At 42.3% G+C, this 223,227-nt stretch overlaps 9 protein-coding genes and 1 long non-coding RNA gene across 16 annotated transcripts; 4 read left to right on the top strand and 6 right to left on the bottom strand.

Moving 5' to 3' along the window:
* Window positions 1-8,568: 8,568 nt before the first annotated feature.
* On the bottom strand, window positions 8,569-16,988 carry tm2d1 (TM2 domain containing 1). The gene is made up of 7 exons (XM_056415319.1): window positions 16,827-16,988; window positions 16,263-16,336; window positions 14,924-15,032; window positions 14,597-14,688; window positions 11,721-11,794; window positions 10,157-10,277; window positions 8,569-8,945 (listed from the first exon to the last, which is right to left on the bottom strand). The coding sequence occupies exons 1-6, from the start codon at window positions 16,958-16,960 to the stop codon at window positions 10,167-10,169; spliced, it is 594 nt and encodes a 197-aa protein (XP_056271294.1). The 5' UTR covers window positions 16,961-16,988; the 3' UTR covers window positions 8,569-8,945; window positions 10,157-10,166.
* A 1,049-nt stretch (window positions 16,989-18,037) lies between these two features.
* Window positions 18,038-121,626, top strand: patj (PATJ crumbs cell polarity complex component). Of its 6 annotated transcripts, none has more exons than XM_056413822.1 (48): window positions 18,038-18,231; window positions 19,741-19,797; window positions 19,883-20,061; window positions 23,341-23,556; window positions 23,638-23,777; window positions 25,702-25,873; window positions 32,601-32,729; window positions 34,211-34,459; window positions 34,656-34,758; window positions 35,978-36,066; window positions 36,248-36,377; window positions 37,810-37,935; window positions 40,542-40,597; window positions 40,676-40,732; window positions 41,042-41,176; window positions 41,671-41,865; window positions 42,058-42,141; window positions 42,653-42,838; window positions 59,437-59,649; window positions 59,750-59,812; window positions 65,375-65,704; window positions 66,402-66,480; window positions 66,813-66,867; window positions 67,920-68,000; window positions 68,084-68,155; window positions 68,955-69,132; window positions 70,297-70,407; window positions 71,051-71,110; window positions 71,441-71,540; window positions 96,478-96,674; window positions 97,863-97,954; window positions 106,546-106,630; window positions 107,067-107,159; window positions 107,320-107,424; window positions 108,480-108,545; window positions 108,832-108,919; window positions 109,636-109,742; window positions 110,314-110,397; window positions 111,016-111,209; window positions 112,160-112,307; window positions 112,805-112,891; window positions 113,220-113,385; window positions 114,093-114,130; window positions 115,192-115,251; window positions 115,462-115,566; window positions 117,576-117,673; window positions 117,755-117,878; window positions 118,592-121,626. In XM_056413822.1, exons 2-48 carry the CDS (start codon window positions 19,776-19,778, stop codon window positions 118,736-118,738), a joined length of 5,694 nt encoding a protein of 1,897 aa, XP_056269797.1. In that variant the 5' UTR covers window positions 18,038-18,231; window positions 19,741-19,775; the 3' UTR covers window positions 118,739-121,626. The 6 variants fall into 6 exon arrangements, with proteins under 6 accessions (XP_056269797.1, XP_056269798.1, XP_056269795.1 ...); XM_056413823.1 differs by having other exon boundaries at window positions 18,039-18,231; window positions 115,231-115,251; XM_056413820.1 differs by having other exon boundaries at window positions 18,039-18,231; window positions 115,231-115,353.
* A 2,847-nt stretch (window positions 121,627-124,473) lies between these two features.
* Window positions 124,474-127,826, bottom strand: pdzk1ip1 (PDZK1 interacting protein 1). The gene is made up of 5 exons (XM_056415093.1): window positions 127,760-127,826; window positions 126,702-126,828; window positions 125,396-125,476; window positions 124,928-125,002; window positions 124,474-124,543 (listed from the first exon to the last, which is right to left on the bottom strand). Exons 1-5 carry the CDS (start codon window positions 127,824-127,826, stop codon window positions 124,474-124,476), a joined length of 420 nt encoding a protein of 139 aa, XP_056271068.1.
* Window positions 127,827-129,857: 2,031 nt separating this feature from the next.
* Window positions 129,858-147,184, bottom strand: nwd1 (NACHT and WD repeat domain containing 1). The gene is made up of 21 exons (XM_056415092.1): window positions 147,106-147,184; window positions 146,085-146,165; window positions 144,790-144,894; window positions 143,981-144,066; window positions 143,740-143,856; window positions 142,901-143,255; window positions 141,513-142,824; window positions 139,962-140,165; window positions 139,692-139,845; window positions 139,022-139,139; window positions 138,385-138,549; window positions 138,025-138,222; window positions 137,481-137,603; window positions 137,209-137,408; window positions 136,391-136,648; window positions 135,541-135,631; window positions 135,190-135,338; window positions 134,300-134,573; window positions 133,583-134,136; window positions 130,825-130,930; window positions 129,858-130,174 (listed from the first exon to the last, which is right to left on the bottom strand). Exons 1-21 carry the CDS (start codon window positions 147,182-147,184, stop codon window positions 129,858-129,860), a joined length of 5,046 nt encoding a protein of 1,681 aa, XP_056271067.1.
* An 866-nt stretch (window positions 147,185-148,050) lies between these two features.
* thop1 (thimet oligopeptidase 1) lies at window positions 148,051-161,937 on the bottom strand. Its single transcript, XM_056414085.1, has 15 exons — window positions 161,594-161,937; window positions 160,158-160,244; window positions 159,205-159,411; window positions 157,285-157,433; window positions 155,727-155,834; window positions 155,119-155,221; window positions 154,868-155,025; window positions 154,282-154,417; window positions 153,775-153,917; window positions 153,163-153,386; window positions 152,617-152,818; window positions 151,728-151,914; window positions 151,511-151,639; window positions 149,517-149,653; window positions 148,051-148,355 (listed from the first exon to the last, which is right to left on the bottom strand). The coding sequence occupies exons 2-15, from the start codon at window positions 160,168-160,170 to the stop codon at window positions 148,194-148,196; spliced, it is 2,058 nt and encodes a 685-aa protein (XP_056270060.1). The 5' UTR covers window positions 160,171-160,244; window positions 161,594-161,937; the 3' UTR covers window positions 148,051-148,193.
* On the top strand, window positions 160,782-169,391 carry sgta (small glutamine rich tetratricopeptide repeat co-chaperone alpha). Of its 2 annotated transcripts, none has more exons than XM_056414088.1 (12): window positions 160,782-160,912; window positions 162,273-162,398; window positions 164,266-164,369; window positions 164,538-164,640; window positions 164,763-164,862; window positions 165,513-165,617; window positions 165,870-166,005; window positions 166,093-166,155; window positions 167,673-167,710; window positions 167,797-168,072; window positions 168,183-168,306; window positions 169,124-169,391. In XM_056414088.1, the coding sequence occupies exons 2-11, from the start codon at window positions 162,299-162,301 to the stop codon at window positions 168,292-168,294; spliced, it is 1,137 nt and encodes a 378-aa protein (XP_056270063.1). In that variant the 5' UTR covers window positions 160,782-160,912; window positions 162,273-162,298; the 3' UTR covers window positions 168,295-168,306; window positions 169,124-169,391. The 2 variants fall into 2 exon arrangements, with proteins under 2 accessions (XP_056270063.1, XP_056270062.1); XM_056414087.1 differs by having other exon boundaries at window positions 160,783-160,912; window positions 162,257-162,398.
* A 98-nt stretch (window positions 169,392-169,489) lies between these two features.
* Window positions 169,490-174,394, top strand: LOC130193562 (zinc transporter ZIP3-like). Its single transcript, XM_056414089.1, has 3 exons — window positions 169,490-170,652; window positions 171,911-172,183; window positions 172,366-174,394. The coding sequence occupies exons 2-3, from the start codon at window positions 171,977-171,979 to the stop codon at window positions 173,101-173,103; spliced, it is 945 nt and encodes a 314-aa protein (XP_056270064.1). The 5' UTR covers window positions 169,490-170,652; window positions 171,911-171,976; the 3' UTR covers window positions 173,104-174,394.
* A 7,902-nt stretch (window positions 174,395-182,296) lies between these two features.
* Window positions 182,297-197,986, top strand: slc1a8a (solute carrier family 1 member 8a). Its single transcript, XM_056415208.1, has 11 exons — window positions 182,297-182,643; window positions 187,180-187,259; window positions 188,840-189,055; window positions 189,949-189,991; window positions 190,084-190,291; window positions 191,419-191,518; window positions 193,407-193,640; window positions 193,728-193,922; window positions 194,297-194,431; window positions 195,664-195,766; window positions 196,604-197,986. The coding sequence occupies exons 1-11, from the start codon at window positions 182,398-182,400 to the stop codon at window positions 196,772-196,774; spliced, it is 1,731 nt and encodes a 576-aa protein (XP_056271183.1). The 5' UTR covers window positions 182,297-182,397; the 3' UTR covers window positions 196,775-197,986.
* A 6,502-nt stretch (window positions 197,987-204,488) lies between these two features.
* On the bottom strand, window positions 204,489-205,473 carry LOC130194425 (uncharacterized). The gene is made up of 2 exons (XR_008831845.1): window positions 205,444-205,473; window positions 204,489-204,784 (listed from the first exon to the last, which is right to left on the bottom strand). It is a non-coding gene; the product is annotated as an uncharacterized LOC130194425 (long non-coding RNA).
* A 1,174-nt stretch (window positions 205,474-206,647) lies between these two features.
* Window positions 206,648-210,220, bottom strand: LOC130194196 (uncharacterized protein C1orf112 homolog; the record flags this gene model as incomplete). The annotated part of the gene is made up of 9 exons (XM_056415091.1): window positions 206,648-206,665; window positions 206,776-206,865; window positions 207,722-207,860; window positions 207,969-208,053; window positions 208,167-208,329; window positions 208,879-209,019; window positions 209,189-209,293; window positions 209,535-209,623; window positions 210,085-210,220. Coding segments are annotated over 9 exons (966 nt in total), but the record flags the coding sequence as incomplete, so codon positions are not given.
* Between the last annotated feature and the right edge of the window lie 13,007 nt (window positions 210,221-223,227).

The raw sequence follows: 223,227 nt of genomic DNA, 5'->3' as shown, positions 1-223,227 counted from the left end.
ATGACCTCCGCCTCAACACCGTTTCAACACCTTTTAATTATTTAGCAGTAATGTTGGATCATTTAGGACATTTGATGAAGATTAAGGCCGCTGGATGATGGCTTTTAGCCCCGCCCTTTTTCACACCAAGCCACACCTGAGCTGACTTCCTTGTTAGGTGGATTTAGAAGGGAGTGACAGGAAGTGGAGTGCAGGCAATGGGGTGGATCTCACGATCATAAATGGTGTTTTAATAAGAACATAGTTCAGGAACGAAGGCCACGCCCCGAACTCAGCCAATCATCCGAGTCCTCAGTACTTAAGCACGTCGAACCCGTTCACTCCCTCTTCGACTCAGCCCTGACATCCCTCCCTCCCAACCCCGTTCTTGTCTTCCCATTTCTCTCCCTCTCTCTCCTCCAGGACTACAGGAACAACGGGGGAGCTTTAGAAGAGACGGCCCCCACTAACGAGTCTCCATCGCCGCCGTTCCCTCGAACCACCGGACGCCAGAAGTCTCTCATCGCACCCCTCCAAACCTGCTCTTCACGACCCCCTCTACCCTTCTTGTAACAGCTGATAATCATCCCTCGATATCTTCATTCATTAATCTCCCAATAAACCAACCGTACACTCATATCACTGTCGGAGTGGTCTTTGTTAGTGAAACATGCTTTTATCATCAACCAGCTCAGTAGGTTTTAGCACTAATGGGACTCTTTCAGTCTGTTTCAGAACTGAAAACTACATGTCTTAAGTCTCTGTGCTGCCTTAAGGAAAGTCCAGCATCAGTAAGAGGAACAAATACTGGAATCAAGTGCAGGTTTACTCTGATGGATAATAGATAGGGTTGTTTAAGTGTCTACTACTGTCAAGACATGGTTGTGTGTGTGTGTGTGTGTGATTGTGTAGGTATGTGTGTGTGTGTGTGGGGGGGGGGGGGGGGGGCAATCCTCTGGTCTTTTTTCAGTGCTCAGTTGGTCAAAATGCTAATAAACATAAGTCAAGGTAGTCTTCAGTACAGGAGTGGGGGGGAGCACTTAGATTGGGCCGAGAGATTTCTCTTCAGTTGTATTAGTTCTTGTTGATATAAGTTTATATCTAAAAGGTTTTTCTCTAAAAGTTCCTGCAGACGACAAAAAAAATCAAAGCTAGAAGAACACAGGGAGCAGCTTGTTGCTATGACTTATGAAAAAACACTTCACGACTGCGATGAAACAAGATAAGACAATTACAACAACACTAAAACCAAATAGAAACATAATTCCCACAAGAAATGTACAAAGAAACAACAATAAACAGGAAAGACATCTAGGAAATAAAATGCAGTGTTTCATGAAGACAAAGTTGTTTTGTTTTGAGGTTATTTGAAAGACGTTAATGATTGTGCACGGGACAGTCTGAAGCACCGGGTGGAGGTGTCTGCTCCGTGAACACCAGCATCACCAGCAGCCAGTGAATAATGAGCAGACGGGACAGTGTGGACAGGGTTAATGAGGGAGCCGGTGCTGCTGGGAAACCATTGGCCCCAGGTGAGGACGCGCCTCACAGACACATGGCTGCAGGCGGTGCTGTGTGCCGTGGAAATGATGGAGGAGGGAGGTTTTGGAGGACCGACACACACGGACGGGCAGGAACATACAAACAGAACGTACCTGAGCTTCAAAGAGAACATACAGCAGGATCTTTGGCTTTTGTTTCAGTGTTTCACAGAGTCCACTTAAAACAAGAGAATCCAAACTGTTTCATAACTTCAGGATGCCCTGTATATCAAGTCATTTCAAAACTTCGGCAGCGGCTTCTTTTCCACGTCAGAATCAAGAGAAAATGTGAAATAGTCATCTTTGAATGTTGAATGTCTTGGGCTTTTATTGTGGAAGGTAAGAAGAAAATCCTTCTTGTCAAGCTGGAAAGGTTTGCTCTCGTGATCGGACTACTGTGATGCTTTTGTCAACCTATTCCGCACAACGTGATTGGTTGAAGTCTTTATTCCCAGTGTAAAGAAAATGAGGTCGTTTTGATACTTACTTACTTACACAAATGCATTCTGTGTGAAACAGTTTAATCCCAGGCAAGTGAAAAGCCACGACAGAAGACAGAGACAGTTAGAGCCCAGCTGGTGAACAGAGTGGAGCATCTCAAGAGAGATATTTCCCCAGGAGTTGGTGGAGACCAAAACCGTAAATAAAAGAGAAAGAATATAGGACATTCATTCATCAGATGGACACAAACACAACTTATAGTGAATGATCACATTGAACTAAAAGGTGATGGCCAAAAACTTTTCCATCCAGCTTTTAATGAATTAATGTTCCGTCCCTTTGTTTCCCTAGTTGCGGTATCCTCATCGCCTCATCCATTCACATTGAGCTGCGGTAACCACGGTGACACCACCTGAACGAAGGGCCATGGACACGCCCCCCTGATTTCTCCTTCGCCATAATGAAAGACCAATTAGAAAGGAGGATTAAGGCGTGTCACGTCCACACACACAAATTAGCATTAATCAAAGAGTGACTGCGGGTGTGTGTGTGTGTGTGTGTGTGTGTGTGTGTGTGTTCTCCCACAGTGAATAGTGATGAGCTCCAGGCTCAGTGGGAAGTCATATAATTGCCACCGGTGTTTCTGATCAATACCACACCCACCTTCAGCCTTCGGGCTCAGCCAATGGGAGCAGGCTTCCAGCAGGTGTGTAAGTGTGTGTGTTTGTTGATCATCAATGCGTGAACTAATATTTGCAGACATGATTTTTTTTTTTTTAAACAAAGGAAAAATTGCTTGACATAAAAAACGGATTAAATGCAAGGGTCAAAACTAAAGCATAAAATGCAGAACAGCAGCCACATGCATGTTCACTCTTTTTGTTTAGCAGCAGCATTGGTCTGAAACGCTCTGCTGGTCTGAATCATGTCCTGTTTTTTATAGCAAAACTGTTATCTGGAAATATTCTATACTAAGTCAGCCAGATGAGTTGTTGTGAAGCATCTGAAAACCAGAACACCTGTTTCAGACTAACACTGTTTCAGAATTACTTGAACCTTTTAAAAACTGCAATTTTTAAAATGCGGCGTGATGTGTCTGAGGTGCATGTGGAAACCATACACTGGATAAAGTAGGTAGGAAGTGGAAGTTGTTATGGTGACGTCACCTATTGGTTTGCCGACTGCCATTTCGAAGCCTTGAGTTTTCGACGTCGCCATCTTGGAGATTAAGACCATAAACTCATGTGTAATTTAATTCAATTAAATCTAGTTTATTTTGTATTTACCAAAATCACAAATTACAAATTTGAATCCCTGTCCCAGGACCTCACATCGGATCAGGAAAAACTCCCCCACAGCCTATAAGCCCGCAGCATATCTAGAGTAATTTTCTCATAGACTTCTATCCAACCAGAGGAGTCGCCCCCTGCTGGTCAGTAGAGAGAATGCAGGTTCAAGACACTTTTATCGGCTTCACTCGGCGGAAGTGGAGGTTACCGCCTGGTTTGAGAACATTCTGACATTGAACATTTAAACCAATCATGTTGAAGTCTAGAGAGACATACGTAGGTCACGACAGCAGAACGTCATGTAGAGCTCCTTAGGGCGCTCGCCTCCTTGTGAAACCAAAACTTACAGAAACATCTATACAATTTAACAACTTAGTTCATCCTTCTGGCGTGAAAAGTAAAAAAACAGGATTTTCTTTCCCCCCAAACTACTTTCATCCCTAAAACAAATTATGGAAACTTATCAAAAATCAAAATTAACTTTTTTTTAAACATTAAAATAATTACATTTGTGTCCTCTCTCTATGCTCTCTTTTCTTGGTCATACTTGAGCTGTAATCTGGTACTTTAACTTAAGTAAAGAGCCCCATGTTCCTCTCGGTACTCTGATTACAGTATGTTCAAAGATTGTGTGAAACCCCAAAATGTGTCAGGAGGAGTTTGCTGATGAAGAGCTAATAATCGTCCTCCTTCGTCTCCGTCAAGGTTCTTCAAACAGAAGAGCTGGTCAGGATTTAAAGTGCTTGATCTTATGAATATGATTTTATCTCCGTGCAGAGGAGACATTTACTCTGACAGGTCAACGTCTCCCCTGAGGAGGAAACGTATCCTCCTCCTCCTCTTCCCCTCATCCCCTCCTCTCTTATTTTCTCACGTCATCTCGACTCTCCCTCTTCTCCACATCCTCTCACCTTTCCTCCAATATTAATTGTGACTCACATGCCGACTCTCCAACTTCCTGTTGGCCTGCGAGAGGTCCGTCTGTAGGTCTCTCCGGTTCCTCTGGGTCATGTGACGTCTCGCACTGCTTCTGAGCTTATATTTCATTCTTGAGTACTTTATTGTATTTCTTAGACAAAGGATGCTTCAGTATTTTTGTTACAGGGTATCCCAATAGACACTGACAGTCGTAATGAATACACACAGTGTAGCGTTCTGTTTGAATAACACACATTATGAAGGATTGGTAAGATAATGTGATTTTAAGATATTGGAGGTCGAAATGTTGGCTGAATCTTTTCTTCCTTCTCTCCGGTGCTTCCTCTTCTCCTTTTTATCTGAGTGTTATTTCTTGGTTGCCTTTTTCACATCTTCTTTCTCTTCTTTCTTTAATGTCTTCTTTTTTTGTGTGTTTTCCGTTATTTCTTATTTTGTATCTTCTTTTCTTTCTTTGCCATCTTTGTGTTTTTCTATTATTCTTTTATTGTCTTCTTCTCATTCTTGTCTTTCTTTGTTTTGTCTTTTGTGTCTCATCATTCTTTCATCTCTTTTTTTCCTTTTTCTTTCTTTGGTGTCTTTTTTTCTTTTCTGTTGGGTCTTTTTTCCTTTTTCTGTCTGTCTTTCGTGTCTTTCTGTCTTGTTTGCGTTCATAACAAAATCAAACATACAAGCACAAGTGTAATTTAAATCAAACAGACCTAGGCTGATATTGCTGTAACATCATGTACACATTTCATTTTAATACAATATAATATCACCAGATTGATTCTTCAGACCAGCAGCCGTGTTGACATTTGCTTCTTTTCAAATATTAGAGTATTTATTTAAATAATGTGTAAAACACACACACACGCACACATACTGTGCAGCTGTGAGTGCCACCCAGTGACAGACAGAGTGTGAATATTGAACTGACTTATCTGGTGACACACCAGGCCTGACTGTCCAAATTAACACACACACACACACACACACACACACACACACACATTCAGAGCACACAAGGATTATAGAGTGGAGGGAAAGACCAGCGCCCTAGGATTTCTTTTAGTAGACCCCATCCCACACGCACACATACACACACACACACACACACACACACACACACACTCAGTACACAAACACTGACGCAAAGTGTGATGAGGGTTTGCGTGAAGCCTCTGCCTTATCGGTAAAGTTTCCTTCTGCTCTTCGTTCCGACCGACGCAACTGTAATTTCATGCCTCCTGTGTTTGTGTGTGTGTGTGTGTGTGTGTGTGTGTGTGTGTTTAGCCCCCTATCAACCACCCAGAATACAAACCGGGTTGATTGTTATTCAAATGTTTTGTCTTGCACATGCAGGGACATGAAAAAACAAAACTAGGACATTTAAGAAAACACAACAAAAACACAAATATTAATTCCGAAGGTCCGATGGTGTTTGGACCAATCAGCATCCTCCTCAGCTGGAGTGTGTTGAGCTGTGATTCCTCTAATGTCCACTAGGTTGCTGCTGTGATTGAGTGAAACCATCACTTCCTTGTGCAAATCCTAAACTGTATATAAGAGGTGGACGCAGTCATTGTGACGTCACTCCTTGGTTTGTGAAATGATGTTGTGAAGACATTCGCCGTCGCAATCTTGGATTACGGTTGTTGCCATGATTTTGTTTTTGCAACCAATGAACAAAAGTTACCATATTTGTAATGGGGAGTAGAGACGGTATCTACGGCTGTTTCACTTTAAATGGACCATAATTTACGAAATGAACATCACGCTGCATTGAAGAAAACGAGAGATTGAGACCATACATTCATGTTTAGAATGTTTACTGAGGGAATAAACAAGTTATTTTTGCAACCAGAGGAGTCGCCCACTGGTGGTCGGCAGAGAGAATGCACTTCCACTTCTAACTCTACTGCCGCACAGCAAACGAGGAACCGCATGCCGCCATTTCGATATGACAGTTGTAAAATAATCCTTCCAGCCAAAAGCAAGTGTAGCAACAGAGGAATGCTGCAGAAATGAACTAATTGTGTTAACGCAGGTATTTCACCCATCTGTACTCTAAGGCCTCTGGAGGAACACGCGTTCTACAGCTCTTCATGCATAACGTTGTACTCAAGAACTGCATCCAGGTCCGACACGACACTGTCCCACAATGAAGGCAACGTGTTTTTATTTATTATAAACTAACTTAAATTGAATATAATCTTTAATAAATACCAATAGACAAGTCTTTCCTTTTATTTTTATTTCTCGTCTCTTTCTTTTTCTTTCTTTGGTGTTAAACTTGAACATTACACTCTGGCTTTAGGTTGTGTGCCTCGCTTACCGACTAATCCTGCTCCGTAGGACTGTCCACCTCTCAATTCTGATGTACCGGCTCTTCTTTGGTTCGGGAAACACAAACATTAACTTTTTATCTGTTGAGTTCACTTTCCAGGATGTTTGATGGGAAAAAGCCGGAGAGTGACAAATGAACAGAGGATGATGCTGATGAATTTAAAAAAGAAAACAACTTGAGAGACAACTGTGTGTGTGTGTGTGTGTCTTGGGTGTTTTGCATTTCACCTTTAGCCTCAGACAATATACATCATAACAATCTGTAACACACACACACACACAACAAATGGCAGTGAGAAGAACCATACTAAAACTATGAAGACACTCCCTGTTTCTGCATTCTCTTAGACCTGTGTAAATGTGTGTGTGTGTGTGTGTGTGTGTCCTGTGAAGCGTGGTACAGTATGATAATTGAATTTGGATGAAAGCCACATGGCTGCCAACACACACGATGATGATTAAACAAAAGAAAATCTTGCTGCTGTCGTCAACGTCAAATTGAGGAAGTAAGCATTGATTAATGTGTCGGTGTCATATGGTTGTGGTTCCGTAGTATTTACGTGTGCCTCACATATTGTGCTCACATCAAAGGAAAAGTGTGTAATATTTCAACAGATCACTTGACAGAAATGGAATATAATATTAAAACATGTTTTTTTATAGTATATAATCACATTAAATAAGAAACATTCTTATTTATCTCAAAAAATTGCTAAACGTAACAATGTGAATTTGTTGCAAAAGTAATAGCATCACATTCATTCAGTACCGTAAGTAAAAGTGCTCCTTCTGGAGAATGGCCCATTTCAGAATAATTATTGATGCATTATTGTGTTCATCACTTTAATGTTGCAGCTGGTAAATGTGGAGCTGGTGTTCTATTACTTTATATGAACTGCTGGGCGGTTTCTGAATCCTCCTCCAGGGTTTGAAGTCCCATTTATAGAATATTCATAAATTGAGCATAGCAAAGTAACTTAAGATATCAACTAAATGTATGGGAGTTTTTTAAAGTACAATATTTCTCCCAGCGATGTAGTGTAGAAGTATTACAGAACAGAACATTGAACTAAAGTAAGTAAAAGTACTTGATTACTCTCGACCACTGCAAACGCCAGCTGTATTTGAATTTCATTAATAACAATTTTCAACGAATTTGGATACTTTTAGCTATTTATCATTCATGTTTTCATTATCAGAGGCAGAAGTTATGGGTTGATTTCTTTTTGAAGCATATATTGTGGGATTTCACTTCAGAAGAGTGCCTTTTTAAATTAATAGATTCATTCTATATATGGTTTGTATATTCCTCATACAAACTTGTATAAAGACAAATAAGAAACAACTCAATTAAGAAATAGAACAAAGCGGGGCTCTCGTCACATGACTAAAATATAGTATAACTAGAACGGGCACTCGGTAGAGCGCATACCTTCGCATATCACAAAATTGGGCATTGAATTATGAACATTTTGGCATTAGTTGCATGCCAATTGGACAAAAATGTATCGTGCTATGGTAATAAAAAGATTTAGACCTTTCCATGACCTTGACCTTGGACCCGATTGATCCCAAAATCTAATCAAATGGTCCCCGGATAATAACCAATCATCCCACCAAATTCCATGTAATTCAAGAAGATTTGACCTGTTCATGACCTTTGACCTTTGACCCGATCAATCCCAAAATCTAATCAACTGGTCCCCGGATCATAAACAATCATCCCACCAAATTTCATGCGATTCGGTTCAATACTTTTTGAGTTCTGCGAAAGATTTTGACCTGTTCATGACCTTTGACCCGATCGATCCCAAAATCTAATAAACTGGTCCCCGGATAATAAACAATCATCCCACCAAATTTCATGCGATTCGGTTCAATACTTTTTGAGTTTTGCGAATAACACGAATACAAATAAATAAATAAATACACGGCGATCAAAACATAACCTTCCGGCATTTTCAATGCGAAGGTAACAAAAGAAAATCTAAAAAAACAACATGAAATCCTCATTTTATCTACATCATTGTGAAACAGACAAACGTAGACGAACACAAAAAGAAACTTTTTATTACAAAGTCTGTTGTTGTGGAAAAGCATCATAACTTAAAGGATTGAACAGCAGCGAAATGTCACAATAATAATAATACAATATAATACAACAACATCTTTTTTTTTAAACAGAAAAACTGAGCAGCTGGACAGATGTGAAGATAGAAAGGAAACCTAAAGGGACAAAACGTGGAGCTGTACAGTGTGTGAGCTCAGGGTCCAGAAACATGCGGCGTGGCCCTTTAAATGCCTTCTGATCCATCGGGTTGATCGACTTTGATCCTTAAACTGTTCATTCTTCAATGTGGGGGTCAGCCCGTCGATAAAGTTGAGTGTATCCTCTGTCGTGTGCAGTCCTCTCTGTATTTACATTACGGACCTAAGGAAAAATAAATAGATTCATATCATCTTCATAATAACAGAGAAATCTGGATTTTCTTGATTTATTTATCAAATCATAAAAAATGTGAAAGTCAGGATCAAACTACCGCGCAGGATTCATTGGAAATAAAAAAAAACTTTTAAAAGTGTACATTCATGATTCTTTTTAATATTGTATTCAGAATTAATTAAATAAGAGCGTTTAAGTTTACCAAATGCTTAAAGGGTGTGAAAGTAGTTTATTAGATCTCTTATTCATAGCACATATGTGCTCCGGGCGCTCCTGAGAATTGTACAAACTTCCTCTTGACACGTGTGAAGCTGCAAAAGAGACAAACTGGATTCTGTTCCATCCTGTGTCACTTCTTTATTCCCCGAGAAACCTTCCTCGTGTTGACTTCACACTCTGATATTTAACCACTCTGTCCCATGAGAGGAGCGTGTGTGTGTGTGCATTTGCGTGACCTTGAACTGTGAAGTTCAACTTCTTCTTTCTGAATGGTTGTAAAATGATAAGTATATGACATTGTTCTACCTGTACGGTTAAGTTTACGGTTTCTTTTCTTTTCAGTTTGAAACCCGGAGCTACCTGGAGCTCGGCTCTGCTTAAAGGCTTCCTTAAAAAACAAATATGTAAAGTATATTTTCCTGTAAATGTAGGTTTCTGAAATAAATAGTACGAATAAAAAGCGCCTGTCAACTTAAGTTACTATAACGGCGTATCTGTATTGTGAAGTCACCTGAATGTTTTACTGTGCAGAATACCAATGGGTGCTGTAAAAGACTTTTGAGGCCGTGGTTCATAATTCTTGTGTGGAGTGCAGCCTCGTCTGGTCTGATTAACACAGTAACACAAACCATTATATTAATAATTTTCATTATATAAAGAATCTTTTTCCGTTTAAAAATAAAAGCCCTCTAGGGTTTTTCTGTGGACGGAATCCCTTCATTTGTTAACACACGGCTTTTTTTCTGAAATATTGAAATATTCTGTTAATTATTAGACCACTAGCTGTTATTTGTGGAGAGTTATTGATATTTACAAATCTGCAAACCATTTGATCCTTTTTCTGTCCAAAATAAATACAATGCTGTTTCTAATGAAATGCAACATTCCGGCCAATATGAAAGGTAAACTCTGTGTTTGTGAGAAGCAGAAGTTTTATTTCTGTTCAAATTCCAAACTTGTCGGCTCTTCTGTCAACTCACAGCGTTGTGTTCACAGAGAGAGGTGTGGCTTCCTGTAGGTCTGGTTGGTGATGGACAGGCGGGTCAGCCGGGCGCCGTAATAATCCACGATGTAGTTCGATCCGTCCGCGGGGCCCACGATCTGCAGGAGGACACAAGAGACAGCTGACGCTTCAGACACAGGCAGAAAATAACATCAGTGGTGTGTGTGTGTGTGTGTTTGTGTCTGCTGCCTTCTGTTAATGTAAAGCACAACACAAACACAAATTGAATGTTTTTTTTTTTACTATTCGGGATCTGTTTCACAGCCTTCTGAGCCGTGACCTCAAAGGTCGGTCTTCCTCAAAGGTCGATCGCGCGTCAAGCTACGATGACGAAAGCATCTCCATGGCAACGGAGCAATGCTCTGGAAGAAGCCATAAACTGGACTGTGAGCTATGATTATTTTGTCAAACTGCTGTATCAACTCAACGCTCACCTTTAGTTGAATGTCTACAAAACTATTTTGAATTTTCCAAACCGTTTCCCCCATTGAATAAAAAACACGATTTGTTCCCCAAAAGATTCAATAAATTATTTATTTTAGGATATATCAGGCTAGTTGGTGGGTTTAAGAATACATTTAGTTAAAATCCCTGATCCATGGAACTCGGCTGACCACTTAGGTTTAATACATCCATCCATTCATCCATCCATCCATCCATTCATCGTTGGACCCCCTGCGCACCTGCTCGTGATGGATCTCTGGCCTCAATTATCTAAAAACGTTTGAACAGGAAGGAGTGATTCGTCCCTTCACCTCCCGTTTCCCCTTCTCTTCATCCGTCTGTCTCCGTCCTCTCAGAGTCCATTAGGGGAACTTTCAGAAGCATCATTCATCCTGCGGCCCTTAGAGGGACATGGGACGGATGGACGTAAATAATAATCAGGTGGCCCCCGACTCCTGTTTATTCATCAGCCCCCCCCCCCCCCGCACTTAAAATATGAGGCACGTCCGCACAGTACCATTAGCTCTACAGCACAGAGCTCTGCAGACTGAACTCTTCAATCCTGTTCCTGTTTGAAAAGATTGTAGCATAATATTGTTTTACATGTATATATATATAGCTACAGTTTCGCCAACACAACGTTCAAACAATTACACATTTTGGTACTGAAAGAAAATTAATGTTGAAACGCAAATAAATAAAAACGAGAAAGTATATTTTAGTAGTTTGACAAAATACTCTTAACGTTGCAGTTTGGATCGTTCGGAAGAAAAACCTCATTTTGATGTATTAAGTAAAAATAATTCTAAAATCATCATATATAATTTGGTTTATTATTCTGCCTCCTTCCTTTAAGTATCATACTAACTCATAATAATATTGTTATGAAATTATTATTTTTAGACCATATAGTTAATCAGTAAACTGTTAAAATAAGCAAGAAATACAATTATTAGATGCAGCCCAATATTACAAGTTGCACCAATATAAGCTCCTCAGCCATAATCCGACATGTGACGACCTGAACGCTGTTGGTCTGTCCGTAGGCCGGCTGTCCACCAGTATCTGACCAGTGCCCGACTGGGTTTGTGACTCACCTGCATGGCGATCAATATGAAGTCGATCAGAGTGCCGATTCCACAGAAGCCAACGGTACAGAACTTCAACAGTCCTGAGAGAGAAAGAGAGACGACGAGTTAAAGAACTAATGAAACCATCCGTCTATTAACAGAGAATTCATTCTGACAATCGGGGAAAAAAACATTCTCTGGTTTTAATGATTCTCTGCTTTTATAAGCACAGCAAATTGATTGTTTTGGGGGTTTGGACCACTGGTCTGACCAAAACAACACAGACAGTTAACTGATTCACCAAAGGAAACAAATAGTCAATCAATAGTGAAAATAATAAGTAGTTTCAGCCCTAATGTTTTGTTTACTTAGTGTATTCTATCTTAATTGAAGTTAAAAGGATAATAAGATTAAACATGAACAAATGTTTTTCAGAACATATGGAGCCTGGCAAGTATAATCAATAACTAATAGACAATGTGTGCTCTTGAATTCCAAAAATCTCAAACGTCCTGGTCCTCAGAGGATGAACCCTTTTAGGCCGAAATGAACCCGTGATGACAAACTTCAGCACTGTTGTTGTCATTATCTAAAGTACATGTGTCAAACTCGCGGCCCGCGGTCCACATCTGGCCCGCGAATGAATTATCTTTGGCCCGCATGATAAAATCCATTTACTATTAGAGCTGGCCCGCCGGTATATCGCACGCACCACCATAATACTACAAATCCCACAATGCACTGTCCGTGTGTCGGCACGTCAATCGCGGGCCCGCGAATGCGCGCCTCACAGTCTGTATTACACACCACTTCTTTCAACTATCCCTCTTCCCAAAAAATGGCTAAACGAAAGGTGGAATTTGAAAACAGGAGTTTAAGACAAGTGGAGGCTCAGTGTGATCGCGGATGTAAATGTCAAAGCTGTGTGTCTGTGCGGTGACAGTGTGGCTGTAATGAAAGAACACAACATAAGGGCACGATCACACCAGACGAGACTTTTAAAAGCGCAAACGCTCCAAAACTGCTGTGGCAAAAACGCACCGGGCAAAACGGCGCGTTGGAGTCGTGTTTCGATTTAGAATTATAAAGCTCTTCGTAGTTAATTACCGCTAATATGAGCGTCTCGTCGGGAAAACAGGCGCGCCTAAAAACGCTCGTAAAAACGCACCGCGCGGCATTTGAAAGACATTCACACGCCGATTTGCCGATTTTGAAGCCCAACAAAGCAGGTTTGAACTGCTCAGTAATCTATTTGCAGCTGAAGTGGAAAACGCACCATCAAACCTCCACATGGAGCTGATGGAGCTCCAATGCAGTGACACGCTGAAGGCAACATGAGTCTGTGGGCTGCAGAGTTTCCACGTTTATCCCCGACACAAGGCCCCAGCTGCCTCCCAGGCTGCTCACACCTCTCTATGTGTGGCAGCACATACCTGTGTGAACAACTGTTCTCTTTGATGAAGAGAAACAAAACTTCACCCAGGACTCGTCTGACTGATGAGCACCTTCACTCCATCCTGAGGATTTCCTCAGCTCAGAGCCTGACCCCAGACATTGATGACCTTGTATCCAAGATGAGACACTGAGTGTCTGGCTCAGAGCCGTGAGCATCACAGAGCAGCAAACGGTGCTTTGACGCATTTTCAGTTTGTAATTTAGTTTAATTTTTGCATTTTTTTTCTCTTGCTACTACAAGACATTTGATTTTTCTTTGAAGTAAATTATTTGTGGCTGTTGTTTGCCTGGAGAAAATGTTTTCACTTGAAATGACTGCAAAAACTGCAGATAGGGCCATAAGCAATTACTTTTATTTTTATTTATTTACGTATTATTAATTATTTTTATTTCATAATTAATGTTGTTTTTTAGGCAATACTATATAGGCCTTGTTAGTTCCAGGTTCAATATGTGGACTAAGGTTCTTTCAATACGTTTTCAATAAACGTTGAACCCATCTGGCTCTTGACTTGTATCAATTTCTTTATTTCGGCCCACTGTGTATTTGAGTTTGACACCCCTGATCTACAGTGATAGCAGTCTGCTCCATGGAGCTCTTTCGTAAAAACCCACCTGTGAAATTATTATGTATCATTTTTATAAAAATATCAATCTGACTTGGCACCGCGCGGCTCTGCCGGGACCGACCTGTGCCAAATCAGGCCAGGTGTTCGTCGGTGCAGCTGTCCTCCATCCAACACCTGACACCACACACATACATGACACACGCGCACGACACACGAGCATTCCGTCTTTAGCCCTTTATCCTGCTCCAGGTGTCTCATTAAAAGAATGACTCGGTAATGCCGATAATAACTCGTCCTTGTTATTCTCCAGGTTATTGTATCGTTGAATTCAATATTGAATTCAGGCAACAACAACAACAAAAGGAGGAGAAGGTTTAAAAGCAGGACCCTGCAGCTGGAGGGCGTTCAGCTGCAGATCCTCTAACGTCCACTAGATGGCTTCTCGAAAACTCAAACGTATTGAAATGAAGAAAAAAAAGACTTCTTGCTACAAAGTCTGAAGTGTGACAAGTTTTGATGCAACTTGAGTTCTCAGTGGGTAATTTCACAGGCGGGTTTGACTTGAAGTGGAGCGATTGAACTCAAATTACATGGAACGCTAGTTTCTCTCCTCCCGCAAGTATCTGTCAGGTCCGTCTGTCTCTCCGATTTCTACCTGCACCGTCAATTATATATGTTTCATATTTTTTAGTGGAAATGTCTAAAAGTAGTTTTTTTTTCTTACTATGTTTATTGTCATGAGACTAAAATATGTAAAAACCCACTTGGCAAAAAACTTGCTGATGCTGATACAATGAAGGTGAACGGAGTTCAGTTGGTGCTGAGTAATGACGATGTGTGTGTGTGTGTGTGTGTGTGTGTGTGTGTGTGTGAATATACCTAGAGCAGGGTATCCCAGATAGAAGCGGTCTGCCCCCAGCCAGCCCAGGAACAGAGACAAAGCCACAGCTACTTTGTATGAATAACCACTCCTTGGAGGAAAATATACAATTAGACCATTTTCAATAATGAATATTACAATTAAATTACTCAATCAAAATTATCATAATGAGCATAACTTTAATTGCATTTGTTGAAATGCAGCACAATGAAGTTACAAACAAAATGTAAACCTTAAATTCAACCCTGCAGCCGACACTGTATTCTCTCCACAGGAAAGTGCTGGTGCTGGTGTGTGTGTGTGTGTGTGTGTGTGTGTGCACTCACACGTTCCTGCAAGGGATGGTTTTGTTGAAGCCCACCTCCTCCCCGCTGAACCTGAACTCCATCCCGTTGGAGAGCCGACAGCTGATGTTCGGAGCTGGAAGGCACTCCACTGTAAACAAACACACACACACACGTTTAGTCGATAGCCTAGTTTAGTTTTAGTTCATGTTCATCTTGTATCCTATTTAACTCACGTCTCTTCATATCGCCATGTGTGTATCTGGTCATAATAATGTTTTCCTTTCTTCATATGCACAACAATTACAAAGAATTATTCATTGGCTCATGAAGATATCAGACACCGATTCCAGCAAAGCTCAGTAAATTTGAAAAAGATGAAAAAAAATGTATAAAAATGAGAATCTGCAGAAGTTAAAATAATGGGTTTAATGTAAACAATGGTTTGCAAGATGAATGAGAATAACAAAAAAGATATGTATTTAGATAGAAATATAAACAGGAAGTAGAAGTATATGAACATTCCTCTTTGACAGAGCTTATAGTTAGGGCTGAATCAGGTTCACCTGGTCCAGCCCCTAGATATGCTGCTATAGGCTTATAGGCTGCTGGGGGATGTTTTAGGATGCACTGAGCACCTATCTCCTCTTTTCTCTCTACTTATGGATGAATTTACATCTTTTCATTGCACATTACTAACTCTGCTTCCTCTCCGGAATCCTTGTGACTTCACATCTCATAGGGTCCATTGGACCTGGTCTGATGCCATGGCCCTGCTGATGCTCCGCCCACTCCTCCTCTCTACCGCCATATGCCTGATGGATCACGGAGGTCTGGATCGTAGTCCATGCCTCCTACCAACTATGCATACACTCTGTTATATTCATTGAGTGTGTTGTTACTCTGTAATGATTCCTTCTGTACACATGACATCTATAGCATCTGTCCATCCAGGGACAGGGATCCTTCTCTGTTGCTCTCCTGAAGGTTTCTTCCCTTTTTTCCCTGTGAAAGGGTTTTTCCTATTTCTTGGGAGCTTTTCCTGATCCGATGTGAGGTCCTGGGACATGGATGCCGTATGTGAACAGATTGTAAAGCCCTCTGAGGCAAATTTGTAATTTGTGATAATGGGCTATACAAAATAAACTGAATTGTATGATGGTAAAGCAACATTGTAAAAGCTAGATGAAATTAATTGACCAAACCGAAGGTTGTTCAACTCACTTTGCCTATTAAAAATGTTCCAGTCAGATTTCCAACGTAGGCTAAAGGTCACTGAAATGCTGCATTGGACCAACACAAAGAATACTTCCGAGTGATGTGAGATCCGCGACCACGGCGGAATCGGTCACAAAGACGTCACGTAACGTGACTCGCTCACCCCAGGCTGTTGTGTCCCTGCAGTTTTTCGGCTCCTGGGTGGCTTCGTCAATCTTAGGGTCGTTGCAGAGATACCTGAGGTGAGAGTGAAGGAGACCCAAAACAGGTGCCGACGAAGTCTTCGCCTTCGTCATCGACGCGACAGAACCACAACAGGGACGTGACATGCAAAATAATTAAAGACGGCTTCAATACGTGCCCGTCTATATAATACATTACTTTTTAACGTTTTAATCGATGTGTTGTTCTACCCGGCAGCTAGTTAGGTGAGGGGCAATTAGTCGTATACGTTAACTCACTGTGAAGAGTTGTTATGGAGTTAGTTCTACGTCATAACTGGTAACTAACGAGTTTTTTTTTCATTATGAAAAGTGAATAACATAAAACAGCAACAGTATTGTGCATATAGCAGTACTACTATTCACGTGTGTAAGGTTTAACTGCTGAAATAGCTAGCTAATCTGAATGTTATCAACATGGCTAAGCTAGCTGCAGCTAACGTCAGCGACCGCGACGGGACGATGCATCTTCAGAGTTACGTAACCACACAGCAGTTAAAGGATATTGTCCGAGACTGAGATTGTCGCAGCTGTCCACCTCCTCCGACAGAACAAGCTTTATATGAGAATAAACGCAGTAAAGTAACAAGCTCCAAATGCCGGAGCGTAAACACACAAGCCGTCTTCGGGAGGACGCCATGTCTGACTTCTGTCACGTGACACCGTGGTGCATTCACAACTATTTAAATAATGGCAATTCAGAAAGTTGTATCTCTTCCTGATCCGATGTGAGGTCCTGGGACAGCTAGGGATGTCGCATATGCACAGATTGTAAAGCCCTCTAAGGCAGATTTGTAATTTGTGATTCTTGGCTGTACAAAATAAACTGAATTGAACTAGTGTACAATATTGTATAAACGACAAAGCACATTTTAAGATCCTCTTCTGAATACTATTATTTATATGATCTTGTTTATATGTCTAAAAAAACATTGCTTTTGCCATGTATGTTGTATGTATTACTTAATTTATTAATTAACTTAGGATATATATATATATAAATATATATGTATATTAAACATACTGATATACCATTATATATTATTTGAATTATTGTATTCTAAAGTATTCTATCCTAAATATAATCTATCTGTGAGTTACTTTCTGGAACAAGGAACATCATAACTTCACCACACATGATGTTGTGTTTGTTTGTGTACCAAGTAACGGTGATTTGTTAATTTACAAAGGGCTTGAATGCACCACAAGAGCCGCTAGGTTTCAAACAACTTCATTGAACAACAACACTAGTGCGTGTATAGCAGCTGTAGTATATGCACAAACAATACAGAACATATATTGCATGAATTGTACCAAAATATACAAAACATCGCATATATTCTACTTAACTTAATGTCGAAATACTATAGTCTAAAAATACTCCATTACAAGTAAACATATTGAATCAAATATCATTTAAGTAAACGTACATTAGTATTATTAGCACAACATTCTTAAAGTAGACTATCAAAAGTAAAAGTATTCTGCAGAATGGTTCCACTTTAATATTATTTTATATTCAGTTTTTTTACTAAATATTATATTTAAGAGTATTTCAATGTATAGCTCTTCAATGTGAAGCCACTTTCGATACTTTATATATTATACGATGGATTAGTAGTACTGCATCATATAAGATACATATCATGCGTTTTTAACCTAAAATGTAAAATAAATCAAAGTCAAATTAAGTGGAAATAAAGAACACTATTTCCTTTTGAGATGGAGCGGAGTAAAAGTATAAAGAACAATACAATTGAAATACTCAAATGAAGTACAATTATCCCAAAACATGTACTCAAGTACTCGAGTAAACAGTTACATTGTTGTTCCAAAAGAGTCACTTATCGGTCCGACTACACGCGAACGCGGCATTAAAGCGACACTGGTGCCAAACTGGATCCAGTTCATGTGAGTTCTTCACCCCAGTTTAAACCCTACCTGTAAACGTTGTCCATTCTCTATGAATCCGCCGTTCACCGGCGGCTTTATGTCCCGAGTGTTTATCCGTGCAGAATATGACGTGACGTGTGTTTTTACACGCTAATTAAAAAGCTAACTCCGCGTGCTAACTGACGGTTAGCATTAGCTGCGTCGCTGTCTTTAAGTTTACTCGCTGACGGAGGAGAAAGCTGTCGTCCTGTTTTGTTCGGCTACCGCTCGGAGACGTGCTGAGTCACGGTGGTGTGGTCGCTGACTTAATACTTGGTGTTATAAGCTACTGGTTTAATAGTTTATTGTTTCCCCCCATTCGGTTTGTTTGTGGAAAAGTTTGATGCACCTGCTGCGAGTTGAACCTGCTGATAAAGAGATTTACGGTAAAAGATGTCAGGTTACGCACAACATGAACACGAGTGGATAACCGCTATATATCTTTGCATTTATTAATATAGTTTCCACATATGGTTTCATCCCCTCTTGAGCTGTTTGAGTTTCGCTTCCTGGTTTTCTCAGGTGAGGGTCTACAGGTGTGATACCAGATTTCACGGCGTCACGTAAACCTGCAGTTTCGTTTTTCTTCGTCTGCCTTTGTTATTGGACGCAAGGGGTTTGGGGGGATGGTGTCTGTGTGTGTTTTTCCCACCTGATATTTTTTTTTAAAGCGCGTTTAGCTCTGACTTGTGTAAACAAGCCGTGTTGAGTAAACGCCGAGCTAACAGTCTGATAACGAGGCTTATTTTAACCTGCGATACCTATTGAGGCGCACGCGCACACACACCTGAACGCAGCACAGAGGAGGCTGCTTCACGGACAGCCACTCCGGTGTCGGAAGTCGGATCTTGTGCTCGTTCAACTCACTGCCATGTTCTCATGTAAATCATATAACAAGTTCGTGGTAAAGTAACAGGGATGTAAGCGACAGCAAAGTGGTGGAAGTAGTATTTAGATCCTGAAGTACAAGTAGGGAGTGCAAGTGCACTTGTACTTCACACAGGGAGCGAATATCGCGACGGACAGGTACAGAGTGTTGATGTGGGCGGGATGTCAGTTCCAGAGAGTGAGTAAGAGATGAAGAAGTGGTCAGAGACATGAAGTGGAGTTAGTGAGGTTAGATGTAGAGCAGTTTCTGGTGAAAATATAGTCTCGTAAATACTTTTTTGATCTGCTCGTGTTTCAATGTGACGTAAACTCCATTTAATATTTAGAGTTCCACGCTCCCCACTTCGGTGTTTACCAACAACAATGTTTTCGGAAAGCAGTAATGAATTCCAGTCGTTCTGCTTTTGGTGTTCCAGGTTTGATGCGGCGCTGATGCACAGCAGCACTTCCTGCAGATTTTTCAATTTCAGCCTTTCCTGTTAGACTTTTAAACCAAAATAAATATAGAAAAACAAATGTATTTTTTGTTGCTTAAGTGTGTTTAGTGTTTCCAAATGAAAGGGAAATAATGGGTATCTTTGTCTGTCCTCCTCTGTGCAGATTGATCCAGAACGACGGTCGCAGAGTGAGGGGCGATGTTTGAAAATGTCCCAACAGGTAAACCCTCTCTCCTGTCCAACATAGCGAGTCTCTTTGCCTCAGTGCTTCTGTGTGATGAGCATGCTCTGCGTTTCGTCTGCAGTGTCCTCGGCGGAGCGCCAGCAGGTGCTGGGAGCTCTGGAGCGTCTGCAGGCCAAACTGGCCCAGCGGGAGGAGTGGACCCACAGTGAGACAGTGGGAAACCTGAGGGAGACCCTGCAGAGTCCGTTGTTTAGCCACATCCTGACCCTGCAGCACTCCATCAAACAGCTCCGGAACCAGGTGAGGGGGGGCCCCCAAGAGGCAACAGGCAGCTCAGACAACCAGGGGCCACATGAACGCACCCTCGCTGAGATTACGCTGGTCCCACAGATCAGACAGAATCCCCAAAAATCAGAATCCAGTCCAGGTTCTGGAAACACTCAATGTCACCTTTTTCAGACGGCTCAGATTTGAAATTACAAACATTCTGACCTGTCAGAGACAAGAGAAACTTTTATTTATTTCTTTATGTCTTATCCTTATTAATACTTTCTGAAATTCCTCAGATACTAAATTACAAAAACCTCAGTGCTTTTCTTATGAAAGTATAGTTCATTACAAAATCCTCTAGTAACATTGATCAATCTAGATAGTTCTGGTGGTATCCTCCGTCAACATGTCTCCAACATAATGGGACTATAGGCGCTCAAAGCTAACGACCCGGTTACTCTAGATAGTCCACAGACCTTGGTGTGAACAGTTTTATGTAGGAACTATGGTTGAAAATAATAAAGAAATTAGTACAGAAAATACCTGTATTTTTTTATTTTGTGGTGAACTGTCCTTTTAAAAAAAGTGTCTGCTGGATGTTTTTTCATCAAACAAAGCATCTTTCCATCAAAAGCCACACCGGTACGGAAGAAGTATTCAGACCTTTTACCTTTTAGAAAAAGTATCAGTACCACCATTTCAAAATAAAGTACCTTTATTTAAAACTTGACTTTCGTAATCGTAAATCCATTTTATGAGCAAAATATAACGGGTTTAAAAATAAAGGTAATTTACAGAACTATAGTTGTTGCATTATTAAATCTCGGCCTGCTGGATTGCTATTACTATTGATGCATTGAAACACACAGCATGTATATATGGTAGCCGGCAGCAGTAGAGCTACAGTCATTTATTATTATTATTTTGTAATACTGCCAGGTGGTTAAATTCCCTGTATGTTTATATGATTGTTATTAGGTTTCTAAAACCTTCATCTGCAAAGTAACTGTCAAATAAAGCTCTCATATAACTACAGTTCAGTTAAACGCCTGTTGCTCACATGTTTAATGTACATATGTGTTTCATAAGCAGCCGTGAGTCGACGGTCTAAAGTTGCTGCAGCTCTGCAGAGTGAGCAAACGTTTCCCCCCCTTCTGATCTGACACGCGTGACTCCGCCCCAGGTGTTGACAGCCTATCAGGTGCCGGCACACTGCCGCCTCCTGTCCAAAAACTGTGACCTGACGGTGAGGGCGGAGAGGGAGTGGGAGAGGGCGGGGGAGACATTGAATCCCCCTCTGCCTCCCTATCTGTATTCAGCTCCAGCTTGTACTGACGTGGAGGCTTTACAATAAACAATCTGCAGTCCAAATTAAGATAATGGCAATAACCAACGCTGGGCTTCATATTCTAAGTGCTGCGAAGGTCAGAGCTGAGTCTATGAAAGTGCCGGGGTGGAAGCTGGTGGAGGGTATATGAAGCAGGGGACCTCTCTCTCCCTCGCCTTCTTTATTTATTTTCTCTCCCTCCCTCCCGGCTCTCTGCGGATCTATCAGGCTTTAATATCTCGTGTCTCGGTTTGAGTAACGGCCTTGTCGAGGCGGGTATTGATGAAATGGCTCGGGATCCTGCTCCGTCAGCCCGGCCTAAATAAGCCGCAGACTGATAAGTTTCCACAATGTGAGTGTAAAGGTCATTAATACATTACCTGTTCAGAGAGAGGGAGCCTGCAGAGGAATCTATTGATTTTTCTTTTTCTCCTCTCTCCTCCCCACTTACCCCCCCGGCCTCACCGCTTCATTTTTTTAAAAACTCAATGTCTTTCTTTTTTTCTGTCGACAACGTCCTTGCATAGGCAACATCTCTTTCCCTTCTGTCCAGCTCACTCTGCTGTCTCCATCTCCACGACGCCACGGCGGACTCTTTGTTCTTGTAGTTAGTGGATAAAGATCTCCAGTCCCACTCTTTAGTCTCTACATTTTTGTCCTCGGTGATCCTCCTCAATCACTTGAGGCCATAAGTATGTGGACACCTGATCATGTGCACACTGACATCCTGTTTCCCTCTTTGTCCTTAGGGATGGGTATCGTTTGTGTTTTTCACGATACCGGTGCTAAACCGGTACTTTTAAAACGATACCGGTGCCTGAACCGATACTTTAAAAAAGAAAGCACAAAACGACAATTGACAATGACGACATTAAAAACTTCTTCGGCCATATTCACTCTAATAGCCGTTCACATGTCGCACTAACCATAACACGGATATCACTGTTGCGCTCGTAGCGCGATCTACCAGCTAGCTTAAACATGGTTAAAATGGCTAATTTATTATTTGTTGGCCTACTATTATGAATGCAAGACTTGCAATCAACGTTACGGTATTAATCTGAGTTACGGCTGCTCTTGTCATCATCGGTCTCCATGTGTTCAGGGGGACCGGTGACGGTCTCCCCGTCGCGCCCAACCTGACCGCTGATGTGCGCCGCAGTGCTCACGCAGTCTAACACCGCGCATGGCTCCGCTGTCAAAGTTAAATGATAGGCTGTGACCTGCTGACAGGGCGGAGTCACCAGAAAAGTTCAAAATAATAGCTTTTTTCAATTTCAATCGGCTCAGGCACCGAAAGGAAGCACCGAAATGTGCGTTGCGTTTCGGTCCGGGTGGCACCGGTCGTAGAGGAACTGGATTTCGGTACCCAACCCTATTTGTCCTCATGGCTTTCTTTTTGTTAATAAGCGTCGAAGCTGATTCCTTGCTGAAGCTCCATCTTCTTTTCTTAGTTCAGCTACAGAGACAAGAAGAAACTGCAGTTGAGCATCTATACAGACATGGTGATATATGAAATAAAAAGTATTTTGTAAAATTCATGAATAATGTAGACTAAACAATAAAGGGGTAGTCTAAGATATATATATATCTATATATAGTAGTATGAACATGTGAAGCTTTTACAGGAATAAGTAAGAAATACACTAACATTACATACAATAAAAAGACAAATGCATATGTAGTGCAGATGTGTGGGCAATCATTTAGAATAAACCGCTGGTGAGATGAATAAAGTGTGAACATAACTACACTATATATATTGATATTGGTCAGCTGATCCCAGTGACAAGAAATTGCATTTCAGAAATGGCACATTTAGAAACCAGTGTGCTGACGAGTTGATTTTCTTTTTCATAATACTTTAAAAGAAGACAGACCGCTTTCTTATTTATTAAACTTTTTCAAAGATGTCTACGACAGTCTTTGTAACAAACCTGTCTTCCTCCTCCCCTTCGTGTTCCTCTTCCTCCCGTCTGTAGCTGGGCAGCATGCCGCCTGATGCCAGCAGTGACTTCAGTTTCTCCAAAAAGGGTCAGCTAATCATGAGCGCCGTCCCTCCAGCTAGCAGCTCGGCCACGCCCACCCCTTCCTCCTCTTCCTCCTCCTTCTTGACCAACGGCTCGTCTCCATCCATTCACCAGACTCCGCCCTCTTCTGACCCCGTCTTGCAGAAGTGGATCATTACTGCCGCCAAGGTGGGTGGAGCCACAGAAACACACCTGCAAGCATAAATAAATACATTAAATGTGTGTGTGCGTGTGTGTGTGCGTGCGCAGGGCCGTCACACGGAGCTGTGTCAGCTGACTCGGCCTCTGTCTGGAGGCCTTGGCTTCAGCGTGGTCGGCCTGAATCCCGCAGGAAGCAGCAGTCAGGGCGTCTTTGTCAAACACATCCAGCCTGGAGGCATCGCACAAAGGTACGACATTAAGTCACACTTTAAGCTGTTTTTTTCAATGATTTATTCCATTTATTACAAATCGTCACGTCTTCCAAAGCGTGGTTTTCTCTCTTCCAGCCTCTGTAATTTAAAATAACAAAGTTCCAATGATTTTGGCCTGAATTTACAGCCAGCTCTAATACAAACTATTGTCACGAATATATAGAACGGCACCAACACGCTCTCCCTCAAGGCCGGTTTGGTTGGAGGGACATGAACTTGATTCAATGTAACCTCCTTCTGGTCTGTCGAATGTTGGGTAATGCAGTCTTTCATTTTAGACGCATTTGTCTATTCAGCAATAAATACTTAACCCTGTAAGACCCAAGCATAGAAATAATATCTAAATCTTTTTTTTTTGAAGTCAGATGATGTTGTAAGAGTCTTCTGATGCAGATAATGAAGGATTCATTTAAAAAAAATGTTTTTGTAAGTTTTTAGGGAAACGTAATATTGCAACGTTGGGCCTAGTTGGTAGCAGAATTTCAGCATTTGCTCTCCTTGCTGGTGGCATTCTGAAATGGAAACAATAGTTAGAGAATGTTCAAGTATAACTAATTCCAATGCAAATTAATCATATTCAGGCAATACACTCCACTGATGGCACACAATACTGTCTGGCTAGCCTAATGTGCTCTCTACTTACATTTACAAAAGGAAAATACAACCCCCCCAGAACTCTTACATCCCCATATTCCAGAATATTTACACCTCTCCCTGAACAATGCATTATAAATGCAACCCCCACATTCCAGAACATTTACACCTCTCCCTGAACAATGCATTATAAATGAAACCCCCACATTCCAAAACATTTACCCTCTCCCTGACCAATGCAAAATACATGCAACTCCCACATTGCAAAACATTTACACTTGTCCCTGAACAACCATCCTCCAAAGCATTCTACACACATTATCTGGCTTGTGTAACAAGGAGATATTTGGGCAAACCAACAAAGTCCAGATAAAAAAAACAGTTGACTATATCTCACTGCGAACATAGAAATAACATAGGGTTTGGGTTACCCTAACCCATTTAGAATTATTCAAATATGGTCTAAACTTCAAATTATAACAAATAACCCTTTTGTAAAGTGTGAATCATCAAATACATTATATTTATCTTGTATCTGAACATCCGAGAAGTGGAATGTCTCCATGTTGTGTGCAAGGTATTTTGCTATTTTAGCTACCATTTTCACCCAACGTTGTAAAATTACAACAATGACATAACAAGCTGAAAATCTAATGTGATGCATTAATTCCACAATAACTTAGTATTTACATGAACTACATATTCTAACAATCACCAAAAAAAAAATTTCATGGAATTTACTTACTTCAATGTTGATATAACCAGTTGAATGATACAAGGAGAGTGAGTTCATGGCCTTATGGCCACACCTATATACACATTTACAATCCAATGGCATTGCAAGGCAAGACAATAGGACCCATTGACGATGTAAATATGGTCTTTCCCCCAAAAACGTTTTTGCAAATGTGTTTTTTAGAGAGATAAAAGTGACGTTGTAATATTACAACGAGGGGTCTTAGGCACAGGTCGTAACTTTCTTCTTTTTTTTAAAAACCGTCAATCTACCCCGACAGAAGTACATGAGACAGATAATGAGTTTTCTCTACCACCTCTTTGAGCTCTTGATGGCATTTGCAAGATTCCACCGGCCCTGAAGGAAACTCCAGTAAACTCCGGTCAGAGTTGGCCAAACATGACTCGAGCCTTTCGCCTCAAATGTTTACAGAAACCTATTTCACTTACCGGTTAGCTATAACTTGAGAGTTATTATGTTTGTATTATTTTGTTTGTGTTCTGTTTAATGGACGTTAACGGTGTTGTGTCATTGAAGTACTGGCTGACGTGCCGCGTGTCTTGGCTGCAGGGACGGGCGTCTCCAGGAGAGGGACCAGGTCCTGGTGATAAACGGGGTTCCTCTGGAGCCGGGGATCAGCCAGCGGCAGGCGTTGACCCTCCTGCAGCAGCCAGGGGAGACGGTGGAGCTGGTGGTGGCCCGGGACCGCCCCATCGACGCGTCGTCGTCACCCGTCGGCACGGTAAGTCTGGAATACACCCTAAGAGACACATTGTCACCTCAATAAACAAATGTAAATGCAATTGTATTGATTTCTTTCCGAAAAAAAAAGGTTTCATGGTTACTCGGGACAATTTTTACACAATGATTTGGTTAACTGATTAAAAAAAAAAGTTTTATACAAGTCTAAAGCTCAATAATTACCCCGGAGATTACAAACCACATTTATGTTAGCGTACAGATGAAAAGAGACACTTCCTGTTAGTTGTGTTGGAGAAGTATTCAGATCCTCTCTTCCAAACCGTACCCAAGTAAAAGTAACAGCAGCTAAATGTACTGAAGGTAGTAAAAGTAAAATCACTCCTTGTGCAGAATCTCTGCATATTTCTGAAACTCTTAATGAGCTCAGGCTGGGAACCCTGTGTTCAGCTTGTGATGCATTTATAGCTGGTCGGAGAGTTTACGTAAGTAGGAGGATTTTAATCGACCCAAGGAACACTTTGTCATTCAATTCATCACAAACATGCAACCCCAACACATCTGGAGCTTTACGTGGACAGGAAGGGGATGAGAAAATGAGATCTGTAAAGTAACTAAACCTGCCAGATAAATACAGTGGATTGAAAAGTACAATATTTACCTGTGATATATATGAAGATAAATATATAGATTTATGGTAACGGATGAGTGTGGACTGCAGATTAACCACACAGTTTAGCTCTACTCATCACAGCTCATTATTCAGTGAAATATGCTAAGTATGTTCAGTGACATTATGATGCGTTGAGGCTCTGTTCAGTGAAAATGAGTATTGAGCAAAGGTAAACTTTAACGTTAACGTGATGTGTTCAAATAGAATCTCGTAAAATGTAGTTTTGATGAGAAATTTGAATAACTCCAGTTGTTTAAAAGATATGTTTTCACAGCAGCTTAAACAGATATTAGAGATGAATTATGAGCTGTTTAACTTCCTAACACCAGCTCTAATCGGGTTATAATGCATCAATAGAACGAATGGCAAGAATGCTTTTAATAAAATAAAAAATACAATCTTATTTCCTTATCATTTGAATTGTGTGTTTTTATAAAGAAAGATACTACTAAAACAAAGATAACATTTTGAATGTCTCATGCTTTACAGACTTACTGAGTGGTTGAAATTGTTTTGGGGATGTTGGCAAAAAAAAATAGCCTGGAGTCTTGTAGATCAGCTGCGATAACCAAACAACAAAATAGTCTCACTGGCAAAAAGAACTTGAGCCGGGATCTGTAACCGTTAGGTTTGCTCCATTTATTTATTTAGTGCTGTTTTGATCGGTGACTAATCTGAGTTTTATGATCCGTTGCACCTCTAGTACTTGAGTAAATGTACTGAGGTACATTACATTATTCCATGTTGGTAGATGATTCAAGTCTTTACGCTAATCTAGTTTAACCACATCGTGATATCCTTCAATTTTGCTTTTAAAAAGAATAGAACAAAAATAGTATATTTCTCAAAACTTCGAAAATAAACATAGAAATATTTACACATTTTCCAGGACCTTATCTTTTTTTATCAAATGACCCCATGTAGAACCATGACCCATAATTTGAGACACTGTACCGAAGTCTCTAAATCTGTTACTAAGACAAAGTATGTAGGTTCTGTTTATGTGGTTTAAAGTTGGTGCAAACAGAGTAAATGTGTTTGTCTCCGATCAATAATCTGTACGTTTGTCAGGACAGATGCAGTTTGCTCACTCAACTGTGCAAGCAGCACATTCTTGAAACTGGAAAATGAGATGCAGTGTATAATTCCAGATGGGAGCCACACTTCTGACACTAAAGTTTAACTGTTGGTTGTTTGAGAGAAAAAGTAAAACATGCTTAGATTGTGAAATAAAGTAATTCCCAAATCTTTAGCATCCATTTCAACGTGAAAATTAATTAAGCGTTGGAGACTGTGAACATCCTGCCAGACAGTTTAAATGATCGTCACTCTGCATCTTACGCGACAAAACCACGTGTCAGCTTTTCTCTTCTGACGGAAAACTGAAACCTGAGTTTGCACATCGGTTCACTGTTGAGCTTTATGTGATTTTTATTTATTTATTGTTTAAGGTCTGATCATAAACTAGAAGGGAAAAGCAGGTTACACACACGCACAGACATCACCCAGCTGCTTGGCTGTCACTCAAAATGAAGGCGCATCAATCATAAGTGGAGGTCGCTTTTAGGCCACACCTCCAAATCAGAGTGAGACCGTCCTGTTTTTGACGAGCCGTAAGTCCGCTGACATTGACTCGGATGATTTCTATGACCTTTTAAAGCCTATAGGAAATCAAGTTAGTGCTGCATTGCCCCTGACAATGTGTATTTAAGTCTGCGAGGGGGTGCGATCAATGAATGTCGACATGACGGACGAGTCAATGACTGGCGTGCGAGGCGGGAAAGAGGGAGCGCAGAGGAGGCTCAGAGATGAGGATGTATGAGGATGTAGAACTGCAATCACCCGAGTCTGAGCTGGGACGACTTCACATGTGTGAGCGCGGCGTTTTATTTGTTTTATAATTAAACCAGAGTTTCCCAAACTGTGGTCTGTGGAGCTGAGAAGATTCTAGTTTCCATTGATTCCTTTATTTTAAGTGTCATGAAAACAATGTGCCCAGACACCAAAGATGCAGCAGCATTGGTCAAACAGTGCATACAATTAAAAGAACGCATCGGTTATATTAGCCCTCGGTCTTTCTGCCTTCTCGCCCACGATTGGCAAATATAATCTGCGACAGGTAAAGTTCCCTTCCTGCCTCCACTTCCAGCATCACTCCACAACAATGTAATCTGCAGATCTTTTTCCTGTTCAACAAATAAAACTACATCATCCGCATATAATAATAATAATAATAAGCCCACAGCCCACAGGTTCTTGATAAAGAGACAAAATGACACGACTACATTTTGTATTAATAATAATTTTAATGGAAGATGTGCCAACAAATGTAGACCGATTTATTTAACTAAAGTAAATGTAGTAATATTACAATTATACAACTCAAGTACAACTCCAGCATCGACTTCACGCTGCAGAACCGGAGGTGGCCCTCTTGAACTCGTATATTTGTTCTCGCAAGCCAATCACAGCAGACTGGGCCTTTCTTTATTTTCTTTTTTTTTTAGAAGTGGGATTTATCGAGACTAAAACAGAGCATTTCAGAATAATGGTGAATACAGATATTTCTGAGAAAAGTAATGTTTTTTTTAAGCACATTAAAGTGCATAAACATAAGAAAATTAAATCGAAGGATGAACCTTAAAATAAGCATGCTAAAGTTGATTTGTAATATGTGTTTGCTCTCTGTTGTTTTAGTGCAGCAGAATTCACCATATAATTGTATATTTATTAATTGTTCTGCTTCTATTGTCGAACAACGGAGCGATTTTATATAAATTCATCGTGGCTCATAAATAGTTTCACAACTGTTCGCAGAAAGTTAAGAGGCCACAAGAGGTTGTCATATTAATGTGTATGTTACCATTTCAATAACCCGCAAACCTGTTTGTAAAATACAAAGGTATTGAAAGGGTTGCTGCTTCTGAAACTTTCCCACTGGAAATTGAAACTGTGACTGAGCTGCAGCATGAGAACACGATGCAGCTCGATACTGTTTATTAAGTCATAAACTCTTTCCTAAAAAAGTAACGGCTTAATGTCCTTGCCAAATTCCTAGTCATTCTCACGAAACAAAAACAGTTCTCTTCCAAAATATATTTGAGTATTACAGTTTATTTTAATTGCAGAGCCAATAATGACAGAATTGCCTTTAGAGAAATAACCCTGAGCCTTTAAATGGGAAATAAAGATAAAATGAGAACGGAGCAGATGGAAGAATCCCCGACACTATCGATGAGCTGTTACTGGACGAGGACCGAATGCAAGACAGGACATGCACACGTTTGAGGGCTTTGACATTTCGACAACCAGAAGAAAAGACTTCCACTCTAAAAACCAAACGATGTGGTGACAAACCGGAGCAGGTCTGGACTGTTAATGTGAGCCGGAGATCAAGGGGCGGCCTCAGCCGTAATGATTCTGCCCCGCTCTATTGTCGGGTCATTATCACACAGAATTACACTGCCCCTCTTGTTTGCTACCCTCCTCCTCCTCCTCATTGGAGCAGAGCCAGGTCCTGCATACCAGGCCTCCGATTCCTCCTGCTTTTGTTTTATTCATGTCCCGTCTCCAGCGAGGTCACATTTAATGGAGCCGTGGGCATAAAAAACACAACTCTGGCTGGGACTTTATTGCTGTTCTTCTGGCCCGGCTAACTATCCGTCTCCACCAAAGCCAAGACTCCTCTACCAGGCAGATTCAGGCGGCTCTGACCCGCCATCGCATCCTCTGATGTCCAACCCTCTTCCCGCTGGAGTGGTTTTGGATGCTGAAAGGAGACTTGTCGCTCGTAAAGACGAGTATAAATCAACCAGTCGGAGATGATATTACAGCTTTAGGCTATTCGGTGGATATTTTCCCGCCATCGATTAGGACAGTATGGGCTAATGCACTTTTTTTTTTGCATTTTATTTATTGCTCTCCTAAAAATGACAAAAAGCAGAAAGAACAGAGATAAAAGATAACAGATTGTGCAATTAAAGAAACCTGAAGGGACCTTTTAAAACAGCCTTGACTGAGAGGAAATGAACTCAAGAACAACTGGAGAAAGTTCATGAACTTTACTGCCAGCTCCTCTCGGTCATCGTGGTCACATGACCAGCCTCCTGTCAATCACATGAAAACAAACAGCTTGCTGAAGAATCTGCCAGCATGCATCTCTGCTTATTACTGAAAGCAGAGGAATATATTTACCTTGTTGCGAAGGTTATTTTATCTTTGAGGGATCAACAGCCAAACGCAAGCAACCGCATCGAAACTTTGTCCAACTTTAAACTCAGAACTATCTGACCAAAGAACAAGTGAATTAGATTAGGAATTTTATTAATCAATATCACCGACGCCAAGATTTTATAAAGATTTTTGGCATTGTACGTTTATTAGATGTATCAGAGTAAAGATGCAGACAGGACTCCCAATGTCCCCTTTATGTTTCTGAGAAGATACTTGAAGTTTGACTTCATTGTCTGTTACGGGAATCCTCATTGGAGTGGAGCAACATTACTCATCAGCTAGCAAGCATTCATAAGAGTACAGCAGGGATTTAAGAATTTGGGGAAAGATGAATAAAGCAAAATAAATATTTAGTTAAAATCTGTGCAGTGGAGAGCAAGCTATCTAGTTTCCCCAGTATGGGTCGAACCCGCCCTGGCATATTTGTCAAACTCCGGGACTCCAGTTTATAAAGCAGACTTCTTGTTGTAGAGTTCTCTATCTCTGCCAGTCATGCACAGAAAACATTCTCAGTCGGTTGTCACAGGCTGAACATTAATAGTAAACTCTGAATGAATTCTATTCATGAAATGGGTGGACCGCCGCTTTTTTTTTTACACTTTGTTAACCTCAGAACTAACTTTAGGACGTTGGGTCACAAGGCCTTGTATCATTCAGCATGTTTTCACTCCGGTATATATATATGTAGGACTTTTATATATTCTATTCACCAGTCTATGTCCAGATGAAACATGGCCGCAAACTGGTCCTGAGACTTTCTGTACTCTATTTGTGTTAATTATTTTTTACAGACAGGAAGCTAGCAGCCTACACGGCAAACTCAGCCTAAGCAGCCATCGGTCAAACTAACAGACACTTATTACACCCGAGTATTGGTAGAAAAGAAAAAGGAAACAATTGGCGTCACAAATGTCGTTTAATGCCAAAACCAGAAGAAATCTAGCACCGTAACCTTAATAAAGTCCCTGCGGTAACAGTTCGTCTCCTGTGAAAGGAGCTACATTCAACACATTCAGAGCGATCCGACCTGCCAGCGTCCGGGATGAGCTGAGGAAGGAGGTTTGTGTCATTAGACAGAGGAAGCCCTCCTCTATCAGATGAGAGCTGTAATAAGAGACCCCCCCCACACACACACACACACCTGCCATTGATCAGCAGCTATCAGAGAGGAGGAAATCGCTGAGCCACTTTCCACCTCAAGACATATAGCCTTTAAAGTTTACGTTCATTCATGATGACTCAAGGATGATGATGTAAATGATCGTTGCATTGATCTGCTCGAAGAGACAACTGCATCAGATCGTTCCTCCTTCAGCGGTAACTGAAATAAAATGTTCTTTAATTGCTGGACTGCAGCTCATTTCCTTTGATTTTTAGTTGTTTTTAATGTAAACATCTTGCATTTTAAAAACTTTTGCCAACAGCTGCAGATTTCTTTTTAAACAATCCATGAGAGGTTTTCAATGTCCCTCTGATCTTGAAGTTCAGACTTCTGTCTCATGTTGAGTTCTATAAAAACAAAACACTATTCAAAGAACAAATGACAGTATTTTGTGGGTGGGACATTTTGTATTGTGTACTTTTATTGAACTCTAAAGTTTGTACATTCCAAAAGACAAAACCCAAGTCACATGACACACTTGAGTAGAAAACTGGATGAATAAACACAAATTTATCACAAAATCTACAAGAAGTAAAGTCAAAGAGGTCAGTCAGATTTCCTCTTTAAGGAAATCTACATATGAATTAACTTCTAATTGTTTTAAGAAATGGTTGAGGTGTTTTAAGAATAACTTTTCTGATCACAAATCAGCCAACCACCTGTCAAACCCATTAATGAATGTCTTCCACCTTAATGCTGAAGGACCAGTGGGGTCACATGGAGGAAATCGAGCTGGTGAACGATGGATCTGGTTTGGGCTTCGGCATCGTGGGAGGGAGGACGACCGGAGTGGTGGTCAGGACGCTCATCCCAGACAGCGTGGCGGACAAGGTACGTTCAGCAGATGAGTTTTATATAATGATCTTATGAACAACACACCCAAACCTCAGCAGGGCATTATTAAAATACAATTGGTCTTTACGGCCCGCACTCGCTTTGATAGCTTGTTTATTGACATTTGGATTCAATCCAAAGTGGCAGAAACGGGAGAACAACTGGCACCTTTGCCTCGTCCTCCCCATGCCGGGAGGAGAGCCGTTGACCCGTGGCAGACGGAGGCCCAGTCGGTGGTTTTACGAGACAGGGCCGGGCCGTGGGGCGAGCTGGTTAGCACGCTAAATTCAGCTGTCATCACTGCAACACAATACATAAGTTAGTTTTAAACAACATTTCTGGCGCAATCTTACACTTGCTCCTTTTTAAAACCAATCCCAATTGTCCTTGGCGGTGCTAAGCCCGGGATGCTGCCCCAGTACGCTCGCAAAATAGGTAGCACAGACGGCAGAAAGGAGAATGACTTCTACGATACATGATTCTTTGATTGACTTTGACTGAAACAAGCAGCTGCCTTAGTTGAGCGGCGGATAGAGTAAACCTGTGCTGTTGAAGCAGAACTTAAAGCTCAGTGGACGCATTCTGCATAAATAACAGTGAAAGGACGAGCAGTGCATCAGAACAGGCAGCAGCACTGAGGGAGGCCTTATCGCCTTGCAAGTGGATTAATGAGATCAATTTGATTAATTGGACAAGATTCATTTTTATGCAAAGAAATGGAAGGGAAGTTCCATGACATGTTGAACATACAGCTTCTCAACACAACTTTAACATGTCAGAGTGAGCCTTTTGAGCCTTATTTCATCTTGTATCTCTTCTGCCTCATCTCCCTTTGCCATTTAACTTCCTCTTCCCGTCTGCATTTTGCTTTCATCATTGCGCTCCTTCTGACTTCCCCACAGCAGCAGTCTTGTTTGGCCTGTAGCTGACAGATACGTTTGTTGTAAAATGTGAAGGATGACGAGAAAAACATGAAGAAAAAAAACTACAGAAGCATCTTAATCGATTTTAAAGGAGCTGCATTTAACATTCTGAACATTAATAAAGCAGCAAACAACTGTTATCGATGTAAAGCTGTAACTTTGGAGCGTAGTTATCTACCTCCGCTTCCCAAATAAACACTGTTAGCTATATCACCACTTTCGGAAAAGTTTGCACCGTAAGCATCGTTGGCTATGAGCTGCCGGCTCGACATTGACATGTTGAGAGGTGTTGAAGAGACGATAACAAAATGCTCCCAATCTCGGGTCTTGCACCTTTTTTAATGGCTGTAAATTCACAAATAGTTGCAAATATTTCAATGATAAGATGCACATAACTGCCGTTAATGCAAGCCTGTTTGAAATAACGGCCTTTTTATCTCTGCAGTTGCAAATAAAGGCCACTGGACACTTATTGTTGTATTATTACTTTCTGATGATGTTCAAGTGTTCTCCAATGTTTTGGCTCTCATGCTCCTCCTCCTCTCTTCCAATCAGGACGGGCGTCTTCGCACAGGTGACCATATCCTTCGCATTGGGGAAACGCCCACCAGCGGCCTCACCAGCGACCAGGTCGTCAAGGTTCTGCAAGGGTGTGGAAGCCAAGTGACATTGCTGATCGCCAGGGATCCCCGGGGTCAAAGGTCAACAGGCCCGCCTCCCCCACCACCTCCTGACTCGGCCCCTGTCTACTCTTTACCCGCTCGTCCCCCGGCCATACCACCCCAATGCTGGCCCAGCAAAACGGTAAGCAGTCCAATAACCATCATAGAGTTATGATTTCAGACTACGAGTTTGTAGTTGTAGAATAATTTAAGAGAACAACTTTCAACAACGCACAAAAAGAGGAAAGAGTTTGTTTTCTCTTTGTTTCGGTGCTTTGTGTCCTTCGAGCTTTGGAGACGGCGCGGCCAATAATAAATGGACTCTCCGTTTGTTTCAGCCCAACCTGGAGGGATATGAGATCCACGAGGTTCCTATAACCAAGAACGACGGCCAGAGCCTCGGCATCTCCATCATCGGCTACAACCCCTTGACCAGCCAAGGTAGGACGGGAAAGAACAGTTGACACACTCCTGGAGTGGAATTAATTAATTTCCTTCAATCTAAAGAATCGCCAGTAAAACGCACTATGAATACAAATAGCCAGCTCACGCAGGAGAGGCTAACACTGTCAAAATGTATTGAAAACACATTTAAACAAAACTACCACTCTAACATTTAATTTGCCTTTATCAGAATTAAGCATATTATTCTAACTCAAACATGTCACCGTTTGTGGTGTACCGACAACCACACAGTGAAAGCTGCCGTAAGTCAAGCCTTCAGGCTTTCACTATGAAGCAACTAGAGGGCTTTTACTGTGAGACAGCCAGAGAACCGTTACTGGAGAACAACCCCGAAGAGGAGTTTCACTGTGAAACAATTGTAGTACTTTACTATATAGCAACTGCAGGGCTTTTATTGTCAATGGCGGCAGGGCTTTTACTGTGAAGCAGCTGCAAGAAGTTTTACTATCAACAACTGACCTTTTACTGTGAAGCAGCTGGATGGTCTTAACTGTAAAGAAACAACTGACCTTTTACTGTGAAGCAACTGTAGGAGTTCTATTGTGAAGCCGCTGTAGTAATTTTATGGTGAAGCAGCTTTAGTGTTTTACTGTGAAGCAGCTGTTGGACTTTTATTATTACACAGCTGTATTAGTTTAACTGTGAAGCGGCTGTAGTTCTTTACTGCGAAGCAGCTTTTGGACTTGTATTGTAAAGCAGCTGTAATACTTTTACTGTAAAGCAGCTGTTAGACTTTTACCATGAGACTGCTGTTGATTAACTCAAGGTTTATGTTTGAAGCAGCTTCAGGGGGTTTGCTGTGAAGCAGCTGCAGGGCTCTTATTGTAAAGCAGCTGCATGCGTTTTTAAGGTTACGGCTTTTATATTTTCCAAAGCTTGTTTAAATCAGAACAGGATTCATCCAATTCATATTTTATTCTCAATGTATACTCATATTTCACATTTGTGGTTATTTGAACTGAGACGTTAAAAAACCAATTGGTTACATTCAACACATTCTATTCATTTTCCGGGTCACAGCTTGCAGCACAAAGTCAAGAGTGAATTTGCTTCATCACAATTTTGCAGATTTATGACGGGTTGCAAATTACCACTGTTTTTTAATGGTCCAATAAAACTCTCTCTCTCTCACTCTGTGTCTCTCTGTGTGTGTGACTCTCTCTTTCTGTGTGTCTGTGTCTCTCTCCTGGTTCAGATGCAGTGGGTGTGTTTGTCAAACATGTGGTTCCAGGCAGCGCTGCAGATCACAGCGGAAACATCCGAATCCACGACCGACTGCTCGCTGTAACAACCTGATTTAATCGTTAATACGAATTTATTGCCTTTACACCTGATCAGTGTTCATTTCCTCAAATGTGTAAAGCACTTAACGTCTAGAGAAAAGAACAAACAGTCCACCATGTTTTTCACTCCTTCCCTTTTTCTCTACCTGTCTTTCTTTCTGTCCTCTCCTCGGTTGCCACAGTTGGATGGTGTCAGTCTCCACGGTCTGACCAATCAGGAGGTGATGGAGGTGATGAGGCAGACGGGTCAGACAGTTGTCCTCAGTGTGGTCAGGAAGAAACTCCGATCCCTGGAGAGATCCCTGGATAAAGGTAGACGCACAGACGGATGCTTATAGACAAACAGAAACTTGAGACCGTGTTCCATTTAGCCAGTTATGCACATGCCGGCTCCTTCGAGAATCCTCCTAGGACACTGAACAGAACCGAGCCACGGTCAATGTTAGGACTTCCACCCATGCTTATCCTGTCTCTGTCAATTTATCGATTGCCGAAATGATCACCAACCAATTGCCCCACATTGACCGTTGGTTCCTTCGGGGTCCTGAGGGCAAAGAGTTTGACCAGCAGAACAGCTAACTGTCCGGCTGATATATGAGCAGATGCAGCACCGTTTTAAATAATAGCAGATTGAAATGTATTCGTTTTTGAGTGTCATGCTGAAAGGTGAAGTAGTCCCATGATGCATCGCGCAGCAAAGAAAATATGTCAATTTGCTCATTTATAAAATCCTAATTTTGACTTTGTTATTCCCGTATGTCATGAAAGAAAATGGTTATTCTAAGTGTTTCACGTAAAATTAAAGTAAGTGAATAAAGTGGTGTAAATAAAACCCTCAAACTAACTGAATATGTTCACTATTATTAAAAGCATTAATTAGCTTTGCTTCTTTTGTAATAATCTACTGTTATCAGTTGCGTACACTAATACAAATACACCTCATACAGATGTATATCTCAACCTATCGCACTTTAAAAATGTGGTAAAAGGACTTTGTGTGGGTTTATGTTCCGCCAACTTCCTGATTGTGTTGTATCAAACCAGTAATCTGCTCCTGGGAGAGAAAAGAACTCTCCGCATTAAACTTATCGGACCGTTTCTTCCTATTGCCTCTCCAAGCCTCCCTGCCTCTGTTCCCTTCGCCCAGATTAAGATGACAAATTTGTTTACGACTTTGTGTAATTTACCCAAACTCTCCAAGGAAAGCCTGCGATTCCTCCTCCAGCGTCCACGGAGATTAATTCACCCAGTTCAGGGTCATTTCTTTTTGTCTTTCTATTGGCCGGTGGCCTGCACTGGTCAGCCTCCAGGCCAGAGAGGGACAAGAGATTTCTTTTACAAAAACAGAAGAGGAGCGCAGGACCCTTATCTCCTCCAGACGTCTCTTTTATTTCATTACTGAGAACAGAGTTTCCAGCGGCTGGTTATATCTGAGGCTCTCTTATCTACAGAGACTTATGATGAGTTAAGATGAACCTGACAGGAAAATAAACATAAATTATATAGATTGCCAACGCTAATGATTAGTCAAAGGTCGGAGCACGCCGTTCCCCGTAGAGCGTTTACATGCACCAAAATAGTCCATAGCACAAGGATTCAAGATGAGATCATAGAAAATCAAACTTTAATAATCCCCAGGGACACTGTTGTTGAAAAGAGTGCAAATAAAACAAAATCGAAACCAAAAAACAAAAGAATAGAAGAAAATGGAAGAAATTAATAGTTTGATGTTTGTGTGTGTCAGTGGAGAGGGAGTCGTCTCGTCTGTCATCGTGGAGGTCGTTGGAGAGCCGAGCTCACTCGACTGGGGTTAGCCTAACGACGCCAAGTCTCGAACCGACGTACCCGGACGCAGCACAGCTAGAAAGAGGTGAGCATATACACGCACACACGCACACGCACACGCACACGCACACGCACACGCACACACACACACACGCAGACTCTTGTTGTAGAGCAAACTTATTTTCACCGTGGGCCAGATCAGCATCATGGCTGCCTCCTTAAAGGGCCGGTTGTAACTGTATAAACTACTCAAACATATTGTTAAAAAACTCTCTTTGCATTTGATTATTGTTTATTTGAGTGTACCAATATTGTACATAAGAAAATGTCTCTAATAGTATAACATGAATCCATTTAATTTGAAACCTTCAAAATAAAAGCGCAGGATATTTTTCTTCAATTTCTTTAAGAAAAGGGGATAATGTGTCAGGGGCCACATGAAATGATGTGACGGGCTGGATTTGATGGGCAAACGTGTGTTTGACACCTGTGTTGTAGAGAATTGCCAGTCGAGTTAGGGGCAAGACCCCAAAAGCATACAGTTTATATGAGAATATGAAATGGAAATTGTGATGTCAATTCATTGATTCAATTATTATTTTCCTGTGATACAGACTTGCACATGTACATTGAAAGAGCATCTTCTTCTTTTTTAAAGTTAAAAAAAAAAGTTTTACAAATAAAATGAAAACATTTTTGAACTGTCCTGTCGACAGTGTTAGAGGTGTCTCTTTTATAATGAGAGGTTCATGAAGAAGTCTATGGGGAAATGATTTGTATGCAGCAGGAGATTTCTTTATGTTTTTATTGTTAAAGTCACATTTTTCCAACCCTTCATTATTAGAATGTACACCACTGGTCAGTCCTGTATTGCCTGCTATGCTACAATATGTTATTCACATAACAAAACGATCCAAACATTAATAATGGCTTTGGAAATCTACTGGTCTCGTATGGCATTGAAGACGTGGAGTTGAACCGCTGTGGCCACAAGATATGTTGTGTTTTTGTGTAAAATAGATTAACTGCCACAGTTCTAGATGAATGTTTTCAGCCAACTCCTCTGCCAAGATTTGACACAGTTCCAGCTTCATATTTCTCGTGTGACAGGCTAATCTGCTCATTATCATTTTACCATGTGGTTCTTATTTACTTAGAAAACTGCAGAAGAAGAAAAACCAAATAATTCTTATAAAGCCTGAACTTTTAAAACATACCTACAGCCATGCAAAACAGGAAGTGGATAAATGGAATGAGCTGTGATCATTATCAGTCTTTAAAAAAGAAAAGAAAAAAGCCCACTAAGTGTAGCGTCTGCAGACATGTCAACACAAGCCTCGCAACAGCACTACTCTCTAAATTATTTCCTCTCCTTTTTTTTCTTTTTTCTTCCTCATTACCTTTGCTAAGTGACCAAACCGCCACGCTAACACTTAGCACGCCGCCCGCCCGCTCCAACAGATGTAAAGTGTCCGAGCTGTCTTGACAGCCTGGCAGCGACATATTACTCTGTTTATTCAGCCAAACGCTGCAGATTAATTGCGCTGTGAAGGCCGAGGTTAGCAATGCTAATTTAATCAGAGGCGGTTGTAGCTCCGCCAGACCTGCTGGAGAAAAAGCACCCAACATATGAGGAGATGTGTGAGAACACAGAGCTGCTGCTGCTGCTTCTTCTTCTTCTTCTTCTTCTTCTTCTTCTTCTTCTACTCCTCCTCCTCCTCCAGTGTTTCGTGTCCACACTAGTGCCGTCACTTCGTTCTTGAAAGCACATTTGTCCTTCTGTGGTTTAAAGAGGTGTTGTTGCAGACGTGTGTGCACATGCGTTAACCTCCCCCCACCCCATAGTTGTAGTTGCTTACTTAACAGTTTATATTTGAGTCATTTAGATTATTTTGCTTTTAACTGGTGAATTCCAATGAGGTGACATTCAGCCTCTGGCAGAGATGAAGTGAAATGTTTACACAGCATCAGAGCTGGAGGAATACCTCCACAGTAGTTCTGCTGCAGTGGGACTACCAGTACTACATGCACCATTCGTACGAGTTGCCTCAGCTTGTGGTTAGTTTCCCATAGAAGTTGTTTGATTGGATTGCGACAGCTAACATAATTTTTTGCCGTCACTCGCTGTATTCACGTTTGACATTATACATCTCATGTTTTACGTACATTAGTACGCATTTCCTTACTTCCCTCTCTGTTATGCGTCTTTACTGGCTGATTGAAGCATAACTGTGGCCTTACAGCCACTACATGCAGCTCTACCACGGTGTGCTCGTTACAACAATAAAAATGCAAAACATCTCCAACAATGTATGCAACTTTGTTTTGTATTGATAATCTTGGAGAAAAAAAAGGATTGCACAAAAGAGGTATCTCAGTAACATAATTATCTTCCCCTCCACATCCTGGATGTATGATATGAACTGGATTCACTAAAGATGTTTCCTTCCGTGTGGTGTGGCCCACTGCAGCATTGCTTTGCTCTCCTATCTTTTAACATTTTTATTCGAACATTCTTTTACTGTGCTATTCCCCAATATCTTATGTATGTGAGATATTACACAACAACCCTTACAACTGTCCTTGTGCGACAGTCCGACTCGTTCATTGGCATCGCTTTCAGTACACGTTGTGTTACAGTACCTGTGTTTTTAATGGTGTGTGTGTGTGAATGTGTGTGTGTGTGTGCAGATGCAGAATTGTGGGCTAAATGGGAGCAGGCGCTGGGACCGAAGTACCAAGTTCTGGTGAGATCACACTGTTTTATACATTTTCACTATCACCGTCCATCTGGAGGTTAAATACTGATGTGTGTGTGTTGTCAGGTGGTGAAGTTGGATCCTGTCATTGAAGACGATGCCGAGCTGCAAAAATCCTCCAAGGTGAGGAAAGGCACTGTGTTGGAGCTGTGCTAAGAGTTGGAAACATACAATAAATTGCATAGCAGTTTGTTAATATGGTTATTTTGGAGACTGCAGTTGTTCGGGGTGTTGAATTAAATGGCTTTATTCTGAAAGATATTTATTAATATTAGTTCAGGCACATTTTATGTCAGTGAGGGTAGGTGGAACATTAGAAACACCTCTTATACAGTTTAGTACCACCCTGTCCTGCAGTGTAGTGGCTGAGTTCTGTGATCTGTGTTTTAGTCCGTATCCTTTCCTCATCGTGTCTTGTATGGCTGCGTACAGCTGCTGCCCGTCCACACTGTGCGTCTTGGTGTCGAGCTGGACTCGTTCGATGGACACCACTACATCTCCTCGGTGGTTCCTGGAGGCCCCGTGGACAAACATGGAGTCTTGAGGCCAGAGGATGAGCTCCTGGAGGTAACCACAAGTACTCTCTCACTCGTTCACACAAACACACACACACACACACACACACACACACTCCCCTAACCCACTGCGGTTCTAAATGCAGCTCCAGCTGGAGGTTCATGTGGATGCAATCCTGGGTCCACTTCTTTTTGGTCATTAAATGTCACCACTCCAGGTCATCATTGAACAACTAATGCAGTTTTGATCTTCACTCTCAAGCTGATGTCACCCAAGTCTTTGCAGCTGTTGATCCTTATGATCTTCAATGCTTTGAAAGTTGCTTCTCTATTTAAACAGCCTCTCCATTAATGTATAGATGATCTTTAAGACTTCCACGTATCAGGCACAAATTAAATCTCAGAGCCGATGACCATCTTGAGTCATGACAATCCAGCAGTAAACTAGTGGTTGAACATATGCAATATATGTATAGTATATACTGTAAATATATTAGGGGAAATGTTTTTTTGTGAAATAATATGTAATTTGGTGTGTGTGTGTAGGTAAATGATGTTCAGCTCTACGGTAAGTCTCGTCGAGAAGTGGTCTCGTTCCTGAAAGAAGTGCCTCCTCCGTTCACTCTGATCTGCTGCCGACATCCGACCTCTGAGCTGGAACCAGAATCTGAATCTGAACCTGAACCTGTTCTACGGGCTGGACCTGGACCAGTAAGACAGTCACAACCCAGTGTGGAGGAGGTGAGGGCATCAAGGAACACACACACACACACACTAAATATCATCATTTCTATTGTCTTCATTGTTTTCTTCATGTGAACTTCAGTCACTCGTTTTAGTTTTTAATGCTTCAAAAACACTTTAAGGATCGTATTGTCAAGCTAAAGTATATAGTGTGTAAGTTTGAGCCGCTGCGGGGTGTCGTGTGTTCAGATGGAGCTGAAGCTGTCGTCGATGTTCTGCAGAGAGACGGAACTGAGAGAGAGCGTCACTGAACAGCAGCAGGCAGACAGACGGGTACCCGGTCTCGCTTTACTCAACATGCATGATGACACGTACACGTGTGCACAGTAGACCTAAACTCACAAAAGTGATAATACAATAACTTTTACAAATTACGTCTGTATGTGTTTTTTATGTTTTGATTTGTGGCATGAGGTTTTGCAGCTGAAGTAAACAGGATAGCATCATAGTTAAAAGATATGATTTGGGTTTCATTTGAGATAAAAATTACTTTTTATAAGAGGGATTTAAAAATGGATGAAAATTGATAATTATGTAACATTACTAATGTTCTTTTTTTCACAAAATGTATACTTTTTAAGTTTAAAAAAATACAAGCACATGTGTTGTCAATTTAACTAAAACGTGTACAAAGAAAGCTAAGTTTTGAATGCAATATTGCAAGTTTCTTTTACTTAATACTTCCGTATCATAATCTCATTGTCATGCAAGAAAATAACTTGCCGTGTGTGTGTGGGGGAATGCATTACAGTCGGATCACGATAATGTTGTTTTTGTGTGTCAGGAGGAGCAGGTATCCCCTGTCGATAAGATGCTGATGGAGGCTCACCTTAACCAGGAAGATGAGGAGGAGGAAGAGGAGGAGCATGAAGATGAAGGGGAGCTGGCTCAGTGGTCTCCAGACATCCAGATCCTGGAGCTTCAGAAGGAGAGAGACAAAGGCCTCGGCTTCAGCATCCTTGATTACCAGGTGAGGACAACACCAGCTGCTGTAATGTGTGTGTGTGTGTGTGTGTATATATATTTATATATACACTCCCATTCAAAAGTTTGGGGTCATCCAGACAATTTTGTGTCTTCCATGAAAACTCACTTTTATTTATCAAATGAATTGAAAATTGAATAGAAAATATAGTCAAGACATTGACAAGGTTAGAAATAATGATTAATATTTGAAGTATTAATTTTGTTCTTCAAACTTCAAGCTCAAAGGAAGGCCAGTTGTATAGCTTATATCACCAGCATAACTGTTTTCAGCTGTGCTAACATAATTGCACAAGGGTTTTCTAATCAGATATGAGTCTTCTAAGGCGATTAGCAAACACAATGTACCATTAGAACACTGGAGTGATAGTTGATGGAAATGGGCCTCTATACACCTATGGAGATATTTCATTAGAAACCAGACGTTTCCACCTAGAATAGTCATTTACCACATTAACAATGTATAGAGTGTATTTTTGATTAATGTTATCTTTATTGAAAAAACAGTGCTTTTATTTGAAAAATAAAGACATTTCTAAGTGACCCCAAACTTTTGAACGGTAGTGTATATATTTACACACACAAATGTGTACGTGTTTTAAATACTGCTGGTTTTGAAAAGTAAACTAATACGGAAGTACCGTAAACTTTCTAATGGCCATCAGGGGGCGACTCCTATCTAGAGTCAAATAGACCATACAGCAGGGTATGCTTGAGGGCGGGCTTACTGTGATGGACAGGCCACTGCCACGGCATTTTACGTGTTTGTAAAAGTTTGAACCTTTTTACAGTTTGTTTCCCCTTCATAAAAGTGAATTGTCAAATTTACTTTGCCTGAAAATGTCTCGATTAGCGTTCATCTTGCTTCGCTCCGCTCTCTCGCGTCACTTCTGGTTACAAAGGGCCAAGAGGGCCGAACTCAAGGCCTCTAATCTTTAGCTCACAAACCAAGGGGTGATGTCACAATGATGTATTGTACTCTTTTGATTAAAAAAAACAAGACCCGTCACTCTGGTGATGTGAAATGATAAAAGCCCATTTTGCATACATTAAATGAACGTAAATTGTTTTGGACCTGGACGAGGCCAAGCATGCTCAGTTCATGAAGGACTCTTTTGATCCCCCAAGAAAGAAAGTCAAAATCTAAAATTTTCTGAAATCAAGTTTAGTGTTGTTGGATGAGGAAAGATGAGAAAAAGGATATAGTGCTGTCACTTTCTATGAGTTGGTAGATGATAATGGTGAACATCAGATACAGTCACTAGATATATTGAAATCAGTGTGAAACAGCACTTCCTCAAATGTTAATGTTTTAGATCATGAAGATTGTTAAAATTATTGGGTGTGGTCTTTGCTCCCAGAGATTCCATCTCTGCTATGAAACAATGCAGAACACTTTAGAACAACAATATCAAAAAGCAACAGAATCCATCCCTGCAAACTTGTCACCTTTCGGCGAAATTCGCCGTGTTGAAATCAAAATAGGTCATCCACGTGAATAGTGTAGACCCGAAGAGTCTTTGTTTTTTTGGGGGGGGGGAGTTAACTGGCCGGCCGGTGTTCATGAGATCGGAGTGAGACACGGAGAGAATGTGGTGTGGTGATCTTCGCAATAAAACATCTTTGATGGGACGTGTGGAGTCTTGGCCAACCAGCGTTAAGATGTCGACAGCGTTTGGTGGTTTAGGTTAGCTTGAATGTTAGCCCGCTACATCTGTTGCTGTCATGTTGCACGGTGTATAGATGTGTATTGCATATTTTTAGTACCGATACTTCATTAAGAGAGCGTGCGATCAGAGCGCACGCTCTCTTAATGCTGTCTGCACGCACTGGCGTTAAGTTGCGGAGCTTTTGAGACCGTCTTCGGCTTTAAAAAATGTTTTTTATTTTATTACTATCGTAGATAAATATACCAGTATCGTATTTATGGTATATTGTATTTATGGTATTGTATTTAGTTCTGGTATCGGGTATCATGATATTTATGGCAGGTATCGTATAGAAGTTATAATTTTAGGATTAGGACAACCAGGTAGAGGAAGGAACAGGCTACAGACTCACAGACTCAGACTCACGAAACAGACTCACGGAACAGAATCACGGATCAGACTCATGGAACAGAATCATGGAACAGGCTCACGGAACAGACTCACGGAACAGGCTCACGGAACAGACTCACGGAACAGAATCACGGAACAGACTCACGGAACAGACTCACGGAACAGACTCACGAAACAGACTCACGGAACAGACTCACGGAACAGACTCACGGAACAGAATCACGGAACAGACTCACGGAACAGGCTCACGGAACAGACTCACGGAACAGACTCACGGAACAGACTCACGGAACAGACTCACGGAACAGACTCACGAAACAGACTCACGGAACAGACTCACGGAACAGAATCACGGAACAGAATCACGGAACAGGCTCATGGAATTCAATTCAATTCAGTTTATTTCTATAGCCCAATTTCACAAATTACAAATTTGTCTCGGAGTGCTTTACAATCTGTACACATAGACATCCCTGCCCCAAAACCTCACATCGGATCAGGGAAAAACTCCCAAATAACCCTTCAGGGGGGAAAAAAGGGAAGAAACCTTCAGGAGAGGAACAGAGGAGGATCCCTCTCCAGGATGGACAGGTGCAATAGATGTAATGTGTACAGAAGGACAGATTTAAAATACATTCAATGAATATGACAGTGTATGAATAGTTTATAGTAGGCATATTCCACGATGGAGACCTCCACGATCCATCAGGCAGATGGAGGTAGAGAGGAGGAGTGGGCGGAGTCTCAACAGGGCAGTGGCGTAGTCGGTAGCAGGAATTCCACGACCCAGACCTCGATGATCCATCAGGCAGATAGGATCTATGTCGTCTCATAGGGTCCGATGACCCTATGAGATGGCGCGGCTGTGTCCAGTCGCCGTCGCGGCAGCTCCGCGGAGATTGTGCGCTCTTTTAGTTTTTGTGTTTATTTTTAATATTTTCTTTGCCACAAACACATCGGCACTAACAACATACGACCGCAGCACACTTTTGGACATAAACTTTTGCGCAAAACAAGGGTTTTTGTCCACTTTTTCCATCGATCCAGCGTGGCCGGCAGAGATTGTACGAGCGAACCACAACAACAACAGTGGAGCCGCTACTACGGGGAGATGACGAAAACATCGAGGGAAACGGAGCGAATTCGAACAGACTGAGTTCAAGCTCACCGTCCACCTTTGCCCAGCATCCTTCTTGCTAACGCCCAGTCTCTGGAAAATAAGATGGATGATTTTAGGGCAAGGATCAGATTCCAACGGGACATGCGGGATTGTAACATCTTTTGTCTGACGGAAACTTGGCTGACCCGCTGGTGCCGGATCGAGTCATATGCCCAACCGAGTCCTTCTCTGTTTTCCGTGCAGACAGAACGGAAGAGTCTGGTAAATCTAAGGGTGGAGGGTTTGCTTCATGACAAACAACATGTGGTGTGACCCCAAGAACATTAAGACTCTTTCTCGTTCCTGCTCGCGAACCTGGAACATCTGACGATCTCATGCCGTCCATTCTACCTTCCCGGGAGTTCAGCTCGGTCATCACCACAGCCGTCTACATTCCACCACAAGCGGACACCGACGTAGCACTATCGGACCTACATGATGTGTTATGTCGGCATCAGAACAAGTATCCCGACGGCTGTGGTGGTGGCTGGGGACTTTAACAAGGCAAACCTAAAAAGTCATGCGAACTTTCACCAGCACATTACGTGTGCTACCAGAGGGAAAGAACGTTGGACCACTGCTATACGCCATTCAAGAGAGGCTACAAGGCTGTCTCTCTCCTCCGTTAGGGAAATCAGACCATGCCGCCATTTTTCTGCTTCCGAGTATAAACAAAGGATCGCGCTGGAAGCGGTAGTGACGAGGAACGAATGCGGTGGTCTGACCAATCAGAGGCTGAGCTACAGGACGCTCTCGTATCGTCGACTGGGACATGATCCAATCCAGTTCCAGTGACGCCAGCGGTTTGGAAGTAGCAATGAGCCTCATAGCAACGCTTAACGGACACCATCGCCCCACGGTAAAGTTAGGGTCTTTCCTAACCAAAAGCCGTGGGTTGATAGATCCATCCGTGAAGCTGTGAACGCCTGCATTGCTGCCTATAACTCCGGTCTTGTATCCGCAACATGGATGAGTACAAGGCAGCGGTCTATGGACTGAGGAGGGCGGTGAAGGACGCCAAAAGGAGGTACCGAGACAGAGTGGAATCACAGATGGAGCAGCGCGACACCAGGCGCCTATGGCAGGGCTACGGACTATCACAAACTACCAGAGCAGACCCCGCAATGGTGAGTGCCGACGCATCCTAGCGGACGACCTGAACTCATTTTATGCACGGTTTGAGGCTAGCAACAACAGCGCTAGCTCGCTTGCTAACAACAACACCGTTAAGCGTAGCCGAGGTGAGTTCTACCGCTGGGGATGAACACACTCTCTGTGACCGAGCACAGTGTGAGGAGGGCTCTGTTGAGGGTGAACACCAGGAAAGCTGCAGGTCCAGATGGCATATCTGGGCGAGTACTGAAGACCTGTGCTAACCAGCTAGCTCCAGTGTTCACCACAATATTCAACCTCTCCCTGGCTGAGTCCGTGGTCCCCGCCTGCTTCAAGAGATCCACTATTGTCCCTGTGCCCAAGAATGCTTCTCCAGCATGTATGAATGACTACCGACCGTGGCCCTCACCGGTGGTCATGAAATGCTTTGAGAGGCTGATAAAGGACTACATCTGCGCCTTCCTCCCTTCCTCCATGGACCCGCTGCAGTTTGCTTATCGCCCAAACAGATCCACGGATGATGCTGTCTCCCAGGTACTGCACACCACACTCTCTCATCTGGACAGCCAGAGGGGGGCTATGTGAGACTGCTGTTCATTGATTATAGTTCAGCTTTCAACACCATAGTCCCTCCAGACTGGCCGGCAAGCTGATTGAGCTAGGACTGAACACCCCTGTGTGCTTGGATCCTGGACTTCCTGACCGCCAGGCCACAGGTGGTCAGGGTGGGCAGACACACCTCCAAATCCTCACCCTGAACACAGGATCCCCCAGGGTTGCGCCTCAGCCCCTACTGTACTCCCTGTACACACATGACTGTGTGGCCAGGTTCAGCTCCAACACCATCATCAAGTTTATGGATGACACAGTGGTGGTGGGCCTGATCTCCGACAACGACGAGAAGGCCTACCTGGAGGAAGTTGCTGATCTGTCACTCTGGTGCCAGGACAACAGCCTCATCATGAATGTCAGCAAAACTAAGGAGCTGATTGTGGACTTTAGGAGGTACAACAACAGAGGACGTACTCACCACTGGGGATTAACGGGACTACTGTGGAGAGGGTGAGCGGTATAAATACCTGGGAGTCCACATCACCGAGGATCTGACATGGTCAACAAACACAGACACTCTGGTGAGAAAGGCAAGGCAGCGCCTCTACCACCTCAGGCAGCTGAGGAAATTTAAAGTTTCCAGAGGATCCTTCAGTCCTTCTACTCTGGAGCTGTAGAGAGCGTCCTGACAGGAAGCATCACAGCCTGGTTTGGCAACTGCTCCGCCAGGACAGGAAGGCTCTGCAGAGAGTAGTGCGTTGGCTGCAACTATTGGAACTCCCCCCCACCCTGCACCCTGGACTTGTACACCAGGAGGTGCAGAACCAGAGCCGGAAGGATCATGAAGGATCCTCACCACCCCAACAACAGACTGTTTCAGCTGCTGCGGTCAGGCAGGCGCCCGTAGTCACTGCAAGAACAGAGAGACTAGAGACTGGGGAGACTGTTTCTCCATCAGCACCAGGACCCCACATAGACCCACACACACACACACACACACACACTGTAAATATTGTGTTGTTTTTATTTGTAAATAGTGTGTACTTGTTGCCCTTGCACATTCCTGCTGAGCATTGCCACTTTCATTTCACTGCACACCCTGTGTGTGTATGTGACAAATAAAACATCTTGAATCTTGAATCTTGAATCTTGACCCTATGAGTGCTGAAGTCAAAAGGACTCCGGGGAGAAAGCAGAGTTAGTAACGTGTGATTGAGAGATGAAAATTCATCCATGAGAGAGAAAAGAGGAGAGAGGTGCTCAGTGTATCCTAAACGTCCCCCAGCAGCTATAAACCTATAGCATCATATCAAGGGGCTGGACCAGGTGAACCTGATTCAGCCCGAACTATAAGCTCTGTCAAAGAGGAAAGTCTTAAGTCTACTCTTAAATGAGGTGACTGTGTCTGCCTCCCGGCATGGAACAGGCTCATGGAACAGACTCATGGAGCAGAATCATGGAACAGAATCATGGAACAGACTCATGGAACAGGCTCATGGAACAGGCTCAAAGCTCAGCAGAGCACACGAGTCATAAAAAAGGAAGTTGGTTCATGAATGACTTTAACCATATTATATATATTGGCAATGTAAAGTTGTTATTAGGGCCCGATCACTGAATTATTCAGAGGACCTTTTTTCTTAAAATGCTTGTTATTATTTAGATTTGTGGTCAGAACAATCAAAAGCCCGTAGTTATAAAAGCTTTGAGGTGTCATCAAACAACGTAGATGTGGTGTGGCAGAAGAAAGAAAAAAAAGTCACCTGCTTCCCCCCCTGTATTAGGAAGAAACATCCACCTGAACTAAAGGATGAATTGATTGGAATTTTGTAAACAAATGCCACCAAAACACGTAAAAGTATTCATGTGCTAATTACTCCACACAAATGTCTTATTCGGATGAAATGTGGTGACATTCTGGACAAACATCGATGTTGGACGAGGCTTCAATCCTCCAGGCTGTACCTACAGTTCTGTTTGAGTAATGTTCATCCTCGTGGGCTGAGGCTGATAACAAGAGTAAGTTGTCTGGTTGACAAAATGGATGTTTTTTTATTTTCTGAAACGACGGAGGCAGTTTTATGCTGGACAGGATTGTAAAACCCCTTGGGAAAATGTGTTTTTTTTATTTGATAATGTATCTGATAGATGAAACATTAAATTTCATCTCTCCACAGTAGGCCTGAAGCGAGTTAAATCGTTTTAAACGTAACTTCGGATAAAAAAGAAATCCTGTTGAGCATTGTGGCTGTCTGGTGAGGACACGGCTTTAGCGCTTGAGACACAGCTTCACCTTTGAGACCTCCTCCTCTTCAGTTCTTGAGTGAGAAATCGTTATTTTCTGACAACAGTTGAACTACCTGATAAGACACGGGAGAGGAACACTTAAAGTATATTTACATGAAATCAGTTGTGCGCATGTTTTTTTTTCTTTCTTCTCCCCCGCTGCTAATGTGGTATCTTGTTCACGAGTGTCGGTAAGACGGAGCGGATCGGCTGCAGCAGTAAAACAGGCGCTGCACCGGACCGTCCTGGTGAAGAGGAGCTGAGCTGGAAGGCAAAGCTCTCAATTTACTGGTCCGTCTACGTTCCAACCCTCACCTATGGGCACGAACTCTGGGTTGTGACCGAAAGAACGAGGTTGCGGATACAAGCTGCCGACATGAGTTTCCTCCGTAGGGTGGCCGGGCTCAGCCTTAGAGATAGGGTAAGGAGCTGCTCGGACATCAGGAGGGAGCTTGGAGTCGAGCCGCTACTCCTTCACGTCGAAAGTAGTCAGCTGAGGTGGTTCGGGCATCTGATTCGGATGACTCCTGGATGCCTCCCTTTAGAGGTTCTCCAGACCCCGGGGAAGACCCAGGACCGGTGGAGGGATTAAATCTCCCAGGTGGCCTGGGAACGCTTTTGGATCCCCCAGAATGAGCTGGAAAGTGTTGCGGGTGAGAGGGAAGTCTGGGTCAGCCTGCTGGGTCTGCTGCCTCCGCGACCCCGGCTTAAGCGGATGAAAGTGGATGGATGGAATGTAGAGGTTGATTTTGTACTTCCCATGGATATAATCTCATGTACCACAGTTCAATCAGTCTACCTGTCTGTCTGCCTGCTTGCCTGTCTGCCTGTCTGCCTGTCTGTCTGTCTGTCTGTTTGTCATGGCTGGTTGATCTTGGCTTCAGCTTCAGATCTGGACAAAGCAGCCTGTTTTCAGAGACCAGCTGGAACACACACACACACCACACACACACACGTTTAACTCACGTTTGTGAGGACCCTCTTTGATATTATACATTTCCTATTCGCTGTCTGTAATGTTAATGTTAATCTTCACCAAGTTTTGACCTTTTATAACATTTTAAAGGTCACGGTTATTGTCGCCTGCAGAGAAACAGTTAGTCCACCTTTTTCATATTAAAAAAACATCTAAAAATAGAGAACATTAAATATATCTACTTTATTTATATGATGTTTCCATTACAAAAAGTGTCCTACATTTTTTTCTGCAGCTTTACAAAAATGTAAAGGATGTCAGAAATAAACTATCGGCTCTAATAATTATTCAAAATATCTCGTACACAAAAGAAAACAATTTCGGGAACCTTTTCACTTAAAACATCCTTATTTTTTCTTTTCTGAAGTGTCTTCATTTCCAAAGTTCACACTTATTGTCATCTGTGTGGGAAGCACCACTACCTAGTCTTCTGTAAAGGATGTCCCTGAAATAATATATAACTTATGATATTGCACAACGCAGAATGTCATAAATTCTCACTTTCTCAGATCGCTACCAACTTCAGAAAACAGTCTCCACTGTCCAGAAATGAACTTTTGCACTTTTTCTACAGCTGTCTTTTCTTAATCATCATGTATACGAAACATCTATTTCCAAACAGGTTGTGACTGACATGAAATACATCACACTCAAAGGGAAAGCTTGAGATTTATCCTTACTTTAGAATATCCTCATCATCCGAAGTTGTCCTCCCTTTCTTCTCTTAAATTAGCAAAAGCTAAAATAATGGATACAATATTTAGTTTTGGAGAACAAAACCCTTTTTCCAAAACAAGTGCTCTCTCTTTTCTTGCACTTAAGTATTTTCTGCAGTATCCTTTTCCCAATCGTCAAATGGACAAGAAACATAAAACATCTACGCTTTCCCAGAAATGTCCTCTCTTCTGTAAAGAACATTAGCCTAAGTAAAATAACTGATAGGATGAATATGTTTTACTTTAACATGCGTTCTTCATTCCCCCCCCCCACACATCCACACACCACACTCGAGTGTGTTGAAACGGGTTAGGCCAATTTCATAAATATATATGAAATACATAGTTTTATGTTCATCTTTCCTCCTCATTTAAAGTGCATATGATTTAAAAATTAAAGTAAAAATAATTTAAGTTTCTGACTCCTGCACCTTTTAGGCTCGACAATGTTTCTCAAAATACGAAGAAGCAACTTCTCTCCCTCTCTTTCCTCTATATGTCTCGCCCAAGGGCACGTCGGTCCAGTGTTGCTGCCAAAGTGTTTCCTGGTACTGACGGTCCGGCTGTCAGAGCCGAGTGAAAGATGGTTGCAGGCAATAAGAGAAGAGCTGGTCTGTCTGTCCGTCAGGACTCGGGCGGACAGCTTCCACTCAAACCTGAAACCTTTAAAGCGGGACCAGTTTCATTCCTTAAAACTTTTCCTCCGAAGAGAAATGTATGCAGGGCTACTAGAGAGTGGAAAGAGACTTAATTTAAATTCTAGAAACTATAGTTTATAGATATATTCTTGAAAATGTTCTTGAATTTCTAAATGTGCTACAAATCCCTTTGTACACTGAATAGTAGGGATGCACCGATCTGATCGGCGACGATCCATATCGGCCGATATTCCCATTATCGGTTTTGATCGGCGTTCTCAAAACGGCCGATCAAACTGGCCGATCAGATGACGTAACATCTGCGAGAACTATCAGATGTTTCAATCGCCGCGCACCGCAACGGAGTAAATGCCCGGCGAGGGCCGCAGAGTGAGAGGTCCACGAGGGGATCCTCACCACCGGCGGCGTCCCGTCCCCGAGTTGAATCACTGGGTCAACTCAGCCGACTCTCACATGTCTGAGCCCTATAGACTGATGCTCACGGTAAACGCATTCGATCGAGCGCGAGGGTTTTGATAAAGTTAGCGTAAGGATTTAAGTGACAACATCCGGTTTTGCAAAGTTAGCGGAAAGAACCACGTGAAACAACATCCGTTTATCAAAATAAGATGTCGACAAATCAAACACTAACATATAAAAGTAAACAATGAACTGATTTTGTATCTTTAGAGATCGTTTCTAAGATTTAGCTTAAATTATGCTAACATTAAAACATTTTTACTGTACCATGGAAGAGCTTATAAAAATAAGTCAGACTTTTGTATGTTAAGAAAAGTCCTGTATATAGATTTCCCCAAAAGTTCCAGGCAACGACTGATGCGGATGTGTTCCATACATATCTGAAATCCCCATCACTGGCAATCAATCAATTTTTCAAAGTAAAAGTCCTAAATGTTTAAAGAAATCGGTAATTTCTTTAATGTTTGAGGTGCTTTATATATGTATTTAGGCAATAATGCTACACAATAAATAGAATGCTTCAATCGACACCGTGATCGGTATTATCGGATCGGCAGATACTGATTTCAGTGATCGGTGATCGGCACCAAAAAACCTGATCGGTGCATCTCTACTGAATAGTATTAATACTGGAATGCATTCTGGCCAATCAACAGGTCCCCTATATTTTGACTTCTGCACTTGAAGTTTAAGATTTCCATATTTTTCCGGAGCAACATTGAGACACTGATCAGATGAGTGCTCAGTTCCGGCCCACAGTCCGCGTTTCAGTTCATCCCAAAGGTGTTTGGATGGGGTTGACGTTATGGCTCTGTGTAGACCGGTCAAGCTCTCCCACACCAAAGTGGGAAAATAATGTCTTCATGCCGCTGGCTTTGTGTCTTGCTGAAGCTGGAAAGAGAAAAACCCAATAAAACTTTCGTCGTATGCTGGAGCATTAAGATTTGCCTTCATTAGACCTAAGAGCAGGAAGAAGGAGTATCGGCAGTGTTCGTAAGGCTTTTGGCCTTAAAGTTTATATTTATTGTGAGAAAATAGAAACAAAAGTATGGGAAGTTTGTTCTTTATATTAGTGAAACTTCAGAATCCCTAAAAGGTCTGGAGTATGTTAAGAAAAGAAATGTAAAGTCTGAAGTTCACTCTCAAAGTTCCTAAAATACTTTGACTGCTTATTTCCTTTCGAGAGTCTTAAAAACTTTGTGAAGACGCTCTACATAACCTACATATAACAAAACTAAAACAACAACTTGTTTTATGTGGACGAAAAGTCACCCGTGGAAATATTTCACTACTTTTGGCAAAGTATATTATTTATTAATGTATTATTCCCTCTCATACTTTCTCCTACATTTCTGATAACTCCACATTGTATTTATTTATTTTAATTTTATTTGACAGCGGAGGCCTTTTCTTTTTCCGGAGGATCTTGTAGGAGTGAAGGACTTGAGTTCTGACTCCTCACCACCTGTAGCCATGTTGTCTAAAAATACAGCACGGCTTTGTTCTGGCAGCCTGAAACTTGGCACGGCAGCTTGTGCAGCAGCGCAGGCGATGCCCAGGGTTCAGCACGGGGGAATTCACAAAATGTACATCCGCTCCAACCAGGAGAGGTATTGTAGTTGGCATTATAGTCTGAGGGGTTTGGATTCGGGGAAGGACCGAGCCTCCTGGTTACTTAAAGGGTACCTGTAGTGAAAACGAATATGTAGCCAGATCAAAAGATAATGTGTTTCTAAAGGTTATTCATGCACTGACCGGTCCAGTGTTGCTGCCAAAGTGTTTCCTGTTACTGACGGTCCGGCTGTCAGAGCCGAGTGAAAGATGGTTGCAGGCAATAAGAGAAGAGCTGGTCTGTCTGTCCGTCAGGACTCGGGCGGACAGCTTCCACTCAAACCTGAAACCTTTAAAGCGGGACCAGTTTCATTCCTCAAAACTTTTCCTCCGAAGAGAAATGTATGCAGGTCTACTAGAGAGTGGAAAGAGACTTAATTTAAATTCTAGAAACTATAGTTTATAGATATATATATTCTTGAAAATGTTCTTGAATTTCTAAATGTGCTACAAATCCCTTTGTACACTGAATAGTAGGGATGCACCGATCTGATCGGAGACGATCCATATCGGCCGATATTGCCATTATCGGTTTTGATCGGCGTTCTCAAAACGGCCGATCAAACTGGCCGATCAGATGACGTAACATCTGCGAGAACTATCAGAGACGTTTCAATCGTGGCGCATCGCAACGGAGTAAATGCGCCCGGCGAGGGCCGCAGAGTGAGAGGTCCACGAGGGGATCCTCACCACCGAGCGGCGTCCCCGTCCCCCGAGTTGAATCACTGGGTCAACTCAGCCGACTCTCACATGTCTGAGCCCCTATAGACTGATGCTCACGGTAAACGCATTCGATCGAGCGCGCGAGGGTTTTGATAAAGAAGCGTAAGGATTTAAGTGACAACATCCGGTTTTGCAAAGTTAGCGGAAAGAACCACGTGAAACAACATCCGTTTATCAAAATAAGATGTCGACAAATCAAACACTAACATATAAAAGTAAACAATGAACTGATTTTGTATCTTTAGAGATCGTTTCTAAGATTTAGCTTAAATTATGCTAACATTAAAACATTTTTACTGTACCATGGAAGAGCTTATAAAAATAAGTCAGACTTTGTATGTTAAGAAAAGTCCTGTATATAGATTTCCCCAAAAGTTCCAGGCAACGACTGATGCGGATGTGTTCCATACATATCTGAAATCCCCATCACTGGCAATCAATCAATTTTTCAAAGTAAAAGTCCTAAATGTTTAAAGAAATCGGTAATTTCTTTAATGTTTGAGGTGCTTTATATATGTATTTAGGCAATAATGCTACACAATAAATAGAATGCTTCAATCGACACCGTGATCGTTATTATCGGATCGGCAGATACTGATTTCAGTGATCGGTGATCGGCACCAAAAAAGCTGATCGGTGCATCTCTACTGAATAGTATTAATACTGGAATGCATTCTGGCCAATCAACAGGTCCCCTATATTTTGACTTCTGCACTTGAAGTTTAAGATTTCCATATTTTTCCGGAGCAAGGGTTATTTGGGAGTTTTTCCTGGTCCGATGAGGTTTTGTAAGCAGGGATGTCTATGTGTACAGATTGTAAAGCACTCCGAGACTAATTTGTGAAATTGGGCTATACAAATAAACTGAATTGAATTGAATTGAGACACTGATCAGATGAGTGCTCAGTTCCGGCCCACAGTCCGCGTTTCAGTTCATCCCAAAGGTGTTTGGATGGGGTTGACGTTATGGCTCTGTGTAGACCGGTCAAGCTCTCCCACACCAAAGTGGGAAAATAATGTCTTCATGCCGCTGGCTTTGTGTCTTGTTGAAGCTGGAAAGAGAAAAACCCAATAAAGCTTTCGTCGTATGCTGGAGCATTAAGATTTGCCTTCATTAGACCTAAGAGCAGGAAGAAGGAGTATCGGCAGTGTTCGTAAGGCTTTTGGCCTTAAAGTTTATATTTATTGTGAGAAAATAGAAACAAAAGTATGGGAAGTTTGTTCTTTATGTTAGTGAAACTTCAGAATCCCTGAAAGGTCTGGAGTATGTTAAGAAAAGAAATGTAAAGTCTGAAGTTCACTCTCAAAGTTCCTAAAATACTTTGACTGCTTATTTCCTTTCGAGAGTCTTAAAACTTTGTGAAGACGCTCTACATAACCTACATATAACAAAACTAAAACAACAACTTGTTTTATGTGGACGAGAAGTCACCCGTGGAAATATTTCACTACTTTTGGCAAAGTATATTATTTATTAATTTATTATTCCCTCTCATACTTTCTCCTACATTTCTGATAACTCCACATTGTATTTATTTATTTTAATTTTATTTGACAGCGGAGGCCTTTTCTTTTTCCGGAGGATCTTGTAGGAGTGAAGGACTTGAGTTCTGACTCCTCACCACCTGTAGCCATGTTGTCTAAAAATACAGCACGGCTTTGTTCTGGCAGCCTGAAACTTGGCACGGCAGCTTGTGCAGCAGCGCAGGCGATGCCCAGGGTTCAGCACGGGGGAATTCACAAAATGTACATCCGCTCCAACCAGGAGAGGTATTGTAGTTGGCATTATAGTCTGAGGGGTTTGGATCCGGGGAAGGACCGAGCCTCCTGGTTACTTAAGGATAAAGAGACGAGGGCTTGTGTGTGGGGTTCTCCCTCATTACTGATGGAGGATTAACTAGAAAAGTGTATTTCCTCGAGTGCAGATCTCGGCCAGGTGTGTCTGAACTGGGAGTGCAGGGCAGGGCCGTTGTTTAATGAAAGGAACAATATGTAAGCTACATTATCACGGTGGAACCAGAGTGGACGGGCTCTATGGAAACGGACCTCGGACACGGTGGCCATGAGAAGCTGATGGTGTTAATGCTCTGCCTGCTGTGGTCAGAAATGAAGCCTCGAGTTCGGTGATTTCGGGGTCCCCTTCTTGTGTCACGGCCGTCGCCATGCTGTTTCTTTTGCAGCCAATGAACAGAAGTGACCATATCTGGAATGTGGAGGAGTGGCGTAGAGACGGTGGATACAACTCTGGTAGTGACCTGCCAATCTAAGGAACCCCCGCCCTAAAGCATACCTGCTTTCTGGTCCGTTTGACTCTAAATGGACCATCGTTTACCAAATGAACATCATCCTGTATTGAAGAAGACTTGAAACTAAAGATTGAGACCATAAACTCATGTTTACTGAGGGAATAAATAGAGAGAATTATAATATTTTTGTAATATACTTCTATACAATCAGACTTATTTATGCAACCAGTAGAGTCAGAAAAGAGAATGCAAGTTTTAAGACACTTTAGCATCGGTTGCCGCCTGGTTGTATAGAAAAAAAATAAATGTAGTGTGGAACGCAGGCATGCGTGGCGGTGAGCGTGTAGTGGTGATTAGCATGTTTAGCTATTAGCTCCATTAGCCAATGCGGTGCAGCACCCTGCTGCCCGCTGGCTGCCCGCCAGCTCTCCACCCAGTGATGGGAACTACAGTGTTTTTCTATTGTTGACGGGATACTTTAGTCTCGAGCCCTGCTTTAAATGACCACTGCAGCAATGTTTGATTGAACAAATCTACACCACAATTGTCTTGCCTAGGCGTGCAAATCTGGACAGGAACAGTTTAATTCAATGTCATTTGTAATAGCGCAAATTGGCCTTAAAGTGTATTTTACAATCTGTAGAATTTACAACATTTGTATCGGATAAAGAAAAGGTATTCCTAATCCCGAGAGGAAACCCGATTTTTATCTAATGCGGTTGTTGATCACTCTTAGCCCCGTATCGGCCGGATACGAGGGCTGAGGAGTAAAAAACGTTCACTGAAAATGTTTTTTCTAAAATCACAAATGACCAGAGTGGCAGGTGTTCCTCACTCTCTCACTCACACACACAAACACCCCTCTCCCCATAATTCTGTCCCAAATTTAGGTCCAAGATCCAGGTTTTATTTCCTACAAAAGTTGGAGCGAAAAATATTGGACCTCTTAACGATTAGTTTCTGTAAGCCCCCCAATCCCCTTGCATGTTGTTGTTTGTACGGGTGGATTTTCTCTGGTCTCTGTCTCCCCCTGCCTGTCTCTCTGCTGCTGCCTTCCCGTCTGTCTTTGGTGAGACTCGGTCTGACCATGGGAGGATAACCGTCTCCCTCTCTCCGACGTCTCTTTGTTTTGGGCCGGGGGGGTCAGCTTTGGATTCCTCACTACTTTTGAGCTTGTATCACACTCAAAGGTTTAAAGGCAGAATTGTTAGTTTGTTTAAAATGTTTAATTGTTTACAGGCAACAACAAAATGGAATTATTATTTTTTTGGTTTCCATCCTGAAAGGTTGATGGTTTGAAACCCAAACTGACTGCTGGCCTCCAGTAGAGGATTGGTCACAGGTCTTTAGCTCAGTGGTGTGCTAAGTGTGTTGCAGGGATTTGTTCACATCCTTCTTTTTTTCGAACAGCATTTCACCTCCATAACAAATAGAACTGTAACATTTGATTTATTGTTTTCAAGCATATAAAAATCTAAGAAAACATAAATAATTTTCAGGACCACCATTTAGAAAATAGCTCCGTTAAGAACTAGCCGTTATGTCACAGCTAATCGCACCTCAAAACACTTTACTGCTCTTGAGTGTTCCAGGTATACAGATGCTAGAAATAACCTCTGTCAGAGAATATTATGGAGAGATTAGTTCCAGTAAACTGAGGCGTTGGAAGTGAACTAACAATAATAATACAAATAATACACATTCTTTATTCTTAATTTCAAAACAAGGATGCAAGGAGCTTTAAATAAAAAACATTTCAGGACTCTATCAAAATATAATACCCAAAAGTTATATGAAAGCAGTTCACATTAATATGAATATAAAATAATGTGTTTCAAAGCATGTTTTGAGAAGTGATTGAAAGGATCTTACTGGATCTGCAAGATCTCCGATCCTCGAGCAGAGCTCGAGAGCCTGGTGTGGTTTGTGTTGTCGGAGGCCGTCTGTCTCCAGCTCGGCAGGCGCTCCACGTAAGTCTTCAGATGACTCTAATGTGACGGCGTTCCTCGTCTCTTCCTCTCCAGGACCCGCTGGATCCCGGTCGATGCGTGATGGTGATCCGGTCTCTGGTCCCCGGCGGCTTCGCGGAGCGCCACGGCAGACTGCTCCCCGGAGACCAGCTGGTCTCGGTCAACCAGACCCAGTTGGACCCGCTCACCCTGGACCAGGCCTTGGAGGTCCTGAAGTCCGCCCCGCCCGGCACAGTCCGCCTGGGCATCCGCAAGCCTCTGGCGGCGGTACGTCGATGACACCTTCTGGTCCTGAATGAAGCTTTTATTTACCTGTTTTTTTCAGGTGCTTCTTGTTGTTGTTGATGAGTCTGAACTGTCTGTGCAGGTGCAGGAACCAGAGAGGATCAGCCAGGTGTACCTCAGCAACGCACAACTGCCTGTACCAAAAGTAAGATACACACACACACTTACGTTAGACGCATGTTATGGCCAAATGCATGTAGACCATCCTTAATAGTACTGTCACTAACCAATCGTTTTGTATTTATACTGCCTGAAGATTGTGAACACATGCACGTTAAACCTCCCCCAGTCTGAAAAATCCAAATCCATTAAGTTTACAGTCATTTGACGAAGAACAACCTCCAATCCTTCCATTTGAGAGGCTGGAACAAGAGACAGGAGAGATAACAAAAAACGCAGAGGAGATTGTTCTTCATTAAGTTTAAGTCTGTCTGGCATTCTTGGTTGCGGGAAAATGTTGGTTCTTCATGACGCGGCGGTGTTGCAGACGATAGTCCGTAACAATCCATTAGAGTGGAAGCTGTCACGGCTCCAGATCAATGCTTTTAGGAATGACGTGTTCAGAGACAGCATTCAGGTGTTTTGCAAGTCTGAATACTTTTAGACAGCGGAGGTTCAATCACCAGCTCTAGGTCTTTTTCTATTTTGTAATCTGAAATACTTCCTAGACTTCTTTGAATAGTGCTGGGTGGTCTTTTATCAGCAAGATGAGCTAGCTCTGAATCCAAGGGTCTCAGGGTGGAAGTACCGTGGGCTCGGTGGAGACCAGGGTCGTCCTTCAATCGGAGCATCGGCGGTTCAATCCCCGGTTCCGCTAACCCATGCCGATGTGTCCTTGGGCAAGACACGTAACCCCAAAATTGCTTCCGCCTATGGTGTGTGAATGTTGGTTCGTCATGATGGGCAGGTCCTTCCTCCCATCAGTGGTTACATGGGTGTGAACAGGTGGATGATGTCATGTAGTGCTAAAGCGCTGTGAGTGGTGGGTCGACCAAAAAAGCGTTCTTCAAGTACAGGACCATTTACCGTTTACCTCGAACGCATCGACAATGATGCATCAACAATTACTCGTGACTCGTGCGGTTTTGGTTGCGGCACCAAATACAAGACGTGTAATCACTGTGAGCCCATCAGTGAACGAGCATAATCAATACGCAACCTGAAAGTACGGGTCGGCTCACTGTAGGCAGATGTTCATCTCACACACACACAGGGAAAGAGAGAGAGTGTGTGCTACATAGACGCAGCATTAAAATGTAATAAAACAGATTGCAAAGCCCTTATAGACATATTTGTGATTCTGATCTTAAATGAACTTGAGCAAATTTACCAGAAAAAAACCCCAGATCTTAGAACAGAGACTGGTTCTCTCTCTCTCTCTCTCTCTCTCTCTCTCTGCGTGTGTGTGAGAGAGAGAGATGTTAATCAAGTCACTCAAGACTAATTGGACCATTAAAATGTTCGCCTCCCTGCCCCCTCTTACTCCTCCTTTCTGCCTCTTCCCTCCATCTTCCACAGTTAAATCTCTCTCTCTCTCTCTCTCTCTTAACCCACTTCAGTCTGCTTTATTGCTCCGGATAACAGACGTGCAGCACCGCCAAGGCGTTTGACTATAAAGAAAAGTAAATAGAGAAATAAATGGATGTAAATAAATTAGTGCTGTGAAAAATAACGCGTTAACGCGTCATGATAAATTTACAGGATTAATTAGTTAATTTTTTTTAACGCATGCGCAGAATGAGCTTCCAATACGTCTGTTGTTGGTCGTCTCTAACCAGCAGCATGTCATTTTGTCTCTACGTGTCGTGTTAACACTTATTGGTTGTAACCTTCCCCCCTGGGGTTTTATTTGCATAAAAAGAGCCATAAAGGAAGTACAAACTGTGACCGTTATCGTTGCTAATTAATATATAATAAATATTTGTACAAAAAAGATCCTCGCTAATGCTGGATGAGTGAGGCCGATATCAACAATCTCCACCAATATTCCTTTTTTAGTTTTGTGTTGCATAAACTCACAAGATTAATCATTATTAATTGGGATTTGCGAAGAATTATGGTCAAGATTAACAGAATTCATCGGCAGTGAAGAAACAGACAGGAAACTTTATTAATAGAATCTCCTAAATCACCTCAAATATGTGTTTGACATTGTTTTCGCATGCTTTTTAAATTTCTTATTACAACACAATAATTCAGGCACAAATAAATTAACTTCAGAGCCCCAAAAATGCAATGTCAAAATATATTTTCTTAGCCAAAGCCGTTACTGAACATCATCGCTGAACGGTCCATGAAGCCTGTTGTGGTTGTTGTGATGTCAGACAGACGGACATCGGAAACACCATGGGTCGTTCTCATCGCCTTCAGCTCCCCACTCTCTCTTTCACCTCCTTCCTGTCCTCTATCATCTCTCTTCTCTTTCATCTCCTCCTCCCTTTCACCTTCTCTCTCTCTCTAACTCTCTCCTTAATCTCTCCTCTCCCTGCTCTCTGTCTCTGCGAAGCTGCTGACTCAGCAGGATGGCTGGATGGTATAAAGTGCTCTATCAGCTCAACCAGCAGCATCTCTCTCTTAAGTGAGTCGGGGGATGGGTGGGGTGGGGCTGGAGGGTGGGGGGGTACTCTGAGGACACTTTGGTCCTCGAGCATCAGTAAACTCAAGTACTGCAGGACTCTCAGGAAATACTACTGCGGCAGTGTTGAGTTGAGGACGGAGATGATGGTCCAAACTCTTCCTCGTTCATGGAGTAAGACCTCTCTGGCGTTTGACTTTGCTTTATGGCGCTGGGGAAATCTAAAAAAATATAAATACCATAAGTATTTATTTTTGCAGATGCAACGGTTTTAGTTCTGAGACTCTCCACGGCATCCTCTCAGAACAGCTGGTTGAAGAGAGAAAATGCTCCAATTATGTATTCATCTTCACTCAATTCAATTATTCAGAACAAGTAGGTCTTAAGATCGTCATGGGGAGGGGGGGGGGGATAATAATGGTTAACAACTTAAAAGGACAAGATGATAATATGGGTGGCATAAATTTGAATGCACAAGTTATTATCTCGTGCATTTTTAATGATATTAATACTCTACTACACTGTACTATACTCCACTCTGCTGTGTACTCTACTGTACTCTGTTATGTACTCTGCTGTGTTCTATTGGACTCTTGTGGGTTCTCTCCACTGTTGTGTACTCTCCTGCACTCGGCTGTGTGCGACTGTGCTTTGCTGTCCTTCTGTGTTGTTTCACTGTGTGCGTCCCTTTCTGTCCTCCTGCAGTATCTGCTGTCGCCGTCCTCTGTGCAGCCGTTTTATTTCCTGTTTTATATGCAGCCCATTTGACTGAAGAGGGTTTTTCACAGCCCACAGGTCTCTGATGGCTTTCCATAAAGACAGCCGGGTCGGCGCTGTCACTTCGCCGCCAGATCGTTCTCGGTCACGCCAGCCCGTTGACCAGAGAGAGACCCCTGTTACACAGCCACACCTCGTTAACTTTCAGAGGTCATATGTAGAAGACTGCTGCTGCTGCTGTAGTTCCAGGCTGCGATTACATTCTTCTGATCATCTTTGTGTGGATAAAGAGCTGCAGCGAGTCACAGTTCAAAGCCAGTCAAACACGGGTCGAAAGCAACCAGCTTTACAGGCAGCAAACAGCCGAGAGCTGTCGGGCAACACAGTAACGCTGACTCATCAACTTCTGCTGTCGATACCGCCACCATGTTTAGTCTTTTTACTGTTGATTTTCTTGATTATCACCCACTTTGGACGGTGATCTGAATTTCAGAAAAGGTAATGTCTCCTTTTAACAGCTAAATACACGCGGATATTAACTAGCAATACATTTGTACACTTCTTTAAGATCGTGTTATCGATTGAAGGCCCGGGGGATTTCTTTTCCTTCAAATTAGGCTTCAACATCCACCTGGAGTCCAGAATGAATTGATTTATATTTTGTTATTTCTGTTATCGATGATGCTCAGTGTCTAAGTCGGGTAATGGGATGGAAAACTCCAGCCGTTCATTTAGGCGTCATGTTGGCGAAACACTTTTTGACATTCTAGGAAACAAACACTTGTGTAAGAAACAATATTTCAGAAAAAGTGATCGAGGCCACATCCATACTGTACACCTTACAGTAAGTTGACGTAAAAATGATCTAGGCCACGTTCATACTGTACATAACACGATCAGTTGATGACATAAAAATGATCGAGGCCGCGTCCGTATATTGTCGGGTAAGCCATAATGTCAATATGTCAATATTCTGCTTATCTTTGAACTTTTGACCATTGGCCGAACAAACAATCCGAAGGCGCCACATTATATTGGGAGTGTTGGACTGACATGTTATGGACAAAACAAGCAAAATAATTCGTCGATAAATCAATAAATAAGCCTTTGCCATTTACACCTCCAGATGTGGTCTGAATGGAAGTGTTTCCAGATCCAAATCACGTTAATACCAGGTAGAGATTGCATTAAAAACACAAACCAGGCTCAGCAGCTAGTCCTCAATTACCATAATCAACATTTTAACGATTGGACCTTAGATGGCCACTGCAGTAAAACGAGTCCAGAACCCACGGTGCAGCACCGCCTCGCCGAAATACTGCAGAGTCCGAAGCGACCGACTAGTCATCTCAACTGTCCTCATCGTCTAATGGCCGAGATATTAAATGACAACATCTTTTAATCTTATGAATATGAGGCCAGGCAGTCACGGCCAATACACATCAGTCTGCAGAACATCCTGTTAGCGTTATGAGCTCTCTGCTGCTGCCGCCGTCTGCTCCTCACCTCCATTATACGGCCGTGATGGGCTGGCTTCCCAGGCCCAAATTAAAAGAAGAGGAAGAGAGTCCTTGACGATGAGGCCTTGTCGATGGAAATTAGCCTAAGTGTTGTCATTAATATTTCCCAGAGCGCGGGCTAATGTCTGCATCGTAATGTTAAGAACAGGATATCCCCCTCAGTATCTGCTGAGGAAGGCTCTTTGGGGAGTTGGAGAAAACCTTTATGTGTTCAGAGATGAAGGCTAATGTTCAAAGTAAGTCAAGTTTTAGATTTAGTGTCGGGCTGCATTCTTTTTTCTTCAGCGTAGTTCCTTCACTAAGGAGACGGCCCCTGGGTCCTACAGTCTGACTCATCTTCAGGAGTTATTTCATTTGGCTGATGTCCAGGTTGTTCTAGATCAGGGATGCCAGGGTGAAATTGGACAGGGGGCCAGATTTTTTTCAAGTGAAATCTCAGGGGGCCGGATTACACTTTCGGACTAACAAGGCCAAACACTGACTCAACACATGGATAGGTAGGCTATTTGAAATTATTCATGAAGGCCTACACATCATTAATCTAGAATCTAGATATACAAAACAAGGAAGAAAAAACAACAAGTGGACCGATGGGGCCGTTAGGCTGACAAACGGGATGCTTTTGGTATTTTTCCTTATTAAGCTCTCAAATCTCCTTGGGCGTCGTCTCAAAGCGATTGATTTCATGCTTTCTATCTTTGATTTAAAGTTTTAGGAGGATGAAGAAGAACAAACTGGAGAGAGTTGACAAGTGTCAGTATTCAGTGACTTCCAATGGATGACTGAGTGTTTTTTTTCTTCCTTTGAGCATTTTGCCCTCCAGGTGACCTCTTACTCAGGAAGACTTTTTTTCCCGCCACCATCTTATCTTATCTAGTCTTTATTCATGTTTCAGGGTTTCGGCGACGGCTCCATCCTGCCCTCTGACCTTCGTCAGGAGGAGGAGGAGGAGGAAGGGGAAGAAGAGGAGCCGGAGCTTATCCTGGACGGAGGTCTGCCTCGCTACTCCTCCTTCCCTCTGACTTCCAATCTCCTGCCTGCGGAGGAGGAGAGGGAGATGGCCGTGGATGAGGATTTGGAGGAGGAGGATGATGATGAGGAGGAGGTGGTGATGATGATGACGCAGGAGAAAGTGGAGGAGAGCATGGGCTCCCTCCTCAGGAGACCACCTCCGTCTTGGGAGGAGTGGAAGCTCACCTCCAGCCGGCCCAGTCGAGTCGAGGAGGTGAGGGTGTGTTGGAGGCGTCATTTCCGTGTTTTATATTTGAAGTTTACGGTTCCTGTAAGTGTTTCAAATGAAAGAGGAGGGATCTTTTATTGTGAAATAAACTTCTGTGGCGAACAAAACCATGTTGTGTCAGTTAGGAAAAACAGGGCATATAGAAATGGGAATGGCATGCAAAACACCGATGTCTTGAGAGGAATCGAACCAGGAGCGTTGTGGTTATATGACAACATCAGAAGCCACCAGAAGGCTAACCTCTCTTTTCATTTGAAGATCTCAGAACATGACGAACCTGCTCGTCTATGCTATATTCCAGTTGTGTGTTTTAAACTGTATGTATTATTGTTTGCTTTACATTGTGTACGTTTCTTGTACAGAGGTTGTGTGTTGATTTTACAGGAATTCAAATTGTCACGTTGGACTTTTATTCTGAAACACTTGCAGGAGACGCTCAAGTGACGGTAAATTGCAATTTAAAAAAAGTCAAAGTGGTGGAAAGAATTAGTTAGTGAGTGAAAATCGTGTTTGACAACTAGAGCGGCGAGTACGACATGAGCCTGTTGTGTTTTGTAGATTACAACATTTTACTAGGTTAATATTTGTACTTCTCCTTTATTTGAAATTAATCTATTTACATATCCGCATTTCCACACACATTTTGGTGGAACATGCAGCAAAAAATGGTTTGTTATTTCAGGGGAAGCAGGAGGAAGAAGAGGAAGACAAGCAGAGATCAGACCACGAAAGCATTGTGTCCATCGGAAACCTGATTGTTGGTGAGAAAGCAAATTTGAAAGCAAATTTGAATAATACACAAATATGTGTTTGTTACAGAAATACAGAGAGCACCTGTTGAGATTATTAGTTTGCAAGACTTTTGTTTATGACTACATTCGATTTTAAGATGCAGACATGAAAACCATTCCTGCAAAATCTATAGACAACAGTTTGAATATCCAAACCCAAGAACATAGATGTAGAACCTACAGTAAAACGAGAATTGAGTCGACTTGGAGAAGACGTATCTTAACAAATACATATCCCTAAGCTACAAAGTGTCAGAGAAATAGTGTGTGTGTGTATGTGTATGTGTGTGTGTGTGTTTCAGATTCCAGAGACAGTGAAGCAGACTCTGAACTCACGCTGACGGACACCGACACAGAGTCAGTATCTAATGCACCTCCCCATCCACCAACACCTCCTCTTTGTCCTCTGTCTCTTCCTTTCCATAAGTCACCTCCTCTGTCTTGCTTTCCCTCCGTCACCTCCTCTTTGTCCTCCTCTGTCCCTTTGCTTTTCCTCACCTTTTTTTGTCTCCTCCTCTTCATTATCTACTCTGTCATCTTCTCTTACTCCTCCACCTCCTCTCTGTCTCCTCCTCTGTGGTTGTCTCTCTGTCTCCTTTGTGTGGTTCCACATGTAAACTGATACCGGTGTGTCACATTGAGCATTTGGTTTGTTCTAATCAATTGGATTGTTCCTTGATAAACATAATAATTCAAACATCCCTAAACCATTTTAATATTTTTTATTAAAGTCAGGCACAAAGCCTTGATTTATTATCTTTAATTTTCAGAAGGGCTCGGGGATGAGGCCAAACACTTCCATCACCATATATATGCTTTTTGTAATAAGATGTTCTTTATGTCTTCAATAAATAGTCTTCATGAAATACCACATGGGGGGATATTTTTAACTTAAGTGCTAAATGATCTAAAAACAAGGTAATCTTCTCTTTTACACATTAGTGAATCACTTTCAACTGAGTGGTGCTGGAAAGTGGAATGGAAAACCCACAATCTTTATCAGAATATGACAAATCTGTGTTGGTATACATTTGATATCAATTTAGACGCCGTAATTGTGTATGATAATATCTCGAGATACGGTGTCATCACAACAGACCTGACACAATTTTAAGGTTCGTCCATATTTGCACAAATGTGTCTGATGGCATCAAATGATACGGAATACACTACCATCACATTCAGCTATGACCTCTGCTAGCTCCGTAAGTTTGAGCAACACTTGTCTGCACTGCATGATAACTGATCCGGGGTCCAGGGAGATGGTGATGAAGACGAACCTACTTGTCGGCTCATAATTCCTGCATCTCAACAACTGATACTGTGACATAGAAATCACACCAGTGGGGAGATCAACGGGTGAAATTATGTTTTTAGTATTTTTTTGTTCTCTCACTCTCTCCATGGAGGTCCGTCAGGAGAATTGACACTGAGAGAAGGAGGAGGCGGAGCCAGGGTGGAGCCTCTCTACCAATCAGAGGAGGACAATTGTGAGGAGACACCTGCAGCCTCCTGTTAGAAGGCGAGCGTCCGCAGAAACCCTGTCGCTAATTTATTGTGTGTGTGTTCACAGCGACCTTCCTGAAAGAGAGGAGGGCGAGGGAGAGGAAACGCCGGCCTTCAGTCACTGGGGACCCCCTCGCAGGTAACGCGTATAACACATATCTTTGTCTTTAGTTTGTTTTGTCCATTTTCTAACAGCTTGAGCGATGCGACCACACAAAAATACGGACTGAATTGTTTATTGTTTAACGTTCAGTGAATAAGGGTTTCTCTTAAAACCTTTAATGCTCAAAACATTAAAACTATGCAAACACTTTAAATTGATTATCAGGCAAACAATAATAATCTCAGTTTGAACATCCATTTTGCCCCCTCCAAAAAAAGCGCTTTTTACGTCACTCCTCCTGAATTCCAACAGAGTTTACTTGAACGTGTTCATTCACAACACAAATGTTCAGTTGTGACACTGAGGTCGATGTTTACAACAGAGCCAAACAGCACGGGAAGCAATTGAACACAGTTATGGGTCCTTAGGTTCCATTAAGACAGTTTTTTAAAATTCAGACACTTGACAAAGACCAGAATCGGAACTGACTGTCCACCGGACCTCCGCATCCGCTATTACCTCCTTTTTCCTCCTCTTTTTGTCTCCTCCTGTCATCTTACTCTCTCCATCATGTCCTCTTTCCCCAGTTGTTTCACAGTACGGTGTCGCCCTCTTCTGGTTACATTTGTCACAGTATACGAGTGTATACTGGTGTGCATGTGTGATAAATTGTGTTCTGCAAGCATCGGTCTGTCCTTTTCATTGATGAATGTAGGAATTAAACACTGAATGCTAAACAACCACCATCCTCATACTTATTAAAACAAACAGAATTTCCCAAACCAATAAAGTCTTTTAACCAAAGGGTAATACAAAGTTTCTTCTGCGCCTGCAGGGTGGAGGTGTGGCCAGAAGAGGGCCAGTCTTTGGGTCTGAGCATCGTGGGCGGTTGCCATGTCATCAAGCGTCTGAGGAACGGCGAGGAACTGAAGGGAATCTTCATCAAACAGGTTCTAAAGAGCAGCCCCGCCGCCAAAACGCAGTGCCTGAAAACCGGAGACAAGATCCTGGAGGTAGGGCTGGGCTTCATACCTGGGCCGACAGTTTTAACATCTGAGATAGACATCAGACGACGTCGTGATATTCAATTCAATTCAGTTTATTTTGTATAGCCCAAAATCACAAATTACAAATTTGCCTTAGAGGGCATTACAATCTGTACATGTATGACATCTCAGTCCCACGACCTCACATTAGATCAGAAGAACTCCCCCCAAAAAAATTGCACCGGGAAAAAAGTGAAGAAACCTTCAGAAAATCAACAGAGGAGGATCCCTCTCCCCGGATGGACAGAAGAAATAGATTCCATGTGTACAGATGAACAGCAATACAGAGTTACAACACATTTAATGAATGACAGAAATTATGAATAATGAGTAGTAGGCATAGACCATGATCCAGATAAACACGATCCATATAAACTGAAGGAGGTAGAGAAGGGGGGCATCAGCAGGGCCATGGCAGGAGGCAGGGCGCCGGGCCATTATGCAGGAGGCATCACCAATGAGGCATAAGGCACAAAGAAGGAGGCAGGGCAAATGAGGAAGGAGGCCAGGGGCAGGATGCAAAAAGCAGGGTCAAGGGGCAGGGTCTAGGAGCCAGGACCGGCTCCAGACACAGCCAGGTCCAATGGACCCTGTGAGGCGAGAAGGCACAAAGAGTCTGGAGAAGAAGTAGAGTTAGTAATATGCAATGAAGAGATGTGAATTCATCCATAAGTAGAGAAAGAAGATAGTTGCTCAGTGTATCCTAAAACGTCCCCCAGCAGCCTATAAGCCCTATAGCAGCATATCCAGGGGCTGGACCAGGTGAACCTGATTCAGCCCTAAGTATACGCGCTATGAAGAGGAAAGTCTTAAGTCGACACTTAAATGAGGTGACTGTGTCTGCCTTCCGGACTGAAGGTGGAAGCTGGTTTCATAAAAGAGGAGCTTGATAACTGAAGGCTCTGGCTCCCATCCTACCTTTTAGGACTCTAGGAACCACAAGTAGCCCTGCATTCAGTGAACGCAGCTCTCTAGTGGGGCAATATGGTACTACAAGCTCCTTGAGATATGATGGTGCATCACCAATTAAGGAGACGAATTTTGTATGTAATTCTTGATTTTACAGGAAGCCAGTGCAGAACAGCTAAAAGATATGAACCCAAACACTCTATTGCCCTTGTGTGTGTGCAGGTTTCAGGAGTTGACCTACAACTGGCCAGTCACGAGGAGGCGGTCAATGCCATCAAATCAGCCCCGAGCCCCGTCGTCTTCATCGTCCAGAGCCTATCAGCAACTCCACGAGTACTAATGCACACACACACACACACACACACACACACACACACACACACACACACACACCATAAAACAGTATTACAGGAGGTTTTCTACACTCGCCTGTAATTTAACATCGTTCAAGACATGTTTATCCATGTTACCAAATATTATGGACTGCTATGAACATGGACGTTAAGCAGGAGAAATACATTAAAGAGAGACGATAGGGTTGTGTGAGGGAAATTTGAGTAAAAATGTTGTCCTAACTCGCTGAACTTATTTTTTTTAACAACAAAAAAAGCCTAAGCAAATATTCTGGCATATTTGTTTGCAAATATGCCTTAGTAGTGTTAGTAAATTAGCATCTATCAGTTTAGAAAAATTAACCAAATGTTTGACTCCATTTTTAAGTACAAGGACGTCGCTCCAGACGGGATTTCAGAGACAAACAGGAAGTCACTGCTAAAACCACGACTTTAAAAATCCCTGACCAGTGTAGGTGATGTTAAAGTCACCCCACCTCCCCCTACAGACATAAATCCAGTGGCGGTTTAACAGACCCACACACACTGAGAGCACACACGGATTACAAACGCATAACGTGGGACGCACTCAAGCCTCACAATGTGTGTGTGTGTGTGTGTGTGTGTGTGTGTGTGTGTTTCAGCCTGTGTCTATAATCGCTTCCAGCTACAATAAATACAAAGGACAGAGGACAGAGTCTCCGGTAAGAACAGGACCTAATCCTCACGTGGAGTCTATGTTGGTGTGTTTTTGGAGCACACGTCTAAAGCTTACAATTAAATAAACAAGTCCATGAGCTCTGTGGAAAAAGGGTGAATGTCACAGTTACTTCCTCCCATCTCTTCTGTCTTCATCTTTTTAATTATTCACAAATTAAACAAAAGCGGTCTAACATTCTTTCTTGGACTCTCGTCTTTCCAATAGCATATAACTGCCCAGCAGAGGGTGGCCTCAACACACTGGACTATCAGTCTATATTTTCCATCAAATAGTTTAGACACAGACCAAGTTTAATGGTTTCCTCCTCCTGCAGGCACCAGGTGCAGCCCCGCCCCCTCTAAGACAACCCCCGCCCTACAGAACGCCCAACCAATCGGAGCAGGGCTCGAATTCGGACCTGGAGCAGGCCAAAGGTCAGTACACACATTTGTGTTTAGATATCTTCTCTTAGGGGGCAATACGCCCGCTGAAGGAAAAGGAGGAGCGGCTCCGCCCGGCTCGGCTTCACGTTGTGTTCTTCGGGCTGCGTTCACAATCCAATTCAAACTAAAGCTTCCCGCAGAGAAACATGAGGGAGAAGCTCTCAGCAGAATAAGAAACAGTCTTTAATTACTGTGATTGAAATAGTGTTTATTTGAGGTTTTCTTTTAATCAAATCTGATATTAATTTAGATTTGTATTATAATATTTCTAGCCTGGGGGTTCGCTGTGCTTGAAATCGAAATATCTCAACTAAAGGTCAGATTTCCGATAATTTTTAGACTAAAAAAAAAAAACAATCATGTTATAAATGAACAAGAAGCATAGATGACAATCAAACTCAAATAAAACCAGAGCAATCTGAATAAATTCAAATCTATAATGTGTTCTATTGAGGTCATAAAGGTGTCGAAGTTCATCCATGCAGTTCTGTGGACTGTTTGAACACAGTCACGTCTGCTCTCATATCGTAGCTGTGATGTTACGATGATGAATGATCAGCTTCTTCTCTGCCGGATGAAGTCGGCAGTAGATGAGCATCAGGTTAATAGAAATGGAGTTACTGGCTGTGTTTTAGTGAAAACCAACTCATTAGTTGAAAACTTACTGCCACCTCACACTCAAATTACCTAAAACCAAATATGGTGTGATGTATCTGTCATAATGCAGTCTGATTCATCTTCTTCAACTCTGCTTTAACTTAACTTGTAAGATACTTTTTATTCCCACCGGAAAGTCAATTGGCTTTGTGCAAATCTATATTTTTCTTAACAGGAACACTTCCAGTACATTTCAATAAATACAACTATTTGAAGAAACATTTGATGAATGAGCAGCTGTCTCACACAATGGACCAGAGGCTCCTGTCCTCCCACCTTGGATGCTCGTCGCTCTCCTGAGAAGCAAAACACAACTCCTCTATTTCAGAGGATAATTAGAACGCTCTCACCAGTGTTGGCTGAAGCAGTTTTGATGGAAGACATCCAAAAGCAGAGGAACCTTTCAATAATAGTAACCACAACGATCAACTTAGTTTTATTCAATAATAATAAATGCTTGCAGGTATTCAAACTAAATAAGAATGAAAAAGCTGAAGTAAACGGCCACTGCTCAAGTCTGCAATGAGGCTGATTTAGACGCATACATAAAGAACAAGAGAAGCATTCTTTTCTTCACCCATACTCTGGAGCTGAGTGTTTCAAAGCTCGCTGAACTGCAGCTGAAACATACTCATAAGTATAGCGCGTCCACATGATTTATAGGATTTAATCATTTTACAACTGTCCATTGGTTTGGATTCTCGTATCCCAAAACTCTGCTCATGAATCAGTCTCTCAGTTTGTTAAAATGTGTTTCCTTGATGGCTTGTCGGGAATAAAATGGGAATCGGAGCAGGATTTGACCTCAGACCTGGAGAGAGAAGAACATCTGTAGTTTCTCCTTATCTGCATGATACAACCCGATATTATTATTATTTTTATATTTCTTTCATGTCTGTTAGGAGATAACCCGCCTTTGCCGTAGAAATATTTTCTATGGCTTTTTCCCACACTGTGGGCACTTTGTAGGACTGGGTGATGAAACTATTTCAAACATTTTCACATTAAAATCTTCCACAATACAATGATATTATTTATAAAATTTCATCCCCTTTCAAGTTACAGTAGGACTCACCCAGAAGTGGTTAGCAATGTACTTTCCATTCCAAATCTTTTATGTTTTCTAGGATATTAAATCCTAAGAATTTGAATACATGTACTGCCAGTTCACTTTTTTTAGACCTATTTGTAACACTGCCTGTGTTAGTTGCTTCACAACTCCTTCCAGTAGGTCAAGGTTTCCTTCCTCGTCAGTGTGTGGGAAGTAGACATCCTCGATGTAAATTTGGATTGTGGGGTCTTTTAGCACTTCTTCCACGAGGGAGTGAAATGCATTGGCGAAGTCTTTTGAATCCTTGTAGGAGGACCGTCCCAGCAGAGTACTGTCCTTTCCACATGACTGCTGGATTGTGGGTAGATTGGGACTGACTTGGAACCATTGGCCAAATCAATGGATGGTTTCCATTTTTTGTTCTTTAAATTCCTGCCATCGGCATTGATCAGGAGATGTGGAGTCCGAGCATTTTCTCTTGATTAGAGCTTTCGGATTGTGGATCGTGGACATACAGGTTTGTCAATCCCGTGATTATGGCATTAGTAATGGTGTCATCACTAGACTCCAAAACCACAAGGTCTCCAGAGGGGCTTCTGCTTGTATTTGATGTTTGCATAAGAGGGCCGGGGGCACTTGTCCATCTCCCTTATGGACCTCATTATGATTATCCTCTGATTGTCATCACCTCCACCAAGGCGGTGTCTCCTTCTAGCTGAAGCTACATGGAGTCGGGGTTACAGTGGACATTTTCTGTCGTCCTTCTTGGCTATTCTGTTTGATGAAACTATTTACTCTTTAATTACATCTCAGTTTTGGTAATGTTCATTTAATCACTTGTTGCCTTCAGATCAAATAGATTTTATGAAGTCAGTAATGTCTTTTACATCCCTCGCCCGAGACTTACCCTTCGCAAAGGGCTCCTGTCCTAATGCTCGGCCCTCTCTTCAGAAACTGTAGCACTTAAAGAACTATTGCACACAATGGAGCTGAGAGGCCGGTGTGTGTCCCATATATGGGCAAACATGGGTTACTATGTATTCCTTTGGTTCCACAGGGATCTGTGTAGTGGATTGTGGATGTAGAAACATCTGTTAGGATACTGCGCTCAGTTTTCTTCAGACGTATCTCAGATGTCCTCGGTGAATGCACTCTGCCTTGCAGCATGGGTGTGTTGGCACAGAGCCGACTCGCACAACTTCAGGAAGTGACCATCTGTCATGGTGGAGGACACAGAGAGAGAGAGGTCCGTTTGTTGGTGAATAAACACACACTTGCCAGATAGCAGTTACGAGCTCTACAATGTGGGTCAGCTTTCCAGCTGGCCAAGCTCTCTCTCGCTCTCTCTCTCGCTCTCTCCCTCTCTCTCTCACAAGCTTAAATATTTCAAGTGTCTTAATGCATCCCATAGTATCTGTGCCTTTGCACCTTGCATTAAAATTCATTTTGACTTATGCAATCTGTCATCAATCTGGCGCATTTTAAAGTAAGGTGTCAAGTTTTTGGGCTGAATTTCTCAGAGTATATTTTGGGTATCTCAGTTCATCATAAACTGCCAATGTGTCTCAAACTATCCGTTTACCTCAGAGTATCTCCATGTATCTCTGAACGTCTGCATCTTAGAGTTCATCAACTGACCTCACTGTATCTACACGAGTCTGGGTATCTCAGGTTATTTTAGAGTATCTCAAAGCTTTGGCAAAGTGTGTTTGTGTATACCCGTTTATCTTAATGTCTTTCAGCGTCTCAATTCATGTTTTAGTACTTTGTCAGTGTATGAGTGTCTCACTGTATCTTTTCGTGAAGCACTTTAATGTGTCTCAATATCTGGACAGTGCCTGTATTTCTGAGTATCTACAAGGTTGTCTCTGTAAAAGTATCCTGGTCTATCTCTGTGTTCCTCCAAGCATCTGAAAGCGTCTCACAGTGTCTCAGACCGTCTTGCTGTCACTGTGTGTTGAGGTTGGACTCTTGTTTAGCCGACGGGCGATCAGTGCGTTAACGTGTGTGTTTCTGTCTTGCAGGGCTTGTTTGAACCAGCAGTCCCGTCCCGTCCTTGTTACATCACAAAGTGGAGGAACGTCTTTATTTACTTTTATTCCGCTCGTCTCTTTTCGGTCTTTCTCCGTCTCTGGTTTTGGGGCTTTTTCTTGCTGCCTCTTCCTCCCTCTGGTCTCGGTGCGTTTGCTTTTGTGCGTCCGAAGCGGGCAAACGTGTGCTGTGAGTGTGGTTTGTTTTCCTGGCTGCTGGTCGGAGGCTTGAGCTGTTTGTTGAAGGAGCTTGCTGCTGGTTTTAAATGTGGTTTGGTGATTGTGGGCAGGGGCCTGAATGAGCTGCGTGGTGGAAGATGTCCTTCTGAACTCTGATGTACTTCTTTTCTGATAGTACCCAGGTGGAAATGTGTATTTTTATTTTTATTTGTTAGACTTTTTTACACAACTGGAATAACGCATTTGTACACGAGCAAGTTAAATCCACTTACGACCTTTTGAATCCAATTTTTACTGAAATATATTCGCTTTTTAGATCTCTCGATTTAGGACTTTACTCCCCATGTCCACTAAAATAAAACTTGTTTGGTCGGCATTAACTGGCCAAAACGCCAAATTATTGGGATTTGGTCAGTAAATTTGATCCTGTAGAAAGTCTGTGGAATCATGGTAAATTTGGGTTTGGGTGAAAAATGGTCAGTAATTTGTGTAGGAAATGTTTTAATAGAGATTTTAAAAAATTGTAAAAGTGAATACTTAAAATGTTTAAAAAGATGAATTAACCGCAAGGTTTTTAATACAAATTAAATAGCTGTTTCAATTTACGAATACATATTGCAATATCTTAGTTATTAGTGCTACATTTATTTAAATTTGTTGTTTATTTCAGTTTCTAATATTTGAATGTTTATTGAAAGCAGATACAAATGTGTTATTATGAAATAAAACTTCCTGTTAAAACCAACATAAATTACAGTTTTCAATAATTTCACATAAACATGCATTCTGGGACAGGCTCAGTCCTCATTGTGCTCAGTACCCTGTGGTCTTCAGCATGCACTGTGGGAAGGTCGAAGATGAGCTGTCCTGGTCTTTAGCCTGGACTCCAGGACAGTTAATGCTCAGCCTCTCTTGTCTTTAGGCTGGACTCTGGGATATATAAGGCTCAGCCTCTTGTCTGTAGGCTGGACTCTGGTGTGTATATATAAGGCTCAGCCTCTTGTCTGTAGGCTGGACTCTGGTGTGTGTATATATAAGGCTCAGCCTCTTGTCTTTAGGCTGGACTCTGGGATATATAAGGCTCAGCCTCTTGTCTTTAGGCTAGACTCTGGGATATATAAGGCTCAGCCTCTTGTCTGTAGGCTGGACTCTGGTGTGTATATATAAGGCTCAGCCTCTTGTCTGTCTGCTGGACTCTGGGAATATATAAGGCTCAGCCTCTTGTCTGTAGGCTGGACTCTGGTATAGATAAGGCTCAGCCTCTTGTCTTTAGACTGGACTCTGGGATATATAAGGCTCAGCCTCTTGTCTTTAGACTGGACTCTGGGATATATAAGGCTCAGCCTCTTGTCTGTCTGCTGGACTCTGGGATATATAAGGCTCAGCCTCTTGTCTGTAGGCTGGACTCTGGTATAGATAAGGCTCAGCCTCTTGTCTTTAGACTGGACTCTGGGATATATAAGGCTCAGCCTCTTGTCTGTCTGCTGGACTCTGGGATATATAAGGCTCAGCCTCTTGTCTGTCTGCTGGACTCTGGGATATATAAGGCTCAGCCTCTTGTCTGTCTGCTGGACTCTGGGATATATTAGGCTCAGCCTCTTGTCTGTCTGCTGGACTCTGGGATATATAAGGCTCAGCCTCTTGTCTGTAGGCTGGACTCTGGGACATCATCCCTCCTTCTCTTTAGCCTGGATCTTTAGACAATTGAGGCTCAGTCCCCTGATATCTTTAGCTTGGACTCTGGGACAACTAATGTTGATTCTTGCATTGCCTGTAAACTGGCCTCTGGGACATGTGAGGCTCAGTAGACGGTAAATAGTAGCAGCAGAATTATAAGACAGATTCTGAAACAGACCGTGTCGTAGAGCGATAGAGGATCCGTTATCGTCCTCGTAAAAGCCTAACCAATTATGAGGTTTGAATAAACTAATGCGTCTCCAGCTTTTAGATTGAGTGTGTTTAGAGTTTATTGCAGATAATTTGACTGAATCACAGCTCATAAAACCTCTGCCAGACACAACATGTTTGGCATCGAGAGCGATGGAGTCTCTGCTTGGAGGTTTGTGCCAACAATGCATTTGTATGGCTCGTTATTGTGTCAGCAGTGAGATTGTTATGATCTGATTAGTTGCAAACATATTTATGAAACGCTTGATTCTGAAATAGAGGTACAGTTGTTGGTTTCTGGTTAGTCTGAGGTTGTTGTTTTTATACTGCAATCTCATGAGAGTTTGACACAAACACATGCAGTTATTTATTTTTGTGTGTGGCATGTGATACAGAAAGAGTAATTTCTCATCTTTTATAAATTTCTTCTGTCCTGCTGCTGCTGCCTCTTCTCCCATTTCGTGTTGTTGACTTATTTATGTTCCTGGAAACAAAATATATTGGCTGCTGCAGCAACAATAAATGATTTAATTCAGTTTAAAATGCTGTTTCAGGTTTTTCTCAGAGCGGAAACAGCAGCAGAGCAAATATCCAACATCTCTCGAGCCTGGAGACACTGCTGGCTCTGTCTCTCTGTCTCTCTGTTCCTCTGTCTCTGTCCCTCTGTCTCTGTTCCTCTGTCTCTGTTCCTCTGTCTCCGTTCCTATGTCTCTGTTCCTCTGTCTCTGTTCCTCTGTCTCTGTTCCTCTGTTCCTCTGTCTCTGTCCCTCTGTCTCTGTTCCTCTGTCTCTGTTCCTCTGGCTCTGTTCCTCTGTCTCTGTTCCTCTGTCTCTGTCCCTCTGTCTCTGTCCCTCTGTCTCTGTTCCTCTGTCTCTGTTCCTCTGTCTCTGTTCCTCTGTCTCCGTTCCTATGTCTCTGTTCCTCTGTCTCTGTTCCTCTGTCTCTGTTCCTCTGTGTCTCTGTTCCTCTGTCTCTGTTCCTCTGTTCCTCTGTCCCTCTGTCTCTGTCCCTCTGTCTCCGTTCCTATGTCTCTGTTCCTCTGTGTCTCTGTTCCTCTGTCTCTGTTCCTCTGTTCCTCTGTCTCTGTTCCTCTGTCTCTGTCTCTGTTCCTCTGTCTCTGTCTCTGTTCCTCTGTCTCTGTTCCTCTGTCTCTGTTCCTCTGTCTCTGTCCCTCTGTCTCTGTTCCTCTGTCTCTGTTCCTCTGTCTCTGTTCCTCTGTCTCTGTTCCTCTGTCTCTGTTCCTGTCTCCGTTCCTATGTCTCTGTTCCTCTGTGTCTCTGTTCCTCTGTCTCTGTTCCTCTGGCTCTGTTCCTCTGTCTCTGTTCCTCTGTCTCCGTTCCTATGTCTCTGTTCCTCTGTCTCTGTTCCTCTGTCTCTGTTCCTCTGTCTCTGTTCCTCTGTCTCTGTTCCTCTGTCTCTGTTTCTCTGTGTCTCTGTTCCTCTGTCTCTGTTCCTCTGCCTCTGTCCCTCTGTCTCCGTTCCTATGTCTCTGTTCCTCTGTCTCTGTCCCTCTGTCTCTGTTCCTCTGGCTCTGTTCCTCTGTCTCTGTTCCTCTGTCTCCGTTCCTATGTCTCTGTTCCTCTGTCTCTGTTCCTCTGTCTCCGTTCCTATGTCTCTGTTCCTCTGTGTCTCTGTTCCTCTGTCTCTGTTCCTCTGGCTCTGTTCCTCTGTCTCTGTTCCTCTGTCTCCGTTCCTCTGTCTCTGTTCCTCTGTCTCTGTTCCTCTGTCTCTGTTCCTCTGTCTCTGTTCCTCTGTCTCTGTTCCTCTGTCTCTGTTCCTCTGTCTCTGTCCCTCTGTCTGTCTCTCTGTCTCTGTTCCTCTGTCTCTGTCCCTCTGTCTCTGTTCCTCTGTCTCTGTTCCTCTGTCTCTGTTCCTCTGTCTCTGTTCCTCTGTCTCTGTTCCTCTGTCTCTGTTCCTCTGTCTCTGTTCCTCTGTCTCTGTTCCTCTGTCTCTGTTCCTCTGTCTCTGTTCCTCTGTCTCTGTTCCTCTGTCTCTGTTCCTCTGTCTCTGTTCCTCTGTCTCTGTTCCTCTAGCACTGTTCCTCTGTCTCTGTTCCTGTGTCTCTGTTCCTCTGTCTCTGTCTCTCTGTCTCTGTTCCTCTGTCTCTGTTCCTCTGTCTCTGTTCCTCTGTCTCTGTTCCTCTGTCTCTGTTCCTCTGTCTCTCTGTCTCTGTTCCTCTGTCTCTGTTCCTCTGTCTCTGTTCCTCTGTCTCTGTTCCTCTGTCTCTGTTCCTCTGTCTCTGTCCCTCTGTCTCTGTTCCTCTGTCTCTGTTCCTCTGTCTCTGTTCCTATGTCTCTGTTCCTCTGTCTCTGTTCCTCTGGCTCTGTTCCTCTGTCTCTGTTCCTCTGTCTCTGTCCCTCTGTCTCTGTCTCTCTGTCTCTGTTCCTCTGTCTCTGTTCCTATGTCTCTGTTCCTCTGTCTCTGTTCCTCTGTCTCTGTTCCTCTGTCTCCGTTCCTCTGTCTCTGTTTCTCTGTGTCTCTGTTCCTCTGTCTCCGTTCCTCTGGCTCTGTTCCTCTGTCTCTGTTCCTCTGTCTCTGTCTCTGTCTCTCTGTCTCTGTTCCTATGTCTCTGTTCCTCTGTCTCTGTTCCTCTGTCTCCGTTCCTATGTCTCTGTTCCTCTGTGTCTCTGTTCCTCTGTCTCTGTTCCTCTGGCTCTGTTCCTCTGTCTCTGTTCCTCTGTCTCCGTTCCTCTGTCTCTGTTCCTCTGTCTCTGTTCCTCTGTCTCTGTTCCTCTGTCTCTGTTCCTCTGTCTCCGTTCCTCTGTCTCTGTTTCTCTGTGTCTCCGTTCCTCTGTCTCTGTTCCTCTGCCTCTGTCTCTCTGTCTCTGTTCCTCTGTCTCTGTCCCTCTGTCTCTGTTCCTCTGTCTCTGTTCCTCTGTCTCTGTTCCTCTGTCTCTGTTCCTCTGTCTCCGTTCCTATGTCTCTGTTCCTCTGTGTCTCTGTTCCTCTGTCTCCGTTCCTATGTCTCTGTTCCTCTGTGTCTCTGTCCCTCTGTCTCCGTTCCTCTGTCTCTGTTCCTCTGTCTCTGTTCCTCTGTCTCTGTTCCTCTGTCTCCGTTCCTCTGTCTCTGTTTCTCTGTGTCTCTGTTCCTCTGTCTCTGTTCCTCTGCCTCTGTCTCTGTTCCTCTGTCTCTGTCCCTCTGTCTCTGTTCCTCTGTCTCTGTTCCTCTGTCTCTGTTCCTCTGTCTCCGTTCCTATGTCTCTGTTCCTCTGTCTCTGTTCCTCTGTCTCTGTTCCTCTGTCTCTGTTCCTCTGTCTCTGTTCCTCTGTCTCTCTGTTCCTCTGTCTCTGTTCCTCTGTCTCTGTTCCTCTGGCTCTGTTCCTCTGTCTCTGTTCCTCTGTCTCTGTTCCTCTGTCTCTCTGTCTCTGTTCCTCTGTCTCTGTAGCTGTCTCTGTTCCTCTGTCTCTGTTCCTCTGTCTCTGTTCCTCTGTCTCTGTTCCTCTGGCTCTGTTCCTCTGTCTCTGTTCCTCTGTCTCTGTCTCTGTCTCTCTGTCTCTGTTCCTCTGTCTCTGTCCCTCTGTCTCTGTTCCTCTGTCTCTGTTCCTCTGTCTCCGTTCCTCTGTCTCTGTTCCTATGTCTCTGTCCCTCTGTCTCTGTTCCTCTGTCTCTGTTCCTCTGTCTCTGTTCCTATGTCTCTGTCCCTCTGTCTCTGTTCCTCTGTCTCTGTTCCTCTGGCTCTGTTCCTCTGTCTCTGTTCCTCTGTCTCTGTCCCTCTGTCTCTGTTCCTCTGTCTCTGTTCCTCTGTCTCTGTTCCTGTCTCCGTTCCTATGTCTCTGTTCCTCTGTCTCTGTTCCTCTGTCTCTGTTCCTCTGTCTCTGTTCCTGTCTCCGTTCCTATGTCTCTGTTCCTCTGTCTCTGTTCCTCTGGCTCTGTTCCTCTGTCTCTGTCCCTCTGTCTCTGTCTCTCTGTCTCTGTTCCTCTGTCTCTGTTCCTCTGTCTCTGTTCCTATGTCTCTGTTCCTATGTCTCTGTTCCTCTGTCTCTGTTCCTCTGTCTCTGTTCCTCTGTCTCTGTTCCTCTGTCTCTGTTCCTCTGTCTCCGTTCCTCTGTCTCTGTTTCTCTGTGTCTCTGTTCCTCTGTCTCCGTTCCTCTGTCTCTGTTCCTATGTCTCTGTCCCTCTGTCTCTGTTCCTATGTCTCTGTCCCTCTGTCTCTGTTCCTCTGTCTCTGTTCCTCTCTCTGTCTCTCTGTCTCTGTTCCTCTGTCTCTGTCCCTCTGTCTCTGTTCCTCTGTCTCCGTTCCTCTGTCTCTATTCCTCTGTCTCTGTTTCTCTGTGTCTCTGTTCCTCTGTCTCCGTTCCTCTGTCTCTGTTCCTCTGTCTCTGTTCCTCTGGCTCTGTTCCTCTGTCTCTGTTCCTGTGTCTCTGTTCCTCTGGCTCTGTTCCTCTGTCTCTGTTCCTCTGTCTCTGTTCCTCTGTCTCTCTGTCTCTGTTCCTCTGGCTCTGTTCCTCTGTCTCCGTTCCTCTGTCTCTCTGTCTCTGTTCCTCTGTCTCTGTTCCTCTGTCTCTGTTCCTCTGGCTCTGTTCCTCTGTCTCTGTTTCTCTGTGTCTCTGTTCCTCTGGCTCTGTTCCTCTGTGTCTCTGTTCCTCTGTCTCTGTTCCTCTGGCTCTGTTCCTCTGTCTCTGTTTCTCTGTGTCTCTGTTCCTCTGGCTCTGTTCCTCTGTCTCTGTTTCTCTGTTCCTCTGTCCCTCTGGCTCTGTTCCTCTGTCCCTCTGTCTCTGTTCCTCTGTCTCTGTTCCTCTATCTGTCAAACATAGCTTATTCTGTACGTGTACAGCTTGTGACCAAGATACTGTAACACAGTTCTAAATATATGTTAGCGCTATACCATTAATTAATATATGCTGTAACAAAGTTTGTATCGGATTATGACACCTCCAGTCAGTAGTAAATAGATCAAACGCAGATACTTTGAGGTTTCTTCACTTAATCTACAAATATTTATTTTTCTTTCCATAAGCATTCTGCTTTCAGGTTGTTCGTCTGTGCGCTGCAATCGTAGACACGCAATATCTAAAGAACGCCGTGAGCCAATTCCTTTCAACTTGGCACAAACTTGTTGTTGGACTCGAGGGTGAACTGATTACAATTTGGTGGTGAAAGGTCACCTTGACCTCAAGAAACACATGTTGGCCACAGCTCTATAGTTAATACTAATTATGACAATTACACACAAAAGCCTTAAGAAGTTAAAATGATGAAGTGATGACATTGTGGATGAACATGGATTTTAACTACAACATGACTGGTTGGCGTAGTAAGTTATGCAAGGCGGTAATTCTAGTTACTACAGAGATCGTACAAATTGTGTCTCTTTAAAACTAAAGGGATAAAAAACGTTTAACCTGAGGCTGGCGCTAGATGACTTGTGCGGTTGTCATCAGGGTTAGTTTAGTAACTTTAGTACATCTCCGACTAAATGTAGTCAGACTTGAACTATTTCATCAGTTCTAACTGGACTTAATCGTCTCAGCGGTAACATCGCTGTGGTTAGATTGCTCAAGTGGCTATTGAAGCAATCTATCTGAAGACAGAAAGGCCTCTGGAGTCTAGGAGAAAATGACCCGACTTCTAACTTAAGTTACAAAGTTAGTGAATGAATCGATTGATGGATATATTTTATATGTCGAACATGTAAAATGTTTTTTAAAACGGGACGCCCTTAAAGCAGGCGCATGCGTTTGCATTAAACACAGGATTTCTTTACCATGCAGGCTGTTTGCCAGAGCAGCAGAGCTAAAGAGACTGAGTGAGGAAGGAGAGCAGAAGTATCTACAGTATCCACCTGTGCAATGCAGATGGAGCGCACACACTCACACACACAAACACAGGCAGGGAGATAACAACAAGGTGGTAGGTAGGTTACCGCACGAGTGTGTATGTGTTAGCTTGTTTGATTTTTGTGTTATGTATGTGTTGTTTGAATTTTCTAAAGGATCAGCAGTGTGTATGTGTGTTCAGGAGAGACGCGCTGACGGATCATTGACAGCTTCCTAAGGGAGAGAACAAGATGTTTTAAAGGAAAGATGAAGGAGAATGTGTGTGTGTGTGTGTGTGTGTGTGTGTGTGTGTGTGTGTGTGTGTGTGTGTGTGTGTGTGTGTGTGTGTGTGTGTGTGTGTGTGTGTGTGTGTGTGTGTGTGTGTGTGTGTGTGTGTGTGTGTGTGTGTGTGTGTGTGTGTGTGTGTGTGTGTGTGTGTGTGTGTGTGTTCCAGTCAGACTGATGGTGCCTCCAATGTGCTCGTTCTCTGGTTCACGAATGGGCATTGTGGAAACGTCTTCATGGAGTCGTTGGTGGAGTAGGGTCGGGGTTTTCAGCGCTCTCTTTTTGACAGAGTCAAAGTGGTGGAAACACTTTTGCTCTCCTTGATGTTTTCACGTCACAGATGAGGAGCAAACACATCAAACATTGAGGCTTGTGTAGGCTGAATTAGGTGTTTAGTGTGGGGCCGGAGAGAGGAGAGTGAATAATATATTCCTCATATTTGTAGTGAAGGGGCTTATTGACTCTGCTTCCTCCCCGGAGTCCTTGTGACTTCACCTCTCAGAGGGTTCATTGGACCTGGCTGGGTCTGATGCCTCCTGCCATGGCTCTGCTGATGTGCCCCGCCCACTCCTCCTCTCTACCTCCATCTTCCTGATGGATCATGGAGGTCTGGATCGTGGCCTATGCCTACTACCAACTATTCATACACTGTCGTACTCATTGAATGTGTTGTTATTCTGTAATGATTCCATCTGTACACATTACATATATTGCTTCGGTCCATCCGGGGAGAGGGATCCTCCTCTCTTGCTCTCCGGAAGGTTTCTTAACTTTTTTCCATGTGAACGTTTTTTTTCTATTTTTTGGAGGTTTTTCCTGATCCGATGTGAGGTTCTGGGACAGGGATGTCTATGTGTACAGAGTGTAAAGCCCTCTGAGGCAAATTTGTAATTTGTGATATTGGGCTATGGAAAATGAACTGAATTGAATTGATTTGAAAATTGAAGAAACTAAAAACAAAAAATATGTCAAAGAAAGCAAAACCCCAAACACATGACAAAGTATTATTCTGATGACCCTTATTTCCAATCGTGATGTGATTTCATATTGATCTGATTGTTGACTAATTTTTTTATTTTTTTACATAGTGCAGACACAAATCAGGCCTACTGATCACAGGACATGAATGTTTAGAGCGTTGATCTCATAAACCTGACCAGGTGAAAATATACAGTATTTCACGTGAAATAAACACACATTTAAGAATGGATTTGTCTGTTTTCAGAAATATATACTTCTATTTTATCTTCTGACCCCCTGCATGAATGCTCATTAGGAGGTCACCTCAACTACTGACCAGACTTTAGTTACTTTTACACTTTTCTGCAACCCAGAGGAGGAAACATATGACCCGCCTTCTTCTAAATGCCTAATTTCACAGTTGGAGTTGATTTATGTATATGTATGTTTACAATGTTTTATAATAATTGATATAATGATGACTTTCACTGTGTATCTTAATATTAAACATATAAGGGTGCTCCATCCTATAAAGCAGCCTGTGACTGAACACAGGACGTCCTTCAGAGGCCATTATGCAAAGCGACTTACAATCGTGTTATATTCATACACCGTAGACACGGCTACAGGAAGCAGTTCAGGGTTAAGTATCTTGCTCAAGGACACATTGACAAGGGCGAGGATTGAACCACCAATCCCCTGATTGAAAGACGGAGCTGCTAACCACTGACCCACAGTTGCCAAAGTCAGACCAAAAGTTCAAAAAGAGTTCCGTGTTGTTTGAGTCTGTAAAAAACAAACTCCACCCTGAGCCGAGCAGTCAGCCCCGACGGCATCAAACGCGTCTTCTGACCCTTTTCTGCTCACATGGTTTTTGCTAGTTTGACCGGTCCTCTTTGTAGCTACGGCCCCCATGTACAGTCCACAGAGGTCCACCAGCCCGAGCTGCAGCCTGCTGGACCAGATGTGGATCAGCTCCGCAAGCTGAGGGATGGAGTTCTTCATTAGACACAGCCCGCCTCTCTCAGTCTGGATCTCTGACCGACGTCAGGACCTGGGATGAGATGTAGCGGCTCCTCAAAGAGCCACACCCCTGGTGTCGTCACAGCTCTCCGGTGGATTGTAAAAACCTGCCACGCCTGCAAGACGGACTGGTAGAATAGTGTCAGACCAGTTAAATCAACTGACTGGGGCTGAGGTGTTTTGCATACCCTAATTGTCCAGCCTTCCTCGGCAGCCCACAGGCAGGATGAGTCCAGGCTATTTGACCGTACAGCTGCTCAGTGGCAGTCAAACTACAGCCTGCTTGTTATTCTCTCACACACGCAGAGAGACTCTTTTGAAGTGTCATAAGATGGCAGACGTTTCCTCCTTCAGGAAGGCCTAGTAAAGGCCTCGACCCGACAGTCGGACTGCTTTTATCTCCCGTTCAGACAAGACGAGCATTCGTGTTCGACTAGCATGGTGGGACATCTTGTGTCGCGCCATCAGCAGCTCAGCGTTTCCATTTGTTAAACAGAGAAGAGGTTTTTTTGGCTTATTGCAGAAAGAAATGAGTTCTCTGACTGAAAAAAAGATCATGATACTGAGGATAATCTTCGCAAATATAGACAACTTTTATGAAGTGTAAAGGCAATCCCCAGAAGTAGAAAGCCAACGTTGGGCTATAAATGAACTACACAACTGTCGCAGAAGCGCGAGTACGACAGTTACGCACGAGTCGGCGTGATTTTTTTCTAAATTCCATTTTAGCCACTTGCCCTTTTTGAAAGGAAGCACGAGGCACGCCACCTCGCGGACGCGTTCAGGTTCCCCTCAGGACGAATTGTAGTAACTTCAATGCGCTGCTGACCTTTCTAGCGCCATCATCAATGGGCATCAGAGCAGCGTTGTTTGCTGCTGCTCTTGAGCTAACGCTAGCATGCTGATACCTGGCAGATGTTACGGTTAAACATGAACCACAGTGACTGATGTAAAAGTCTTCATAGGACGAACCCTTCACCAAGGTTCCCACTCCATTCATATCTCTGTCGTTCTCAGTCCGATTTTTTTTTTTTTTAATCCACCCAAAAACCAATTTGTAAAGTATATTTTGTAATTAGCTGAGAGTCAAACCGTCCTAATGTGCTGCTCTGTCAATGACTAAGTCAAACGCAAAGTTGAGGATCAGTTTGAGTGGTTGGGGATCATTTGATTCATTTATATCTATCTCTACAGTATATGGGTACAGTGGCTGTGTTTGGCTAAATTGGTGTGGTTTGTTGGCTGGCTGATGCTTTGTGAAAAGAAAGAAATTGAGAATTAGCATCTGATTCCGGTTGTGTGTTTTACGGAGACGTCTGGCGTTCACGTGTATCATAAACCTAGCCGGATCATAATTCATATTTTTCATTTTTTCGTTTTCAAAAGTAGTGAGTTCATTAGTATTGTACGTGTATGTATGTCTTTGGTTGTTGAGTTGTGTTTATAGCATGTTAATATGGATGACTTGGAGTATCCCAGGCTCAAAATTAGGCATTTGGCATCTTTAAAGCCAAAGCCACACACAATCAGTGTGCTACTGCTACAGCATGAAACAGTGCTTTACTCCTTAGAGACTTCCTCCTCCTTCTTCTGTTTTGTACGGGTTGATAAAGTCCTAAACGTCCCCTACAGGCTTGAAGGAAAAGGATACAGGAATCTTTGAAGAGGATATCACTTGATTATGACATTTGTAGAGAAAAGCCCAGTCTGTCACTCTGCCCACTGCAGCTGGAAACACAGACCAGCTTCCATCCGGCTGCCCAAACGACAGGAAGATGTTTCAGGTGGTCCTGAATGAGGTTTCAACAATAACCTAAAATATTATTGGTTTTCAAGTCTCCACGAGGTGGTTCTAAAGCTGTGTTGACTGGCGCGATAACACACTAAATCAATGCCATTCGTACAAGTAAAACAAAATATTGCAGCTGTCTGGGCAACTAAAGCTCCACAATAATACCTCATATTGGTAAAGGGACTAAATTACGTTATTTGGTCCTGATAGAGTGGCGACAATGTTCGCATACCGAACACCAGTGGATCCAAACTCCATCCAGAAAACAAGCATGTCTTAAGTCTGGCGGAGCGACCGAACGAAGCACACATTCAGACTTTAAACTGTATCATATATTTGTATGATGTTCTGGATTAATTTTTCTGTAATTATTGTATTTTCCTCTTAATGCAAGAGCCTTTTTTTGAAATAGTTGATTTTGCTTCAGAAGTGGGAGGATTTTCTCACCACTTCATCCTTCAGTTCATCACAAACATTCCACACAGGGTTTCCCTGCACAGGAAGGGGATTAATAACTATAATCTATCAAATTTAAATACAGCTGTACAATATGTAAAAATAATATTTTAATTAATGTGTACTTGAGTAACTAACTGGTTGCATTGTCTACCGCTGGCTGTGCTCCCAGATCTCAGACATTAACTCTACTAATATAAATAATGGTTGGACCAAAGTCGTCTCAATCCGGAATCATAAAGGTCAAGAAAGTGTTAATTATGTAAACAAATTGCATTCCTAGATTTATCCATCTTACGAGGCAGTAATGAATCTGTAAGTTTCCGTTCCAGGGGGGGAGGGGGGCTTTGCTCGGAGCAAGGAGGAAACCGATTTGTATTGATGAGAGAGAGAGAGAGAGTAACTGAGCGAGAAAGCGAAGAGAAGGGATAGCGGCAGCAGCAGAGGTGGATGGTAAGGAGAGAGAGATGGGGAGGGAGAGAGAGAGAGTCGGGGTGATAAAGGAGAGTAATCGAGGTTAGAGTGTGTAACAGGGCTGTTCGTCGCTCGCCGTCTTCCTATCACAGCAGCCGGCTGACACACACACACACGCAGTCTCGTTTTCTGGATATCGGAGCAGCTAAACCAGAAACCCAGAAACCCTCAGCGCACATGTGGATTGATCTCGGTGTGTGTGAAGACTGAAGTATGGACGATGTTGCCGACGGGTTAGTACACTTTGTGTTTGTGCGTGTGTGTCCGTGTTCGTAGAGGTCACCTTTATCTTGTCTGCATGTTTCACTGCAACACACAGAAACAGGTAGATATACACTTTTCGTGTGTGTGTGCGTATGTGTGTGTGTAGCAAGCCAGCAAACAGTCATGATTCATGCAGCTGTGTGTCAGTGGCGGGTGATGACTGGCGCAGACAGACTACTAATCTGCCAGCTGTCAGTTGCATTATTTACCCGTCTTCGTTCAGCGCATCGAGCGACTCCGGCGTCGGGGTGTCAGTCCGTCATGCGTGGGGACAGCCGAGGGTCTCCTCAGCTCTGCAACCTGAATCGTGTGTTTTTATCTCCAACATCAAACCTAGCGACTGCAGGACTGGTTCTGTTTGTGGGGCGACTATGGGTCAGTGGGTAGCAGGTCTGTCTTTCAATCAGGGGGTTGAAGGTTCAATCCCCGCCCTAGTCGATGTGTCCTTGAGCAAGACACTTAACCCTGAATTGCTCCCTGTAGCTCGTAGTGTGTATGATTGTAACAGGATTTTAAATCGCTTTGGATAAAAGCATCAGCTAAATGACACGTAATGATATGTAATGTTCCCCATCATATCCCAATCCAGCCATTCATTTTCACAGCATGCGCTCACAGACCCCCTTTATTCACAGCAGACATCAGAGAAATAATTCTGACCTGTTGGAAGTCATTGGTGAGAAATGAGCCTCCGGCCCCGTGGACCAGCTGCTCCAGTGAAACCTAACGGGATGAGACTCGTCGACAATCTGTAGCAGCAACACAACGTGATCGGGGCAGCTCTAAACTTTTTATTTTACTTTAGTCCTGGATCGGACCGGGAGTTTTGTGATCTGTTGCACGAGCAAAATAAAGTAAGAGTCACCATAGCAACCAATGGAGTACAGCGAGGGTCGATCTGTGAATGGAGATAAGAGTTATTGATGGACTGTGTCGGTGAAGAATTGCAGAGAAAGAAAACGTCTTGTCGTGATGAGTTTGCACCCAAGTCGTCCTATTTCAGCAAACCAATCTCGTTTATTTAATTCGCCAAAGTAGATTTGTACCAGTGGTGAGTGCTGATTTCTGAACCTGCATCGACGGCTCTCCTGATCAGACAATCGGCAGGACGCCATCTTTTGTCTGTGCCTTCCAACAATAAAAAATCGAAGGCTCTCATGATGAGTATGTTTTGTGGCTTTACGGTTCGGTTGAGGGGAAATATCTGGGTTTGGGTTAATAGCCAGGCCTTTAACGTATACTGGTAGTTATTCTGGTACTGAAATAGAACTGCTGCTGGTTCTCTGTTTCTTCCCCAGAAACTCTGCTGCCTTCAGTTCAGTCTGTTGATAACGGCCAACGCTGTCACCGACCAGTCGAGGCATTGCAGGGTGTGGGTGGGTGGGTGTGTGTGTGTGTGTGTGTGTGTGTGTGTGTGTGTGTGTGTGTGTGTGTGTGTGTGTGTGTGTGTGTGTGTGTGTGTGTGTGTGTGTGTGTGTGTGTGTGTGTGTGTGTGTGTGTGTGTGTGTGTGTGTGTGTGTGTGTGTGTGTGTGTGTGTGTGTGGCAGCTGCTGTATTGCAGTGACCTCCACGAGTTACCGCATCACTGTTGGAGGATAACGGAGTCTACCCTTTCTATCCAGTCTTTCCTCTTTCTTTCGTGACGTCCTTCCTCTTGCTCTCTTGCCTCCTCCTCCTCCCTTGCGCTCCGAAACTTTTCTAGAGGTTTCCCCCTCTCAAATTCCAAATGATAGAATCCTTGACATAAGCATTCAATCAGTTTCACTTGCAGTTATGAGCAAAACAATTATGAGCAAATCAATTACCGTCACTGTGTCCGAGAGCCAGTGGAAAAAGGTGCACACATACACACACATACAGAGGTTACACATGCATGTGTCTGTCCTAGTTCACCCTCCAGGGCACATTATTTGTACTGCCAGTTACATAAGCAGCACAAAAGCCCTCTCAGCGTGCGCGTGCCAGATGTACCCAGCACCGAATATTCAATTAGGAGAAACGGTGTCCGTCCGTCCCCTGGCGTTGTTAGAATGAAGCAGCTGATACACTTTGTTTCCATGCATCTCTGATTTTGGCAGTTAGTACCTCCCCAGGTGTTCATGGTCTTCAGGTGCTCAGGGTGGAGCTGAGCCTCCATAGTTTGAAATACATCACTCCAAACAAATGAAGAGCTTAATAAAGAATAAGATGCGTTGCTGTTGATTGAACAACAGAATATGAAGGGGTTCAAATCGGCACAACCGACAGCAGTCACATACAACATACACGTTTGCATTCTGACGGAGAACCTTTTGCTGCACAATCAATACTTTTACTTCATGTGCATTTTGTTGATAATACTTGCATACTTTTACTTCGACTACTACGAGGTACTTTAATTTTGTCTGTGGACAAAAGTGGGAGTGTTTCCAAGAGCAACTAAGATACGATGACGTAGTCTGACTCAGTTGCCTTTTTATTTCTGTTCTGTGAGCAGAAAACATAGAAAACAGATGAATGACAATGCTAACATTTGCTCCAAACAGAAGCTGTAGGTCGACAAAGCAGCTTGAGGAGGGCACCATCTGGAAGCTTTACACATGCACACACACACACACACACACACACACACCCTGCAGTGCTTTCTGTCAAACACTGACATTCTGAAATATCCCGCAGGGGTTACTGCTGCACGCACGCATCCTGCCCTCAGCCCTTCTCTGAGATTTGAACCCATGTGTGTTGATGTGCTCCTAGCAAGATGACCTGTCACAGTAAATCAGCACACACACACACACACACACACCTGATGAATTTGGCTGAAGTACGCTGTCATTATAAACACAGCATAGCTTCTCTCCGGCTACACACTGTGTGTGGGTGTGGGTGTGGGTGTGTGTGTGTGTTCCCCAGTCACATTGGACTTATTTGGGTGGGAAAAATGGTAACGAAATGCCCGTCCCCTTAAAACAAATCAAGACATTTTAGGGTGAAGATGAGGTTCAGGTTGAGTTTAGGGTGAGTTTAGGCTTGGACTGGTGATGGATAGATTAAGACTCCAGGAAATTATTGTACGTCGATTTATTGTCCTCAAATGGTCTTGAAAACAAGAGTGTGTGTGTGAGAGTTTGGGTGTAACGGTACTCGATGTCACGGCTCTGTGAGTTTGGTGCAGCCAGCAAAAGCTACAAATGCATAAGCATCCGTTTCTCTTTATTTCGTTGAACAGAAAGTAGTGCAAGTTTTATTGACAACATCCTTTCACAGGGGCTGAGGGAGCGTTTTGCCCACTGGCAACTTCAGTTCACTTTTATCATTATGAAAAAGTTTCAACCACCACTAGAAGGTGGATGGGCTTAGAATGTAGAGCGATACAGAGCTACAGAGGACCGGGCACCACACACACCTCCCTCCATAAAAGTTGCAGATTGATTGATGGATGGGATGTCATTGGTTGTAGTTGGTTGGTACTAGCTTCAAACTTCATATTTTTTTAGCAGGAAGAAGAAGCTGATTGGATTTTGATGAATAAATATGTACAAAATATTACATATACTGTTAAATATATGCACAGTATGAGCAGGGATGCTATCTTAAAGGGTTAAAAATGCCATTCTGTTTTCTATCTTGGAAGTATCAAAAGTAAGAAAATATCCCATGTGTCTGTTACTATTCTATTATTACTCATGTATTAATATAAAAGCAGCATTCTACTGTTGTAGTTGGTTGAGATGGAGCTCATTATTAAAAAACTTGCATGATACAGTTTACAAATGGAGTACAATGCTATTTTTTTATACATAGTGAGAAATGCCGTCGGAGAGCCCAAAGTGACACCTTCTGAATATTTGTTCAGTCCCATCAACAGTGCAAACCTCAACGTACAATTACTGTCACTCCCTCAGGGAAATGCACAACACCAAGGTTCTTCTCCTACTGATGATTTATTCATCTTCAGCACATCTCAGTCAACATCACCGTCAACAATCCACCGTCAGACTGTTTAAAATTCATTACAACATACAAAATAAGCTTGCGTTCGCATCACACAGAAACTGGTTGCATGCAAATATGCATGAGAAACATTGAACATAAATCGCTGGCTGCCAACTGGGAAATGAGTCCACTTGAAAAACATTAATATTCAGAAACGGGTCATTTAATGTCACTTTACACTTAAACCTTTGAGCCGAGTAATACGTTCAATTCAATTTATTTTAGTATGGAGCAAAATTACAAATTTGCCTCAGAAATGGAGCTGAATGCAGGCCAATAGTTTGGTCTTGAACTTTGAATGAATCAAAAATGTATTCAAAATAATAAGTTCATGACATTTTGTTTTTGGTTAAATATAATTTTAATTCACTTCTGGAATTTCTTTGAATAAAATATATATTTTAAATTTTTCAGTTGCAGTTTTTACATTTTCAAATTTCATGCGATTCAACAAACCAGGCTGACTTTGCTCCTGACTTATCCCTCCATCTGAGTATCTCTGCCCACTGCCTTCACAAAAGGTGTACCATATTTTTCTCACAATCTACTATTTATCAGAGCAGAATTTGTAAAAAATTTTTAGGAGAGGGTCTTAAAGAGACAGGCGCTAGAACGGAGCATTTCAATTACAAGGACAATATAGCTATATTCAGACCGACGGTATGAAAAAAGACATGTTCAGGTTGAAACCTAAGATACAAATATCAGAATCAGAATCAGAAACAGTTTTATTGCCAGGAATGTTTACACAAACGAGGAATTTTTTTTGGTGGAAGGTGCAACATTTGGACATGACAAACAAACAACAATCAACACGACAGAAAGACAACAAATAATGTGAAAGTGTTTGGGTGTGTGCTTCAAGTGGTGTGTTTTAGTTAAAAGTGTATGTTACGCGTGGCGTGTGTTTAAGTTAAAGTGCATGCAAATAAAGTGGCATGTGTGTGGAGGAGGCCTCAAGTTAAAGTGCATGTTAAAGTGACGTGTGTGGAGGAGGGAAGAAGAAGGAGGAGGGAGGAGGAGTGGGAGGAAGAGGGAGGAGGAGGAAGAGGAAGGAGCGGGAAGAAGGATGAGAGAGGAAGGTGGAAGAAGAGGTGGTAGTCCTGGGGGTGACAGTCAGTCAGTCCCGGGTTCCATTGATGAGCCCGACCGCCGACGGGAAAAAACTTTTGGTGTGGCGGGTGGTCTTTGTCATGATGGACCGCAGCCTCCTCCCCGAGGGGAGGGACTCGAACAGGGAGTGTCCAGGGTGGGAGGGGTCAGCGACAATCTTTCTTTCTGGCCCGCTTCAGTGACCTGGAAGTGAACAGGACCTGGAGGGAAGGCAGATTGCAGCCGATAACCCTCTCGGCCGAGCGGATGATGCTCTGCAGCCTGCACTTGTCTTTGGCTGTGGCTGCAGGGTGCCAGACGGTGATGGAGGAGCAGATGATGGACTCAACAATATGAACCTGAACATGAGCAAGATATGTCCCCTTTCAGTTGAGGATCTGAACGTTTACTCCCCCCTGCTGAACACTAATCAAATTCATGTTATAACCTTCATCTGCCCTCTAAAGTTTATCATACCAACATTGATTTCTGCTGACCCCGTTAGATTTATTGCCAGCCGTATCTCAATAAATACCATAAATGACAGTTTAATAGAGGCAGCACTCGGCTGTTTTTTCCCGCCTCCTTCAGTTTGAGGTGATTTACTTCATTCTGCCACTAAACTGCTTCATCTGCATCCCTGCTGTGTCCAGACAACTGCAGTGACCTTTAAATCCCAGATGTAAATGAACAAAAGCCTTCTTATCTTCAGAGCAGCAGCTCGCTACGAACAAAGCTTTTTTCTTTTTAGGAAAAGGTCAGAAAACATGTGATCTCTCAACTGAAGTGGAAGAAACTCTGTTTGAGTTCAGCCTTCATCTTCGCCACGTTTAAGTCTTTCTCAGTTCGTGTTTCTCAGACAGAAAGACGAATATCCACTATCGGACCAAAATCTTGTTTTTTATATTTTGCTCACGTTTCTCAGTTTGTTGTTTATTTCACGCTCTGTTAAGCAGCATTTTGTTTTACACCAAATTAAATTAGACGCTTGTCTCCTCTTCTCCCGCTGAGGCTCATCTTCCTCTCTTCCATTTGCTCTGGTCGCCCTCCCTCCCTCTTATCTCTCTCTCTCATTTCTCTCTCTTATGCGATTACTTCCTCACCTCTTCTTCGCCTCTTAAATCCTCCTCTTCTTCCCCTTCTTCCCCCATTTCTTATCTCCCTTCAGTCAACTCAAGATGTTTCTACGAAAACAGGTGTGTTGATATTCGATATTAATATTAGATAATTATGTAGATGTGCCTGGTCCCGTTTTACAAAGAAGTCAACTCCATCTGACCTCAAGGACTTCCAACCAGTTTCCCTCACACCCCATGTGATGAAGGTGCTGGAGAGGCTGGTCTTGGCCCACCTTTGACCTCAGGTGAATCCTCACTGGACGCTCTGCAGTTTGCTTTCCAGCCTTGTGTGGGAGTGATGACGCCATCATCTACCTGCTGCAGCGAGCTCAGTCGTACCTGGAGGGAACCGGTGGCTCTGAGAATCACTTTCTTTGACTTCTCCTGTGCATTCAACACCATCCAACCGCTGCTGCTGAGTGAGAAGCTGCGGGTGGTGGGGGTCAACGTGTCCACCGTCTTCTGTTTCACTGACTACCTCACAGGCAGACCACAGCATGTCCGACTTGGCCGTGTGCTGTCGGGGGTCAGTGATGTTGGAGCCTCACAGGGAACTGTTCTGTCTCCCTTCCTGTTCACCCCGTACACCACTGACTTCCAGTACAACGCAGGGGTCCTGCCATCTGCAGAACTTCTCTGATGACTCTACAGTGGTCGGGTGTCTTGAAAATGCACAGGAAGAGGAGCACAGGGCAGTCGTGGATGGCCGGTAGAAATCACCTGCTTCTGAACGTGGTCAAGACCAGAGAGATGGTGGTGGACTTCAGGAGGAAGACGACGGCTCCACAACCGCTGAGAGTTCTGGGAGAGGATGTAGACATGGTGGAGGAGGATGTAGACATGGTGCAGGAGGATGTAGACATAGTGGAGGAGGATGTTGACATGGTGGAGGAGGATGTAGACATAGTGGAGGAGGATGTTGACATGGTGGAGGAGGATGTAGACACGGTGCAGGAGGATGTAGACATAGTGGAGGAGGATGTGGACATGGTGGAGGAGGATGTAGACATGGTGCAGGAGGATGTGGACATGGTGGAGGAGGATGTGGACATGGTGGAGGAGGATGTGGACATGGTGGAGGAGGATGTGGACATGGTGGAGGAGGATGTAGACATGGTGGAGGAGGATGTGGACATGGTGGAGGAGGATGTGGACATGGTGGAGGAGGATGTGGACATGGTGGAGGAGGATGTGGACATGGTGGAGGAGGATGTAGACATGGTGGAGGAGGATGTGGACATGGTGGAGGAGGATGTGGACATGGTGGAGGAGGATGTGGACATGGTGGAGGAGGATGTGGACATGGTGCAGGAGGATGTGGACATGGTGGAGGAGGATGTAGACATGGTGGAGGAGGATGTGGACATGGTGCAGGAGGATGTGGACATGGTGGAGGAGGATGTAGACATAGTGGAGGAGGATGTGGACATGGTGGAGGAGGACTACAGGTTCCTGGGTGTCTCCATCGACAACAGACTGAACTGGAAGGCCAACATCAACGCTGTACACAAGGGGATGAGTCGACTTTCTGTTTGATACAGGAGAACATTCCTGGTACAGGAGAACTGCCAACTGCAATTAGTCTGTACAATAAATCATCTGTGGCCAGATTCTCATTATTATTTTTTTATATTAAAATGTTTATTGAATAAAGTATCTATCTATCTATGGAGTAAGAATGCATCGATATTGCCCATCAGGCCGACATTGATTGAAATAGCTGGATGGGGTATTGGTGACAACAGGGCTGTTTGTTTCTACACATCAATATTTGAAATCAATTAATTTGTCGTTGCATTAATAAGGTTTACACTTTCAATTCAGAAGATTTCTAAAAAGCCTGCCGTTACCTGGCATATAGAAGAATGATCCCACTCACTTCCAGCTACATCTGCTCTCTGTTAACCCGACTCTTCCTCCTCCTGCAGAGCGTTGGTGTGAGCGTTATGGAGACCTGCAGGGGGAGCTGCTGTGCGTGGAGCTGGAGAAGGAGCGGCAGGGTTTGGGTCTCAGCCTGGCAGGAAACAGGGATCGTTCCCGCCTCAGCATCTTTGTGGTGGGACTCCATCCGGGAGGGACGGCGGCTCGAGATGGACGTATCCGGGTCGGAGACGAGCTGCTGGAGGTAAGAACATCTCAGTGACGGATCGCCCTGAAACTTGCAGGCATTCATGCTCCCCAGAGGATGATCCCTCTGACTTTGGTGATCCCCTGACTTTTCCTCTTATGCCACCATGAGGTCAAATGAAAGGTTGTTCACACATTCATGTTCCCCAGAGGATGAAGCACACCTTTAGTGATCGTCCGATTGGTAATTTAGCAGCATCATCATCATCAAGTCAACACTTTCATGACTGCTAACACGTGAGCTTGTTAAGATCGGACATTTCTTCACTATTTGTAGCGATGATTAGGGTCCATGTTTTATTCTTGTTGACGCGTCATGAACATGGAAGTTAAGAAAAAATATTTATTAAAGTATTGTGTTGGTCATCGTGATGATGAAAATCAAGATTAGAAATGTTTGCCGTATCACAAAGCCCCAAACACAACATATGGCTCTAACATCATTTTACATATCATTGCATCACATATAAACAGAGATTCTCTCGCTTTCTCTCGCTCTCTTTCGCTCGCTCGGCTTCATCCTCATTATAGCAGTGTCAGAGGCTCCATGAAAAATGGTGGTTCAGCCACGGAAAGCCTGGACAATTCCACACTAAAAGACACACAAACTAAAACACAGAGATAGTTGCGTAGATGAAAGACACATTAGTGCAAAAATCCATATACTGTAATCAAAGAAGTGTGTGAGGATGACATACTGATGAACATTTAGAGGTGCTGGTCGCTTCTAACTTGCTATAGTTTATGTCTTCAGCTCAATGACCTTTCTATTAACACCTATCACATTTTTGTGTGTGCGTGTGTGTGGACCTTGGAGGTGTTATGTTTGGACATCATCAAACTGTCATCAGGGAAAAGAGCTGAGTTATTGCAGAAGAATTGTGTCTTTGTGGTCAGATAAGAGTTGTATTCTGTCACTAATATTATTATAATGATTAACACGTATTAAAAAAAGGTATTATCATATTGTTATTAACTTTAAGGATTTTTATTTTTATTTTTTAAAATATTTGTTTGAAAGTATGTGTATTTTCTAAATCAATAACTATTGAGCACACAATCTCCCTTCCCCCCCTCAGCGATTATACTGTGATGATATTTCATGCTGCCTGTTGCATGTTAGTTTATCATCATATGTTTCACAGAAATGAGGCTAATAATCAATATGTCTCTGTTTTCCTATCAGATTAACAACCAGGTTCTCTATGGGCGGAGTCACCAGAACGCCTCGGCCATTATTAAGAGCGCCGCCCCCAAGGTGAAACTCATCCTGCTCAGGTAGGCGTTTTTCTTCTTTTTAATTAGCCTTGCAATCGGACTCAGCGGAGACTCTGCTTTTTCAGTGTCAAACCTTTTATGAACCTAAATATTGTGTGGAAATGCATTTTTTCCCATACATACAATATCTTCGACATGACTTAGTTTGCGAGATTTCGGAGGTCGGATGAAGGATTAAAGGCACTAAATATGAGTGGGATCCATTATGTTGCCTTTCGACATGGCGATGGCTGAGCTAACCAGTGGGGAACACACACACACACACATATACACACACACACACATTCACACAGAGAGGGAGAGTGACTTCATTCTCTGCTCAGGTAGGTGCTGTGTGTTGTGAATGTGTGGATTGTACTCAGCCGATGTCACATTCACGCCCTGAACGAGTATCTCCTTCGGTCATAAAAGGAATAAACTAAAACTAATCCAAGCACTTGAGAGGACACTTTGCAATTTACATTGTTGTGACCCTGAAATAATCGAGATTGGTTGAGAACGTACGACATTAAAACTTAATTAACAGAGGGAGATGTGACAATGCGTCGGCTCTGCCCGCTGTTTGCCTCCCGCTGTTCTCTCTGCTGTGCCGGCTGCCCCGCGGCGCTGAAACAACAACACGCTGAGTCAGAAGGATTACGCTTCTATCGGAGGGCGATATGCGCAAAGCCTCCACTGGTTGATGTTTGCTCTCGACAGCTCAGTTTCTAGAGGGTCCGCTTCGTCATATCGGAGCAAAACACTGTAAAATGTACTCCTGGTTAAACAAAAAGCCTCGTCTATAACTTCCTCTGCATTTTGGCTGTTGGAAACGCAAAACAAGCAACAAGAACAAAAAAGCACTTAATCGACAATGTGCCCCACAGCTACCAACGGCCATGTGGCATTTGGTGTTTCCGTGAGGATACGGTAGAACAACAGATTGTGCAGTTGTTGCAGACGGAACAGTCGGGCACTGATGACGGGAGTGTTTTTCTCAGCAGGTGGAGGCAGCAGGGAGGCGGAGAGGTGGTGGGGGAGGGAGTGATGTGTTCAGGGGAGACGGGATGGACGTGAAGTGATTCTTAAGCAGAAACTCTCTTTTCAATTAAAATGCTGCCTGAACCTGCCGCCGTCACCATGAATGAGTGAACCCGAGTGGGACGAGCGGAGGAGGATTTTGTTCCCGTCTTTACGTGGTCAGACGTTTTCTTTTCTTTGAACATGATGGAGTTCACGGCCTTTCACGCGGTGGCGATTGACGTGAAAAGTGTCGACCGGGAGCTCCGTCTTCTTTCCCTCTGTGAGTTCTCTGCCATCAATTCCTCTGATTCTCTGGATTCGATCAAATGAAACTGTATTGATCCCTGGTTTAAAGTGGGTCATAGCAGCAGCAGAGACGTGTTGGACAGGACTAGAATCAGAGAGCTGCAAACGGGTAAAGTCGCTCCGACCAGAAGAATCTCCTACCAGTTGTCCTGATGCTGCAGGAAGCTTCCAGTAGAAAAAGAAAACCTTGATTTCAAACGTATATTACAAATCGGGATCTGGGAAAGTTCAAAAAGGTTTTTCTCTTTCTTCCCGGTATTTTTGGTGAACAGTTTGAGAGCCAACTCATATTTGCATAAGGCTAAGAACAACCAAGATGGATCGTAATCAGTTTTTCGATCGAACTGACAGCTCAGCAACCTCTTGGTGACGAGTATAGAGATACAATTTGTCAGGTTTTATTGTGTCCATTTTTTTGTGGTGGACACACAAATTGAATGTATCCATGTGACAGAGCATCAGTCAGAGCTGATGAAGTCTTATGTAATATCTAAAAAGTTACGGTCGAGTATTTATGGTCCCAAGATAAGAGCCGCGTTTGGTTTCATGATTGCAAACATGACGTCATGTCAAAAACTAACTAAATAGTTTAGCAGCTTCCCTTTTGAACCAAACAAGATGCGGACAGTTCCACTAAGCCAGTCGATTGCCTTCCGGGGACTATTTCTCCAACTGTGTGGAATATCTGGTTAAGTTTAAAAGAAAGCCCAGAACATTTCATCTAAATTCTATCTGGAAATTACAAGTTTCAGATCTAAAATGTAGCAACAATGACGAGTGGAAATAAATGTCTGTACCTGCTGTCCTTCACACTCGCTCCCTTTTTAAGATGAGAGAGAGGAGCTGAGGAAGGGGACTCGTTGCGAAACTCTGCTAGCCCTCCTCTTCCTCCTCCTCCTCCTCTTTCTCCGCTGCAGGAATGAGCTTTCACGCAGCAGGGATTGATTCCCAGCTTTTGAAGCGATCAGGTGTATTTGACAGAGGTCTTGTTAAGGTCAGGGAAGATTTAAAGTGCTGCCGGCCTGGACTCTGCTGCCGGGAGGATAATCACACTGCATTTCATCCCTCTTTTTATCTGTTGAGTTTTGTCATTCTCTCGGATGCTCTCGGAGGTGAATTTGAGTCAAAGACCTGACTCCTTCTCAGAGTTCTAACTCAATGAAATGTTAACACGCAGCAATGAAACTCCTAACGATATCATTGGCTGTGACCTGCACTGCAGGATAGCATGTTCTCCATCTACTGAGAAGGTGTCGAAAATGGACGCTGCAGAATCATGTTTCTAAGTGGTCTTTAGTATTATGACTGAGTGATAGTCGGCTGTACATCATATTACATTTTATTTTTTATTCAAAGAGACTTACAATCATGTTACATTCATACACCGTAGACACAGCTAAAGGGAGCAATTCTGGTGTCTTGCTCAAGGACACATCGACTAGAGCGCGTGTGGAACCGCTGATCCCCTGACTGAACGACGGACCTGCTAACCACTGACCCACAGTCGCCCACATCTATGGGTACACTGCTATGGGTCCACTGCAAACAGCAGCTGCTAATGAGTCTGATGAGATGGTTGGGCTGCTGTGTGAAGCCCGTAAACTACTTTCAACCTCACGCAAAACTAATTTCAGCGTTTGATCACATGACGTCTCAGTCAGCTGTTCGGTAATAAGCTGGTTTCATAGTCAGAGTTTTTGCTGAATTTGCTGACTATAAAAAAAAAAGACATTTGTCGAAATAAATTTAGCAGCCAGCCCACTAAAACTATTAAACATCACAAAATGTTTTTAAATTTAGAGGCTTTTGTAGCTGCCAGATACTTTCATTAAAAAAAAGAGTTGGCAACAAGTACGCTACTTTTAAATCTAGCGTACTTTTCTTCCATGTTGGGACCCTAGCTTTAAATAAATGTAAAATTAACTGTTTGAAAAGAAAATTCTTACATCATTTGCGTGTCGGGTAAACTTGCGTACAGTCCCGAAGCAGAGGTTGGGAAAGGATGCTCCAGCAGCGCCATCAGGACAACACTGCCTTGGCCAATCCCTCGTACTGGAGGTCAAACACAAGATTTATTTCCTCCTTTAGTAGGCTACTAACTTTACATGTTTTATCTCCACTACTGACTTTAAGCAGAGATGCATCACCAAGATGTTATCTGCCTGTAATGAACTCTGCAGCCTCCGTGAACTACATATTTAAAACATCTGCTCAGTGTGACACACGGAGATGGATGAGTGTATAAGTCAGAATAGCTGCTAAAGACCTCCGTCCCCCTGAGTGATGGGGCTGTTTGCTGTGTTCAGGCTCACGAGAGCCTGCCTGTCAACACGGGACATAAATCGCCACCACAACAAGGCGTCTGGTACTGAGCGCCTAGCGTCTCGCTGGTGTCAAATTAAGACTCATTCTCACGTCAGTGCTGCTGTACAATCTTCAGCTGATGACTGTTGAATTATTTTCTTAAGTATCATCACCTACATGTTAATGTTAAACCATACATTTTTAATATAAGTTAATAAAACGTTCACCGGTTCAATCTAAGTAGTTGTGAGATGAGTCATCGAGAGGTCACACAACTATGACTGCTATCTTTGCTTTTTGTTAAAGAAAAAAAGTGGGCCTCAAATAGTTGTTGAAATGAAACGTTAGTTGAACTGCTACCAACTCAGAGATATCTGAAACATTGCAAACGGACACAACTAGACTGCTTTATTGTAATAAATGGTAACAATTGGATAGGAAATAACTGATTTTGTCTTTAACAAAACATTGCATTTTATAATTCTATAATGCCTGTTTTATGTAAAATCTTAATCTACATCTGCAGAGTGAATATAGCTGTCAAATAAATGTTGTATTAAAGTGCACTATTTGGTAAGTGTAGTGGACACTTTAGCACCACTGATATTTAGATATTTAACTGTATTTAACCAGATCATCTTTCTCTGGTCTAAAAAAAAACATGAAACAGTGTTATAAACAGATGATTTTGTGTCATAGGATTAACTATTTTTGCGTAAAACAAAGGCAATATGTTTGTGAGTAAATATTTTTAGTTTTTGAGATTTGACACATTAATTAACATTTCCTCAAATACAGTCTGGTGTTACATTTCCTTTATAATGTAATTTCCATTTCAGCTGCTATCCATGTCCTTTTCATGGAGAGAATCTTTATATTATGTTCAAGTGTGAATTGATTTTGACTTCAGGGTTAGTATTCCCAAGAGTAGTTTTGTTGTGATCAATCGTCTCTTTTCTGTTTGACAAATGAGCTTTAAACCTTTACCCGGCCTGCAGGTCGTGTGTTTCATCGGTACAGTTCATTAAACTCTGGCTGGCTGAGGAGGATCCGCAGGATGCTGGTTCTGGTGTGTTCAGGTGGAGGGGCCCGGGCCGTGGGATTACATCTGTACAGAGAAGATGCGGTTCTTCCCATGCTTCCCTCTGAGTCTGATTTCTTCAGGAAACCTTTTGTGTCTGCTATCTCCCGGAGTTCACCGGACCGTTATAGCCATGTCGTGGTTTTTCATTTCCCTGCCGGTCGCTCTGATTGAATGTGGGCGGCGTGTCGGGGGCAGAAGGACGCCGCCGCTCTCGCCGTGTTCGTCCAGGTGACACAATCTTGTTAGTCGTGTCCACGGGCCACCGCGGAATTATTTATCCCTCGATAAAGGTTACCACGGCGTTGAGCGATGGGATGTCGACGGCGGCAGGAGCCTCGGCAGGAGTGCATCACCATGGAAACATAAATGGTCACCCTCCCAGCTCGGTCCATCCCTCTGCACGGCTGACTTACTGTGTGGCTGAAGGAGTGGAGTGGTTTCCAAACTGATCAGATAATCATTTATAGGAAAGAAGCAGCTTCAGATCCCACAAGTCTGTAAAAGTGTTTTAATCGATGTTGCATACAGCTGAGAATACAGCATTTAAATAATTCACTGTCAACGGCGACAGGGAAGCAGTGAAATCCTTTGATTCTCGCCAGGCTCCCGTCTAACAATGCTGACACAAATGTTCCTATAACAAATGAGAATAACATTAAATTAAATGTCACCTAAATATATAATCTAATTAGAATCTAGAACATCTTGTTTATAGCAAGATCAATCATGTTATCACATTATCAACAGAAGATAAGGTCGGGAGCAGCAGGCAGGGCACACATTTACACTTAGTCACCATCCACATCGCTCATCATTAGGAACAATGTGAAATGTTGTTGCTTCCAGCGCAGGTCTCTTTTAGGGGGAGCGAAATCCTGGTTTTAATAAACCTAAACTCGGGGTGTAACGGTACACGATCAAAGCTCTACATGGGCTCGGTGCAGGAGGTAAACAAAACAATCTATAATCTACAAAGGCTTTTGTTTTGTGTCAAAGACAAAATACAGATCTCTACCAGGTGTGTCTGCAATGCAATTGTTTGATTGAGGGGATAACAAATAGAAAACACACACAATGAAGCGCTTTGTCCCTCGCTCTTCGGCTCTCTAGTGACCCCACGATGCGTCCTCTAGCGTCGCCCTCAGGAAACACGTGTACATGTATGGCTCCACTACGGTCCAACAGATGAACCATCTGGATGTTTTATTATTGAGGCCTCTCAGCGGGACATCACAAGAGTGAATGTTAGACTCATTAACCTGTTCAGGTGGATGATTGGCTGACGGTGCCTTGCATGACTAGAGCAGGAAATGACAGACTGACTCATAAATACCTGTTCCTGACGGCTTCACCTTCACCAAGGTTACATTAGCGGTGTAAAGGGAACGGGTCAGATACGGGGCGAGGACTGGTAATGGAGAAAGGGTGGAGACAGTGAGGCGCCAGGACATATGGAACGACGTGACGTTCACTGATTTTAGTTTGCTGAGTGTATATAAAGATGTTAACTGTAATGATATTGTTTTTAGGGAATTTGAATAAGAGCCGATGCTGTCATTTTTTTGTCTCGGTAATCCCTTTTGTAGAGCAGCTACATTGTAAGAGAGGGCATGGTACAGAAATCAAGTTTTTCATTTAAAAACATAATTAAAGAATGAAAACCCGAAGCAGAATAAGACCGGGGGTCAGCTTTTTGACCTTACAGGTCAGAGGTTTTCTTGTTCTGCCGATATCGTCTGCAGAGCAGGACGTTGAGGCGGTGAATAAGACCGGCTTCTGTCGTCTGCTGCTCTGTCAACTCTTAAACCTCATCAATGGATCCCTTCAATGTTCAGTAAGAGTATAAGTGGTGTAAGTTAAAGATGAGGAAACTACAATCATCTAATCATCACCGCTTTCATTGGAGAAGTTCAGTCCGAGGGACCGGAGCATGTTGTGGCAGCACAATGTGATGATGAGAATAATCACGGGGCCTTTTGATGGAGAACAGCTGATACGGATTCTCTCCATCATTTCAGTTATTTCCTGCGTGATTGAAGTGCAGACAATAAGTCAGTGATGTGGGGTGCTGATTTGAGTGATCACGAAGGTTCCCATTTTATGTGAAATACTCAACCATGTCAAAGCTCACTGTGAAGAAGTATCTGAAGTGCGTGGTTGATCCGTCGATCGCTGGACTGAAGTCAGAGTTTAACTTTTCTGCAATGAAACGTTAAAAGTACCGACGTTTCCCTCACTATTCAGTGACCTCGAACGCCTCTTAATATTTACAAACACACTTCTCAAGATATTTCTAATTGTTTCGGTTGTTTTTCACCCTCGTTGTTCATCCCTCCTCTCGTTACTACACTCTGTTATTAGTTTTATGGTTCCAGAAAGTCTTTCCCTTGCTGTTTGATGGACAGCTGATTTCTGTGAAGTGTAGTCGAGAAGTGACGATGGACTCTAAATATGAAAACAGAATGAGACTCTGAGACCAAAAGAAAAGGGAAACAATCCTTCACCTTGGTCCTCTCTGAAGTCCGACCTGGAGCCCCACAGATGTCTCCGTTTGCGCCGGGGCCTGAAATCAAACGATTCCGGCATCAGACGGCGACGCCGCGGAACGGTTTGAAGCGTCCCGTGTGGTGGACTTGCACCATATGTCGTCATGTAGCCGATGTCCTCTGAGCCAGACTCCAGGTATCGTCTTCCTCATCGCCTCCTCCACTGGGACGCGTTGTTGGTTTTTCCGCTCTGCTGCTTGTTGTCGTCGTCGTTGGTGGTGATGAGATCCTCGATTCGATGAATATAATTTCTCCCTCAGCCGTGTGACTGTTCAGTTTATATTTCCCATCAGGAGCATTTAGTGAGTCAACAGCTGCTGGGAGGAGGGTGCTGAGTCAGCATCGCCACTCCTCATCAAGCTTTCGTGAATGGCAGTTGTAGTTGCTCAGCAGGATGAAGACATAAGCACCCTGCCCTCAGCCCAGTAATGACCCGACCATAGCCTGTAGAGGAGTGACCGCCGTCACTGTGATGCCACCCATTGGTTTGTGGACTGATGTTTTGAAATCCCATTGATTTAAAAATGTTTGCAACCAGCGAACAGAAGTTACCATATTTGGAAGGTGGAGGAGCGGCTCCGGTAGCGTAACCAAAACAAGCGTTCGGCGTTGCTGGTTTTCTCCCATGTAGCGAGTCGTAGTGGAAGACAGCGATCGCGCAGCATCCCTGACACAATGAGGGTCCGAATGTTTATGGCATTCTTCTCAGCACCTGCATTACCCACAATTCAACGGGACGGGAGCTGTGTGTGCACACAGGAGAAGTTTGCATTGAGAAAGGGTTTACGTGTTAGCCCAGATCATTATTTTTTCTGAACTTTAACAAGTTGGGTTTGTGGCGCCCAACCCGAGGAGCGTTATGAGACCCTTTCTAACCCCACACCTTCTGATTTGTCAAACTTGTAGTTTTCAGCTGACCCTAGTGACACCTTTTATCGAAGCACTCCCCAACACCTGATGCTGTGAATCAGATCTCTAAATGAATAAAGTCTCTGACTTCACACTAGATTAATTGAAAAGGCAACTTTGTGAAAAGAAGTGCTCCCACCTCCAGAAAGAACCCGGCTGGGTGTCAAAGTGAATCAGAATGTTAATAACTGGTCTCCATCTTGCGTGTGTGGCTCTGCATCCGTCGCATTATTGCAGCTGAAAGTGCGTCTGCACTGCGTAGCCGTTGCAGCCTGCAGCTCTGTGACTGAAGCGCTCAGGTGGTGAAGCTCTGCATGAATAATAAACTCCCATCAGCTCCTCGCTGATGAGAAAATGTGTTTTTCCTGCTTCTTCTCTGGTTATTGTGTTGCAGCTCATACTGCACTGATGTGTCTCTCTCTTTCTCTCTCTCTCTGCAGAAATGAGGACGCTATAAACCAGATGGCAGTCCCGCCCTTCACGTCTCCCCCTCCTCCCCCTGTCCTCGGCCCCGTCAGCCCCGAGGTACCAACGCACTCCGTTAACACGAACACACACACGCACGCCCGTCCATGCGCTCCTGTCCCTTAATGCCAGAGAACACGCATAAAGGAACGTGCATGAATGAGAAGCGCAGACGGACCTACACACACAATGTGATTTGCCCACGTGGGGGCTGATGATGCAGGATGACATCACCAAAACTGTCCAATCAGTGAGTTACACTTTACTGTGAGACAACAATGAATGGTGTGAAACATAAAAAAGGTATTGTTCTATTATTATAACATTTTTGGGACTCATAATATAACCCTAATATGACTATTTTGTGACTTTTTGACATAATATACTATGACTGTTTTATTTGTTTCTATCACTATTTTTAGCCTATACACAAAATAAACTGTATTGAATTACATTTTTCTCCACTTCCCCCCTCCTCCTCCTCCTCCTCTGTCAGTCCGTCTGTCCGGCTCCTCTCGCCGTCTCCGTCCCCACCGACGCACCCCGCCCCCCCGACAGTTTGACGCTCCACCCTTCATTGGACCTGCTGGTCAGTCCAAATCACTTCACTCCCTGAATTCTGTTGATGTGTTAACAGCCACTCGAACACAACATCACCCTGTGGGGCTGCGTACAGGTGTCACTGGAGGAATGAACCACATTTCACGGGGTTATGAAAGTGTAAACTGATCTGTGGTCTGTCGAAACAGGAAGCGAAGAGCGATGAAGACGAACCGAACAACAGGAACAGAAGCAGCAGCAACAGCAACACCAGCGCCCCCAAGAGTCTGACGGAGAGCGACGCCTCTACAAAGGTAACGGTCACACACTGTGAAGTACGCAGAGCTTTTACACCACTGACAGTATAAATAACACAAGTCACAAAAATACTTTGTTGCAAGTAAAACCCCTGCATTGAAAATAAACGTACAATAGTCGTAACAAGGACATTTATTATTAATATATATATTTCACCATTAGACAATTGTTTTTGATGCGGTAACGTGTCGGGAGTATAAGAGATAATTATTATTATTTTATTTTATTTATAGAAATATACAGGACTGTCTCAGAAAATTAGAATATTGTGATGAAGTTCTTTATTTTCTGTAATGCAATTAAAAAAACAAAAATGTCATGCATTCTGGATTCATTACAAATCAACTGAAATATTGCAAGCCTTTTATTCTTTTAATATTGCTGATTATGGCTTACAGCTTAAGAAAACTCAAATATCCTATCTCTAAATATTAGAATATCATGAAAAAGTATACTAGTAGGGTATTAAACAAATCACTTGAATTGTCTAATTAACTCGAAACACCTGCAAGGGTTTCCTGAGCCTTGACAAACACTCAGCTGTTATAAATCTTTTTTTTTACTTGGTCTGAGGAAATATTAAAATTTTATGAGATAAGATTTTAGAGTTTTCTTAAGCTGTAAGCCATAATCAGCAATATTAAAAGAATAAAAGGCTTGCAATATTTCAGTTGATTTGTAATGAATCCAGAATGCATGACATTTTTGTTTTTTTAATTGCATTACAGAAAATAAAGAACTTTATCACAATATTCTAATTTTCTGAGACAGTCCTGTATATCCTGTATATGTTTATATATATATATATATACTGTATATTTATATTTATAAAAATAAATATATATACAACGGTCCTTTAAAATCAGTCGCAATACATTTAGTACAATATAATACATACATTTAAAAAGCACAATATGTTTGTGTATTGGAAAAGGAGCATAAAGTAGCAGACAATAGTCATACTGAATTACCTGTACCTCAAAACTATAATTAATTACAGTACTTGCCTAGATGCGCTTGGTTACTGTGTGTGTTTGTGTTTTTGCTGTAGAGGCTGAAATTTGCACAGACTCCAGAAAATGATATTGAGGCTCCGAAGGCGTTGCTGGAGCAGCAGGTATCAACTCAATGACTGCATTTACTTTAGGAGAAGACTAATCTGAGTTTGTACTTTTGAGATGTTTATATATCCTGATAAAGTGATCAGATGGTTTGTTTGTAAGATGTAAACATGTGGAGCTGTCAGATAAATGTAGTGGAGTAGAAGTGTGAGTGTCGAAGAAATGAATGAGACTCACTGAGTGTGTTTGTGTCCTTCTTTCTGTCTGTCTGGTTTGTGGGGTGTGTGTGTGTGTTTGTATTGTTTGTGGTGTGTGTGTGTGCGCGTGTTTTTGTGTGTGTAGTCCTCCAGAGCTTCCAGCAGTTCCAGTAAACAGGCGACAGCAGCATCTCCTCCTCTGATAAGTCCCGACCTGCAAGCTGCCAACAGAGGTACACACACACACACACACACACACACACACACACACACACACACACACACACACGTTAAAGTCTGTTTGATTGCCATCTAACAACACAAGCATGACACCATTAACCATTTAGTTAAAACCGTTTGTTTAATCCCTTGTCCTCTATAAAGCCCAGGGTGTTGTCCGGTCAACGAGGAGTATGGAAGACGTTTTATGATACACAACAACGGTCGTCTCTCAGCTTCAAGCTCTCGACCTCTGATACTGAATTTCATCTCATCCAATGTTAAATCGATCAGAGACAGACTTTCAATCACAGCACGGAATCATCAACTCTTTGTCGGAGCTTTGGACTCGTTGTTAGGTCTTAGGCTAACACTTTCCCTCTGCGGCCAGTCTTTGTGCTAAGCTAGGCTAATCACAGTAGATAAAGACCTTAAAATGAGCTCCACCTTTACCAGCCGGAGCATTAAAGTGATGAACACATGAATGCATCAGGTAGTTATAATACACTCGTATACATACGTGTTATTCTGAACTGGGTCCTTGTGCGTGATGAATACTTGTACTTGTTTGTTTCAGTGTATTTTGATGGACAAAATATACATAATACTTTTATTTGAAACAAGATCATTTTATACACTAATATTAATTAAGTAGGAGTAGTTACTACTTTGTACAGTCTTTAGATGAACAAAATGAAAAGTTTTATAAACCAATCTTCCTCCTCCTCAGACCCAACATGCTGTGCGGTGGTTCCTGGTCAGGAGATGCTGTTGGAGATCTCTAAAGGCCGATCAGGACTCGGGCTCAGCATAGTGGGCGGAAAAGACACACAGCTGGTAACAGACTTACATAATGAACTCACTTCTCATTATTTGAAGTCCTTTGTTGTTGTTTTTTCCCTAGCCCCTTTATTCTTTAAAATGTAAATACTAATAACTGAGATTTCCCCATACACGCTGTGTTTGAGTCCTGCTAAAGATCTACATGACATTTAAAAAAGAGAAGAGAATGAAAGTGTGAAGTTGACCTGTTTATTGAAGACAGCTGTACTTGTTGGTGGCGCATCAGTAACACGAGAGAGAGGATTTCGTTGATTATTTGTCCCAAACCTGCAGACATGTCCGATAATCAAAGTGTCCAGGTCCTCCTCTTGGAGTCGTCCTCGGCTCTCTTGTTCTTTTTATTAAAGGATCAGTCCGGTGATATATTGAATATTTCTCTCGTCAACAAGTCTCATGTTTGGACCCAAACTGAACAAAACGTACATCTTTTTTAAAAAACACACAAATAAATAGCTTAATGTTTCATAAAAACTCTTTAATCTGACAAACAGGAGGAAATGGTGCATTTGTTGGGGACTATTTCCAGCTGCGAATTAATCTAAAAATCTCTCTCTCTCACCACCAGGACGCCATCGTGATCCATGAGGTTTACGAGGAAGGAGCTGCAGCCAGGGACGGACGCCTGTGGGCGGGAGACCAAATACTCGAGGTACTTCACCCAGTACTTCAGTACTTCAGTACTGCTCATATGCAGAGTTGTCTGTCTTGATTGTGTGGATGTTATTTTGTTCTCATGTCCTGTTTTAGTTTCTTTACCTGTTTGACATAAAGTATTATTGTTAACTCCGTTACTGCTAATACTGGTATTGGTAATATGATTGCTGTAACTAGTACTGTTAAACTAATAGTACAACTTCTACTTATATTGCTGATACTGCATCCAGAAATGATAAATGTAAACAATGTCTCCCCCTGCTGGATAAGAACGGATTTACTCTTGTACTATACCATTTTGAAGTACTTGTAATGCTACTTTATACTTCTACTCCAATACATATTGTATTTTTTATATCGCTACTATTCCAGCATATTATAGATTAGTACCCATCTGTTTATATAGTAATTAAATAAAGTTTAACTAGCAGTACTAGTTTTATATAAACTAGATTCTGATTCAATACATTTTGTTATTTAAAAAACAAACAAATACAGTATATTCATGAGAAACTAGCTACAGCAGTCCAGATGTGAGGAAATGAAAAGTGTGTCTGTGATAATATTTATCGGGTCGAAGAAGCACGAGACATGAGGTTCTATTGGTATCCAGGTGAACGGGGTGGACCTGCGAGGGGCGTCCCACGAGGAGGCCATCGCCGCGCTGCGCCACACGCCGGCGAAGGTTTGCCTGACGGTGCTGAGGGACGAAGCTCAGTACAGAGACGAGGAGAACCTGGACCTCCTGAAGGTGGAGCTGCAGAAAAGGAGTGGCAGAGGGCTGGGACTCAGCATCGTCGGGAAGAGGTCAGCCTTAAAGAAGAAGAAAAGGACATACACACAGATCGACAACACTTTGTGTGTGTTACAAGTACAACACAGCATAATAAGGAAACACTTCAGTAAAGTTGTATTTCAGTATTTCATAGTATTTATAGTTACATGATACTTCTAATCCACTAGATCTCAGAGTGAAATATTGTTACGTTTTGCTTCACTTCATTTAATTAATAACTTTTATTACTCAACAAAATTCAGATCATGAGACCAAAATATAATCAACTAATATGTCATAATGTATTACTTTAGATTAAACTATCCACCAGGATACAAAGGAATTTAATTACCTCCACCATCACCAGAAGCAACAGCTTGAAAGGCATTTGATCACCAAAAGTGTGTCGCAGACCCATTTTCAGTGGCTCGAGGGCCTTTGCTAGAAGAGCTGTAGAGGAGGCGTGGCTTATTGCCATGAAAACAATTAATTACCGCCGTCCACCATCGAAGGAATGAGCAATAATCCTGCTTTGTACATGTTGTGAAACATGTTGTGCAACCATGATGCGGACACTAGGAGAACTACGGTGGCCTTCCAGTGTTTGGTTTGTCCCTTCTGGGCTACCTTAGAACATGGCAGTGCAACGTGGTCGGACCAGCTCCCTCTGTAGATATGAACGGTTAATGGAAAACACAGCGATTCTAAGACATACTCATGAAAAAAAAATTCTGAATATTGTATGAAATTTCTGATAATTTCGGCTAATACTGCAGACTGTTGTAAAAAGAAATCTATTTTTACATTGTATTATTGCTTCCATTTACTATTCCTATCAAATGTTTTAACGATCCCGATAACGTGTGTGTGTGTGTGTGTGTGTGTGTGTGTGTGTGTGTGTGTGTGTGTGTGTGTGTGTGTGTGTGTGTGTGTGTGTGTGTGTGTGTGTGTGTGTGTGTGTGTGTGTGTGTGTGTGTGTCAGGAGTGGCAGCGGTGTGTTTATCTCTGAGGTGGTCAGAGGGGGCGCGGCAGAGCTGGACGGTCGTCTGATGCAAGGAGATCAAATCCTGTCGGTCAATGGAGACGACACGAAACACGCCTCCCAGGAAACTGTCGCCGCCATCCTGAAGGTAATGGCGCATGTCGATTTTAGTTCACAAAATGTTAACATTCCATTTTGGTGTTTTGGCCCTTATGTGATGCTTGAGAGTGCAGAGACGGACAGGAAGCACAGTTCCCTGGTGGGGATGGTCCTGTGGACATGTTGCTGCTCTGTAATACACCTCTTAACCACCTGAACCAATCAGGATGTCAATGTGTGTTTTACTCGCATGTGTACGGTACCCTCTCACCTCCCATGTGTGCGCACACACTGCTAAAAGAATGTGGCCACACCTCCGAATGCGTCCTCAGTGCGTCCCGGGTGAATTCACAGAGCTAGTAACCAGATCACCGAAGGAACATGTTAGTGCCAGGTCTGAACGGGGCCTCACGCCACATTCTGATACTGCTTGTTTGTGGGTGTAACTGTGTATTTGTGCACAAACTAAAAGCGAATATATAGGATCCATAACGCATGTGGATGTGTGTGTGTGTGTGTGTGTGTGCGTGCATGTTTTTCCCGCAGTGTGCTCGAGGTCCGGTTCAGTTGGAGCTCGGACGACTCAAAGCTGCAACCTGGATCTCCTCCAGACGCAACTCACAAGGAAGCCAGGTGTGTGTTCTGGTAGTGTTGCTTTGTGAGAACCATATTTAGTTTATGGTTTTTAGACTTTAGGCGAGGATTGTGTACTTAAATATAGTATGAATATCTTAACAACATTTTCATTCTCCTTTAAAGTTTAAATATACTCCGCGAGCCCATCATCAGTGTGTGAATGGGTGAATGATGTCATGTAGTGTGAAAGCGCTGTGAGTGGTCGGCCGACTAGAGAAACACTTCACAACTACAGGTCCATTTACAAAAGCTGATATGTGACGGAGTGTGAAAAAGACGACATGGCATTAGAACCTATGGATTGATTTGTAAATGTTTTTCCCAGATGAGTCATGCGAGTGGGAACAGCTCAGGTGTAGCGGCTCCGCCCCTCCCGAACACCTCAACATCTTGTGACCCCGTGACCCCCGACCCCCCAGGGTTGACCTCCACCGGGCCCCTGCTTCTCAACAACAAGACCCGTGACATCACTTCCTGCTCTAACAGCACAGGTAGAGGAAGCATGAAACAACTTCCTGCACGTTGGAGCTCATGTTGAACTGTAACCGAGGAAGTGTGCTGGGTTTCTGTGGGAATTCATTTTTCTTAAGTTGTCAAATAAATCAGAAATTTTACTAAATAGCATTACATCTGGAATCATCACCATCTTTGAAAAATTAAGGGGCCTCTAATGCAAATATTTAAATATAAAGCACCCCTGAATTTGAGCTTTAAATACCTTTATTCAAAAGTTATTGTTCATATGTAGGGATAGCTTTACTTAAAGGGGTTGACTCCAAATAATTCATTGATTTCTAATATGTTGTTTTAATAGGCTGTTTTAAAGGTCTACGGGTTAAGATAAAACTTGACCAAATATAATTCAATACATTTAATGTAAATTAAGGTCTTAAGGAAGTGTATCATCTATTCATCTATTTTAAGTATCATTATTTGATTAATTAACAGATTTGAATCAGGGTTTAAATGGGCTTTCTGCATGGTCTAAGGGGTAAGATAAAACATCTATTCATTTCAACCTACAATTTAAAGACGTGTTGCTTAGATACATTACGAGTTGGCTCCTTGAAGGTGCCCATGACAATCTTTTTGCAGACTATAATGATGTGATGTGATACATTATGTTATATTGATGACACATTTTGATTTGGACTGGTTAAATGTTGATCACTGTTATTTCTCCTTTGGTTGTTGTCAGGGGGAGACGCTGGCGTCCGTACAGTGGAGATCACACGGGTAAATGACAAAGTATTTCACAACTTGACTATTATTTCATAACACTTTGATTTATGTATTTATCATTTTTGTTTTGCCATCCAAGACTACTCAGCATGCTAACCTGTTATTTTCATGTAGTACACATACTGCACACATACGACAGAATAACACAACACATACACAAATAAAATAAAAGTTTCAAAAAGGAAAACGTACAATCAGAGGCGTTGGGGTCGGGAAATTTTCCAAGTTGGGGTCTGGAATGAGGTTTGTGTTTTGGTGTGTGCAGGATTTGCATGACCTTCATTGTGCAGCAGCACATTGTGGATAAAGTTCTGTGGTTTTCAATGAAGCCGTTGTAGAACAACAACAGTAGGTCTGAACTGACCCCAGTGTTGCACTTTATTCTGTGACCCATCAGACCATGTGACAACAGAGCATCGGCTATATCTATACACTACGTTCAAAGGTGTGGGGTCATCCAGACAATTTTGTGTTTTCCATGAAAACTCACACTTTATTTATCAAATGAATAGAAAATATAGTCAAGATATTGACAAGGTTAGAAATAATGATTTTTATTTGAAATATAATTTTGTTCTTCAGACTTCTAGCTCAAAGGAAAGCCAGTTGTATAGCTTCTCTAACCAGCATAACTGTTTTCAGCTGTTCTAACATAATGTCACATGGGTTTTCAAGGGTTTCTAATCATCCATTAGTCTTCTAGCGATGAGCAAACACAATGTACCATTAGAACACTGGAAATGGGTCTCTATACACCTTTGGAGATGTTCATTAAAAACCAGACGTTTCAACCTCGAATAGTTATTTACCACATTAACAATGCATAGAGTGCATTTCTGATTAATTTAATATTAATTTCATTGAAAAAAAACAGTGCTTTTCTTTAAAAATAATTACATTCCTCATTTTCTTTTCTTTTTTTAAGTGACCCCAAACTTTTGAACGATAGTGTATACATATGATAAAAGGTTGACCGGATGTTGTAAGATGGGTGTTGCTCTACAGACAGACTGAAACAGAAATGAGAAAAGTCCTCAGGCATCCTTTTCTCTCAGGCGTCACCTGAAGCAAGTCTCCCCTCTCTCCCCCCTCAGAGTGTCAGCGACTCCCTCGGGGTGAGTATAGCGGGGGGGAAGGGCAGCCCGCTGGGTGACATCCCCATTTTCATCGCTATGATTCAGGCCAACGGGGTCGCCGCCAAGACACAGCGGCTCAAGGTAGACTGACGCTGTGGTTGAGTGGGTTGTCATTTCGAAATGGTGCAGCCCCGGCGGGATTCCGTGACGCACCACGAGTGAATAAAGCAGGTATGTCTGTGTGCTCAGGTGGGCGACAGGATCGTCAGTATCAACAGTCAGTCTGTGGACGGCCTGTCACACAGCGATGTCGTCGGCATGATGAAGAACAGCTCCGGAAGCATCAGCCTGCAGGTAACACCGCCGGTGTTGCACCTTTACTCTGTTGGAGCCCCGCCAGCCGATTTCAGCCGTGGTTAAACACACAAACTATCAAAAGACGCAGGTTTGAACTTGGCGTACTCTGTTTGGACAAACTTCAAAAACTTGGAAGTTTACGTTTATCATTTCTAGTATTATGTTTAATTCGTCCGTCCGGTGATAGTTTCTTCAAATGTGGCGCAAACGTCCACTGGGACTCGAGGATTGACTGATTTAGATGTTGTTGGTCAGACATCTCTGTGACCTCACAACACAAACCCAAAACCACAACCCAAGAATGTAAATGCCAGTCATGACAATTTTACACAAATATCTAAAAGGATGAAATGATGAAGCATTGACATTTTGGACAGACATGGATGTAACTGACTGGTTGGTGGAGAGATACAGGCCGTTTATCAATATGCGTTCTTGTCTGTATGGTGTTCTCGTGGACTCGATATATATGTATTTATACAGTATATATCTATATATATCGATATATACCCACACATTTGAAAATATAATTATTATATTTTAAAATACTTCACAGTGAACAATTGGAGTAAAGTCATGATGAAGAACAGCTGATGTGGTGACATCATCAAGTCAGCTGCTGTTCCATTGCAGAAAGCCCGTCCTGCGTCCTCCCGTTCTCTGGAGTCTGGACTCCCAAGTCCAAACTCCAGAAGTACACAAGTCTGTACTCGGCGTACTTGGTATTGATAAACGGCCACAACCTTCTACTTTGGGGATGTTGGAGAGATTTCCTTTCTAATGAAACTCAGTAGGCATCAATGTTGTTGGTCTATGGGTAGTATGATGTCACCTGGACTTCTTTTCATGGTGTAAAGTAAGTAAAAACATTTATTAAGGTACTAAACTTGTTTTACTTGACCAATTATATTTTATCCTCTTGCTTTACTTTTCTCTGACCTGATACACACATGTTAAGCTCTTAAAATACAATAAATTGTCTCGGAATATTTGTTGACGTTTTGTAAAAAGTGAAACGTGTAGCTCACACAGTTTCTGTCTAAAATGCTGCTCTAACACTGCTGTGCAATATTAATAATCGAATAATGTCACGTCGACTCACATATCAGTCAAAGGAGACATTTTACTGATGATACTTAACTTTTAATCCCAATTGAGTGTGTTATATGTGTATTTCTTCAGTGTGGTCCAGCATGCTGACTGTTGCATGCTGGGAGTGGGATAGCAGCAGCAGGCAGCAGGCAGGGCTGATGAAGCTTCATCAGCCTTCAGCAGAGAGACTCTGATAAGAGACTTTATATCTGGCTGTTTGCCCAAAGGCTCTGAGGCAGCTGGTTGTCTGTCTGTCATGTAATCGAGTGTTTTAACTGGCCACTTTACTTCTGTGAGTTAGTCAGTAAAGTATTTCTCCTCAGTCATTTAGTATTAAACTTCCATAAAGTAGTTGTTTTTATTATTGTGAGAGACGACTATGATGTGGTTTAATATGTAGAAACGTTACGAGTGTCATTTTGTTTTTGTGTCATTCGTGCGGTTCGTTTTCATTTAATTTACCACCATATATAGAATATATGTTGTGCTCTGATTTCTTTGAAATTGTATTGTTACTGTTTTTGTGTGGCTGTACATTTGACAGCTCAGCTCTGCTCAGACCATCAGGTGGAGATATCCGGAGTTTTAGTACAATAACACTAGACACTACATTTTGATAGACATTGTTACTAACTTAATGTGGAAATAGAGAAGTCTGTTCAACACTCAGCTTTCGATCAAGTGAAGCAATAAAGCATCTGTTATCTTTATTAAATGCAAAATGGCAAAGAAACAACTCAAACTATATTATAAATGTGTCTGCGGTGTCCTTTCCTGTGGACAATAAAGCCGCGACTGAGCCAGAGTGCAGCCGGATGCTGAGTGCTGCTTCACAGCACATCAATTCAGTTAAGTTAAGGCAACTGACTCACTCTCTTTCCTGTTATGTGTGTGTGTGTGTGTGTGTGTGTCAGGTGGTAGCAGACACCAACATCAGCGCCATTGCCACTCAGGTGGAGAGTTTGTACAGCAGCTCCAGTCTGTCAGCTGACACACACAAAGCAGAGCCAGAGTGAGTACACACACAAACACAACCATACGACAGGTGGTGCTGACCCGAATCTGACCCCTCCTCCTTCCTCCTCTTCTTCAGGGGTCCGTGGCCCCGCAACATCAGTCTGGAGAAAGGCTCCGAGGGACTCGGCTTCAGCATCGTCGGAGGATTCGGCAGTCCACACGGAGACCTGCCCATCTACGTCAAGACCGTCTTCAGCAAGGTCAGAACCAGGCGAGCGGTTTCCATCTGCTTCCAGTCTTTATGCTAAGCTAGGCTAAACAGGTCTGGATTCTTTTGAATATCCCACTCTGTAAGAAAGTGAACAAGACTCCATGTAGACTGATACCTGTGTTTCAGAGTTGGTAGTAGGCTATTCATACGGTTTGTAATAAGCGGGAAATACCAAATTATGCTCAGCTAACTGGGGGTAAAATCTACAGTTGCACTTTGCAGTTAGTGCCTATAAATACAACAACAGCAACAACGTGTCTTTACGTAACAACTGGTTTAGCTGCAGACGCTTTTACTTCCATGATAAAACTAAATGTAGGGCTCAAGAGCTTCAGCACAGGGCTGCGTTTAAGCTGACGAGCAGATGCTGCACCGAATGCTGCTTCCTAGTTTTGTTGCTTTCACTTCAGATTGGATGAGCAATTCTGATCAAATGCTAACAGCCTTAGTTCAAACAGTCAATTTAGCATTTCTGTATTTTTTTAATTTGACAATGTGACGGTAGTTCTGTGTCTGTGAGGTGTAACCTGTTTTAATCTCGTGATGAACTCCACTTGCATCACAACGAGGATGGCTTTGATTGAACTTCTGAACAGGTGCTCCACGCTAAACGTTAGCTCGCATTTTAGGCGTCTTTTTCGCCGGCTCAAATCCGATACATCAGAATGTTGACGGCTAATCTAAAGCTGGCGTGTGTTTCAGGGCGCGGCGGCGCTGGATGGCCGCCTGAAGCGGGGCGACCAGATCCTGTTGGTGAACGGAGAGAGTCTGCAGGGAGCGACGCACGAGCAGGCGGTCGCCATCCTGAAGAAACAGAGAGGGACCGTCACACTGGACATCCTGTCATAACACACGCACACACACACACACACACACACATTGCATGCATACACGTTTGCATCAGCTGCATACACACATCTATGAAAGCAGATGCTCTTGTGATGTCCTTCACACACTTTGACTCTTGGACTACGAATCATCGTGGATCGTGAACTCTGAACCTTCCAACATGCAAAAAAGAAACGGCTTCAGACGGTGCCAACACACACACACACACACACACACACACACACACACACTGATGTCTGACACCAGTGAGCAGGTGGGGTCACGTGATACGTAGACGTGGTCCCGAGAAACTTCTGATGTATTGATATTTGTTTTGGCCAAGAGGATCGTGGCTTTAAGCGAAATCAGACGGGGTCAGAAGCCAGAAAAGGTTAAGAAACTCCGTAACTAGACACGCTATTAAATCAGAATATCGTCAAGAAGGAAAAAAAGTATCAATATGGAGTCATTACTTTATTGCCAGGCTGCACTAGTTAATGCATTCCGACACACGGACAATGGGTTTGTTTTCTTGTTTGTGATCCAGAAGAACAAAAGGGACACCGCGTTGGTGAAATGATGTGTTCTCCGACACCGCTGCACACGTTAGCTTAGCATCTCCTTTGTGGTAAAAGACTGACGAGCCGCTAGACACCGAGGAGAAGTTCATTATAAATGTGGAAACTGTAACACTGCTGATCAACATCAACATCTGTTTTTTACCCTCCACTCAGAACAAACAAACTATTGGAGAAACAGCTGTTTTAGAGGATAAGCTAGTGATCAACACTTGTTAATTCAGTTGAACAATTTATCTTAAATGTTGTCAGTTTCCAGACTTCCATATGTAAAATGTAAAAAATAATAATAAAAGAGAGGGAATCCACTCATTCGGTCATTCCAAAATCATTCCTACGATTCATTGTCAGGTCTGACTTTTTAAAGAAAATCAAAGAATTCATTGGTGATTTTCTTTTAACTTAAAAAAAAATAGAGAAAATCGGATTACAAAATTTAAAACAATAAACTTTAGTTAAAACTTTGAGATATATTAAAAATTGGCTTCATAATAGACACACTTGTTGAAAGGTGTTATCTATTCACACAATGTACACATTTCTGTTAAACGAGGTACGGCTGTTAAAGTGTCCTCGTCAGTTCGCTGTCTTAGATAAAGTGATTCAACACAAACTTTGATAAACATGTAATTCCTTGTACGCACACATTCTTCTTCCAGTAATTCATCCATTTTGACACATAAAGGAAAAAACAATATAAATGTTAAACATGTGTCTCTGTGGAGATGAATCTCAGGACTTGGTGGGCTTGGAGAACCCCTGTCGCCCCCGGCAACAGATACAGTGTCTTCCACATGATTTTAATCATGGAGATAAAATTATAAAAATATGTCTCCATGGAGAACTATAAAAGGCTTTCTAGAAGCGGGCGTGAATAAAAGCAACAGACTGACATTTATATAAAAACTATTGCTCTGTTTTCAGTGGCGTCGCTGTAGACCCAGGAAGTGGTTAGCCTAGCTTAGCACAAAGACTGAATGCAGGCGGGCAATTATCCCTCGAACAACTCAAAACAATCCAATTCAAAGGTTACATTTGGTTTGTTTAATTGTTGTAGGAATAGCAATTCATGTTTAAATTAACGGGGACTTTGTTGCACGGAAAATGTTTTATGGTCGACTGCACATCAGTTAATAGGTTTAAATTTGTTTTCTGCATTGATTTAACGGTTGAAAAATAGCTTTGAAGACATCTCTTAAGATTCACCTGAAATGGAGAAGTACGGCATTTTTAAGATGTGAAAATACCAAATGGCTTTCATGTTAGGAACTTTTAAGTGTTTAGTGTTCTCCTGGAAAAAAACTAATTCCATGCAGGAATCTCAACATAGATTACAACCCATTATGTTGAGTTAATGCATTTGTCATCATTATAAGAGGTTGTTAAAGGCTGCGGACGTTTAAAATGTATTCTGAACGGTATTAATTCATTTTCATCGAAGACTAAAAGTCCAATGTCAAGAAAATGCTCGCAATACTGAAGGTGTAGCTCTCAAGGAGTGTAACATTATAACTTTTGTAACCTAAAGATGTTGCTAGATAACCTACATTTTTAGAAGGAGAACAAAAGGATTTCCCAACATGTCAGACTGTTGCTTTCTGTCTTAAATTCTACAACGTGAAGTTAGTTGTGTTTGCAGAGTTTTGCTGAAGTCTCGTATGATACCACGGTGTGTGAATCTTTTCGATGTGTAATTGAGGTATTTAGCAGCAGCTGTCGGCGTCGGTCCAGTTTGCTGAGCAGAATCCTGTCGCCTCTAAACATGTCACTCGAGTGTAAAACACTTTCTGTTGAGCCTGTTTCTGTCATAACCACTGTCCTAATTGTTGGTACTTGTATTTGAAGTTGTCGGAGTAGATGAACTGTAATTTATTTGTGTGATCTCACTGGAAACTAACAATGTATTATTTGTTTTTATATTATTCTGAGTACCGATATGTTTGTGCTCGTGTCGTTGTCCGAGCAGTCAGAAACCCTGCAGCTTTGGTTCGCCTTCACACAGGACTCCGCAGGGGTCGCTGCCAAAAACCAGCTGAGGTTGCACTTTATTTGACATCCTTTCTTCATCATTTCCTCACAAGTTTCCTGGACAGAAATGTCAATTGGTACTATTTCTAGAGAACAAAGAGGGATCTTTTAGTCAGAGCACAAAAGATGAACAATAGATTTAACCTCTTTTTGAGGGAGAATTCCTGTGAAATGCAACTGCTAACATTATTACTATTATGACACTGTTGAAAAGTGGGAGGAGTTATTTCATGTGCCCCCAGGCAGCAGAAGTTCTATTGCTTTTATCCATTGACAATGTAATAAAACGTTTTTTGTCCTAAATTTGTTGACATTTGGTCCAATTGGCACCATAAAGAAGTACGCTTAACACTCTATGAGCATCTCCTGGTTGCTGTGCGATGGATGTGCACACAACTATCACCAGATTACTTATTAATGAAGAACATTTAAATAATGGTGATTCTCAGGCAACTTCTGCAGCATCTTTTTTTATGATGTGGATTTATGGACATTTATTCTGAATGGACTTTGGAGAGAAGTGGAAGTCAAACGAGTTAAATGAGAGTGATAATCTAATTCCCCTCCTCTCCCTGTAATGTTCATCCTGTCTCAGGATATTTTAAGTTACTCGGAGACGACAGCGATGCAGGACAGTGGTACGTATTTAATGAACACATTTCTTTCTTCTATTCTCTCATTCGCTCATTTAGCTTTCTGCAGGTTTTCAAAACGTGTGTTAAGATAGACGTAAAAACAACTGAAACTGTGACTCTGGAAAGGCTCCTTGGCGGGTTTTGTATGTAAACTAAACCTTGTCTTTGAATGATCTAAAGATGGAGACACAAATGGCACCATGTAGCAGGATTTAGAGTCGCAGGTCCAACTGGGACAAAATGAGGCCAATATCAATAATTGAGAATATTTATTGAACATAAATTAACAAATTGTAACACACGGTCCTCTTTGTGGAGTATTTGAGACATTTTAAATAAAACTACACATTTATGAAACTGCTCAAAAAACCTGCAGCTCAGCCTCTCCAGACCCGTCGGTCTCTCCTGACGTCCCCAAACCGATCGGGTTCCCATTGGTATCGCTATTGATCCAAAGAGGCTCTTGGTTGTCTCTGATGTGACTGACGGCTCCACTCTGTGTGGTTTGTGCTCAACATGATTTATTATGTAAAGAGAGAAAAACACACCGAACTGGACTCTATGTGTTTATTATCATCTGTTAATTTATTCTTCAGGTGTGTGTGCTCCAGGTTTCTGATGGGCAGACGTCAGGAACCGCTACGACCAAGGATTGGTTGTCCCGCTGTTATTACAGACACATGAACTCACCACAGACACTCTAAGGTCACGTTATTACAGACACATGAACTCACCACACACTCTACTGTCACGTTATTACAGACACATGAACTCACCACAGACACTCTACTGTCACGTTATTACAGACACATGAACTCACCACAGATACTCTACTGTCACGTTATTACAGACACATGAACTCACCACAGACACTCTACTGTCACGTTATTACAGACACATGAACTCACCACAGATACTCTACTGTCACGTTATTACAGACACATGAACTCACCACAGATACTCTAAGGTCACGTTATTACAGACATGTGAACTCACCACAGACACTCTACTGTCACGTTATTACAGACACATGAACTCACCACAGATACTCTACTGTCACGTTATTACAGACACATGAACTCACCACAGACACTCTACTGTCACGTTATTACAGACACATGAACTCACCACAGATACTCTACTGTCACGTTATTACAGACATGTGAACTCACCACAGACACTCTACTGTCACGTTATTACAGACACATGAACTCACCACAGACACTCTAAGGTCACGTTATTACAGACACATGAACTCACCACAGACACTCTACTGTCACGTTATTACAGACATGTGAACTCACCACAGACACTCTACTGTCACGTTGTTATTACAGACATGTGAACTCACCACAGACACTCTAATGTCACGTTGTTATTACAGACATGTGAACTCACCACAGACACTCTACTGTCACGTTATTACAGACACATGAACTCACCACAGACACTCTAATGTCACGTTGTTATTACAGACACATGAACTCACCACAGACACTACTGTCACGTTATTACAGACACATGAACTCACCACAGACACTCTACTGTCACGTTGTTATTACAGACACATGAACTCACCACAGACACTACTGTCACGTTATTACAGACACATGAACTCACCACAGACACTCTACTGTCACGTTGTTATTACAGACACATGAACTCACCACAGACACTCTACTGTCACGTTATTACAGACATGTGAACTCACCACAGACACTACTGTCACGTTGTTATTACAGACATGTGAACTCACCACAGACACTCTACTGTCATGTTGTTATTACAGACACATGAACTCACCACAGACACTCTACTGTCACGTTGTTATTACAGACACATGAACTCACCACAGACACTACTGTCACGTTATTACAGACACATGAACTCACCACAGACACTCTACTGTCACGTTGTTATTACAGACACATGAACTCACCACAGACACTACTGTCACGTTATTACAGACACATGAACTCACCACAGACACTCTACTGTCACGTTATTACAGACACATTAACTCACCACAGACACTCTACTGTCCTGGTCTTATTGCATACACAGGAGTTTTCTAAAAGGAGACTTTACTGTGAATGTTTGACTATTAATCACAGGTCATTTCATTGATCAGTAATGAGCCACTCAGCAGTTTGTTAGGAGAGAAAACGTATTAATCTGGATCCCAGGACAGGCAGCTGCTTTTCCTATTTTAGTGCTCTGAATCTGAAAAGGTGAGTAAAAAACATGCAAACACACCCAATATCTAGTTTAAGCCTCAGATCCAATAGAAATGATTAAATATCCATATGATAATCTCACAATTTCTGCTAAATTATTGAAAGAAACAAAACAAAAGAATATCTGACTCAGCTTTACCCGTCGGGGTCGACTGGTACGACAAAACAAAAACAACATTGTTAGAAACATTTCTTCAAATGTAATTTCTTTTTGGGTGTCTTCGTTCAGAGTTGATGAGGACAATGTTCAGGAAGCCAATAGGATCACTGCAGGACGGTCACATGACGGTAGCTTTGTCCACAGTGACGTCGATCACGCTGTCGTTGACATTCATGTTGTCTCTCCTCCTGATGGACAAATGCAGCGTGTGATGAAAAGGTATTTATCAAAGTACTGCGATCCTTTACTTAAAGTACTGATACCACACTGAAACTACGACACAAGTAAAAGTCCTGCAATCAAAACCCACAAGTATTATGAGCAAAATATAACTAAAATAAGATAAGTTAAATACTGATTGTGTGTAAAATGTTCACTCTGTGTTTTACTATTATATATTTTTGGGGTTTAATAATATTGCTGCATTAATGTGTGTGTTGCATTTTAAATCATTTGTATCCTGTTGGCTGGTTTAATCTACAGCAGTGTAACATATTCAGAAGGTCATCAAATAATATAATATTTAACAAATAATATAAAGTGTTAAGTTGTGTTTAGTATTGTTTTCCTACATTTCCAGACTGGTGTCGTAGTTGTTTTCGTTGACATATTCATCTTCTTCCACCGACTCCATAGTGGTCTTCTTTCTGTAGACAGATTTCAACTTTATTATTTAAGAGTCCCCCTCAACAAAAACGGAAACATTTACATCTGGCATCAAAAAGAAAGTCTATAAACTAATATATAAATATAGGGAATTTTACTAATAATATTACTTCTTTAATGTGTGTTGACTTTTAAATCCTTGCCATCCTGTTGGCTGGTTTGGTCTACTGTCACATGTTCTATCAGATCATCGCATGTTTGTGGCTTCACTGTCCTGAGAGAACCACGCATCTCTAAAAAGAAGAACTGCCTGATTCCAGTTTAGTGACGATTAATTTTCCAGCTCATCCTTTTTAAAGAGTTTATTTAACTTAAGAGAGAGAAGGAGAACACATAATATCAAGGGTTTAGTTGTATTTAGTGTGTTTTTCTACCTGGCCATGTCCAGACTGTTCTCGGAGGTGTTTTTGTTGACAAACTCATTTACTCCCACCAACTCCATCGTGGTCTTCTTTCTGCAGACAGTTGCACTTTATTACCTTCGCATTGAAAATGCGGACGGTAATGTTTTGATCGCCGTGTATTTGTATGCGTGTGTGCGTGTTATTCGCATAAGTAAAAAAGTATTAAACCGAATCGCATGAAATTTGGTGGGATGATTGGTTATTATCCGGGAACCATCTGATTAGATTTTGGGATCGATCGGGTCAAAGGTCAAGGTCATGAAAAAGATCAAAATCTTCTTGAATCGCATGAAATTTGGTGGGATGATTGGTTATTATCTGGGGACCATTTGATTAGATTTTGTGATCGATCGGGTCAAAGGTCAATGTCATGAAAAGGTGAAGATCTTCTTTTTACCAAAGCGCGGTCAATTTATATCCAATTGGCATGCAACTAATGCCAACATGTTCATAATTCAATGCCCAATCTTGTGATATGCGAAGGTATGCGCTCGACCGAGTGCCCGTTCTAGTTTAGACTTTATTCATTCAAACATTTAGTTTTGTCTCTAAAGTATCAAAAAGTAAAGATTTGGAGATGAAGAGTCCCCCATATAAAATGTTGGACATTGGACATTTTCCATTTATCCATTTTTCTTTCATCTGCACAAGGCTGTAAATAACTATTCGTAAAATTATCAAATACGATTATTTTATCGATTAAGCGTTCTGTCAAAAATAATGTAATGCTTTGCCCGACCAGCAAGCTAAACAAATACAAGAGCATTTAGAATTTTTGCTGGATAAATGGCTGTAAATATAAATGTATTTTCTGTTAAATACATAATTGTGTGAACCGGTATTAGGACCCATCGGCTTGGGCTCAAATGCATGGAAACACGGGAGCAGCCCAAAAGAGAAATGCACAATAAATAATTATTAAGAAGTCTCTATTCCGATGTGTTGCCGTCGTCGTGCTCCGGCATACCCAAGTCGGTAACAGTGGTGTTTGTAATGTAGTACAGTAAAGGTTTAAAGTAGCAGATAATAGCATCATAGCATAGAAACTGTTACTAACAAGGCAGCAAAACAAAGTGATAACAATAACAATTATTTAAAATAGTTAAAGATTCATTCGTTGTTAATCAATGTGTTTAGCATTTACATTAAAATATATCATATTTTAGAAAAAAGCACCTTGTGTCTTTTGTGTCTCATCAACTCTGTCAATATTCTGTTAAAATGATTTAAGATTAGAAAATATATATGTATAAATATGAAGTTAAAATGGCCTGACCTGCTTGGCTCCTCACACCAGGCCTTCTTCACCAAGAATCCGACAAAGGTGAGGAAGAGGAAGCCGGTGACGGCGAGGATGCCGGTGAGCCACTGAGGGAGCAGACGCTCACTGTTCTGAGTCTGAGCTGCAACACATACATCGAGGTCAGAGGTCATCCAACTCTTGTTGTAGTTAAATGGCTGTTTCAGGGTAAACCATTAGCTAACCTTTAACAAGACATGTCTCTCTGACACCAATAATAAATGTCCGTTTCCCTCTGACATGGGGGGGAGATAGAAGTAGTATAAAATAGTAACCCTCTCAATGTAGGCTTCAGTAAGAGGCCGCTGGAACTCATTTCACAAGGTGTCTCCTTTATGACCCCAATCATGATATTAACAGGAGTTAATAACTGCTTCCTTGTACAGTTATTATCCTTATTACAAATCCAAACAAAGTTGAAAAAATCATGATCAATGTTCAATGTTCACTGATATGAAACAGAGCAAAGTCAAAAACTGGAACCAAAAAGCATTTTAAATAACTAATCGGTATATATGTATTTGTATGTCATTTATTCTAGTCAGTGGTGAAACAACTAAAGTAAGTAAAGTACATTTACTCAAGTACTATTTTAAGGTACATTTACGGTGTTTACCAACTGCAACACTCAAGAGATGAATGCATTAATACACTGATAATTATAATCAAATAATATAATGTATATTATTATATCGACCATTCTTCATAATGAGTACTTTGTGTATATTTGGATGCTGATAATTTAGTTATTTGACTTGGAAAGCAGGGCTTCTACTTGTAATAATGTTTACACTGTGGTATTGCTACTCTTACTGCTCTGAGTACTTGTTCCACTGCTGATAATAGTAAACTAATGTTTGGGTTTTGGACAAAATATAATCATGATTTATGACATTTCATATGGGGGTTAGTAAAGAAAGAGTTTACACCTCAAACACGCTGCTTGTATGAATGAACTGTTTGATCACGACTGTGACTAGCATAACAAGTACAGCCGTGTCTTTATCGGTACACACAGTTGGAACAGCTCTTACCTCCCTGAGCCGTCACCGCTCCCACACTCAGCAACAAACAGGAAATCACTGCACAGAGTTTCCCCATCACTGCTTCTCTGATGGAAGGTGAGAAAAACCAAAACGTAAAGAATCACAGCAAGGATTGGACCCCAACGCCTCAGACATGGAGTTAAATCGTCCAAGTGTGAAACTAACAGCAGAGGGTGCAGGTCGATGCTTCAGGTGTCCTGTTAACGTTTAACTCAAACTCCCAATAGAGGCTCTGACTCACAGGAGAAGCTTTTATCTGCTCCCTGTGTTTATGGCCCAATCATGTTTCCTCTCAGGTGGACCAGCACTCTGTTCCACTGCTGCCTTAAACCAGCAGACTTTACGCCATTTGTTGTTTGAGAAAAAGGTAAAATTCCCCTTAATCCTACAGAGGAGTGGACTAGTTGTTTACATCTATTAAGTTTGACGAATTGTAAGAATATATAATCTTCTAATATATCACATATTCTGTTTGTATACTCCTTGTTATAAACTCTATACAAGTAAACAAAAACTGCTTCTAATTTGTTGTCACTTTTGCTGAAATCTTCTGTCTCCGCTTCATGTTAGCACTTTAGTATATACAAGAAATACACACGTTATTGTCTTTAATTAAATAATCTAGCAAATGATACAGTATAATTAAATTGGTTTTTACGCTTTCTATAATAACTTTAGAACACCAAAAACTAAGTGCGAAAAGAAAAATCACCTTTCCAATCTTTACTACAAAGAGCTCAGACTTTTACTGCATTATTATGATTTCTATCTGTCAAAAATAGCTAAAATACTTTTTAAAGGAGTTAGGAAATTATCTAAATCATTATCACCATTTAGAGAATATATGCCAACTCTTGTTACGCTTGGTTTTGACTCAAGGTTATTAGCTAGTTAGCTATCTTATAAACGAGTTAGCTAGTTAACAAGCTTAGCTGGATATTAACATTCATTACAGCAGAACAATACACCTCATTGTAACACCCTGTGCTGTGTCTCCCCAGTGTCTCTTGATTGTTAACACCTGTTGCCCTCAGCCACTCCTGTCTCTTGATTGTTCATTCCTTTCACTTGCTGCCCTCAGTCACTCCTCTCTTGATTGTTCATTCCCTTCACCTGCCCTGTCACTCCAGTCTCTTGATTGTTCATTCCCTTCACCTGCTGCTCTCAGTCACTCCTGTCTCTTGATTGTTCATTCCCTTCACCTGCCTGCAGCCACTCCCCTGCCTCCCTAATCACTCATTCCCTATACCTGTGTTTCCCCCCCCCCCCTATATATTCTCCCAGTCCTTTCCTTGTCCGCTGTCGGATTGTTGTCTTTACTAGTGTCTTTGTACCCGTCATGATTCCTGTCTTTAATCCCCAGTGTCTTTTCTAGTTTTGTTGCCGACAAGCCTGAGCTTCTTTGTTAGAACTGTTCCCTCGATTAAAGAGAGTTTTTGCTTCTCTTTAAGTCCTGCCTGTCTTCTCTCTGCACCTGAGTCTCACCCCTCGAAACCCAGGCTGTGCCATTCGTAGTTCACAGAGCTCCTCTGTTGTTTCTTCTTTTAATTTCTTTTTTACAAATGGTGTTGGAGCAGAATTTGAGGGTGTAGAGTTACTCTGTGGGCTTAGTGGATCGTGCTTTGCAAAAGAACAGTCACATAAACTGAAACGCTATCATTCATTATCAATACTTGCCCCCTGTTGTCTTCCCTCAGGACAGCAGGTGTAGTTATGTGTGGGTCCACTGTAGCAGAGCCCTCATCTCCTCTGTCCGTCTGAATGATGCACTCACTCGTCCTATACTCATATTTTTGCTAAAGTATGGCTAAATTGTCTAAATCTGTTTTTGCCACGAAGCATCTTAACGGCTGACATTGAAAAAAATGTCAGATTTTTTTAAGTATATGAGGAATCTAGAAACCTAAAATTAAACAAGATATTTACGGTATATTTGTACATTGTGTAATTTGTGTAGTTAACATGTACATTAACTCTGGTCACAACAGAATGAATGTGTTTCTTAACTATACAAATAGATTTTCCCTCATTGTCTTTTTAAATCTCCCTAGAGCCTGGCGGCCCCGGGGTTTCTGGCCCCGGTGTCCTACAGGACGACACAGGTGGGGGAGGGTTTCGCTCGCAACATGAGGTTCAGGTTGAACAGGGCTGGGTTGTAGTCCTGGAGGTCGGACGCGGGGCCCTGCTGGTCCGCCTGGTCTGCCTTCTCCGCCTTCTCCCTGGAGGTGACCCGGTAGTGGGCCTTAATGTTCTTAAGGGGGTTGTAGTCTGGACTGACGTGGTCCGGGCAGTGAAACACCTCTCTGATGAGGGAGCCCTGCTGAGACAACGCCATGAAGCCGTTCCTGAAGGTCAACATCCTAACAACGGGGGAGTAGACGTACTGAACGTGCAGCAGGTTTCCTGACGAGAAGAAACAAATAAAGAATACAAAATGAGTGATGGTCAACAGGGCCTCTTCATTCCAAGTACTCGCCTGATCATCACCACAGAAGCTGTGGTGAGCAGAGGTTATTAGCAGCAGTTAACTTAAACGTCTAAATTGTGAGGGGAAATGTCTTTAATCTTTGATTTTTGGTTGTTTATAAATAAAAAAAATATTAATAATTCTTGACTGTGATATTAATTTGAGTTAATGACATTTCTGAGTACATACAGACACAAAATCAGGCATTTTTAGTGCATCAATTTGGAGTTGATCCAAAGTAAAGCTCCCACACATAAACCTATATGAGACATTTATTATTATTAGCATCTGTGAAACTTTTAGTGTCAGCTGACTGGAACTCAGTCATGTATGCACACTGGTGTTAGACTCTTGATGATTAACATAAGTAATAACAGGAAACGGCCTTTTGTTTTATCAAGATAATGAGAATGACAAATATCTGACCAAGAAGTTAGTTTTCTTGAGAAATCGACATCCTTGACTTGTGATCCTGAGATAACGGTATTAAAAATGTGTTTTGCTTGAATCATGTCCGTTTCTCTGTTGCAATGAATCCTGTTTTAAGTAAACGTTCGGATCGTTACATCAGTGGGTCAGAACGTACCTGTAGCGACGTCCCACACCTGGACAGTTCTGTCCTGGCATCCGGTGAAGACGAACTGGTCGCTGTCAGAGAACGCAGCAGAGAGGAGGCCTTCGAAGACAAAACCCTGAACAGCAAAATTGGGACATTGGGACTTTGGGTATAACGATAACATCCTGTTTTAAACACTTTATTTTAAGACTAGTATTAATAAGTTACAACTGTTAATGTGCAACATTTGAAAACAACTATAACTTCCTCTGTGGAGCATTCTTAACATGCTGATATGTGAACAGGTAATGAACGACAATGTAAATAAACGGTTATTATACAGTCGTATGCAAAAGTTTAGGCACCCCTCTGAGGCTGCATGATAATTTACTCTGTCTTCACCAAAAAAAGATCACAGTTGTGTAATATTCATTTTCTCGTTAACACTGAGTGCTGGGGTGTTTTCCAGACAAAGATATTTAGTGTAGCAGTATTTAGTTGTGAAATTAAATCAAATGTGAAAAATAGGCTGTGCAAAAGTTTGGGCACCCTTATCATTTTGTTGATTTGAATACCTGTACCTACTAAATGCTGATTAACTGCAACACATAATTAGTCTGATTAACTCGTTAAGCCTTCAATTCCATAGAAAGGTGCATCCAATCATTAGAAAAGGTATTTAAGGTAGCCAATTGCAAGTTGTGCTTCTCTTTGATTCTCCTCTGAACAGTGGCAAAATGGGGGCATCAAAACAGCTCTCGAATGATCTAAAAACAAAGATTGTCCAGCAGTATGGTTTAGGGGAAGGCTACAAAAAGTTATCCCGGAGGTTTCAGCTATCAGTTTCCACTGTGAGGAATGTTATTAAGAAATGGAAGGCAACAGGCACAGTTCTTGTTAAGGCCAGAAGTGGCAGGCCAAGAAAAATATCGGAGAGGCAAAGGCGAAGAATGGTCAGAATGGTCAAGGACAACCCTCAGACCACCTCCAAAGACCTGCAAGGTCATCTTGCTGCAGATGGTGTCACTGTGCATTGCTCGACCATTCAGCGCAGAACAGCTGTATGGGAGAGTGATGCGGAAGAAGCCTTTTCTGCACACACGCCACAAACAGGCTCGCTTGAGGTATGCAAAACTACATTTGAACAAGCCAGGCTCATTTTGGAACAAAGTGCTGTGGACTGATGAGACAAAGCTAGAGCTATTTGGTCACAACAAGAGGCGTTACGCATGGAGGCAAAAGAACACAGCATTCCTAGAAAAACACTTGCTGCCCATAGTAAAATTTGGTGGGGGGTCCATCATGCTGTGGGGCTGTGTGGCTAGTGCAGGTACTGGGAATCTAGTTAAAGTTGAGGGTCGCATGGATTCAACTCAGTACCAGCAAATTCTTGACAATATTGTTCTAGAATCTGTAACAAAGCTGAAGTTACGGCGGAGTTGGGTGTTCCAGCAGGACAACGACCCGAAACATCGCTCCAAATCCACTAAGGCATTTATGCAGAGGAACAACTACAATGTTCTGGAATGGCCATCCCAGTCGCCAGACTTGAATTAGTTGAATATAATTGAAAATCTATGGGGTGACTTGAAGCGGGCTGTCCACGCTAGGCACCCATCAAACCTTACTGAACTGGAGATGTATTGTAAGGAAGAATGGTCCAAAATACCTTCATCCAGAATTCAGACACTCATCAGAGGCTATAAGAAGCGTCTAGAGGCTGTTCTTTTTGCAAAAGGAGGCTCTACTAAATATTAATGTGATTTTTCTGTTGGGGTGCCCAAATTTATGCACCTGTCTAATTCTCTTCTGATGCATATGGCATATTTTCTGTTTATCAAATAAACCTTATTTCACTGCTAAAATATCACTGTGTCCATGAAGTATTATATATATGACAAAGAAGTTCCTGATCCAAATGCCCAACAATTATAGATGAAAGTAATGGAGATTATCAGGGGTGCCCAAACTTTTGCATACGACTGTATAACGGCTATTCATTGGGAAAGTTATAAATTATAAAGTATATTTATAGTTGACAAATAGTTTGCATATTTTTGAGTTGAACGTTATTTCTGAATGTGATGGTATACTTTAAAAGTACCAGTGGTGGAATGTAATTTAACTTTACTCAAGTACTGTACTTAAATACAATTTGTATACTTTATATTACTTTTACTTTGCTTTTATTTATTTAGTTTTTCCATTTTATGTTAATATTATACATAGTGACATTACATTAATCATGAATTAATTCTATTTTGTGTAATGTAGAAAATAATACTATGTAAATATGTAGATTATATATATGTATATATATATGTGTATATAAATATATGTATATATATATACATATATACACACACCAATTGTTTACATACATGCGTCTACATCCTATATTCTTTTGCTTTTTTCCCCAGCTTTGTTTTCCTTAATCTTAGCTGTTATGTCTATTTCTGTGTAAGTACATTAAGAGCAATTAAATAAACATAACATTTCTTGTTCATATGATTGATGACTGATTCTAATGTATCACGAATTATAATTCAATAGTATATGATGTATTATTCTGAAAATATTTATTGCTAACCTGCTTTTAATTTTTTTAGGATTTTTTAATCTCGGACATTTACATATAACTGAGTATTTCTACACTGTTTTATAAGTAAAAGTACTGAGCAATTCTTCCACCACTGGAAGTTACATGCAGTGACATCATTTGTTGTCAGGGGGAAAAACATCAAACTTGTTCTGTGGTGGTTTAGTGCAGATGTACAGGAGCTGTGACCTTGTACTCCATGGTGTGGTCCAGGACCAGTGGGCTCAGGCTCCACAGCCTCTGGACGGGGTCCTCGGAGCCCACCAGGGCATGGGTGCCCCGGTTACTGACCGTCACGCAGGTGACTCTGCTGCGATGGGGCTCCAGGTCGGAGCTGCCGCCGCCGCAAAAGTTTTGTAACTTCACCTCCCCGCAGCTCGTCCCGTACAGCAGCCTGCGGTCGGACAGCAGAGCCATGGAGGACAGCGGGGCGTGGAGGAGGGACAGAGGGAAGCCCTCCAAGGGTCCCTCCACCGTGGGGAAGCTGTCTCTGCTGGTGATCTCGAACAAACAGACAGAGTCCTCGTAGGCCACCGCCACGTGCTTCTCCTGGGAGCTGACGGCCAGACAGAGCACCCTGGAGAGGCTCTCTGGAGGGGGGATACAGAGCGTCTCCTGGGGCATCGCTAACGGATAGATGAGTACGGTGCCGCTGGTCAGGCCGCAGAACAGAAGCCGTTTGTGTTGAGCGACCTCCAGGCAGCATACCTCAGCAGAGACCGGCAAATGCTCCGATAGAGAACCTGCAGGGAGATCCAAGAGACGGTTCAGGAGTCTCCACCTGCTAACCGTGCTTTAATAACTGGAACATGATTACCATACTGGGCAGGCTACTGGGGGTCAATGTGTATTGGCAAAACATCAAACAAGTGCAGCTTTGTGCTCTAGCTTTGCACCAGAAGTGACCTGTGTTGTTGTTCCAGCTGATGACCTCGGTCTGGCTCTGATGCCGCACGTAGAAAATTCGGTCTGCGTCTTTAGTGACGGCAACATGGGCGCAACCAGTGGGGATGTGGACGGTGGGCTTGTGGCGGGTGTCGTACTTCAGATTCCACAGATGGACGCTGGCAGCATCCGTCGAGGCCGACACCACAAAGCCGTGATACAGCACAACGGAGGTGACGGGCGAGTTTGAGCCACACAGAGTGTCCAACAGCGCACCGGTGGTCACCGACCAGATCTGACAGAAGTTCATACAGAATGTTAGAGACACACTGCCTCTGGGACAGCCTCAGCTGTTGACTCACTTGTGTTTTTTTAAACTGTAGTTTGCAGTAATATTCATGAAGCAGTGGTATGACGTCAGTATTTATGTCACTGTAAAGCACCTGGAGGTTGTTTTTTTACTGTGAAGCAGGTACAGGGTGTTTACTGTGAAGCAGCTGAATTACATTTAACAGTAAAAATTAGGTAGAGAGATTTAACTGAAACTGCTTGAGGGCTTTTACTGTGAAGCAGCAAAGGGACTTTACAGTGAATCAGCTGTAAAGATGATTTACTATGAAGCAACTTTGGGGCCTTTCTCAAACTGTAAGGCGTCTGTAGGTCTCTCATGTGAAGCAGTTGGATAATCTTTGACTGTAAAACTACAGGAGGGCTTTTACCATGAAGCGGCTGAAAGGCCTTTACTGTGAAGCATCTGGAAGGATTTTACTATGAGGTAACATTAAAACATTTACTAAATGTGAAGCTGTTGATCAGCTTTTACTGTGAGCCGCAGAAGGGCTTTATTGTGAAACAGCTGCTCGCACATGTCCTACTCCACCATCTACATCTACTGTATCTTAGTCTGTTACTCGTATGAGTTGGTCAGCGGCTCCCGAGACGAGCAGTCGGCAGTCTGAAGACACAGAGCTGGACAAAACGCTGTCGTCGTGTTGGAGGTCGAGGAATCCGTCCACAGAGTCCTTGTCGATGTTAAAGAGGCTCAGAGTCTGCTCACTTCCTGCAGAGGACACAAACAGTGATCAGCTGGAACACATTAACCTTTCTTTCACACTATGATTACATGCACGTAAGAGGCCAGGTTACTACAACAAACTACCCAAGAGCTGTTTTTTAAACAATACAATATTTGTAGCTGCAGCATGTTACAGTTTAAGAAACTTTGACTTATTTCACCAGTTAAATCAACAACAGAGTCAGACCTGCTATCAGTATCTTTTCATCTTCAGTGACTGAAAGCAAAGAAGGAACCAGAGGAAACTTGATGACTATCTGTTTCCCCGTTTTAGAAATCTGCAGATAGGAAGGTAGAAATCACCATCATCAGTTATTATCATGTGGAGCAGAAGTACAAATTACTATGTTGGTTTTTTAATGTGAATATAAGGTCACTGGGTTTGTATCGGCTGTGACCTACAGACAGTAGTGGAGGAGGTGTTGGGATTCTGGACTGAAGCATTAGTACTAATACTACATTGTAAAATGACTGTCCTGTATTGAGTTAAAGTATCTAAGTCTGATCAGGAAAATGTACTGAAGGTATGAGAGAACAGAAAAAGAAGTATCACTCAAACTGAAAAAGCAGTATTTTCCTGTTGTAGTTGTTTGAGGGGGAGCTCATTTTGAACTCTAAACTCATGATTAATTTCGTGATGGATTAATCTGCTGATTATCTTTGCTATTAATCGATGGATTTGTTTGTAAAAATAGTCAAAATGGGGAAAAATGCCACCACAGAGCCCAAAGTGACACCTCCACAATGATTTTGTCCAACCAATTTTTTTATTTATGTATCAATTCATTGTTTGAGCTTATGTGTTTTGTGAGCAAAATTCCCAATTTATGAAGTAACTAGAAACATAATCTTGAAAACAAGATTCCCATTTTTTTGGGACAATATTTATAGGTGTCGAGGACCAAACTATTTTAATAGTCTTTTTGCTTTACATAAAAAGAAATCTTCATGAAGAAAAGTGTTTTATTTCTTTCTGCATTAAAGTCTACTTTGATTTTGCGGAGCAAAACCACCAAACAGAAGAAAGAAACACATACCTGATAGAGGAATCCTTCTTTAGACACCACAAACACCTTCCCATGTTTCGGCAACATAACAGATTTCACAGGAGTTAAACTTCTATGTACGTTTTCCAGCCAAGCGTCAACAGTTTCATCGACAGGATGAAATATTCTGATCAGACCAGAGTCACAAAGACGAATGACATATGCTCCCAAAACCCCCAGAACCACCGACCCGTCTTCATCACTGCTGCTGAAGAGGAGCTCAGCTTTGTCCAGCTTCCACACCTTCACCTGCAACAACAACAGCAACAACAACAAGACCCGAATCAGAGTCAGAAACGGTCACGGTAAAGATGTGCAGTAGCAACAGTAATAGTAAATGTCCATATTAGTAGGAAAATAATTGGTAAAAGCAGTATTAGTATTAGTAGTAGTAGTAGTAGTAGCAGTAGGAATAATAGTAAATATTAAAGCTAATATGCAGAAATATAATGTCTTGATTTTGGTGGTCCATATGAAAGTGCGGTAGTGTTTCCCAGCAGGAAGCTGAAGAGCATCGAGCAAAGCTCTGCTCCTGGCACTCCGACACTGTTGCTGGGCACCACCCCGACCTCCTGTAGCTGCAGGTTGAAAGCTGCACTGAAGCCAGATCTAATCCAGTGAACTAATCAGTGAACTAATCAGTGAACTAATAATCTTCTTCCTACTGGTGGTCTTACTTACTTAAGTAGGTAATATAGAAGCATCAGTATACAATTGAGACCCAGTTAAAAGTTCCCGACAACAACTTGTATATCAGAAGTATTAACGGTAGTTGCAACAACAGTAGTAGTGGTAGTCATAGGAAGTACCTGTGTCCTGGTGTAAACACAGATCAGCTGTTTAGACAGGTGGAGGTTGACTGAGGAAGAGGTGGAGTCAACAGGCACCGCCTCCTGGATGCAGAGCAGCTGTTGGCCGTCCAACAGGCTCCACCTCCTAAGAGAGCCGTCCGCAGCCAATGAGAAGCAGTGGGCGACGCTGACAACCACTTTGACGGACAGAACCGCACCTACACGCAGATTATTATCGTCAATAATAAGATTATTTCATACTTGATGTTCTTTGATGAACGCCGACTGACCTGTGTGTCCCAGCAGTGAGTGTACGAGCCTCTGGTCAGCAAGGCTCCAGACCGCCACCATGCCGTCAGCTGAACCTGCAACCAGAAGACCCGCCTCCATACAGACGTCCACACAGAGCACACCTGAAGATGTGACGACAGGTAAAACCTCCAATGCAGCACGTGTCCGACCTCACTCAAGATTGACTGCTTGAGGACCGTAAAAAAAATTGCGGAATTTGATTGATTATTTTCTAGAACATTTCAAAATGTAAATAATCATAGAGAAAACTTGTACTAACATTGTTATATGAACAATAAAACTAAGTTAAGACTGACTTTTAAAGGTTCAATTTCTGGGGTTTTACACTCGACAAGTAAAATACAGTTTTGAAATAAAAAATAAGAGACACTGACTAAAACTTTAACTAAAACACTGATAATTATTTAAAAACTGAAGATCTAAATAACTAAAATGTAAATTGTAATTTTGATATACATGTTTTTCAGATCGACTAAATCTAACTTTATGCTGCTTTCAGAGTAATGTCGGAATATTGCCAACCTCCCAGCAGTCCGGTCAGTGTGTGTTGGAGCGCCCCCCCTGGCTGCTCCAGGAAACTGCACTTAGGAATGAGGATCGGCTCGGGGCACAACAGCAACCTCTCCTCACATTGACGACAAAGCTGACCAATCACAGAGGGGAAAGGCGTGGCCAAGGAGCTGAGTCTGGCCAACAGCTCGGTGTAAAAGAGAAACGTTTCTGAACCAGAGAGAAAAACTCAATTACAGCAGTTGTTAGCATTTTACGCCAACATTTTGTTGACTTCTTATTTTATTTATTTAGGGTTAAAGACATTTTGTTTCTAAAAGTACAATTATAAAGGACACATTGTATAATAAAACATTGACACCGATAACTGACCCATGTGGCCGTCCAGGAAGTCCATACTGGGTTTAATGAGGACCAGAGTGTCTCGGATCAATCTGGTCTCACTGCAGTCCATGTACTGGGAACACTGGTCCAGGTCCTGGATCACACTGGACACCCCACACACCCTGCTCTTACAGTACAGCCACTCTGCACTGCCTAAAAAACAAGTAGCACTAATTAATAATTGATGAGTCTACTGATCTGGTTTGAGGGCAAAAGTGTACGAAATAAAAGACTTTATATAAGCTACTGGAAAATAAAATGCGAAAGTTTGAAAATAGAAAACATTTATTTAACACTAAATATTGTGTTCTGTACTTTTGCAAAATTCAGTTAAAAAACGATCAACTAAATGTAAAATTTAAAAAGGTGATTAACAGTGACTGAAAAGAAATACGTGTTCGACTGTAATGCAAAGATAGAATCCACCAATCACGTGACAGTAAGTCAAAGAATTTGAGCATGTCGACATGGTCCAGAAAATCTGCTGAAGAACAAACCCAGCATCAAACTAGTAAAGAAAAGGTATTTAAGTGACTTTGAACGTTGTTGTTGGTGCCAGATGGGCTGAGTGTTCTAGAAACTGCTGATCTACTTGGATTTTCCCACATCTCTTCCAACATCTCACCAATGACTTCCTGTCGCAGCTCGTCCCACAGACCAGCATGCAGCAGGTGATGGGGCAGCTCCTGCAGCTTCCTGACGTTGGCCAATCCTGGAGCAAACCACAGTGGCTGGGGCGGGATCTTTACAGTACAGTGGACACCATACAGCCAATCAAAGTACACCAACAGAAACATAATTGAGTATGTAGCTGAAGTTCTTGTGAATAATATCAGGGAAGTAGAGCAAACAACTTGTAGAGTTTATCTTCGTCTGTTACCACAGTTACACACAGACTGTATATGAGAATTAGACAGTGAGTCGTCGTGATGTCACCCAATGATTTGGGGTTTGAGGTTACATTGACGGTTTGGCCTCCTCCATCATCAGTGAATGGAGGTCTCGATATTTGGATTGTGGAGGAATGACGTAAACGGCTCTGGTAGTGGCAGTGACCTGTCGATCACAATAACCCTGCCCTCAAATACCCTATATATGCTTTATGGTCTATTTGTGGGCCATATCAAGAATGAAGTAGAGTCATTTTCTCATAGACTTCTATACGATCTGACTTATTTTGCAACCAGAGGAGTTGCCCCCTGCTGGTCAGTGGAGAGATTGCACCTTTAAGACACTTCTGCATTGGCTTCACCCTTCAGAACTGGAGGTTTTCGCCTGGTTCTGTATATCTGTACCTTTCTGTCAGAGAGTATCAGCGACAGGCCCGGCAGAGCAACCGGCTTCAGTTTCCCCGACCACCGACCCAGGAAGTACTCCGCTAGGATCCTGAGGCTCCGCCCCCGCCTCTGTGACGTCAGATACCGAGATGAAACCGCCTCGTACAGATGCCTGCACACATGAACACATTTCTAAATAATTGTACTTTTGACCTATGTGATCATTTATCTATATATATCTATATATCTATATAGATATATATATATATTTGTTTTCTTCTTCTTCACCGGTTTTTGAAGACAATGGCGGCGACCCCGCCTGTCCAACGCTCCTCCAGCTGATCATTGAGGTCCTGTCTGAGTCGAGCCCAGAGGAAGGGAGGCAGCCGGATCAACGAGGGGGATGGAGGGAGGGAGTACCTGTACACCTCACAGATGATGTCATCATCCAGGGACATGATGTCACGCAGTTCAGCTTCCAGCAAACCTTCCCTTTAAATGTATTTGCTGATATTGTATTATTAAAGAAATAGCATGCATTCCAAAAGCAATTGCAGGTTTTAATCAAACATGTATTCTGTAAAATGTATCCCCATTGTGTTTTAGATTTAGTTCGAAAAACATAATTACAGGGACACTGCTCTGATGATAAAGACAACCCAATCTAATTTACTTTAATAAGTTGTTGTGGGGAAAATGGAGAGACAATTTGTCTTTATGATTGTGCCTCCTGTTTTTGCCGAATGCTATTTGTTCTCCACCTTCATATATTTGCATATAGAAGTAGCGTCACCGTTCCATCAAGAGCCACATTCCTGCTAAAGTATCATTCTCATCTACAAACAAACACATGTCTTTAACAAACTCTAAACAAATATAGGAGTGTAGCTTTTAAACAAGGTCACTATTTAGCACTTACATACAGTATTAAAACCATCTCGTACTATCTTAGTCTGTTATCACAGAGTTACACGCATATACACTCTGGCTTTGTGGGCGACTGGCTCAGTGGTGAGTAGGGTCGTCTTTCAATCAGAGAATCGGTGGCTCGATCCACGGCTCCGCTAGCCCATGTCGATGTGTCCTTGGGCGAGACACTTCACCCACTCCCCTAACTGTGACTACGGTGTGTGCATGTGTGTGAATGTTAGTTAGTCCTGATGGGCAGGTGGCTCCTCCCACCAGTGTGTGAATGAGTGTGAATGATGTCATGTAATGTTTGAGTGGTTGGAAGACTAGAAAAGCGCCTTACAAGTACAGGTCCATATATTGTTTAAATGGGAAGTGGAATAAATCACCGTACCACCACCCATTGGTTTGTGGACTGCTGTTTTGAAGCCTTGAGTTCGTCAATTTGGCCATCGCCATTTTAATTTTTTGCAACCAGAGGTGACACTAGATAGTGGCGCTCAGTAAAACCAAACACTGGAAAATTCTTTTTAGGGGACTGAAATGTTTTACAATTAATTTCCTGAAATTGAAAAAAAAAAGAAGACAACTCCCAGATCGGGCAACACCATGGTAGCGACCTGTAGTCCGCCCTAAAGCATACCCTGCTTTGTTGTGTATTTTATTCTAAACTGGAACATAATTCACTAAATGAACATCCTGCTGTTTTGAAGAAGACTTGAAACTAGAGATTGAGACCATAAAATCATGTTTACAATGTTTACTGAGGGAATAAATCGAGAGAGAAGAAGAGTCATTTGATCATAATTTCTCTTGCAACCGGAGGATTCCCTCCCTTATGGCCATTATAGAGAATGCAGGTACAAGGCACTTCCTCATTGACTTCACTTTTCATACCCGGAGGCCTGGTTACACAATAATTCTTCTCACCTTGCCAGAGTGATGTACCCTAAGGCCCCGCCCACCAGCTCCTTCCCATGTTTCTCCTCCAGCATCAAGAACAGCTGTGACATCATTTCCTGTGTGTTGGGGCCCAGGTGTGTTGCTGTGAGCAAGGTGAAGGACGTCCAGCGTTTGGCTGCAGACAGAATCAGTGTGAGGTGTAGCGGACTGCCAGTCTGCTCGAAGCTCAGCAGTGCGGCGTTGCTTTGATCGGGGGTCAAAGTTCGCTGAGATGCTAGAAGGTACGACTCCATCATCTGTCTTCCTTCGTCGCGGGACAAACGCTCCACTTCAAAGAAACTCTCCAAACCCTTCAACTTCAACCGCATATTAGCGAATGCCTCACTGTTGGTATCCATGGAAACCACAAGGTGGACGTTGGGTGGGAGGTCGGCGGGCATCCAGTGGAGTTTGTGAGCATAATGTTGATCGGAGAGCTGATCCAGAGCATCCAGGATGATGAGCACAGTGTTCCCCTGCTGGGAAACCTCTGTGAGGACGTTCCCAAAGAACCGGAGCAACTCCAGGTGAGTGTTGGCCGTGAGCGGCGAAGGCAGAGCCAAACCACAAGACAAACATATCTGGAAGCAGACACTGCGGAGGACATGGTCGATGTCGGGTCTCTGAGGGTGGCGATCCGACAGCAGCCGGATCACCACCCCTGCCCCGGCTTCCAGAACACTCCGCATCTCTTGCGCCAGTTTACACATTAGGGCCGTCTTCCCCATCCCAGCATCCCCGTGCACCACCAGCGGGCTGTGGTTGACATTACTTGACTCCCACATGGAGCAGCAGAGCTTACCCAGAAGACCCTCCCTGCCGTAAAGACCTCTGCACAGCTCGGTGCTCATGGCGGCGTGCCGTTCAGCTTCTTCAGCCACCCAATCTGAGATATCCTCCCTTTCTTCCTCAATGTTCCCCCAAATCTTCCTCCGCTTCCCCACCACCGGCGAATCGACCACCGTTCTGATCCCGGCCTTCATCTGCGATACAAACTGCTCGCAGACAGTGTCCAGGTACTGTGCGTGCTCTTTGCGTTTGGGGTCGATGCTTCCTTTGCTGAGCTCCACGCTGTGCAAGTTGAGGATCTTCTGGTGCGTTGAGGAGAGTCGAGACTTCAGGGCTGCAAGGAGTTCCAGAACATCCTTGTCCAGAAGCCCGTCGGCGGACAGGTCCATGAACTTGGCGAAACGTTTGGGGCCATCCCTCACCTTCTGGCGGGGAATATCTCGCACGAAGAGCAGAGCCGACGGTTTGCTGCTATCCTTCCACAAACCCTGCTCGAACTCTTTTACTGTGACTGTGGAAAAGATAGAGACCATCAAATTTCGCAAAAAAAAAACGTTTCGAGAGAAACTGTGTCGGACATCGCTGACCTGACGTGAAGAAGTGATCTTTCTGCTCAGCTGTGATGTCACCGGCTGTATGGGCGTCCGTGGCGGCGGAGCGTAGAAGGTTCAACACTTGAGTCTCTGTGAGACGCCAAGAGAGGAGGTCTTTGTCACGCTGTGGGCCACTCTCAGGCCGGAGATCGCCGTAATGGGCGAAGTGAGTCGTGATTGGCTGAAGCAGGTAAGTGGGTGGGACCGCATTGTTGTCTTTTAAGAACCACTCATTCAGCTGCTTGATGCCTTCCTGGTTTTTGGAGAGTTTGGACAAAAGGACTTCAAACAGTTTCTCCGGTATGAGGCGAGGAATACTTCGGTGGCCGTACCGGTTCCCTAGCAGAGCCTTTGGAGCCCAGACACAGGGAAGTACAGAGAAGAGGAAGAATGAGATGAAATAAAAATCCTTTATATTGCAGCACATGCATCCACTTTTATTTACATTCCAACATAAACGTCTCATAAAAAGATCCACAACATAACCCTCCAATACACAGAACAGTATATTGGCTTCTTGTTAAATCTTAAGTGTTCATCGGAGAAAGGTGCAGACCTCGGAATCCGCCCCGATTGAAATTTCTGGAGTTTTGGAGTGTTGGTCCAACAAAAAAAACCTTTGAAGATGTGATGGTAGGCTTTGGAACATTTTTATAGGCTTTAAAAAATATATATTTTCTGACAAAAAATATTTGAAATGACTATGTGGTATTCCTGACTTTAACTTAAATTAAAACAAATAAATCCAGACCTGCTCCTTTATCTACTACCACGATAAAGATGAGAACAATCTGAACTAAGAACTCTGAATTTAAGAAGGACAAGAGACTCACAATGAAAGCTGGACCGGCTGAAATCCTCTGACAGCGCTTGATCTCGTGCAGGAAGATCTCGCAGGCCTTGTGGTCGCCAGACGAGTCATTTCGAATCCCCCAACACAGATCCACCACCTAAACAGGAAGTGACCTCACTGATTAATGAAACCGCACACACAGTACCTACACATTATACATCATAGTAGCAGTTACTGGATGTTTTTGTCTTAAACTTGAATATTTACATTACATAACTGACCTCAAACACCAGCCCCAGACTACGGCAGAAAGCAAGGACTTCTGGGTAAGCTTTCTCCAGCAGGACTTTCCTCTCACTGATCATATCTGACCAGAGAACAGTCAGTGAAAGAACATTTAGAAAGAAGAGTTAAAAGAAAAATCAGTAAAAAGATCTGAAATTACCTCATCAGAGGAAAAGTTATTGTTTTAGTGATTTTGGTCACAATACTATTTTACAAAAAACGAGTGTTGTTGTTTAACCAGGAGGAGACCATTGATGTGTGAAGTGTGTTTGGTTTCACTACTCAGCATGACAATGATGTTGATCTTGGAAGTCCAAACTAGGCTCTTGGAATCTTTTGTCATGATTACGAGATCCGGATCTGGTAATTACGAGATCTTTTCTGGTAATTACGAGACCTTTTCTGGAAATTACCAGAAATTACTCATGATTACGAGATACGGTATATATTTGGTCTTTCTTTAGTGAACTGTATTGTCTCTTTGTAAACCTTAGATAAAAAACAACTGTCACCAAAGTGCACACATGTTAGTTGTTTCATTCACAAACTTTAACGTCTCCTGCAGTTTTCTCTGTTTTACAAGACACGACGCCACATCGACCCTTTTTCACAGCAAAGCCGTAAGCACGAAAAGCACAGGTGTTAATAATCACATTAACGACGTCTCAACATCATTTCATAAATTCACAATCTTTAGCTGAGCCCTTTCTAAATGTTCCTGTCGAGTGCAACACACACCGGTTGCATACAGACAGGAGCTGGACACAGTGTCCTGATTTGGCCCTTGCACAAACAGAGACCTGACCTGTGAAGGTGGAGCTGATGAACACTCGGATCATGTTAGAGCCGTTCTTCGTCCTCTGATCGCCATCTATCCGGCCTTTCAGGATGTCCTGCAGGCTGAAATCTCCTGCTCCTCCTGCTCCTGCTCTTTCTTCTCCTGCTCCTCCTCCTGCTCCTCCTGCTACTGCTCTTTCTTCTCCTGCTCCTCCTGCTCCTGCTCTTTCTCCTCCTGCTGCTGCTGCTGCTTGATTCTCTGCCATCGCCTTCTTCGTCTGGTCTTCCCTTCCTCAGAGCAGCTGCTCTTCATCCTGTTTTGTTTCCCTCAGAGAATTTCCTCCACGACAACCAGCTCTCCCCCCTGACCGGCTGTTGTACCTGCCGGGTGTGCTACTGTAGTCTGTGTTACATGCTGTTTTCTAATCTCAAAATAACTGTGACCAACTGAGACCAAAACGTTGTTTTATCATCCTCCGATCTTGTCAGGTTTTTCATCGCTGCTGATGTTTAACAGCAAGCTGCACTAGCTTCTGATCCAGAGGTTGAGGAAGCCTTTACTCAAGTAAAAGTACTACACTTAAAAAATACTCTGTACTGAAAAAAAAACGTCCACATTGACACATCCAGTCACATCCAGCAGCAGTCTGCTGCGTGTGAGTACAAGTGCACATGACAGAAATATATTGCTTACACTTACATTTGTGTAATTGTAAGTCAATCTGTTCAAAATAAACTTTTCTTGTTCTAACTTGATAGGTTGGTGATAGGTAGGGTGCAGGAATAATGTATTTTATTTTTGTTGGCTCACCTGAACCACATATCTGCTGGGCTACCTGCTACCTGTAGGCTACTGCTAGCTTTGTAATGAGTTCGTGTACAAACAGCCTAGATTCGCTCCTATTTATTTGCATTTGTTTTGATATTTGAAGATTGTGAAACCTATAAATCCTCTAATCAACTGTATTAGAGTTCACCTTTGATTTTTATTTAGCTATAACTGCTATTGATTGTGGGTTTGCAGATACTTTTTCAGTTTACCAGTTTGTTGACTTAGCGTTAGCTTCTTTATGCTAAGCTATGCTAAACACACCTTGCACCCCTCTTTGTAACTAACTGAATTCACAGAGACGTACTAGTGTCAACAGTAAAATAAATGAATCACACCTGTTAACTATAGCTGTGAGGACACACAGGGGAATTTGACATATAGAGAGGATTTCTATCAAATATTTGCAGTAGGCTACCACTGTGAATAAATCTTCTGTCCCTGTTTTGTCTGGTTTTAAGCATCTTTAGCAGCTGAGTTCCCCTTGATCTCACCTGAGTGTTTTTGCGGGGGCCCGTGGGAGTCTGGGCCCCCGAGGGGCCGCCGCCCACAGCTGCAGCTCAACGCTAATGACGCTGAAGACAGAGGGGAGGATGATGATAATGAGGACAATGAGCATAACAACGCTACTGTAGAGCTGGAGGAAACCTGCTGCACCTGAAGTAACAAAACTCTGACATCATGTGATGCACAAACATCTTGAACTTCAGGTACATTTTTTCATCAATATATGGTACAATTAATAGCCTTACCTAATAATGATTCTGACGAACACATTTTGCTTACTTTAATTATCATCCTGCTATTCCAAAAGATATAATCGATAATAATCATATTATTGGGCGAATTCCAAATGCAAAAAACTATTTATTTATACCCACACATTTTGTTTCGCAAGATAATGTTCACAAATAAACACCACTTTGTAATTTATGATATGTGAATGCACTCAGAGGCAAAAAGCAAAGGCTATAAACAAACCACATTGCGGTCACATTAGTGTGAGTATCCACACAACGTGGCAGTGAAAGCTAACTCGACGGCCTGATGATGTTTTGTAGTTTCATTAGGCCGCTTGTTTAAAATTAACAAGAGAGGTATTTTTGAATTAATTTAGTATTTTATATCATACTCATAAAACATTGAAATCTCTTAATCTTGTGTTAACGACAAACCTTATATCTAACCAAAGACACATTCTAACATTTTAGGACACGTTCATGCAGCGCTCTATTTTCCATCAAGGTCCCTCAAAGAGCATAAGTTCATGGCCAAGATGTCTTTAAAAACCATTGACAGTAATATAGCAATATGATTATGTGTCATGTTTTTATTTCTAGACTGATGTTTAGCATATTCCCCCATGTTCCCTTCACTTTGCTGAGGCTCTAGCAGTCTGATCCCAAACAGAATCTGCAGGTGAATACTTGTTTTTGATGATGTTGATACCTCTTCATGTTTGATTCTGTAGTTTTACCTTCAGGCTGTTTTTTGTTGTTGTTTTTTCCCCCCAACCACAGCTGTTGATCTGCAGCTCTCTGAGGACTTTGCAACAGCCGGGAGACACGGCCTCTGTCACCGGCTGATGCCTCATACTGCCATCACTCTGTGGGCGGTCTGAAGCTCACCGCCTTCACATGCTGGGAGCAGTAAGTCGTTTATTGGGCAAAACCTGTCAAATAAATAGCTCGAATATCTTCTTAATTAGGGAGGTGACATTTTCTCCTAGGAGCTCAACTTATGAAAATTAAACAGAACAGACTTTTAGTTTTTATATTTTATTCCTGTTCAGTCTATAGTCAGGTCCTAAAACCTGTGTCACCACACAGAAATGAGACATATTCAAAGAAGCTTCTTCTGAAATCTTTAACTTTTTCAAACACAATTTTCATGGACGAAATGTAAAATGAATCTGGTGCAATATCATTACACTGACCTTGTATTGTGTTTGCATCTTTTTGAATCCCCAGTTTGGAGGTTAAGTGGAAAGGGTGTCATCGGCATCATTACGCTTTTTGGATTTATGTTAAATTCCTTCTTTTTTTCAAGAAAAAAACAAGTATGGCAGCCCTAGAACTAGAACAAATAATATTTGTTTTAACTAATACGGTTGTATTGTACAAGTCATTTGTTGGTGATGGTCGGGTGGGGGTGGGTCTTCTGTGGCTGGGTGGGAGGGCCCCTAAGACGATGCTTGGTTTGCAAACATAGCTTCACTTTGCCCATTTCCCCTCAAACAATACACTCAAACAATACCATGAGTTCATCTTTCAAATTTCAATAAGTTGGCAAGTCATTTGGCAGCAGGTATGAATTATTTTATTATATTTTGTGCACGCGTAACCTGATCTTTGAATACCTATGGGTTACGTTTGATTTGGTTTATTACTGCAGGCCCGAGGCTTCTGTTGAGATCATTTCCATGTAATATCAGTTATTATTCAGACACAGAAGACAACATCACCTCAAATCAGTTTTTATTTATGCTAATTTCTTTCCCACATTGAGCAACATTTCACTTTTTCCCCCTTTTTTCTAGAAAATGTCAGTCCTTTGTCCCTGCTGGGAAGGGATCGGGTGGTGGAGACGGCTGCTGTGATTGGTCAGCAGGGACACGGCGCGGGTGCACCCTGCTCCACCATCAGTCCTTTGCTCAGCAGGAACGCTTCCTGTTTTGGTTCCCGCCCTAGAAACTTCCTCAGCATCTCAGAGGCGTCTTGGGAGCCGCCGGGTCCCAGGATGTACTTCCTGTAGTCCTGTCCCACCTGGAAGACCAATCAGGAGAGAGGGATTCACAGTCAGTCAAAATCTACTTTGAAGTGCCTCTGTATTTTAAGGCTAACAGTTTCCCCCTGCTTCTAGTCTTTGTGCTAAGCTAAGCTAAACACCAATATCCATCTGAGAGGTTTTTCCTAAATATCTTATTTATAATCTTTTTATTTTTTTTGCACTCTTTCATACTATGCACTTCAACTGCTGCACAATTAATACATTCTTATTTCATCCAAAATAAACACAAATGTATGCATTTAAACATTAAAAAAAGACTTTTTTTTAAGGAAAAGGCTGAGTGAAAGAATGTTTGGATTCGTATCATCAAATATTTTTAAAAAAATCCAACCAAAACAGAAAACAGATTGTCAAAAACCTTTTTTCCATGTTTCTATACTTGGATTATCACTCCAGTCTCACTTTTTGACAAACTATTTGAAATGACCAGCTGTCCTGACTCCTGTTCTAACGCATAACTGTGAAGATGATACCAACACCAGCTGGTCCTACATGCTCCGATCAGACCTGTGACCAATAACCTCACGTACTATGATATTTTACTTCAGTAAAAGTACCAATGCCACTGTACAGAAATACTTGATTATAAGTAAAAGTCCTACATTCAAAATATACTTGCATATTAAAGATAAAGTACAAAAGTATTAGTATCAAAATACACTTAAACTACTCAAAGTAAAAGTACTCATTATGCAAAGTGAACCATTTCAGAATATTTGTTATCAATTAGATATTTTTGTTAAAGGTTTACTTCTTTACTTTATATCTTGCTGGGCAGTTCTTGAATTTAAGCCTGCAGATCAATACATGTTTATCTTGAACTACAATAACATCATTTATTTATTGATTATATGTTGCGTTGTATCATAAATGACAAATGTAGTGCTTTGAAATGTACAATAATTCCATCTGAGATATAGTTGAGTATAAGTATTAAGTATAAGTAGAAAAATGGAAATACTCAAAGTACAAATACATCAACATTTTTACTCAGGTACAATACTTGAGTAAATGTCATTCGTTACCTTTGTTTATGAGAAATCAGCTGACATTTGTCCTACCCATCATACAATTCACCTGGTGATTATTCTAATTAACAACATTAATATCTTTTTTTATTTTTCTCTTCAGCTGACCTTCGGGTTCATGATTCCCTCCTTTTTGAAGCGAGCGAAGAACATGTCCATGGAGAACACCTCGCTCCACAGGTAACCGTAGTACTGAGCATCGTAACCGCCGGCCAGGTGCCCAAAGGTCGCCGGCATGTTGGTTCCTGCAGAGAGACGGAGGTCAAAGGTCAATACTTTAACTACATGTATAAGTGACATTATTCCAAACTTAAATATCAGAATGTTTTTCTTTGTATATCAGAGTCTTCAATCCACTCAACGTGCTTTAACACAACATGACATCATTCACCCATTCATAAATTGATGGGAGGGGCCACCTGCCCATCAGGACTAATCAACATTCACACACCGTAGTCACAGCTACGAGAGCCATTTTGGGGTTAAGTGTCTTGCCCAAGGACACATCGACATAGGCTAGCGGAGCCGGGGATTGAACCGCCGATGATTGAAGGACGACCCTGCTCACTCCTGAGCCAGTCTTTAGGCAGGCCACAATGGTGGGGGAACAGATACCACCTTCATTTCTGCTGAAATAAATGTCAGCGCAGCTTCACTGAACTGGCTGTAGTTCTAAAGTGGGCCAGTAGGTAGAGCCCCTTTCTGTCTGATGAGATGGACTCAGACCCGAGGGGCCACAAGCTTTCTTTATATGCGCCAGAGTTAAGTCGGCGTGAGTCGACGTCATCATGGTTTGGGAATGCGCCACTGTTTGTATTTTTTGAAACTAAGGGGCTTTTCAGACCTTCACAAATACTTCACTGAGAAGCCAGATTTACATGTCTAAGGGTTTTACAAAGACAGACAATTTGCTTTTAAATCGGACGTCATCAAAATGAACATTTGAGTCAATATTTTCCAGCACTTTTGACCTTTGTGTCTTTATAATGCATAACATTTGTGACCTTTCTTTACAGGGGTTGTAAGAGCCAAATGTTGTGCGGGTTCATGTATGTCTATGTATACACTGGGTGGCGCTGTCGAGGGTATTTTCCTACACCTATATTAATCAAGAGGTAATTGGTGACGGCAGGTGTTTTGACCCCGGAACGGGAAAGGGTTTTGACCGTATCGCGGTGAGCTTGTTGTTTGTTTTTGATACCGGACTTAAACATCATTAAAACGTTTCTCTCACATTCAACGTGTCGGAGGCAATTGTCGGGACCGAACAGCAAACAGCAGAAGACCAGATGGCGTCAAGCCATCTAGCCGGAGGAAACCAAAACGCCTCAGTAGCCCAAGTACAGGACAGGGCTCCTTTAACAGGGGTTGTATAAAGGTTATAAAGTCATCTATCAATATGAGTTTACAGATCATAACAATCCCTCCTTGGCATACTGGAGGATGGTTTATGGGGTTTTGCCGATTAGACTCGTCATCTTCTTGCTTCTTCGCGGTAAATTACACGCGAAGGCAACGGACAATTTAAAAAGCATTTGTGCGCATATTATAATCAAAGCTGCTACCAATAACAGCAACACTTGTTAAAACCATCAGTTGAGAAATGACCCTGATATTTGAAAGTATGGCCCACTGTGTGTTTGTTTTGTTGTGTTCAAGTGCAGAACGGCTCAGTGGTTAGCACTGTCGCCTCACAGCAAGAAGGCCCTGGGTTCGAATCCCGGTCGTTCCAGGTCCTTTCTGTGTGGAGTTTGCATGTTCTCCTCGTGTCTGCGTGGGTTTCCTCCGGGTACTCCGGTTTCCCCCACCATCATAAAGACATGCACTGCAGCCTCACCCCGGTTCGTATGGATGTGAATGAGTGTTGGTGGTGGTCGGAGGGGCCGTAGGCGCTGATTGGCTGCCACGCTTCCGTCAGTCTGCCCCAGGGCAGCTGTGGCTACTGATGTAGCTTACCACCACCGGTATGACTGTGTGTGTATGACTACTGGAATCTGAACTGTAAAGCGACTTCGAGTGTCTTGAGAAGCGCTATATAAAATAAATGATTATTATTATTATTATAGAACAATGGACGGTATGTAAAGCATTTCAAAAGTGACCTGCTGAGGCAGGGATTCCCAGGACCTCCTGACAGAGGCGTCCGTACTCCTCGGCGGCGTCGAGTCCGTTCCTGGTGTGCAAAGCCTGGTCCACTTTAGCGAGGATGATCTGCCTCAAGTTGAACAGACCTGCGGCAGAGTCACAGTCGGCGTGAGCGCTTTGTGTCTCAAAGCTATCGAGTCCGTACTAAAGTGCTGCTTCCTGTTCGGTACTCACCAGTGTTGGCAAGGCGGGACTTGATGAGTTTTTCGAGCAGCTCCTCTGGGATGGGTTTGCCGGTCTTGTAGTGCTTGGACATCCTCTGAAGGGGCTCCCGCTCCCAGACCCAGTTCTCCAACATCTGAGACGGAGCCTCCACAAAGTCCCGCTCCACGTGAGTCCCGCTGAACATGGCGTAGTCCGCCTACAAGCAAACATGCACACTCTGAAAGCAGCCGACAGGAAGTGACTACCGGACTGCTACACGCAATTTAGCTAAACCCTGAGCTGAGGTGCTGAATCAGGTTTGCGTCTCTCCCCTGATCTTTGTCTAACCCGTATCAACGATTACATTGGGGTGCTCACCCGCTGTGTGACTTGTCCAAGTGTACAAATTAGACACACACCTGTTAGGAATCAACTGATACAAAGTTTTTCTGAGAAAAGAGTTCCAAAAATAATTTAAAAACTGAATGATTTAGACAACAAACAGTTAAATTAGATTTTAAGAATTAAATTAATCCAATTCAGTTTCTTCATCGTCCCCAGTGTTGCATGACGAGAGGAGAACACTGTTGAACTTTGATGTTTAACTTGTTTTCCTGTCCAAAAAAGCGTCAGTGACCCTTCATCATTAATGAACCACAACAGTGCCGCTCTAAATGTTGAGTCAGTTCATGGTTCAATTGAAAAGGTTTAAACTGACTTGTTCAGCTGCTATTCCTCTCGTGTTAACCTACACTAACCTTCTGCTTCTACTGGGAGGTTTGAAGAACACGTTGCCAGTTAATTCCAGCTTGCATTTTTGTGAAAACACTGAAACAGGAGTCCTGAAAGAGCATTCAGACGTATAGCGCGGTCCTCTCTGACCCCAGTAACTACAGGTGAAGGGTCACAGCTGTAGTACCTCGGCGCAGAGCTGGTGCATGACGTGTCCGAACTCGTGGAAGTACGTTTCCACCTCGTCGTGCTGCAGCAGCGACGGGGCGTCGGCCGTCGGCTTGCTGAAGTTGGCCACCATGGCCGCCACCGACATCTGACGGGTGCCGTCGGGCAGCAGACAGCCGGGCTGCAGGCCGAAGCAGGCGGCGTGGCCGTACTTCCCCTCCCTGTGGGGGAGGGCAGATGTGAGAAGAGACATTTATGCATTTAGTAGGAGGAGGAGTAGAAAGCAGCGATGGAGTAAGAAGACACATGAGGAGGGGGAGGGAGAGAAGGAGGAAGCAGATGAGGAGGAAAAAGACAAAGAAGGCGAAGGAGGTGGACGAGAAAGAAGAGGAGAAGAGATGGAAAAGGTGGTCGGGGGAGTAAAGGAAGAGGAGGAAAGAGGTGGTAGGGGTGAGAAAAGGAAAACAAGGAAAAGGTAAAGACTCGAGAGGCAGACCAGGAGAGGAAGAGGAAGACACCTGGAGACCCGCATCTAAGTATTCCCCTAAATAAAGACGGACCTCACCTGGGGAAGAGGTCCAGGTAGAACTGGCCGACCACCTGACCACTGCTGCGGTCCTTCACACGGTACAGAGTGACATCCGGGTGCCACACGGCGGCTCCGTCCACCAGCTCGAAGGACAGACCCAGCAGCTCCTGGTAGATGTCCAACAGGCCCAGAGTCACCACCTCCATGGGGAAGTACTCCTTCAACAGGTTCTGATCCACTGCGTACTGAGTCTCCTCCACCTGAGAGGAGGAAAAGGAGAAGAAGAGGGGTGAGAAAAAGAGACACAAAAGATCAAGAGGGGAGGAGGACCAGGAAGAGGGAGAAGACAAGGAGAAGATTGATTGATTAATTAAAATATATAAAATTTTACCTGTGCAATTAACTTGTTTACTTTGTCTCTTTAAACTTACACAATTAGTATCTTTAAAAATGTAAACAAGTAAGTACAAACTAAACCAGAAAATAAAATTAAACCAGAAAATAAGTAAAATTAACTTTCCATTCCATTTTCCCTTAAATGTTTTGGGTTTTGTCGATCAAAAAATCAATCCTACATTTTTTTAAAAGAGCCCAGCGTTAATCTGTCTTTTTGGAGGAGGACCTCGGTCAACGCCCCGCAGCTCTTACCTGGGTCATGAAGTAGCGGGTGTCCCAGGCGTGCAGCTCCCCGTTGAAGGGCAGACTCCTCTTCTGGCACTCCTTCTCCTTCATTTTGAGGATGACAGAGCGCTCTTCATCGCCCAGGGGCTTCAGCTTACGGGACAGCTCCTCTGAAATGACACGACAGAGTTATTTCCCTCTAACAGGTGACGCAGGACCTCATAGTTTTATAAACAGGAAGATTGTCTTTGTCTGATCTAATTTCTCTCATTTCTGGCATCTGTGTCACTGTTTACTTTTCATCTGCAGTGTAAAGCAAGACAAACAAGTTTGATACTGAATGGAGAATTGCGCTCATGTCTGAGCTCGGTGGTGAAACCTCCGTATTCTTGGACCACAAATCCTCCAGTAGTCTAATATCGCTCATGTTAAACCCTCGGCACAACGATGATAATGGTTCTTGTTGCAACACGTGCGTTTCTCTGCAGGTTATCAGAGCCGGAATGTGTAACTTCCGGTCGTAAAGACGCTCACCCAGGAAGCCGGCCACCTTCTTCTCAGACTTGGCCATGTTCATCTCCAGGACGAAGTCGGCGTGTGTGGTGAAGCCCAGCGTGGAGCTTTTCTGAGCCCGCAGCTCCACCACCTCCTTCAGGATAGCCGAGTTCTCCTGAAAGCACAAGCACACAGTTTAGCCCTTTCATGGATGAATCCAGTTCCCTGCTCGGCTGTGTCCACCTGTCTTATCAGTGGCGTCGCCGCGTTTCCAGATTAACAATGTTGTTACAACCAATACAAATTGTGGACAAAACCACTCAAACATGTCGTCGTAGAAGTAAATCTGGAACAAAAACAGCATTTAACATAGCTGTGAATGTTTTTAGGAGGAACTTGTTTTGGTCTCCAAACTGGACGTCTTTAAACTGCATTTCGTGTTTGATGAGAAACAGCAGCCGACTTCTCACATTTCAGAATCTGAAATGAGTTATTTAAACAATTGCCGCCTCGTTTTTTTATTCAAAAGGTTCAATGTTCATTAATTGTCATTGTCCAGCTCTGCACGCTGTGGGACTTCCTGCACTAGCCGCCTCTGAAAGGATTTATACCATCTGGACCTCACCTCTTTGCAGCGGGAGTTGAAGGCCTCCTCCAGCTTCTGGCGGGTCTCTGGGACGAAGCACTTCTTCATGGTGGGGAAGTAGTGAGGGTACTTCAGGGTGACCTTCAGCGACTCTCCGTCCTTCTCCAGGGAGCTCAGGAAATCCTCGGGGAGGCCGCCTGAAAAAGCGACACCACCACACGGGGCACGTCAGTACACTGAGAGGGAGGAGGGAAGAGACATGGGGGGGGGTCTGAGGGCTCGGGACTCACCCAGCTCGTCTCTGGTGAAGGACAGGCTGGTCGTGTCCTCGTTCAGGTTCTTGTTGAAGTCGATGCAAAGGTTGCTTAGCTTCTTTTTGATGGTCTTGATCTCCTGTCACAGCAGAGTCAAATACTGAGATCTGATACAACACCGGGAGATGAGAAACACAACTTCATAATAAAATAAGAAACAAAGGTAATCTCCAGTGATTTGAAAACACTTCACCTGACTGTGTTCTTTTAACCGGCCATTCCATTGAATTAAATACATATATTAATAATAATAATATAAATATTAGAGATGTCTGGTGTGTTAAAGCTTTGTAACAACAAGAAGAAGTATCTGTTCCATCTTTTCACACCAACAAAACAAGATGGGAAGAACAGAATGCTGAGAGTTTGACCTCGACATACTTTTTTGATGCCCTTTGTTTTGGGTTGTCAAAAAAAACATTTTTAACAAACGAGATGACATTAGCACATCAGTTTTGAAAAATAATAAATCACCCTCGAAAAAGTGTCAATAACCATAATATCCAACAGAGAGAATGGGAGAGTTGATTCTCGGTGAAGCATGAAGAGTAATAATGATCAATAAATAATCATAGGTCGGCTACCTCTTGTGTCTCTGTGGGCAGGTGGAGGCCGTTCCTCTGCCCCAGCTTGATCAGCCGCTCCATGTACCGCTTGGACTCTGCAGTGAGGCTGCCGGCGTCCACCTTCTTCTGTAGACGGAAACAGAGAGACTTCATGAGAGCGGGAAACTAGAGGGGAGAACTGAAACGGGTCCAAATGTCACTGAAGTGGCTGCAGATCCTGGATTTAAGAGGCAATGAGAGCTACTGGTATCCGAGTGCTTCTACTCAAAACATACAAAATTGACCCCGCCTGTCAAGAAGCTGATCACTGGTCATAGAATATCAGAGAAATATTGTCCCAACAATTTAAGAGCTGCCTAGACCAGTTTGGTTCAAAGGCGTACCTCAGACTCACTCTTGTTAGAGTAACGTGCTCCTGTTACCACGAGAGTCTCCACAAGCACAATGACACAAGCACACTTAATCACACTTAGGATCGGGCCTCTCTGTTTTTTATTGTTGATGTACTCTTACAGCTCGCCTCGGCCTTGCAACCGAGCGCACACGCCGAGTCTCGTTCGTCTGCTCGGCTGATCCTGGTCTCTTCCTGCCGGTTTTGCAGACTGTGGGTTCATCCCAACTCTCTTAATTGCATCCCTGTTTTCCTCACTTGCGTCTTTTCGCTGCATCTTAGGCCAGGGATGCATGGAGAGACGCAAGGAAATGTGTTTTAAGGGGAATTTGTTTCCTCGGCTTTAACATCTGGAGAGACTTATGACAGAGTGTGTGTCTGCACACATGATCAATGTAACAGAACTGTTTCCCGGTCCGGACCGTTTTTAGCAAACATTCCATTAACAATCCACTTAGAAAATTGGTTAAAATGATGGTATAATGTTTTCAGTTGATTCAATAGTGTTAAACTACTTGTTCAGACCTACAATGAATATATAGTTTAACCAGATGGTAAGTCAGAAAACAAATTCAAAATATAACTTTAGTTTAATCTGTGATCCGTTCGTTTGTTCGTTTTTGCATGGCCTGAATTTAACTGCATGTGAAGTTTCATCAGCGTAGCTGCAGTCTGCCTCAGAGGCTGCTGGGAGCTTCACGTTGCGTCTCGGCCACCTCAAGACGAGGCGCATCCACATTTTCATTTTCAATGATATTTTGATGACACATTCTCCAAATGACACCAAATTAGCACATCCAGCTTGGCCTTTAGGTTTCCCATGACAAACGTGTTGCAAGTTTATTGCCACCATGACCTCAAATGTATCTTTTAGATCAACAGTATAGTTCAAATGTTGCCAAATCTGCTATGAAGACCAGTGTTACCCAGTATCGTCAAACCAACTTTGGGGAAAGTTTAAAGAAAGTTAAACATCTTAAGTTTCAACTCGGTTATGAGTTGACCTCCGAGTAACACTTGCTAGTGTTATTTATTTTCACTGTTCAGCGAGTTTGATAAATATGACCTCCGTTGGTAAAACCTGAGAGTTCGGCTACTAGCGGAAGCCACATGTCCAAATGTGAAAAGATAGAAGGAAGAAACCCATCAAGCACTCATCTCTCCATCCCTCTCTCCCTCTCTCACCTCCAGGGCGACAATCCTCTGGTGGACGTCCTCCCTCATGCTCATCTCCACGTCGAACTCGGACAGACGCTTGTCGGCGTCGGTGCTCGCCGTCCGGACCTCCTTACTGGAAGAGACGTGCTGCGGGAAGTCCAACATGTTCCTTTGGACTGAGGGGTGCGAGGAGGGTGAGGGGTCAGGACCGAACAGGGAGACAACACAGCTAGAGTTAGTCAGTCAACTGGATTTCCTGCACTTTAATTTGTCATTAAATCGACTGATCATTTAACCTCTTTGATGTACTCTTCAAAATGTTAAACGACTCCGTTACAGTAACCCGATTCTGAGGTCTTGTCCGCGCGACAGGAAATGAGCAGAACGTGAGTGAGTGGTGGCCGTGCACTGAATTTTCTAACTTGCATGATCTCAGGATTTTACAAAGACGGACGATTTGGGTTTTTTAGAGATTCTTTAGAAACCCGGAGGTCCTTCAAATTTTCATTTGCGCAAATATTTTGCACGAAATTGGACCTTTGTAATGCATTTATTACTTTAATTTTTTCAGGCTTTTATAAAGTTGTCCATGAATACGAGATACGAGTATATAGTTAAGGACAATCCCTCTTCGCCGAAGTAGTTTGGTTTATGGCGTTTTGGCGGTCACACTCGTCATCTTCTTGCTTATTCACAGTGCCTTTTGTTTGCAAACCATTTTGGGTGATATTGATGTTTTTTCCAGTTTGAAATGGGCAACCATCAAAAAACCTCTGACATGCTCTCGTTCATTAATCATTAACACTTGTGTATGAACTGAAGATAAGATCAGGAACGGTGTTGGTATTCCCTCCTGCAGCAGCGTGCTGGAGGCATTTTGAGGCTTTCAGCTGCCTCCATACAAAAACTCTCTTTATTGTCGCAGCGGCAGCTTTCTCTGCAAACTGCCGACGAGCCTTTTCATCAAATTCTGCCGACGCGGCGCTTTAATGCAGAGCTCACAATGTGTACGAAGCTGCTTCAGCATCCAGGGCTGTAAGCGGCATGAGGCTAAATTTAGTTAAATATAATTTTATTTTAAATCTCTGCTAGCCAATGACTTTAATGTCCCCAGAATACAGCAATATTTACACTTTAGATGTTCTGCATTTCCATTGATGTTCAGACTCAAACCAACAGTGATTGGATCTACTGACAAGTATTGTGTTCACCATGAACACACACTGGAGTTTATTTCTGACTAATTCCCACACCCGCCAGCCTGCTGCCACAAATACTCACGAGAGCACCAGATGTGGATTCATCCACCTTTGAAAATAGTCCACAATAAATGCGCTATTTCCTCCTGTTGGTTTGATAAAAACTACAGTGACCAGCTCTGTTGGGAAATTACTGAGCGTCTTCAGTAGGAACTAATGGGGTAGGAGTTGAGAGCCAGAGACAGCTCTCACACATCTGCAGGTTCTTTATGTAAAATAATAAGCACAACTTGTAGTTATTGTTAATTGGTGGTAGTTCAACTTATAGTGTATGTTTTTTTTATTAGAAATTGTTGATACTTTGACTGTAAAAGGAGACTATTATATTGTATATCAGCGGTCTGAGTTTATATGATAGCTCTTAACTTTGAAATAACATTGCAAAAGTTGTTTTTATATATTTTAGTTTTTTGTTATTATACCCTTTATGTTTACATATATGCAGAGGTTTGTATGTACTGTCTAATAAGACAATAAATACAGAAAATGAAGATATGTATAATAGAAAATTGAAAATTGTTTCACTCGTCTCTGAAACCTTGTATATTTTCTGAAAAACTCTAAATAACTGTGGAAATATATAAAAATGTATTTTCATTTCCTGGCTTTGAAAAAAAAAGAAAGACGGCCATCATTAGAACCCATGAGCTACAGCTTTGACAGAGGCTGCCAAATAGTGGACACTGACCGGTGTACTCGACCTCTACGTCGGCGAGGGCTTTCAGCGTGTTCTCGAAGGTGACGCCGTCGAGGTCCAGCGCTCCGACGGCGTCGTACACAGTCTTGGTGTTGGCGATGAGCTCCTCGGAAAGCTCCTGGATCTGCTCGGGGGTTAGGTCCCAACGTAGCCGGTTCTCTACACAGACCGGCACCACGCTGCCAAACACCACCTCACCTGAGACACCAGGACAGGTGAGCAGGAAGTAAAAAGGACAGGTCAGTGATGGAAGAGGAAATCAGATTGACTAACTAATACTAACACGTCAAATTGTAATCGGTAAAATACTAAAAGTATGACCAGCTAAATGTACTTCCGGTATCATTATAAAAAGTACTCTGAGGACAGTGTGTTTACTTATGGTGTATCTCATTGGAATATTATTTCACATGAACACATATGCAGCATGTATTTGTAACAGCTGGTTTAGGTAAGAATCATTTTAATTATGGTACTCATATATATATATATATATATATATATGGTGGCCCCTTTCTCCGCTGTCAGTCATATATAAAAACTCGGCTGTCAGTCAACTTTGCTCAACAGTTTGTTAGCTCAGTGAATAAGCAGAGTAAGCTATCATGCTAACGTTACACTAACAGGAGAGAATCGACGCAGAGCTGCACATAAACGAACCACCATCACAATCCAGCTGGTTTAATTTGTTAACTAAATACTAAAATACTAAAGTAACGCGTCTCGTGCGTTTTAAGCAATTTACTGGTAAAAGCCTGACGTTACAGCACAACAGCTAAGCTAGCGAACGTCAGGGCTAAAACTAGCTCAGACAGACTCAGTGATCAAAGCTAATTAAATCTAAACGATTACAGACACGATCAGAGAGGAAACATGGTGCCCACGAAGAATATGTCACATTAAAATGATTCAGTCACACAAAAAACATTTCGCACAAAGCTCACCTGTCGGCCCCATATTTCAGGTATTGAATGAAAGTTCGCTCGGTCCGTGTGGTGAACTGTCAGGCAGCTGAGTGCAGGACCACCTGGCTGCGACAGGAGCGGAATTACACTTCTGGTCATAGATTTCAAAATAAAACCCGACACGAGGAGCATTTCTCGCAGCAAACCCAACAGCACCAAACTGATTTTAAATATATTGTATTATATACCATGTGTAAAGTATTAGATTATAAAGTAATACTATCATATTCTGAAAATATTAATTTACAAGTAGCAGCATTGCATTCAAAAAGTACACATTATTAGCATCAATAAGTATTTAAGTAACAAAAGTATGTGCAGAATGTTATGTTATGTTATGTTTTATATATGTTATGGTATATTATTATGCAGCATTTTAATTCCCTTCTCCCTGGAGATGAATACAGTTAGAGTAAATTAAATCTATAATAATACATTATACTATTATGTTTAATTGTATCAGAATCTGCAAAGTAATTACAGTATAATAAATAGAGCGCTTATTCTGAAGGCAAGTTTGCCAAACTTTATGTGTTTTCCGGTTGGTGTTGCTGGTAACTTGACGCCATAAACCAGCAACACGAGACACCACGCAGGCGCCTACGCATGACGACGTATCTCCGCGTCAAGCTAAGTAGCTAGCTGAATGACGGCTACGATTACTCGAAGGAGTGGGGCTAACGTCAACTCATCCGTTACCGGGCCAATCGACAACTGAAACACAGAGACAGCTGGTAGGAAACACGCATTGCTGTGCCTTCGCGTTATATGAGGCATCATGATATGTTTCTTACACGGCAGCCAGGTTGCAGTCAACGGAATGTGATCAGCTAGCTCGCTAGCGGTTAGCATCTCGCGGTTGTAGTTTTGATATCACGTCAGGCCGAGCCCCTTTTAAAAGTCGGGCAGTACAACATGGCTTTGCTTCTTGGTGAAAGTGCACTCCTTGAGACATGTAATGGGCTTTCAACCCATCTCCAATTCGGCGTACGCTACATAAACCAATGCACGCTTAAATAACTACTGTTACTGTTTTTATTGGCGGGTTAAAACGTTGTTATCGCACGAGAAAGGAGACGTGTAGTGGCAATCTGTTGAGCCCAGTTGCTGTAAAATAAGATAACTGAGCCGAATTTACTGAAAAGATAATGGATTTCGGCCATAGTCCCTAATATAACGCATACACCGTAATGCCTGCTACTTAGACGCGAAGCCACGTTAACTTGCCAGAATGTTGATTCGGGATTCGTGTAAACTTTATTTAACAATACAACTCTACAGTGGAACCAACGTCACACACGCGTACACCGGTTTTTTTTAAAGGAAGAGATGGCTTTTTTTCATGCTAGCAAGCTTAGCTAAAAGTAACCTGCTAACTTCGTTAAAATTGAAGATGAGCTCAAGTTCAGAATGACCTCTCAGCTGCGGTAGAAAAGGTCCCTCACATTACTTGTAAACGTTGTGTTCCTATCGGTTGTTGTCAACTTGTTCAGTCACGACTTTTCAAAACCAAGATGGCTCGTGTTAGCTGGCAGGCTTTAGCGATGCTAAGACAGTCACGCCAAGTAGTGTTTAGCTTGAGTTTCTAGAATGTTCTCCATGCTAATGCTAAAGGAGGCTAGCTGGAGTGGGAGCAACACTAGTGTGCCTCTCTCTCTCTGTGTGTGACACTGGTGGGGAGAAGGTAGTATTCTACACTTTGAAAATACTACAATGCTAATAAATAATTTAAGCCTGAATATGGATACGCACAATGTACTTTAAGTGTTAAAAGTACAAATGACACACTGCAGTTAGTACATTTTAGTCGAGGGAGGGCATGAGGGGGGTGGTAAACTATCATTTAAAAAGTAGCTACAAATTTAGTAAAGTAGATGTCTAAAGTACAAGTGCCTCAAATTAGAGTCATTGTACTGGGTTACATTCCACAACTTCAAATAGATGCATCTAATTTGACACAGAGTTTCTGAATACAAAAAATATTGATGTTTGTCTTTTCATTTTTCGTGACAATTAATGACATGACAACTTGGTTATCCAGCCGGTTTTCCCCTCATCTTGTTGTGTTGACTTTCCAGGGTCTCTCTCCCTCAGTGACCACAGTTTGAGCCACCCTCGCCATGACGGACAACAAGCGTCTCGCCTTCTCCATCCTCCAGTTCCTCCATGACCAGCTACAGTCAGGGAATCTGACCTCAGGCGCCCAGGAGAGTCTGGAAGGTGAGTCCTCCGCGAGCAACAGGAAGGGGCAGACAACGTAACTAAAATGTGCAGTCATATTGTGTATTTCCCATTATACTCATTAAGATCTTCAATGATTGATCCAGGATTATAGTAGACTAAAACCAATGTAGACTAAAACCAATGCAAGCGGTTGAACTAGAGATAAGAAAGTCCTGCAAGGATATTTATCATGTTTATCTTTAAGCCCTCTTCACTTTTCTTTCTCTGTGTGGCACAAGTTCAGAGTAGGATTCTCCAAACCCTGTTCATTCATAGGTCTCTAATGTTGGTGAAGACTTTGTCATTAGAATAATTGATTCAGAGTGGGGGGAGTATTGAGAGCTGTTGGAACTTCAAGAACAAAGTGAGACATGCCCTCAGCTGATCATTCTTATTACATTAAATGCTCTCAACAACACTTTCGTTCATCACTCAATAATTTAAACCGATTATCTTAAAGGGGACATATTATGAAAATTCCACTTTTTTAGTGCTTCTATACGTTAATTTGGGTATCTGGCATGTCTCCCAACACAAAAACGCTTGGAAAAAACAACTCATGCGGCTTGTTGTGGTTCCTCTATATCAGAAACGATATGCTTGAGTGCGTCCAATGGGATCACCACCAACGTCTACGTAGATTTTGAAGCACGCCCATGTAGGGAGTCTGGCTACATGGCCTTGGACCGCCCCCCACCACAACTTTGCAGGTAAAGTTTATTTGAAAGTTGTGTTCATATTACAGACATGAGTCATCAAATAAGTCATAAGTCATCAAATACAACGATTTAATAAGTAAACAAGGTTTAAACGCTAATTAATGGAGGTAAAAACGTTACCCCCGCCCCTGCTTGGTCACTTACTGTTGTCAGATAACACTTTAGTTTACAGATGGAACTTTACTCATGTAGCATTTATATCTTTATGGCGTTCCCGTTACTTGCATTTACACAAACACTTTCACAAACTGTAACTTACATAAACACTGTATTTGCTACATACTCATACATGCACAAACTATTCACGTACTCGAATCTCTAGCACCACGATGCTCTCAAAACCGCTAACAAGACTGTGAGACCTTAGCCGATGTACAAACAAAAAATAATGTAGAAGTGACATTCAGAAACGTCCTGTTGAGCCCTAACTTCTCGAACTTGTTCGGGAGCCTCTTCTTGTTCAGGGTCTGACTGGTTCAAAACGATATGGTTGCACGACGCTATCTTCATCTGCAGTAGACAGGCAGCAGCTAGGCGAGCGCATCTCGTGGAGGAGGGGAGAGGGGGAGAGGGGGGAGCTGGCTCATTAGCATTTAAAGGAACAGGCACTCAAAACGGGTTTATCTGTGGGGAGGTGTTTTTGACAGGGTAAAAAGGGTGCTGTTTGAAATGATTCTTGTGGTATTTTGACCAAAATATGTTACAAACATTTCATTAAGACCCCAAGGAACCATATCAACTTGTGGAAAAATGGGCATAATATGGGTCCTTTAATAGTTTTTTATCGGAACAGTATAAGTATTTGCATCAAGCTTGTTGGAAAGACATATTCAATTGACATTTAGGTAAATATCCAAATAACTTCAGCAGATGATGAATATCGAAGGACTTGGATCAGGACATCCATAGCTTTGATAAATGTTGTGATATACATTGTTTCCCATCAGCCCCCAGATTCAACTAAGAGTTGTTTTGCTTCCCAAGAAACACACATGTATGATGTAAACTTGAGACTAATGGAGATGTAACGACCAAGTGTTATGGTATTTTTTCTCGATGAAAGATACTAACTGTTCTTTGTACAGGCCCGGTTGTAGGACTCGTCATCGTGTGTGTTTACATAGTGTGTGTGTGTTGTTCTGCAGTTGCTGTTCAGTGTTTGGAGACGGCGTATGAAATCTCGACTGATGACCAGACCCTCGCCGTCCCCATGACGTTACCGGAGATCTTTGCCTCAGCCACAGACAAGGTAATGATAACCCGGTGTGGCTTGGACATGGGAAATCTATCACTATGGATTTAAGGATAAAATCGTGACAGTTGGGGGTCTTTCTGGATGTGCTTTTGTTGACACAATGAAGTATTTCAAACTGGTGATGTCTGACTTATTCTGTGTGTGTGATTTTTGTTGTTTCAGTTTCCAACTGAGTTGCAGGTCAACAACAACTCTGCTTCTCCACCACCTCTGAACTCCCTCACAGAGGAACAGAGAGACGAGGCAGAGACGCTCAAAACCGACGGTGAGACGGCAAACGACGAGGAGGAAACTCTTCCCTTTTATCTTTAGAGTGGCTGCTGCTGCGTTTGTATTCTGTCCCGGATTTCATTCGTCAGTAATGAGGTGATGTGTTTTGATCTGCAGGTAACGACCAAATGAAAGTGGAGAACTTTGCGGCCGCTGTTGAGTTTTACTCAAAGGCCATTGCCATGAACCCTCAGAACGCCGTCTATTACTGCAACAGGTCAGTGTGCCGTCAGGACTCAGTTCAACAGGTTTAAAAGTGTCGACCAGGGGTATTCAACTCAAATTCAGCGAGGTCCAGTTAGAGAGAATTTCCTCATGCAAAGGTCTGGAATATCACCACAATTTAAAATGTGTGCCAAATGATTTTGTGCCATATGTATTGAATTAGCCAACGGTTGTATTAACCTCTATATGACGGTGTTCAATAATTTGTTGTTGGTTATTGTTATATTATAAAGTTCTAGCCATGAGTGAGAAAGGTGCGCAGTTAATGAGGGTTACTTCTCAATCCACTTAAAGATTTCCCCTCCCGTTGTGAAAAAAAAAGAAGGTATTTCTGTAAATCCTAGTTCAGACAAAATGATTGACTCTAAAACCGAACTGTTTGTGCTCTAATCCAAGGCAGCAACTATAAACTACAAATCGAGTTCATTGAACCTCAGTATCCTCACTTATTTAGCAAAAAGTAGAGAGCAGCTGCCTGACTGCTACCGCAGTGAGGCAGCTGGACAGACAGACTAAAGTCAAGAGGAAGAAAAGAAAAGGGAATGAGATCGTCACACTGAAGTGTTTTCAATGTGCATTAACACATGAATTAAGTTTTTCCATATCTATATAACATTTTTCTTTGAATAAAATGTGTTGCAGGGCCGCAGCGTACAGCAAACTAGGGAACTATGCCGGAGCGGTGCAGGACTGTGAACAGGCCATCGGCATCGACCCAAACTACAGCAAAGCCTACGGGAGGATGGGGTACGCCTTCTGTATAAACGCTCTTCTCCTGACATGCAGCAGCTTCCTCAGTCGGCTCTAAATCTCCTTCTGTCCTCTAGTCGTAAAAGTGTACAACATAAAAGATAATTACTGATTCTCGGCATTAAGCCTGGTCTATACTCGCACAAGGCACCAACAAATATTAAATGCACAATTCAATATAGAGCATCAAAAGTAAAGGATGAATTGATTCTTATTCTTTGGGTGTCCTGATGTGTCGCTGTGTTTCAGTTTGGCTCTGGCCAGCCTTAACAAACACACAGAAGCAGCAACTTTCTACAAGAAAGCTCTGGAGCTCGACCCCGACAACGACACGTACAAAACCAATCTGAAGATTGCAGAGGAGAAGATAGAAACGTCCAGTCCAGTAAGAACAGAAGAGAAGAGGAGGATGGCTTTTCTAAACCGGTGATGCTGTGATGAGTCTGCCCTTATCTCTCTTTCTATCTCTCAGACAGCAGGGATGGGTGGAGTAGATCTGGCCGGTCTGCTCAGTAACCCCGGCTTCATGAACATGGTGAGAGCTCAAACACTCTTTCTCTTGTTTCGTCTGTCACCATCATTGAAAACACATTTTCCACAGATGGGAGGTGTTATAAGAGAGCTCAGCACATATATATGTTTGTAAGATGAGATGAGGGAAACCTCCTATTGATCCCGAGACCAGACATGTGGTTGTTGCAGCAGCACAAACACAAAAATAAGTGCAGTTACTTAGGGAAGTCATATTAACAATAAGGGGTAGATCCAGTGATGGGGCTCCTGTGTGGAGGGTTTTTGTCTCTGAACCCTGGGTGGATTCAGTGTGGGGGGGGTGGTGCCCTGTTCAGTCCTATGAAAGTTTCTGTGTCGCTTGAAGCAAAACAAGTTATAGAATGTAGATGAATGCTCTTCCAGCATAGATGGGGCCGCTTTGTGCAAGCGCGCTAGTGTTTACTTTAGCCCCGCCTCCTAGCCCTCGGCCCTGGATTTGGTGATTAGTGCACTTTACAACATACAGGACCGTAATGATTTACATAAGGGGTAATTAGGTGGTTGTACTGGGACGATTTACCTAATACAAAAGAAATATTCCCTGAGATTAAGACTTCTCTTTGCCAATTTAACTCTAGGGGAAGAGTCGTTTTGGACCTTAATGATGTCACTTGTCTGACCTGGTAGTTGTAATTATACTGTTTGGTCTCTATCTACACTATTTTAACGAAAACTGGAGCTCCACATGGAACAGTTTATATGCAGACGATATGCAGAGCCATGTTATCAGATGACTCTGACCTGGTTGGCCTACTTACCCGAGGCAATAACCTGGCCTATAAACGGGAGGTTGAATCTTTTGTCAGCTGGTGTAATAAATGAAGGAGAGAAGAAAGAGGAGGTTTCACCAGTGATAAATGCGTCATAACTGCGGATGATAAAAACAGGATCAATAAGATCAGAAAGGCTGGCTCGGTGATTGGCCTTCCCCCGGACTCACTCGAGGCCACGACAGAAAAGAGAACACAATACTATTGTTTCTTTTAAAGGCCATCCACGACACCGTCTTTCTAATGAACTTGGAAGTTAATTCAGTGAGCACCTCAGGATGCCAGTGTCCTACTGAACAACTCAGAAGGTCTTTTGTTCCAGGAGCAGTTTGATTTTTTTAAATGAACACCGTTGGTCGTAGTCTTTTAGATTTATCATCTTTCTGATGTCGGTCATGTTTTATATGGCATTCTCTGGTGTTTGCTCCTTGTCTGCTGTGCACTATGGTCTGTGTCTGTTGTCTGTATGAGTATATTGTTATATATTTGTATGGAATTTTAGCAACATAAGTTTCTCCACTGAGGATTAATACCTTTTTCTAATTGAATCTAATAATTTTAGTATCCTACAGTAACACTCAGTTGTGTAAGGTTAGAGGTCAGAGAAGCTTGTGGAGGGCTACTGCTTCTGAGTGTCTTCCTGTCAATCCTGCTGCACATCCTGTTCGACCTCTGCTTAGTGAGCCATTACAACGTTTTCTTGAACACCTAAACATCTGTCTCCCTGCAGGCATCCTCTCTGATGACGAATCCACAGGTTCAGCAGATGTGAGTTGATTTTAGGTTTCTCTCGGTCAATTTCTTCCTCTCTGGTGTTTTGTTGAGGGTAACTTCCTGTCTCCTCTCTCTCTTAGGATGTCGGGGATGATGTCAGGAGCATACGGCGGGGTGCCCGGAGGAGGAGCAGGACTAGGCGGACTAGGAGCAGGACTAGGAGCAGGACTAGGCGGGCAAGGAGCAGGACTAGGCGGACTAGGAGCAGGGCAAGTAGGTGGAGGACTAGGAGCAGGGCAAGGCGGAGGTGGACCAGGCGGAGGACTAGGAGGAAGTGCGGCGCCCACTGGAACCTCCGCTGGAGCACCCGCTGGAGCACCCGCTGGAGCCGGAGATTTATCAGGACTAATCCAGGCGTACGTACCTCAGCAGAAGGATCATACCGACATTCATCCGTGTCGTGGCCGCTGGGTGAATAAAGTATCAGAAGGTTGACGATGTCCTGTGCTGTCGTCATTTTTTGCAGAGGTCAGCAGTTTGCTCAGCAGATGCAGCAGCAGAACCCCGAACTCATCGAACAGCTGAGGAGTCAAATCCGCAACCGAACGCCCAGCGCTGGAAACGAGGAACAGCCGTGACACTCGAACACCGTAAAAAAATTGTTTTACATTATCTTTTATGTTGAACAATCCATGAACATCAACAATGATGGAATCAGTCGGCTGGTTGAGACGTTTTCTTCGTACAGGCCCAGCCACTTTACTCAACATTTGTACAAGTACCTTAAAATATGTGTACGATACATAGGTGGGAATAGCCAGGTATAATAAATGAGTAATTGATTGTTGTGCTCTAAATATCGCAGAGAGAAAACATCGTGATGAAGCATTATTAGTTGTTGTGGCAGCTGTGTCTGATTTGGCCTCGGCTGCTGGTGATTGGCAATCACTCAGCAGCCGAGGCCACCCTTATAAAAGCTCCCACTCGAGAGTGGAGAGGGGAAGGTGAGCAGAGGCACGTGTTTTGCGGTCTGCTCGGTGTCGTGTGTGGGCCAATAAATATGTCTTGGAACAAACCCTCGTGCTGTCTGGCGGATCCTTGGTGCTGGGGGGGGAAACCCACGGGTGGCGGCCTCAGGCCTGCTACAGTTGTATATTAAAAGGTTATAAATGTTAATCTTTCTGTCAATGAACATAAATCGGAAGACAACAGAAAATGTAGCTTCATAAATAAAAAGGTTTCTGCGTATTATTGTTTAATAGAAATGAATCATATTAACCACCATCAGACCAGCACTGTGAACCTGTCGTGTGCCCAAATAAATCCTTTTTATTTCCCTGCAGAGGTTTCTTTTTACTCTTACTGATGGAACTAATGACGCTCTGTTCCAGCTTTTACTGCGGTACAATGCTTCCTAAAATATGTTTAAAATATGTTAGTGATTAATGTGTCTTGTCTCTGTTTCAGGTTGGACAGGCGTGCGTGTGGATGAGAAGAGCTGATATGGATCATTTAGAAGGACTAAAAGGAGGTTTTTGTTATTTTTTGTGTTTCCCCCCATCATGAATAATTCCTGCACGAGGGAACGAGGAGCAACAACCGCTTCATTCAAGAGCCACGTCACCAAAAAACACCCTCTTCCTGTGGCTCTGTGTGGTTTTTATGAAGAAGATTTTGACATTTAACACTTAAGTGTCAAACACAGATTCATTCTAATAAACAAATACTGCTCTAATAGAGTCTTGTATATTCAAACAACAGAGTTTAAAAGCAGACGCTTGACATTTCTGAGGTGAGTGTGGCGGGTTGAGTTGTGAGGAGGCAGCAGGGCGGCAGAGAGCTGTTCAAAACACAGTCTTGACAATTTAAAAAGAACATCTCAACATTTTACACTCCTGACGACTTTAGACCCGTTCTGTCTTTCTGATCAGCGGCCTTGCAGAAGACCCTCTTCCCTGACTCAGGAGGTGTAAACCCACGCTGAAGTGTTGATTGACAAAGAAGCCCCACAGAGGCTCTAACTGCCATGTAAAGTGGTCCCCGACCTGTTTTCCTTGCAACTCCTTTTATTATAAATTACTTTTAAAAAACAAATCTCGGCATAGGTTTCATGTCTTTATGCTGTAAGCCGTTTTAAATATGTGTGTCACAAGCAAACATTGTGGCTGTACAGGTCACCGAAATAGCTCTAAAGGTCATATAATGTTCAAAGTGATAAAGATCAGTTTACCCATCAGTGTTTTTATGCACCCGGTTTATTTTTTACTGGAGCAACGCCTGTCTGGTGAGTGAACTTAACTTGTTAATCAATGTAAACTTATTGATGATTGACATGAAAACAGTATTTAATGTTACTAACAGATCATTCACCATGGTAGATGTGATGATGGCAATGCTGCCATAGGTGTCAAACTTGTGTATTTGGTTTAATTGTTTTGAGATAAAATGAACAAAAAATTGTATGGTTGGGAAGTTTAAAAGGAGGAATAAAATAAATATGTTAAGTAGAATAACATAATTTAATATGTAATATTGAAAAAGTGTCCGTTATATTTTTACAGGCTGAATTAATAACAACAGAGCAAATCTCTAACAGAAAGGGATGGATCATCCAAAACAAAAGATTTAACTTTAAGTACAAATTTGAGGCACTGCTTTACATGTCACTTCCTGCTTCTACATTTTATCTGATTGGGCTTGTTATTTTAAATTAAGTACAACTAACTATGACTCATTGACATAAAATGAATTATCACCTATTCTGTTTGTTTAAGATTATACATACTGATTTCACTTACGGGGCATTTTAAATGGAGGACTTGTGCTAGTTACATATTAGTGCTAAAGTGTGGCATCAGTATTATTACGTAACTAATCTGTAAAATTGGTTCCTAAATTACGCCGTTCATATTTCCACCAATCGGCGCCCAGAGGACGCGTGACGTCAATGCGGAAGTACTTTCGCTACACCTGCTGGAGAAGAGACGGTCCGACAGGTAAACACGATGACGCTGACTCGCATTTTTTGAGTTTTAAATGTACGTTGAGCTGCTTCGAGGGGAAATAACACAGAGCCAAACAGCGTCTCTCTTCTGTCACCATAGTTTTAAGGTGGACGCTAGCCTCGTTAGCTGCGGGGTGGGATAGCGAGCTAATGTTAGCAACACCGTCAAGCTAGCTGCTGTTAGCGGAAATGCTCGGCGGTTTCCAACGTAAAGGGGTCAAATGCATCGCAAAAACTGATGAGGTCAAACCAGACGTGTTACATTATTGTATTATAAAAGCGTAGAACTATAACTTTCAGAATACGTATGGATAATAATATTGTCAAGAGTTATGATGCGCTGTAACATTTAACTCTGAAGTCCCGTACCGGAAGCGGCTGCATGCCGGGTCGCTTGATGTCGTCTCTCCCCTCCAGTTATGACACGAATTTAACGGTGAATAAAAGGTCATAAACAGTCAAACACACAACCGGTTCATGAGTTTATCTCGCCCGAGATGTCGTTTCACGATAATTCACGTTAGTATACAATGTAAGAAGGTGTGTAGCTGACGTAACGGTGTGCAGTGGTGGAAGATGTCGCGTTATTAAGATGTATTTATTACTTTACACAGCACCAAGAAATTACACGACAACAATGAGTTAAACATTCTACTTTGGAAATGTTACTTAAGCAAAAGTATTTAAGAATAAACAGAACGCTGTACTTAAAGCATAAAGTGCCGACACTATCCCTGAATGTTATACTATTATATCATTAGTTTATAATGTATTATACATTAGTGTGGCGTTAACAAAATGTTGCAGCTGGTTGAGCTGGAACTCCGTTTGAACCGGGGTATTTTCACGATCTGCTGATTATTTTCTATATTAATCATTAGATTGTTTGGTGATATAAATCGTGAGAAATACTGTCGCAATTGAACAGAGCCCAAAGCCACAATTTCACTCAATGTTTGTTTTGTCCACTCAACAATCCAAACCTTGCAGGAATTCTTCACCTACAGTGAAACGAGAAAACCTTCCACATTGCAATTAATTTGCTTTAAACTGACTATTCGATTAATTAAGAATTAATGAATGAAGTATAAGAACCTCAAACAGTACAGGAGTAAACGTAAATCATTGCTTTACACCACTCCACACAACATTTCTCTGTGGATGGAAGTCTGGGTTGACTGGTTTATGGTTGACTTCCTTGTCCACTAACGTCTCACACTCAGTGTCTCATTTTGTCCCGATGTCACCAGCAGGGAGGTCCCAGCAGCAGGGGGAAGGTGTTCGGTTTGGTGATGCTGTAGTGTTTGAGCTGAAGGATGGAGATCCTGGTGGCCAAGCTGCTTGGCCTGCTGGGATTGTTTGGCCTCATGCTGGCGGGTGTCCTGGTCCCGGTGCGCCTGTTGCTGTCCGACTACGACAAAGCACACAGACACAGAAGATCTCTGTCTCTGTGTAACTCCTTCGCAGGAGGCGTGTTCTTGGCAACATGCTTCAACACTTTGCTGCCAGCCGTCAGAGACAAGGTAATGCACAAGTATCATCGTGTGTGTGTGTGTGTAATTGAGAGCAACCAAACTGCAAAACAAATTAAATAACAGTGCTAAGAAATCTGTAAGAGATTCAGAACCAATAAAATGCCGGCTGATCGATGAGCTGTGTGAGTTTTAAGTGGAGTTGACCGTCAGTGTGTGTTGACGCTCCTCAGGTGGCTGACGTGTTCCAGCAGCTGAAGATCAGCAGCGACTATCCTCTGGCAGAGACGATGATGATGCTTGGCTTCTTCCTCACCGTGTTCGTGGAGCAGACCATTCTCACTTTCAGGAAGGAGAAACCGTCTTTCATCGACCTGGAGACGTTTAATGCCGGCTGCTCTGAGGCTGGAAGTGACTCAGAGTACGACACACCCTTCATTTCCTCTGCGCGGGAATCATCGAGAGATGTCGGCGGTCATCGCTCTCACGGACACTTCAGCCCCGCCGACCTGGCGGGAGCAGGCCCTCTGCGGCTGGCCAGCCTGGTCCTGGCTCTGTCGGCTCACTCCGTGTTCGAGGGCCTGGCGCTCGGCCTGCAGGAGGACGGAGGCAAGTTGGGCAGCCTCTTTCTGGGCGTGGCCGTGCACGAGACGTTGGCCGGCGTGGCACTCGGTGTGAGCGTGGCCAAGGCGTCGCTCGGCATGAAGGACGCCGCCAAACTGGGCGTCACGGTCAGCCTAATGATCCCGGTGGGGATCGTGGTGGGGATGGGCATCGAGTCGACGCAGACGCTGGCCGGCAGCGTGGTGTCCGTTGTGCTGCAGGGACTCGCGGCCGGCACCTTCCTGTTCGTCACCTTCTTTGAGATTCTGTCCCAAGAGCTGGACGACAAACGGGACCGCCTGTTAAAAGTGCTCTTCCTCATCCTTGGCTACACAGTGCTCGCCGCTCTCGTCTTCATCAAGTGGTGACACGCGGGAAGTTCTTTGACACAATACGGCAATACCAAAGGAAGACTCATAAACCCATAGAGGCAGCTGTGTCCAGCTGTGAGAAACAGCTGGATGAACACAAACCATTTCCCTCCTCAGTGATGTCTGTGATGAAAACAGATTATACAAAAATTAAACTGAAAGAGTAATGTTACCCTTCCAGAAAATTCCTCTAGCTGACTCACAACGGTCCTCCAGGACACTGTGATGTCACTGTTGGGTGTGGTTACATTTCAACTTTACTCCAGAGAGGGCGGCAACACTTCTTGCCACATCTCACTGTGTGCTCTGACTAATTCAGAATTCTAAAATCATTTCAAGTTTTTTAATTCAGTCTGAATCTGCTAAATTTAGCTAAATATACTGCAATATTCCATTAAGAATGTGAGATTTTGCTGGAAAAGGAATCTGACCAGTGAAGAAACAAGAGAAAACACGTTCTGACTTAAACACTGTAAAGACAAGTGAACTATTGTCGCTAACAAATAAACATGAAATAATATATTTTATTTAGAAGAAATCTTCAGCTTTTCTTTGCACTTTTTCATTTCCTGAATACCTTTTTTTTTTTTACCAGTTTCTCTTCATATCGATGAATTATTTTAAACTAAGAGTTGTGCAGTGTACTAATACATCTAATATTACAAGCAAAAATATGATCCGTTAAGGATTTAGATTGAACTTTAAAGTGTATTTAATATAATACCGGATTCTAATTATCGATGTATTAATATATTCATCACTTTAATTTTGCAGCTGGTAAAGTTGGACCTGATTTTAATAACTTAATATACTACTTGCTAGTTTAATCTATCATAATACAACATTTATTAGTTGATCATGTTTTGTATTATTAATCTGAATTTGCAAAGTAACTACAGCTGTTATTTAAATGTAGTGGATTAAAAAGTACAATTTTACCCTCTAAGATGTAGTAGAGTATAAAGTGGCAGAAAATATAAATACTCAAGTAAAGTAGACTGTATGGAACCTTGGTACAGTACTTGTAAATTTACTTTGTTACGTCTCCCCAAAGCGAAGCTCAGATTTAGTATGAAACCTCCTCTGTCTATATGACGTTAAACTAATCACACCGCAGCCTTTCAAAGACAATCAACATGTATATCCATGTTCATGTACTCTTTATATTTATGACTTGAACGTGTTCCTATGGTGACCCTGAACCGTTTTGGATTTCTGATGGTTTGTGACAAGTTATCGTTGTCTCAGGTTTCATGTGTTAGTTGAAATTAAACGCATTCTGATCATACTTGTAGAAAAGAGCTTAATTGTGCGTGTGATGTAATGGATGTAGAGTGTAGATGGCGTCGTGTCCCTGACGGTGCTGTGTGCTCTCCTGGTGGCCCTTGTGGAGTCAATGCCCTGACGGGAGGGCCAGGCTGCTCCTGAGATCAACTGTGCCGTCTCCGTGCCGACTGTGGGATTGAGCTGGTCAGGACGCTCTACATCTGTAGAAGTTGCAAAGAATTTTGGGTGGCATGCCAAATTTCCTCAGCCTTCTTAGGAAGACATCATCTCTGCTGGGCCCTTTGAATGCTGTGCAGTGTGTGGGGAGACCAGACGAGGTCCTCGCTGATGTCAGTTTCCCAGGAATTCAAAGGTGTTCACCCGTTCCACCTCTGTCTGTCTCACCTTTGTAAAGTGGTGTGTGCTGCACCCTCTCCCTCCTCGGGTCAGCAATGAGAGATTATTATCCTCACACCATTTTATCACCTTATCAACTCCGTATTGCATGTCATCAGATGTTTTACCCAGATGTTGCTCTGGCGTGGCGTTTGAAATACATTATTTGGACGTTTCCATGAACAACGGGACCAAAGACGAGTTGGCACTGAACTCGACCCCTAAACAGGATATTGAGTCGCAGCACAAGGAGGTCACACACAAGTCAGACATCAAGACTCTTAAAGCACTGGAATGGAGTCGTATTTACAGCCTCTTCCGATTTAATGTTACACTGGAGGTTATTTTGGATATATAACTAATAATCTCAAGAGAACTCCTAAATATGCCTTTTCTTACAGAAACTCCTAATTAACACATCGTAGTGTTTAATAAAAGTATATTTAGTCTACATTGGTGTAAAGTAACTTGTGTAGAAATACAATTGAGTATCTCTACTCTAATTTATTATTCATTTTGTTTGCTGCTTTATGCTTTTATTAGGTCACAGATGGAACACTTAAATTTAAATTACTTTGCGCATTCAGATTAAACTATAAAAAAATCCAATTTTATTGGTTAACCATATTTATTATTAATTTACACATTCAAATGAGCTCCAATTTGTAGTACAGTTCATTTTCTATAGCCCACCAATTACACATTACACGCCTTTACTTTAATCTGTATACATACCACATCCCTGTCCCAGAACCTCACATAGGATTTAAAAAATAACTTTCACGGGGAAAAAAGGGAAGAAACCTTCAGAATCAGAATCAGAATCAGAATCAGAAACAGGTTTATTGCCAAAGAATGAATGTTCAACAACAAACAAATTTTTTTTTTGGTGGAAGGTGCAACATTTGGACATGACAAACAACAGGAGAGCAACAGAGGAGGATCCCTCTCCAGGATGGACAGAAGCAGTAGACGTCATGTGTACAGATGAACAGAGTTACAGTAATAAGTAGTAGGCATGGACCACGATCCAGACTACCACAATCCATGAAACAGAAGGAGGTAGGGACAAGGCATCAGCATGGCTACAGGGAGAGGAGGCGTCGCGAAGGAGGCGGGGCCAATAAACCATGCGCTATAGGCCCTTGAGGCAGGAGGCAGAAAGAAGGAGGCAGGGGGTAGGGCCCAGGAGCCAGGACCGGCTCCTGACACAGCCAGGTCCAATGTACCGTGTGATGTGAGGAACAAAGACTCCGGGGAAGAAGTAGAGTTACTAATGTGCAATGAAGAGATGTCTGCAGCATTTGACACCGTGAACCACCAGATCCTGATCTCTTCTCTTCAGGACCTGGGGATCTCAGGCACTGCACTCGCCCTTTTCTCTTCCTACCTTAACAACCGCACTTACCGGGTAACTTGGAGAGGATCTGTGTCTGATCCTTGTCCTCTCACTACTGGGGTTCCTCAAGGCTCCGTCCTGGGTCCCCTCCTCTTCTCTCTGTACACACATTCTCTCGGCTCTGTCATTCGTTCGCATGGCTTCTCCTACCATAGCTATGCCGATGACACCCAACTGATCTTCTCGTTTCCACCGGCCGAAACACGGGTGGCGGCACAAATCTCTGCCTGTCTGACCGACATCTCTCAGTGGATGTCTGCTCACCACCTGAAGATCAACCCTGACAAGACCGAGCTACTATTCCTTCCAGGGAAAGGCTCCCCCACCCATGACCTGACGACCACCTTCAACAGCTCTGTGTTGGCCCCTACCCTGACTGCCAGGAACCTCGGGGTGACACTAGACAGTCAACTCTCCCTGACGGCCAACATCGCTGCGACAACGCGTTCCTGTAGGTACATGCTGCACAACATCAGGAGAATACGGCCTCTTCTTACTCAGAAGGCGGCACAGGTTCTGGTCCAGGCTCTGGTCCAGGCTCTGGTCATTTCACGCCTTGACTACTGCAACTCCCTCCTGGCTGGTCTACCCGCTAAGGCCATCCGACCTCTGCAGCTCATCCAGAATGCAGCAGCTCGACTGGTCTTCAGCCTCCCGAAATTCACCCACTTCAAAACACTGGTTCTGGCGTACCGTGCTCTAAACGGATCGGGCCCCGTCTACATCCGGGATATGGTCACACCGTACACCCCGGTATAGAACTCAAATAAATGCCCCGACAGATATCCAAACACATTTGGTGGGAATTGATGACAGAGAGAGTAAGTGTTATTCTTAAATACTGATTAATGAAGAAAAAATGTGTCTACGTCCCTGGGAAATAAATCTTGAGCCGGAGATGTGCCAGTTGTCGATTTACAATATCCTATTTCTGATGTTCAGTTGTGTCTATTCCCCAAGACATGTGGTATAATAGGTTGCCCGAACTCAAAGAAGAAGAACAACTCATGTTGTCATTTAATTTCTGGATATATTGTACTTGTGTGATACTGGGTATTGACTCTGTGCAGGTGTGTCTACAAACAGATGTTCCATGTGTGTGTGTGTGTGTGTGTGTGTGTGTGTGTGTGTGTGTGTGTGTGTGTGTGTGTGTGTGTGTGTGTGTGTGTGTGTGTGTGTGTGTGTGTGTGTGTGTGTGTGTGTGTGTGTGTGTGTGTGTGTGTGTGTGCGTGTGTGTGTGTGTGTGTGTGTGTGTACGTCTGGGTCGGCAAAATGAGGTGACCTCTTTGTATGTATTGTTTATGTATTTAATGTCCTGTACTCTAGTGTATACAGTGGGAGGGGTGGGGGAGTGGGTTTGTTATCTGATATTTCAACAAAAGGGCACTTTTCTCATCCAGGGCAAAGGGGCATGTGCTTGAGCACCACTAGGGCTCTACCTGTGCACGTGCCTATGTATATATATATATATATATATTTATAAATATACATATATATATATATATATATATATATATATATATATATATATATACAGGCACATGCACAGACATTTTGGGGGGCAGGTGCTCAAACCCCCCCAAAAGGGCACCCATCGGCAAAATGATTTTTCTATTGATCACTGTAACTTGAAGTTAAGTAATTGGTTGCTAGGAAACACCTGAAACACATCGTGTCGTGAGAAGACATGAGAGCTGAACAAAATGACATATTACAATTTGTTTTTATTTACAAAACATGAGGAGCGAAAAATGCCATATAATAAACGACTTACTAACCTCGACTGCTCGGATGAAAGGGTAAATGCAAGAAAAAACAACACTTGTAATAACTACTTACTAACCCAGAGTGAGGTCATGCCGGGAAATATCAGACTGAGGCATTATAACGTTTTCACGGAAGGCTGATATTTCCTGGCATGACCTCATTCTCAATTAGTAAGTATAGTTATTACAAGTGTTGTTTTTTCTTGCGTTTACTGCGCTCTAAGTGGAGGAGGGAGGGCCCCGACAGACATCCATACACATTTGGGGGGAACTTGATGACAGAGAGTAACTTTATTTCTTAAATACTGATAATGAAGAAAAAATGTGGCTCCAGCAGAAAGGGCACTTTTCTCATCCAGGGCAAAAGGGCAGGTGCTTGAGCACCACTAGGGGTCTATCTGTGCACGTGCCTGACTATATCTACTGTTGCTGTTAATATTGGTGGTTGTAACTTTTTCATACTACTCTCATTATAGGAATGATTTATGTCATATGCATTAAATGTGTTGTAACGCTGTTATATTGTTCATTGTGGACACATGACATTTAATGCACAAAATAAATGGAATTTAATTTCAATAGTTTGTATTATTATCTTAATGATAGTAATCCTAATAATAATGAGAATAATAATTATGATGATGATGGTGATGATGATGAAAAGAGCATTTTATATGAAATAAATTGAGAATAAAACTTTGAGTTTCCCTTGTTTCTTAAGTTTCATCTTCATTTAGAACACACACACACACACACACACACACACACACATATGAACGTATAGTGTTAGCCTAAGTTAATGATCAGTTCAGTGACGCTTGGTAACAATTACAATCAACTCTAAACATATGCGGGATACATGCCTGCATAGTCTGCTTGAGGATGCAGGGAGGAAATCTACCTTCAAGGGTCCACAGAACCACTTTCAGAGGCTGAAGAATGTGAGACGTACATAAATATTTGGACATTAATAAAATTTTCATAATTTTCGCTCTGTACACCACCACGATGGATTTTGAATGAAACAATCAAAAAGTGCAAACTTTCAGCTTTAATTTGAGGGTATTTACATCCACATCAGGTGAACAGTGTAGGAATTACAACACAATTTGTATTCGGCACCTCCTTTTTAAGGGATGAAAAGTAATTGGACAAACTAACATCATCATTATTGTAATTGTCAATTTTAATACTTGGTTGCAAATCCTTTGCAGCCAATGACAGCCTGAAGTCTGGAACCCAGAGACACTTCTTTCCTTCAGTTAGGTTTCTGCTGAAATGACTCTAGCTCATTGATGATTTATGGTCCTGTCCACGTTTTACAATATAAAACCTCTTTTCTCCTACATACAGTGTTATCATTACGCAACCGCGCGCCAAAAAAAAAAAAAAAGCACCCCACCACCCAGAGACATAGATACTAGATGCTGGGTTTCATCCCCACGCCTCTGCTGCCACTGTCACTTCCTGAGTGCTTCTTGGGGCATTTTCCCTTCCAGTTCTTCTCCTTTAGCTGAAATGCAGCTCCATTGTTCAGGGCCGCCGGTGATTGACTCTGGCCATTGCAGAACATTCTTTGCCCTTAGAAGAAAGCTTTCTTGATGAAAAAACTCAATGTGTCCATATATATATGTCCTCCTGTATATATGTGAAACAACCTCTTTCTCCTACATACAGTCTATGGTCACTACATTTTAAGATTAAAAAGTAAAATAAAATATCATGATACATTTCAAAGATAAACTGTCAACTAGAACACTAACTCTTGGTGGGTATCGCTAACAGTGATGGGAACAAAGGAGGCAACTGGGTGAATTGATCAAAGGTTTGAATGTTAAATTATTGATGTTTCCCTGATGAGTAACATCAAATAAAGTTCATCATTAAAGATATTTAGAATGCAGTCTCCGACTACTGTGTTTCTCTGTTGATGTACTGACAGAAGGGAAGCAGTGAGCCAAGATAGTCTAAAGAATATGACTTTATTTAATGTCTCCCACTGAGATACTAATTACATCTTAAAAGTAGGAATGATCAATACAAGATAAGTCTTCTTTACAGCTTTATATATCGGACAGTGCATGTCTAGATACTGCACACAAACACACACACACACACACACACACACACACACACACACACACACACATATATATATATATATATATATAATTAATTCATGTTAAAACATATTGTGACGTGCAGCCTGTAGGCTCATAGCATCATCAGATATAAAGGCTGTCCTTAAAATTATGAAGAAAAGTATATTATTTTATATTCTACCATAAATATTAATATCTTGGGTGTAATAAATGGTTTGTGTTCTTCCCTTCACATATGTACACCCACGGGCCCCGATTGCATGTATCAGTTTGAATTGCTGAATGAGGGTGAAGTAAATAGTCAGATAATACTGGAGAAGAGTCTTTGATACATATAAAATACTTGTGTTGCAGTGGCGGGCCGTCAGGGCCAGCAAGGCCTTCTCTGCTGGCCTAAACATCATCAGAATATATATTTTTTTCAAAATATATTTCCCCACAAATATGTATTCAATTATTTCCCAGAGTAAGAGTTATTCTCTTAATTTCATAGCGTTCCTCTTGGTTGCACTGCTGCCAGCCCCAGGTTGAGATTTGGAGGGCTGGTCTTTATGTTAGATCTTTTATCCAATCATATTCAGCCATCGTGTGTTGCCAGGGGGCTAAAATCTGCCCGTAGGCCTGCAGAATCAACATTGCGGGCGCTGGTAGCTTAAAGTGAATGGGAATGAACATTTTGTGTTAACCAATCAGCTTTAGAGTTGGCTCCTGTAGGCCTGCTAGCTGGCCCCGGAACCGGCACAGGAGCGGAGTGCGTGCACGTCTTTTGATTGGATTACCAATATTGAGAGGCGGGACCTATGGGCAGGTAAATGCAGAACCTCAGAACTAGGAAACTGAATTTGATAAACGAATTAATTCGCGTACTACAAGCTGTTTTTTCAACCAACAATGGCGGAAGGAGGAGAAGATATCGATTTGGTCGAGGATATAATTATAACGCCATTCTCAAGAGTCAAGACGAACTTTAAGACCGACGCCGACGTTACAAACCCCGTCACAGGCGGGACAGGGGCTCGCTCGCCACTTTCAAAGTTCCAACTCCGAGCGCTACCAATGGCTCACAGGCTCCGAGAAGCTCTGCACACCGGACTGCTGGGAATGCCTATTATTTGCAAGTGATCGATTTGGTGTTTGGAGCCACACTGGCTTTGCAAACTTGAGTTGTCTAACCAAGACAGCAACGAGACACCAAAGTACGGCTCGGCACTTACAAGCAATGGTGCTTTGAAAACTTTTGGGGACACGGAGCGGATCTACAGATCAACGAACAAGCGGCAGGGCAACGGAGCTGCACAATGAAAAGGTGAAGAAAAATAGGGAAATATTGAAAAGACTCACTAATTGTGTCATGTGTTTGGGTAAACAGGAACTTTCATCTTCATCATCACGGTGAAACTGCTTTGGGTGACAATGCGCTGTTTAGTGAACACACTGTTAAAAAAAAGTCGGACTTAAAGCTCAAAGTTTGTGGACCAGAAATGGATAGAAGAAGAATATTAATATAACTGTTGCACTCGATTATGTTCTTGCCTATTAGTTGAACTGGACTGTATTGTACTCTTCCCCTGCAATTCTCTGAATAAAAATGTCAATTTCAAGGTGACGCAACGCCTGGTTATCCTGCGTCTCTGTCTACCTGTATAGTGTCTAGAGCCATGGCATCATAATGATGGTAATAAGAGGTGGATTAATTCGGGTGGGACTGTGTAGGACCTCACTGAAGGCCCAGGCCCACGGCATGCCACTGTTGTGTTGGTGATCAGTCATCACTAAACACTAAAGCATCAACCATATGCAAGTGTTTACTAGACACGTGTTCCCCCGAAATACACAAATCTGAAATGAATTAATATGAATATTTTTTCCCCAACTGCCCAAACCTCTTGACGTGAGTTATGGGAGTCATACAGGGAGGCAGCCAGAATGCATTCTTCATCATTTATCATGAAAACCCTTAATATCTTTTTTTAGTTTAGCAGCAAACATCTTGTCGGCCCTAATTTGAGCTCATTAAGTTAAAACCTCCGCCGAGTGCAGGATCCTGACTTCTCAGAAGACCTTTGCACCCCGTGAGCTCAGAAAAAAACAAAACAGAAACAACAACAGGAGCGGGTCCAGGCCGGTCCAGGAGGACCAGACGCCACAACAAAAGGCGCGTGAGGTTGTTCCCCCTCTTTAAGCCTCTTAGTGGCTGTAAGTCTGCCTGTAAGTCTGCCTGCAGCCGGTCTGCAGCGCTGCCGTTGGCTCTGATCGTGATGATTTAATCCCTCGGTGGAAAAGGTTAGGTCGTCTTTGGATCTTATAGGTTTGTCAGCCTGCCAGCCGCACACAACGGACAGCAACAGGAAACGTGGAAGGCATGAATAAGCTTCTGTTACCGAGCGGCGAGGAGGAAGAGCGCTCTGACCAAGGCTCGCATGCTCCGGCAAGAGCAGAGAGGAAGATGTGGGACCGGGTCAAGACTTTCTTCCAGGGGACGGAGAACCTGAGGAGTAACGTGAGGGGTTGCCTGAAGAGGAACGGGCTGCTGACGCTGTCCATCATCGCCGTGATCACCGGCTGCATACTGGGCTTCATGCTGAGGGGAACTCATATGTCCACACAGGTAGAGTCACGACTCACATGTTGGAACGTTCTAACCACAGAAGAGGGTCCTGTGCTTTACGTTTAGGTCCAGACTCTCCTGCTGGGCCTCAAAATATTTCCAAGTTGATATTTCATTTTCATGTCTATTGGAATTGTTTCATAAAACGTCTGGGACTTAAAATGCAAAAAATATGTCATTTAACTTCCTGGTGATAAATCCTTTTTAATGTATAAATAAGCACTCACCCACTAGGCCTTGACATTCCAGTCACACGTACACAACTTAAAAAATGTGTTTTCGTTAATGCTGTCCAATAGACTTTACGTCAAGACTGATATTCTCAGATTTAACTTAATAAAAGAAACAAGAGAAACTCAAAATGTCTAATATTATATCAAATATTATTGTCATCATCACCATCATCATCATAACATGTATTCTCGTTATTAGGATTACTCTCATTAAGATAATAATAAAAACAATTTAAATGCATTCAGTTTATTTTGCATAGCCCAAAATCAGAAATTTGCCGATGGGGGCTTTACAATGAGAACACATCGACACCCTCTGTCCCAGACCCTCGTATCGGAACAGGAAAAACTCCCCAAAAACTTTAACTGGGAGAAAAAGAGCAACAGATGGACAGAAGGGGTATAGATATTATGTTTACATCTCTTTTTTCAGTTTCCACATTTTGACCCAATGAAACAGCTTGGTTGACCGGCAGTTAAATAGTTTAGGTTTGCTTCCAGTTTGTTTATGAGCTCAAATGCTGTAGTTCAGGTGAACTAACATGTCAGTTAAGCAGTTAAAACAGTTTGCTTTAAATTAGCTATTATTAACGGTTAAATTCAGGTTAACAGCTCAGCTTAACTTTACTAGCTTAATTGTGGACAAGGTTCGGACGCTAACGTCTCCGTCTCTGCTGTATGTGGCAACTGTTTCAATTCAATTCAGTTTATTTGTATAGCCCAATTTCACAAATTACAAATTTGTCTCAGAGTGCTTTACAATCTGTACACATAGACATCCCTGCCCCAAAACCTCACATCGGACCAGGAAAAACTCCCAAATAACCCTTCAGGGCGAAAAAAAAGGGAAGAAACCTTCAGGAGAGCAACAGAGGAGGATCCCTCTCCAGGATGGACAGATGCAATAGATGTAATGTGTACAGAAGGACAGATTTAGAGTTTAAATACATTCAATGAATGTGACAGAGTGTATGAATAGTTCATAGTCGGCATATTCCACGATGGAGACCTCCACGATCCATCAGGCAGATGGCGGTGGGGAGGAGGAGTGGGCGGAGTCTCAACAGTGGGCGGAGTCTCAACAGGACAGTGGCGTAGTCAGGAGCAGGAATTCCACGACCCAGACCTCGATGATCCATCAGGCAGATAGGATCTATGTTGTCTCATAGGGTCCGATGACCCCATGAGACGTGAAGTCAAAAGGACTCCGGGGAGAAAGCAGAGTTAGTAACGTGTGATTGAGAGATGAAAATTCATCCTTAAGGAGAGAAAAAAGAGGAGAGATACTCAGTGCATCCTAAAACGTCCCCCGGCAGCTATAAGCCTATAGCAACATATCAAGGGGCTGGACCAGGTGAACCTGATTCAGCCCTAACTATAAGCTCTGTCAAAGAGGAAAGTCTTAAGTCTACTCTTAAACGAGGTGACTGTGTCTGCCTCCCGGACTGAAGGTGGAAGCTGGTTCCATAAAAGAGGAGCTTGATAACTAAAGGCTCTGGCTCCCATCCTACTTTTTAGGACTCCAGGAACCACAAGTAGTCCCGCATTTAGTGAGCGTAGCTCTCTAGTGGGGCAATATGGTACTACAAGCTCCTTAAGATATGATGGTGCATCACCAATCAAGGCTTTGTAGGTTAAGAGAAGAATTTTAAAAGTGATTCTTGATTTTACTGGGAGCCAGTGCAGAGCAGCTAGTGCAGGAGTGATGTGATCTCTGTTCTTAGTTTTAGTGAGAATACGAGCTGCAGCATTCTGGATCAACTGGAGGGACCTCAGAGACTTATTAGAGCAGCCTGATAATAAGGAGTTGCAGTAATCCAGTCTCGAAGTAACGAATGCGTGAATCAATTTTTCTGCATCTTTTTGAGACAAGATGTGCCTAATTTTTGAAATATTACGTCGATGAAAGAATGCAGTCCTTGAGATTTGCTTTACGTGGGAGTTAAAGGACAAGTCCCGATCAAAGATAACGCCAAGATTCTTTACAGTGGTGTTGGATGCCAGGGCAATGCCGTCTACAGAAACCACATCACCAGATAATTGATCTCTGAGGTGCTCAGGGCCGATTAAAATTACTTCGGTTTTGTCTGAGTTTAACATCAAGAAGTTGCAGGTCATCCATGTTTTTATGTCTTTAAGACATGCTTGAATTTTACTTGGTTGGTTGGTTTCCTCTGGTTTTATCGATGGATATAGTTGAGTATCATCTGCATAACAATGAAAGTTTATGGAGTGTTTCCTGATAATATTGCCCAAAGGAAGCATGTTTAAGGTAAATAAAATTGGTCCAAGCACAGAACCTTGTGGAACTCCGTGATTAACGTTGGTGGTTATCGAGGCGTCATCGTTTACAAATACAAACTGAGATCGATCTGATAAATAGGATTTAAACCAAATTTCAGGAGCAGAAGCTTCAATGTCTTATTTCTGCTGCGCGTTCTGACAGTTTAGTGACTAAATGTCCAGTGTGGTTAAGGGCAGCAATTAAAACAGATACGTTTAAGTTTGAGCAGTTAATACCAACCGAGTTGTGCATGTGGAAGAAGGCAGCTGTTTGCTGACATGCTAACTTTATAAGATGATGTGTGAATAGCTTGTTCTGCTGCCCCCAAGTGGACAACAAGTACGTTATTACTGGTTTACATCTTTTGTAGAGCAACCATGTCAAAAAGGTTCTTCAAATGTCCAGTTGGTCAGAAGTTTTTGACCTTTTGTAATAGGTTTTTTTCCCCGAGAGGGTCTTGAACATGGATGTAAACAATGCAGAATTGAAAAAATCTTTTACGAAGAAGGAAATGTATCTCCACTATGGAAACCCATTTCCGCCACTGAGCAAAAGAATTAGGATCCAGTAAGTCATATACCTGTATATGAGGTATGACTTACAGGATCCTAATTTTTTTTCTCACAGTGGCGTAAATGGGCTTCCATATTAATTCGCTTCCATACTCAACCGGTTTGTTAGAAAGATTAACTGGAAACATAAAGTTGTTTGCCTAGAAAATAAGGATAATTTAATTTAAAGATCAAATGTTGAGGTTTTCCTTTTTAAATCGATTCTCTGCAGCACCATGTTCTGAAAACAATGTCAGGGAGCATTAACAGCCACAGAAGGAGACGACAGCCCGTCCAAATCCACACACACTAATCCCTCCTTTCAATTAAAGTGTCCGTCAGCCCCTCAGGTAGTTTCTTCTTGTGAGTTAGAGCCAAATGAGTGAAGACAAGAAGAGCTGGAACTGAATGAGGTGGGAACTTTAAGTAACAATAAACGTACACTTGCAGCTTTTAACATATTTACATATGACGACCTAAAGGCCAACAAAAAACAAGCCAATGAAGGATTCAGGTTGTTTTGACCTTCGCTTGAGAGATAAAACGTAACGAAAGTTTTACTTGTATTATGAATATAGTACTCAGATATTTTGTTAAATACTAAGTCATTTTACTTGATTACTAAAATAATTATCAACAAAATGTACATAAACGTGCATGTCATGCAGAACAAACATATCCATATATATATATATAGAAAGATTTTGTCGAGTTGAAAAACTGCATCACAATCTGTGTTTCAAAAGTCCTTTATATTTGTAGATGCATACAATAATCTGAAAATAGACTGAACATAGCTGGACTTTTTTATTATTATTAATGACCTCTTATTGGCTGTCTGCAATCATGTGACATTCGCTGCACTCCTGCAGGTGTGTGCAGTGGTCCGTTTGGAGCTCAGACTTTTCTGTTTGACTCCAAAGGTTGATAACAAACAAAAAGAAACAACAAATACATGAAAGGGTTATTCAACAATAACGATAACGATTTGGATAATTGGTCCGGCCAGTCATTCCCATGTAATAAAGAGTTGTAATTCTCAAAACCAGATTAAACATTTCTCTGTTCATGTCATCTATAATGTGTAACGTATTATATGTGTGTACGTTATTTTCTAAATTGGTTGTTTTATGTCTCAAAACCATTGTTCCTATATTATATTACAAGTGGATAATACATTGACGTCCCTGTTCTCCTGTCTGCTGTTAAGGATTTTGAAAGTCCTCATTACCAGCTTTACAGCTATAGAGCGATCTCCACACAAACTCGCAAATAATATTCCCACAACATCTGTTACTGTTTGGCTGCTTTTCTAATAATAGGCCCGACCTGTAACAACAACCTTAAACTAAAGTTTGTTTATGAAGACAAACCATGATTAGTTCTACAAGGAATCTAACACCACAAAGAATGTGACTAATCAAACAATGACAAAGGCCCCGCTTTTATTTTTAAATGCTTATCGCAGGCAAAGATCTACTTCTCCTTTCCCGGAGAGCTGCTGATGAGGATGCTGAAGATGCTCATCCTTCCTCTCATCACGTCCAGGTAGGTTGACAGTGTTGTGCTTGTCACACACCAGCAGATATATTTAAATAGTCATGAAACATGGAGAGAGAAAAACAAATATAAAGTAATGTTCACAAGTTTTTGATATTTAAGGTTGCACTCCTCGTGAGGTTCCCCACCTTCTCTAGTTCCCCTTTCATCCCACCCTTTAAACCAGGGGTCAGGAACCTTTTTGACTGGGAGAGCTTTATTGAGAGCCATATAGTATTTTTAACGGATAATAAATTAAATATGTCTTGTTTTTAATGTGACTTCTGGTGCTGCATGATGCGAGGGGGGGGGGGGTGCAGGTGACTTTTTCTTTGCTCCACTCCGATGCGCGCACACGCCGGCATCAGATCTCTGCGGGGCGCGCGACGGAGAGCCGAGAAGTGTTAACGCGACACGTAGAGACAGAGAGACATGCTGCTGTGGAGACGATCAATAACAGACGTTTAGTTTAATAAAAGAACAAAGACATCTTTAAGAAAAGGACTCAAAATTGTCTGCGAGCCATATGCCGTCACCGGAAGAGCCATATATGGCTCGCGAGCCATAGGTTCCCGATCCCTGCTTTAAACAGATGGGATGGATACTATTTCACCACAGAGAAAACACAGTGTTGTGGTGATTCATGAGGACATAATCCTGAAATCATCAATGTTATGCCAACAAGCTTACTTTTCCTAAGTCTTCCGCATGTGTGTGTGTGTGTGTGTGTGTGTGTGTGTGTGTGTGTGTGTGTGTGTGTGTGTGTGTGTGTGTGTGTGTGTGTGTGTGTGTGTGTGTGTGTGTGTGGGAGGAGGAGATGTAGGGGTTATTCTGTATGAGCTTGGTGTTGTTTTCAAGCTGCTTCAAATATTCGCAGATATTTAATGAACTAAAGGAAAAAGTTGCCACACAATATACAGATCTATTCAGGCTGATTTACGTGCTTTAAAACAAATTCGTATATATTTTTTTGTGGTTGACTAGTGTCTAAATTACTCTTATTGGCTTTTTGCTGGCGGTGCTTTTGTTGCACCGGCAGTGGCGTGGGGAGCCTGGTGTGCGGTGCTCTGGCGGCCGGCCGGCCATGCTGCAGGCGGTGAAACATGTCGATGACAGCAAACAGCAAGGGTCTCTCCCACTGAGCTGGAATGAAACGCATTGACACACGTTTATTAGGTAGAAGACGTCAAAATAACCACGTCTTCTCATGAATTTTGCTGTCCTTTATGCCTGCGATCATTGCGTTGCTGTGCGTGAATGCTTAATAATAAATGAATGATCGTTGTTGTTGAGATAGTTCAGTTTCATGAAGTCAGAAAGTGACGCATTATCTTTCTGCAGCATTTTTTAAAACTGATGTTACCTTACAACATACAACACGTGCATCCAATAGACTGATGCTGGATTTATTTATTCTCAGAGCTAGACTAGCAGTTTTATTCTTTCTTAGAGATAGGCTAGCAGTTTCCCCTCGTTATGCTAAGTTAGGCCACATGTCCTGAGCACACACAGATGAAACTGAACTAAAGGTCCCTTTTAAACCGCTGTGTGCCCCCCCCCCCCCCCCCCTCCTCTGTCTGTTGGTGTAGTTTGATGTCGGGTCTGTCGTCGATGGAGTCGAAGGCGTGCTGTCGGATTGGCGTCCTGACCGTCACCTACTACCTGTGGACCACCTTCATCGCCGTAGTGGTCGGCATCTTGCTCGTCATCATCATCAAACCTGGCGTGGGGACGGATATGGAGAGCCACCATCTGGGAGGGGGGCCCGTCATGACCTCGGCCGATGCCCTGCTCGACCTCATCAGGTGAGGGATGTGTAGAGGCCATAAAGGGTCAGACCCGGGACTCTCTAGGTCCAGTTCTGTCCGTCTCAGTGGACCAGATGCTGTTTTCTTTTCTTCATATATTTTGTTTAGTCATTTTGACAGAAGAATATATGAGGGACGTGTGGTTTATGTGGCGTTTTGCAGCTGATTTGCTAGCCTATTCTGAGGAAACAGGTCAGCACAAGAACTACTGTAGATGAACACATTTCAGATTTAGAAAGCAAGACTGCCAAACATGGGTGATAATGAATAATAATCTCATGGGTTTTAGCCTGACGTCAGTCTTTGATTGTGTGTCTGCTGCGGCTCACTGCTCGGCTGGAGAGGTAGTGCAGTACAAGTCAATTAGTTGTTGATCATTTAAGTCAATTATCAACAGGAAGCTGCCGATCACTTTCCAGTGCGTCAGATTTTGTGTTTTTATATCTCAGTAAACTGAATCTCTGTGTTTTGTACAGTTTCTCGAACAAAACAAGAAATCTAAAGACTCTTTAAATGACTTTGGACTCTTGAGAGACTCTCTTTGACCACATGTTTCATTATTGTCTGACACCTTATTGAAAATAATCGATCAGTTGACAGAATCATCGTGTCCAACAGTTCGCTGCCAGTCAGCTGCCCAAAAAATCATAGAAAACATAACAAGCGCACACGCATTAATCCAATTACAGATGGGGCTGATTAGAATATTTTTAGTAATCTAAACCACAGTCAGCGGTGATGCAAAGCAATGATCTCTGCTGTGGCTCGTTGGTGGACTCCTCACGGTGACCTCTGTCTCTGACCTCCCGTTGAAGGTCAAGTGATCTACGCAGCCGTTTCCTTCCCGACTCGTCCGTGTTTGACTCTTGATCCTCTTTGTTCCTCCGCAGAAACATGGTTCCCTCTAATTTGATCGAGGCTACGTTTCAGCAGGTAAACGCAACAGCCAGAATAAATAACCTTTATAAACTCAAGAACAAACTTCTTGTAACACTGTGTGTCGTCTCCCCCCCCCACCCCCCCAGTACAGAACAGACCTGATTCCCATCCTTAAAGTCCCAGCCAGAACCGTACAGCCCAACTTTGTCTACGTCTTCCCCGACGAGAACGACCCCAAAGGTCGGACGGTGTACCTGGAGCTGACTCCGCCTCCGGATATCACGTACAAGACAAGTCCGGGCAGCAGCCAGCAGATGAATGTCCTCGGCATCGTCATCTTCTCCGCCACCATGGGTGAGCAGGATGGAGTCCACAGGTCGCCGACTGATACTCCGTTATCAAATCCTGATGTTCTCTGCGCTGACGTTTTTATTACGTTCCAACTACTTCTTCTGTTGTCTGTACTTTATCATGGATGTTAAACAGATCAGAGGTGGAAGTTTACTTTTTTCCCCTACACAGTAAACTCCCCAGTAATAAAAATTCAGTGTCAACATATATTGACTCTTTCAGAGTTATTACAACACTAGCAAGAGTAAATAGCCCCCAGTGTTGGTGTAAATATTCAGAGTTAAACATGTTTGTGTAAAATATAAAGTGTTAAAGTGAATTGACTGTCAGAGTCATTACAACTAGAGCAAGAGTAACACTTCATGTTGGTGACAACGTTCACTCTTATTCTGGAAAGCTCCGCCCCCTCCTTCTCCTTTCAAATTGAGTTTCATCATGCGCGTTTTAATTCTAGAAAGAATTTCTCCAAATCCCTGTTTTACATAACATTTTGATATTTCAGCAGAAGCAACATTTTAGAATAACTGAGTTCAACTTACACTGGAGCTGTTTTTGTGTCTTGAAATATCGAATTGTAGACGTGACCGAGTCAAAAGCTACACAGTAAAATGAAAGAGTACATGAACACGAAGCCCATATGGTCCCTATCTACAGAGTGTTAAAGAGCCACCGTGGGTTAGTGGTTAGCAGGTCTGTCATTCTATCGGGGGGTTGGCGGTTCAATCCCTGCCCTAGTTGATGTGTCCTTGAGCTGTGTCTATGGTGTATGAATGCAACATGATTGTAAGTCGCTTTGGGTAAAAGTGTCAGCTAAATGTAAAGTAACATAGTGATAACATTTTAGAGTTAATGCAACTCTGGCGAGAGTTATTATTCTACACTTAGAAGTGTTCATTTAACACTAAAAGTGTTATTTATATTTGACACTCGGACTAGTGTTAATCAAGATTAACACTTCTTCGTGTGATGTAACATGTTAAAATGTACTCTTTAAGTGTTAAATTGACACAGCCAATTTGACTGTGTACTGTTCCCCAGCTGTTATATAGATCTTGTTCTTCTTTCCTTGAACTTGAGTCCAGACCGTTTCTGTTGCTGCTCATAATAATGTACAAGCTGTTTTGTTGCAGGCCTGTTGCTAGGCAGGATGGGAGAGCGAGGAGCTCCCCTGATCAGTGTGTGTCAGTGCATCAACGAGTGCGTCATGAAGATTATCAATGCTGCTGTCTGGTGAGAGGAATACTCCGAACAGTACAGCACATATTGTTGAGAAAACACTGGTCCACTTTACAGCAGACACTTTAATTTGTGACAGCAGAAAACACACGTTGGTGCAAAGCAACATCACAGTGATGTCATTTTCTTTTTAATTATTTGCCTTTACCCACTTAGTTATTATATCCACAATCATGATGGTTATTTAGCAACAATATCAGGATGTAAATATATTGTGAAAGCATCACTAAGTCAAGCCTACAATGTCAACACAATATTAATGATCACAAATATTGTGACATCTGAGGCAGTTGAAAATATTATTGGCCATAATAAATGATGAGTTTATTAGAGGAGACGTATACCACATATACAGATGTGAAAGTGCCCTATGAATAAGAAACATTCAAACTCAACATGAAGCATACAACGTTATGTTGAACACAACCTCATTTCACAGTATTATTTCTGTTGTGTTCATGACTTCACCTTGAAGCCGCAGCGGGTTTGACCTTGACCGACATTAAATCCAGAACAATCTGGCCTATGGTGTTTGTGTCATGAAGGTCTCACTGCTAAGTGACCCCTCCTATGACTCTGTGAAAGATTTTGTGGATCTGACCTGATGTCAGTTGGTCAGGTGGGGAATACACGGCTGTAACATCCTCCTGCTGCAGCACATGACCAGATTAAAGACGGCAGCAGAGCGAGGATTATTGACCTGAACACTAAACAGATACGGATACAGTTCTGACGTCTGTGCCCTTCTGGGTTTAGACCCTCAGACTCTTAACACACAACAATACGCACACGATAAAATAGTTCACAGGATTTCACAAGCTTTGTTCATGGGTGTTTAGTTATGGCAATCATTTGTGTTTGAAGCACCACCTGTTGAACATGTTATCATTCATGATCTGATTCGGAGAACTACTTTAGCTCTTAAGTCGCGAAAACACGTTATTGTAATAATGACAGCTTAGAGCAGCTGAGAGAAGCTTTAATGAGACGAGCATACACATGCTAGAAGTCGATGATTTCTGAGAAGAATCTTGTTCTCACACTCAAGTGTTTAACCCTCTCATCAATTTAATTTAATAGATGTTTAACTTTTATGCAAATATGTAAAATTAAATTATACATTTTAACACAGGGTTGCACAATGACATTTAAATTGTAGACCATTCACACCACACACACAGATCATATACATATATAACTAATTATATTAGAACCTTTTCCAGCACAGGATTTCCAACTCATCTTTCATTTTTAGAAGCTACAGTTTTAAAAAGAACTTCAGTGTAGAAATGTGGTTATAATGATATAATTATAATTATAACCGGCTTTTTATGCACAACTTCACTCTCCTCTTCCATGTCTGCTTAAATGCCGTTACTTACTCCTGGATCTGCCAGATTACACGAGAATAACTACCCCGGTGGAAACGGTATTGCCATATCTCTTCCGGTGGACGTATCACCCATCCCAAGTTCCAGACAATTTCCTTATTGTGATTTATTTATTTTCTCTGCAGAATCATGACGTAGACTCTGGTTTTTGATACCCGTGGTCCCCAAGGCGATGTCTGTCGTGAAGTAAACCTCATGACCAATACTAAAATAATCCCTGTGGCCAAAACTTTGGTCCATGACAAATTATATAGAGAACTAGGGACTGGATTACCTTAAAAACTGAGTTGTATATTCATGATCCCCAGTGGATGATGACTTAATGATTGCACCCTGATTACTTCTTTCTATTTTAATGACTCCTTGATCTTTCCTCTCACCTTAAAATGTTCAGCTCCACCCTAAGGACACACCTACATGTTTAGCAGCACTACTGCTCAGACTCTAAATATAGATAAATCATCACAATGTTGTTTGCTATGCCCTCTCAGGTACTTTCCATTTGGGATCATCTTCCTGGTGGCAGGGAAGATCCTGGACATGCAGGATCCGAGCACGCTGGGGAGGAAGCTGGGCTGGTACGGCATCACCGTGCTCGCTGGCCTCTTCGTCCACGGACTCATCCTCCTCCCTTTCTTTTACTTCGTCCTGACCAAGAAGAACCCCTTCACCTTCATCCGTGGGCTGCTTCAGGCCTTGGTGATCGCCCTGGCAACCTCTTCCAGGTCAGAGGCCAGGATGCTTTTAATCCTCCAGTCTGTGGATGCTTTAATTTTTTATTAAGGTTGTATTTGAATGCTGCCTTTTCACAGCGCTGCCACGCTGCCCATCACCATGAAGTGTTTGTTGGAAAACTGCAATATTGACCGGCAGATTGCCCGCTTCGTCCTCCCCGTGGGTGCCACCATCAACATGGACGGCACAGCGCTGTACGAGGCCGTGGCGGCCATTTTTATTGCTCAGGTTAATGATTATGAGCTGGACTTTGGCCAGTTGGTCACCATCAGGTAAACAAACAAAGACATCTGAGTCAATTCAGGAGGTTTGAGAAAAGAGATATGAAAGGCAAGAAGACCTAAGCGTTATCTTTGCAAATAATATTTTCCAAATGGACACAATATGTGAATGTTTATTATTATTTATCTACTGCTGCAGGCATCCCACAAGAGCTTATACGTTTTGTTTCTTTGTATGGTAACAATTTCAATTCTGTCCTTACAAAGGTATGTGGGGGGAAACACGTCTGCTTGTAGTATGTAGCCATATGCTGATGATACAGTCATGCTTGTAACTGATTTTACAAAACTGTTTAACTGACAATGCCTTTAAGTATTGATTGGCCTCCTCTCTGATGGTAAATTCTTCTGTTTTCCTCATGCAGCATCACGGCTACAGCCGCCAGCATCGGTGCGGCGGGTATCCCTCAGGCCGGTCTGGTTACCATGGTGATCGTACTGACATCAGTGGGCCTGCCGGCAGATGACATCACACTTATCGTGGCCATTGACTGGATTCTGTAAGTTTACAGTACTCATTTTGTAGAAATGTCTCTTTTTAAGTATTTATTTATAGTTAGTGAAGATGTATTTATGCTTGCATGCATTCATTTGCAATTTCCGTTAACTGAATGTCATACATGTTATCAATTCAATGAGTAAATTGGAAAGGACAACTGTTTTCAAAGTTCCCCTTACATTTTCCTGGTTGTAGCACTGAGGTTTTGTAATTTGTGACAAATTTCTGTGTACAGAAAAACTCAAAATGATTGAAAATTTGTAATTTGTGAAATTGGACTATAAAAGAAATTAAATGAGAATGAAATGATGAATATTATATTATTGAAATTAAAACAAAGACAAAATTAAAAACAATTAGGTTTTCATACTGAATCATGCTGATGTATTTAGCCCTTTATATTTTTAATATGTCTTTTATTCTTTAATATTGTATGAAACTCAAATATCCTATTCTAAACTCAAAAATATCATGAAAGAAACAGAATATCTAGAAAAGTATATTAGTAGGGTGATAAACAAATCACTTGAATTGTCTTAATTAATTACTTTGGAGCAGTTTAAACACTTTGACAAAATAAATCTTTTTTTTTTTTTTTGGTTTGAGGAACAAATAATATTTTTTTTTATGAGAGAGGATTTTAGAGTTTTCTTGCTGTATAATAATCAGCAAAAAAAAAATAAAAGGCTTGCAATATTTTTCAGTGATAATAATGAATCCAGAATGCATATACATTTTTGTTTTAATTGCATTACAGAAAATAAAGAACTTTATCACAATATTCTAATTTTCTGAGACAGTCCTATATATATATATATATATAAAATAAAACATTGATTTTAAGTCCACTGCATGAAATAATTACTTTAAGGATAATGTTATTTGTAATACATAGTTTAACGATCACTACATTATATAAATAAATAAATAAATAAGAATAAAATATTTTTTCTGAATTACATGGTCATTTTTCCTTCATATCTGTGGTTCCAGCAAGTATTTGCTGGAATTAGAGGATATACCAATGTACAGATTTTCAACATGTCCTCACATACTAAAAGTGGGAATCTAAACTAATATTTTTTTAAGTGAGTGGGACTCTCTCATTATATTTCTTTACTTTCGACGGCTGCCAATCATCCTCGTCAACCAAACAAAGTTTAAAACACTTCCATTACTGCTCAGAGACTCAGAAGTTCCAGTTTTATGGTGTTCTTCATTCTGTTTCTGCAGCGACAGGTTTCGGACCATGATCAACGTTCTGGGTGACGCTCTGGCAGCGGGAATCATCGCCCACCTCTGTCAGAAAGATTTCCCCCATAGTGCAACAGGAAAGGTAAAAAAAGAAGAAAAATACATTATCTGCAATTTAGATGCAAATTGTAATTTCTAATTTGGTTTTGACATTAAGTTGCAAACTTTTGGATCAAATTTCTCAGAATCCCCATTAATATATTTGTTATTGCTAATTTGTTGTGTTCCCCGGCTTGACTCCCATGGAGAAACTCAACATAAAATATAAATATTAATTAAAAACAAGAATTCTTTTTTCTTATTGCTACCTATTTTTTGAGAAGACTTCATATCCCAAACTAAATATCTCTCTCCATAACTTCAGATTATAAAAAACAAACCGTTACTCATTCACTTACTCATGTTTGTTGGTTTGAATTAGATCACCGCAGATTTTATTCCTATTTGAACAACCCCAACAGATTAGACATCCAACTTTTTTTTAAATTCAACTGAGTCTTTGTTAAGCCACGCCCTCTCTACTGCACTCAGTTGCTTTGCAGAAAAGTCCATTAATAACCAATTGAGAACTGAGAATTGGCTACATTATTGGTAATTCTCCAAACTGTTGTGTCCTATAGGCCTTCAGGATACTGCATACAAAGTTCTTTATTTTTATAAATCAACTGAAATATTGCAAGCCTTTCCTATCTCATAAAATTTTAATATTTCCTCAGAAAAAAGATTTATAACAGCTGAGTGTTTGTCAAGGCTCAGGAAACCCCATCACAATATTCTAATTTTCTGAGACAGTCCTGTACACTCTAAAACAGGAGCTAAAGAACGGATCTTATCAAAGTTGGCTTGCTAAACTTTAATAAAGGAGGATTCTTTGAAATACTTGAATCTGATTATGTGTTTTCTTGTGATTCCTCTCCAGCCTGTACCGTCGTACGGGACGCAGACTCCTCACACTCACAACAACTCTCACAGCGTGAATGTGCCAATGACAGAGTTCCACACACACACAGACTGTATGTTCGAGACGATGGCCGACCCAGCGGGCGGGAGCCATGCACACACCGTCTACTACAACATCTGTCAGGTGTGATCGGACCAGACCCGTGGAGCTCACCTCAAGACACCACAGAGTCTGGTGACAATCTCACCGTGCCATCTGAAAGAAAGACCGTCGTAACAAAGCATGATTCTTCTTATTTTGAAAAGCAGAAGCTGCTTTTAGTTCAGTTTAGGTGACAGGGACAGTGGTTTAATTGGCCAAAAGTGGATTGGAGCTCAATTTTGAGCTTTGTTCTGTGCTCACTGATGAAATAGAAAACAGTATCTCCTCGGATAAAAGGAACAGGGCACCATTTAATGGAAACTAGCCATCAAGTTGGCCTGAATTAAAAAAGTGGGAAGGTTGCTTCATATCAACCAGAGAAATTCAGCAAGATCTCTGATTAGCATTGAAGAACAGGATGTTCAGGACTCTAATCTGCACCAGAGGAGTTATGGGTAAATGACAATTTCCTGGGAGCACCTGCAGGTTCATCATCTGGTCTGACCGTCATACCTCTTGTGTGCTGACCAAAATGGACAAATGGAAGATGGGGGTGGAAGACGGAACGCTGTGTTTCATGAGCTTCACCATGTGCTTTGGGTAGTTACCGAAAGAATGAGATTGCAGACACTAGCAGTCAAAACGAGTTCTCATCACAGTCACTCGGCTCCGGCATGAAAGCCCTGTTCGAAACCAGATGGCGAGCTTGGGGGAGCCAGTTGAGTTTGTTGCTTTTAGATTATTTCAAGCAAGTCCAACTGGGAGGAGGTTCCGAGGAGACCGTGAACACGCCGGATGGATTTTATATCCCGTCAGACCTAGGCACTTCTAAGGATTCTCCAACAGGAGGACATCTGGACTACCTTGACCCAGACCCTTGTAAGCAACAGTTTTCAAGTGATACCCTCGCAGTTGGCTGTTTATTTGCTTGACTGTACCCTAAACGAAAGGTTCTGATCCTATTTGAAGTGGAGAGGTGGATTAGTACCTGGATTAATTGTCAGAGTTTTTCAACTGCTTGTCATCTTTTCTTGGATTTACCAGAACAAATCCACTTCAAGGTTGAGATGAAGATACATTAAGATACCACGTTGGATCACTTTGGATTGGCAATTGAAAATACACTGCGATTGACCTAAGAACAAAGCTGGTAAACTTGGATCGCTCTTTCATCTGGGATCCTCTAAAGTGACGAACGTCTTCGTGCTGCTATTTTTTCCTCATGTTCAGGACCCTTTTGCTCTCACAGGAATTTCAGACAACTTTCTAACGGATTTAGTCTGGTCACATGAAACTCCTGTTCAAACCTCAGCTTGGGGGATTTTGATTAAAGAATCCTCGAATCCGAGGAATGAAACCGTGTTTTAATCAGCAGACCTAACCTGGTTCTCCAAGGAAATCTGATACACTGCCAGCATTGTTCAACTGTTTTCAAGTGAATACCTTTGCATTGCAATTTTCCCATTATGTACCCTATATTATTTATCCTATTTGATGGTGGAAAGTATTGAACCGAATGCATGTTTTGGACTGTTGTTATTTGGACTGTTTTGGATTTCAAACAAAGTCATTGAACTAAATCTTTCCAGAACCACGATTGAAAGATACTTTGGATGCATTGATATTAGAGGGAACCAGTGAAATTTGGGTTCGATCTGGGATCCTAAAGTCTGAACAGCTCAAATCATTTCAGACTCCATGTTGCACAGAATTCAGAAATTTGGTGATGATTATTTATTATCGGTGGACCTTGCCTAGATTTGGGATGTAGGGTCCAAATGGTCAATAAAGTCATCTTCACAGCAGAAAGTTCTTATCAGCTCAAATTTGGTGGGCATGTGGTTATAACGGACCATTTGAAGTATTTTGGATTCTTTCATGCAAAATGCAAGGTCATGGAGGTCATTTTTTCATGATTTATTTGTATGGCATGCAATCCAAAATGTTTGAACTCGCAATTTGTGATGATTGTTATTAATGCCGCATTAGTTATTTTGTGCTCGATTGTGTTCAAAATTGGCAAAGTCTAGATGTATACAGTCACTTGATCGAAACTCAATAATTAGTTATGCAACCAATTAAATTTGTGATGATTGTTTATAATCGAGGACCAGTTGATAGATTTTGGCGATCATTGTCAAGGTCAAAGTCATGACTCAAAACTTGAGAACTAAAGTTTGAACGAATATAAATTTGGTGATGAGTTTATTACGGGACCATATGAACTAGTTTTGGATCATCGGGTAAAGGTCAAGAAAGGTATACATAAAATGTTTGAATCGCGTGAAATTGGTAGAATGCATTGTTATTAGGACTCATTTGATTAATTTTGGGACATCAAAGTATGCTCAATTTACTTGAAGCCTCGTTTTACTAGCACGACTCATGTTTGTCATGCCAACTACAGCCAAAATGTCATTTCTGCCAACTGTGTGAAAGTTCAAGGATCCATGAGTAGCCACACTATTTCTCTGTTGTTTTTTAATTGCAAATATGCAAGTGCTAAGGGACTTTGGAATTTCCATGCTTCACATTCTGTTTTGATACTAACCATATTGGTATACTAGTTTTACAAGATCCTCCATAAGCTCAGATGTAGAAATTGTTTGTTTAAAACTGAGGTAACTAATCTTGAAGCTGATTTATTGAGTGAAAATGTGAATTTAAGCATCTTAACTGACCATTGGTAAACTTCTACAGGAAAATCAGGTGATAAGTCAAGATAAAATACAACTTTGAAATGGATTTATGGTGATAAACATGGAAGCTTCTTAACCACTTGTATTTATTTGTGAAACTTGATTGCTTATTTGAGTCTGACCAAGTGTCAATTTGTGGATTACTCCTCATGTTTGTCTGCCAAACAACAATGCTAAACTGAGCATTTATCGTTCAGTGTTTCTCCACCAACCATTATGGATGCCTAAATTTGATTGTTGAGTGCTTAATTAAATTGCCAAGTGTTTCACTCATGCTGTAATTCTATGTTCCTTTGTATTAAATGACAATGGTAATCTATGCATATTATCTCTTGCATTTTGAAAATGCACGGAAGCTGTTATTTTGACAGCAATTTATATGGCAATGTAAAGTGCTTCACGTTAAATCATTGAACTCTGGTGCAAAGAGTAGGTTGAAGAAGCATAGATTAAAACCAAGTTACTGATACATTCATTAATCTCAACTCTAGTTGAATCTCTTAACAACCAGAATGAGTTCATTTTAAATTATGCCATTAAAGTCAAATGCAGACTAAAGCAGATTAAGTGGATTTGCATGACCAAGAAATAACCATGTAGTGATTCATTGTGGGTAATTACTGCATTGTGTTCAACTCCAAGCGCATTGCATGTGTCAAATTTAGCTTAAACAGGTGCCATATTGTTATTAGTCCAACATTTTTAAAATTCATCATCTGAATCAGGTGCAGTTATGACAATCCTGTAATTTTAATAAGCAAATTATTTTGTCTGTCGAAGGCAATTTATTTTATAGCACTTTCAAGAATTCAAAGTTGCTTTAACCGATTGAAAAATGCAAAGACGATTATGAAACCTGGGACATTCATGTAAAACATTAATTAAACACTTCCGATTGGTTACATTCAATGCCAGTCAGAAATAATACATGCAAGTAGTAAAACTGAGATAAGATTAGATGCCACAAAACTAACTCCCTTGAGCTCATTATTGATTGGGTACAAGCATTTACTGCTCATTAGTAACCTATCAAACTTCATCGTAATCCTTAACAGATTTAATTGGGCAAAACAGGAAGACAATGTTAGAGATACTGCACAATATTTGTACTACATTGCTATCCTGAATTGTAACGTTTCACTCCATCATGTAATTGAATAAGCAAGGTAAGCTGATACGGAACAAACCCTGTCAGAACACTGTGTGAAGAAGAAATTCACCCGATTGAAGTACAACATGCATGAGACCTGAGGGAGGCAGGGTTATCGGTTTCACTAATCCTGTATTGCTAAAATTGCTACTTGGTTATTATTTCCCCTAAGGTCACTATGTGAGTAGGCAAGAGTACAAAACTGGCTTTGATGAAGCATGTAAAGAGTGTTCTTAATGACTCAGAGCAAGTACTTGGACAAGACTGTTGTTTAGTTCTATAGATAAGCCCAAGGTCAAATAGAAAGAATCTCTTTAATCTATACTTGCCAAGACTCTTGAACTGGAGGACAATGGCATAAAGTACGATGTCACCACTGGCGCAATGTCACTTTAGATTTACACCGACAAAGACATGAAATCTGTAAAAGCTTGTGATTGGACTGACCGAAACCTGTAGATGCAATGCCACAAGTCTTTCATGTAATCCTCCCATCACAGATACTGAAAGTCAGCTAATGAAACCTTAATCTATGAGGACAATTAATTAACGTTTTCACTGAAGGGTCCTTTTCAAGATATCAATAAGTGCACTGTGTTATTATCAAAATAAGATTAATTATTATTTAATAGATCATTAATGACATACAAATCTGTTTCAGTAAGCAATAACCAACCTTTGAAATGGAGAAAGACATGAGTGCAAGTAGGATTTAAGTCTTGAGACTAAAGGGCTTTCACATTCTCCTGCAGGTCTTGATAGGCCATTCCATAAGCTGCAATGTTGAGCTCAATTGTTTGCAAGCGGGCCAAAGTTCCTTAGACTTAACGTCATGAAAACACTGTTAGAAACAATTTTTTTATGCAATTCATTTAATGACATCGTAACCAGTATATAACCAAGTCGCTATTCAGTAGACACATGAAAACGAAAGTCCTTACATTTCGTATGATTAATACTTGAATACTCTGTTTTGGCCTGATACTTTGTAATGATTGAATCAACAAGTCACTGTCTTAAACAAATAAGAAATTGGCATTTCATGTGACACTCAATCTGTCTCATGCATTTGAAACAAAGAGTGCAGAATGCTCTGAGACAACGTTTTAATGGTGATAAAAGGTGCGCTTTCCACTACATCTTGTAACGGGTTCGCAGGCTGGTGCACCCAAAGCTCAATGTATGAGCTCCCTGTTTCTCAATGGGCAGACGCTGAACCTGAGAGTAAGAGGGAAGACATCGCACAGAATACTGCCCTGTCGCGATCGCACAGCGTAATAACGCGTAGTTGAATACACGAAAGCGTGCACTAGGATCTGCGTCTTTATTATAAGACTATTAGTACCACTGCTCAGTGATGGAGAAACAGGTCTTGAATCCAGCTCGCATCTGATCCTGCGGCCCTCACTCGTTGCTCTTTTTTGCAATGGATCAGAGGCGCACTCAGACAGAACATGTAGAAAGAGAATCTACGTGGCTGGGTCAAGTCATTATGATTTATCTGACAGATTGCGCCTCGCACTGGACAGCGCATGTAATGAGGCACTGTCTGGGGCTGACCATTGACACCCGCGTTATATCCACCGGAACAGTGTGATAGCTCTACCAGTACTTTATACATGAAATGCACCAATGTGATCCACTTTCAATATAACAGTTATCTATAAACTAACTGAATTACTTATTTTAATCTGCTATGAGACAATGACTCGATTTTGCCTGAACCTTTCTGACAGTCATAATTCCCTTCTGAGGCAAACATGTACAACATTTTCTAACGTTTTTTTGATCGCACATTGAAATAATGAGATTTGAAGTACAGCGTGCAGATGTGGTCATTGCATGGAACAACTTAAAGTTCAGACTATTCACTCACTCAGTCTGGGGGCAGGAAGAGTAACAACATGGACATGTGCGTCATAGACTACCGACTGGTTACACCCCGGTCACTTACAGAGTGCACACACTTAATTCACTTGTGTTGTATATGCCAATTCTGCCAAAGTTTATAAGATTGATTGGCCCAGATCTGTGCTCATTACAATGAACAAGCTTGAACACGGTGCACATAACGGTGTATTCCAGCTCTTGGTGGAACACGGACAGAACTCCATGTGAGCACGCAACATGTCCGCACTTTTCCATAGCACTATTTCCCGTTCATCGAGGCACAGTGTAGATTTAAATACAGACCACACATTGAAATAAGCAGGTAACATCAGTTATAGTAGTATGACCACAGTCAGCAGAATCTCACAGCAAATAAAGATGGCGCTTGGGACTAAGCATGCTGTGAAACAGTCCCTGAACAACAGTCAGAGAGCGATCAACATTTGTCCACTGTTTTGTACTTCGATGGCAATTTGATAGATGACCATGACACTGGACGTCCTGTGCAAAAAGAACTAGAACGTTATTCAAGTTCCCAGTCAACCTGTGAAGTCCAAATGAGGATCACGGCGTTGACAACAGCAGGTACCACTTGTATCACTTCACTTGGTGTAATGATTTCACCTGAGATGTATAAAAGACAATCAGTTGCAGCTCAGGGTACAATCAACGGGCGTCACGGACAGTGAGAACCTATGAAAGCAGCTCATCACTGCATCACAATGATTCACAGGGTATAAATTAAGTGCGAACTGTTCGATGCACTTTGAAAACATGAGTGACATCTGACATCGAGATGTTCTAAGAATATTTCAGAGTGTCAGGGTGAATGGTCACAGGCGTGGAAAACATGACGACGTGATGATTGACAAGACATTGATTACAAAATCGTGCAAATTTCGAGTGCACAGTGTATCCTGAGAGGTCCTCCTCTGAGCCCCACGACAGGAAAACAATCCTATTTAACCCTGAATGGGATTTGAGGAGTATTTCCTAGATCGACTTGAGCTCAGGGATATGGTCATAGGTACAGATTGTAGAAGCAATCCAACAAATTGACGATTGTATGACAAATCAAAGAATTGAATCTGAGATATCATGTCGTGAAAATGGGTAGTTTAACAATGTGAGCTTGAACTGTTATGCTCATTCTGATCTAAAGACAAGATTACAGTGTCTAATGTTTCTATGTGGTCTCGATACACCAGCTGCAAGATCGGGGACATGATGGTGACATAAGTTTGTGTTCGATTGTAAGCCAAAGATCATCAGCAGGGATTCAATAGTCCAGAAATTAGAAAGCACGACTGTGACACAAGACTGTGCAACATAACTTGTCAAAGCATCGAAATCTTGGGTGTATAATTAGCATGACCATGTGAGTGATGGCGGCTGTGTGTACACAAGTAACACCCGTGCTGTGAAGCAGACAGATACCGTGGCTCAGTAACGATCTATCAGTCCTGAAGGACTAGTCGAACAACGCCTGGTAGAGAGGAAGCCGGAGACAGGGACAGGACAAATCATTACAAACATAGATTCATATATAATGCAATAGATAACATGTCGTTTATAACGAACTGTGAAAGATGAACAATGTATAACTGTTAGACTGACAATATCCTTAGATAAATAAACTAGTGGCCAGAAGGTACAGTCATAACTGTGTATATACACTAGAAGAATTATGTTTTGTTAATTGTATTATTTAATAGTTGTAAAACAAAGTGTCACCTGTAGAATACTTATCATTACCTCACATAACAAAAGCAAGGATCGTTGATACGGCATAATTAACACATTTCTACTGATGGAGTGTAAATGTTGGTAGATCATTTGATGGTATCAAGTCACGTATTAATCAGACTATGATACTTAGTTAAGAAATGAATATGATTACATCTGCCAGATTTATCACGTTATGTTGATGCTGAAATATTAACTCTTTACGTGTATAACAAAGAAATCAGAAATTAGCACATTGATTTGATCAATTAAGGATTGATGCCGATCTTCACATCAACTGCCTGAACTTTACTAGCAAAACAGTGTTCACTTCTTCTGATGCTGCTTCTGATACAATGGATGTGGTTGTGTGTGTGTGTGTGTGTGTGTGTGTGTGTGTGCCTCACCAGCACGGGGAAGTACACAGGGGGAAGCGCCGCCATACTGGCACAGAGCTGCACACACACGTGGGTGTGCAGAGTGACCAGGACCTGGGCCTGTCCCTTCATCATCACCCCCGGCAACAGCACAGGTACCCGACGCTCAGTGCAGCATCGCCTGAAACTAGTGAACAACGCCTGGTAGAGAGGAAGCCTGGAGACAGGGGAAGGACAAATATTTACAAACATTAGTTTACATATATAATTGAATAATAACATGTCTTTTAACACTGCTGAAAGATGCATACATATTCGTATAATCTTTAGACTTATTCAATATCCTTAGTTATAAATAATACTAGTGACCGTGGGTTGTATAACTGCTGTATTACATAGAAGAATTATGTTTTGTTTAATGTGGATTATTTAATAGTTGTAAAATCAAAGTTCCCACTGTAGATATATTTATTATTACTCCATATACACAAGCAAGGTTGAATAGCATAATTAATCACATTTACTACTGTGGAGTGTAAAATATTGCTGTATTTATTGGTATCAAGTAATCGTTATTATAATTCATTACTATGATACTTATTTGGAATGCAATATGATTACAAATCTGAATTCATACGTTATGTTTGATGCTGAAATGATTTACTCTTTACGGTCATTAATACGAAATCAGAAATTAGCACCAATTGATTTGATCAAAATAAATTATTCTTCAGCATCAATAACCAACATTATTATGGTTATAGCTGGTTGCCAGCTTGACAACCAGTTGTAATAGGAACCGCTTTGTCCTCATTAAAGCACCAAATGTTAAAACTAGTTCAGCTGGCGACAACAACAGCAGTACTCTTTCCTGACCTGGGCGTGTCCTCTGAGAAGTGGCTGCCGTACCAAAGCTGCAGCACCTCCTCCGCTGCGCAGGCGAGCTGACCCAGGAGGACGCCACCAGCATCAGACACTGAGGAAGTTGGTGGTCGGGAGTTAGCCCTGCAGACCAACAAGTCAAAAGGTCATTCCGGGATCGGATGTTGCATGTTTTTTGACAAGTGTCAGTCAGCAGAAGGAAACACGGTGAAACATGGCTAGACATTATATGAGTGAATCCATGATGCAATACACAGGACTGGTATCAGCACAGATGTTGATCAATTCACCATGTCGGACAGGAAAAGTGTGAATGAAGTATTCCTTCTGGTATGCAAACACCAGGAATGAGATGAGAAAATAAAGTCAACATTGCACTGTAATTGATTAAAAATATCAATGTGCAACAAAAACTAGAGCAACTTACATTTTAAGTGTAGCTTCACTGATCAATTTGTTTGTTTAAAGGGAAAGTGAATGTGTTCGAATCATGTTACATTGTCACCATAACGGTAGATACAAGTTCATATAAAACATTAATTGAAATAGTCTCACCGAACTAAAGTTGTTCCTCCCAGATGAAAAAAAAATCTAGATTGTGGACAGTTGCGCAACACCTTGCAAAATAAAATAAAACTAAAACATCAAACTATTTTGTTAAGTTTTCAAAATGAACAGGACTGTTTCCAAAGCCACAATTTGTTTTATGGCCACCGTAAGAATGCCTCTCTTCTTTTATATAACAAACATGTAATACATTATTTATTTTAACATTAGATAAATAGTGCACATTACAAATTGTATACTTTATGGCATTAGAATGGCCTCAGCTCATCACTGAACAGTAAACAATGTCTCCACTGCAAAGGGAAACAGAAAATCATCCATCAACAGTGCCACGGTATCTGAATCCACAGCAAGCATTAATCATTCTGGAGGACAAATTCGACTTAAGGGCTTAAAGGTAACAGCTGAGCAAGAGGGCATCCATGGGAACCAGGCATGCCTTCAGCTCCTGACAGAGCCGAGGGCAACATTGGAGCACACAAACTGGAGGAACTTACTGAAAGACATCAGCAGATATACGTTTCACTTCACTCAACAAATGTTAACTCAAAGAACAAGTTGTAGTTTTAAAAAACCACACATACCTGATGATCTGGAGGTAGAGTTGGTGATAGCAGTTACAATACTTTTGTCAGAAACACTTGAATTCCTGTTCAAAGGAGAATGAGTATTATAAGTAGATAATTATGAATGTAATAGTCATGTGGCAGGCATAATGTTGGTATGGAGTCAAGAGGAAGTCAAGTGGATGTTGTGTACCTTTATGTCATGAACCAAAGTGTTGGCAAAGAATCGACACATCTTTGCAGTTTTCTGGAACAGTTTGTATTCTGGGCTTTGTGTTGCCTCCTTTAAAAAAAGACAAAAGACCATTATTACAAAAAAGGTGAAGAAGAAAAAAATCAAATAATAAAACAAAGAGTCGATTTTTTAAAATTTCTTGTAGAATACTAGAAACATCCATATAGAAATATCCACTATTCTGGTGTTTAGTTGGTATCAGGACTGTTCTGTACTTACCACGTTTACATTTTTATATTGAGTTTACACTAATTCTCTAGTGAGCAAATATAAGTTCATACTCTTAAAATCGCCAACACTATTTTTTTTGACATACTTATTACTGTTTATACTGTAAATATTGCATACATACACATTACCACACTATGTACAGTGTTTTTTGTACGGTGTTGTTTTTTTTTTGAGATATGTTTCATATTTCTATTATTGTTACTGTTACTGTTATTATAGTGTGTTGTTTTGTACCTCTTGACTCGGAGAACCCTGCAAAAATAATTCCGATGTGTCTGGACTGCTGGTCTAGGCACAGATGGCAAATAAAAAACCTTAAACCTTAAACCTTAAAATATTAAAATGAAACTAAATTTAATAAATTAAAATAGTCCTGAATCTGTAAAAAACTGCTAAATCTTATTCATAAGCTTGTTTGAGATGAGCCAGTCCTGCACAGAATCGATCATCGGCGATTGCAGCACAATGCATGCTGGTTAGATTTGTCTCCGACCATAATCTCACGAGATTGAGGCGGACCGTTTTTAAAGTCAGGCGGTGCAGTTGCTCTCCACCGAGGGCATGATGGGAACTGCCTGGCTGTTGGCTCTTCAGAGTCCACTTTAGGCGCAGTTAATCTCAAACAAGGCTAATAATACGTTTGTCTTTTTACGACCAATCAGAGCTTTCCTACCTGCAGACCAGCATGTTTAATCTGTTCAGCCAGCTCCACACAGTTGTTGAAGGAGACCATCAGGTTGTCACACAGGCTGTTGCTGATGTCACCGTGATGGAGGTGTTCCTCCACCAATGACTGGTACTTCAGACTCTGTCTGATCAGAAGTGGTCACACAACTCAAAACAAAGTGATTCGTCCAGTGACGGTAAATTTGAAATCAACAAAAACAGTAGGTGTCAACATGACTGTCTGCTGTACTGACTTGATGAGGAATTTCCACATGTTTGCGTGCAGTGCTATGTCCAGGTTGGAGATAATAGAGCAGATGTCCAGCATGTTGTGAATCACTGAGGAAGATGAAGCATAACTTGCATTGATGGTCTAGGTACAACGAGGGATATGCTTCATAACAAAGGGTGTGGCTGTGGAAAACCAACAGATGCATACAACAAACACACACCTGTTACAATATCAGAGACCTCTTCCTCTGCGGCACTGCTGTCCAGGGAAATGCGGTCCAGCAGCTCCAGCAGACCCTTCTGGAGGGAGTAAGCCTCCTTGAAGAGTCCTTGCAGCAGGTCAGCCACCAGGGACAGACGGCCACAGTAAACCACCTCACTCTCCTGAGGACAACATGCAGAGAATGCTTAAACTCATTACTTTCATTTTAATATATTTTTCATACACATAATTTTTTTTTTTTTTTTCAGTAGATGGATTTCAATTAATGTGTGACTGGATTTCATGTTCCCCCGCATTGCTTAATGATTGCGTTTCATTCTACAGAAAGATGCTCATCACAAGTTTCCAGTTAATGAGGTCATCTTGAGCTCAAATAATATTTCCGGTCATAAAATATTTCCAAAAACAAGAAAGAGGAAACTGAGGATGAAGCTCAAACGAGTCACTCGAGGTGCGTCTGTGCTGCAAATTGTATTTTATTTATTTCGTGTCCCCTGCCTTTTGGAATCACTAATCCCCCATTTAAATAACATTTTACCCATTTTAAAATAGTCAAAATAAGCAATGGATAAATTATCAAATTTTAGTTTTAAATGCAAAACTTAATTAATAATAATAGTATTTAAAATAAGAAGCATTCAGCCATAATTATAGCAGATTGGGAGTTAAAATGTATCCATTACAGCCACTGATAAACGCAACAGGCCAACCTTGCAGTGTTGAAAGGTTTCCCTCAGAACCTTCAGGATACAAGTCGGTAACGAGCGGATGGCATCTAAGTCAGGGACTTCCTCAAATGTGCCAATGTGACGCACACAAGTGGATAGGGCATCAATTATCTGCACCATTGCCTGAAATAGAAAGCAGGATGTTGTCAAAATATTGGTACGGGCAGAAGTGAGAATAATGTTTTTCAGAAATAAATATCATACATAACCTAAACTTGTATGGTACTAATTGAACCATTTAAAAATACACAGCCTGTCTATGTAACAACTAAGACAGCAATAATACTTGTACCTGCAGAATGTTTCTTAGTAAGGCACACAGTTCAGTGTTTTGACTGGACAGCCCTCCTACTTGGTCCACGAGTTCTTTGACCATGCTTTCAAACATGGTCACCGCCTGCAGACATTTGTGATGGATAAGAAACAGTCACAAAGACAAATTAATACTGCAATACTATAATACACATTTAAAGGGAAAGCGTGAATGAATAGAAAAATACAAGACAATTATAGTTATATCTACAAATCATTTGGCTTTTCCCCATGACCTTCATTCACTCTTTGTTATTTAACAAATGCTATAAAATAAATTTACATAATACACAAATGAAAATATGCATTCATCATGTTTTTTTAACCTTTGGTAGGATCTTGGAGAAGCACTCATCTTCCAGCTCAGACAGACCAATATGAGGGAGGAACATGTCCGTGATGACCTTCAGTATACCTGGAGGGATGTTATATTTATAAGACAGTTCGTACTCAGATCCCCAAAAAAGTAAGCGGTTTGTAATTACAAATTGTGCAATGAAGAAACTTATGTATATGATCATCCCAATTCTCAGTTATTATGCAAAGAGTGCAAAAAGTCAAGGAAAACCACACCATTACAGCACATGAATTTCCTTTGTATCAACCTGAGAAATTAGTATCAGCTAAACACAAACGTGTGCTGGACTTCATCCAGAAAATACCAAAACAAATGATCTTGAGACGGTGTGAAGATATTCATAAGAACTGGCATAGTGCCACCACCTCATTGAAATCAGTAAAATCCCATAAATATTTCATTTAAACTATAGACTGTATACCAAATATTATACTCCTCCTCCCCCATCTGTTATGCATTTTAAACCTTAGCAATACCTGCATATCACTCCATATAAAACCCAGAGTATCACTCTGAACCTGAAGAATGAATCAGCTCGCTGTCACGTTTGAGAGGATATGGTGAGTTTGGGCAGGACAGACTTGAGATTCTGGCGGCAGGTTTCCTGACTCCACTGCAGCACCTCGTCCAGGAGAGAAGAGTTGGTCTGGGACATGATGACAGCGGTCACCGGCGGGTCAGGAATTCTGTCGCGAGGAGGAAAAAGCTTGAAATGCATGTTTAAACCAGGGAGAAACGAGACTAGCGTTAGCTCGCTATGATATGTGTGTTGCTAACGTTTAATGTTAGCGTGGTAGTTCATGATAGTTTCTACAACACATAACGTTAGCTAAATTAGTTAAGTTATAGCGTCTTACCATAAATTACTTGACTGAATCTTCTTTTCAGGAGCATAACGTCCCACTTACGCGTTTGTTTCTCTGAGCGTCACCGTTTTGTTTTGGTTATTCGCTAAAACCGTGGAAAGGTAACTGAAGAAGATAGGTGACCGTGGACCTTACAGTCTTTGCGTCGCTTTGGACAAACATACCGCGCGCCGTTGTTTGAAACGGATGTGACGTAGGCGCGACGCTGCTCATCTGCCTTCGCTCTGATTGGTTGAAATGTCAAATGATTAAACGTTCAGCCAATTGAGGGAAGCGATGAATATACACTGTTGTAAATAACAACAGCATCATAAATATGTGGACTATAAATACATGTAAATACATTCTGCGTGCCAAGTACTATTTAACATATGACAATAATACGCATTATTAATTAAATATATATATACATATATACTTGTTTCCCAAATGTATATATAGTTTAAATTATAATTTATGTAATCTATAGTTTGAGGCCTTGTCTTAATAGTTATAGTTATAGTTAAATCCCATATTTGTTTCAGAATGTTCACTCATGTTCATGTGTCAGAGTGATAAAACAAAGCACATATAATATAGGAAATGAAAATTCTCTTTATATGTATATATCTCTCATCAATAAACACATGCAGGTTGGGCTGGAAATGACTAAGATGTTTAGATTGTATTTAAGTGAGTTATGGGAAGGATGATATTTATCCATAGGAGTCGGAAATTTATCTTGGCACTGTCATGATTGACTCCATAAAATCAGTGTCTGGAAAGCCATTGTTTACAGATAGGATCTTGACCATTGAAGTAAACCATCAAGCTTTTGTTCCACCTTTGTTTCCCGAAAGAGGTGTTAGCGCCTGCTGTTGCAGGAAGGGAACCATTTCTTGTTTAGGAAACCGGATTACACATTGATTCTTATCTCTTTCAAATACAGTTAATTGTGATAATGCTTGCTTTGTAGTCTTTTTACACTTGGAAGGAATTATCAAAATACATGGTATTTTTTCCTCCACTTGATCAACCTGATTCAGGAGTTCATGATTTACTTTAGTCCCATAATAACACGTAGACGCAACATTCCTGTAGAATACAGTGATTTGGCTATTGTAAGAGAATGAAAAGCATCTTTTTATTGCTCCCCAATAAAACATATTTAACTTGTCCCCAAAGAAGTCAAAAGGCTTGTATCAGCATTTCCAATTGACATACAGTGAATACAAATACTTCAAAAGCAATCCTCAACATACTACAAAAACAGAATGACTTGGGGCAAATTAAGAAAAAAGTATTTCTGTGGGTTATATTCTGTGAGATTGTTATATTCTGTGAGATAATGGAAAAGGGTATCATGGGAAAACTTGCTCCATGCTTCAGATGGAAAACGGAAGGCTTTTTTCCCTCTTTCTTTTTCAGATTACAGTCACAATGCAGCCAGGATCATGTGTTAAGTCTGCTGATGAGGGTCAAGGTGACTGGAGGAAAATAACATCGTCAGAGTTACGCGCCAGTCTTCCTCTTGGTGTTTTCTTGATAACTCGCCAGGTACCTGGTGAGTCACTGGCAAAATAAAGAAAGTAATCACAAGAATGTGGCTATAGCTGCTGGAATAGAACGTGTACCTTTAAAGACCCATGGAAACACCCAGAAGGAAAAGGATGTAGACTCTTATAATGTGGATGGTTGACATGTGTGGGAATACAAGTATATTGTGTGGCTAATACATATAACATATTAATGTCAACTATTTAGAGGCACCTGAACAGCCCATGTATCATCACATGCTGTCTATACGCAGATTATAACGTTGGCTTTGTAGGCCTACTGTTCATCCTGAGGAAATACCACAAGCAATAAAGTATGAAAGTGTTTCTTTTTCTTTTTTTGCATCACATTTGTATTTCACAAACAGAGGCTCAATCGGTCCACCCCAGACTGAAATACGTAAGCAAATATTAGATGATATATTTTGTTTGACATTCATGATCCGCAGAGGATTATCCTTGACTGATCCCCTGACTTTTCCTTCTGATGCCAACAGCAGGTCAAGTTGTTCACATATCCTGTAAATGTATACTGTTTGTTATTGTTTTATATTTGTTATGGTCTGTCAAGGGACTACATATGCAAATGATGTGCAGCTAATCTGGTACAGTGCATCAAATGGTGACATTTATGTTTTAACTCATGGTCCCTTTTAAATAATAAGATAATAATATATAATATAATTAGCATCATGTTTGGCTTTACAGCGCATACAGCTGCACTGAATAGCAACAGATCACTGAGAAATAATATACTGATAATATTAATAAGAATAATGATAATGATAATAATAATAATGAATCAAATCTATATTAGAAAAATATGGGGGAAATCATTAATATCTCTCTGTATTGCTCAATCGCACGCACGCACGCAGGCACGCACGCACGTGCAGTAACGTCAATGCCATGGAAACCGGACCGAGGCTATAAAAAGGCCGCGGACGTTCTGATTCTTCCCTTTGCACTTTGGACTTTGACATGAGCTGAACCCCCCCGTGGACTCTCCTGTGAACCCAAACCTGTGAAGGATACCTTGAGACTTTTGCACTTCTTGAGACTTTTTGCTGGATACAAAACTTGTTGGCGAACCTAACGACACCAGATCCGGACTACGAGAGACCCTGAGACCCTGAAAGAGGCCCTCCGACGACCGAGAACCGAGGACGAGCCCCTGCTGAACGGACTGGGCTTTGATTTGGACTATAACTGTGACGGTAAGACCCATTTTACATTTAATTTAGCATTTATATTATTAATGTGTCCCCTTAAATCCATAAAAGTGTTCTTAGTTTAGAAATCAGTGAGTTTTAAGGTTAAAAATGTTGTCTGGCAATGAGGGGGAAACGATGTTTTGTGAAAAGTGACCCTTAGTCGATGATTCGTCGTGTAAAAAAATATTTGAGGTGCAGACTGTCTTGAAAATTGCTGAAGATGTGCGGAGTGTGTTGACAATTATTGTAGGCCGTCGAAACCCCTATGATTTTGGATTTAAGTTATCAAAACGTCTAAGTTTAACTTGGCAATTACAGAAAAAAGATGGCGCCTCGAACGTTTTTATAGAATTTTCAAGTAAAATTTGCAAAGTGCATTTATTTCGTTCGATGTGAAGCGTTGCGGCCTCCGCGGTCACGTGACCTGCATGCACGTGACCCTGAGTTGCTCTGTTTTGCCCGTTGAAACGGGACTTACTGTACACACATCTGCTCCTTTACTTTAGCTATTAAAGTGATTTATTTGACATTTAACATTGAAATGCACTGTGCTCGTTGTTGCGGTGCTTTGCTTTCGGGGGGACAAGAGAGCGATCTGTTATAGCGTTAACTGATGGCAGCGCAGAGCGCGCGCTGCCTCCAGCATCCTCCACGCGCCCTGAGGTGCACCTCGTGAACGGGAGAATAATGAGTTATAAAGCAAAGAGGTTACTGTGTCGCCATGTTTCACTGCGTCATGACGCGCGTGGTTTCATGTATATTAAATACGTTCACGCCGTTTATCGCGAACCATTTATTCATATTTTTATTCACCGACGTCCTGAATAAATGTCTTTGCCGAGAGCTCAACTGTCGCTTAATTGACCACCAAAAGCTGTGAAAGGCCCCCAAACTTTATGAATGAATAATTATTAAATTAACTAATTCATTATGAATCCCACTTTGTTGTTTAAGACATATGCAAATGTTGCTGACATTATCAATAACGATAATAATAATTATTATTATGATTTCCATTAGAATACATCTTTATTATATTGTCAACATGTCCATCTTTGTGAAATATATTTTTTTAATATTTACAAAATGTATTAAAGTTTAACATGAAGTGTCACATGGAAGCAGCATTACTTGATTCAGATTCCCTCATCTGTTTAAACAGAGCTGCACTATGTTGGATGTAACTGTTAAATGTATAAAAGGCTCTTATGCACTCTTCAGCACTCTTATGTGGTCTGTCGTTGAAAGGATACGCTGTGTTTTTTTTATTTTCTATTATTTCTAATAATAATATATTATTGCTAAATGTAATACAGAAATATTTATTTCCTGTTACGAGAAATCCTGACGGTTTGAACGTTTCTCTCTTAGCTGCTCTGAACGACATCGTGCTGCTGCCTGCGATGGACGTCTTCCGGATCGCCTTAGACGACGAAGGTAATCGAGGTGAGGCTGCTATTGCATTTGTGGGTCAGGCCATGCCTGAGGGTGGTTGGGATCGCGGTGGTTGGGATCGCGGTGGTTGGGATCGCGGCGGTTGGGATCGCGGTGGTTGGGGTCCCCAGGTCCCATTTGATGACGACGAGGGATGGGAGCCCAACACGGACAGCGAGGACTCCGGCTACGGCTCCATGTCCGAGATTGAGGACGAAGAAGATGACCAGCCCTTCCTTCCTCCCATCCCCTTCCTTGGTGCGCCGCCCCCCTTCTTCCCCCGGCCAGAAGAGGACGAAGAGGACGAAGAGGACTCCGCCCCCTCCACCTCCGGCTTCGGCTCCTCCGTGAAGAGGACCAGGGAAGAGGACGGCGGGACCCTCCACCAAGAGGACCAGAGAAGAGGACTTCAGGGACGTTGTTACCTTCCGAAGATACTGGCAGACGGATGAGGACAGCGACGAGGATTGAGGCCGACCGCTTGCTTGCTGCAGGATCTTAAACCTTCATGTCTGATAAAGCCCCAGACAGCCTTCCCTCGCGTCTGGCGGGGTTGGGAATAGGTTTCATCCTGCAGCACAGATTTTGGTGCGGTCAATCCTGAAGAAGCTCCGTCCCCGTTTTGCACTTTGGAGTCCCATGGTCAGGAGGACCCAGTGCGGTCATTCTGCCTTTAGAACAGCAGCTCACCTGATGACATCATCACATCAGCTGCTCTTGCTCTTGAGTTTACTCGGGCTCCTCCCTGTGAAGCGTTTTTACCATCACGCCACCAAATTGTCCCAGCACAATTTTAAGGAGGCAGAATTCTGGGATATTTGTCTCCCAACTCCCAAGGATGACAAATCATTTAGGATGCATCACTGTTAAAGTGGGAGGAGTCACACCCGGGCTCGGATGTGACTCCTCCCACTTTGGCTATATGGGAACTTCAGAATTGGAACAACTCGACAGACTTGAGATGTTTCACAAGTTCAGACAAGAACTGGTTTTGAGATGAGGACCACGATCTCCGCCCTCCACTTCAGGCCTCGGATCCTCCACCAACAGAACACACTGGCAGTGGGAGGAGGACAGCGACTCGGATTGAGACCCTCAGCCTGTTCGCTGCAGGATTTTAAACCTTTATGTCTGGCAGGACTGACAAAGCACCAGACAGCCTTCCCTCGCGTGTGGCGGGGTTGGCAATAGGTTTCATCCTGTAGAAGAGGTTTTGGTGCGGATCATCCTGAAGAAGCTCCGCCCCCAGATGTGTACGTTGGAGTCCCAGGCACGGGAGGATGCAGTACGGTCATCCTGCAATTAGACCAGCAGCTCACCTGACGACATCATCACCTCAGATCCATTTTCATGGAGGCTTAATCTTGATACCCGACCAGATGTGATGCCTAAACAACTCACATCTCACCTCAAGAAAATACCATTTCAAAGTTTCACCTTCCAGTTGTGTATTGTCTCCTCCGCCATTGTTCCCTGATGCTGGTGGGAAATGCATTCTGCATTCGGTAAAGTGGAGCAAGTCCCATCCGGGCATCTGGACCGTGGTTGGCTACATGGGGACTTTGGAATTGGAACAACTTGACAGACCTATGATGTTTCACAAGTAAGACGAGAACGCATTTTGAGAAACGACCACGACCTCCACCCTCCACTTCAGGCCTCGGATCCTCCACCAAGAGGACCAGAGAAGAGACTAAGAGTCTCCACCCTCCAAGTCAGGCCTCAGCTTCTCCACGAAGAAGAGGAGGAAGAGGTTTCAAGACAAAGCACACTAAGTTTGGTCTTGTACTTTGGACTCTTTTGGAGTCCAGACTCCCAGGGACAGGATTCATTCTGCCTCTAGAACAGCAGCTCACTTGATGACATCATCACATCAGCTGCTCTTGCTCTTGAGTTTACTCAGGTTCTTCACAGTGAAATATTTTTACCATCACGCCACCAAATTGTCCCAGCACATTGTTAAGGAGGCTGCATTTTGGGATATTTGTCTCCCAAGTACGGACAAGTCATTTAGGATGCATCACCGTTAAAGTGGGCGGAGTTACATCCGGGCTCGGTTGTGACTCCTCCCACTTTGGCTATATGGGAACTTCAGAATTGGAACAACTTGACAGACTTAAGATGTTTCACAAGTTCAGACAAAAACGCATTTTGAGATGAGGACCACGATCTCCGCCCTCCTCTTCAGGCCTCGGATCCTCCACCAACAGAACACACTGGCAGTGGGAGGAGGACAGCGACTCGGATTGAGACCCTCAGCCTGTTCGCTGCAGGATTTTAAACCTTTATGTCTGGCAGGACTGACAAAGCACCAGACAGCCTTCCCTCGCGTGGGGCGGGGTTGGCAATAGGTTTCATCCTGTAGAAGAGGTTTTGGTGCGGATCATCCTGAAGAAGCTCCGCCCCCAGATGTGTACTTTGGAGTCCCAGGCACGGGAGGATGCAGTACGGTCATCCTGCAATTAGAACAGCAGCTCACCTGACGACATCATCACCTCAGATCCATTTTCATGGAGGCTTAATCTTGACAACCCGACCAGATGTGATGCCTAAACAACTCACATCTCACCTCAAGAAAATACCATTTCAAAGTTTCACCTTCCAGTTGTGTATTGTCTCCTCCGCCATTGTTCCCTGATGCTGGTGGGAAATGCATTCTGCATTCGGTAAAGTGGAGCAAGTCCCATTCGGGCATCTGGACCGTGGTTGGCTACATGGGGACTTTGGAATTGGAACAACTTGACAGACCTATGATGTTTCTTGGGAATGAGTTTACTCCGGTTCTTCACCGTGAAGCATTTTTACCATCCAACCACCAAATCGTCGGAGCACTATTTTAAGGAGGCTTAATCTTGACAAACCAACCACAGATTTGATGCCTAAAAAATTCGGTAAGTATTATTTTGACATTTTCATCTTCCAGACTTTAGCTTCGTCGCCTGGACCAGAGAAACACTTCCAAGCCCTCGTCTGAGCGCCGCCATGTTGGGAGTTTTCCCCGGAGAAGGAGAGGGTCTGCCTTGTGGGTTGCGGTCCTCGTGGTTCAAGAGGAGCAGTGATTCCGTCCCAGTTGTGAAACAGTGGACCAGCTCTTTACCCTCGCAAGACTGCTGGAGGGGTCCTGGGAGTTTGCCCAACCAGTCTACATGTGTTTTGTGGACTTGGACAAGGCTTTCTCCTGGTTTCCTCTGGGGCTTTTGTGGGGTGTTGTGAGAGTTTGGTGCCGGGCTGTCGGGTCTCTGCGACTGCAGTATGAGCTGTGTTTGTATTCTCTGCAATAAATCAGATATGTTCCCGTGTTCATTTGACTCTCTGGTTATTCTTAGTTAGGTGAAGGTGGCTGAACCAGACAGATGTGTGATAAAAACTACTAACGTTAAGAAAAGTCTCCAAGTCTCTTTTACCCAGGTTGAGGACCAGATGAGGAGGATGGAGGACCAGATGACCAGATGAGGACCAGATGAGGACGATGGAGGATCAGAGGACCAAATGAGTACCAAATGAGGACCAGATGAGGACCAGATGACCAGATGAGGACCAGATGAGGACCAGCTGAGGAGGATGGAGGACCAGATGAGGACCAGATGAGGACCACAGGACCAGATGGACAGCGGCGGTGGTCTTTCTTTCAGTGGGCTGAGTAAGTAATCCCTCTCCAAGACTACAGAAGTCGTACGATTCCATCAATAGAGGCCAGATTCAACACAACAATGTGTCGTTGATTTCAAAAGTATTCATCTCTTGTGTTTGTGTCTCACAGGCAGGACTCCACTGGACTTTCGTCTCACTCTTGGGGAAGCTGATGGTGGGCGTCAACCATCCCGATGCCCAGACCCCCAGCAGACCTCTGAACCCCTCTCAGCACCCCAGAGTCCAAGACCCAGTGAATAAGGTCCTAGCTGCCCCCCCACCCCGACACCACCCGCCAGCCAGGAGGCCGAGGAGGGTCCCGTCCCCACCAGCAGAGGACGTAGTTTGTTTCCATCTGCTTCTTCTGTGCCGACGGGTTCGGAAGCTCTCCCCCCACACAGGAAGCTGTCATCCAGACAGGAAGCTGTCATCCGCTGTTTGCATCATCTGCTGACAAGAAATCAAGGAGGAGACTGAAGCTTCAGGCTGAAGAAGCAAACCATCTAAAAACGTTCAAATGTCATTTGTCGCATAAAATCCCGTATGTTCATGTTCATGTATGTACAGTATTGTTACTGTTTATTTGCTGAGTAGCACAATTATATACATGTTCAACAAACCTTCTCGATATGTCTTTCTTTATATTGTATCATTTTTCTGATATAGTGAAAATATCTGACAATGTATGACACTTTATATACAATAAATATTCTCCCCTTTGATTTCCATTTGACTCTAAGGCCTTATTGTTATTACTGTTATCTATAATATATTGTTGATATAAATGAAATGGAGAAACGGCCAGCAACGTGCAGGATGATTGTTCCCAATTTTATTCAAATATACTCATAAACAATTGTTATCTTTACTGATCGCGTACCAGAACATAAAGTAATTTATGCATCATTATAGACAGATGTAGGTGCAAGGGAACAAAACATCACTGTAATATAAGGGGAAACAGGGAATTTAATTGATTAATATTATTATCATTTGTATAACACTGCAGGTGCATATTTCAAAATGATCATAGAGAACTTACCAACACTGAAGAGGCACCAATGATAACAAAATAAAGAACCCTATTGAAAATAACTATAAAGGTACATTTGTGTTTTTACTTTGCAACAAACAGGTCCGGCTCAGAGTATTGTCAGGTACATACTGTTGGCCTGAAGAGATCAATGAAACATTTGAGAAACATGAACAAATAGAAGAACAATTGGACTTTAGACTTTAATCTTTGTTTCTGGTCAAGGATAATAATCATTTCAGCTCTCTATAACAGTTTCAAAAAGTTGAGAGGGTAAAAGTGTATCTGTCAAATAAATGAAGTAGTTTAGTCAGAAGACCATACACTTGCAAGCCCGTCATTTATTTCTCATACATCTGCCAATCACCAACAAGAAGTAAGTGCCTTGTATCAACTTCACCACCCTGGAGCCCCACAAGCTCTCTCTGTTGTGCTTCATATCAATTATGAAATATTACTTTATAATTGACAAATGGATAAAATAGCTGTCATTTGCGAGGCAATCTGTATTTTTCTTCCACCCGACTCATTAAAGTAATGATTTATGAATTTAATGAGTGCTCATAATCACACACGTGAGTGTGGGAGCTGAGTGGTTTCCACACGGCTGAGACTATTACACTTGTGCAAATTGCTACCATTAGAACTAGGAGCGAGTTCAGTGAGCGTATATATACGCTCACTGAACAGTGTCGTGTTCGCATTTCTAGAAACCTGCCTTTATCCAGCTGCCGGTAAAAGTCAACAAGAGAAAGCTGCTGGTGTCTGCCGCGCCACTCGTCGTCACACTGCAGCTCAATGAGCTCCAGCTGCAGCTGTGGAGGAGCATCATCAGGGTCCACGGAGAGGGGAGAAGAGAAAAGCAACATCTCCTTTTCAATAGCTGCAAAATCCCGAAAGCGTTTGTTTATTTCCACAGAAAGAGATGTGACGCCTGCTGCATATTTCTCCATTTGCGCACCGATGTGGTCCTGTGGAAAACTGTCAATGACCTCTTTCAAAGCTGGGAAATGTGCAGTGCAGGGTTCCGATTGTGACAAGTGTCTTCGGAAAAGTTGCAGCTTGCTTCCAAAGGCCTTGATGTGCATATAGCTGGCTCACCACTGCGCCTCGTCCTTGAAGATTAACATTCAGTGCATTCAGATGCTTCGTTATGTCAACCAAAAAAGCCAAATCTGCCAGCCATACAGGATCTGACAGTTCTTGCATTGGTTGCCCCTTTTCATCCAAAAAATGTCCGATTTCCCCTCTGAGAGAGAAAAATCGCTTCAATGCAGACCCCCGACTGAGCCACCTCACATCGTTGTGATATATTACGCCGTCCAGATTCAGCCTGGATGTCAAGCAAAAACTGCTGAAACTGGCGGTGGTATAGAGCTTTAGATCGAATGGAATTTATTGCCTTTACCACCGGTGTCATAACGTGCTCAAATTTGAGAATTTCTGCGCAGAGAGCCTGCTGGTGAATGATACAGTGGAGTTTTATAGCGTTACCTCCTTCTTCGCTGACTTTATTGCAGATCAGTGTGGACAATCCACTTCGTTCACCAGTCATGGCAGGCGCACCATCGGTAATAATCCCACAAACTTTACTCCATGGTAGTTTCATATCCTCAACAGCTGCACAAACAGCAGCGAATAAATCCGTTCCTCTTGTTTGGCCTTTGAGGCTTTGGAGGTCAAGCAGCTCCTCTGTTACGTTCATGTCGTCATCAACTCCTCTTAAAAAAATCAGTAGCTGTGCAGTGTCAGATGCATCTGTGCTTTCATCGCAGGCTAATGAAAAATAATCAAAAGTCACTCCCCTATCCCTCAATTGTCTATGAATATCTGACGATATGTCCTCAATTCTCCGTGCCACAGTGTTACGAGCCAGGCAAACGTTCATAAATTCTTGCTTCTTCTCGGGGCAAATGTTCTCCACCATTTTCATGACACAGTCCTTGATAAACGTACTCTCTGTAAAGGTTTGCCATTTTTAGTTATTAACATCGCCACTGTAGCTTGCTTTGGTAACGTTTTCATTTGAATCATTGGCTGGAAGAATCGCTGTTGAGCAGCTTTGAGTTGCTTCACTTTTCAGCGGTCACCGCCGTTAGCTTGTCAAATGCGTTGGCATGTTTTGTCTGGTAGTGTCTCTTTACATTAAATTCTAAACGAGGCAACCGTCTCTCGACAAATTAGGCAAACACAATTGCCTCGAGTGTCAGTGAAGAAATACTGTAATTCCCATTTCTCCTGAAAGCGGCGGCACACATTGTCAACTTTCCTCTTTTTACTTGCCATGGGAGAAATGATCGGAGAAGAATTCGCGGCACCGTGTGCTTGAAAGTAGGTTGGACAAGTGTGTGCAACAGTAAAGCTGTACTAACTATCACACGGTTGCCTTGTTCTCGCGAGACGAACAATTGAACGATGCCAAAGTATAAGTCCAATACTCTTGCCTAGCGGTTGAAGGAGGAATTGCATTTGAAAGTTGTATTATATATTTAACAGTGCTGGCGGGCCATAGATAATACATTATAAGACCGAAGCTGCGGGCCATATGAAATCTGACCGCGTGCCACGATTGGCTCGCGGGCCAGACTTTGGACACCCCTGAATTATGGGATGCAATTAACTCTGCAGCCTCTAGTCACAAGCAGAGCATTAGACTAGTCAACTGAAGTGAAGCAGTCACTGCAGGTTCAAAATAGAAATTAATATTTGTACAGTATACATTTTTAAAAATGAAAATGTAAAAGACTTGCCTAAGAATATTTCAACCAGGAGAGACGGGTATTTAGAGTTTAACAATAATTTATTTACAATAGCATATTGCAATAGTGCAAAGTCTTTTTGGCAATTGGACTCCATCCTGAAGTAGGATAAACCAGGGGTAAGATGCTGATATCTGCGCAGGCAGAATGCCCCCAAAGAGAATTATTTTATATGTATAAAATAAATTAAATCTTACCTAGAGCCACAGAAGTTTCCTAGGCACCCCTAGAAAAATTTCATGAAACCACTATAAGATTAAAAAGAGTAAATATCAACATCGTTAAGAGCAGGGGTGCTCAATACGTCGATCGCGATCTACCAGTCGATCGCGGCTTAGTATTGGTAGATCGCATGACATTAAAAAAAAATTGGCCTGCCCCCCTGAAATCTCCGCCCGCCACCCTGTAATTTTCTCTATCGTGCCAGATTACAGCAGAAGTAATGTAAGGTCCCTTTTCTTCAAGAGCACGTCTTTGTTCTTTTATTAAACTAAACAGCCGTCTGTTATTGATCGTATCCAAACCACAGCATGTCATTTCTGTCTCTACGTGTCGCGTTAACACTTCTCGGCATTGCCTCGCTACCGCAGAGCTCCGATGCCGGCGTGTCTGCTCGCATAATAAGTAGCTTGCATGCTGAAAAAGTGTGAGCACCCCTAGTGTGAGCACCCCTAGTTTATAATTATGTAGATTAGATATAAATATATATATATATATATGTTATATACAGTATATATCTATATCTATATCTAGATATATATATCTAGATATAGATATATCTATCTATAGAGATATATATATAGATATAGATATCTAGATATAGATATATCTATCTTTAGATATATAGAGAGATATATCAATATATCTCTATATATATATAGATAGATATATATATATGTATCTATATAAATATAGATATCTGTAGATATATATCTATATACAGGACTGTCTCAGAAAATTAGAATATTGTGATGAAGTTCTTTATTTTCTGTAATGCAATTAAAAAAACAAAAATGTCATGCATTCTGGATTCATTACAAATCAACTGAAATATTGCAAGCCTTTTATTCTGATTTATTGCTGATTATGGTTTACAGCTTAAGAAAACTCAAATATCCTATCTCTAAATATTAGAATATCATGAAAAAGTATACTAGTAGGGTATTAAACAAATCACTTGAATTGTCTAA

This window comes from Pseudoliparis swirei, chromosome 5 (assembly GCF_029220125.1).
Source record: "Pseudoliparis swirei isolate HS2019 ecotype Mariana Trench chromosome 5, NWPU_hadal_v1, whole genome shotgun sequence".
In the NCBI taxonomy this organism is placed as follows: domain Eukaryota; kingdom Metazoa; phylum Chordata; class Actinopteri; order Perciformes; family Liparidae; genus Pseudoliparis; species Pseudoliparis swirei.
This window is presented reverse-complemented; position numbering and strand designations above follow the sequence as displayed.

Excerpts from the sequence above, each read along its gene's own strand:
- tm2d1 (XM_056415319.1), bottom strand. The coding sequence starts at position 16,960 with ATGGCGTCCTCCCGAAGACGGCTTGTGTGTTTACGCTCCGGCATTTGG. Across the intron at positions 14,689-14,923 it reads ACCATCCCTTGCAGGAACGT|GAGTGGTTATTCATACAAAG; the intron begins GTGAGTGCACAC and ends TTTTCCTCCAAG. Across the intron at positions 10,278-11,720 it reads TCATATTGATCGCCATGCAG|ATCGTGGGCCCCGCGGACGG; the intron begins GTGAGTCACAAA and ends GTCCTCCTGCAG.
- patj (XM_056413818.1), top strand. The coding sequence starts at position 19,776 with ATGTTTGAAAATGTCCCAACAG. Across the intron at positions 42,142-42,652 it reads AGCAGCAGGCAGACAGACGG|GAGGAGCAGGTATCCCCTGT; the intron begins GTACCCGGTCTC and ends TTTGTGTGTCAG. Across the intron at positions 71,111-71,440 it reads GACAGAGGACAGAGTCTCCG|GCACCAGGTGCAGCCCCGCC; the intron begins GTAAGAACAGGA and ends CTCCTCCTGCAG.
- pdzk1ip1 (XM_056415093.1), bottom strand. The coding sequence starts at position 127,826 with ATGGGGAAACTCTGTGCAGTGATTTCCTGTTTGTTGCTGAGTGTGGGA. Across the intron at positions 126,829-127,759 it reads AGCGGTGACGGCTCAGGGAG|CTCAGACTCAGAACAGTGAG; the intron begins GTAAGAGCTGTT and ends TATGTGTTGCAG. Across the intron at positions 125,003-125,395 it reads AACAGTCTGGACATGGCCAG|AAAGAAGACCACTATGGAGT; the intron begins GTAGAAAAACAC and ends ATCTGTCTACAG.
- nwd1 (XM_056415092.1), bottom strand. The coding sequence starts at position 147,184 with ATGAGGCATCAGCCGGTGACAGAGGCCGTGTCTCCCGGCTGTTGCAAA. Across the intron at positions 137,604-138,024 it reads ACTGACCGGACTGCTGGGAG|GTGTGCTCTGTGTGGACGTC; the intron begins GTTGGCAATATT and ends TCACATCTTCAG. Across the intron at positions 136,649-137,208 it reads GTGTTTACACCAGGACACAG|GTGAAGGTGTGGAAGCTGGA; the intron begins GTACTTCCTATG and ends TTGTTGTTGCAG.
- thop1 (XM_056414085.1), bottom strand. Across the intron at positions 155,222-155,726 it reads TGCCCACAGAGACACAAGAG|GAGATCAAGACCATCAAAAA; the intron begins GTAGCCGACCTA and ends CTGCTGTGACAG. Across the intron at positions 151,640-151,727 it reads GTCCCGCCTTGCCAACACTG|GTCTGTTCAACTTGAGGCAG; the intron begins GTGAGTACCGAA and ends ACTCTGCCGCAG.
- sgta (XM_056414088.1), top strand. The coding sequence starts at position 162,299 with ATGACGGACAACAAGCGTCTCGCCTTCTCCATCCTCCAGTTCCTCCAT. Across the intron at positions 165,618-165,869 it reads AAAGCCTACGGGAGGATGGG|TTTGGCTCTGGCCAGCCTTA; the intron begins GTACGCCTTCTG and ends GCTGTGTTTCAG. Across the intron at positions 168,073-168,182 it reads TTATCAGGACTAATCCAGGC|AGGTCAGCAGTTTGCTCAGC; the intron begins GTACGTACCTCA and ends CATTTTTTGCAG.
- LOC130193562 (XM_056414089.1), top strand. The coding sequence starts at position 171,977 with ATGGAGATCCTGGTGGCCAAGCTGCTTGGCCTGCTGGGATTGTTTGGC. Across the intron at positions 172,184-172,365 it reads TGCCAGCCGTCAGAGACAAG|GTGGCTGACGTGTTCCAGCA; the intron begins GTAATGCACAAG and ends GACGCTCCTCAG.
- slc1a8a (XM_056415208.1), top strand. The coding sequence starts at position 182,398 with ATGAATAAGCTTCTGTTACCGAGCGGCGAGGAGGAAGAGCGCTCTGAC. Across the intron at positions 193,641-193,727 it reads GCCCTGGCAACCTCTTCCAG|CGCTGCCACGCTGCCCATCA; the intron begins GTCAGAGGCCAG and ends GCCTTTTCACAG. Across the intron at positions 195,767-196,603 it reads CCCATAGTGCAACAGGAAAG|CCTGTACCGTCGTACGGGAC; the intron begins GTAAAAAAAGAA and ends ATTCCTCTCCAG.